Consider the following 267,530-nt stretch of genomic DNA (forward strand, 5'->3'; position numbering starts at 1 on the left):
AAACCCCATTTTTATCGCAAAAAATAAAAGGTGTCCAAATTACCCCCACATTTTTGTGTGGGGGTAATATGAACACCCCTATGGGGTAATTTGGACATGCCTTATGGGGTAATTTGGACATACCTTGTGGGGTAATATCGTCTGCCTGTGTGGATCAATCGGACCGCGCACTGGACTCACAATCCAGAGGTCGCTGGTTCAAATCCCGAGGCGGACGCAAAAATTCTAAGTGTAAATATAGGTATTCGGTGCCCTCTCCCCGTGCCATACTTTCCCACTTAGGAGACCCGGGAGGCGGAGTCTTGTCGCAAAAAGAACGATACACACCTGTGGAACCGTTGACAAAACCGCAAGGTTTAAGAGGGCCACATTATAAGGTGTTACGTCGATTCCGTTTTGTGGGGTAATATGGACACCTTTTGTGGGGTAATTTGGACACATGTTGAAGAATAAGTTAAGCATTTGATTTTTTGAGCATGTTTTTCATACTTCAACCTGGTTTTGTAATTGCTTTATATTTGAAGTATTTGTTTTGCTCACAATATTTCATCAAAGGTTTAAATAATGATTTTGTGATAGAACTATAATTTAATAGGAAGATAACAAATAGTTCAGTGTAGTATACATAATTTAACCATTGATTCTGGATTAGGCACAAGTATAGTTTTTAGTGATTAGTGTATCGTTTAGGTTTATATAAATCAATCTTTATATAGAACTTATTAACCTGAAACTATCCATTTTTTTTTTAATTTTATGTTCTGTGGCCCTTCAAATTTAAATATTATTGTAAACCAGCATAGAAATTAGAAATGTCAAATTAATTAAAAGCAATCAACATTAGAGTCTAGTTGAATGTGCAGTAATCAGATTTTCATCCATTCGAATAATGGAATAAATTTATCTAAATTAAAAAAATAGGGGTTTTGTGAAAGTTCTCATTGCTCACATTCCTTTTTGAGTGTTTTGAGATTTTAATTCCCTCTAAATTTATCTAAATTGCTTTAAAATTCAACCAACCATGAAAGTTACTTTTTTTTGCCTTACAGGTAGACTTTCAGGTATGTCCAAATTACCCCACAAGCCATGTCCAAATTACCCCCATAGCATGTTCTATCATAAATTGCAATTTTTGATGATAAAAATGGATAAAATGCACAATTTCTATACGTACTTATCTCAGGCATCGTCCAAGCAACCCCCTTAAACAAGAATTGTCCACTTTTTTGCCATATATCCCCTGCAAAACCTTATTTCCCAACCCTAAAATATTATAACTTAAGGCAGTGCCAACCGGCCTTTGGAAACTTTTACATATTATACCAAAACTACTTAACCTATTCCAACTTTTTTGGTTTGTCCATACTCTTAGGCCATTACTAGTACTAGCCTTATCACTTAAATTGCCGTTTTCATTTTATATCCGATGAAAACGTGATTTTTTAACTTACTTACTTTACTTTTACTTTTATTGGCGCTACACCATTAGCTTGGCCTGCTGCACGATTCTCCGCCAACAAGCTCGGTCCATGGCTGCATGTCTCCAATTTCGCGGTGCACCCACACTTTCTAGATCGCTCTCCACTTGGTCCACCCACCTCGCACGTTGCACCCCCCTACGTCTTGTTCCTACCGGTTCCGACACAAACACCAACTTCGCAGGATTGATCTTCTGGTTCCGTTGGCTCAATTGCTCGGTACGTTCCGGCATCCTTGCAACATGACCGGCCCACTGCAACCGTCCAGCCTTCGCGACCTTCCGGATGCTTGGTTCGTTGTAGAGTTGTGCAAGTTCGTGGTTCATTCTCCGCCGCCATCCGTCGTTCTCATATACGCCACCAAAGATGGTCCTTAGCACTCGACGTTCGAAGACGCTTAGCGCTCGTATGTCCTCTTCGAGCATTGTCCACGTCTCGTGCCCGTAGAGGACGACCGGTCTTATCAGCGACTTGTAGATGGAACACTTCGTATGTAGGAGAATTTCCGGGACCTTAGGCTCTTGTGGAGACCGAAATAAGCACGACTTCCAGCGATGATGCGTCTCCGAATTTCCCTGCTGCAGCTGTTGTCCGACGTCACCAACGATCCGAGGTATACAAACTCCTCCACCACCTCGAATTCGTCCCCGTCGATTGTAATGCTTGGTCCAATGCGAGCCCTAAGGGACTCGGTTCCTCCTGCCAGCAGGTACTTTGTCTTCGCCACATTCACCCTTAGCCCAACCTTCTCTGCTTCCCGCTTCAAGCCGGTGTACGCATCCGCAACCGCCTTGAACGTTCTGCCAACAATGTCCATGTCGTCAGCGAAGCAGATGAATTGGTTGGACTTGCTGAAGATCGTGCCCCGCATATTGAAGCCCGCTCGTCTCATAACACCTTCTAGCACGACATTGAAACAGAGGCAAGAGATCCCATCGCCTTGCCGAAGCCCCCCAAGTGAAGGAAACGAGTCCGATTCCGCACCCGATATCTTCACACAGCACCGAGCCCCATCCATCGTCATCTTGATCAGTCTGATCAACTTCCCGGGAAAGCCGTTCTCGTCCATGATTTTCCATAGCTCTTCGCGATCGACTGAGTCGTACGCGGCTTTGAAGTCGATGAATAGGTGGTGCGTGGGAACTTGGTACTCGCGACACTTTTGGAGGATTTGTCGCACAGTGAAGATTTGGTCGGTTGTTGATCTCCCCATGACGAATCCGGCTTGATAACTTCCAACAAAACCTTCCGCTATTGGCGATAGGCGGCTGAAGAGGATCTGGGAGAACACTTTGTAGGCCGCGTTGAGGACTGTGATGGCACGGTAGTTCTCACAATCTAACTTGTCCCCTTCTTGTAGATCGGGCATATTACTCCCACTTTCCACTCCTCCGGTAGCTGTTCTGACTCCCAGATCCTGACTATCAGCCGGTGCAAACAGGACGCCAGCTTCTCCGGGCCCATCTTGATGAGTTCAGCACCGATACCATCCTTACCCGCTGCTTTGTTGTTCTTCAGCTTCTTGATGGCATCCTTAACTTCCCGCATCGTGGGAACTGGCTCCTCTCCTTCTCCCGCTGCACCGATGAAGTCCTCTCTCCTGCCGCCTTGGACCCCTGCCTCTGCTTCTGCGCCGTTCAGGTGTTCATCGAAGTGCTGCTTCCACCTGTCGATCACCTCACGCTCGTTCGTCAAGATAGCTCCATTTTTATCTCGGCACATTTCGACTCGCGGCGTGAAGCCGTTGCGAGATCCGTTGAGCTTCTTGTAGAACTTGCGCGTTTCGTTCGAGCGATGCAGCTGCTCCATGTCCTCAAACTCCAACTCTTCCTGGTGGCGCACTTTTGCCCGGAAGAGCTGGTGCTGCTGCCTTCGCTTCTGTCCATACGCCTCCTCGTAATCACGGAGATTGTACTGCAGCATTGCCCTCCGTGCTGCATTCTTCTCCTCCAAAATCGCTCGACACTCCTCGTCGAACCAATCGTTCCGTCGTCCTCGTTCCACAAATCCGATGGTGCTTTCTGCTGCGTTGGTGATGGCTGCCTTGACGCTCCTCCAGCAGTCCTCGAGGGAGCTTCCAACAGCTCACCCTCCCTGGCAACGCAGCCTCCAGCGAATGCGCGTACCGGGAGGCGACTTCCGGTAACTTAAGCCGCTCCAGATCCAACCGCGGAGGGCGGCGGTACCGAACGCTTTTCGCCAGGGAAAGTCGTTGGCGCATTTTCACCATCACCAGATAGTGGTCCGAGTCGACGTTGGCGCCGCGATAGGTCCTGACGTCGATGATGTCGGAAAAGTGTCTACCGTCGATTACAACGTGGTCGATTTGTGATTCCGTTCCTTGCGGTGATCTCCAGGTGTACTTGTCTCGGAGGTTGTGCTGGAAGCAGGTGCTTCGTACGGCCATGTTTTTGGAGGTGGCGAAGTCGATCAGTCGCAGGCCGTTTTCGTTCGTGCGTACGTGGGCGCTGAACTTTCCTATCACCGGTCTGAATTCCTCCTCCTGGCCAACCTGAGCGTTAAAATCTCCAATAACGATTTTGACGTCATGTTTTGGGCAGCTGTTGTACGTCCAGTTCAGCTGCTCGTAAAATGCGTCCTTGTCTTCATCTTCGCTTCCTGAGTGCGGGCTGTGCACGTTTATGATGCTGATGTTGAAGAAACGGCCCTTAACCCTCAACACGCACATTCGGTCGGTGAGCGGGGTCCACCCAATCACACGATCGTGCATTTCGCCCAGCACTATAAAGGCTGTCCCCAGCCTCTTTTTCTCGCCGCGGCTCTGGTAGATTGTACAGCCAATCCTTCTGTACTCTTGCACCTCCTCCGCGCCTATCCAGCCAACCTCCTGTAGCGCTACGATGCTGAACTTGCGGACCCTCAATATGTCGGAAAGTATGCGGATACTCCCGTCAAATTTGAGAGACCTGCAATTCCACGTTCCGAGCTTCCAATCGTGGGACCTCTTAAGAAGTCCAGTTCCGTGCCGATTGGTCCGGCTCGCATCGTGTGCTTCCTGCACTGGTGTTTTACGGCGGGTTCGTGTGGCCTGCACCAACCCCCTGTCTCGCCGGAGGACCATCGTGCCGGTACTGTTTAAAGTCCCACGCCGACACAAGGACTTTTACTCAGCCGCCCCTAAGCTGGGGTACAGACGCTGTTTCGAGCCGCCCTAACCTGGGGAACAGACGCTCGGATGAGGGGGAGGTGTCAACCACCTACTACCTGCAATGAGCCGCCCCTAACATGGGGAACAGACGCTCACTGCGGCGGAAGGGTCGAACGCCGGGGTTTTGAGCCGCCCTTTGGAAACTTTTACATATTATACCAAAACTACTTAACCTATTCCAACTTTTTTGGTTTGTCCATACTCTTAGGCCATTACTAGTACTAGCCTTATCACTTAAATTGCCGTTTTCATTTTATATCCGATGAAAACGTGATTTTTTAAGGGGTGGCCAAATTACCCCCACTGTCCATATTACCCCAAACTCCCCTACCTCTTTCATGATGTAATTTTGCCTCAGTTTAGACTGAAAATGCGACATTACTTGTTTTTAACATAAAATTCGAGTTCTACGATCCCACTTTACTCAAATTTGTGTTGTTGGTTGCCTAGTAAAAAATTAAATGCATTTTTTAAATTTTACATCACCGCCATTATGGATTTAAAGATTCTAAATCATTTTAGCGTAGTTTAGGGGTAGTTAAGCTCGACAAACAAAAATTAGACAACAAGAAAAAAAGTTTTTCGTGGTTCGATTATCTGACGAGAAATTTTTCCGATGCCTTCGGATAATCGAGGCTGGACTGTAATGCATACTAGTTTGCGAATTTGCTTTGTCATCTAAAAATAATTTTAAAAGAAGACAAAAATTTCGATTTTTTCCGATTTTTTTTTTTTCAAATAATATTTACGGTAACAGTTTAGTTTGACTTCAACTTTTTCTTCACTCTCTTCTGGCAGCACTTGTTGCTCCTGCAGATAGGATTGAGGTAGGCGTCGCGTCGCTCATGCAACCAAGCAAGCTGATGGTTGCCAGAGAAGCTGGAAGAAAATGTTGAGGTTTTCAGCGCGGCAAATTCTGTAACATTCTTAATAGTTGACGAATCTTTTCACACTCTTCGGCAAAGCTGTTCCCTGGAACACAAACTACCTATGAGTTCAATTTTACGGGTTAAATATCATTTAAACTTCTAAGTCAAAGCGCAAGTTGGGTTGCTACCAATCAAGCTAACAGATCGACACAGATAGAGTCGAAACAAAAAATATTGGGTAATTTCCGCGCATTGAATTGCATTATTTTTTTAAATATAAACTTTATTTTATTTTGTGAAAAAAAATCAAAACGTTTTAATACACGTTTTAATAAAGACGCGTGGTTCTCTTAGTATAAAAACAAAAAAATCAATCAACGGAATCATATAATTGTACAATTATTAAACAATTACCCCACGCACCCATGACTTCCCCGTCCAACCTGCAGATGTTTTTCCTAGCGGTATACATTCGGTACTCGCTTTCCCACCATTGCTTCGTATGCACATGTCCTCGGGAAAAGTTAAAAAGAAGCGATTCTGGAAAAGTGAAATTCGATCGCCCAGGGATGGTGTCAAGTCGAAGAAAAATGTGTGAAATTTCGTAATTTTACAGCCGCGCGCGGTCGACAGGAGGAAATCCGTCGTCGTCGCACGAAAATACACGAAAGTGGCTTGGGAATTCGAAGGTTCAGGTTCGTGACAAGGCTTAAGTTGAGTTCATTTATTATGTTACATTTCAGAACATAAGTATCGAAAGGATAAGTAATAATTCAATACAAGCTGCGACGTACCTCGAGGATTTCGCTGGCCTCGCCGCAAGCCGTCACAAACTTCTCGTAGTCCGGCCGGGCAATGTTGGCGGCCACGTTGCGGCTCTGGTCGAAATAGTCGCTGCACATCATCGGGGGCACCGACTTGCGGCCGCCCGCAATCTGGAACGCCGTTTTGGGTTTGACTTCGCCGTCAAAGGCGCACGTTCCGTTGGCCGTCCAGTCGAAGCTCTTGTAAAACTCGAAAAAGCCTCTGGCCAGCATCGGCAGGTGACCGGGGAAGATGGTGGCTTGGAAGTTGGTGCGGAAGCTGGTGTTGAAGGACCCGTTCTTGAGCTTTTGGGGTCCTTTGATGATCGACCGGATGGTTGGAAGATACTTTTCGCGTTGCATGTAGAACACGAGCAGCATGACGAGGACGTGGGTGTGGAAGTTCTGGGACAGTTCGGTTTGCTGTTTCCACTTCTTCAGCAGGAAGTACATTGGGCGGGCGGTCGATTGCAGCCCGAAGAGATACTTGACGAGTTTGGCATTGGCGACGACGTACGAGCTACCGAACGAGAGGTCCAGTTCCAGGTCGAGTGACTTGTGATGGGCACGTACGAGCCAGGGGGCAGCGGGAATCATGCTGATGAAGGTCAGCTCGGAGCAATGCTTGGCCCAATCGAGCGTCACGGCGTGAGCTTGCTCTTCCTTGAGGCCGGCGAGTGATGTGATGTGGATGTCTACATCCGAACCCGGCTCGGCGAGGCCCATCACGCGCGAACCGAAGATTTCCATCTTGACTCCACCCAAAGGCAAAGACAGGTGGTTCGTCAGGAATGTCGTGATCTGCTTGGTCGGGGTATTGCGCGCCAGCTTCGCCCCGGTTTCTTCCAACTTGTGCAGATCAACCTCACGAACGTGATGCAAAAAGGCCGCCGCCTTCGGATGCTTCCAGTTTTGGTTGTTGTTGATCTCTTCCTTCGTCGGAACGAACTGATCCGGTTGCAGAGTGCGAATTGTTTCGACATGCATCTTACTTTCCAAGTGACGGATCGGGTTGATCTTCAGCGAGTTGGCAAAGATTTTAAACCATGCGATAGCACCCGCAAACTCGCACTCTTCGTGGCCTTCGAAGCAGCAGTGGCCACAGGTGTAATCGAAGACGTACTTCCACTTCCAGAAGTTGGTCCGGATGTAGGTTTCGGATGCAGTCGGATCCCCCCGGATTGGCTTGCGCAGGATGCAGCTCAAATAGTCTCGACCCTTGCGCAGATAATCCAGCGTAAACTGGTCAACCTTGTCGAAAGTCTTGCAATAACGCACCAGAACATGGCCAACAGCTTGCACGTACAGGTTGAACAAAATTGCCTAATAAAAAAGAGAACCCGTACTAAGCGGAACCCAACTGTACCGCACACAAACACAAACACTCACCGTCCGTTTGGTTTCGTCTTCCAACGCTCCATCAGCATGGCAATCGCCCATCAAGTGCGCGATCAGCGTTTCCGTGCAGCGAAGAACTCTCTGGAACCAAAAGAAAAAAACAAAGAAGATTACAATCAACAACCCATTCAATCTCCACAAATCAATTCCACGCGAACCTTGCAGCACACGACGGGCCGGTCAAAGTGCAGGATTTCCTTGGCCATCGCCACATCGTCAAACAGCATGACGCGAAGGCTCCGGAAGCACCGCAGCCCACCCCCGATGCCGTCGATGGAGCGTTGCAGGGCCTGCAAGCTGGCCACGGCCGGTTCCGCCACCCATCCGACCCGACGCAGATAGTGGTCCGCGAGGTCGTTGAAACGTGCCGCCAGCAGCTGCAGGTGTAGGTGGGCCATATCGCGCGAGACACTTTACTTCACTGGGACCTGGACCCTTGGCCGCGGAACAAAAATAATCCGTTACGGTTGACCAACAACGAGCTAATGAGAGAAGCTTGCTGCTGAGCAAGTCAAGGGAATGATGGAAAGAGAGGAATCACAAATCCGTATAAATAATTTCAAGATTTTTCAGGTGTAAACCGAAAACGCAATCAAAAATTAAAATGGAAGAATAAGGCTTTTAACTGCTTATTTAATTGTCGGTGTACAGGACGCCGCACTGTTTAATCATTTTCTGACGTACATTCAATTTTGCAGTCCAAACCCAGTCATTGAATTGGAAAAATAAAACTCTTTTTCAAATTTTATTTTCTTGATTTGTGTGCACCTACGTCGAAGACCAAGATTGTTTACTTTTTGCTCTTTGGTCTGACAGTCTTGGTCTGACAGATTTGGTCTGTCAGTTTTATCATGGATTTTGGTCTGGTCTAGGCGAGGGATAGGACACAGCACCTTCCTGGAGCAAGTGCAAGGGTTGCTGCGTGATTGGATATTTTGTGGGCGCTTTTTTCTCTCTCGCAAAGTGGCGCTCGAAGGATCGAAGGGATGCACAAAATGAAATGTGACAAAATTTGTTGCGCAACCGTTATGAGCAGGGTTTTGTGTGTTTAAGAAACAGGACACCTAGCTTGCCCAAGGGAATGATGGAAAGAGAGGAATCACAAATCCGTATAAATAATTTCAAGATTTTTCAGGTGTAAACCGAAAACGCAATCAAAAATTAAAATGGAAGAATAAGGCTTTTAACTGCTTATTTAATTGTCGGTGTACAGGACGCCGCACTGTTTAATCATTTTCTGACGTACATTCAATTTTGCAGTCCAAACCCAGTCATTGAATTGGAAAAATAAAACTCTTTTTCAAATTTTATTTTCTTGATTTGTGTGCACCTACGTCGAAGACCAAGATTGTTTACTTTTTGCTCTTTGGTCTGACAGTCTTGGTCTGACAGATTTGGTCTGTCAGTTTTATCATGGATTTTGGTCTGGTCTAGGCGAGGGATAGGACACAGCACCTTCCTGAGCTTGCCTCAAAATGTTAAATTTCGACCATTTTTATTTTTTGTATTTTTTTATTTGACTCAAACTTTGTGGGGGCCTTCCCTATGACCAAAGAAGCTATTTTGTGTCATTGGTTCACCCATACAAGTCTCCATACAATTTTGGCAGCTGTCCATACAAAAATGGTACGTAAATATTCGAATATCTGTAACTTTTGAATGAATTTTCTGATCAATTTTGTGTCTTCGGCAAATTTGTAGGTATTGTTGAGGACTATTGAGAAAAAAAATAGGTACACGGAAAAAAATTGCCGATTTTTTAATTAACATTTTTTTCACAAAAACTCAATTTCCCAAAATAAGTATTTTATGATTTTCGAGATTTTTTGATATGTTTTAGGGGACAAAAACCCGTAACTTTTGAGCCATAGAAAAACATGGTCGAAAAATCTACCACCGAGTTATGAATTTTTGGAAAAATAGTGATTTTTGGAAAAATCGAAATTGCATGCAAAAACAAATCTGACGTAATTTTTAAATGTAAAATTGAAATTTCAATCGAAAAGTACTTTACACATTTTTTTATAAAAGGCTCTGTTTTCAAGATATAGCCACCAAAAGTTTGATTTTAGCGAAATATTTGCAGTTTCTCGATTTTTAAAAATAGTGACCAAGAGTGACCATTTCCGAAAATAATTTAATATTTATGAAAAGTTCAGAAAATTTGCTATGAAATTGTCTAAGAGACATTGCAGATTGGACCTCTGGTTGCTGAGATACAGCGGCTTAACCCTCTACAACCTAACCCCGCCTTTAGACGGGCTTCGATCTAAAAAAAATGCCAAAAATCAATTTTCCAACCAATTTTTGATATTTAAAAAGCATTGGAAAGAAGAACTCTTAAAATTTTAGAAAATTTCAGGGTTGGAAGTTTAACTTGTTTTATGTGACTTTGCCAATGTTTTTAAAAATGTAATTTTTTTAGGGGTCAACTTTGGCTGTGTTTTTTACTAACATTTCCTATCCAGCTCTTTAAGCAAAAATGGCGTTCGAATGGTGAACGCCCGAAATGTCAAAATCACGCAGCGGTACCAACATTACGAAAAAAGTGTGCCATGGCATGACAGCCACATTTTTTTTTTCTAATGTTGGTGCTACTGCGCGATTTTTACATTTCGGACGTTCAACATTCGAACGCCATCTTCGCTTAAAAACCTGGATATTATAAATAAAAAGAAGTATGCAGTAATTTTTGTAGTGTCCCAGACTATGCCTCTACGCATTTTTTTGCAATTCAAATGATGATGGTGCGATTCAACGGCAGAAAATGTGAAAAACATGCAAAAAAATGAAAAAGTGACTGTAAAAACATGAAAAAATTAGATAGGCGAAATGTAATTATATTAGATGGTAGAGTAGGCCAAATACTACCAAAAACAAACATAAACTAAACAAGATAAATGCAAATTAGAATACTAAAAATGAAACAAGAAAAACATAAAACAAGAGAAGTAAAGTTTTTCGTAGAACAAAAGTTGCTCAAAATGACCTCCTGAACACGGGAAAAATAAATATTTTCGAAAAAAAATTTGGGCAGTAGAGGGTAAAACAAAAAGAAACACGAAAATTGAAGTTTTCTTAGTCTCACCCAAACAGCCCACCATTTTCTAATGTCGATATCTCAGCAACTAATGGTCCGATTTTCAATGTTAAAACTTGAAACATTCATAAAAATTTCAGATCTTTTCGAAAAAAATATTTTTAAACCAAGACTAACATTTTAAAAAGTTCAAACATTGAATATTACGCCCATTTAAAATGTTGGTATTGATATAATTTTTTATGGAGACTTGTATGGGTGAACCATAGGGAAGGCTCCCACAAAGTTTGAGCCAAATCAAAAAATACAAATAAAATCCATTTCCGGTTTTGGTAGAGAATTGGGTCCTAAAATGAAGCTTAGATTGCTGATATTATTGTTTACAACGATAAAGCTTATTTTTCTGAGTACAATGACCCTTTGTACGACCCCAAAGAGTTTAAAATGGATTTTTAAATCAATTTTGAAAAATTAACCTCGCGGTCCTTCTTGACAGAAAAGGTCCTACTTGACAGCTCGTTTCAAGGGGACCATAGTTGATCCATCGAAAAAATGTTGTCTTGTCAATAACTTTTTTGCATAAAAATTAGAGAGCTTGGATCTTATTAGAGAACGGACATCTCAAACCAAAAGTACCAATCGAAGCACGAGAACTGTCAAACGGAGGTACCAATCGAGCAAAATCCTTTGTCCAGGCTCTCTAATAAAAATGAAAAAAAAGTGATCAGAAATGGTTTTTAATCGTGTTTTTTACCGTTGTACATAAAAATTTGCTTAGGGCTTTAGTACTCAATTGCTCTCATACAAAAATGCTGAAATTTGTATGAAGCAATCTCACCTAGGGACCCGAAATAGGTCCTATTTAGGGTCTCTAATCTCACCCCCCAGACCCAATGTCACCCCTGATGACGGTACACGGTAAAAAAGTTTGATTTTTTAATTAACTTTTTTACACAAAAGTTCACTTTCCCAAAAACAGGGAATAAAACCAGAGAGAAGGGAAATACTCTTGAATACTCTTTGATAAAACCCCGCATCTTTGAAGCATTTGCAAAATTTTGCAAATTTTAGATTTTTGTAAAAAAAATTAATTTCGCTTACTTTTTCAAAAGGTCCTATGCTGCCCATGTTCACATAAATGTTCCATATGCAAAAACAGCAAGCTGAGAAAAACGCATTTGAAGTTTGTCCCACACATAAGGCTACGTGTTCAGATTTCGTGTAAAGTTGAATTCACCAAGAATCTAACTTTTCGATTTCAAGGTTTTCTAAAATGGGCGTAATTTCTCGAATACAATTGAACTTATTCTTCTTGTGTATGTATAAGATTATATTAGAATCGAGATTAGAATACTATTAAACACATTCTTCTTACACAACCCTAATTGAAACATTTATACATGATACCGATTCAATTTTCATCCAATTTGGTAACAGTAAACAAAAACATTTTTAAAGAAGTGCCCATATTTGCCACATTTGAAAAAAATATTTTTGAAAAGCTGAGAAAATTCTGTATATTTTGCATTTTTGAACTTTGTTGATACGACCCTTAGTTGCTGAGATATTGCCATGTAAAGGTTTAAAAACAGGAAAATTGATGTTTTCTAAGTCCCACCCAAACAACACACCATTTTCCAATGTCGATATCTCAGTAACTAATGGTCCGATTTTCAATGTTAAATATGAAACAGTCGTTAAATTTTCCTATCTTTTCGAAAAAAATATTTTCAAAATTTTTAAACCAAGACTAACATTTCAAAAGGGCGTAATATTGAATGTTTGGCCCCTTTTGAAAATATTTTTTTCGAAAAGATCGGAAAATTTCACGACTGTTTCATATTTAACATTGAAAATCGGACCATTAAGGGGTGATCGATTATTTTCATCGACCTCGTGAAGACTTCCATCATTGTCATGATTTTTCGTTCAAAGATATAAATTTTGCGTCGCTTTCAATATTTTGACAAAATTCCTTTAACAAGTTGTTTAGAATAGTGCCCTACACATGCTGATTTCTTTTGGTAACGATTATCCCATTCCTTATAAAGTTATGGAAATCGTCATTAATCAATGACTGCCAAGTAGGACGTCAATGACTGTGCCACAAAATTTTATAAATTTTGAAGCACATTTGATTTAGATCAAAAAATCTTTTAGTGGCTTCAAAAAGGTAACAACCGGCACATGCTGATTCCTGTTGGTGCTGAAATTCGTAAAATTGAATTTAATACAGAATATTTTATAGTGATGATCAATTTTCTTCGAAAATGATGAACGGCTTCACCTTAACGAACTGTCAAGACCGACACGAAGTTTTCTTTTTCATCGGTCGAACGAAGAGTCAAAAGAATCAACGGAACCAGCGCCTAGTTCCCGCGGGACCATCAGCGAACCCGGATTTCCCGTAGAGAACATTGAGAAATCTTCCTGGTAAGTTAGAAACGTTATTTGTTTTGGGAGAAATCAACAGACCATGCGGCATTTCAGCGACAATGGCGGAACCTGACTTTACCAACCCGGAGTTGTCGGCTGACGCCATCAAGCGGGAACCGTCGCCGATTGCCGGCCCTTCGTGTGCCCCCGTCGAACAACCGCCGCCGATCAAGGATGAAGTTCCGGATGGCGATTTCGATGAGTTCGACGAGGATGGTTATTCCTCGCTGGAGGGAGAGCCGACCGTCGAGCCGATGGCACCCTCGATTCCGGTAGAGCAGCTGCCCAAACCGGACAGTATGACTCGGCTGCGTTACATGCCGTACACTGTTCAGGATTTGAGTGCTGGAGCGGTGGATGGGCGGTGTCCTCAGGATTGGCCACTGGCTCATTTGTGGCCGGTTTACGTGGGCAACTTCCGATGCGCGGACGCTGCGCAGTGCTCCAGTGCCATCCGGCATTACTTTGCCTCTAAGGGACTGCTGGTGCGTTGGTTTTTCCAGCTGAAGGACGATTATTACTTCCAGTTCCAGAAGAAGGCCAACCTTTACGACGGATTGGTGTACTTTGGGTCGGAGCAGGACGCCGTGCAGGCTCTCGGGGCTGACCACTCGATTCACAACGGGTACACGTTGAACGTGTTCCCGGGCCGTGATCCGGTGTTCTTCCCGCCGGACCGGAGCGCCATGTTCCGGAACATTCGCTCGGGGTACGTTTACAGCGAGGAATTTTTCGCTCGCGCCCTGATGGCACGCCACGGCGGGGTCCGCTGCGTGGTCAAGTTCGACATCAAGAACGGAGCTGCGGAGTTTTACTCGGTGGCCCAAACGCAGGGAGTGTTCTCCAAGGAGCGTCAGTTTCAACCTTCGCTCGTGGGACATCAAGCGCTGCAGAAGCAACGGTACGTCGAGGCCAACATTCAGGAGCAGATTCTGAACGGCTTGGGCGCGCAGCCGAACGCGCTTCTGATGACCGAAAACGATCCAATCTACCGGAAGATGCAGTCGGCCGAACTGCCGGAACCGTTGCGATGCCCTGGACCTCCACCAAGGCGCCACGGTGGTGGCGATGGATCGATTCAACCGGTTCGCCGAGGACCGTCCAAGTACTCGCAGAAGGTCAAGTTTAACAACAAGTTGAAAAAGATGCGCCGTCTGATCGAGCGGGATTTGGCCGAAGGACGGGAGCCGCACCTGAACCGGCATTGTTCCAAGCAAGACAAGAAACGCTTTCAGCAGATTTACAACCAGGTCAAGCAGCAACGCAAATGGTAATTGACCGTTACTTTAAGTTTTATTTCATTGAATTCCTAATGCTGAAATTAGTATCAAACGAAATTGATATTGACAAAACAACTTGAACAAGGATTTTCTTTCTAATAAAGACTAAAGTGCAACTTTAATTCAATGCAGTGACAAATTTACTACGCACTTTTTAAATTCGCAACGTGCAACACGTTCAGTACGGTATTCCGCAGCTTCACCCGCTCAACCATGGCGTCCCTCGTCAGCGTAGGTTTGTCCCGGGTGCGCAGGAACCAGTTGATCGACTTGAGCACGCCCGCCTGCAGCTTCTTGGCCTTCTTGCCCGGTTTCATTCCGTAGCCGGCTTCTTTGCAAACGTCCTGGTACAGTTTGTCCTTTTGCCACTTGCTCAGCTGCGAGAAATGGACCTCCTTTTTCTTTTTCTTCCACAGCTCCTTCAGATGGGCATCGCGTTCCTGCTTTTCCCGGGACAACCTCGGCAGCTGCCTTGGTCGCCAGCAGGTCTCCACCACGGGACGAATGCCGTCGTCAAAGTATTTCGCCACTTCCGGTCGCGGGCGTTGTTGCAAGAATCCTTCCTGCGATTCGACGGCCCAGATAAGGCCATTCTTGACGTCCGCTTCTACGAACCGTTGCTTCTGGATCTGGCCACTCATTTGCACCGGTTTCCACGTATTTTGGCTGGACAGCGCCTGGACCAGGCAATCCGTATTGGTAAACTCCATCAAGATGGTGTGTTCGCTCTGACGAGTCGTGAACTCAACCCTCCCAAACGGTGTCAGCACGTTCTCCAGGCTAGTTTCCGGTCTCTGTGACGCCTCCACGTCATGCCGCACCAGTCGCGCCGATCTTTCATTGCAAAAATAAACCGGGCTCCTCCCCGGCAGCACGTTCAACTTATGACCGTAATACAAACTTCGATGACACATCGCCATGGCCATCTTAGCTTCCTCCTCCGAGCTAAAGTACACCAGCGCATCGATCAGCGAGCAGTTCCGTTGCACCTCCAGGAATTCCGCGTCCAGCGTGTGAAAGTAAATCATCCGGGTTTCCAACCCATGATGCGCGAAAAAGTCCGACACCGGGTCGTACCAGAACCGCTCGTCCCACTCGTCGACCAAAAAGTTGGACAGATACACCGGCCAAAAGGTTGCCAGTGGCCACTTTGGATCCGTGACGAGCGGGTCGGCCCTCGCTGGGTCCCGCACGAAGTTGTCAGTGGGGACGAACAGACCGTCTGCGGCTAGCGCCAATCGTCGGCCCCATCCCTTCGCGCCGGACACGGTGAAATCGGGTTCGATGCAGTCGAGTTCCTGGGGGCTTCCGCAAAACATTTCGCTTCTTTCGGTCCTGTGACACTTATTTAATTTGGCCAAATTTTGTTTGATTATTGAGTGTAATCAAAACAAACGAAATCCAAAGTCGGTTTGTTTGGTTGTATGCTATAAAATTTTATAGCAAGCTTCTAAGGGCATCTCCACCGCAGAGATCTAATTGCGTGGCAAACCTATCGGTTGGATCCCCAGTTTTAGCTTTGCTCCGTAGCTAAGTGCAATTCCATCGCTGGGTGCAAACATCGAAGCAAAGCTAATTTGCACCCGACGTCAACCCCATCGCGGTACCTGTCGCGGTAGCAAATTTGCTCTCAGTTCTTCGGGATTTCACTTTGCTACCCGGTATTCAGTCTGTTTGCTACCGCTTCAAATGGAATTATGCACGGAAAAATCAAATCAAGCACGGAAAAAAAATTAAAAAAAATTTAAAAAAAATCAAAAATTTCAAAAAAATCAAAGAAAATCAAAAAAAAATCAAAAAATTAAAAAAAAAAATCAAAAAATTTCAAAAATTTCAAAAATTTCAAAAATTTTAAAAATTTCAAAGATTTCAAAAATTTCAACAAATTTCAAAAAATTCAAAAATTTCAAAAAATTCAAAAAATTCAAAAAAATCAAAAATTTCAAAAATTTCAAAAATTTCAAAAATTTCAAAATTTTCAAAATTTTCAAGAATTTCAAAATTTTCAAGAATTTAAAAATTTTCAAAAATTTAAAAAATTTCAAAATTGTTAAAAATTTTAAAAATTTTAAAAATTTCAAAAATTTCAAAGATTTCAAAAATTTCAAAAATTTCAAAAATTTCAAAGATTTCATAAAATTTCAAAAAATTTAAAAATTTCAAAAAAAAATTTGAATTTTTGAATTTTTAAATTTTTGAATTTTTGAATTTTTAAATTTTTGAATGCTTTTGAATTTTTGAATTTTTAATTTTTGAATTTTTGAATCATACATCATACATATCATACATAGAGCAGACATATAAAAATCTCCGAAACACGCATTCAAAACTTTGCCCCCCGGCTTGCCGGTACTTGTCGGGTATCAGAAAATGAGTACCCGACAGGTGCCGACACATATTTTTCTTCTACAGATGAACTTGAGATCAAATTTGATACCTGCTTTGCTACGCGCGGTGGGAGACTCGGGGGCAAACTCGAGAGCAAATTTGGTGGGAATCAAATCGGGTAGCAAATCGTTTAACTTTCGACATTTTCGAAAAATGAAATTCTTTGAAATTTTCAATAGGATTATATAGTTTAATAAACTTTTAGCATTTCAAGGCATGAATCAACACATAATTATTAATTTTGAAGGTAAACGAGAGCAAAAAATGATAAAAAAACCCATATTTGCCCACCGCGGTGGGCTTGTTTCGGTGGCAAATTTGCTACCCTAGCGGTGGGGATGACGGAGTTTTTTCAAGGTGGCAAATTTGATCTCGGTATTCATGAGCCGGGTGCAAATTTGATTTGCACCCCAGCGCTGGAGATGCCCTAATACACGTTTTCGCACCGCTGGGAGCTAATTTGACTACCGAATCAAGCCCACCGCGGGGAACTAATTTATTCATTTTCAAATTCTAGCCGTTTTGTTGATCGAAATCAATAAAAATACATTCTATCATGATAGAACATGCTTCCAATTGCATTATACACTCAACCCCCGATGGTTGGTCACTTTTTCGTTTGACACTTTTTTAGTTTGTACCCCGTTGGTTGGTCAAAGTCAAACTAAAAAGTGACGAACTGTCACTTTTTACACGGGGTTCACGCACACTATCAAAACAAACGTATGATAGTGTGTGTGAACTCCGTGTAAAAGGGGTGTCAAACTAAAAAGTGACCCCGTTCGTTTGACAACAGTTGGTGTCAAACCATCGGGGTTTAAGTGTATGTCCAAATTGTTTGCTTACATCAATAAAATATCATTTCTAAAATTTTGAAAGAGTTCATCCGATTTGCTCCCGACATGTTTGCACCCAAACTTTCGCACCGCGGGTAGCAAAGCTAAAGCTAAATTAGCCTTCGAGTTCATTCAGCGAAGAAATAGTTCATCGGGGATCCGTCGAGTAGCCAAGATAGGTGCTCGAGAAGTCCCTGAGCTGTGGGTGGCTAATTTTTTCAGCGATTTTTAGAATGATTTGTATTTGTTTTGGTTGAAGATGCATTTATTTTGAGAATCAAATTTGAATGAATATCAAAGAAATCTGTAATTTGGTTCAAAACGACTTAATTAAATTAAAAAGTTGTGGAATAGATCATTTTTTAGTTTTTTTTTTAAATAAATAATAATCAAACAGCCATATTTTATTTAATTTGAACATAAATGTTCAAAATTTGAATATAACTTAACTGAATTGAACATTTTTAATTTATGTAAAGATTAAAATTCAAACATATATATCAAGCGAAACAATGTAATTGGGCCAATTTGAGTTTGTAAACAATGGAAATATCTTGTTCACGTCAGTGGGGAGTAAGAAAAAATTGCGAATATGTGTTTATCCTCGCCAAATCTCAAAATGCAGAATTTTGAAATTAAAAGGACATATATCGGATTAGTTTTCAAAAGCCGTAAGAGCGATTGGTAAACAAAGTCCTTTTCGTATCGGTATTCGACCTACTTACGAAAAACCAATATCAAAAATGCTTGAGATTGTTCATCTACACGTCCTTCAAGTGCCCCAAACTAAAAATAAATGATTTTTTTTAATTTAGGAGAAAAGCGAAAATGACACTAGAGCTCAGCTGACCTCTAGAGGTAACGGTGGCTCTTACGGCTTTTTGAAAACTCACCAAAGATATATAGTTTTAAAAAAAGAAGTTGTAAAGTAAAAAAAAGAAGAATTCAAAATTAGGAATTTAAGAATTTAAGAATTTGAGAATTTAAGAATTTAAGAATTTGAGAATTTAAGAATTTAAGAATTTAAGAATTTAAGAATTTAAGAATTTAAGAATTTAAGAATTAAGAATTTAAGAATTTAAGAATTTAAGAACTTAAGAACTTAAGAATTTAAGAATTTAAGAATTTAAGAATTCAAAAATTTAAGAATTTAAGAATTTAAGAGTTTAAGAGTTTAAGAGTTTAAGAGTTTAAGAATTTAAGAATTTAAGAATTTAAGAATTTAAGAATTTAAGAATTTAAGAAATTAAGAAATTAAGAATTTAAGATCATGATTGCTTGTTTTCAAATCCACATTGGCATATTTAAAATGTTTTGCTTGACTTTTGCCTTTACTCAATACAAATGACTTGTCTTTTGCATGTCCGGCAGTAGATTGACATTGCGATGACCAAAATTAATCAAACACAGCCCCAATCTGACCTAAAACACTAAACTGCATCACCCCAGAATGCCAAAAGTAATTTTTCATTTGTAAACTTGCAGCACAGAAGGGAAAATATTTCGAGGAATTGAAATCGAAAAATCAAGCTTCACTACTAACGTAAACATCTACTAACGTGAGCAGGATAAACTCTTTGTTTACAAACTCACATTGGCCCAATTTCATTGTTTTGCTTGAAAAAACCATCCGCCAGATGAATACAAAGAGACGAGTTGTTCCTTTTAATTCCGTCAGATGATTTGCTCCCGTTAGATCCCGGAGCTAACCTGAGTTTTGTTTAGATTCGGATGAACACGGATGAACTCGAACCTAAATTAGCTCTCGCACAAGTACCCCGGTGGTCTTGACGCGGGTGCCAAATTAGCTTTGCAACGCGATTGGGTCCCTGCGGTGGAGATGCCCTTATGGTACGTTCGTTTGAAGAGCCGGTGCGGCACTGAGTGCCGCACTCGTCGGTGCCAGTTTTGGTTCAATCGAACGTCATTTGTCAGTGCGCGTGGAACTCGCATGAAACTGAAAAAATATCGAGTGCGGCACTGGATTTTCAGTTCCAAGATGGCGGCGAAACTCGTGCGGAACTAGCGCGAGTTTCTTCAAAGAAACACTTTGACAGCTCTGAGTACGGCACTCAGTGTGGAACTAGCCATCAAACGAACGTACCATTAGATAACTACTCTAAGGTGATTTAGAATTTTTAAATCAGAGATGGCGGCCAAAATGGCGGTGTTGAAATATTGAAAAAATGCATTTTTCAAATTAATCCAGGTTTTTAAGCGAAGATGGCGTTCGAATGGTGAACGCCCGAAATGTCAAAATCACGCAGTGGTACCAACATTACGGAAAAAGTGTGCCATGGCATGACAACCACATTGTTTTCTCTAATGTTGGTGCTACTGCGCGATTTTGACATTTCGGGCGTTCGCCATTCGAACGCCATCTTCGCTTAAAAACCTGGATACAAAACCAATTACACTCAACCCCCGGTGGTTGGTCACTTTTTCGTTTGACACTTTTTTAGTTTGTACCCCGTTGGTTGGTCAAAGTCAAACTAAAGAGTGACGAACTGTCACTTTTTACACGGGGCTCACGCACACTATCAAAACAAACGTATGATAGTGTGTGTGAACTCCGTGTAAAAGGGGTGTCAAACTAAAAAGTGACCCCGTTCGTTTGACAACAGTTGGTGTCAAACCATCGGGGTTTGAGTGTATTCAAATTTGACTAAAATGGGGTCGCAGAATTCTAATTTGATGCTAAAAGTAAGAAAACGAAGAAATACGTTTTTTTATCGAACTTCGAATAATCGAGGCTTCGGATAAGCGAGTCTGGACTGTAAATTGTTCACATGTTTCATCACAAAATGTGCAAAGTGCCTAAAGGGTGTAAATACTTTTTTTACACGCAAAAAATATTTTGTAAAATCAGCCTGTACGAGGTTTGATTCAACAATTGTTTTGTTAAATACAATGATACCTAGACCAACGCCGATTTTGCGTTGAAACAAACCTTGATTTTCTCAATTCCACAAAAATCTTTTCTTGTTTTGAAAAAGTTGCTTTGACATTTAGCGTTGATTCAACAAAAATCTTGATTTTCAAACCAACAAAACGGTTTGTTGATTCAAATACAAAAGTTCAAATATGCCTTGTTTTTCTGCGTGTACATACTGTAGAAATAAACTTAAAAATGACAAAAAGACAAAACCAACCAAAAATGACATGGGACAATCATGCATTGAACGGCAGTGAAGTCCTCGTGGAAATTTCCAATCCAACCAAGGAATTGGTACCTTTCTCAAATTTTGGGATTCTAACCTAAAGTATGACAAAAATGTCTTATTTTGTGTGATTAGGAATTTAAAAATTTGGGAAAAATATAAAAATTAAGAAAAAAATAAAAAAGAAGAATAAGAATTTAAAATATCAGTCTACAAATTGACATGGCAGGCGCCGTTGGTGGCCAATGACTGTTTCCTATTCGCAATTCGGTGATCTTTTTCAGTGCATTTATATATGCCGTTGATAAGGGAAATACTACTAGATCGTCGAAGCCTATGATCGATAGTGCTGAAACGATATTACGGTCCTGTTCAGCAACCATGGGCCATTTCTAATAACTCCTGAAAGTTTGATAAAGATATTGCATGCATGATCTTACAGTGAAATAGGGCACAGTATCAAGTGCATCTCAAGGAGGTGATACAAACATATAATATCTTTAATAGAGTCGCCTTGCGCGCAGAATAAACCCAACTTTATTACCGTAGCAAAGCCAAATCTACCACCTTCGATCGCCGTCTTTCGCCATCTGCAGTCGCTTGTCTCGTTCGCTACGCTTCTTCAACTGGTCGGCCTTGGTCAGTGTCGGTTTGCCGCTTTGCTTCAAGAACCAGTTGACCGACTTAAGTACGCTCGCTTTTCTTTGCCGGGGGGTTTGCGCTTTCGAGGGTCCCTTCGTCTCGAGCGGATTGAAGCCGTACGTCCTGTACGTCTCCTCGCACAATGCGTTCTTTTCCGCTTGCGACATATTTTTGTACTCTTCCGTTTTCATGTATTTCTGGAAATTTTGCTTCATAAGCCGCCTTTTGGACGCCGCTTTGATCTTCTGTTTTTTTAGCTTTTTCTCCAGCTTCAAGCACTTTGATTGTTTCGGCGTATCATCGATGGTCCAGGTGTTGTCCACTATTGGCTGAATTCCGTCCTCAAAGTATTGCCAGATCTTTCGTCTTGGTCGCTGAGTCAGAAAGTCTGGCTGCTTTTCCATCTCCCATTGTATTCCCATTTTGACATCAGACTCAAGGAACCGCTGTATCCGAACTGGTTCCATTAACTGAATCGGCTTCCAGTTGGCCTGACTAGCCAATGCCTTGAGCATGCCCTCCTTTGAGCTGAACTGAACCAAAATGTTTCCTATGCTATGCCGGATGGCTAGTTTGACCTTGGCAAACGGTCTTAGAGAATGCTCGAGATGAGATTCCGATGTTGGGGCGGGCCCTTTGACGAGTCGCACGGAAAGTTCGTTGCAAAAATATTCCGGCGTCCTGCCGGGAAGCACGTTCAACCAGTGCCCAAAGTACCGGCATCGATGACAAGTGGCGATAGCTCGTTCGGCTTCCTCCTCTGAGCCAAAATAAACCAGCGCTTCAATGAGCATATTTTTCTTCTGTAGCTGGAGGTAGTCCGAGTCCAGCGTGTGAAAGTAAATCATCCGGGTTTGGAATCCTTTGTAGGCGAAAAAGTCCGACACTTGGGCATACCAATGCTTCAACGCGTTCCACTGATCGATCCAATTGTTCACCATGAAGTTGGACAAATAAGCCGGCCAAAAAGCTGCCAGTGGCCAATCCGGGTCCACTAGTGGATCCTTGGCTGGTGGATTCAAGTACCGGAACTTTGCTGGAGCAAACAGCACTTCCGCTCGCTCGCCCGGTGTTAATTTCCGATCCCACTCAAGGGAACCGGCTACGGTGAAGTCCGGCTCGATGCAATTTTCTACCGGTGCGCTTCCGCAAAACATTTTCACAAACTAATTTTGAAACTTTGCCCGATCAATCCACCATATTTTGTTTTTTTTTTTTCATGACATGCAGTTGACATTTCGTTGCTATAAAATATGCACTGTCGGCTAAAACTACCAACATTTTCTTTTTTGTTACCTGAAAATGTACCTTTTCTAGTTGAAATTTAGAGATAATTTGGATGAGTGCACTGAGTAACGTCATTAAATGTTGTTGCCAGATTTGTTTGCTACAGAGTTTACATCTGGAGTTTTTTTTGAAAAGGTCCAATAAACCAAATTTCCAGTTTTTGCTTTTTGGGTGTTTTTGAAACCGCCTTGAGTCAGGGGTATTAAAAAACACCCAAAAAGCAAAAACTGTAAATTTGGTTTATTGGACCTTTTCAAAAAAAAACTCCAGACATGCACTGTAACTAAAAATCGCACATTGCTGAGTTCTCGTTTTTGCACATTTTCATACGAATTTTTCAGTTCAACTGCGATTACACTTTTTTGTGTAATCGCAGTCGAACTGAAATAATCGTATACATATGGGTCATTCCATCTGAAGCGGAACAGCATTTGAAAATTACCCTCTCCGATCCTGCTCAAATTTGGCAGGGCTGTTGATACTATCAAAACATGCAAGAATCCGGAATTTCATCCAAATCGGACCACCCCCTCCATTTTTGTACCTCCCCAAAAAATCGACTTTTTGGCGATTTTTGACCAAACCTCCTAGTTTCAAACGACAATAACTCAGGAACCACAAATCTTAGAGGGTCGGTCTTAGACTCAATTTTGAAGGAAATTGGACGTAGAATCCATTTCCGTGATCAAAATTTTGATTAATTTATTTTGTCTACCTGTATTGCGCAATTGAAAACTTTAAACGGTCGTATCTCAAAACACCCCAACTTACCATCGTGTTCCCCGGCCAATTTTACATAAGAATCACTTATCGACAAAAATGAATATGTTTCGTTCCAGAGATATCGAATTTTAAAGTTTTGTGTTTTCGAGATTACCTACATCAGCTTCATTCGCCGCATCTGCTAGAAGCACACAGGCGGGCTGATCAATAACTGCTACCTGGCAATTTATTGAAATAATATTTCATCATAAATAATCTTTATCAAATTGGACAAAAATTGACTGTATAACACTGTAGGAAACTGGAGTTGAATCACGAATGTGCTCAAAAACAATGAATGAAGTGAATTTCTGTGCTAACCCATAGGACAGAGCAATAACGCGCACAGTAAAGGGCAGAATTGGATTCCGACGGAGCGAGCAGGAAAATGCAATTAATCTTGTTAGTAACACTGAACTTGTCCGAGCCACGTAGCCTAGTGGTAACGCTTCCGCCTCGTAAGCGGTAGATCGGGGTTCAAATCCCGGCTCGGACCAACACAACTGGTGATCTTTTCCCTTCTGGAATTGATTACTTAGTAAAGGGAAGGTAGTGTATCGTCACAAACTGGACCTTATCACGACACCTTAGGGAGGCGACCTATGGAATGTTAACATTAACCTTAACATGTTAACATTAAGTTGAGAATGAAACTGCCACTGAATCCGCTTTGTAAATGCCGGCCCCGATACTCTTCAAGGGTGTTCCCCTCAGGAACTGGGAAAGATTTACTTTTTTTAGTAACACTGAACAATAAATGCACGATACATTACTGAGTAAAAAATATGAACTAAAATTTATAAAATATGTGTATACGTTGTACTCTAGTGAAGGACGATCACAAGGAGCAGGAAAAGGATTTATGGAAAGTATAAAACTGAAAAATGTAAGAAAATCACAAAGTTTGATCTGCTGCAAAGCGGCTAATTCCCCTAATTTAGTTGCGATGATTTCGACACCGTCCGAACAACAGTATTTTTTCTTATATCAATCTTGGATTCTTTTAATAAAATGGAGCTGGCTCACAATATAAAAATTGATTTAATATGATCAATCTTTTAAATCATAAATCGGATTTGCCAAATTATGGTAAAGTGTCACTAATAAACTATAATAATAATAATAATAATAAGAATAATAATAATAATAATAATAATAATAATAATAATAATAATAATAATAAAGCAGGTTTTGGGGTTTTTGCTGAATGGCACTATTTTGCTACCGCCCATGATAAAGGCCCTAGTCATGGCCTCGGAGGTACTCTAAAACAAAAACAACACGTAAAATTACCCAATAAATATTCCTTTCACAAAAATAGATTGATCAAGAGGGGAACAGCATCTAATTCCAGCGTACCTCTACTGTTGCCATATCAGCGCTTTGGCATTCAATCGAGTGATAAATATCTCAATAATAAGTGAACAAGCAAGTTTCTATCAAAAGTTTTGCAAAATTTGTTGTTTAAATAGTGCAAATGAGTAAATTGGACGAAACTGGGAGCGAGGACTTAACCTGCCAAACATACTAGAATTTCTAGGTATTAGCTATATGAATAACTATTTGCGTAAAATTATAAAAATATAAATTAAATTAATCATCTCCCAGAACACCAGGTAGCAGTTATTGATCAGCCCGCCTGTGTGCTTCTAGCAGATGTGGCGAATGAAGCTGATGTAGGTAATCTCGAAAACACAAAACTTTAAAATTCGATATCTCTGGAACGAAACATATTCATTTTTGTCGATAAGTGATTCTTATGTAAAATTGGCCGGGGGAACACGATGGTGAGGTCAAATAAAAAAAAATAAGTTGGGGTGTTTTGAGATACGACCGTTTAAAGTTTTCAATTGCGCAATACAGGTAGACAAAATAAATTAATCAAAATTTTGATCACGGAAATGGATTCTACGTCCAATTTCCTTCAAAATTGAGTCTAAGACCGACCCTCTAAGATTTGTGGTTCCTGAGTTATTGTCGTTTGAAACTAGGAGGTTTGGTCAAAAATCGCCAAAAAGTCGATTTTTTGGGGAGGTACAAAAATGGAGGGGGTGGTCCGATTTGGATGAAATTCGGGATTCTTGCATGTTTTGATAGTATCAACAGCTCTGCCAAATTTGAGCAGGATCGGAGAGGGTAATTTTCAAATTCGCACTTTTTCGTGCACAGTTGAGATGGAATGACCCATATATGAAAAAGTGCGAAAACAAACTCAGCAAAGTGCGATTTTCAGTTACAGTGCATAATAGTCTGGAGTCCCAACAGACTTTTCTGGGACAATACAGATTCCCACCGAAAAAAATGGCAACATGGCAGTAACATTAAAGTCAGTGTGAAATTAGTCACCGATTCGTATACGTCGGAAGTCAAGGCCTTTTTTTTATAATTGTTTATAAAGTGAAGAAGATAATAAATGAAAATGCATCCTTGAGATGCAGCGAAAGTTACGTTTAGCCAGCTTCCATTATGGTGTTGGAAGGAACAAACCTGTTAAAGGTGTTCTCCTACAAATGCCTCACGGAGAAACGACGCCATCCTTTTCGGAACATAATAAACACAGTTTTCCCGATTGTCGTTGTGGCGATTTTTGTGTTTACTCGAACTGGATTTAAGCAAGGTGGATTCAACTATGTAAACATTGTGAATAAACAGCCCTCGACAGCAGAACTTACGGAGGTAAATGGACATACCAGCGAGATGGACCAACTATGGTCTCAGCAGTCGTATGACAGAAACAAAAAAAAAAATGGACATACCGTAATGTTAACCTTTCAGATGACGCCTTAAACTGATGTAAGTTCTATCTGTCAATAATAATAGAGTTATCTACGTGCGCAGGTATTGCGTGTACGTACACGAAAAAGATTGAGGTTAAATTTTGTCCGGCCAGCAAAATCAAATGGTGCGCTAGTGTGTGTACGTGAAACGTCATAATGCTCTATAGAGTTATCTAAGCCCGAGCTCACGCACACTAGCACCCCATTTGTTTTGCTGGTGGGTACAAAATTTAACCTCAATCTTTTTCGTGTACGTACACGCAATACATGCGCACGTAGATAACTCTATAGAGCTATCTAAGCCCGATCTCACGCACACTAGCTTACCATTTGTTTTTGCTGGCGGGTACAAATTTTAACCTAAAAACCCTTCGTGTACAAACACGCAATACATGCGCACGTAGATAACTCTATTATTGACGAAAGTGACTCTAAAGACAGCCAAACATTTCATTAGGGCACAAAACCAAAAACCGCGATTCGAGAAAATCGCTGTCAAAAAGTAGACAACTTGTTTCAATTCCTATTTAAAAAGAAAGCTTGACTGGTGGTATTTTTACTGATGATACGATAAAACACATCATTATTCTCAACTCTGCTTTAATGCTTCTTAATTAATGTTGATTTTCGCAATAAAACTTCTCGCCATTGGGCCCTTTTAACTTTCCAACTGTTGTTCATAATGCAATTTCGAAAAGAACTGAAAGGGCACTAAAGCGCTGTCACCTGATTGTTGTTTTTATTTTGCTTAAACACATGAATGATTGTTGTTGTTGTTAGTCCTTTACTGCCGTCCTACGCATAATTGTCCCATGTTCTAAAAAGGGCAACTAAGAAAAACGCGATTAAATTTTTCGGTCGATTTCTGTGTTTCTACTTTGGTTTCTACGCATAATTGTTTTCGCCTTATTTGTCCCTAATCAACCCGGTTATCGGCGAGTTGGATCAACTGTGGTCTTAGCCTTACCCCCCAAAGGAAAAAAAAAACCCGGTTATCATTTTATCACCCTTCAGGGTTGTTACGGACGGTGCGGATCGCGCGGAATCTGGCGCGGATTTGCTGGCTAATTTTGCTCAGGCGCGGATTTCACGCGGATGGCAATTTTGATAAATAAATTAGGTAATATTATCAGGAATTACGATAATTTGTTTTTTTTTGAGTGCAAGAATTTCATTATTTTTATTCATTGAATTTTCTTCTTAAAATGTTTGTTTGTATTTTCTTAGTACGAAACGTCGAAAAATGAAGATTATGTAGAAATTATTTTTTATATGTTTCTTGTCATTTCTTAACATCTCCGGCTCTGAATATTGAATTTCTTTTGAGTTTTGATTTTGAACCTTATTCATTTTTTTAATTTTATACTGGATTTATTCAGCTTATAATTTTGTAAATCAAATATTACAAACTTTTCCCAAAGATATAGACATTAGAATGTGTAACAAAAACTATTATTGGGGCTTGTTCTGGTGGGCGCCAAATATGAGCTTGATTGGACGTAACAGAAGGTGGCCTCCACTTTCGAATGTTTGGATTCCATTCCAATCGGTAGAAATATTTTTTTTTTCTAAATTTAAGCATTCTTGGCGAAAATAAAAAGATCAGAACATTCCAAATTCAAAGCTTCAGAAATTAAAAAAATCGAAAAAAAATCGTTTTAATAATTTTTATTGCAACAAAAAAAATCAAAATACATATTATTTTTTTTCGAAATTTCTAAAATCGTAATTTAAAAAATCTGAAATTTTGAAATTCAAAATTTTAGCAATCTGAAATTGAAAATACCAAAAATTTTGATAATTGAAAATTTCAAGATTTAAAAAAAAATTTAAAAGTCAAAATTTAAAAAACTAAAAATATAAAATTCAAAACAATATAGAAAAAAAAACTCTCAAATCTAAAATAATTTTAGTATTCTTAAGCTTATAAATTCTTAAATTCAAAAACCTAAATTCTTAAATTCTTTTTTGTTATTTTTAAATTCTTAGTTATTAAATTCTTCAATTCTTGAATTCCAAAATTTTTGAAGTCCTTTTTTGTGTAAGAGATTTTTAAATTATGAGAAGACAATGTCTTATTTAAATAACGGAAATTAAATTTCTTTCGGAGTGAAATTTTAGCGAGGATTTTGGATTACAAACTGTATAAAAATTCTTAGATTTTGAATATTTAGACTTTCGAAATTTAAAATTGGTAGTGCGGTGCCTGTGGGGACGTGCAGTCCTGTTTTTTCGTGTTATTTTCCGTCTCTTTTGTGTCTCTGTTCAAGTGCATGGGGTGATTGGTCATTATAATTAAATATTGTCCTTTTCTTTCAAATGTACACGCCGCGCGGCATTTCAGAAAATGCCATAGACATTGTTGCCAGCGATTTTCTGCACTTTTGGTGCAATAAAAAACATTCCCGGCAACAATGCCATGCAATTCGAAGAAGAAGATCAACAAAAACAAAACGCACAGTATGGGATTTGACAGCGCGCATTTGCCGAAAGTGCGGCGCGTCGTTTCGAGGTTGGTATGCCGCGTGTCTTTTTCGGGAATACGCGCAATAATAGCATCATTAGTGTGGTGCTTTTCGGGACGCGCAGTTCTGTTTTTTACCTTCTTCTTTTTTTCACTGTTTTTTTTTCACTCGCGTTCGTTGGTCAGTGAGTTTTTTTTTTGTGTGGTTCTCTTGTTATAGTTTTCTATAAAAACGTCCCTATTTTTTGAGACTAGCAAGTCGTATTGCTGGATTAAGTCCTTTCTATATCATCGATCATTGGAAGGCACACCGTCGAATATTTTTAAGGCTTATGATATAAAATAATTTTAATAAATGAAGCCCTTCCTACATCACCGTTGATCGGAAGGCACGCCGACGGAGAATTTCTGGAGAATCGTGGTCGAATTAATACTATATTTAAATCCCTAGATAGCTATCTTTCCGCAGCCGGCTGCCTAAGATTTTTAAAATTTCAACCGATAAACAAATTGCTTATGGTCGCATCACCTACCACAGTGAATCCTGATCTCATACCCATCTTACTAACCCCTCAAAACTCATGTGATACTTTGTCGGAGACGCAGTCGATTTGGCGGTCCCATCACTCAAGTATCGGACTAACATTCCCATCCACTTCCCCGTGTCTTACCACTGGTCGTGGCCGGCGTCGGTATTGATCAGCACGATAGGGACCTTTGAAAATTGCGAAGGGGGTATGATTGGTTCCTACTTTTCATCTGTGGTCCACGGAGCAATGCTTGGGGGTCCTGGTCAATAACGAAGTAGCAGCTACGGGTAGACACCAATGCTATGCTATGCTATTTAGACTTTCGAAATTTAAAATTTTATCATAGATTAGATTTTGATTTAATTTTGAGGTTATATTTTTGAGGTAAAATTTTTAGATATTTAATTATTGTATTTTCAATTTTGAAGATTTTTTCTCATGACCATTCCCTTGACCGTCTCTTGAGGATTTTTTTTTTTTAAATGGATTTATTGCTTTCATTCTTTTGGAGCCTTTAAACATAAAACGAGTTTTTTTTTAATCAAATACTTTCTGAATTAGTGAGTTGCGTTGGAGAATTTGAACGGTGCGCGTCGCGGTCATCACGCAGGATTTTCGTTGCCGTTTCCGTCTTTGTTGTTCCCCCGATTGTGTGTGTTTTTCGGTCCGGGCGGTTTCGCGTTTTCGCATTTTATTTGTGATAAATTGGTAGATAACTCTATGTTGTAATAAGACGTTACTCTTGATATAGTATAATTTGCTTGCATAATAACTGCAATAATGGTACCTATTGTATTTCCGGTAGATAGTGTATATAAAGCGGCGTAACCATTGTAAAACCCTCTTTCCCTGCTGACTGCTGAATAAAGAAGATCTCCTATAAAAAGTGTATATTTATTAGTGGCGACGAAGTAAATCGCGAGTGAACAACGCGAGGTAAGAAAAAAAAAATGACCAAACCGGAAGAGGAAAAGAAGCCGGACCAGAAGCCGGATCATGCGGGAAAACTCATCGGATCGCTGGAGAACTTCGTGCCGGGCTCCGACTTCGAGGACTACCTGGAGCGCGCGGAAAATTTCTTTGAGTTGAACCAGATCACGGACGACGGGTTCAAAAGGCAATTGATAGTGCATTTCATCGGTCTGCCGGCCCTACGGAAACTTCAGCAGCTTCTATATCCGAAGACGCACAAGGACGTGACGTACGTAATCGTTACGGATAAACTGAAGGCCTACTTCTGCCCTAAAAGGAACCGCATCGCGCAATCGGTAGAATTTTTCAAGAGGAACCAGCAGGAGTTTGAAAAAGTGGCTGACTTCGCTGTTGAGCTGCAGGCGCTCTCAAAAAATTGCGTATTCGGAAACTACCTGGACAAGGCCCTGAGGGACAAGTTTGTGGCGGGAATTGTAAGCCCCAAGATCCAGGGGGAGCTAATGAACAGTACGGACGACATGACGTTCGAGCAAGCGGTGGACAAGGCTAAAGTTCTTGAGCAGATAGAGCTTGACGTAATGACTATGAAAAATAAGAACGGAAACCTAAATCGGGTGAACGCAGGCAGATGGTCGAGGAAGGACGGGAACCGATCAGCGAGCCGTGGAGGACACCGAAGCAACTCTGGAGGCCGGGGCACGTGGAAGCAAAAGAAAAATGGCTGGCAACGAGATGGTGGCAGTGTAATGAGCAATGGCGGCCGTAGAAATGGCTGGCAACGTGCCGGCGGAAGTGTAATGGGCAACGGCGGTCGCAGTCATGGCTGGCAACGTGCTGGAGGCAGCGTGATGGGCAATGGCGGCCAATCGTGGAAGAAAGGCCCTCGTTGCTTCAATTGTTCGGAGTTTGGGCACATAGCGAGGTACTGTCGGTACCCAAGAGAGAAGCTGAACGCCATGGCAAGTGGCACGGAGGACGAAGAATCGGGCAGCAGTTCGGACGAAAGCCGGGCGCATGGCGTCAACCACGTGGCGTCACCGGCGTTGTATCAGCAGCTATGACTAGACGGTAAGCGAATACATTTTGAGGTTGATTCTGGGGCTACATACACGATCATGTCAAAAGAAGACTACAAAGAACATTTGGCTCATTTAAAAGTGGAAAAATCGGAAGTGCAGTTAATAGTTATGACAGGGGATAGTTTGAGTCTAAAAGGGGTAGTTAATGTGATGGTTCAAAAACTGGACGATAAGAGACTTTTTCCGTTGAAATTAGTGATTGTGAGATCGAAACGAAAGTTCACGCCATTACTGGGTCGTGATTGGATGGATGTATTATATCCAAAATGGAGGACTAAGCTAGTGAACGTAATTTCCGACCCAACAGAGCACGATTTGCAGAAAGAGAGAAACGTGCTGATGGGGAAGTTAAAAAATCGGTATGGAGAAATTTTGACTAAGAGTCTAGAAGAGCCGATCGAAGAGTTTGAGGCGGAAATTCACCTCCAAGAGGGGGCAAGACCAATTTTTTGCAGGGCTAACGAAGTTCCCTACGCCCTGAAAGAAAAAGTTAGTGACGAACTGGACAGGCTAGTTAGAGAAAACGTGATTAAACCAATAAAACACAGCGACTGGGCGTCTCCATTAGTAGTAGTTCCGAAAAGTGACGGTAGTGTGAGGTTATGTGTGGACTGTAAAAGAACCGTCAACAAAGAGATAAGCAATGAACACTATCCGCTTCCGAATATTAGTGACATTTTCGCGAACTTGAGTGGCTACAAGTATTTCACTAAAATTGACTTGTCGGGGGCATACATGCAAGTGCCAGTTTCTAAAGAATCGCAGAAGTATCTGACTGTGAATACTCATAAGGGTCTTTTCACGTACACGAGGCTACCGTTTGGAATCTCCAACGCAGCATCCGCTTTTCAACAAATTATGGACGTAATATTAGTCGATTTACCGGGAGTACAGTGCTATTTAGATGATATAATTATCGGTAGTGATACAATCGAAGGGATGCCGGAAAAAGTGTGCGCAGTATTTGATAGACTTAAACAGTACAAGGTTAAGGTTAATCTCGAAAAATGTGAATTTGTTGTTAGAAAAATCTCGTATTTAGGACACGAAATCTCCGAAAACGGATTAAGTCCTTCACAAGAAAAAATTAAAGCCATTCTCAAGGTGCCTCAGCCCAGAGACGTTAGCCAATTGAAATCATTTCTTGGCATGGTCAATTATTACTCAAAATTTGTGCCTCGGTTATCAACAAAACTAACTCCCCTATACGCCCTGATCAAAAAGAATTCGAGGTTCATTTGGTCCAAAGAGTGCGAGAAAGTATTTCAAGAAGCAAAAAGAATGCTCGTGGATAACAAAGTGCTCCATCTGTATGACCCAAAGTTGCCAATTGTGGTAATTTGCGACTCCAGCCAAGTTGGAGTAGGAGCTGTCCTCTGCCACGTGGTGAATGGCGTCGAAAAACCAGTGTTTTACGCGTCTAGTACCTTGTCTAAAGCTGAGAGAAACTACCCTAATCTGCACCGTGAAGCTTTAGCGGTGGTTTTTGGCCTGACGAAATTTGCTAAATACATTTTCGGCAGAAAAATTTTGGTGGTCACAGACAACAAGCCTTTGGTGGCCATTTTCGATCAGAAAAAGGGAATTCCTCCCTTGGCAGCCGCGAGGTTGCAAAAGTACGCGTATGCCATCGCTATTTTTGAGTTTGAGATTGTCTACCGGAAAGGGACGAAGATTCCCGAGGCAGATGCTTTGTCACGGTTACCAATTGAGGGGGTAACCGGGATCGATTCTGACGTTACCATATGTAGTGTCGAAGAAGAGGTTTCTTTAGATTTTACGAGAATTGGGCGAGAGACTCAAAGAGACCCCATTTTAAAACGGTTGTTTAACTATGTTAAAAACGGTTGGGATGATCATGCAGTGGAGAAAGACCTAAAATTTTTCTACGAGAAATTGAGTTCCTTATCGATAGCAGAAGAATGTCTGCTGTTCTGCGAACGAGTGTTAATACCGAGCTCTTGTCAGCAGCGTGTGCTAGAGTTGTTGCATGGCTGTCATTTGGGCATTGTTCGAATGAAGCAAATGGCTCGAAGATACGTTTATTGGCGAGGTTTGGACGATGATATCGAGAACTTCGTGAGAACGTGCAAGGTCTGTTCTGTAACTGGAAGATCAGTATCGAAGAAGTTTTCAACATGGCCGTCAGTAACTAGACCGTTTGAGAGGTTACACGTGGATTTCTTCCATATTTGTGGGAAAACTCTTTTGATCGTGGTAGACTCCTTTTCAAAGTGGATTGAGGTTAGAATAATGAGGACCACAGATGCTCAGGCTGTAATTGATGAGTTAGAATCGATATTTGTTGTTTTTGGTTATTGTGACGAGATCGTCTCAGACAATGGACCACCGTTTGGGAGTGGTATGATGAAGAAGTGGGCAGATTTTTTTAAGATAAAACTTACGAAAAGTCCAAGTTACTGCCCAGAGGCCAATGGGTTGGCAGAGCGTGGTGTACAAACAGCAAAAACTTCTCTTCGCAAAATGCTGAATGATCCTAAGTACATGCACAAAAGTTTGAAAGAGATGATAAACGTGTTTTTGATGAGCTATCGGAATAGCTACAGTCAGGCGCTTGGGTGCAATCCAAGTGACAAAATGTTTAATTTCAATCCAAAAATTGATCTCGATGTGAAATTCAAAAGTCCCAAGGAGGAAAAGAAAAAGGGGAAGAAAAAGGTTCGATTTGATGATAGGATCAGGTATTCTGATGGGCATACACAAAAGAAAGGAAATGAGTTCAAAATCGAAGATTTAGTTTGGTACAAAAACGAATTCAAAACTGAACGAAACTGGGTAGAAGCGAAAATTGTTGGTATTAACAGCCCAAGTACATACTATATTGATATAAATGGAGTAGTTAAGCTAGCAAGTAGAAATCAGTTAAAAGTTAGGCACTTGAAGAAAGATTATTACATTTTCCCTAAAGTACCAGTCGAAAGTGAGATGAGGAAAAAACGTCTGAGATCAGATGATTCTCCTATACTAAAAGAACAACAACATACTAAGCGTAGAAAAAGCAAGCGTAAGAAGAAGAAGCCAGATTTTTGGCACAACGCATATAATAGGCAGCACCGAGGAAATTATTGTTAAATTTAAAATAATTGTTATTATTTTGTTTACAGGAGAGAAATGATAAATTGGTAGATAACTCTATGTTGTAATAAGACGTTACTCTTGATATAGTATAATTTGCTTGCATAATAACTGCAATAATGGTACCTATTGTATTTCCGGTAGATAGTGTATATAAAGCGGCGTAACCATTGTAAAACCCTCTTTCCCTGCTGACTGCTGAATAAAGAAGATCTCCTATAAAAAGTGTATATTTATTAATTTGGTTTTATCTTTCCACAGCCGGCTGTCTAAGATTTAATATCATTTATGCTAAACTCAACACCAAATAACCGGAAATAGTCTCATCCGCATACTCCGACTGATTGCCTTGAGAATGCATAATACATCACACCATTAAACAAAATTTATTGATTATTGGGTCGCATCATCATCCTTTATGTTGAATCCTGGCCATTACCCACTAACAAAATCCCAAGTAGAAGTAGTTTTTCCGGCACACGTGGGGGTGTGGATATCGTATAGAACCCACCCTTTGTAGCAACCTGTGCTAACTAACATTCCCGTCCCAATCCCCCGAGATCTACAAACTGACATGGCGGGCGCCGTTGGTGGCCAACGACTGTTTCCTATTAGCAACGGCTCTAGTTTTGATGATCGTGATGTTTTATCTTTTCAGCGCATTCATGCATGCTGTTGATAAGGGAAACATCATTTGATCGTTTAAGCGTATGGTCGGTTGTATTGATAGGATATTACGGTCCTGTTCAGCAACGGAGAAGGACAACCATGGGTGGTCTCTCATGCTCATGCTCAAATACTTTCTGAATTAGTTTTTCTTCATTAAAAAATAAAATTTCTCAAATGTTGGTCGCGATATTTTTTTATATGGCGTGGATTTCGCGCAGTTTTGGATTTTAGGTCGGCGCGGATTTTTTTTTCGACTCTCCCGTAACAACCCTGTATTTGTAATCCTCTTGCAGGTAAACAGGTAAAAAAGATAAAAATTTCTAACCTAAAAATCGAGTCGGCGTAAAATCTAATTGAAAATCTGGAGCAACATTTGAAAGGGGCGGTACGACATTGTTCTTACGGCCTTTCAAATGTTGCTCCAGATATTGTCGTTTTAATATTTTTAGCTTGTATAATACCAGCGTAACAGCTAGTAGAGCAAAATGGATGGAAAGTTAGGCCAGTAAAGTACGAAACAGGGCGTTGTGTGTCCAAAAATGGAAGGGTGCACATGCCAGCCTAAGCGGAAATGCGATACATTGTTGATTCAACTCATCAACATATGGACTGTGATATTGAGTTGAAACGGAGCACCGCTTAAGCACGCACACACTCTCATATTCACTTTTGCGTTTTTGAAACTTTGAAAGCAGCATTAAGAAATGGAATTGAAGTGCGATAAGATAGTAATGCTATCGCTACCTGGGAAACTCAATCGTGGCATTAACCTTCCGGCAGTTGGGCTAGTTTTCGCTTTGTGACCTTTTGACACTGAATCAATAATTTCCCCATACAAGTATAGTACAGATCAAGGTACAGAATGCCTAGTATACAGATTGGTCAATAAATTTTAATAATAAATTGTATGAATCCAAAAGGACCGGACACCAAACGAGCATTTTGCCGTAGCCCCAGTAAAAGTTGCCAGTGTTGGAAAACTAAAAAAAGTGCCTGCCAGCGTTGCTTGGCCAATCTGCTATACGTATACAGAACTATCTGCATATACGTTAGTCACAGGTCACACCCATATAGCTCACCAAATACGTCGAAACGATTAGCACAACGCTATTAGGTTTTACAGCGTGACGTCACAAGCACACACGTACACACATTTTTACAAAGACACACGTGCAAAAAATGTAAACAGTACAGCCAAGCTGTCAAATTTATAACCTCAAAACCGAGTCGGCGTAAAACCTAATTGTAAATAGGTTGAAACGGTTAAAAACCAATCTATAGAGTTATCTACGTGCGCATGTATTGCGAAAAAGATTGAGGTTAATTTTTTTACCAGCCTGCCAAACAAATGGCGTGCTAGTGTGCGCAGACTGCAAACCAAAACAAACGGACTTTTGACTAATTCGAGCCAAACATGTCATTAGGGTACAAAACCAAAACGTAAACATTCGGGAGAATTCCACTATTCCATTCATTAGTACACTCCCTACATGCCCTCCAAGAATCAGATTGATAACAAACAATTTCCTATTGAAAAAATCAAAAACACAAAAGGGCACCATGACCATGTTCACTGCAAACAAAAAAAAAGTTCAAATGTGCACTTTTATTTTTCGTTAGGTTCTTGTACTTGAGGAACTTTTTGTGGTATAAACTGAACTTTTCATACATTCTTAACACTAATTCACTTAAAAAAAAAGTTTGGTCTACTTTTCACCAAGGATTTCTGCTGAGAAAAATTTCGTCAAAAAACAATATTTAATACGGTCCCACGGCTGCTGTTCAGTAAACTTTTGCAGAATTTTTATGTTTCACATACCTTGTCTACACTATTCAATAAAAAAACTCACCAATAATCAAAATTTCTACTGAATTTCTCATTATTTCTAACTATGCAAAAGGGCCCGTAAACGTCATTCAAAACAACAATCCGGTAACAGCGCTTTAGTGCCCTTTCAGCTCCCTTCGATATTGCATTTAGAAAGGGCCCATTATGAACAACAGTTGGAAAGTTAAAAGGGCCCAATAACGATTTTTTTTTTAAATTATGAGTTTTATTGCGAAAATCAACAAAAATTAAGAAGCATTCAAGCAGAGTTGCGGATAATGATGTGTGTTTTCGTAGCATCAGTAAAAATACCATCAGCAGGGTTGTTACGGACGGCGCGGATCGCGCGGATCTGGCGCGGATTTGCTGGCTAATTTTGCTCAGGCGCGGATTTCGCGCGGATAGCAATTTTGATAAACAAAATAATTGAGAACGATAGAATTTCTTTCAAATTACAAAGGAAAATATTATTAGGAATTAAATAAATTCAATCTTTTTCGTTGAGTGCGAAAACATCAATTCTAAGAAGTTGTTAATGAAGAAAATTTTCTTCTAAAAATTATTGATTGTTTTTTTCTTAATACGAAACTTTGAAATAATCTTCATGGAGCGATTTTTTTAATGTATTGAGATTTGTTATATAAATTAAACATAACATTACAACTCATTATTTTTTAAAAAAACTGCTTAACAATTCAAAAAAATACCAATTTTATTAAAATCAAAATAACAAAATTCGAAAAAAAATATAGAATTTTTAAATTTTAAAGCTATGAAACTTTGTAGATTTTCTATGTTTTTTTTTTCAATATAAAAATTTAAATTTTTAAATTTTTGGTTTATTGAAAAAATTAAAAATTTTGATGCCACTGTGATTCAGGTAGAATTGATTCTACTCCCAATTATCACAACATGATGAAATCCACATAGAAATCTGCTAAAATCTCCGTCTAAAAGCGAAATGTAATGTTAAAATTAAAAAATGAGAAATCTGAAATTCAACAATTTGAAATTTCAGAATTTACATATTCAAATAATTAAAAAAAATAGAATTCATAATTTGAAATTGTCAAAACATACAGACTCAAAAAACGTAAAAAAGTACGAATTATTAAATTGAAAAATTACGAAAATATTACAATTGATTTTTTTGTTAATTTTAATTTTTTTAAGAAAGTTCTTCAGTTATTAAATTATCAAATTTTTAAATTATTCGATTATTAAATTATTAAATTATTAAATTATTTAATTATTAAAATATTAAATTATTAAATTATTAAATTATGAAATTATTAAATTATTAAATTATTAAATTATTAAATAATCAAATTATTAAATTATTAAATTATTAAATTATTAAACTATTAAATTATTAAATTATTAAATTATTAAATGATTAAATTATTAAATTATTAAATTATTAAATTATTAAATTATTAAATTATTAAATTATTAAATTATTAAATTATTAAATTATTAAATTATTAAATTATTAAATTATTAAATTATTAAATTATTAAATTATTAAATTATTAAATTATTAAATTATTAAATTATTAAATTATTAAATTATTAAATTATTAAATTATTAAATTATTAAATTATTAAATTATTAAATTATTAAATTATTAAATTATTAAATTATTAAATTATTAAATTATTAAATTATTAAATTATTAAATTATTAAATTATTAAATTATTAAATTATTAAATTATTAAATTATTAAATTATTAAATTATTAAGTTATTAAATTATTAAATTATTAAATTATTAAATTATTAAATTATTAAATTATTAAATTATTAAATTATTGAATTATTAAATTATTAAATTATTAAATTATTAAATTATTAAATTATTAAATTATCAAATTATTAAATTATTTATTCATCAAATTTTTAAATTATTATATTATTTTTTTTGCCAATTTCGTAGTTCGGATCATTTTTAGAGTCATATTTTAGATTAGAGAAATTTAGAGAAGAAAATATTAGAATAATAATGTTTCGATTTTCCAGAGTAAAGTTTTGGCGAGAATTATCAAGTACTAAATCCCTAGATTTTATAATTTGGTGATTTATTTTTTGGCTTTATTTTTTTTTTAAATCTTCGAATTCACATTTTTTTTCTGAATTTGTTTTTAAAGCAACGGTATTTAAAGTGTTGCAAAAAATGCTAATATTGTTTCAGAAATGGCAAAAAAGGTTCCATTTGGTACAAGTGGGATATGAATCCACAACTGATCAACGGTACTGACCCAATGCCTTCTGTATTATTCTTTTTTCGTTTAAAATTTCATTTATTATGTTACTCTCTTCTATGTTTTTCGCGGTTTTTTATATGGCGCGGATTGGGTTTTGGGGTCGGCGCGGATCTGGCGCGGATTTTTTTCTCGACTTTTCCGTAACAACCCTGCATCAATTAAGCTTCTTTTTTGAATAGGAATTGAAGCAAGTTGTCCACTTTTTGCAAGCGATTTTCTCGAATCGTGGTTTTTGGTTTTGTGCCCCAATGAAATGTTTGGCTCGAATTCTTTATGAGCAACAGCATAGAAGGCTCGAGGGTTAAGCATTGCTGAGTTAGCTCGAACATTTACGTATGAATCATTCACTATACTAGCCATGCCTTTCTGACGTTCATACTAGGGGAAAAATCCCTTTTTGCCTTCCTCACCTTACTGAGGAAAGGCTATAAAATCACTCGAAAAATTATATTCTCAATTTGACCTCATAGACCCACCTTCATGTATACATATCGACTCAGAATCAAATTCTGAGCAAATGTCTGTGCGGATGGTGGGATGTTGATTGGAAAAAATGCACTGGATTATCTCGGCACTGGCTCAACCGATTTTGTCTGTTTTAGTCTCATTCGATCCGTCTTGGGGTCCCATAAGTCGCTATTGAAAATAATGAAGTTTAGATAGGTACTTCAAAAGTTATGCTAAAAAAACGCTTTTAACAAAAGTCCGGAAAATTGTAAAAGGATAGTTTGTATAAGAAAACCCGTCATGCTATACATTTCTAGAAAGGTATTGAAAAGAAAATCTGGCACTGGCACTTTTTGGAAGCCGGATCTCAGATATTTTGATGAAAACGTTGTCCGGATCAATCATGCGACCTGTCCTCGGATAGGTTATCAAAAGACCTTTCTAACGAGTTTAAAAGATTGAAGATCTGACAACCCAATCAAAAGTTATAAGCACAGAAGTGCCCTGAATTATGAAGAGCTGACTGCCCAATCTGATGGCATGAATAATGAGTCAAATTGATAGAAAGGTCCGCCCTTGTGTGTCTATTTTGTATAGCATTACCACCTAAGGATGGATTAAGTAACGTTTTTATCTGACACTCACACGCCTCTGCAAAAAAAAAATAAAACTGCAAAAGTAAGGAAAAATTGTCGGAATACTGTGCTGAAAATGGGTAAATTTCCCCTTTGTACTGTATTTGTATTCGTATAAATTCCGCGAATCGCTTTAACTGTTGTTGCTCGGTGCGACTCTGTTTAGAAATTCGATTTCCGAGAATTGAACTAAGTGGAATGAATCAAACAGATTGTATAGGGTAAATCGGCTTGTATCGGAAACTGTATAACGCTTCATACAAATTTACGAGAGGGAGGAGAGGGTCTAAACAGCAAATTTTTGCGTTACGTAATAAATTAACGCTCCCAAGCACGCCAAAAACAGCACAAATTTTTTTAATCAGTTGACAAATTTAATGATTGATTGATTGATTGTTTGTTTATTTGATCAATTTCCCTCCTGCTTCTTTTCGGTAAAAAAAAAATACAATAAATAAATACAATTATAAAGTAAATAATGAACTGCGGCTGAAGACAGAACTCCATCGGTGGAAACCTTTACAGGAGTTCGGAACTGGCTGTTACGGGCTCCAATAAACCAAATTTCCAGTTTTTGCTTTTTGGGTGTTTTTGAAACCGCTGTGAGCCAGGGGTATTAAAAACACCCAAAAAGCAAAAACTGAAAATTTGGTTTATTGGACCTTTTCAAAAAAAAACTCCAGAAATTTACTTTTAAGCAGGGTGGCCACTCAATTCGGGAAAAAGTCGGGAATTCGCCAAAATCCGTCAAAAAGCGGGAAAAAGTCGGGAATTTATGATTTTTTTGTCAAAAAGTCGGGAAAAGTCGGGAATTATAAGCATGCTTGGTTGAAAATTAATTTTTTAACTCTTGAATAATTTTGTAATATTTTGTACAATTCTCAAATTGAATTCACTCAATAAGGCTTTCTAGTCAGAAATTTACCAATACATTCAAAGTATGTTTACATTACAGCTGGACGATTGTTTGCATCAGGTTTCCTATCTCTTTCTAGCAAAAGTTTTTTGTCAGACAACTTCTAGCTGGTTTTTTTGACTGACCGCCCGATATGTCAGCCAACATACTTCGCAGGGCTGTGACAGCTCGAGCTAGATCACCCAGTTAACTCAATCCGAATTCTGAAACGGAATCTAATTAGAATCGGATACAAATTCCGTTTCAAACGCAACAACCGGTTCCGTGTTCGAACCGGTTGTTGCGTTTGAAACGGAATTTGTGTACGATTCTAATTAGATTCCGTTTCAGAATTCGGATTGATTTGACTGGGCATTGTTTGCATCTGGACACTGTGACGAGAAGTTCATCATTTTTGAGTTAAATTATATTTTTTTCACTGGGCCTAGAAAGCCTTATTCTGCTTTAATAACTTACTTTAAATTTAAGGTTCTTTCCACTATTTTAATATATTTGAGTATGGAAAAGCTGTTTAGGACATTCAAAATCTCAATTAATATTGGAGTCTTTGCCACAGATCTTCATAATATTTTTCATGAATCATATGATCTCTATAAATTTTTGTTTATCATACAAGAGGTAAAGTTAATGAAAAACTAATATAAAAATAGAGCCCAATGGCCAGCTTAGCGTTATGATTCTATTTCATGTTGTCACATAGATTGAATATTTGAAAACAGATTCCAACTTGAGTATGGCAATGGTTTTTTGGTAAATATTTTTAATTGTTTAACTAAATTCTTTAAGAGCAATTCTCTACGAAATCGGTCTTTTTTCTTCAATTTTAATTTTTGTATTTTTTAATCCGACTGAAACTTTTTTGGTGCCTTCGGTATGCCCAAAGAAGCCATTTTGCATCATTAGTTTGTCCATATAATTTTCCATACAAATTTGGCAGCTGTCCATACAAAAATGATGTATGAAAATTCAAAAATATGTATCTTTTGAAGGAATTTTTTGATCGATTTGGTGTCTTCGGCAAAGTTGTAGGTATGGATACGGACTACACTGGAAAAAAATAATACACGGTAAAAAAAATTTGGAGATTTTTTTATTTAACTTTTTATCACTAAAACTTGATTTACAAAAAAACACTATTTTAAATTTTTTTTATTTTTTGATATGTTTTAGAGGACATAAAATGCCAACTTTTCAGAAATTTCCAGGTTGTGCAAAAAATCATTGACCGAGTTATAAATTTTTAATCAATACTGATTTTTCAAAAATCGAAATTTTGGTCGTAAATTTTTCAACTTCATTTTCGATGTAAAATCAAATTTGCAATCAAAAGTACTTTAGTGAAATTTTGATAAAGTGCACCGTTTTCAAGTTATAGCCATATTTAAGTGACTTTTTTGAAAATAGTCGCAGTTTTTCATTTTTTAAAATTAGTGCACATGTTTGCCCAGTTTTGAAAAAAATATTTTTGAAAAGCTGAGAAAATTCTCTATATTTTGCTTATTCGGACTTTGTTGATACGACCTTTAGTTGCTGAGATATTGCAATGCAAAGGTTTAAAAACAGGAAAATTGATGTTTTCTAAGTTTCACCCAAACAACCCACCATTTTCTATCGTCAATATCTTAGCAACTAATGGTCCGATTTTCAATGTTAAAACATAAATTATTCGTGAAATTTTCCGATCTTTTCGAAAAAAATATTTTCAAAATTTTCAAATCAAGAATAACATTTTAAAAGGGCGTAATATTGAATGTTTGGCCTTTTTGAAATGTTAGTCTTGATTTGAAAATTCCGAAAATATTTTTTTCGAAAAGATCGGAAAATTTCACAAATGTTTCATATATTAACATTGAAAATCGGACCATTAGTTGCTAAGATATTGACGATAGAAAATGGTGGGTTGTTTGGGTGAAACTTAGAAAACATCAATTTTCCTGTTTTTAAACCTTTGCATTGCAATATCTCAGCAACTAAAGGTCGTATCAACAAAGTCCGAATAAGCAAAATATCGAGAATTTTCTCAGCTTTTCAAAAATATTTTTTTCAAAACTTTGCAAACATGTGCACTAATTTTAAAAAATGAAAAACTGCGACTATTTTCAAAAAAGTCAATTAAATATGGCTATAACTTGAAAACGGTGCACTTTATCAAAATTTCACTAAAGTACTTTTTGATTGCAAATTTAATTTTACATCGATAAATGAAGTTGAAAAATTTTTACGACCAAAATTTCGATTTTTTGAAAAAATCAGTATTGATTAAAAATTCATAACTCGGTCAATGATTTTTGCACAACCTGGAAATTTCTGAAAAGTTGGCATTTTATGTCTTCTAAAACATATCAAAAATTAAAAAATTAAAAATAGTGTTTTTTTGTAAATCAAGTTTTAGTGACAAAGTTAAATAAAAAATCACCAATTTTTTTACCGTGTATTATTTTTTCCAGTGTAGTCCGTATCCATACCTACAACTTTGCCGAAGACACCAAATCGATCAAAAATTCCTTCAAAAGATACAGATTTTTGAATTTTCATACATCATTTTTGTATGGACAGCTGCCAAATTTGTATGGAAAATTATATGGACAAACTAATGATGCAAAATGGCTTCTTTGGGCATACCGAAGGAACCAAAAAAGTTTCAGTCGGATTAAAAAATACAAAAAAAATCGAATGACCGAAATCCTAGAGAACTGCTCTTAAGTAATTAAAATATGTGTTTTTTTAATGTTGCTTTTTTGTGAGTATGGTTAAATTACTAATAAACATAACCAGCTCCGTGGCTTAATGGTTACGGCTTCTGTCTCACAAGCAGAAGGTTCAGGGATCAAATCCCGGTCGGTACCTTTGAAATTTTGAATCATGAATTTGAACTTTGAATATGAACAAAAACGAAAATGAATCAGGTGGGATTCGAACTCACACCTCTGGATTGGTGGACTGGGACGCTAAGCAGTCGGCCATCAGAAGGTTTACAATCTAGTAGTGAATTGATTCGTAGTGTTGAAACATGCTATCTTCTCATATTAAATACGCGCTGATTCCTGATTTGCCTGAGGGGATTGGAAGTCTAAATATAGATCGAGTTTCCTTCAGATGCTTGCTTCTATGATTAGGCGGGGCCGAACAATGCCCAGCGACCTCGGAATTGGACCGCAAGGAGCTCTGTCATTCTGAAACGGGTCGTTGGAAGCAGCGCAAGGCTATCACCACCTAATACCCGGGACTGAGATAAGTTGTATCAGCATTCGGCATATACAAAGTCTGATACAAACTATACTTTCCCATAATTTCACTACCGGTTAGCGGGTATTGGATTGGACCACACACACACACACACACATGGTTAAATTACTAATATACATATAGCTTGATTTTCAGTTTTCGGAAAACTTAAATATCGAATAAAATCCAAAATTTAAAAACTTTTTTACGTTTTGAAAACATAAAGAAAATTTTGAAATTGCAAAAAAAATTATCCAAGAAATTTAGAGTTATTGCAAAACTGTTAAAAAAAATGTCTCTTCAAACATTTTGCTTAAAACAAGTGGTAAAACATAACAAAACGTATTTTTCAAAACGTGCATATTATTGCCCCACCTTCCTCAAAGAGCTGGGCACGCTAGTGGCTGGAGTACTCTCCGGATTTCATTCGCAAGGTTGAAATTTGTGAACGATTTAAAACAAAAAGGACAATTTTATTGTAACTGCCATGTCACAAACTTGCCACGTAACAAAAATTTGTTTCCCTATTGACGGTTTCCACGCGAAATCGACCATAAAAATACGATTTTGAACCGGACCATTTCCGATCTTAATAAAACTTGCTGGATCGTTTGTCCTACTCAAATCAACAACTCCTGTGCACTCAGTTTAGTAATTCACAATGGCATTTGACTTTTAGGAATTCTTTTAGTTTTAAATTATTGGTAATTACTTTTAAATTGAAAAAATCATATCTTTCGAAGCAGATGTTCAAAAAATCGATCGAAAGTGTGTTTTAATGAAAATCGTGCGCTCTTTTCAATGATTATATTTCCAAAAGCCGAAACTTTCATTTTCGATTAAAAAACAGCCAAAAATCGAATTTTCTTCGAAAATCAGGCTGAATACACCCTTAGATTCAAATTTTGCCATTACCATTCGAAAGAGCGGACAATTTCCTACTTTTCTTCCATAGACACCAAGTTGGAGCGAAAGCGTTTTCGAGTGGTTTGTAAATAAAAACCTTTTTTCGTTTTATTTTTATTTTATTTTTCCAAAAAACTAAATTACATGTTTTATGGCAAATTTTGTAACAGATCCCATTTTTAAACTTAAAATAAAGTTAAGCTTCCGTGTTTTTGAGTTTTTCCTTGACGTACCAGTTTCAAATACATATAAAAGGAACGAAATAATTACTAAAGATAACCAAAAAAGGTGCACTTGAGGTAAAATTTTCTCAACCACTTTTATTATGGAAAAATGTTTATCTCAATAATACCTGCAAAATATTTGTTTTCCTATTTTTTTGGCTCTTAGGGTGATTCCTGTCGCGTCAGGGCGGTTCAAAGATGACAATTTTGAGTATTTTTTAATAATCATTGTCAAACGCCGTTTAGACTGAACTCATGCGTATTTTTCCTTGAAAGCCAAATTAGTCACTTTCCATGTACAAACCGGATAACTTAAGTTGGTTTAAACAATGTCAAGTTGTTTTTGGAAATATGTGTTTTTTTGCAAAATCGCCATAATTGTCATTTTAAAGCACACCCTGACGTGCCTGACACGAGCACTTAGCAGAATTTTGTAAGATGTTCAATAATTTGTCAACGTGTTTTTTTTCCTACAATTAAAATAAAATTAAAATCCAACACAGGATTTTTTATTTGTTATCCTGAGAATAATTTAAGTAATAGAAGGACGAAAAGGGAATAAATATCACAGAATTTTACAATTTGCAGTTACCTTAAGTGCATCTTTTTGGTTATCTTTAGTAATTATTTCGTTCCTTTTATATGTATTTGAAACTGCTAAGTCAAGGAAAAACTCAAAAACACGGAAGCAGAACTTTATTTTAAGTTTAAAAATGGGATCTGTTACAAAATTTGCCATAAAACATGTAATTTAGTTTTTTGGAAAAAAAAAATAAAAAAAAAACGAAAAAAAGGTTTTTATTTACAAACCACTCGAAAACGCTTTCGCTCCAACTTGGTGTCTATGGAAGAAAAGTAGGAAATTGTCCGCTCTTTCGAATGGTAATGGCAAAATTTGAATCTAAGGGTGTATTCAGCCTGATTTTCGAAGAAAATTCGATTTTTGGCTGTTTTTTGATCGAAAATGAAAGTTTCGGCTTTTGGAAATATTTTCATTGAAAAGAGCGCACGATTTTCGTTAAAACACACTTTCGATCGATTTTTTGAACATCTGCTTCGAAAGATATGATTTTTTCAATTTAAAAGTAATTACCAATAATTTAAAACTAAAAGAATTCCTAAAAGTCAAATGCCATTGTGAATTACTAAACTGAGTGCACAGGAGTTGTTGATTTGAGTAGGACAAACGATCCAGCAAGTTTTATTAAGATCGGAGATGGTCCGGATTTTGAGTGGTCGATTTCGCGTGGAAACCGTCTATTATTTTGATTGTTTTATTTGATTTCAGTAGGTATTGATTCAGAACTGAAAGATGTGAGCATTATTTTCAAATTAGGAGGATTCCAGAAGATTTTAAATTTATTTTAATTAATTTAATTTTAAATCAGAACAAGCAGATTTGCGTAGCAATATCATCAAATTTCTTTGTGGGAACATAAATAGATCAAATTAATCCATCTACAAATAAATAAATTAACATAAAATTCAAGCTTATCAAAGCAATCTTTATCATGGTGTCGATCCAAATCCCAAAATAAAATTCCCTGACTTTTCCCTGACCTCTTTATACCACAATTTTTTCTTTATTTTCTATTTTTTACTAACATATTGTTTGGAGCGTTTTTATGGTTTCATGCACTTCCATTTTTGAATATTGGAAATTTAAGATATTGAAAAACCTTAATGACCGTTTTATTTTATTTTTTTAACGATGGATTCTGCAAAAACTTAAAAACTTCTTTTTTATTTTGTCAATCTTTTTTTTTTCTTATCGAACATCCAAAATGAGCAACCATAAAAATGTTCTATGTTTTTTTATCTGGTCATTTTTAATGTTGCCCTTTACCAAAAAATCTAGAGTTTTTTTTGAATAGGTCCTATAAACATATGAAACACAATAGCTTATAGGACCGTTTCAAAAAAAAAAACTCTAGAAATAATTAATAATTAAAATTGCTGCAAATTTTAAATTGCAATTAGTTAATTTCATTTCATTTCCTAAAGAAAATTTTAAGTTAAAAAAACTAATGGTTTTGGATTCAAAAACTTGAAAACTATGTAATTTTGCAGAACCTTGAGAAAGATTTAAAAAACTGAAAAACTAAGAAAATATACAATTAAATGTGATTTTTTCAAGTACATGTTTACGGTTTTAAAAAAGATCTAGGTCTTTTTCAACAATGTTTGTATTTAAAGTAAACGGTTTTCTGGATATTTGAAGAAAAAATCTTCTTAAATAATATCACAAAAAAAAATTTGCTATAAAATTAAAAAAAAAATTACCTTGACTATCTACGGAGAAATCGAAAAAATTAGCTCCATCCCAAAACCCAATTCACGCAAAATCCGCGTCATTTTAAGAAAAAATAATTTTGCGACAAACATACAAAAGAGTTTCATAATAAATTCATTTTTGTTAATCTCAGAACGTAGAATCTTGAAACGCTGAAAATGTATTTTTGCTAGGATTAGGTAAACTAGAGAGAAAAGTCAAAACAAAAATTTTGGCAAAAAAAAATCAAAAATTTTAACATTTAGAAATTTAGATCTAAAAACTGAATCAAATCTAAAATAAAGAAAAAAATATTTAAAATTGAAATAAATCCTCGATCTTGAGATTTTAAATTTAAGATACAGTTCATACTCGATGATCTAACCAGAGCGTCACTCAGAAAATCGAAGCAAGTTTTCCTATATCTTCTTCTCAAAATTTCTTTAGCCGAACAAAATAACTCAAAAAAATTTACCAGGTTTTCTGTAATCTAAGATGGTAACAAAAATGGCAGCATTCAAAAACCTGGGAATTTAGGAATTTAAGTATTTTAGAATTTAAGAATTTAAGAATTTAAGAATTGAAGAATTGAAGAATTGAAGAATTGAAGCATTGAAGAATTTAAGAATTGAAGAATTGAAGAATTGAAGAATTTAAGAATTTAAGAATTTAAGAATTTAAGAATTTAAGAATTTAAGAATTTAAGAATTTAAGAATTTAAGAATTTAAGAATTTAAGAATTTAAGAATTTGAGAATTTAAGAATTTAAGAATTTAAGAATTTAAGAATTTAAGAATTTAAGAATTTAAGAATTTAAAATTTAAGAATTTAAGAATTTAAGAATTTAAGAATTTAAGAATTTAAGAATTTGAGAATTTAAGAATTTAAGAATTTAAGGATTTAAGAATTTAAGAATTTAAGAATTTAAGAATTTAAGAATTTAAGAATTTAAGAATTTAAGAATTTAAGAATTTAAGAATTTAAGAATTTAAGAATTTAAGAATTTAAGAATTTAAGAATTTAAGAATTTAAGAATTTGAGAATTTAAGAATTTAAGAATTTAAGGATTTAAGGATTTAAGAATTTAAGAATTTAAGAATTTAAGAATTTAAGAATTTAAGAATTTAAGAATTTAAGAATTTAAGAATTTAAGAATTTAAGAATTTAAGAATTTAAGAATTTAAGAATTTAAGAATTTAAGAATTTAAGAATTTAAGAATTTAAGAATTTAAGAATTTAAGAATTTAAGAATTTAAGAATTTAAGAATTTAAGAATTTAAGAATTTAAGAATTTCAGAATTTAAGAATTTAAGAATTTAAGAATTTAAGAATTTAAGAATTTAAGAATTTAAGAATTTAAGAATTTAAGAATTTAAGAATTTAAGAATTTAAGAATTTAAGAATTTAAGAATTTAAGAATTTAAGAATTTAAGAATTTAAGAATTTAAGAATTTAAGAATTTAAGAATTTAAGAATTTAAGACTTTAAGAATTTAAGACTTTAAGAATTTAAGACTTTAAGAATTTAAGATTTTTTTTGTTTACTTGATTGTTTTTTATTTTTTTTTTTTATTTTTGAATGTTGATATTTTGATATTTATATGATTTTTTTTTTTTTGGTTTTAAAATACTTTTTTTCCTAATTTTATTTCCTAATTTCAGAATAATTCAATTTTAAATGCTGAAGCTGTAATTTTTAATGCTTTGATTTTTTTATATTTTTCTTCAAGAATATTTAAATTTAAAAAAAAATATTTCTACTGGTTGAATCCCATCTAAAATCCAAAGGCATTGGCCAGCTTCTGTTACGTCCAATCAAGCTCATATTTGGGATATAAGCACAGTACGCCCACTGGAACATGCCCCAATAATAATTTTTGTTACATCCTAATGTTTGTATCTTCAGGAAAAGTTTAAAATATGATTAAGATTCACAAGATTAAAATTGAATGTATCCAGTATAAAAGAACACTAAATAAGGGTAAAAAACATTACTCAAAACTTAAAAAAATTAAATATTCAGAGTCAGTATGTTTAAAAATGAGTTGAGTTGAGTGAGTGTTTATTTAGGAAATCCTCAACAACACATTTAAAAAAAATATCTCTTCATAATCTTCATCTTCATCTTTCGACGTTTCTTATTAAGAAAATACAAATAAAAATTTTCGGAAGAAAATTAAATTAATAAGAAATCGAAGTTTTTGCACTCAACGAAAAAAACAAATTATCCTGATTCTTGATAATATTTTTGTTTTTGTGTATAAGTTGAAAGTAATTTTATCTCTCTCAATAATTGTTTTAATCAAAATTGCTACCGCGCGCCGTCCATAACAACCCTGTTAAATCCTCGGTTAAATCCATAAATTTTTGTTTTATTTCTTCAATTCTTGAATTTAATTCTTTAATTTTTAATTCCATGTCACCATCACTATTTTGCTTACATTTTAGATTACACAAAATTAAATTACTTTGGATCATTTTGAAATCATAGTTCAGTTTAATTTTGAGAAACATAAAAATTCAAATAACGAATACTAAAGTGAAATTTTGGAAAATTTTCTAACCTTACAATTTTTTTAGAATTTTAGAATAAGAATTTAAAAAAAATTAGTACCGGCAATTCCAAAATATCAGAATTGAATTTGAATAATTTGAATCATTCAATTTTTCTGACAAAATGAATGATTTTCTCTATGGTCCCTATATGTTGAGCAAACGACCAATTTTAGAACATGATGATGGTGGGACAACTGCCTCATATTGTCCCACCCTGAGTGCGCTAGTAATTTGTAATTTTCAGTTGAACGCAAATCCAAAGCAAATCCAGATTATTTGACTTTGACAAGCAACGCGCGAAGAAATGCCAAATGCAACTTTTCGTTGCTGTTCCTTTTCTTCGTGACCCTTTTCTTAAGCATTTTATATGGAGTTTTGCGTTCCTTCCGGACTGACCTATATAAAAATTAAATATTATCAATGTTGCTAAGTTTGGCCTGGAAGACATTCAAATACATCATCAAGGGCGAATTTTCAAAAAGAAATGAAATTTTGTAGTAATATTTTTAAGATCATTTTTTTTTTAATAATCATCGAAATTCCCTGACTCGGCTTAAAATTCCCTGACTTTCCCTGACTTTTCCAGGTCAAATAAAATTCCCTGACAATTCAAGGTTTTCCCTGACTTTTCCAGAAATCGACACCATGTTTATGCGTTTATTGGTACAATGTCACCCCTAGGCTCAAAGTCACCTCATTTTAAGTAATTTTTGTGCAATCTAGTTTTCCTTGACTTAAAATTCCTTGATGTAAGAATTTTTTTTTAATATTAAGGTATAAACTTGTAAATTATATACCTAAGTCACTTGACTTAGGCTTAATCCGGCTAAGTCAGTGCTGTAAATCGTTTTTATATCATTCTGCTACATGTTAATACAATGTAAAACCATGACCACTAATGTTTTGGAGTTGTAACATTGAAACTTTGCTCATTTCCTACGCATTTTACATGTGATTTCTCCTTAATTTCTACTCGAAACACTAAAACTGACCGTATTCGAAATTTCTGCCGGCAAATATTTTGAAACTCGGCCCAGAGGTGCAGAATGGTCCCAGGAACCATGTCCAATCATTGGTTTGGGTGGAATTTTTTTTCTTCATAATAACGGTCTGTGGGGGACCCGTGTCTAGGGCTACGATATGGCCTAGTTTTCGTCACCAAAAATAACAGTGCCGCAAAGTTTATCACAGCACTCAATTGTACGAAATTGTCAGCACCAGTATCGAAAAGTAATACTTTACGACACAGTTTTTGAGGTTTTGAGTTGACCAAACCCATGGAAGCCAAATCAAGTCGAATTAAATAATAATGACCGAAATTAATTTTTATGATAGAATACGTAACATTTCTTGCTAGCAGAACGCACAAAAGAGCCACTTTCCTTGGTGTCCTGTAGAGGACGACAACCTCCGACAAAAAAGTTAATTCAAATGCCACGCAACCGCAACAATCAATAAAGAACACGTGTTTGATGAGTACACTCAACCCCCGGTGGTTGGTCACTTTTTGGTTTGACATTTTTTTAGTTTGTACCCGAGCGAGTTGTGGCGCTATAACCACGGCAAATAGTGTCTAGGGCATTCGTGGAAATACAATGTCCCATCCCAGAGGGTCCCGGAGTACCAAACCTTCTTAGCATGGTGCTCCCAACGAATACAACCACAATCTCGGAGCGTATGGTGGTGTGTCCCCACGCTTCTTCCTCCCCTGTCGATTCAGAATTGTGTTGTTGTTCGAACACTCAGTGCTCAAACTCAACCCAATTACGGATCATCTCTGCGATACGGCTTTACGCAGTAGGCCTGGCCGTTTTAACGCTTGTGATGTTTCAATGCAATGGCGCACTACAAGTGTTAATAAATGACAAGAAGAGTGCTAGGCGTCATCTAACCTAAGGCACTCTCCAGGATCCCTTCGAAAGATTGGCTGCGCTAGGGTCTGATTAGATTAGATTAGATTAGACATTTTTTTAGTTTGTACCCCGTTGGTTGGTCAAAGTCAAACTAAAAAGTGACGAACTGTCATTTTTTACACGGCGCTCACGCACACTATCAAAACAAACGTTTGGTAGTCTGTGTGAACTCCGTGTAAAAGAGGTGTCAAACTAAAATGTGACCCCGTTCGTTTGACAACAGTTGGTGTCAAACCATCGGGGTTTCAGTGTAACGATTTTTTTTTGGAGAAAGTTGTCTTTTGTTATTTTTGTTTTAATCTCTTTGGTAATAGTAGGGGAAATCTACCCTTTCCAATCAAACACCTATCTTCGTCATATGGAGAGTTTGATGCTCGATTAAAGCTCCAAAAATACTATTTGGGCTATAAACTTACCAGCAGAGGCGACTCGTGCCCGAATGTAGTACCTGTTCAATGATATTTTTTAAATTCTTTATTATAAAGTTTTTCAGCCGGAGGCTGGTTCAACTCTTTTGGATCATTTGACTTCGTGCTTGAAGTCGACCCGGTTACAATGTTGTTTTTAATAAATATTGTTCATAGATCGTAGTAAATTTATGAATCTTTATTTTAAAAAATGTCTTTGAAGCTTTTTTCTTTCCAAATGGCTTTTATTTTTACGTTTTATTATTTTTATACTATTAAAATTTTCTGGTTATGCAAATAATTGATTACACGTATGATTAAGACTTTTTATCCCGTTAAAATGTATTTTTTAGACTTAATCATTAGCGTGGTGAATGAAGAAAAATAGAGCAATCGCTCTGCCATCCTTATCAAAATTCAAGGGAAGTTATTGAATATTGTACAAAATTTCAAAACTATTCATCATGACGTTCAGAAAAAAATCCACATCCTTCACAAAGGAAAACTGTTTGTTGGGCTTTTTTAGGCCCAACAAATATTGAGCTAACTTGGTTAAAAATTAAATTGACATTTTACTTTATACTTTTTAGAACCAGGTCGTATCGCTTATGTCCTCATGGTTTTGGAATTCAATTTCTGAATAAAAAGAAGGGCTTCTGATGTTAAAAACAAAACTATATTGACATGAATCCGAGATAATTAAAATATTTGTTTTTAGCATCAGTGAAAAAAGTTTTCAGGACAAATTCATGCTACAATATATGATAATAATATATTCAACTAGAGTGAACCGGACCAACAGTCTGAATAAACACAGTCGTTTTTGGAGCATTTAATGGCATCAACTCTTAAACTTTTTAGGACTGCATCCGCTTTAAATACAACCATCCTGAAAATAAAATAACGATCATGGTTGAATCTACTGTCATAGTTCTTCTCATGTGTCCCGAGTCTGGAAAAAACACAGTACTTTTTTGTTTCAATTGTTTCAATTCAATTTATCAATCACACTATCTAAACTTAACATTACATCACTTTCCAGTAGAGCAAGAATCCACTAGTAACCAAGAAGATCGAAGAGGTTCAACGCGCGCAGTTGAACATTCCAGTTTTAAAACAAGCCATCACCAGTCTGCGCAAAACAGCCTGATGCCTAAAAGTGCGCCAAATATAGAGCAATATCTGTGGTGCTCTCGCGCTCTCTCATTTATTCATGCTCTCAACGTGCTGTTAACGCGCTGGCTTGTTTACCTTTTGCAAGCAGCTCCCAGCAGAGCTGAGCGAGCTAAGTCAGCTGGGGCCAGGGGGTGGCATTTCGCTCTCTCCCAAAAATGCTGTCAGTTCACGCTCTCAGATTGAACCAGATTTACCAACACATCGATAATGCCGCTGCGTATGAATAGGAAGCTCTTTACATGTGTTGAATTTTTTCCGTATGGAGATTTTTTCCCCGACGTTCAGAGGGCCGGTGTGAACGCGACGAGCATTTGCGCGTGGCCCGCCAGGCTGACTCGCTTTAGTATTGGTGGGATGTAAAGAGTGGTAAAGAGTAAAGGGTGGCGGGCCAATGCTTTTTTGGTGCATGCAGCGCTGCTGAACATAGGGTGTCGATTTTGTTAACGTATATTCAAACAAAAATTGTAATTGTATGTTGCTGGTTGAAAAACACCGCGGTAATTAAATAAAAAAAATTATCCGCTTGAAATCGGCTACCTGTTCAATGAACAGGTTGAACAGGTGGACGAGTCGCCTCTGCTTACCAGCAACAGCACCGCCTCGAGTAAGCACGCAAATGTATGCCACTTACTGGCCAAAAAGATCACATTTAATGCACTTTTGATCATAATTTGTATTTTGCGAGACCACTTCTCATCATTTTGTTGGCACACACAGTGACACACACGAGAATCCCTCAAACACTTAATGAATATCGCCAAAATTAACTTTTCACTTTCGCTTACTTTTTCACGGCGCTTAAGATATGAAATTGCTTCCAACTACCGGCAACTTGTTCTTTTGATCATTAGTAAGGCACTCACTTGAAGAATAATCCCGAAAAATGTAATAAATTAGCAAGCGCCATCAAAAAAACAAACGCGCCAAGTCGTTTGACGTTTCAATTTTCACTTTGCATTCCAATCGAAGGCTGAAGAAAACCGAGCGAGAGACGAAGGCAAAAAAGAACAAAGGCTGACCGTCAACACCACCAGCAGCACAGCCAGCGATGCCAGGAAACTTTCCCTATAAATGCCACCTTTCGTGAGTGTTCGTTTGAACTGTCAGCGCAAATGGCAACACTCGACAGAGTGTTGGAAGAAAAAAGAACTATTGTGAAAGCAGACAAAAATCGAAACACGAGCGCAACCTGTCAAAGCCTGTTGCGCCACAGGCTGGTGTACACGCTTACGATAAACCGCTCCATTTTTGTATGGCGCAACAGAAGAGATGCGCACTTCGGTTTGGTGGAAGCTGCATAATAAGCCGATATTAGAAAAATGGGCGTGGCCCAATGCATTCGCCTCGATTAGAATACCCTTGGGATTTTTTTTTGTTAAATGCTTGGTAAAGAAATAGAATAACTTTTAGTGAAAGTGAAAATAAACAGAAATGTTCACAAAAACTTGCTCTACGCGTTGGTGTACTTGGTTTTAGTAATATTCAAGGGAGACTCTAGATTATCCAGCATCATTCAAACACGACCGCTTATTAGGATTAAAATGGGTAGATTTCCCCTAGTGTAATAGTGCAAAAATGTCTTACTGTATAAAAATTAGCAAACAAAATGCAAAAACAATGTTTTGAATAATATTTTTCAATCGCAAAATTTCAGGATGATGTTGTCGCTTTCTATCCAACGGGATTATTCAGCAAGCTGCTGTTTGCACCAAGCAATGATTTCACCGAAGAGTTGATCGAGCACACGCGAATGAAACTGTTTGTCACTCATGATCGTAAGTATCTCGTGATTATGTCCTACTCGTTGCCCCGATTGACCCAACCTTCTTCCTTTCAGGGGTTGAAAGTTTTACCACGACCACCGAGCTGGAACATGCCCTCCTCGTGACGTCGGATTTTTTCGCGATCGTCTTCGACTCCAACTCGTCGGCCAACACCCGGCTGAGCTACACGATCCGCACCAAGAACAACAACTTTCGCACGGGTGAGGTGTACTCGCGGAATCTGTTTACGAGCTACCTGAAAGATCGAAACGAGTACTTTGAGAGTGGATTTTTGGCGCTGCAGTACGCGATCGAGCGATCGTTTTTGGAGCTTCGTACGGGCCTGGCGGACCAGGTGCTGCCCGAGTATGAGTTCAAGCACGTGCCGCTGGGCGGCGCCCGGCCCCAGGAGGCGTCCCAGATCTATGCGGTGTGCATTGTGGTGGCGATATTTGTTGCTGTGGCATGTACATACTTACTGCTGGTACCGCTGGTGGAGGAGAAAGCATCCGGCATGAAGGAATATCTGAAGATCGCGACCCCGTACAGCTACTGGAACGAGGTTGCCGTATTTGGAATCAATTTGCTTCACCTTGGCTTGATATCCATGGCGTGTGTGGTCATTTCGTGTGTGGCCTCCGTTTGGGAGCTGACGGCAGCGCAGATGGTTAGCGCGAGCTTGCTCTTCCTGCTGTTCATAACGTGTATGATCGCGTACACTTTTTTCATCAGCGCCCTGCTGGAATCGGTGACGATCGCAACGATTGTGGCACCAATCTGTTACTTTGCGCCGCTGATTTTGGTGATCGTACAGGTGCGCTTTGAAGCACTGCTGTCCATATTTCCGCTGGCTGGGTTTAGCGTGGGTATTGCGATTTTGGACAACTTTCAAAACTCTTGGCACAGCTTTAGGGCGGCTCACGCGTTCCTCACCGGGTACCCCGGGAATGAACGGATTAATTTGTTTGGAGTGCTGACCCTACAGCTGTTTGGGACGCTTTTGTGGAGTTTATTGTGGTTCTACATTTCGAACGTTTGGCCCGGTCGTTACGGGACGCCCAAGGGATATCTGTTCCTGTTCAACAGCGATTACTACCAGAAAGGAAAGAACAAGATCAACTCTCGATTGGACAACTCGAGCCTGACGGAAGACGACGCTGACGGCGCCCACAAGGGCGTGATGGAGGAAGGAGATCATTTGGACAAAGTAGTCAAGATTAGCAATCTGAACAAGATTTACAAGACTTCGTATGGCACGCGGACGGCCGTGAAGAACTTATCGCTGAAGATTTACAAAAACCGCATAACGGCCCTGCTGGGACACAACGGCGCTGGCAAAACGACCACGATGAACATCATCACCGGTATGACGCCACGCACCTCGGGCCGGATCGAAATCGACGGCGATGACAACGCGAGCAACTACCGTCAGCAGATTGGCTTCTGTCCGCAGCACAACGTTGCGCTCGGGTACATGAACTGCCGCGAGCACCTGGTCTTCTTCGGGGCGCTCCGCGGGATGAGTATGGCCGATGCGGAACGCAAAGCGGACGAGATTCTGGAGCGCGTAAATTTGTCGGATAAAAGCGAAGAAGTGTTGTCGAATTTGTCCGGCGGAATGAAGCGAAGGTTGTGTTTGGCAAACGCGATCATTGGACGAACCAAGCTGTTGATACTTGACGAACCGACGTCCGGGTTGGACCCGGAATCGCGTCGGGACATTTGGGATGTACTGTTGAAATTGAAAAAAGATCACACCATACTGATCACCACGCACTTTATGGAGGAAGCGGACGTCCTTGGGGATTGGATCGCCATCATGGAAAACGGAGAACTGATCGCGTTCGGAACATCGATCTTCTTGAAGCACCACTACGGCAAAGGCTACACGCTGAAGCTGCTCAAGCGTAACGACTTCAAACGGAGCCAGGTGATGGCCACGATCGAAGAACACGTTGGCAGGGTGGTCGAAAGACCCGCCGTTGAGTCGCTTTTCGCTGTGACGCTGCCGTACAGCTACATCGACGCGTACGCCGCCCTTCTGAAGGAACTGGAAGACAACCGGGACGAGCTGGGAATCGACTCGATCAGCATCACCAACGCCACGCTGGAGGAAGTTTTTCTCAAGTAGGAAACCTCACATTCGGTCAAATAGCCCACTAATTCAAACCCTTCTTCCAGCTCGTCCTCGCACAACAAAGCCCTGGAGGTGGAAGCCAGCATCGACGTCCCGGATGCACCCATCACGTCGCGGTCGGCCAGTGTCGTGCGCGAGCCCACCAGCCCACAAAAGTACGAAAGAATCACTCTGCCGTCGACGCTCCAGATGCGCGCGATCGCGTACAAAAAGCTCCTGCACATCCGGCGGAACCTGCACATGTACGGCGTCATGTCCGCGCTGCCCGTTGCGGTGACGATTCTGTGCTTTCTGTTCAGCGGTGGGTACTACCGCACCGAGTACGATTCGATCGCGCTGCACCACGGCTCGATCAAGCGGCCGTTTGCGGTGATCGTGGTGAACGGTAACGATCGGCCGGTCGACCTGAAGAACGGGTCGTTCTTCCGTGGGTTGGAGCTGATCGTGACGGAGGACGCGGACGTGGATGGTTTTCTGATGGCGGAAGCCGCGAAAGATCGCACTCGATACCACGATCAGCTGGTGGCGGCGATCGAGTTTAACGTTAGTGAGCACAAGTTGAAGGTTTTGCACAATAACAACTTGCTGCACAGCTCGGGGATAGCGATCAATCTGGCCAGCAATCTGCTGCTGCATTACTACGGTTATCCGGAGGCGGATGTGACGGCGAAGAATAGCCCGTCGAACCGCCGGCTACAGGTGGACTCGTTTGCGCCTTATTTGTTCACCGAAGCAATTTCTCTGTGTAAGTTTGAAAAGTGTTTTCGAAGGAATCTGACTAACGCGATCTTACCATTGCAGGCTTTATGTTGTACATCCTGCAGTACCTGCAGCTTCCGTATCTGGAAGCGTCGACGGGTTTCAAGCAGCTGCACAACGTAAACCGGTACCTGTACTGGGGCACCACGCTGGCGTTTGACTTTGCCCTCCACGTGATCATCTGCCTGCTAGTGTTTGTTTTTGCGCTAAACATGGATCGCGAGAGCGTCTTCAGCCGGTACGAGCACGGTCAGATTGTAGGGATTCTGATTCTGTACGGATTGGTCGCCCTGCTGGTGATCTACATCGTAAGCCAGTGCGTCGACAAGATGGACACGGCGGTGACCTGCATGAGTTACCTCATGCTGATCGGAGTCTGCGGCGTGTTTCTTCTGTCGGACGGGGCCGATAAGATCCGTGAAAATGACGGCCTGATACTGCTGTTGCATCCGATCCCGGAGTTTGCGCTCAAGCATTCGCTGCGGGTCGTGTACGAGAATCAGAAGGTGAGCAAGATTCAAGCGCTGGTACGGCAGAATACCTTCGGTGGAAATCCGACCTGGGACGGCATTCAACCGCTCAGTTTGACGTATCTCTACGTGGTGGTACCGATCATGGTGATCATTTTTGCACTGCTGTTGAACGAATTCATCGAGAACATCTACCGGAGGGAGGCGCTGGTCACCAGAAAGGTGAGAATGTCTGCTACCTTAAAAGTTATTCTCAGTTGCGGGGCCAAAAGAAGGAAACGAAGGGCTATTGATCAGCCGGACTCGAACTACGAACTACGGCACGAAGTTGACGACGATGTGGACGCGGAGAACAAGATGGTCGATCAGTTGATTACCAACGAACAGCCGCCATTCTCGCCGCACACGATTGCGGTGCACAACTTGAAGAAGCGCTACCTGGATCTACCGGCCGTCCGCGGAATCAGCTTCGCCGTCAAACGTGGCGAGTGTTTCGGACTGCTCGGGATGAACGGAGCTGGCAAAACGAGCACGTTCCAGATGATCACCCAGAACCTGCCGATCACCGATGGAACCATCTATCTGAACGAACAGAACGTGCGATCGTCCCACAGCAAAGACTACCGGGCCCAGTACGGCTACTGTCCGCAGGGCGACTCCCTCCTAGACTTTATGACTCCGTACGAGCTGGTCAAGTACACCGCACTCATGAAGGACATCAAAACACCGGACAATTTCATCAGCATGTGGCTCACCGATCTGGATATCCTGTCGTTCGCCCACAGCCGCACCAACGAGTGCTCCGGCGGAACAAAGCGCAAGGTCAACACCGTCCTTGCGATGCTCGGCAATCCGTCGATTGTGTTCCTGGACGAGCCCACGACCGGAGTCGACCCCAAGTCACGCCACTACGTGTGGAGTCGCATCAAGGCACTGCAGAGGCACGATCAAACGATCATTCTGACCTCGCACAGCATGGACGAGTGCGAAGAGCTGTGCAACCGGCTGTCGATCATGGTCGACGGGCAGCTGCGTTGCATCGGCTTCATCCAGCGATTGAAGGAAAAGTACGGCAAAGGGTTCAACCTGCTGTTGAAGCTCAACGGTAACGATCCGGCAGCGACTTGCGCGTTAATTCAAACCATCCAAGCCCAATTCCACCCCTGCGAGCTCAAGGAAGAACACGACGTAAGTTTGCACCACCCCGTAACAGAAACGCAATGTAACATCTCTCTTTCTCCATCTCACAGGGCATCCTAAAATTCCTCGTACGTGAACCGATCCTGCTGTCCGAGCTGTTTTCTGGGATCACCGCCATCAAGCATGACCATGCCAGCCTCGTGCAAAGCTTCTCGATTAACGAAACCTCTTTGGAGGATATTTTTCTCAACTTTAGACCGCCCACGGGCGAGTCACGCGCCTGCCAGTTGGTGGATGTGGTTTGATTTTTTTTTTCCTTCACAGCCTAAAATAATTTTTGTATGTGTAATATCACAAAGTAAACGCCATATAGGTACGTCAGTGTTGTTGCCTTTTTCTTAGCGTTGTCACAGCCGGGACCCGTGGTGTGGGGGTAAGCCTGGTTGCCTCTCACCCAGTCGGCTTGGGTTCTGAGCACGCCTCTTGAGTAACCATATGCGTTAGAGGGTTAAAAATACCTTCTGCACTACAAACGCAATCAAGCCTAGGAGGACAAAGTAAAGGGTCCCTAGGATGCACTAAGTACGTCACGCTCCAAGAAAAGGGAGGGGGGGTTAGATAAACATTCTTGCTTCAGAATGTTTCAATCAAAAAATAGTTTTCTTTGTGTTGTTTGTAGAAGCATTTTACATATCGATTTTTTTTTTTTCATTTTATTTTACTATTTCTGAACCCTGAATTCAGAACCATCTGCCCCAAAAGTGAAGGATTCCTTCTACGACCTTAATCGCAAATAAATGAATGTGTTTTTATGATGAAGCATTGGATCAGGGTAAAGTCAGTTCCTTTGTTAAATATGTATTTGATTGCCCCATTGTACAGAGCTAAGTCAAATAATTTCATTTTTAACATTTCGGTAGTTATGAGTTCTGAGACGATCGTCTTAAGCTTTTTGAATTTCAAAAGGCATATATTTGATATATTTGCCCAATTTTAAATACAAAACCGCCAAATTTTTGACAAAAACGTATCTAAAACAGCTTTAAAAATTTACCCCAAGGACGGTAAAAGTTATGCAATTATTTTTCAAAATTGCTATGTTTCATTTACCTATGAGAAAATGTTCTCTTTTGTAAGCAGAAAATCCACCCCGAATCGGGACATATAAGTCGAATTGGGACAGCAGTTTTAGCAATGATGCAGCCTAATATTTTGCCTTTTTCACGCAGAAAAAAGCTTTGTAGAATCAGCCTTTACGAGGTTTGAATCAACAAAATTTTTGTTGAATATAATCAACGCCGATTTTGCGTTGAAACAAACCTTGATTTTTTCGATTCCACAAAAGTCTTTTGTTGTTTTGAAAAAGCTGCTTTGACATTTAGCGTTGATTCAACAACAAATATGATTTTCAAATCAACAAAGCGTTTTGTTGATTCAAATATGCCTTAATTTTCTGCGTGTTAAAGTGGTTTCGGTTAGACCAGATTCAGAGCAACAAAATGTGCTCATTCATTCCCAAATAAAAAGTTTTCAAGTGCTCTAAAACGTGCTGTCCCGATTCGCCCCAGTTGATGGTATACCGATTTGCATTGCAGTAAAACATTTTTTCAAATTTTCTGAATTCAGGCCAAACATATGTTAGTTTGCGTATTTTCATTAAAAAAAACTATCGCTTAACCAAAGGTTGGGCACCCCTGCTATATTGATTTTTATATGCAAATCACAATTCTCACCTACTTGTTGATTTCAACTTATTTACATTTGCAGATGATTTGATACGAAAAATTACGATTAAGTCCGTAAACTCGATTTTTTTTATGGCAAACTATATTTGAGCAGTTTCTCTACGGAATCGGTCTTTTTTCTTTAATTTTAATTTTTGTATTTTTTAATCCGGCTGAAACTTTTTTGGTGCCTTCGGTATGCCCAAAGAAGCCATTTTGCATCATTTGTTTGTCCATATAATTTTCCATACAAAATTGGCAGCTGTTCATACAAAAATGATATGTGAAAATTCAAAAATCTGTATCTTTTGAAGGAATTTTTTGATCGAGTTGGTGTCTTCCACAAAGTTGTAGGTATGTATATGGACTACACTGAAAAAAAATGCTACACGGTAAAAAATTTTTTGGTGATTTTTTATTTAACTTTTTGTCACTGAAACTTGATTTGCAAAAAAAAAAAAAAATGCCAACTTTTCAGAAATGGAATGGGCATCAACAAAGTTCAATAAAGCAAAATATAGAGAATTTTCTCAAAGGTGGGCAAACATGGGCACTAATTATAAAAAATGAAAAACTGCGACAATTTTCAAAAAAGTTACCTAAAAATGGCTATAACTTGAAAACGGTGCACTTTATCAAAAATTCACTAATGTACTTTTTGATTGCAAATTCGATTTTACATCGAAAAATTAAGTTGAAAAATTTTTGCGACCGATATTTCGATTTTTTGAAAAAATCAGTATTGATTCAAAAAATCATAACTCGGTCAAAGATTTTTTGCCCATTCTGGAAATTTCTGAAAAGTTGGCATTTTATGTCCTCTAAAACATATCAAAAAATAAAAAAAAATAAAAATAGTGTTTTTTGCAAATCAAGTTTCAGTGACAAAAAGTTAAATAAAAAATCACCAAAAAAATTTTGCCGTGTATAATTTTTTTTCAGTGTAGTCCATATCCATACCTACAACTTTGCCGAAGACACCAAATCGATCAAAAAATTCCTTCAAAAGATACAGATTTTTGAATTTTCACATATCATTTTTGTATGGACAGCTGCCAAATTTGTATGGAAAATTATATGGACAAACAAATGATGCAAAATGGCTTCTTTGGGCATACCGAAGGCACCAAAAAAGTTTCAGCCGGATTAAAAAATACAAAAAAAACACGAATGACCGAAATCTCAGAGAATTGCTCATTTGCGACTTCCATAATGGAGACTTGCATGCAATTTATTGTGAAGGCAGACAAAAATCAAAATACGAGCGCAACCTGTCAAAGCCTGTTGCGCCACGGGCTGATGTACACGCTTACGACAAACCACTCAATTTTTCTATGGCGCAACAGATTTTTTGCGCAACAGAAGAGATGCGCACTTCGGTTTGGTGGTGCGCGGATAATACGTCCGACGTTAAATCATTCACGTCCTCACGACGTCAATCCGAGTGAAAGACGTTTTTAGACCTGAAACGGTTCTTCCACCTGGAATGTTTGAGGTGGAAATTTTCAAGATTTTTTGGAAAATCCTTACAAAAACTACTTCAAATATCTTTTCCAAAGTAAGCAAGCATGTTTACAAAGATTTTGCATGAAAAACATGCGTGAATTGGCGAAAAACTATTTACGTCTAAAGATGAATCGGTAACGTAAAAACAATGACGTGAATTCAGGAGTTATGAGAACACACCCTACTGTTAGTCTATGATTAACTTAAAAAAAAAATGTATCCCTATTGCACTTTGTCGATCTATTATGAGAAGCCAGAAAGAACACTTTCACGCGCAGGCGTAAAAGCGCTGGCGTTGAAGCTTCGACTTGCCGAGCTTTCGAGCGAGAACGAGCCGGGACTTTGAATTTGATGTTCAGTATATGATTCTGTATAAAACCAAAAATTTAATGGGAAAAATAGGGTAAAAATAAGACGAAAAACACTAAAATGGCTACATCTCTGGAAATACATTTTTGAAAAGCTTCAAAATTTGGGCCCAAGCAGTTTATGGAGCATGTTTTCGAATGGCTTTTTGTTTGAAATTGAATTCGTTTAATTTGATAGTGTTATTTGTAAAATAGTCCAACAAATACCTCTAAAAATGGCTTTGATCACATCTACTGGTCGAAAATTGTGAATCGAAAAATAAAGTGTTCGTCTCGGACCCCACGGCTACAGATCTGAAATATAAAAATTGTGGGTTTTACGAGCGGTTTTCCAGTGATGGAAGACACAAATTTTTAAGAGCGGATGCAGACATCGCTCATGTATTTCAGAAAAAGAGCTCTCAAAAATCAGACTATTAGTTCCGGCTTTCGGGCCAAAGTTCAATCGAAAGAGCGCATCTAAACCTTCAATTTAAGGATTTTTTCCTGGGACGAATCCTCGCCGTGCACGATTTTTTAGATTTCCGAGAAAAGCGTTTTTCCAAAAGCAAACCTTAAACCTTTCTTTTGAAAGAAAGGCAAAAAATCTCGTTATTGGGCCCTTTTGACTTTCCACCTGTTATTTATAATGGGCCCTTTCTAAATGCAATTTCGAAAAGAACTAAAAGGGCACTAAAGCGCTGTCACTCGATTGTTGTTTTGAATGATGTTTATGGGCCCTTTAGTTAAGTTAGAAATAATGAGGAATCCAGCGGAAATTTTGATAATTGGTGAAGTTATGCGATCGAATGGTGTAGATAAGGTGTGTGAAACATAAAAATTCTTCTAAAGTGTACTGACCAACAGCCGCTGGACCGTATTAAATATTGTATTTCGACGAAGTTTTTTTCTGCAGAAATCCTTGGTGGAACGTAAATCAAACTTTGTCTTGGAGTGAATTCGTGTTAAGAATGTATGAAAAGTTCACTTTATAACATAGAAAAGTTCCTCAACTACGAAAAACTAACGAAAAAGAAAAGGGCACAATAGAACTATTTGTCTAGTTTGGAGTGAACATTGTTTTGTGCCCTTTTGTGTTTGTGATTTTTTCAATAGGAAATTGTTTGTTATCAATCTGAATCTTGGAGGGCATGTAAAGAGTGTACTAACGAATGGAATAAATAATGGAATAATCCCGAATGTTTACGTTTTGGTTTTTTGCCCTAATGAAATGTTTGGCTCGATATTTGCTTTTAATTGAATTGTTATTTTTATATTTTTTTTTTTTTTTTGAAGGAAAAGCCACTAGAGCGATGGTATGATAACTGTTAAAAAAACTCCATCGTTGGATCTTTTTAAGGAGTTTCGGGAACTGGCTGGATTACAATATTATCAACTTGGTTTCATTGCAAATTGATTAAAATAATATTTAAAAAAAAACTCCAGCAAAGTGTATGAAGTATGGAACATAGTACCTTTTTCGTACAAACTAAAGCCTAAAAAGTGTTAATTTTGACGTAGACTACGTCTTACTCAACGGTACTGGGGTGCCAATAAAAAAAAACGGGTCGAAGGCCCTGAAATACTGCGTCATCCCCTTCAAACGCTTATAACTTCCTTCCCTCGAATCGAATCGGCACGATTTCTGCTGCATCTCTCATTCACGATCTTATTCCTTTAATGTATTTCAAGTATCTAGCTAATTCTTCAAAATTAAGCTATGGAAAACTCTATGTCAACATATCAAAACTTTACGTAGTCTACGCCATTCCGGTTATGTCTGTAACATAACTACTTTGACTTTTGTTCATCTTCGTTGGCAAGAGTAAAACAGGTTGAATGATTTAAACTCAATTGTTTAATTAAGTGTAGGTAAAAATGTAATGAGAGAGATAACGCCATCTGTATTACAGAAAAAGAGCATGCAAAAATAACACCTAACCTAGAAAAAAGGCGATCAATCAAATTTCACATGAAGGATGAAAAGATAGTTTATAAACCGGACACGGACAGAATTTTATGAGCGGTTCCCACCAGAGATGGTCGCTTTTCGTGTCACCAAGCATAGGCAAAGTTTTGTTCAAAGATGTATTCATGTGACGCACTAATGCACTAACACACGACTGCGTAAGTCACCAAAAATTCACTAGTTTTTGTAACAATTTATGAAACACACAATAAAATATTTAGAGGCAAAAGCCCGTTTTCCCACATCATTCTTCCCGAACACACCCTTCAAAGCGCCCAAACAGCAAACAGCACATGGTGCTCCAGTGCAGAACCGCCGTCACGTGCTTCACGGTGCGCATCCAAAAGTACTGGCGACATCCGCCGGGGCAGCCACAGTCCTCCTTGCGGAAGTTCCGCGCCGACATCGCCATATCGAACGCAAAAAGGGCCGGCCCGGTGACGACACTGCCCAGCAGGGGACCGTAGTTGTCCGCCACCAGCAGAAAGTACAGCCCCCGGGCTAAACCCTGCACCGAGTACAGCATCCGGCCCACGTGGAGAAAGTTCCAGGGAATGCGAATGGACAGGTGGAAGCGGCCCACGTCGATCGACTGCACGAACACGTTGTCTTGCGGAGGAGGAGCCGCCAGGTGCCAGAACAGAAAGTAGGTGTTGAGGGCCTGGAATCGATGGGGGTTGGAAGGGCATGATTGGTTTGCGATTTTTAAAAAAAAATAGAGGTTGCTTCTCACCAGGTTGACCATCATGTTGATGGCCGCAAATATCCAGGAATATTGATAAAATGGAAGGTTGATGCACATCGCAGTCAAGGGATTCCATTTGAAAAACAGGAAGGGTAGTACAAACGAGAAAAAAGATTTTGGGCATACGTTAGATTTGGAGTCCAGATGAGGATTCATTTTTAGAATTATATACGAAAACAGATTGCACAGCACGGGAAATTTGGAGAAAACAATATCTACACGTCTAAAAATAAATTTATAAAGAAAGCCTACTTTGTTATAAAGAAAAAAAATCAATCCTGTAAAATTTCGCATTTTTTTTGTGACACATATTATTAACATTTCTGTTGTTTTTTAATGTCAGATAAACCAAATTTTTATTTTTTGCTTTCTGGGTGATTTTGAAACCGGCTTGAGTCAGGGGTACTCAAATACATCCCATTTTCAAATTCCCGACTTTCAATTTTTCCAGAACCTCAAAAATATGTATTTCTTATCTGAAGATGGGTTTAAATCAAAAACTCTTTATAGAAAATCAATAAAAACCATCGGACAAAGTTTCTCAAAAAAAAAAACATTTTCAGTTTTAGTAAAAAAAAATCTGAATTTCAAAGAAAAAAAATCATTAAAAAATTTTAATGAAAAATCCCGCTTGATAACACTTTATATTTTACCACTTATTTTATACGAGTGTTTCTAGGCAAAAGTTCTTTAATTATTATTAGTTTTATTAAAGACCCCTTTCCATTGCAATGGCATTCGTGTAGTTCTTTACCCAAGCAACATTTTAGGTTTTAAGTAGGCCATAAAAGCCTATTTAGGCCGTATCAGGGTTTTCAGAACCATGATAAAACCTGTAAGTTTAAAAATGTTACTAGGGTAATTATCTAATCAAGCAAGTACACAATTAAATTCGATTTGTCCCGTCATTTAAAAAGGTTTTATCCCTTATCCCCGAATCCCACTTTCCCGAATCCCATATCTCCGAAAATTATTTCCCCGAAAATTCCACATCCCCGAAAATCATTTTCCCGAAAATTCCATATCCCCGAATGTCATTTACCTGAATGGCCATTTTACCGAACTGTCGTTTTCCCGAATTTCATATACCCGAATGGTTACTTCACCGAAAAATCAATTTTCCCGAATGATAACCTTGATATAAACTAAATTGTTATTTTGGGATTTTTTTTATAAAAGTATGACGTTAATATTAAATTCTCCTACGTGTTTTTACAGATTGAAATTAATTTAAATGCACATGGAACACAACTGGATGAAAGTTATTTGATAGATTTAGATTCACCGCAGAAACTTACACGTAATGCAAGGGAATGGTTGAATGAAGGGAAGGCAGTTGTTGCCAATCACAATTTAAATACTGTAAAATTGATGTAAAATTATTTTGTTTCACTTAATAGTGAATCACCAGCTATTGAAGGGAAATTGAGTTTAAATTGGACATTAATTTGGTAAAATTGTAGTGAAAGCTTCCTCGAAATGAAAGATCGTGCAAAAATGTTTGGTTTCGTAAATGATTTGTTACCTAACAAACAAAAATTATTAAGTTACAATATTGGAAATTTGAACTCAGCTGTCTGCGACAAATGTGGTGGAATTGATTCTAATTCACACAGAATAAAAGAGTGCCCAAGAGCAAAAGAAGTGTGGGAATGGAGTAGTCGTATTGTCCAAAATCGATATAAAATGAATGTAGTTGATTTAGAGGATATTCTTCAATTAGATCTCGATGAGAAAAGCGAATCAGAAAAGGCAGCTTTATGGCTTGCAGTAAAAACAATCAGTTACAATTTGAGAGTATCAGAACCGTCATTATTAGGTTTGAAAAAGGAAATAAGAGAGCATAGATGGAATGAGCGAAAAAACATAAGGATTATTTTTGGAAATAGTTTGAATATTTGTTAAGAGCAGGTTATGATAGTTTGTAACACGAACAATGGGTAAATATATTTTTTTTAAAATCGAAAAAAAAAACCGTAGAAGGCCATCCATAAACCACGCGGACGCTTCAAGAGTGCGGGATATTAAGATCATCCATGTTTCATTAAAAAAAAAAAATTCTTTTGTAGCGGCGATTTTCAGCAAAGGACAATTTTCCAAAACGCAGGGTGGCCACTCAAGTCGGGAAATCGGGAAAAAGTCGGGAATTTATGATTTTTTGTCAAAAAGTCGGGAACAGTCGGGAATTATAAGCATGCTTGATTGAAAATTAATTTTTAATATTTTGTACAATTCTCAAATTGAATTCACTCAATTCTGCTTTAATAATTACTTTAAATTTAAGGTTCTTTTCACTATTTCAATATATTTGAGTATGGAAAAGCTGTTTAAGACATTCAAAATCTCAATTAATATTGGAGTCTTTGACACAGATCTTCATAATATTTTTCATGAATCATATGATCTCTATAAACTTTTGTTTATCATACAAGAGGTAAAGTTAATGAAAAACTAATATAAAAATAGAGCCTAATGGCCAGCATTCTATTTCATTTTGTCACATAGATTGAATATTTGAAAACGGATTCCAACTTGAGTTTGGCAATGGTTTTTTGGTAAATATTTTGTATTGTTTAACTAAATTCTTTAAGTAATTGAAATATGTTTTTTTTTTTTTAATGTTGCCGTTAAACTTTTTTTTGAGTATGGTTAAATTACTACTATACATAAAGCTTGATTTTCAGTTTTCCGAAAACATAAATATCGAATAAAATCCAAAATTTAAAAACTTTTTTACGTTTTGAAAACATAAAGAAAATGTTGAAATTGCAAAAAAAAAACCAAGAAATTTAGAGTTATTGCAAAACTGTTTAAAAAATTGTCTCTTCAAACATTTTGCCTAAAATAAGTGGTAAAACATAAAATCATATCTAACTGAATGTTCATTGAAAAAAAAAAAAAAAAACAGGTGAATACTGACCACTAGATAAATAAACTTTGATTAAAAAAAAAAAAACAATATCAAAAATTACAAAATTAAAAAGTTAACCAGGCAATTTTTTTTATGAATTTCTTGACATTTTTCTAAATCCTTTGAATGAATAATTTCTGCAATTATGTTTTAATCATTCTTTGATTTAAAATTATGATGAAGTTTAAAAAAAAATAGGAACGAAATTTTAAGTTCAGTTATCATTAACTTTTTGCCATTTCCAGTTGAAACGATGTTTCAAAAACTATACTTTTGCCAATTTAAAAAATAACATGAATGTTATAAGTATTGTTGAATTTTCGATAATTTTTTCAAAGACTAATTGTTTGTGTTTCTACTCTGAATCATAATAATGAAGTTTGTGAAGTTTTTTTTTCAATTGTTGTTTAGTTTCTGTATTAACAAAAAATGCCTAAATTTAGATTATTTTAAATTCATTTAATTTTTTTTTCTTATAGAAAGTTTTTTGTTTGAAATCATTCTTTAGATAAGAAATGCGTATTATTTGAGCATTCTGGAAAAGTCTGGAAAAAGTCGGGAATTTGAAAATGGGATTTGAGTGGTCACCCTGAAAACGGTATCTACGTGGTAAGGATTGAACAGCAACGATAGTTTTATGCGAGGACTCGATGCGCAGGATTCAGTTTGTTCTAGATGTTGTTTGACTGAACTGATTTGTATTTATCAATTTTAGCTGGATGAAGGCCATGAACAATTTTTTTTTAATTTTTTTTTACGTCCAATTCGAGTTTTGCGACCAACCCTTTCAATTAAATCTAAATAGTTTATTATTGAATTACAAAATGCATTTTTTGAATATTTCATCACTGCCATTTTAGATTTAAAATTACTAAATCACTTTAAAGTAGTTTAGGGACTCGAAAGCCAAAAAAAAAGACGACTAAATTTTTTTTTATTATTCGATTATCCGAAGTGAACATTTGACAAGGCCTTCGGAAAATCGAGTCTGAACTGTATTTTGATTTTCAACTAAATGCATTTTTTGCGAAATGACCAATGTATCAAATCGACGTTGTTGTGTTATCTTGTCGTTTGTCGCTTTTTGACGTTCCGAGAAAAACGCGTTTTGATGTTTGGCCTTGAATAAACGAAAAAAAGAGCCAAACACGTTTTGTTTGGTTGACCATTCTGTGCATTGTCCCGAAGTTTGGTTGATTTTGGTTGCCAAGGTCCCGAGTAACAACTACAAATTTTTGTGGTAGTCGGGCCTGAACGTTTGTCAAACACGTTCTGACCTGAAATCCCTCTGGCCAGTTGTCGCACTTACATCAATTTAAATATTCAAAATTCTAGTGAAGCTCGGAATTTTTTGAACGTTCAATTGTGGACATGATACTTCATTGCCATACCCGCCTGGAAAATGATTTTCAGGGATGTGGAAAATTAGGGGAAGTGGCCATTCGGGAAAATGGTTTTTAGGGGAAGTCGCCATTCGGGGATGTGGCCGTTCGGGGAAATGGATTGTTCGGGGAAATGATTTTCAGGTAAATGACATTTCGGGGAAGTGTCTTTTCAGAGATGTGGAATTCGGGGAAATGTCTCTTCGGGAATGGGGGTTTCGGGGAAATGTCATAGATTCATTTAAAAAACATGTTTTTTTTACAAACTATTTAGAATACATTGTATAACGTTTATTCATGAATTTCTTGTCAAATTAAGGCTTTTTAAACTTTTTACAGATTTTCAATTTTGAGAGCACATAACGGAAAAAGACGTTAATCTTAAGAAAAACAATATTTAAAAAACTAAAAATTAAAAAAAACGTCGATTATATTTTTTACCTGCCATATTTGCAATTTCATGATTTTGCAATATTTTCAAAGCGTTAATTTTTTCCATTCAACAATAATTTTTTTTTGGAAACAATATTTGAAATGACTGAATGAATTTAGTTTAAACTTTGAAAAATATTTGCAATGGCCCAAATTCTGAAATTTTCAAATTGTTTGATTTCAGATTTTTTATTTTCTTTAATTTTAAAATTACATTTTGCTTTTAGACGGAGATTTTAGCAGATTGCTAAGTGGATTTCGTCATGATGTGATAATTGGGAGTAGAACCCATTATACCTGAATCATAGTGGCAATTGAATCTTTAATTTTTTCAATAAACCACAAATTTAAAAAAATTAAATTTTAGATTGAAAAAACTTTAAAAAAAGTTTCATAAATTCAAATTTTAGAAATTCTGTAATTTTTCGAATTTTGTAATTTTGGTTTTAATAAAATTCATATTAATATGATCTCTCAATATTTATTGTTTGCTATATTATAAAAAAATGCCTTGGAACCTTAGGAAGCCTGTACCGAGCAAAAAAAAATATTAGGGTTAAATCCAATCCGTAACATACCATAAGAATCATTTCTGTACATTCTATGTTTTTATCTTAGGAAAAAGTTTAAAATTTGATTCAGAAAAAAAGAAAATTATTTCGAAGTTTCGCATTAAGAAAAAAACAATCAATAATTTTTTTGATTAACAACATCTTAGAAATTGATGTTTTTGCACTCAACAAAAAAGATTGAATTTATCTTATTGCTAATATATTTTCCTTGGAAATTCTATCGTTCTCAATTATATTATTTATCAAAATTGCTATCCGCGCGGAATCCGCGCCTGTACAAAATTAGCCAGCAAATCCGCGCCAGATAGGCGCCATCCGTAACAACCCTGTACTTGGAATTTCAGACTTTTCCCGACTTTCTAACGAAAAATCAAAAATTTCCGACTGTTTCCCGATTTTTCGTGGATTTTGACGAATTCCCGACTTTCTCAATTTCCCGACTTGAGTGGCCACCCTGAAAATTTTATAGCCTGAAGTGGTTTTTTTTAACATAACTTTTGAAATACTTTACTAAACTTTATAATTTTTTCATAAACTTTGAAAAAATATTTGCAAGAACAATCAATTTAAAAAATATATATTTTTGAAATTTGTAAATTTTAATTCTACTTTTTTGTAATTTTCGTTTCTTTTTTTTTCAATTTTTCGATTATTAAATTTAAGATCTTTTTTTATGTTTAGTGCGCTGGCAGTGAGGACGCGAACTCTTGTTTTTTCATGTTCATTTCTTTTGTGTCGTTGTTCGTTTGCATGCGGTGAGTGATTACCATAATTGAGAGTTGATTGCGGGCCACGTGTTTTCTCGGCAGGATTGCTACTGTTTTCGGCGTCCTGCTTTTTTTTCGTTAGCTGTGATAAAATCCATTCTTTCTCTTAATCGTTAATCGGAAGGCACGCCGATTGCAAGCATCAAAGCGACGCGGTTATTATTGTAGTGATTTTGAGGTTGTTTTTTGTTCATATATTTTTTGATAGAAATAAGCAAAAATTTGTTAAGACAAGCAAGTTGAAGCCGTATTGCTTGATTAAATCCTCCTTACATCATCGCTGATCGGAAGGCATGCCGACGAAAAAAATTGTGGAGAATCGCGATCGATTCAATTATATGTTGCAAGTTGCAATAACGGTGTAGCAATTACGGGTTGGTACTAATACATTGGGTCATATGAATTTCAGAATTCGTGCCTCCCTTCGAAAAAATAAATAAAAAATGACCGGCAACACAAATACAACAATGGACCAATTTCACAACGTACAATCGCGCACATAATCGTTTAAGGTTTAATATTTTCTTTTTATTAATCATGTGTTTTTGTGTGTTTGTTAAGCAATTTTTCAAAATCTTCAATAGTACTTTCGAGTTTAATCTTTTTTTTTTTTTTTGTTTGTTTGTTTGTTTTGTATTCATTAATCACACTTGGCTACAAAGTTCAACTCGCTCGTTGCAAAACCCAGAAACTGAAAACATTGAAACTTTCGGTTCGGATTTTTTTTTTATTTCCTGCTCTGCTCTCTAAAAATGTTCCAAATTTGTCCCGAAACAAAACTCGTTTGATTATATTGATTAAATGTGTTGGTGTTGGTGAGTTTGGTGTAAAACAAACGTGGGAGATGTTGTGTGGTGCTTTCTTGAGAAAGTTTTTCAGGGAGGGGAACGATTGGAAAGGGGGGATCACTACCATATTCTACATCAGTTTCTCAACTAAAAGTTCCTACCTTTCGCCGCGGTGCCGCCTTCGGTAGAGAGAGAAAAGTAATCACAATGTCCCGTCCCGTACTACGCCAGAAACAGCTGGCCATCGCTGGCCGTCGTCAGGGTCAACGTTTGGGGCTGCTGCTGCTGGGAGGTTGATTTTTTCGCCTTCGTCTTGGCGAACCGCTTGTGCGACTTTTCGATGGCATCCTTCATCTCGGCCACGTACTCGTCGTACTTGAGCCGGTCCTTGAACCAGGCGACTGGGAATTTAAGGGTGGGGGATTCGTTTTGCTTTGTTGAATAAAGGAATTTGCACTTTACTCACCGTACAGCGAATCGCTGAAGATGACCAGCGAGGACAGCTTGAACTTTTTGCCCCCGTCCCAGGTGACCGCGTCCAGCACCTCGTCGCTGATCAGCATGCTGAGGGCGTTCATCACGATGTTTTCATCACATTCCAGCTTGATTTTGGTGAGATACTCAAACAGCTTATTGTACAGACTTTCGTCGCTGCAGATGCCCTTGTTCAGTTCGATCAGTTCCTTGAGGGTTCGCAGCGGGAACTTGAACGTCGGTTCCTGCACCACGTTCATGCAGCTCGACTCGGCCGCAATCAGGCCCAGCCCGGCCGCAGCCGGATTCGTGACGACACCGGAAGCGCCGGGAGTTTCCTGCTTGAGGGCCGCTAGCCGGTTAAAGCTCTGCTCGGCCACCACCTTCAGCAGCTCCTCGATGTTGGACAACTTTTTCAAGATCAGCTTGATGTCATCCGACTGGGAGGACGCCGGTTGTTGGAGCTGCTGCTGCTGAATCGTGATTCCAGTTCCTCCGGAGAACGCACCGCCGCTCGTCACCACCGTCGTAGAACCACCCGCACCTCCAAGCGTCCCGCTGCTGTTGCTGGACGAAGTGCTGGCCGTCACGCACGACGAGGAAGGCTCCTGCTGGCGAACCCGCTTCAGCTCTTCCGAGTCCATGCTGTGTTCATCGTCGTAGTCATGATCGCCGGAAGTTGCTAAAAACAAACAGTCATTTAGTACCATCGTCCCCACAATCCAGTTAGCCCCCAACTCACAAGGCTTCTCGTCGTGCTTGTCCTTGTCCCGGAACTTTTTGATGATTATGTGTATGTCGTCCGAAATGGGAATCCTCCTCTTCTTGGCTGCAAAAAAAAACCCACAAAACATCAAATCAATCAAAATCACAACCCACCTCCTCCACAGTCTACTCACAGGTCGTGGCATAGTTATGGCAATTGTCCATCCTCCGGATCTTCCCAAGACCCTAAAAAATCCAAAACACTCCGTTCCTCTTGCGAAGGTAAACAAACGCGCGCGCACACACCGCTCTTCCGGAACCGCACCCACCCGCAGACTTCCTCGGAAGTGTGGCCTAGTCAACGCGACGCGAACATGCCGCGCGATCCACGCAATCTCTGGAGGAATTTCTCCGACGGAACCGAAACCGAAGCGTATCGAGAAACTTTTTCGCAATTTTTGTGCGGAGTCGTCCACAAGTTTGACAGATGGGGAGAATCTGACAAGCAAAACATTCGCGTGCACGCGAGCGGAACAAAAGGCCCAGTTGATACCCGAGCAGAACGTTTCGTTTCATGGTTTTGTTCAGGAAATTTCAGGCAGAACATTGCAAACGGGCTAATGATGATATCCTCCTCTTACCCTTACCCAGTCACGAAATATTGTAGCAGAGCTGGTTCTGGGCCGATACGCACCTTCCAAGAAAAGGGGTCAAAAGGATTTTGCTTGATTGGTACTTCTGGTTGACAGTTCTCGTGCTTCGATTGGTAATTTTGGTTTGAGATGGCTCCAGGTTTTTTTTAATGCCTGCTAAAACGATGGAACATTTCTGCTAGAATTCTGTAAGAATATCTAGCTCTGTAAGAACTCTGCTAGAACGTCGTGACTGGGTATGTAAAGTCTACAGAAAAAAAACAAACGAAATTTGCCCTGAAAATGGTCAAATTTTCACTTTTCTGAAAAACTCCATTCAAAATCCAAATTACATGCTAACTATTTTTTGACAGCTTAAAAACCCGCCTTACCTTATCGACAATCTAACACCTTGATGTAAGGCCGCAAAGGGGTTGAAATGGATTTTTAAATCAATTTCAGAATGATCCTAACTGGACTCCATATTTTTTTCCAAACTCCGGCCGTTGCAAATATTTTTCGAAGTTTATGTCGCCGCCCACTCAACCCCCCCTTATCAAAATTGGTTTGAAAAATCAGGGGACAAAAAAAAAACATTTTTCCAAAAACTGTTGAAAAACTTCCAACAATCTAAATTACATTTTTCAGCATTGGTTATCATTTTAAGCATGTTTGGGCTTATTTTAAAATGTTTTGAATTGTTATGGAATTCCAATGTACAACACCGCACAAAAAAAAAAAATGTCGTCAGTACTTAGATTGAAACTTATGATGGCAAAACAACTGGACAGGTGTATAATGCATTTTTTTTTTTAAATGAAAGTTACAATTTAAATCTTACGGTCAGGAATTCTAAGTCAGCTTTGTTGAGCTCTCTAAACAATTTATCGAAGCGATTGGTTGAAGGGGAAGATGTGGCAGATGAAATGAGTATTGTTAAATCTAAACTAATGAATCTAGAACAAAACCGGTTGAAAAATCTTGGGGAAAAAATGCCGTCGAGCACAATCGCAGAGGGGGAAAAAATGACAGTTTATCAGCTTTCAAATTCGATACATCGTGGGAGTTCTTTCGGTCTTCGTTTGAAAGACATTTCAAACGGAAATATTGTTACTGAAAGTACCAAAATTGGCCCCATGGTGCACAGTTACTTTTCGGAACAGTACAATAACGTTTCAGATCTTGTTGACCAAGACGAAGCAGACGTTATTTTACAAAATGTAACAAAGAATTTAACGATTGAGGAAAAACAAAGTTTAGAAGAGTACATAAGTGTTGAAGAAATCGCTGCAACTTTAAAATTATGCAACCGTAAAAAGTCGCCGGGCCCGGACGGGCTGACTTATGAATTTTATCTAACTCACTTTGAAATTTTAAAATTTGATATTTGTAAACTTTTTAATGCATATCTTAGTGGAGAATTAATTCCTCCAAAAGAATTATCAGAAGGAATAATCACTTTGATACCTAAAAAAGGTGATACAACTCTTCTACAGAATCAAAGACCAATCAGCTTATTAAACACAGATTATAAACTTTTTACAAAAATTATTGCAAATAGGATACAGTCAAAAATTGGAAATTTAATACATATAGGGCAAAGTGCATGTATAGCAGGGCGTTCATGCACAGATAATCTTAATGATGTTCGACGTATTTTAACTAAATCGATTGAAAGTTAGAGCTTCAAAGGTTTTTTGCTTAGTTTGGATCTCGAAAAAGCTTTTGATAAAGTTAGTCATAATTTTCTATGGATTGTTTTAAAAAGGTTTGGATTTTCAGATAAGTTGATTAGTTGCTTGAAGTGTTTATATGGAAAAGCTTCTTCTAAAATATTGTTTAATGGTTTTCTTACGGAGGAGATTAGAATTAGGTGTTCAGTCCGTCAAGGCTGCCCTTTGAGTATGATTTTATTTGTTTTATATATAGAACCTCTTATTAGGAATATTGATCAGGCCATACTCGGGGTTCTTACGTTTAATAAATTCCTCAGAGTCATTGCCTTCGCTGATGATTTAAATGTGTTTCCTAGAAACAATGAAGAGTTTGATATTGTCCTCAGTATTATTGACTCTTTCTCTCAATGTTCAAAAATAAAGTTAAACAAAGATAAATCATGTTTTTGGAGGATAAATAAATGTACAGGAGGTCCCTTTATTGTTAAGGAAACAGAAAATTTAAATTTGCTCGGGGTGACCTTTAAGAGCAATTGGAGCAATACTATTGATTATAACTACGAAAAATTAATAAATGGGATAAAATATAGGATCAACTTTAATAATTTTCGAACAATGGATTTAACTCAAAAGGTTTGGTATTTAAACACATTTATTCTTTCTAAGTTGTGGTATCTCTCACAAGTTTTCCCACCAAAAAATAAGCACATTGCTTCAATTAGGAAAATATCGGGAATGTTTCTTTGGAAAGGTTGTATTTTTAGAGTTGACAAAAGTCAGCTATATTTAGATATGGATCGCGGTGGATTGGGATTAATAGATCCAGAAGCCAAGTGCAAAGCATTATTTATAAAAAATATTTTAAAAGAAACAGATGTCAACTCTCAAGATGAAAAATACTTATTAAATTTTAATCATTTACAAAGATTGACGAGAAATGGCAGGGAATGGGTAGAAGAATCAAATAGGCTAATCAACGACAATATTCAAATAAAATGTACTAAACAACTTTACCGTACTTTCATTGATCAATACAAATTTACCCCACGTATTGAAACAGAGTTTCCTTTAATTAACTGGAACATACTTTGGAATTTAATGAATAAACCATATCTTTTATCACATGATAAATCTAAACTTTATTTGCTTTTCAACGATCTTGTACCAAACAAGCGCAAATTATTACATTATAATATAGGAAGAGTGGAAAATGAAATTTGTGAAGTTTGTGGTGAGATAGACACTAATCTGCATCGAGTTCGTAGTTGTCTAGCCGGGAAAGAAATTCGCGATTGGGTTTTTGGAATTTTTCGAAAAAGGTTTGCAGTTTCGGCTAAGCAAATAGATGATCTTTTTATCTGGCGTATTGATACTGAAAGTTTTCCCCAAAGGGCTGCGATATGGCTTGCTGTACACTTTGTCGCTTACTGTGTGGATAAATTTCCCCGTTTCAATTTGTTTATTTTCCAGAGGAGCATAAGAGAGTTTAGATGGAATTCGAAAGGTTTAGTGAAGAAGTATTTTGAGGATTATTTGAACATTTGTTGGAGTTGCACCAGTCCAGTCACATCCAGGAGGTGAGTTTCCGTGTCGACGACGTCCACCGGCAGTTGCGGAGGGATGAGGTCGTCATCATGAAGGTGCCGTTCAAAGAAAACGAGGATCTCCGCAAGCATTTCCTGGCCATACTGATGACGCTCCAACTCCCCCCGGAGCATTTTGCCAACGTTTTGCTGAGGCGAATTTCGAGACCGAATTCTCAAGGTGCATCATCAAGGAGTATCTCAACGCCACCGATTGTGGTGGCCTTCGAGAGCAGATACAAACGAAACGAGTTCATGAAGGCGTACTTCCAGAAGGCAAACCTTTCACTCAAGGATTTAGGGTTTCCTTCAGATGGCAGGATCTACATCAACGAGAATTTGTCAGCGCAGAACTACTCGGCCTTCCAGCAAGCCATGGGCTGGAAACGGGAAAAGAAGATCCATTCAGTGAAGGTGTCTGACGGAATGGTGTTCGTTACCACTTCAAAGGAAGCCAAACCCATCAGGATCTTTCAACACACGAGTCTTTGGAACAAGGATGAGTTTCCACAGCCTCCTCAGCTGACACCAAAGCCGACGGTTGCAGAGTAACTTGATGCTGAGCGCAGATTCATCGAAGCTTCATCTTGGAGAATCGTTCTATGCTGCTTAGGAATAAGTAGTTTTCTTTTTTCTATTACTATTTTTATAAACCTTTCCACCTTTCTTTACTAACTTCTTTGACACAATCTTGTTATTTTCTTTTGCTATTTATATTCTGTTTACATTCTGTTTACAAACCCAACTGATTTCTAGATCTTAAGTATTTTTATTGATTCTCAGTTTAGAAAACTGGTTTTGAACTCTAAATGGAATAGATTGTTTGGAATGTATTTGATGTTATATAAGGGCTTTTAGTGCGTAGTAGTAGTAGAAGTAGTGCGTTTTTTTTTTTTTTTTTTTTTTTTTTTTTTTTATTGTTGTTAATATTTGTATTTGTTCTCAGCTGTTGCTTGATTCACTTTTTGTTTATTAATGGCAAACGTTACACATGATGTACATGAACTGCGTTTCGACCCCTGTCACACATTTCTTAAAAACTCAATAACGCAAGTAAGAGGATTCAAATTGGCTCATCTCAATACTTGCTCGTTAGTTTGTCATCTCGATCAAGTCAAACAAATATTTTCACAAACTGGTTTTGATTGCGTCGGATTTTCAGAAACATGGTTAAATGATTCATTGACTAATTCTTTAATAAAATTTGACGATTATAGAATTTTAAGACATGATCGTACTTCCAGGGGTGGTGGAGTTGCTTTGTATGTGCGTCCATATTTTAAACCAAAAATCATAAAAGTTCAAATCCTGGTTCTACAGAGTATTTGTTCTGTGAACTTACTTTAAAGAATACTACATTGCTCGTTGGAGTTGTTTACAAACCTCCGCAAATAACTGACGTTTCATCATTTGAAGAAGATTTAGCTCAATTGCGTTCAATCTATAATAACATTGTGTTGATGGGGATTTCAATGTGAATATTCTTTCACAAAATTCTCTTTCAGACCGATTTTCAAACATACTGAACAATTTTTCACTTTCCATAGTCAATACCGTGAATCCTACCCACTTTTTCAATACCGGTGCCTCTTTACTTGATTATTTTATAATTTCAGATAATATTACCAATGTCTTTTTCTCTCAAAAATCAGTTCCATCAATTTCCCACCATGATATCATTTTTACAGTCTTAGATATTCCAGTTCAAGCAGCTTTCGATAAAATGATTTCTTTCAGGGATTTTAAACATTTAAACCCACAAACAGTTATAGACGACTTCCCAACATTCAATTTTGATGAACTCAACAACATTGAGGATTGTGAAATTTTAGTAGCTCATTTTAATTCCAAATTACTAAATTTAATTGATAAACATGCTCCCATTAAAACGAAACGCATCCGTTCAAATGATTGTCCTTGGTATAGTCATGAAGCTTACAACGCATGTGTTGATCGTGATCTTGCATACAGGAATTGGAAACATAACAGGACAGTTGAAAATAAAATTATTTTCAGACGTTTTCGTAACAGAGCCAACCAGTTAATCAGAGATGCCAAAGTTAGTCATTCAGCAAAAATGTTTGACCCTTCCCTGTCAGCAAAAGCACTTTGGAACAATTTTAAAAAACTTGGCTACAAAGAGGAAATCAGCCCTTTAGACGATCAGTTCAATTCAGATTTAGTTAATAATTTTTTTATTGATAAAGTCAACAGCTACCCATCTGGAAATCTACAAGCAGCTCTTGCAAACTCACCCATTTATGATGACGATGATGATAAATTTAAGTTTAGAGCAGTTTCAGCCGATGAAGTTCATAAAGCCATATTAAAAATAAAATCTGATGCAATAGGTTATGATGGCATCCCACTTAAATTTGTTAAAATGTTCATTAATATATTACTGCCTTATGTTACGTTAATCTTCAACAAAATCATTGTTACAAGTTCTTTTCCTTTAGTTTTCAAATTATCTATAGTTAGACCTTTAGCCAAAGTTAAATTTCCAGCAACACCGAATGATCTCAGACCAATTTCCATTTTACCAACATTATCGAAGGCATGTGAGAATCTTTTTAAGGATCAAATAGTACAATATTTAACATTCAAAAGCTTATAACCCCTTTTCAATCTGGTTTCCGGGAACATCACAGTACATCTTCAACCGTTATTAAAGTTTGTCAGGACATAAATAAAGCTTTAGACAGTAACATGGCAACAATACTTGTCCTCATAGATTTCACGAAAGCTTTTGATCTGATTGACCATAACATTTTGTAGCTAAACTGGAAAAGCAATATAATTTCTCAGCAGAAGCTTGTAATTTGTTTAAGAGTTATTTAGGAGGAAGACATCAACTGGTTGAAATCAATGGAAGTCGATCACAATTTAGACAAAACGAACGAGGGGTTCCACAAGGATCCGTTGGAGGTCCCTTAGCCTTTACAATGTCAATTAATGATCTCCCAAGACATGTTCGTTATTGCAGTATACAATCTTTTGCCGATGACACCCAAGTTTATTTATCTTGTCCTATTTCAGAACTTCCTCACTATATTTCTTTGCTAAACGCTGATCTTTTATCCATTTTAAATTTTTGTCGCAATAATGGTCTAGTACTTAACGCATCTAAAACAAAAGCCATAATTTTTACTCGTCCTAATTCTGATCTACCTGTATTACCGCCCATTACAATAGACAACGATATAATTGAAATAGTTGATAAAGTAAACAATCTTGGAATAGTTATGAACAAACACCTAACCTGGAACGATCATGTATCTTTTATTATTAGGAAGGTTTATACAACTTTACGAATTTTAAACCAACATAGAAACACTTTATCAATTGATACTAAAACAAAACTAGTAAAAACTCTTCTTTTACCTCACTTTATTTACGGTAATGTAATTTTCTCTCATTTGTCAGCAGAAACTGAACGTCATTTAAAAGTTTGTTTCAATAGTTGCATTAGATTCATTTACAATTTACGCAGATATGACCATGTTTCTCAATATCAGTCGTCAATTCTTGGCATACCTTTACAAAAATATTTTCATTTGCAGCTTCTTGTTTTTTTGTTTAAACTTATTAAATTCAAAGAGCCAACTTATCTATATGAAGAACTTTCCTTTAGTAGATCACAACGTACACATAACATTCTAATTCCAACTCATCATACTAATTATCTGGGGAATTCATTCGTAGTCCGTGGCGCACGCCTGTGGAACGCTTTGCCTCATCGTCTGAAAAATCTTACTTCTATTAGTGATTTCAAGCAACAGTGTAGGGAATATTTAAGGAACACTTGATAGAAACAGTTTCTTGACCAGTTTATTTTCTCACCTAAATTCTTCTTGTTGAAGTCATTTTCATTTGTTTTTAGGTTAAGTTATTTCTCTTTGTTTATACAATGATCATTTCATGTACTCTAACCTAATTTTTAGTTAGTTTTAAGTTTTTTTTTTTGTTTGTAGTTTTATCATATTCGTACTAAATGATGTCTCTGTATACGATAAAAGGCTTGCCCTTATGTATATTTTTGAAATAAAGATACAAATACAAAATACAAATTTGTTAAAAAGCGTAGGGAGTAGATGTCGTCGTGTGTGGTGCCTGCATTTTGTAAAGTTACAATGCAATAGAAAAATAAAGGATGTTTTAGAAAAAAAAAAGAAAAAAAAAGTACTTTTTCATTAAAATGTACAAACCATGCCCCCTCGACTTTGGTTAGAGACGAGGGACATAAACTTCAAAAAATAGTTGCAACGGTCAGCAAATAATATATATATATATAAAAGTATTCAATGAAAAAAATGATAATAAGTGCCATCCATAAATTAAAAAAGCATTCAATTTGACAGCTTGAAAAGTTTAATTCAGGTATTTATTCAAAAAAATATATATTGAAAAAAATAAATATTTTATCGTAATCTGCTTCGTGTTGCTCGGTTTCTGTTCTGGATTCGGGCCACAATCCTCCTCAGCTGGTTGCGGTAGTCGTTCATAGTGGAATAATCCGTTTTCCAAACATCTTTAATGGTAACAAAATTAATTTAAATTACTAAACATTAAATAAAAGCAAAATTTGCAAATAACTCACCATACAACAACTGATTGAAGATGTAGAAGGCCATCATGTTAATCTCGCCATCGATGAAACCCAGCTCGTTGATAAGACTTTCTGTCACGAAATCCCTCAGAATCGGTTCCAGGCTACGATTGTGCTTCTGGATGGTAGCGCTCAAGAAGTTGACCTATTTGTACAAATTCCAGATCAAAAAACAGCATTCTAAAACCACCACAACCCACTCACAAATGAAACAAAAGACTCCTGATCGCTGGTGATCGATTCCTCCAGCTCCCTCAAATCGTCAACCCGGTTGATGGGAAACTCCACCAGCTTCAGCTCGTCCTGCTCGATAAACTCCCCGATCAGATCGTCGTTTTCATCTTCCTCCATCTCGAGCTGGATTTCGTCCACCATGTCGTCCTGCACCATCGGTTCCTCGGCGAGTGCCGGGGCGGTCGCCGCCGCCGCCGGCTGGGCCAGAAACTGACGCCCGATAAGTCCATTTATGTGCACCGCGGTCAGACTGTCGACCTGGGCGTTTACGAATATGATGCTTTCCAGCTTCTTCTCGATGCCATCGAGCCGAGCGATTATGGACTTGAGCGTTTCCGGATCAAAGTCCGTCTCGTTTGGGTCGGCGAAGGTTTTGTGGATTTTCTGGATCACGGCTAGATGGGAAAGGTTTGAAAAATGGTGTTTGGAATAATGCAAATTACTTATCGGAACATGAAATCATCAAGAAGGGATTAGACTTTCGAAACAAAAAAACTTTTTCAGAATCAGAAAATATAAAACAAAAGAAACAAAACTAAATAAAGACCAACTACTTATTATAAACAATCAACCATCCACAAATTACGAATGACAATCGAGAATCAAAGACTTATAAGACTTATATAACAAAAAAAAAAAAAATAACTAAATTTCAAATTTCAAGCCTGATTTCGAAATATTTAAACAAAAAGTATTGCAAAATACTTCATACAGAGAAACCTCTTTTTACGCCGAGGCGTTACGCCCAAGTAACCATCCTGCACTAAAATAAACATTAATAGGCTGCAAACCAGCATTCCACACCTAATCAGCATCAAAATAGCTAATCTCAGAGCAAATCAGCTCTAAATCAACTGCTGTAGCATATGCTGAAATGCAGCTTATTTAATGCTGCTACCAGCAACACTGCTTCATTTTTTTCCCATTAAAGATGAGATGTGAAAGAGAAAGAATGATGAAAACCAAAACAAAATATCTCTGGCTCGCTCATCCCTCACGAAAACAAACCAGCTGAGGAAAAAAGAAACGGCTCTCGGTTGCAGCCGTGGTCGCAGCTGAGAATTTGGATATTTTGCATGATTAAATTTATGTTCAAGCTGTTCAATGTAAATTGTGGTGTAACACAATAGAAAGGCAATAATCACTTCTAATGGACAGATTCCTTAGAGGATGGAGGCTGGCATTTTTTGGGCCAGTTTGGTATCAAACGCAAACGACACTTGCAGATGTTTACATCGGGATTTTACCGTAAGAACATTCTTTTTATGATTGATTATAGTCTTGAGAAAAGTTGGCACATTCCCAGTACGAAATGCAAATTTCTTATATTACTGAAGCTGCGCCCGGATTCCAGCGCTAATTTAGGCATGACGGCAAGCGTGCATGTTTTGATCAACGTACATGGCATCAAGTCTCCAACACCAAGCATTTCATCAAATAAATTGTTCTCCCCTCAGCCATTTTCTCCTATTAAGCTGTGTCGGTAAAGAAGTAAACAAACCGTAAAAATAGATCTGCAGTAGGAGGACGAGAGAGAAAGAGATAACAACATTTTTGCATCTCACTTTTTTACGTTTTGCAGGGCCGGATCAAGAACAGTAGGGGCCCAGCTCTAAAACAGAAATATGAAGTCCAAACTCAGCTGCAAATCAGCTGTAAAAGCGCTTTTCCAGCAACTTCTAAAACATTTCAGCTGTTATAAACTGCAGGTAAAGCGCTGTTAGTGCTGAACAGTTACTACTTTTAGTGCTGATTGGTTACTTGGGCGCTTTTTGTTTCGTCAATTTCTCCTGAACCATAACATATTTTTGCAAGCCTCAAAAAGCGTTTTGAACTCTGTTTTGAAGATCCGAACATTTACAACATTTACCATTTCAAAAACCCAAGTTTATATTGTTTTCAGAAAAATGTTAGGGAAATAAGGTGGAATAACAAAACTGCCGTTAACATACATTTTCAAAACCACCTTAACATTTGTTGAAACCAACCAATGCCTAAGGTTCTTCCACTCTAGTTACTACTAGTATTGTATATAAAAGATACAAACAATGTTGTAGTTAGGCAATTTTATGTGTGCTAAATAAAAAAAAAACAGTTTTAAGGAAAAAAAAAAAAACAAATCCTACAAATTGCATTTCAAAGATTGCAAAAATGGAGCAAAGTTTCAGAGAAACTACCAAATTGAAAAACGTAACGCATCGCGTAAAAAGAGGTTTTTCTGTACATCATTACAGTTATAATACTATCAAAGAATTGCAAAATATAAATGAATTCATAAATAAAAAATCCTCAGCTTTTACGTTATTAACCGATCTGTAGTAGAGAACTTGGAGCTTATTACAGCACGGCCATCTCAAACCAAAAGTACTAATCGAAGCACGAGAACTGTCAAATGGAGGTACCAATCGAGCAAAAGACAAAAACATTTTGCTCGATTGGTGCCTCCGTTTGACAGTTCTCGTGCTCAGATTGATACTTTTGGTTTGAGATTGCCGTTCTCTAATAAGGTCCAGGTTCTCTAATCTGTAGTCCCAAAATCCAAAATGTGTTAAAAGATTGAAAATGCTACAATTTCACAACAACAACAAAAAAATAGTTTTCCGGATTGTCTTGATATTAAACATTTTTGGATTTAATCGAGAAATTAAAAGTGAGAGTGTGTGCAACATGGAGTTAAACTTTCTGTGAAGTTGCTGTAAAGATTACCATAGCACTTTGAAAAGTTTAACTCCATGTTGCACGCACACACTCTCACTTTTCTAAATCAAATCACAGTAAGTTTTAGTGTTTAGATTTTTTTTAATTTTGAAAACATTAAATTTTTTATTTTGACCATTTTTAATCTACAGAATTTTTAAAAATTTCATTGCTTTGATTTTAGTTTTTTTGTTTTTTTTTATATCCGAATTTTTGTTTAAACAAAAAATAAGCTTTAAGAAATATATCTGAAGTTTTTTTTTTTGAAAAGGTCCAATAAACCAAATTTTCAGTTTTTGCTTTTTTGGTGTTTTTTAATACCCCTGATTCAAGGCGGTTTTAAAAACACCCAAAAAGCAAACACTGGAAATTTAGTTTCTGTGAAATTGCTGCGAAGATTACCATGGCACTTTGAAAAGTTTAACTCCATGTTGCACGCACACACTCTCACTTTTCTAAATCAAATCACAGTAAGTTTTAGTGTTTAGATTTTTTTTAAATTTTGAAATCATTAAATTTTTATTTTGACCATTTTTAATCTACAGAATTTTTAAAAATTTCATTGCTTTGATTTTAGTTTTTTTGAATTTTTTAATATCCGAATTTTTGTTTAAAAAAAATATTTTTTAAGCTTTAAGAAATATATCTGGAGTTTTTTTTTGAAAAGGTCCAATAAACCAAATTTTCAGTTTTTGCTTTTTTGGTGTTTTTTAATACCACTGACTCAAGGCGGTTTTAAAAACACCCAAAAAGCAAAAACTGGAAATTTGGTTTATTGGACCTTTTTTAAAAAAAAACTCCAGATATATTTTTACAACATTTCGCAATAGGCCCCTTACAAATATCATCCTCATCGTCGTCAATGTCCACCTCGTCGATGCCAGCATCCGTCCGAAACTTTTTCACCTCAATCCGGATATCGTCCGAGATGTTGAAGCTCCGGATGTTCGACTGGACCACACTCATGCCGGAAGCGTCTCCGTTTCCGGGGCTCTTTTATCCCGTTTTCTACTTCACAACACAAAACTCACACTCCCGCACACGGCAACCACAACAAACTGCGGAAACTGCTCGATTTGTTCTGACAGTTGTTTGACTTTTTCGAGCAGTGCTCGAATAAAAAAATGACCCAGTCGATGACGGATGCCGCTGCTCGAGTGGTGCGAGCTGTCAAACGTGCGTGAAAAACAAGCCGGATTGGAACATCATTTTTGCGGCAGCACGAGAAAAAGTTTAATTTTGAAGTAAAATTTGCCCGTTCAGCCGGTGAAAATAGTGCAAAACCATGGCTGACGCAGCAGCTCGGCAGCTGCAGTACGAGTACAAAGCGGTAAGTAGGAATCGGGGGTGGAAAGTGCGATTGTTTCGCGACCTTGCGCCGCAGCCTAAATTTTCAAGATGGTCGAGCGAGACAACGCAGCGAAAACGTTTTGTTTACAACAGGCTTGTTGGTTTGTTTTTGCAGAACTCGAACTTGGTGCTGCAGGCGGATGTGCGGTTGATTGAGCGTCCGCGGCGGGATGAAGCTACCGGGGAGGTGTTGTCGCTGGTGGGCAAGTTGGACGGGACTAAGATGGGCGATCGGCACCAGCGGACCAAGCCGGAAAAGACGGAGGAGCGGAAGGCCAAGCGGCAGAAGCGAGACGAGGCGCAGTACGATTTTAACAGCATGAAGGGCGCGACGCTGCTGTCGGAGGGGATTGATGAGATGGTCGGGATTGTGTATCGGCCGAAGACGCAGGAAACGCGGCAGACTTATGAGGTGTTACTCAGTTTTATTCAGGAAGCGATTGGAGATCAACCGAGGGATATTTTGTGCGGGGCGGCCGATGAGATTTTGGCGGTGCTGAAGAATGATAAGCTGAAGGATCGCGAAAGGAAGCGCGAGATTGATGGGTTGCTCGGGACGGTCACGGATGAGCGGTTCGCGTTGTTGGTTAATTTGGGGAAGAAGATTACCGACTTTGGGACGGATTCGGCTGTCGCTGCGGGGGCGGGAGCTGGGGTGACCACCGACGAGCATATTGATGAAACGTACGGGATAAATGTGCAGTTTGAAGAGTCGGAGGAGGAGAGCGACGAGGATAAGTACGGAGAGATCCGGGACGATGACGTGTTGGACGAGGGGGAGGAGGCGCGTGACGACGGAATGTTGCACGCGGAAAACCTCGGTGGAAACGAGGAAGGCAAGAAGGAGAAGGCACTCGACCCGCGGGACATTGACGCTTATTGGTTGCAGCGATCACTTCGAAAGTATTACAACGATTCGGTCATGTCCCAGGCGAAGGCTGCGGAGGTGATGAACATCTTCAAGAGTGCTGCCGACGACCGGGAGTGCGAGAGTCAGCTGGTCAATCTGCTTGGGTTTGACTGTTTCGATTTCCTCAAGTTGATCAAGAAGAACCGGCAGATGATTCTGTACTGTACGATGCTGGCTTCGTCGCAGAGCGAAAGCGAACGGGTCAAGATTCGCGAAAAGATGAAGGCTGATCCGTTTCTGGCGAAGATTTTGCGCCAACTGGACACGGGCAAGCAGGAGGTGGATGATTACGATAGTGAAAAGAGCAAGATGCAACGCCGTCGGAAGGAACAGGACGACGACAATATGGAGGGCATCGGTGGACAAATTCCTGGCAGTCGAACTGTGCTGGAATTGGACGAACTCGCGTTCACCCAAGGCTCCCACCTGATGGCCAACAAACGGTGCCAGCTGCCCGACGGAAGTTTCCGCAAACAGCGCAAAGGTTACGAAGAAGTGCACGTGCCGGCGTTGAAGCCGAAACCCTTCGAAGAGGAAGAGGAACTGATGGTCATCGAGAAGCTGCCCAAGTACGTGCAGCCCGTGTTCGCCGGCTTCAAAACGCTCAACCGAATCCAGAGTCGTCTGTACAAGACGGCCCTCGAGAGCGATGAGAATCTACTGCTGTGCGCCCCGACCGGTGCCGGTAAAACGAACGTGGCCCTGCTCACCATGATGCGCGAGATCGGCAAGCACATCAACGACGACGGAACGATCAACGTGGACGAGTTCAAGATCATCTACATTGCGCCGATGCGGTCGCTCGTACAGGAAATGGTCGGCAACTTTGGCAAACGCCTCGCCACGTACAATCTGACCGTGTCCGAGTTGACCGGAGATCACCAGCTGAGTCGGGAGCAGATTGCCGCCACGCAGGTCATCGTGTGCACGCCGGAAAAGTGGGACATCATCACGAGAAAGGGCGGCGAAAAAACGTACACCCAGCTGGTTCGGTTGGTCATCATCGACGAAATCCATCTGCTGCACGACGAGCGTGGTCCGGTGCTGGAATCGCTGGTCGCACGAACGATCCGTAACATTGAAACCACCCAGGAAGATGTCCGCCTGGTTGGACTGTCCGCCACCCTTCCAAACTACCAAGACGTGGCGACGTTCCTGCGAGTGCGACCAGAAACCGGTCTGTTCTACTTTGACAACAGCTACCGGCCGGTCGCCCTGGAGCAGCAGTACATTGGCGTGACGGAGAAGAAGGCGCTCAAGCGGTTCCAGGTCATGAACGACATCGTGTACGAGAAGGTGATGGAACACGCCGGCAAGAACCAGGTGCTGGTGTTTGTGCACTCGCGCAAGGAAACGGGGAAGACGGCGCGCGCCATCCGGGACATGTGCCTGGAGAAGGACACGCTCGGGAGCTTCTTGCGGGAAGGTTCCGCCAGTATGGAGGTGTTGCGCTCCGAAGCGGAGCAGGTGAAGAACGGTGAGCTGAAGGACTTGCTTCCGTACGGGTTTGCGATCCATCACGCCGGGATGACGCGAGTTGATCGTACGCTGGTTGAAGATCTGTTCGCCGATCGGCACATTCAGGTGCTGGTTTCGACGGCCACTCTTGCGTGGGGTGTGAATCTCCCGGCGCACACCGTCATCATCAAGGGAACGCAGGTTTACAACCCGGAAAAGGGACGCTGGGTCGAGTTGGGCGCGTTGGACGTGCTGCAGATGTTGGGTCGTGCGGGTCGTCCCCAGTACGACACAAAAGGCGAGGGAATCCTCATCACCAACCATAGCGAGCTGCAGTTCTACCTGTCGCTGCTGAACCAACAACTCCCCATCGAGTCGCAACTCATCTCCAAAATGCCCGACATGTTGAACGCCGAAATCGTGCTCGGTACGATCCAGAACGTCAAGGACGCCGTCACCTGGCTCGGGTACACGTACCTGTACATCCGGATGCTCCGCCAACCGACGCTGTACGGCGTGTCGTACGACGCCATCAAGGAGGACCCACTGCTGGAGCACTTCCGCGCCAATCTGGTCCACACCGCAGCTCTGCACCTCGAGAAGAGTGGCCTCATCAAGTACGACCGCAAAAGCGGTCACTTCCAGGTCACCGAAATCGGTCGAATCGCCTCCCACTACTACTGCACGCACGACACCATGCTCACGTACAATCAGCTGCTCAAGCCAACCCTCAGCGAGATTGAACTGTTCCGCGTGTTTTCCCTGTCCGGCGAGTTCCGCAACATCACAGTTCGCGAGGAGGAGAAACTCGAGCTGCAAAAGCTGATGGAGCGCGTCCCGATCCCGATCAAGGAAAGCATGGAGGAACCCAGCGCCAAGGTCAACGTCCTCCTGCAAGCCTACATCTCCCAGCTGAAGCTCGAGGGCTTCGCCCTGATGGCCGACATGGTGTACGTGACCCAGTCCGCGTCCCGTCTGCTGCGTGCCATCTTCGAGATTGTCCTGCACCGGGAGTGGGCCCAACTGGCGGACAAGTGCCTCACGCTGTGCAAGATGATCGATCGGCGCATGTGGCAGAGCATGTCCCCGTTGCGTCAGTTCCGCAAGATGCCCGAGGAGATCGTGAAGAAGATCGAGAAGAAGAACTTCCCGTGGGAGCGGCTGTACGATCTGGAGGCGAACGAGATCGGAGAGTTGATTCGCGTGCCGAAGCTGGGCAAGACCATCTACAAGTACGTGCACCAGTTCCCGAAGCTGGAGCTGTCCACGCACATTCAACCGATTACTCGGTCTACGCTGCGCGTCGAGTTGACCATCACGCCGGACTTCCAGTGGGACGAGAAGGTTCACGGCCAGTCGGAGGCGTTCTGGATTTTGGTTGAGGACGTCGACTCCGAGGTGATCCTGCACCACGAGTACTTCCTGCTCAAGTACAAGTACTGCCAGGACGACCACCTGGTGAAGTTCTTCGTGCCGGTGTTTGAACCGTTGCCACCGCAGTACTTCCTGCGCATCGTGTCCGACCGGTGGATTGGCGCCGAGACGCAACTGCCGGTTTCGTTCCGCCACCTGATTCTACCGGAGAAGAACCTGCCGCCGACGGAGCTGCTCGATTTGCAGCCGCTGCCGATCAGTGCGCTGCGCGAGCCACGCTTCGAAGAGCTGTACGCGGACCGGTTCCCGCAGTTTAACCCGATCCAGACGCAGGTCTTCAACGCGGTGTACAACAGCGAGGACAATGTGTTTGTGGGTGCGCCAACCGGGTCGGGCAAGACGACGATCGCGGAGTTTGCCGTGCTGCGAATGTTGCAGCAGAATCCGCACGGTCGGGTTGTCTATTTGGTCTCGAGGGACGCGCTGGCCGAGCTGATCTTCATGGATTGGCACCAGAAGTTTGGCCAGAACTTGGGCTGCAAGGTGGTCAAGTTGACGGGGGAAACCGGAACGGACTTGAAGCTGATTGCCAAGGGACAGATCATCGTGACCACGGCAGACAAGTGGGACATTTTGTCTCGGCGTTGGAAGCAGAGGAAGAACGTCCAGAACATCCAGCTGTTTATTGTGGACGAGCTGCAGCTGATTGGTGGTGAGGAAGGACCTGTGTTGGAGGTCGTCTGCTCCCGTATGCGGTACATTTCGTCCCAGATTGAGAAGCAGATTCGGATCATCGCCCTGTCGGCATCGCTGTCGGACGCCCGGGACGTAGCTCAATGGCTGGGTTGTAACGCGAATGCGACCTTCAACTTCCACCCGAGCGTGCGGCCAATCCCGCTGGAACTGCACGTGCAGGGATTCAACATTACGCACAACGCGTCCCGCATTGCGGCCATGTCGAAGCCGGTGTACAACGCCGTAACCAAGTTCAGTCCGCACAAACCGGTGATTGTGTTTGTGAGCTCGCGGAAGTTGGCTCGATTGACGGCGATTGATATTTTGACGTACTGCGCGGCAGAAGCTCAACCGAATCGGTTCTTCCACGCCGAAGAGGAGGACATTAAGCCGTTCCTGGATCGCATGACGGATAAAACGCTGAAGGAGACCCTCTCGCAAGGGGTTGCGTACATCCACGAAGGCCTGACGGCGTCAGATCATCGCATCGTGGAGCAGTTGTTCGATTCCGGGGCGGTGCAGATTGCCGTCGTCACGCGGGATCTGTGCTGGGGTTTGAACATTTCCGCCTACCTGGTGGTCATCATGGACACGCAGTTCTACAACGGTAAGAGTCACTCGTACGACGACTACCCTGTTACGGATGTCATGCAGATGGTGGGACGGGCCAATCGTCCGCTGGAGGATGACGACGCCAAGTGCGTGCTGATGTGTCAGAGCTCCAAAAAGGATTTCTTCAAAAAGTTCCTCAACGAAAGTCTACCGGTGGAAAGCCATCTAGATCATCGTATGCACGATCACTTCAACGCGGAGATCGTCACCAAAACCATCGAAAACAAACAGGACGCCGTTGATTACCTTACCTGGACGTTCCTGTACCGGCGGCTCACCCAGAACCCCAACTACTACAACCTGCAGGGCGTCACCCACCGACACCTGTCCGATCACCTGTCCGAACTGGTCGAGTCGACCCTCTCCGACCTGGAGCAGTCCAAGTGCATCAGCGTGGAGGACGAGATGGACACGCTGCCGCTGAATCTGGGCATGATCGCGGCGTACTACTACATCAACTACACCACGATCGAGCTGTTCAGCTTGTCGCTGAACGCCAAGACCAAGATCCGCGGCCTGCTGGAGATCATCTCGTCGGCGGCCGAGTACGAGGACGTGGTCGTGCGTCACCACGAGGACAACATTCTGAAGAGTTTGGCCGCGCGGTTGCCGAACAAGCTGACCGGTCCGAACGGAACCGCTCCCAAGTAAGTTCTTGAATATCAATCTGTTTTAAGAACATCATGTCTAACCACCCTCCCAATTCAGATACAACGACCCCCACATCAAGACGAACCTGCTGCTGCAGGCGCACCTCTCCCGCCTCCAGCTCGGCGCCGAACTCCAGGGCGACACCGAGCAGATCCTCGGCAAGGCGATCCGCCTCATCCAGGCCTGCGTGGACGTGCTCAGCTCGAACGGGTGGCTCTCGCCGGCCGTCGCCGCCATGGAGCTCGCCCAGATGGTGACGCAGGCCATGTGGAGCAAGGACTCGTACCTGAAGCAGCTGCCGCACTTTAACGCCGACATTGTGAAGCGCTGCCAGGAGAAGAACATCGAAACCGTGTTCGACATCATGGAGCTGGACGACGAGGACCGCATCCGGCTGCTGCAGCTCAACGATCAGCAAATGTCGGACGTGGCACGGTTCTGCAACCGCTACCCCAACATCGAGATGACGTTCGAGGTCGTCGACAAGGACCGCATCCACTCGGGCTCGTCCGTCAACGTGGTGGTCAACCTGGAGCGGGAGGATGACGTCACCGGACCGGTCATTGCGCCGTTCTTCCCACAGGTAAGTTTCCACTGGACGATGGCCGGGAAAACCTTCACTCCTACTCAAACTCGGCGATTGTGGGGATTTTTTTTTTGCTGTTTTTGCGCGCTGGATTCGAGCTTGTTTGTAAACAGGACTTTTGATTGGCACGAGGCAGGTCCAATCCCGTTATCATCATCGGCGGGCGGCAGACGGATTCGGCACCAAGTTCTAGCGTTCTGGCAAACAATCGGCGAGGCGCGCGCTAGCTCGTTCGTTTTATTTTTGTAGTTTTTGTTCGTAAATATTAAAGCTTTCATGGTTGATAACAATTCCGCAGATTTTCTGAAGCTGATAATGGGTTATGTCCGGGTGGCTTGTTTAGGTGATTGACGACCTATGAATAGATTATTTTTTGATGCAGGTTACAGTTGAATGTCAATTTGGTTTAGTAAGAATGAGATGAAATTTTTTCGATTCATTAATTTTTTAAAACCACGTAAAGACTCCTTCTGGCAATGATAAATCTGATAGCTTTGGATTTTATGAAAACTTTGTTAGTCCGAACAACTTGGGGTTGGAGGAAAACGCCGAGCAAACCAAATCGCGCATCAAGTGCGTAAACTGTGGTGTTAACCATACCAGCAACTGCCGTGGATGCAGCGCTCGGAAAATCTAATTTGCGGCGATTCCAAGATTGCAGTAACATGACATACGATTTCTCAACAAAACAAAAGAGGACTTAACATCAAAACTTTAAAACTAAAATGTTTAATTTAAAATCAAATTCATTTTTTCGTTGTATTATTTTAAATCGTTGAGATCAAATATTACCCCAAAATCAAGACGGCGGCCAATATGGCGGTGACAATATTCATTTGGTAACGTACATCTAATACCGTTTGAATTTCATATCACTTTTCATATGAACTTTTAGTGTGGTGATTATTGTTTATTGATTATTGATAATTTCTCGACACATGATTCATGCCAACGGTAAGAGCCTCTCTCATGCTCATGCTCATGCTCATGCTCATGATTCATGCCAACGGTAAGAGCCTCTCTCATGCTCATGCTCATGCTCATGCTCATGATTCATGCCAACGGTAAGACTAGTTTTGTCGATGGTAAGTCGTAGGTTGTCAGATTGAGATCATTCGATCGTAATTTATCGATACACCATCGACAAATTACGACCGACGATTGAGAAATTTTTTAAAATGCCAAAAAATCAGAAATCCTAATTCGTAACATATTTTTTCTAAATTTAACTTTTTTTAAGTTTCTGAAAATTAAAAATGCCTTGGGCATGAGTAAGGACCTCGACGCCGTTAGCAATGTTGGCTTTAAAATAAAATTTCGTGATAATATCACTTCCCCCCAGCCAACATTTTTGCCATGCGAAGCGGGCCTCGACGCTGTGTCTAGGTTTAATTCCTAGCTAGGAGCCATCAGTGTCTTAAGAGGTGGTCCCAAGGCCGAGTAGGAGTTCATGAAGCAAATTAGTCGTCTCCCACCCCTTGTAAATTGAAAAATGAACTCTGAAACCAGTGCTTACTCACAACAGAAACAGAGGCCTCTTCTAGGCATTGTAGGATAGAATAGATTTTGAAATTTATTTAAAAAAAAATATTATTACGTAGCATTTTGATATGTCAAAATTTCCATAGAGTCTCGGTCAATCAATAGTGCGATGATATCGGACAAAATTCGTTAATCTGTTGAACTAACGGTTTTCGGATTATGGTTGTATCTACCATTGTTGCGAATCGAGGGTCTACTGGAGCCTTGACGATCAAATGGAGCCTAACATTTCAAAAGGGCGCATGGGTTTTGTGAACAGGAGTGTGTCTCCTTCACTCAAATAACAGTTTACATAAGGTATAATAGAGATGCACTCTTGTTTGCAAAGCTCTATGCCCTAATGAAATGAATGGCATGAAATAGTCGTCTTAATTACTAGTGTTCAACTTATGAACTGTTCATTTATGTTTATTGGTTTTTGGAAGCGGCAAGACTGGTTTAAAAACAAGATCCTTTACCTTATTTGGCGTTATAATAAAACATTCGGGGAATTGAGATTAAATTTACTTTCAGACAGTTTAGTTTAGGTTGTTGATTGAAGTTAGATAGTTTTCCGTAGATGAATAATTGGACTTAAATGATTAGTTGATTTGAACGAAGTTGATTTCATTGGCAGATCTGTTTCTAGTTGTAATGTACGACAAGGCTATTGACAGACGTGACAGGTCGGCAGTTAGTTTTCATCTTTTTTTCTCTAGTATTTTTTATTTCCTTTAAATTTGGAATACATCATAGGTTTCTTTTGTATAGATCTCCGATTAGTTACATTTTCTTATTTAATTAACTAATAATTTAATTTATTCCGGGCCTTCTTACTTTGAATCACAATTTCAGATTTTCTTTATTCAGTGTTAAACTTAGATTACCGTAACTGCTCAAATCATCCAAGTTCTTACTACTCACATCAACACTAATTTTCTTTCACCTCCCCCCTCCCGATCCCCTATATCTTCCGGTGGTGTTCATTTGGTATGCAATACTAGTTCGGCCACTACCCTTTTTTCCACAAGAAACCGGACTTGGACTGACTTGAGGCCGCGTCCCCCACCTTGCTCCGTAAAACGAAAACGAAACGAAACGAAATTTCTGAAAATTAAAAATGGTTGAACTTGATAAATAAAAAAAACATATGGAAAATTAATTAAACAATTTTTTAAAATTGTAAATCTCAAAAAAATATTTATTGAATTATAAAAAAAAACATTTTTTTTTAATTGAGAGGTTACATTCAAGATTTTAAAAAATGTTGAGCATTTGAAATAAAAAAGCTTTTTAAAATTCCAAACCATAAAATGAATCCGGAATTTTAAAATTTTAAGTTATCGATTTTTTATGTTTAAACTAGTGAGTTTCCATTTTTTTTCATTTGTGTTTTTTTTTGTTTTTGAATTTTAAATGTTTAAAGAATTTAAAATTTCACATTTAAGATCATAAATTTAAGAACCTTAAAAAAACAAAAAAATCTAAAATAAATGATTTTACATTAAAAAAAATCATAAATCAGAATAACTGATTTTAGAAATTGGAAAAAATAAACTTCATTTTTTTTTTAAATCTAAAACGTTAATATATCAAATATCTACAAAAAAATAACATTGTTTTTCAATTAAATTTAAAAAATTAAGAATTAAACAAAGTTGCATTTCAAGAATAACAAAAATGTCAAGGATTCAAAAAAATAAAAAAAATAAACAAAAAAAAAATCTTACCATTTAAAAATTTCTAGTTATAAATTAATTTGAGATTTTTTAAATTTTTAAGTTTATGAATTTTAGAATTTTGAAACCTGTAAGAAATTTTACATTTTTATTTTTTTATATTTTTGAATTTTTAAAGTTTAGTAAAAAGCACTAGCATGCCCAGCTCTTTAAGGAGGGTGGGGCAATAATATGGACGTTTTGAAAAATACGCAATTTGTGGACACCCCCTGACCAAATTTAGAGCAAATTGCTGAGGATGGTGGGGCAGTTGTCGTTAATTTTTCCGATGACTTATGAAGAGTATCGGGGCCGCATTTACAAACCGGATTCAGTGGCTATTTCTTAAAGTTTAAAGCTTTTTCTTGTAATGTAGAGTTTTTTTTTTGATTATAAATTCATAAATTTTAGAACCTTATTTTTTTACTAGTTAATTATTTTACAATTTTTATAAGATTTAGTAATTTTAGAAATTAATAAAAACTTTAAAAAAAGTTTAAATATGTAAAAAAATGTTTTTAAAAAACTCACAAAAATACTTGAAATTAAAATTAAAACAATACTGGATTTTATTTTGAAAAGGTACAATAAACCAAATTTTCAGTTTTTGCTTTTTGGGTGTTTTTTAATACCCTTGACTCAAGGCGGTTTCAAAAACACCCAAAAAGCAAAAACTAGAACTTTGGTTTTTTGGACCTTTTAAAAAAACTCCAGAATAATTCATGCATTGCAAAAATGTCAAGCATTTTAACAAAGTTCAATAGTTTCTTAATTTAAAATAAATTGTTTTTTTTTTTAAATTCTTTTGCATTTGGATTTTTTTATTTTTGATCTACATATTTAGAGTTTGACAATCATATCTAACTGAAAATCCAAATGCAAAAGAATTTATTTTTTTTTTAAATTAAGAAATTATTGAACTTATTAAAATGCTTAAAAAATTTCAATGCTTAATTTATTGTTTTGATTTTAATTTCTAAAATTTTTAAATTTGGGAGTTTGTTTTAAGTTTAATTTTTTTTATTAAATTTGTGAAGCTTATAAAAAATGTAGAAGTTATTGGATTAATTAGAATTTAATTTAAATTTTTTAATTTTATTTGCATTTTAGGTGTTTTGAAACCGCCTTGAGTCAGGGGTATAAACAAACACCCAAAAATAAAAAAAATAAAAATTTGTTTATAGGACCTTCTAAAAAACTCTAGGATTTTAAAATTTTTAAATTTCTTAGGAGCAGTTCTCTCAGATGTCGGTCATTCGTTTTTTTGTATTTTTTAATCCGACTGATACTTTTTTGGTGCCTTCGACATGTCCAAAGAAGCCATTTTGCATAATTAGTTAGTCCGTATAATTTTCCATACAAATTTGGCAGCTGTCCATACAAAAATGATGTATGAAAATTCAAAATCTGTATCTTTTGATGGAATTTTTTCACAAACATTCAATATTACGACCTTTTTAATTGTTAGTCCTGGTTTAAAAATTTTGAAAATATTTTTTTCGAAAAGATCGGAAAATTTCACGAATGTTTCATATTTTAACATTGGAAGTAAGACCATTAGTTGCTGAAATATCGACATTAGAAAATTGTGGGTTGTTTGGGTGAGACTTAGAAAAAAACAATTTTCCTGTTTTCAAACCTTTGCATGGCAATATCTCAGCAACTAGGGGTCGTATCAACAAAGTTCAAAAAAGCAAAATATAGAGAATTTTCTCAGCTTTTAAAAAATATTTTTTTTAGAAGTGGGCAAACATGTGTACTAATTTTAAAAAATGAAAAACTGCGACTATTTTCAAAAAAGTTACCTAAAAATGGCTTTAACTTGAAAACGGTGCACTTTATAAAATTTTACTAAAGTACTTTATGATTGCAAATTTGATTTTACATCGAAAAATGGAGTGGACAAATTTTTGTGACCAATATTTCGATTTTTAGAAAAAAATCAGTATTGATTTAAAAAATTCATAACTCGGTCAAAGATTTTTTGAACAACCTGGAAATTTCTGAAAAGTGGGCAGTTGATGTCCTTTAAACCATATAAAAAAAATAAAATAAAAATAGTGTTTTTTTTTTGCAAATCAAGTTTTAGTGACAAAAAGTTAAATTAAAAATCACCAAATTTTTTTTTACCGTGTATCATTTTTTTTCAGTGTAGTCTATATCCATACTTTGTCGAAGACACCAAATCGATCAAAAAATTGCTTCAAAAGATACAGATTTTTGAATGTTCATACATCATTTTTGTATGGACAGCTGCCAAATTTGTATGGAAAATTATGTGGGCAAACTAATGATGCAAAATGGCTTCTTTGGGCATACCGAAGGCACCAAAAAAAGTTTCAGTCGGATTAAAAAATACAAAAAATTAAATTGAAGAAAAATGACCGATTTCGGAGAGAATTGCTCTAGGTTAATTGTTTGAATTTTAAATGCTAAAGTTTTTAAATATTGGGATTTTAAATTTTTACCTTCTGTTGTTTTGGATCTTATTTAACCTTAACCCCCTAACGCAGCTATCCTTTCGGAAGCATTCTGTAGAATGGTGGGACGATTACTTCCAACATGCTTCTTTTCTAAACGGCCAGGCCAACTGCGTAAAGTTAACCACAAAGATGATTCATTGAATTGGATTGAGTTTGAGCAAAGAGTTTCTGTTTTTTAGGGCAAAGAATCGTTGGGAGCACCATGCTATGAGGTGCTCCGATATTCTGTTGTTTTGGATAAATTGACGATATTTTTTGTCTTTGTAAATATTTGCTTCAATTTCCTCTTCTCTCTTTTTTTCAGAAACGCGAGGAGGGCTGGTGGGTGGTGATCGGCGACCCGAAGACGAACTCGCTGCTCTCGATCAAGCGGCTGACGCTCCAGCAGAAGGCCAAGGTCAAGCTGGACTTTGTGGCGCCCAGCCCGGGCCACCACGACTACACGCTGTACTACATGAGCGACTCGTACCTGGGCTGCGACCAGGAGTACAAGTTCAACATCAACGTCGGCGACTTCCAGTCGGAGAGCGAGAGCGAGTCGGATTAGGATTGATCGGGGTATGGATAACCAAGTCTCTTTACTTCTTCTTAATATTATATATTTGTAAGGTACTTGTTTTAAGCAACACATTTAATATCCGATATCCGGGCTCGGATGTTGGGCTGTCATCGTGCATAATCGATGTCTGCCGGAGTCAGTGCAGACAAATAAACTCTCCACCACGGACAACCGCAAAACTTCCCGGGGTGGCTTTTCAACAATATCACTGCCCTGAATGCGCTCAATTTGGTGCTCTTTTCACGCTCGATTGCAGTTCGATGGTCGAAAATTTTAAATGTTAGCAAGTGAAATTGGACACGCGAGAGGTGCCAACGGAACATTGATACAGTCAATCATTGCGGGGTAACCTGATAAGCAGACAAAGCGATCGAGTTTTGAGTGCGCGCTTTCTTTCTTCCTTCCTCTTGGGATGTTTGCAATTTCAATTCTTAATATCTCTGCTCCTCCGTCGTAACGCCGTCATCCCCAGTAGAGTTTTGACACTATCACGCCACCGGGCCGAGCTTATCGGGACTGTTAAGGTCTGGAGGGAATTGTAAGGGTGTTGTGTATGTATATTTACTTTCTCACTCAGTCACTATCTTCTGCGCCGGTTGGTTGAACAAGTCGAGGAGCTTCGGGATTATAACAATCAGCCGGTGGATTCTCGGCGCGATGGGATTAGCCGGCAGCAATACGATGGATTCGCCACTTAATGACGCATGAAGGAGGCAAAAGGGATTGTTATTTTATGAAAGCTGAAATTGATACTTGATGTAAAGATGCACTTGTCTTTGGGTTGTAATTGATATTGATATTGGGTGGAACATTTTTATGGTAGTAGGGCAATTGAATTTTACAAGTGAAATTCGAAGAATTTCTAATAAAATTTTATTGATATTTAGGCTTAACCTGGCGTAAATAAATTCCTCGCTGAAATTACACAAAAGATAACAGAATTAAAAACAAAATCCTTATCTAGATGGACAACCCAGCATTCAACCATCAAAGTTCTATCGTTATCGTTATTTCGATAATTCTATCGGCGATTATCTTATCGCCGATAATATACATAACTCATTTTTCAAATCTTTCTAAAATCGATTAATTCAACCATATTATGTTAAATTTGCAAAGCTTTCACTAAGAATATAATTTTAGAAAATCTGGTATAAGTTTCAAAGCAAAATAAGCACTCAAAATTGTTCACACCGTATTTTTTCGAATGTACTCAAATTTTGCAATATGCTGCCGTTCTACGCATAACTGTCCCATGTTCAAAAAAGTGCAACGACCGTTTTTTGTGTTTCTACGCAGAATTGTCCCGTGGGTCCCCCATAAGTCCCTAATCATCCCAGTTAGCAGTTTAGCACTCTTATTTGTAATCCTCTTGCTATACATTAGATAAACAAGACACAATACTTCGTAAAACTGGTAATTTCGCGAAAGAAAATACTTGGTGGGACAATTATGCGTAGAAGTACAACGATGGGACAAACAGACTTGGTGTTGTTTTCAATGAGTTTCCGAACAAAGTAATAGATTTTATGTGTTTTTCGAAAAGTAAACGTCAAATTAAAATTAAAATTGACAAAAAGTCAGAATCGACCAAAAATGACATGGGACAATTATGCGTAGAACGGTAGTATGGGTATCAAACGAAGCGAAATTGTGTATGCTATTTCACACTTATATATATTTTTTTAAAAATACAAAAACAAATCGCAATACGGTATTTTTTCGAAAGTACCCAATTTTTCAAAATATGCAATATGGGTATCAATACGATATTTTTTGAAAATTTCAGTTTTTGAAAAAAAAACTCTAATAAAGTAAAAAAGCATACAAAATTTAAATTCGTTCGATACCCATATTGCAAATATTGAAAATTTGAGTATTTTCGAAAAAATACGGTACAGATTCTAAAAAAAGTGTCCACGTGGTTTATGGATGGTCCCATTATCGGCGATAAGATTATCGCTGATATAACGATAATATTATCGACGATAATTTTTCGATTATCATCGGGACTGGCAACACCAGCCAGCAACAGTCAAGTGTTCGGAGCTCTTCAGACTTTTCGATTTTATCGCCGTAATTTACCGTGATTACCCGCGAGTTTGCTCCTCCAGCATGCCAAGGGCCAGCCGTGGCCGAGGCAGTTCGAGTGCGGCCTCGAAAAACCCGCGAAGTTCATCTACCGGCAGAGTGCAGAAAGGTAAACACACCAATGCCGCATCGACCGCCATCGCGCACGGGAGCGTGCCCGGTGACGTCACCGATCCTTCATTTTTACACGTGTCATACCGTCCGCGTGAGTCCCCTGTACGGACGAGACAATCGACCCGGGCATCCGGAAGCACTTCCGGCCAGCAGCAGCAGCAGCAGCCGTCCACAAGCACCACGACAACAACCACTTCCAACGTTCCCACCAGCAACGAATTTGAGATGCTGAGTGGAGAAGAAAACAACACCGCCAGTGACAGCAGCAGTGCTGGCGACGACGATGACGAAGATGAACTTGCGCGCAAGCAAGGAAAGCAGAAAAATGGTAACTCTCCGAAGGAACGACGTCCACCTCCAATTTTTGTTTTGGATACGTTGGCTGACGATGTTGACGAGTTGCTTGAGGGACTCCAATATTGTCTTAAAATTAGTAAAACTTCTGTGCAAGTGATTACCCACAAGAAGCTGCATTTCGACTTGATGGTGAAGAAGTTGAAGTTGCGAAACTTCAAATTCTTTACATTTGACCCTGCAGAGAAGGTCCCAGTGAAGATCGTCCTTCAGGGATATCCGGACCGCCCGATCTCCGACCTGGAAGAACACCTGACGGGCGTCAAGGTTATGCCTCGAGAGATAAAGGTGCTCTCAAAATCGACTACGGTGACAGGTACGTACACCTTGTACCTCCTGTACTTCGATCGCGGGTCCGTCAAAATCCAGGACCTACGGCGGATCAAAGCACTGGACGGCTTCTTTGTGACGTGGCGATTCTACACGAAGAATCCGGCCGACGCAGCCCAATGCCACCGCTGTCAGAAATTTGGACACGGCTCAAGAAACTGCAATCTCCCACCCCGGTGTGTAAAGTGCGGTGAGACCCACTTCACCGAAAGGTGCAGTCTTCCGCGGAAAGACCAACTGGGGGAAAACGCCCAGCAGCACAAAGCACGTGTCAAGTGCGCCATTTGTGGTGGAAACCACACGGCGAATTTCCGTGGCTGTGCCGCGCGGAAAAAGTACATCGAGGAGCAGGACAAGAAGAAGAAAGCGCCAGCGTCCCGCCAACCTCCAAAGACTTCGAGCTCGACCGCTGCAGCAGCTGGCGGCGGAGCGGCTCCATCGACCAACACAGCGTTCCCTCCCGGTTGGGGAGGTTCGTACGCTAGAGTAGCCGCTTCTGGGGGCGGTTCTCCCCCGGGACAAGCTGATGTTACCGGTGATGATCTCTTCACGCTTCCTGAGTTTTTCGCCCTTGCTGGAGAGATGCTCACGCGCTTTCGTGCCTGCCGAAACAAGGCAGAACAATTCCAAGCTCTCAGTGAGCTGATGATGAAGTACATCTACAACGGATAAGCTGCCTTGTGCAGCGAAGTTTTTCGACGTCAATAAACAAAACATACTGTGATTTAGTTTTAAGCTTTTCTATTTCTGTCCTTTTCCTTAGCAAATCTAGAAGGTTTTTTTTTAATTTTTCCTTCTCTTGCCAAATCTATTGTTAGAATATCCAATTACATCAAAATGAATTATAGTGTAAACCATAAAAAAGCGGAATCGACGTAACACCTTATAATGTGGCCCTCTTAAACCTTGCGGTTTCGTCAACGGATCCACAGGCGTGTATCGTTCTTTTTGCGACAAGACTCCGCCTCCCGGGTCTCCTAAGTGTGAAGGTATGGGCACGGGGAGAGGGCACCGAATACCTATATTTACACTTAGAATTTTTTGCGTCCGCCCCGGGATTCGAACCGGCAACCTCTGGATTGTGAGTCCAGTGCGCGGTCCGATTGATCCACACAGGCAGACATAGTGTAAACCATAGTTGAAAGGAACTCCAAAACTCTATTAGGTTATAAGAAATACGGAATTGTAAATTGATTATTTACTTACAAAATAAATTGAATTGAAATTGAATTTTTCGATTAAGAGCGAGTTTTTCACCAGTGTGTAACAGGTCGTATCGAGGTGCTCCGAATTGGATGAAACTTTCAGCGTTTGTTTGTCTATAATGAGATGAACTCATGCCAAATATGAGCCCTCTACGACAAAGGGAAGTGGGGTAAAACGGGCATTGACATTTGAGGTCCAAAAAAAAAAATCAAAAATAATAAAATTGCTTCCATTTGCGTAAAATTTTTATCGATTCTAATTCTCTTAAGTGCATTCGATAGGCTCTTTAAAATGAGCTATAGACATCCGAGATTAGTTTGACTTTTTCTCATAACTTTTGCAAATTACTGTTAAAAATTGATATTTTTAAAACCTCAATATCTTTTCGCAACAGCCTCCAACACCCATACTCCCATGGGTCAAAAGTTAGGGAATTTCATGGACTATAAGCCTACGGAATTAACTTTTTGGCCAATCGCTGTTTTTCTCATAGATTTACGATTTTTCTATAACAAACTTTTTTCAACCTTAACTTTTGCCCTGGAGCCCAAGAAGACGGCACTTTTTTGGCTCGATTTTTACATATTCGGAATCCTCGGGAAATTTCGCGTTAGTTTGAAGTACTGGAGTTGTAAATTTGATTTGAAAAATAAAAAAAAACATTTTTGAAAAAAAAGTTAGATTTTATTTACCCTGTGATCAATACGTCAAATACTGTATCAAGTAGGCGAATATCTGTTTTACCTCTAATCGAACAAAATGTTAAAAATTATTTTAATTCATTTTAAATAACATTTTTTTAAATCAAATTTACAACTCCTTTACTTCAAACTTACGTGAAATTTCCTGAGGATTTCGAATATGTAAAAATCGAGCCCAAAAAGGGCCGTCTTTTCGGGCTACAGGGCAAAAGTTAAGGTTGAAAAAAGTTTGTTTTAGAAAAATCGTAAATCTATGAGAAAAACAGCGATTGGCCAAAAATTTAATTCCGTAGGTTTATAGTCCATGTAATTACCTACCTTTTGACCTATGGGAGTATGGGTGTTGAAGGCTGTTGCAAAAAGATATTGGGGTTTTAAAAATATCAATTTTTAGCAGTAATTTGCAAAAGCTATTAGAAAAAGTCAAACCAACATTTAATGTCTATAGCTCATTTTAAAGGGCTTTAAAAGACCTTTCGAATGCACTTAAGAGAATAAGAATCGATCTAATTTTACGCAAATGGGAGCAATTTTAGGATTTTTCATGTTTTTTGAACCTCAAACTTCGAAGCCCGTTTTACCCCACTTCCCTTTTTCGTAGAGGGCTCATATTTGGCATGAGTTCATCTCATGTATAGACAAACAAACGCTGAAAGTTTCATCCAAATTGGAGCACCTCGATACGACCTCTAGAACAAACCGAGCAAAATCTACAAATACTGCCTCTTAACAACCTTGATTATGATGCATTTTGTGAAACTTTTTTGTCTTTAAAATTTTGATAGTTGGGCTTAAACCTGTTGGGCTTAAAATAGTTTCCTCCCTCTTCTCGACCTAGACAAAAAAAAAGCAGTCAAAAATGTTTTATTGGACCAAAAGTACCAATGTTTGAACTATTCAGTCCAGACTCGATTATCCACAGTTTTGTATGGGGCTTCGAATAATCGAATCACAAACAAAAAAAATGCTTTGCGTGTTTTTTGTAAAAAAAAAAATACAGGCCACGGTTTCAACATTTGAATGGAAAACGTGATTTAAAATGCATTATACACCTGTCCAGTTGTTTTGCAATCATAAGTTTCCAAAATTTCTTAGTATTGACCAAATTTTTATTTTTGTGAGATTTGTTTTTGCTGTGCTGAACATTGTAATTTCATAAAAGTTCAAAAATATTTTTAAACGAGCCCAAACAAGCTTAATTTGATTATCAATGCAAAAAAAGGCATTTTAGATTGTTTTGAGTTGATTAGACTTCAATGGAGCACCCGCAGTCGAGCAGTTTTTGACAGTTCGCTCCATAAGAAGTACATTGAAAAAAGCAAAAACTGCTCGAATGGAAGTGCTCCATTTCCATTGAAATTTTCCAGTTTAATGAAAATATTTTTTTGCCCCCTGATTTTTCCAACCATAAACTGACATAAACTTTGAAAAATATTTGTAGCGGCCTTATATTAGAAACAAATCATTCCGAATAGCTGAAAAAATATTTTCAAATCTTTTTTTGAACAATGTTAATCCATAAAATAAAACCTTCAAAACATGTTCTCATCTTATTGGAAAATTTCTCAAAAATGATTTTTTCTTAAAATCTTAGTTGATCTCAGTTGAAAGATTATCAAAAATTTTGAATTACAAATGAATAATCCTACAGCAGAACTAAAGAAAAAAAAAAAGTGTTAAAGTTTAATTCTCGAAAAATGTTAGAGTTTAAAAAATGTCATGCGATTTTTGTCAAACACATTTTGTTAATAAATAAAATAAAGCAATCTGACGTCACTGGTTCCATAGCTGGATCCGTTTCGGTAAGCGAGTCGACCATAAGCATTTTTCTTGTCAATATAGTGATAATTGCAATACATTAGAGAACACATACTGCGTTGCGTTTAGTGCAGAGAGGATTTTGTGAACAGGAACATGTTAGGAAGGATGCGTAGACATACCGTACAAAACGATAGAAAGTATAAATTTCGTTTTACACTTTACACTTTTATAGATTTTGCTAAAATGGTGGCGCTCAAAGATGCCTTCATTTCTGGGAAATTGAAATCCCGAAGAAAAAACTCGGCCTTTGAGATTTTTGCAAAACGGATCGCACTATATGCTATGTGTTTCCAATGGTTCCTACAAATTTCAAGTCAAGCAATATCAATGACCATTTCTTGCAACGATTTCAGCAAACAAACAAAAAGTATCAACCATAATTTCACCAGTTTCAACCTAAAATCATCTCACCACTGTCAGCATCGATGGCATTAGATAACAGAAAGAGACAGTGATCGTCATCAGCCCAGCCTCCCTCGACAATTGCCGCTGCGACCTCTGAATTATGCCATGCACGCTTACTTGACGCTGCGCTCTGCCCTAACGCAACTGCCGGGGACAGGTCGGCAAGCGTGCACAGTAGGCTGTATTCAAATTGGCATCCTCCGTTAGGGAGAGTGCGATTTCACTTTCGTTTTCAATCATAAATTGCCAGAGTGCACAATTGGCGCGGGTTGACATTCGCCACGCGGCCAACTGTCTACAACTGCTGACTGCTCCACCTTTTTGTCATCCACCAAGATCGCCGCGTAGAAGGAGGGTCTCCAACGTACGTCACAAGTCGTCGGATGCGCGCGTAGATTGAGCGTAATTGGATTTGGCAGCCCAGTTGTTCCAATCTAGTTGTAACGAGTCCAGCTCGGATTTGTCATTTGCCTTGGCCATAATTTTCGGGTCAGGCTTAGGTTTCTGCTTGATAACGCACAAAGCGATTGATAGTTTGAGACGAAAAGTGAAGGGCGAATCCTTCGGGCACTATCGGACACACGGGGGGTTCACACGGATGGCATTGACCCAATTGTCCAGCTGTAGGCACAAGTCATCTGAGCACAAATTAGGAAATTGCAACAAAATCGTAGTAGGCTACTTTAGTAATTGGTCACCCATCTCCTTTTAAATGGACAACGTGGCATGAACACATGCACTACGGTAAACTTAGTAAGCTGATACGATTGCAAAAGTTGAAAACATGAAAGATGCCAACACGTGCCACGACGCCTACTACGATGCAATTTGTAGTTTCGGACCATTTTTTGCCCTAGCGCGTGGACTTTTTCAAAAGAAACATCTGTAATCTGCGGTGGTGGCACGGCGCCTGCTGCGATCATTAGTCCTGATTGCTAATTGGTATATCAGCGCTGGCTGGACGAGGGAACTTTCCGTGAAATGTTTTTGATTTGAAATGTCAGTGGCTCTCTCGCTGCATCGCTGAACCGGAAATGCACCCCCTTTCTAGTAAACTGGAATAGTACTGGGGCTAATTGATACGTGCTTAATCAATGAATTTAAAACAAAATCGAATCAGCGATATTTTTGCCCTCCAACATACGACGTGGAACAAACGATTCCTCAAAAAATTCAGCAGGTAAAGGGCCTCAAACTGGAGTACTGGAATCCGGCGACGAACCCCCACGCACAAACCGGTTTCTATTCCATGTTCCACACACACCTTATTCTAGTCCATTCGTCACCAACCTCAACCTCGTAGCGGTGCCGAAAATCAGCTGTGAGAAGGGCAGCAGCTAGTTGGACTGCAGCAGGTTGCATGGCACGATCACGTGATCGCATCGTTGTCGTCGCCGCGACGGATTGTATTTTATGCTGGATCGACGTTTTCGTATTATAGATATGGATGGCGATGATGGTGCGTTTATGCCTTGGTTTATGCTGTGGGGTTTTGTTATGTGTGGTGTCCGGTTGGAATTGTGAGTAGGGAGAGAAAAATAAAACGGAAAGAAGATAGCTTAAAGAGCCGTAAATATTTGAGCCATTCAGTTATGGAAATGGATGAGATTCGTCTGAAGATGAGTGAGATCGGGTTTTTTGATGAGTGTCGTTTTGACTCTTCGTGGTATCTGATGAACAAAAAAAATTGTTACCAAGATACCAATTTTCGAAAGGTTTGATGACGCAGGCATGGAATTATGGCATTTTTTTTTGTAATTGGTAAGTCGTAATTTTTCGATAGTAGGTACATTGAGATCATTCGATCGTAATTTCTCGATCTACCATCGACAAATTACAACTAACAATCGAGCAAATCTTGATATGGGTTCGAAGCTCGTTTTATTTATTTTTTATTTGTAACGTTTCCAAAGATAAAAATTTTAAAATTTAAAAAAATTTCAAAGATTTGAAAATTTCTAATACTTTAAAAACATATAAAATATATTTTTTGAATAAAAAAACCTAAAATGTCTTGTTTTTGGGGCCCAAACATGCTACATATGATTATCATACAGAAAACTGCATTTTAGATTGTTTTCAGTTTATTAGACTTCTATTTTCATGGAAATTTTGAAGTTTTTTGGAAAAATATTTTTTTTTGCCTCCTGATTTTTTAGACCAATTTTGAAGGGGGAGGGGGGGGGGGGTTCAATTTGGAAAACAAATCATAAAATTTGAAAAGCCAATGTTTTTTTAATATTATTTTTAAATTTTTAATTTTTTCCTCATTTTTAATTTTTTTAGGGTTTTGATTTTTTTTTCTAAATTTTTCAATTTATTTATTTTTTAATTTTACAAACTTTTAATTTTTTTTAATTTTCAATTTTGGAAAGTTTTTTTTATTTTTTGAAGATTTTCTTCAAAATACTCTGATTTTTTTGATTTTTTTTTAATTTTTAATTTTTTTGAATCTTTTTGAAGTTTATGACGCCCACTCCCCCCCACTTCAAAATTGGTCCAAAAAAGGAAAAAAAAATGTTTTCAAAAAAACATCAAAATTTCAATGGAAATAAAAGTCCAGTCAACTGAGAACAATCTAAATTGTCTTTTTGCAATTCCGTCGTGAAACTACTTACTTTTCTTGAACGACGAAATAGCCTACTTTTCTGTACAAAAAATAACAGAATCGAATAGCAACACTTTTCAAAATAAATGCTGAAAAGTTCTACTTTTCAGCACTCAAATGGGTGCTGAAAAGTTGAACTTTTCAGCACTTGTTTCGAAAAGTATCACTTTTCAACATTTTTTGATTTAAGCGATTTATTGACAAAATACATGAAAATTTTACATAAAATTTCACTCAATGTGAGTTCTTTTGAAATTGCAAAAAATGTTGTATGGAACTCGTTGCAAAACTTGATTTTTTCAGCACTCTTCGTATTTATCCAACTCGGTGAACCTCGTTGGATAAATGTACGACTCGTGCTGAAAAAATCCTCTTTTTGCAACTTGTTGCATAAACTACTATTTCTACATTGATAATAATATCAAGCATATTTGGACTCGTTTAAAAATATTTTCAACTTTTATAAAATTACAATGTACAGCACCGCAAAACTTTTTTTTTCTCGCAAAAATATAATTTTCGTCTTTACTTAGAAATTTTTGATTGCAAAACAACAGAACAGGTCTGGAGTTTTTTTTTTTTTGAAAAGGTCCAATAAACCAAATTTACAGTTTTTGCTTTTTGGGTGTTTTTTAAAACGCCTTGAGTCAGGGGTGTTAAAAAACACCCAAAAAGCAAAACTGAAAATTTGGTTCATTGGACCACTTTAGTGCGTGGCCGAATGGTTACGCTGTCCGCTTTGTAAGCGGATGATTCGATTCCCATCTGCTCCAACCTTCCATCGGATGAGGAAGTAAAATGTCGGTCCCGGCCTTGGTTGTTAGGCCGTTAAGTCATTTCAGGTGTAGGAGTCGTCTCCATGCCATAAGTACAAACAACACACCAAACCAAGCCTACTCCGGTGGAATCGCTGGCGGCGATTGGACTTACAATCCAAAGGTCGTCAGTTCAAACACTGGGGTGGAAGGTTCCTTGGAGTAGAAAGAGGTTTGGGTGCTCTCCCCATTCAAGCCTTCGGACTGCTAGGTTCGAGCAGAAACTTGCAATAGAGACCACAAAAGACCCGGGGGTCGTTAATGTGGATGGTTTGAAAAAAAAAAAAACTCCAGAGGTGTATACGGTAATTCCACGTCAAACAGGATGTGTGCAAATCAAAAGTTTTCCGATTTGGCTCAAATTTGGAGTGGGGGTTCTCTTGCCCAAATAATTTGACCCGTATTTTTTTTGTTTGGCGATTAGGGTGGTCCTATCCGAAATAGGGTGGTCCAATAAATTGCGTTTTTCGTCGATTTTCGCAAAAACCACATTTTTCAAAAAATCATATCTTCGGAACGGCTGACCCCATTTTTGGAGCGCCACAATTGAAAAATAAGTTATTAGTTAGGCTTTTAACGAAAAATATGTTGAGGTCCAAAAAACCAGCTGAATATTTGAAAAGGTCATATGAAAATTTCATTTGCCGATTTCAAGATCTCGGGACCAAAGAGCCCACGTCTGAAAATATTTTTCCCTGATTCCTTGTAATATTTTACGTAACATATCTGAAAATTGCAAATGTCTATAAACACGTTTCGGAGATATGATTTTTTAACATAAAAACTGGGATTTTCGACGCGCCACGCGCAAAGACGTGAAAATGACGAAATCGGCAAAAATCTGCTTTTTTCACTAAAAATGCGATCACCAAACATTTTTAAATTGAAAGATGCAACTTTTAATACTCAAACATGTTTGAAGTTATCGCAGTTTTAATGAAAAAGATAGATTTTTACCCGTTTTCGTTATTTTCCCGCCCTAGCGCGTGGCGCGTCGAAAAACCCGGATTTTAATGTTTAAAAAATCATATCTCTGAAATGTGTTAATGGATATTCGCAATTTTTTGATATGTTATGTAAAATATTACAAGGAATCGGTGAAAAATATTTTCAGACATGGGCCCTTTGGTCCCGAGACCTTGAAATCGGCAAATGAAATTTTCATAGGACCTTTTCAAATATTCAAGTGGTTTTTTTAGACCTCGACATATTATTCCTTAAAATCTTAACTCATAATCTTTCTTTTGAATTGTGGCGCTCCAAAATTGGTTCAGCCGTTCCGGAGATATGATTTTTTTAAAAATGTGTTTTTTTTTTGGGAAACTGACTTAGACCGTTGCAAATATTTTTCAAAGTTTATGTCAAGTTTTTTTTTCACCGGTAACGATCCGGTAAACGTGACTTGATAGATTTCCACTTCGAGCCCTGGTCGTCGGGTTGGCAAATCGCGCAAGCCATAAGCTTTACAGCTGCTGATAAGGCCGGGACTGCCGCCTTCTCACCCTTTCGCCAGGCATCGTTGCACAAGTCAATCATTTCGCGGACTGCCAATAAAATAGAAAACAAATGCACGCTGCTGACCGAATCACACTAATCACTCGCCCGCGGAGTGCTCATCTCTCTCTCTGTGCGCCGTGTGTTTGTCTATAAATAATAAGTCCAGTCTAGTTATTATTATTATTAGCGCCACAGGGCAATCCGCAGTGGCGCGATTAAGCCCTGTGAAATAGAATCTTGTAATGTTTCTTTTTTTTTCTTTTTCTGTCTGTAAGATGCAAAATATTAGGGTGGCTCATAAGTTAAAATGCAGAATAAGCTTTAGGTTCAGTTGTTAGCGAGTGTTGATGAAGTTTTGAACTGTTAAATTTGTTATAAAACGTTTATGACAAACATTGATCCACCCTAACACAACTCAAAGACGGAAGGCACCCGGCTCATGTCCTCCCAATGATGGCTGACGGATCGTGAAAGATTTTTACGACACTTTCCCGCTTGTGATTCAGTCGTGTAAAATTCAATTCAAGCGAGTGAAAATAGATTGAGGGCCTGACCTTTCAGCTATCTCTGTCCTTTCGAAATTCACGTGATTCTGGAGGTGATCACCACATGACAGCCATTGCAGTTGCGTGGGCGGGAGAATATTCACGACGACATTTGGAGGCGGCACTTTCACGATGGCCGTCGTGACACGAACCCGCGCGCCGGAAGGTAGAGACACTCCCCCACGTGATATAAATACATTAGAGGGGGGAAATAACTGTCTGGCGACGAATGTCTGCGATTTTAATTGCAATTTGATCACTCGTCGATCCACGCGAGCATTCTACAGGGTTCGGTGGTTAAAAATAAAAACATTCTTCTCTTAAATTGAACCGTCACAACAATTTTTCTCACCTGTATGTCCTTGGCTAAATTTGGACACACAGGTGAGCCTGATCCAAGTAGGTATTGATCAATCAGCGGAAAACTACTGCAACCCAAGAACCACGAGTAGTGTCGCGTGGATTCTATTAATCAACAGGATCGCCGTCGCCATTATTGTGTTAGCACAAACAACTAGAGCTCAGCTGCACATGGCATCCCATGTGCTTGATTCGAGTGATTGCACAAAAAGCGAACGCTTATCAAAGTGAGCTTTGACAAGCGAAAAACCCCTCCGTGCAAACCCTCGGGCGCATCCTTGAATGATGGCCAAGTTCGCGGAGTTGGCTACCTTGATGCGTCCATATCCTGACTCTTGCGAAAAGAGAACCATCGTAGCAACCAGGATACCATTTTTTTTTCAATACAAACGAGCTCACCTTGACGGTAGTAATGTTTTGTGTTCTTCTGGTTTGCATTCGATGACATTCGCTGTTTTTATTTACAATTAAGAATTCAAGCCCTGGGCACAAAAGTGAGGTGTCGTCAGGTATGGAGTAGAGAGCCTGGAGCTTATTAGAGAACGGTCATCTCAAACCAAAAGTAACAATCGAAGCACGAGAGTTGTCAAACGGAGGTACCAATCGAGCATAAGACAAAGGATTTTGCTCGATTGGTACCTCCGTTTGACAGTTCTCGTGCTTCGATTGGTACTTTTGGTTTGAGATGACCGTTCTCTTATAAGCTCCAGGCTCTCTAGTATGGAGCAATCAACGTCTGGTGAGTCTACTGTTGAACTGTAGGCTTTTTGGGAGGGCGCCGGTATTGACTAATACAATAGCGGTCTTCAGTGGTGTGTCACAAAAGAGGTGATGCGGTGGAATCCCTTGGGCTCACCCGGATTTCGATAGGTTTCTGCCTCAGAAACAATGTTCCCGAAAATCGTTTAAACCTCGCGATTTGCAATTTACTGGAAAATGGTCTGTTTTCAGAGAAAATATGTTCTGTTCTAAAACATTGAAAAATTCGCTCAAATAGCCCTGTATTTTACTTCAAATCATAGTTAGGAGTCCAACCAATGATGTTCTGTATTCTTATTGATCCAGGAAGTCATCATTTACCATTGTACAGTGGTCCAGATCGCAAAATTAAGTGGAAAATTAGGGTGATTCACGATTAGGATTATTTTAAAAATCTAATTTTTCAAGAATATTTTTGGGATTTTTTCGTCTTTTAAAAAGTTGTTGGGCTTGCCAATCCAAAGAACTTTGTCGAAGACACCAAAATCTCGCAAACTACGTCTTCTACGATCAAATTTAGAGAAAGCATCAGAGCAAACCTTCAAAAATCAGTTTTTTGAACGTAGTAATTTAGGGTTGAGTTTAAGAGAAAAGTATTATCTAACACGTCAATTTCGACTAAAGGGTCAAAAGTTACAGCCATTTTAAGGTAAAAAAGAAGCAAATTTAAAACTCAAATAGTAGTTTGGCCCGTTGCATCTGAAACTGTCCTTCATTTTCATTCTTTGAATAATAAGCTTATTATAAGAAGATCTGGAAATGTCAAGAACTCTAAAATAAACTAACCACTTTCAAAAACCTCCCTTTTTACAATCTTGCGAACTTTAGCAAAATCGTTTTGTTAGCATAACATTTGAAGTACTTAACTAAACATCATGATTTATAGATAGACTTAGTTGACCCCAAGACGGTTCGAATGAGGCCACTACGGTCAAAATTCGTTCAGCCAGTCCGGAGATAATCAAGTGGCAATTTTTCGACCAACATCCCGATAAAAAAGAGAAATAAAAAATCTTCAACTGAATTACCGTAAACCGGGGTGACCTTGATAGGATTTCAATTTGTTTTTGGAATATTTTCCAACAGGTAAGGTATTCCACACAAAGTCCATGCACTATTTAAAAAAAAAAAGTTTTTTCAATAGTGTTAAGAAAAATAGTTACGTTAAAAATTCTTAGTTTAAATTCCGGAGTGACTAGTAGCTGATATTGTTTTTAATGAAATACAAAACAATGTTTATATTTAGTTAACTTAGTTTATAAGCTTTTTAACAAAATAAATATAAATTTTAGGTAAAATTGTTGAAAAGTCGGAATTTTGCCTGAAATTTGTTAAAACTGGTTTGTTTATAAAATTATCGATTTATATTGCATTTTATACTAAATTCGAAACACTAATCACAAGTTTTCACATTTTACATGAAATTTGTTCAACTGAAATTGCCTATAATTTGGAGATTTGTTTAAATTTGTGTTTCAAAAACACATATCATTTATTATTAACAAACTTATTTTACCTTCTCCTAGTTAAAAATTGTCCAAAGAATCCGAAAATGTATTCCGTTTTCCGATTCAACATCATGTTCATTGAGAAAATCATGACACTTTGAGAAGTTCAAAATAATGACTTTCATCAACATTTTCTTTAGTATAGTTAACTAACTTTTTAAACTTTTCAAAATTTTATGAAAAGTTCTTTTTGAGGCTCTTTGAACACTCCTCTTCCACGGTCAGAATTGTTCTAAACAATTCCGTACGTATTTTGATTGTACTCTTCATTTTGCGGAAAAATCGCAAACCCATCAAAGTCACCCCGGCATTTGTTCAGAATTTGATTCTGAGTTGATAGGTATACGTGAAGGTATATCTAGGAGGTGTATTTAAGAAGTTCATTTTTCGAGTGATTTCATAGCCTTGCCTCAGTGAGGTGAGGAAGGCAAAAAGCATTTTTCCAAAATAAAATCTCCGCCATTTTGGCCGCCATGTTGGATTTAAACATTCTAAATCTGTTTAGAGTAGTTTAGGGGTTATTCTTAAGCTCAACAATCATAAATAACACAACGACGATTTTTTTTTCCAGATTCGATTTCCCAAGTGAAATTATGCCAAGGCCTTCGGATAATCGAGTTTGAACTGTATGTTTGCTTTTTTTATTAGGCTCTAAAATTAGTCTTAACTATCAATTCATAATGAAACTATTCTAGTAGAAAGCATAAACGAATGGAAGGTTTGAGTAGTTGACTCAAGTTATAGACATTATTGGTAATGAACTCAATAAAACAATCATATTATCCGTCGTTTCCCAGTCACGACGTTCTAGCAGGATTCTAGCAGAATTCTCACAGAGCTGGATAATATTACAGCATTCTAGCAGAAAGGTTCCACCGTTCTAGTAAGATTCTGGCAGAATCAGCTCTGCTAGAATATTTCGTGACTGGGTTGTATCAGCTATTCAAACACCTACATTATTTTTTTCCTATCATCTCTGAATTTATTTTTTATGTCTTCATTACAGTTATTGTTTTAATTCAATAACAAGTTCAAAACAAACCATCGTACTTTCCACATTTCTCTCATTCTCTCTCTTTTCAAGTGTTCCCGATCCTTGCCGATCATTGGTTGGCTCCCAGTTCTACACCCAAACATCGCCGCTGCATTATAACAAGAGCAAGAGACATTAGCTAGTGAGAGAGAGAGAGCGTGGAGAGCCAGTGCGACCGAAGACACGGCGAGTTTCAATTTATTACCAGCAGCTCGGGCCCGACTCGACCTCAGTCTTCGATAACCGGTCGAAGCTTATGGACGTGTTTCTTCTACTCTAGTTAAAAATCTTAAGCCAGTCTGTCATCACAACAAAAGAAGAAGCAACTTGCAATTGGCAGCATCACAGTTTTTTTTTATAAGGAAGTAATTTAATTTAGTAATCACAACTAATCTGTAAAGCAAGCAAAGAGGAAACCGGCAACAATCTTCCTTACAACGATCCATACAAAGCAAGCAAGGTGACGACTGCAGTTTTGGTGGTCCATCGGCACAGCATCGCACTATCTATTTCGTGTCACGGAGTCAACAACCTGACAAGATATCCAGAGAGAGAGAGAGAGAGCGAGAGCCCGCGTGAGAAATCTGAGGACTTTCAGTTTAAGAAAGAGCGAGACCTGTGAATTTTCGAAGAGCGGAAAATTCCACACAATAAATAAAAAGTGAATCTCTCTGCGGAGTGCAAAACAACAGCTTGCCATGCAAATCGCAGCAAGCCGGGTGGACTGCTTTCTATAAATATTCGGCGTGTGTTTAAGTTTCGATCTGTCGCCGCAAATTGAAGCTACACAAACTGTGTGTGGTGTGTGCGTCAAGAGGAGGAATCTTGTTTATCGCGCGGACAACACCGTCGTCGTTGTCGTTTGGGAAGACATTGTTCAACGGACTCGGGACAGGACTCTGAATCTGGTTCGAAGAGAAGCAAACTTGTGATCAACACCGACGGCTGAAAGTCATCACACACGTCTAGTGAGCACTGAGAGATTCTAACGCGAAGCTTCGTGAAATTTCAGGTAAGTGTCTACTTGGATGGGGTTTTTTTTCGCTAATTTGGGGATTTAAAAGCCAAATAACATCAGCAGACTTTGTTTTGTTGATGCCAAAACAAACCAAAAAGAGCGAGAGAACAGACGATGAAACATAATTCCCAATTGGGTCCAATTTGAGCATGCATAAAGCGTGTATTTGTGTAGTGTACACGTACGAGTTTATTGATTTGGTCTGACTGCAGTGACATCTCTGCAGCTCGCACACAATTTTGGACGAAGCAGGCGCTGGACATTCTTCGCTGCTGGCTTGATTGTTATTAATGGCGCTTCCAATTCTCCACGCTTGCTGTGGGAATCGAAGTAAATGAGTTTGTTTTAAAACTCAACGAGACATTAAATTTGCAAATCATTTTGGAAGCCACATTCGTTCGTTACGTCCAAGTTCAAGTTCACCCGAATTTGGCAAAGGACTTATAAACCAAAAATAGATTTTTTCGCATGTGTTACGTTTTGGTGCCCGTTTACGGACGTCATCCAAAAAGTTGTAGTCACATTGTGTGCTCTAATAACGTTGATGATCGAATTATTCAGCATTCCTGTTTCAAATTTTCATTCGAAACCTCCGACTTGCAACTTCCAGCTGATTTATGAGTAATCTCAGCTTTTTCGCCAGATAAAGATTACTCATAAAATAGCGCGCTAAAAATACCCCCGTGGACCACAAGCGCACTCTCTCTGCTCAAATCGGAAATGAAGCCCGTTAAAACCCGTAACACGGTTATCACCGCGCTAAACGCCACCACACTACACCCCGCCCGTCTTGTTGACCCCGTTATCATTGGAAGGTGAAGCCACCCGCTGATAGGGGCCTTAACGGGAGAGCGAGCGAGTTTGTAGACATGGTTTACAACCTGCTGCCTGTGTCGTATCAGCGGCGGCTGACGAAGAAATGGTCATCGCCAGGAGAGGTGACTTGAGCTTGAATCATCCGATCGGTGAGTGACCGAGCTTCGCGGGAGTCCGAGGCAGGCGGGATTGTGCGGGAAAGGCGTGATTTTTTTTTACTTTGCGTTGGCCGGCTGTGAAATTATGGGAATATTTGGTTGCTATCAGTACTGCTTATACAGCTTATCCTAGTTGAGGAAATTGATAAGTTCGAATAATTGATGAAATCATCCTTTTCAGAAATAATTTTAAAAGTTCAGAGGCCGGCTACGAAATTATTGTAAAATACAGTCTTTATCTGACCAGCTTATCCTAGTTTCAAGCATTAAAAAGTTTGATAAATTAATAACATAAAGTTTGAATTGTTCAGAACATCTACCGTCGGCCGGCTGAGAAACTGTGGGAAATCATAGTCTTTTTCAGAAGTTTCAGAATTTTCAACTTAAATCCTTCAACAGATTTGTGTTGCATTTGTCCTGGACAACCCTCCATTGATTGCAATTATTTCGGCGTACTCGCTGAAAGCCAAAACAAAACTGATAAGTCACCTCTTCTGCCCTCCCGCGAATGGTTGGTCTTGGCACACTTAAAAAAGTGGTTTTATGTACTAACAAGATAACAACATTTGCTTTAACAATTACATCAAATATTGGTCACCAAAATAAAAATGGTTGAAAGCAACAACAAGCCTCCAATAATTTAATTGGGTTGAGATATGGAACACCCGTAAAAAAAAAAAACGACGGCAACAACCGGCTCTTTTTTTTTGTTGTTGCGACGTTTCAACAGTTGATAAGTGCCGAAATTGACTTTAAAATGCCCTTTCGCGCGGTGGGTGATTGAGCACGTGTTTTTGGAGTTACACACACTGGGCAATCGTTTGGGGAAATGACCACCACGTTATCAGCTGGGTAATTTTTGGCATAATTTAAAAATAATGTGTGTTTTTTTTTTTAGGTGGAGTATTTTTGAGTCAGCTATCTCCGGGCACACGAGCGTTTTTTTTTCGCGGGGGATCTTGTCTGATTTGATAAAGTTTGTTGTGCAACAGAAAATTAACGTTTTTTAATGTTGTTTTGCCTAATGTTTCAATACCATTGTTTACAGTTTGTTTTGAAAATTCAACTCAATTCCAATCCATTGCACTTATTTAGTTAAGTTTTCAGCACTTATCTTATAAGAATTATAAAATACCGTAAAACGGGGTGACTTTTTGATAGCCGGGGTGACTTTTATAGGTTTGCGATTTTTCCACAAAATTAAGAGTACAATTAAAATACGTACGGAATTGTTCAAAGTACCTCAAAAAGAATTTTGAAAAGTTCAAAAAGTTAGTTAACTATGGTTAAGAAAATGTTGATGAAAGTCATTATTTTGAACTTCTCAAAGTGTCATGATTTTCTCAATTAATATGATTTTGAATCGGAAAACGGAATGCATTCTCGGATTCTTTGGACAATTTTTAACTAGGAGAAGGTAAAATAAGTTTGTTAATAATAAATGATATGTGTTTTTGAAACACAAATTTAAACAAATCTCCAAATTATAGGCAATTTCAGTTGAACACATTTCATGTAAAATGTGAAAACTTGTGATTAGTGCTTCGAATTCAGTATAAAATGCGATATAAATCGATAATTTTATAAACAAACCAGTTTTAACAAATTTCAGGCAAAATTCCGACTTTTTAACAATTTTACCTAAAATTTATATTTATTTTGTTAAAAAGCTTATAAACATAGTTAACTAATTATGAACATTGATTTTTTTCTTAAAACTATATCAGCTATTTAAGTGATGGTACATTTAACGTACAAATAAAGTTTAAACATCTTAAATATGATTTTAACAAGAAACACTATGACTATCAAAGTCACCCCGGAATTTAAACAAAGAATTTTAACGTAACTATTTTTCTAAAAACTATTGAAAAAACCGTTTTTCCAAAATAGTACATGGACTTTGTGTGGCCTACCCCAGTTAGAGCGTTTAATTTCCCGGGCTTACAAAATTCCCGGGAAACGGGAAATTTTCAACAAATTTCCCGGGAAATCCTGGGAATTCCCGGGAAATTTGAAATTTATCGAAAATTGATCTTATCCTGCATCTGATTGATATTTTGCAACAAAATTTTAAAGAAAAGCAACTTTAATGTTCAAAATGAGTGTGGGGTCAATTAATGGCTTAACTGCTTTTGAAAATCATTCAACTTTATAAAAAATATTGATTTTTTTTTAGTTTTATATGCTGTCTTTCAACTCCTTCCAAATAAAAAAAATCGATTGATTATTTTTTTGTTGAGAAGTATTATTTTTAAATCAAATTTTGAATCAGTGAGTAAAATCCATGCTTCTTAACCATAAAAATGCTTTTAAATTTGTCTCTGTTGCCATTTCATACGTTAAAGAATAACGTTGACTCATAAAGTAAAAAAAAATCATGCAGAAATTTTATTTTTCATGGCAAATAACTTGTTCTAGACCGTAATTTTATCAACAACACTTATTTTAAAGTTTTTTAGGCAACATTTTGACTATTTATCAATTTCACCTGAAATTTATAAGTATATTGTTAAACAGCTTATAAGGCTTCATCCATAAAGTACGTCACGCTAAAATCGGCCAAAATTTACCCCCCCCCCCCCTCCCCCCCTTTGTCACGCTTTTCCTATACTTATAACATGCAATGTCACACTTGCTCAGACCCCCTCCCCCTAGAGCGTGACATACTTATGGATGATGCCTTAAACTAAGTTGAGTAAACTTACACATTGATTTTTTTTTCTTTTTCAAAACGTATCTGCAACCTTAGCGACTGTGTATAATTTGAACACTTTAAATCTGATTTTAACAACAAATATTTTGTGCAAAGTCACCCCAAAATGCTAAATACAATTTTTAACGTCATTATTTTTCAAATACTATTGAAAAACATTTTTTTTCCAACAATAGTGCATGGACCTTGTGTGGCCTACCCCAGTACATGTTTTACAAAAAAATTATCATGAGATAAATCTTACCAGTTGGAAAAAATATAAAAAATAGAATGAAATCCTAGCATTGTTACCCCGTTTAACAATAAGTATTATCCGAAATACACCTGAAATGAACCTGATTTTTGTTTATTAGTTCAATATGCATAGTAGATTAAAATTAAAAAAAAAATAATTTAGGTTCTCTCATTATTTATTTTTAAAAATTTTCAAAAAATTAGAACCAAAAAGTAAGGAAAATGTATACTTCCGCTTGAATTTCGGGAATTCCCGGGAAATTTTCAAATTTCTCGGGAAACGGGAAATATAATTTTTTGGGAAATCCCGGGAATTTTTTCCCGGGACGGGAAATTGGACGCCCTAACCCCAGTACATGTTTTAAAAATAATAATCCTGAGAAAAACCTTACCTGTTGGAAAATATAACAAACACCAATTGAAATCCTATCAAAGTCACCCCAGTTTACGGTACCTTAATATCAGCGAGTTGAAGCAGTTAAATGTCGGGAAAAAATATTTTTCAAATTAATCCCAAACAGTGTTTCCTAAAAAAATCTAAATATCATGAATTTTCATTTTGTTTTTCCATGTTTTCTTCAAAATTTTGTGGACATCAATTTGTGATAATTTGTTTGAACATTCAATTTTTTTTCAACTTTATATGACAGATTTTTAATTTTTTTCAATTTTATTAAAAAAAATCAGCTTCTTAAAAAATCATGCTTTAGCTGTAATTTTAAGCAAAATTTAAAAAAAAAGACAATTTCTTTACAAATATTTGTAATGCCCTAAATTTGGAAATATCTTAAATCAGTTTTGTCATCTATGGATAAAAAAATTGAAATTTCAAAAATGGAATGAATTATTCAAGATATTTTGAGGCCTTACAAATATATTGCATTGAAATACTGGAAACTTAGCTTTGAACCAACATTAATTTTAAGAATAAAATATCAAAATCAACAAAACTAAAAAGGAGCCTTGTTAAAAAATTCACATAAATTGCTTAATATTTCGAATTTGTTTGAAAGAATAAGACAACTTCTTTTACAAAAAAACAACAATAAAATTGTTTTACTGTAAGTTTTTAAAATATATTTTGAAGGTTTTATTATTTTTAATTTGTTTGTTAAAGTATTTAGTTTTGTAGATTTTTTGTTATAATTCTGGAGTTTTTTTTTTTTTAAAAGGTCCTATAAACCAAATTTTAAATTTTTGCTTTTTGGGTGTTTTTATTCAAAAACACTTAAAAAGCAAAAAATGAAAATTTGGTTTATAGGACCTTTTCAAAAAAACTCCAGATTTCTATTCTTATAAACATGTCAACAGCTTTTTTCAATATCATTGAAATTTATGTTCGAGATTTAACTTGCCTTTTTTATAAAAAGTTTTCGATTTGCATTTTTTTTTGCGGATGAGCAATTTCTGTTGTTTAAAAATCTGTTAAAGTTGGAAAAAGTCGAAAATTTTAGACTGAAATTTGAGTCGCCACCCTGCCCTCTTGTAAAGCGGTGGTGATGGTGAGATGATTTTGACATTTTTTTGGCATAAAAGTTCACAAGGGTTGTCGGTAGCTTGGATGTCATTGAATGGAATCGGTGTTTGTTTTGGGTGCATTACAATTAATATTTGGTAGGGCTCGTTTATGCTTTTAAATATTCGATTTAAGAGTTGTCTCTTGAATGTTTCTGACAGAAAATCCAGCGTGTTCAAAACTGGTCTAAAATATAAAATCATTTTAGACAAGTTTTGAAAATCCTGTATCTTTAGTATATTTTGTAGTTGATCAGAAATTTGCACGTATCAATGCTCCAAAGAAAGCATTGCAATTGCACCGCGATGCAATTTATCACGAATCGCCGGCGGAACCATATCCCATTTATGCTGCGAGGCCACAGCCCATCAATAACGAAATTGGTAACGCCCTTGCAAACTGCATTAATTTATCGCTTTCACGCTTTGTCGGTATCGCCGCCAAGATCTGCGCGCGCCCCTGAAGCAAGCGCAGCAACTTTGTAAACTCCCGGACGAGGAGCATAAAGTGCGCGGAACCCACGCAGCGATCCCCATAAATTGGGATCAGGTCGAACTTCCCCCCTTCAAGACCATAAACGAGAAGTGGGTGAAGATTAGCTGCGTGGGCCGTTTTGATACCGTCGCCGCAGGATGAAAAATGAGCAATAATTCAATTAGTTCGTTTCGCGAAAAAATGACCTCCGCGGCGAAGAAAGTACCCTAAATGCGCAATAGCCGTAGCCAACTGCGATCGCGATCGCGATCGACCAGCGCACACCTGTTTCAGCTAACCCATAACTGTACACACACACACACAACCGTTTAGATGACTAATCGAAGCCGGAATAATCGCGCGCACCGCGCTGAACCGCAAGTCCTTCAACTTGCGATCGTTCTCGATCGCGAAATTTTACGTGTCACGTCACAATACCTGAACGCGCTGAATAATTCATGAGCGCCGTCGCGGGGTACGCACATGCTGTGCACCGCCAACTTCCTACCGCCGTCGCGTTGACAGCTATAGTTGATCGGGTCGGATCGAACGCCAACGGAACTCACGAGACTTGAACGTGTGCGATCGCGCATCGTGCTCTCAGGATATTGAGCACGTTCTGTGCAAAAACCTGAATCTGTCGAGTAGCAGCGATTTGTGTGGTGTCAACGGCCTAACTGAACCGCCGTATTGTTTATTATTGCCGGAATGACAGCGCTCTTTTTGGTCTTCCCGATACTTAGGTTTAAAAAGAACCACTGAATTGAACTGGAAAGCGAAAGTCGGAAGTGAATCATCAGTCGGCAATCGTAGTTGTCGTCAAAGACCTTGGTACACTTGCAGTTCACAGTATACAAATCGTTACTAAGCGAAGCAAGCCTTGGCCAAGAATGCGCTGCATCGAGCTGCGTGGTAGTAGGCCACTACTGGTTGACATTTGTTGGAGCAAATTTTTATTTTTCGATTCTCTTTTTAGAGAAGCAGAAGGTCGCGATCGTAAGGTCATCCAGACGCCCTTGTTTCCTTCTAGAAGTTTGCTCACAAAACGTACCCACCCCAAAGTGCATCGTTCTAAAGTAAATCTCGTGCCGCAAACAAATTTGCCGACGGTCAACACACCGGCGTCTAATTTCGGCTCAACAAACTCTCTCGCCCAGTCCGCTTGACAACAAACGGCGGGACGCTCGAGCTACTTGATAAGATACAGGCGCGACGGCGTGAGAGACCACCAGTCAAGAAGCGTCATCCATAGCCTAACAAAAACTGACTAATGTGTAGTCTATCCCAGGCCTACTGCGGCTACGTGTGTTGAGCGACTGCCAAATTTTGGTTCAGCCGAGTTGTCGCCTCTTCCTTCTTCTCTCGCTCTGTCTGTGGATAGAGTGCACCCCTCCTGTGCAGCCATGTGACTGGTGCGTGATCACAAAACTGGTTGGATTGCTGCGATGATTTTTTTCGTTTTTCGAGACCCGCATTCGAGGCGCCATGGCCGCGTGTTGTACGACACAAGCGGGTAGCAACAATTGGAGAGAGGTTTGAGCTTGGCTGTTTTATGTTTTTTAGATATGAGCAACTTCAGAGAGAGTTTTTACTGATGTTTTGAGTAAAAGTTTACGAATAAGACAATTGAATAATTCATCAATTTGAACCAATATCAGATAATATTGAGATTAAAACCATTTTTGGTAAATTTACTAACAATACGTTAGTAAATTTACCAAAAATGTTTTTATTATTTATTGAAAGCTATAGTATTGTGCACTGAACACCGTCTGAATGCTATTTTTAGGAACTTCAAATTTGCAATTTACGAAAACTTGCAAAAAAAATTTTGCTGTAAAAGATAAATAACATGTTTATAAAAAAAAATCTACAAAATATGTTTTCATAACCTACTTCAAAAGAAGAAGAAAATTCATGATTCAATTAAAAATGGGCAGTAAAGTGTTAAATTGAAATTGCTTTCTAGGCAAGCTTTGATCTAAAAATTCGCCAATAATCAATCAATTTTCGATCTTGTAAGTGGTGAAAAAAAGACCTCTAAATTCTAAAAATTTAGAAAATTTTGGGTTAGGTGACATGACTTGTTAGTGTAACATTCAAGATTATTGAAAAAACTATCATCTACTTTGTTTTAAGTCAAAACAAAAATGCTCTAATTTTTTCAACTGAGTACCCTTTTGGACTCGACCTTCACCGATTTGGACCAAACTTGGAGGGAACGTTCATCAATCGATAGTTAGCAGAAATCCCAAGTTTGGTGCTGATTGGACCATCCCTCTATTTTTGACACCGCCCTCTTTTTTGACGATTATCAAACTTTTTCAGTAAAATCGCCGTATCTCGCCAATAGTTCATTTTAGTTTGAGGTCTGCATTGATTATTATGTAAAATTGTCCGGGGAACACGATGGTGTTAAAATAAAACAAATAAAAATATAAGAAAGTGGTCAAAACTGAATTTTAAATAATATTAGTGGGCATTTAAGGGTTAACATTTTATTTTTATCGAATTCCTTGGACAATTTTCTATAAGATGAACCTGTAGAAAGTCTTCTGCTTAAGTATTTGCAAAGTTATGATTAAAAGAGAAAATCTTCAAAAAAGAGGGCGGTGCCAAAAATAGAAGAATGGTCTAATCAGCACCAAACTTGGGATTTCAGTTAACTATCAATAGATGAACGTTCCCTCCAAGTTTGGTCCAAATCGGTAAAGGTCGAGTCCAAAAGTGTACTCAGTTGACCTGGAATGACCCATATATGTATAGACAATAATTGTAGGTTATAGTAAAGCCAAAATACTATCAGAAACAAACATAAACCGAATGTTACAAAACCGAATAAAAATATAAAAAAATGAAAAAAAAAATAAAAACAAGAGAAGCAATGTTTTGGTGAAACAAAAGTAGCTCAAAATTACCTCCTAAACAGGGGAAAAATTAAAACTTGTGAAAATAAATGGGCGGCTTAGCTGAATAGAAAAAGAATTAAATTACACAAAGGAAACAACAATTTCATGTACAGACCCGTTATGCTATGTTATAAAGGAAACAAAAATTTCATGTAATTTTAACCCATTTTTTGATGTAAAATTATTCAACTAGCTTAGCACAAAGTCATAAGAAATCTTCCTATTATATATAATTATATATTTCACAAATTATTTTAAAATAAAATAATTATGTAAAATTACATAAAAAACGGCCATATTTTTTACGTTTTACGTGCATAAAATGACGTTAAAATGTGTTTCTGCCAATGTTTGTTTACTAAACCTTATTCGGTGCACGTCGCAAATTTTTCAAAAAATATTTATTTTTGGTTGGTTGATTTGTTTGTTGTAATTTTGGTTCCAAAGATGAGAATTTAATAGGGTTTTTTTTTAATTTATCAAAAACTTTTAAAGATTTGGTTGGAAAATAACATGGGGAAGTATTTGTTTTGGAAAAATCGTTGTCACTCTGTTTAAATTTAACAATACTGTACAAAATCTGGCAGTTTTCATGAAAATTGAGAAAGATATCTTCAACAAAACGATTGTTTCGGAAGTAAAATGAAATACGTTCAAGATTTTCTCAATTACAAAAACGTCAATATTTTGAAAGGTAGCTCAAAAGTGAGGTTATTTAGAGCGAATTTGAATGTGGCTCACCTTAAGCAGCAATACAAGATCCTTTGTTTTGAAAACTTAAAGGAAAAAAGAAAAGATTTTATTGCAAACAAATTAAAAAAATAAATAAAAAAGAAACAAAAATGAAATATTGAAACACAAAACGTATCTTCGAAAAATAATTACCATTTAAGGGTTAAACTAAAAGAACAGGAATGCAACAATCGGCTCCAAGATTGGATGTCTTTTCTTATGTTGCATTTTGCTTGTCTGATCTGTTGGGTATGTTATTACTCCAAAATTGGTTTAAAATAATTGTATGCAATTAAGTTTTGGTTTTCTTCACAGCTCCAAAAATCGCAGAAACGGTGATTATTTTCGCTTTTTTTTTTGCTTATAAGGTTGTCATTTTTAATTAAAGTAGCCAAGTAACCTTCTGATATTCATTGTCTTGAAATTGATTTTATGAAGTAACATTATTTATTTATTTACAAAATTTGCAAGAAATTTTTTTATCAATTTTAAACATCCAACGAATTTTTAAGATCATGGCATCCTTGGGCCCTTATTCAAATCAATCCCACCCCCCTCCCCCCCATTAACGCAAGGGCCCCCCCCTTGCTGATGACAATCAGTTAAAGCTAATTTGTACCAATTCTGTTCGGCCTCGAGAAATCTCTCCGCCTCTTCGCGCTGTTACATATAATCGCCGCATAAATCATCGCCTCTGCTGCATGCGTCTCGAGACGGTGCACTCAGTTTCATTGAAAGAAGTTAAACTTGTTTAACTTTAAATACTTACGATAAAACAAGTACAGATATTAATTTAAGTCTTCATAAGTTTGTATTAAAACGCCAAATTATAATTTAAATATTTTGAAATAATTTCAAATAACTATAAAACTGAGTGTGAAATGCCAAAGCCTTCCCCAAAGTATGCTCCGCACAGTTGCCAGACACAATTGTAAGTCATGCACACTCTCCAAACACTGTTCAAGAGATTTTCATCGACAAACAGTAACGTTTGCATTCAGCTAGGTCAGTTACTTGAAGACATTAATTTTCAAAAGTACCACCATGAATTCATTTGATCTGTTCAATTAAAACGTAATGACCTTCGCTTGGCTCTCATCCAAGTAAAGAGACAAAAATAGTCTTTTTCAGAAATTTCCGATGATCTAACGCCCGCTCATCCCTTAGGACTAAGTTTAGATATAGAACCGCGCCATCGACCAATTCGGCACATTCCACGATCCGCCGTACAACCTCCTCCACGTGCACCGTCAAGGACCGATTGTGGCCTACATCGTAATTTTTCCAACTCACTTTCCCTGCCCTGTTTTGGCCCACTTGTGTGTTTACAAGTGAATGAAAAGCGAAAATCGGACACACCTCCCTCGGCTCGGCTGCGTCGCGTGGAGGCTCAGTTATGAAACGTACTTACATTGCTTACTTGTGTGATAAATATAACTGACACGCGAAACTACCGACCGCCATTATCTAATAGAATCTATTCCGAAGTGGACGTAAACAACTCAACCGGCGAATCCTCGCGCGGTCAGCTGACTTAAGGTCACATCCTCAACGAATCGAAGCAAGATCGCGAGCCGCAGAGCAGGCCATGATTCTACAAACGTGATTCTCGGCGGAGTTTAGTGAACCACCGCGAACCGGCCGCGAGACAATCGCAGCAGCCCATGACCAGCGAGCCTCTTATCGCGTTTTGGGGGTTGATGGATGTGCAAGGCTGTCCGAGAACCGCCGCCAAAAGTGTGTCAAAATTTCGGGATCACTGGCTGCGGCTGATCGACGATCATCTTTTTTGTTTTGTTTTGTTTTTGTACCCTCGCTGCCCGCTGCTGCTAGAAAGATCCGCCGTTTGACGTCAATGGTCGAATCAGACAAGCTGAATGAATTCGAGAATCATTCATGCGCCCGAAGTGTGGCGCTTCGACACAGCGATGAACACAAATCGGGAGGATCACTCGGCCGGCGCATGATGCGAGGCTGATCGTTGGTTTGTTTACAAATCGAAGATTGTCCCATTGCCAAATGGGAAGGTCAACGCCAACAGTGCCCTTCCTGATCGTCTTGTATTTGTTGCACGGTACTCCGTGCATTCTGCACTTCAACCTGATAGTGCCAGACGCCGGTCTTATCTATCCAAAGTCCTGCCATGGTCGTAAATACTGCAAAATTTCTGTGTGCTGAACCATCTCGCTCCCTTCCCATGATATGTTGACAAAACCGGCTTGCCTTCTTTCCCCGTCGGTTTCTTCAGTTTGCTGCATCCAAGTAGGCGCATCACGCCGTCCCTGCGTGATCGCTGCGCTACACCCAAAGCTGAACGTCGCGCCGCTTTTCGTGGCAAGCCCTTGTTTGGGTGTTGCGGCACTTGCTTTCTTCGCAGCCTGCTGCGATTATCAGAGTTGCGTCGGTTCGGTCAACCGGCATGAATTCGATTAGCTTTTCGGGGTTTGCTTCTCGATGGTTCTCTCTTGGCGTTGCGTCGGGCCCTGGTGTTGTGCATCTGGTTGACCCTCCGGAGGCCATCTTTTTTCCGGATTGACATTTTCGATCCATGTGTGGACGACTGTTAATTGGTGGTGAAATCGATTCAACGAATTGGATTTTTCGGCCTTGGTCAAGTTGTTATTATCATACATTACGCGATAATTGCTCATTGAAATCGATTTTTTGTATTTTCCTGGTGTTCGACCAGGTAGTGCAGAGGTATGAACATGAAGCGTGATCAAACTTACAATCTCTTATTATAATTCCTTTGAAATAATTGATTAAATTATTTGAATCCCCCTGAAATGTCGAATTTGCTTCACTTTAAGACAGTGACTGCTGTGGATATTGATAGAATTTCTTGATGTTAGAATAGAGAATTTGCAGCAAAGCTAAAAGACACATGTCGCCACCTATGAACAAATAGCGTAAACCTATGATTTTTCGAAAAAAAATGTTTTTACCTTCAAAATCAATATTTTTATAAAACTTATGCCGGATTCGGATGAGAAATTTTTTTCCAACAATTTGGTGCACAACTTTCCAATTTTTGTTTGATTTTTCTATAGAGGATTTGCAGCAAAGCTAAAAGACACATGTCGCCACCTATGAACAAATAGCTTAAACCTAGGATTTTTTTAAAAAATGTGTTTTTTTCCTCCATAATCAACATTTTTATGAAACTTATGCCGGATTCGGATGAGAAAAATTATTTCCAACAATTTGGTGTACAACTTTCCAAAATTTGTTTGATTTTTCTATGAGAAAACTGTAAATTTATAAAAAGATAGTAATTTGGACTATTTGGCAAGAAAGTCTGTCAAAAATCAATAAAAATTGTTGAATATACGTTAACACATCTGTTATCAACTATATAACTGTTTATTTCATTGATATAAACGGGGAAACAATTTTTTTCGTGTTCCAAAACATGTTTTTAAAAGAAAAAGGTCACAAATTTTTGCGCGCCCAAAAAATGATGTTCATTATTTTTAAGCAAACAAATTTTCTCGTCTTTTGCAACCAGTTTCATTAAGATTGATGCAGGGAATCATGATAAATAAGCGATTTTGTTCATCAATCCAGCAGAAAGGAATGCGATTTTTGGCAAGTAGCCTCATTTTGGCGCCACCTACATTTGAAACACAGTCGCGCTGCAAAACCTCAATGAGAAAATTGTAAATTTAGTAAAAGATAGTAATTTGAACTATTTGGCAACGAAGTCTGTCAAAAATCAATAAAAATTGTTAAATACACGTTTACACATCTGTTATTAACTATATAACTGTTTGTTTCATTGATATATACCGGGAAACTCATTTTTTCGTGTTCTGAAACATGTTTTTTGAAGAAAAAGTTCACAAATTTTTGCGCGCCCAAAAATTGATATTCATTATTTTAAAGCAAAAATTTTTTCTCGTCTTTTGCAACCAGTTTCATTAAGATTGATGCAGGGAATCATGATAAATAAGCGATTTTGTTCTTCAATCCAGCAGAAAAGAATACGATTTTTGGCAAGTAAACTCATTTTGCCGCCACCTACATTTGAAACACAGTCGCGCTGCAAAACCTGAATGGCCAACTCTGTTGCACAGTTCGATGCCGTCGAGTCAAAAATCGCGCAGATCCCGCGAGCTGTCAAATGACTTCAAGTCACAGACAGGCAGACGAAAATGTAATCTCAAATTCATCAATCCACAATGTAACTTTGTTTCGCGATTGTTCCAAACTAGTTCCGTTTGGTTGTAACGCCAACCAACAAATCATAATCGAAGCAACCTTGCGTAAACCCAGAAAACGTCAATGAAAAGTGCTTCTCACTTGCAGAAGCTCTGCGCCTGCTAAGAATATTTGCGCTACTTTTTTAAAAACCCTAAAAATAAAAGTATAAACAAAACGCGAAGAGTGCGATGAAAACAAAGAAACTCAATTTTTATACTTAAATTAGCGCCATCTGTCGAACACGGTGGCGCATTCGCGTAACACATTTTTGACGTTGTTGCGCTGAATAGATAGGTTAATTGCGGGTTCGTTCGAGTGCCGCCGCCACTATTCAAGGACTCAATGGACGAGGGATAGAAAGCATTCCGTTCTACCTGATCTCACTCGCTTCACCGCTTTCCCCCGAGATTCAAATCTGAAACTGGCCGACTAGGTGGCACCACCTCCTCCTTCACGGTGACATCTCTTTCTCTATACTGGTTGGTGGTATAAATTGTATCGGACACATTTCTTTGGCGTGTGGAGACGATTACTCTATATATACCGGTCACGAGCGTTTCTGGCCGAAGAAATGGGATGTTTTCCAAGGTGTTTTGCGACTTGGGGAATGGTTTTTTTTCGGGGACTTCTTATTAATAAAATTTGTTTTTATTTTGCAAATTACGAATGCATCCAGTGACGTCAATTCCGTGCAAGTTGATTAATTCTACGAGGGGCTGGCACTTGCTCACGACCAGCAGGATCCCTCGCGTTCTTGACTTAATTACACTTTCAAGAACACTCCCACGCAACGGCAACTCATCAAAGTTGCTCGACCCTTGAGGATGACCCAAAAGAGGAACGTAAACGTCGGCGTCTGTCGACGGCGGCAATCCTAGTAGTCTGTTCTGTGCATACGATCGGCATAGCCAACTGCGCCCCGGTTGTTTCTTTCTCTAGTTGTGTTCCATTCATATTTTTAGAAATTTAAAATAAAAGTCACACCAGACATAATCCGGTTCGCGGTTGACTAACCCATGCGGTGCGTCGTCCCGCATCTTGACACGACCATACAGCGTGATCAGCTGTTGGGCCTAACTCGAACGGCGCTGCAAGGTTAGGTTCTGATGCAATGCGACCTTGGTATTGCCGAAGGGGGAATTCTGCCCCCAAGGGAAAGCGAGCGAATGGTGTCGCGAATTAAAATCTACCAAAAACAACCGGCTTATCGGCCGGGGTTATCAACGTGATCGACTCCCACACTAGTCAATGGTAATTTATTTTTAGACAAAAACAACTTGGCGTTGCACTATCAGCTCGCGATTAGAACCTCGGTGACCCCGGACGCCTCCACGTGCCACGGTAGTGGCAGAAGAAATTGCATCCCAGCTGGCGCTGCCAACAAAGTCACCCTTGACGGAGACGATCTGTCAACAAGCGAAGCTGGAAATCCTGCTGCAAAGGCGTGCGCGCCAGCCAACTTGGATCTGACGTCTGTTTATCTTGGCTTTACGACTCGCGGCCTGCTGCAAATAGAGAAAGTGACGGTCGTCGTAAACCCACATTTGGTGTTGCATTTTCCGCCAATTTGACGAAAGTTTAATTTTCGCTGGAAGTCACCCTGAGCGGCGCTGTGTCCGCGAAACGGCGCTGCCAAGAAATGTTTCTATTTTTGGGATGATGAAAAAAGAGACTTTTCCTTGGAAGGTTACTTCGCGTGTGGGACACCAAAATCGCTTGCATTATTGCACAAATTTGCAACGCAATTTCCTTTGCAGAAAAAATGAAGAAAAAGTTATTGATAATACGATCATAACAAAACAAAAGAACTGTTAATAATAATGCTCTTAATTGGTGCCTCTCCTTGGGGGGAGCATCAGGGTTAACACCGGCGCCCATTATCGGCGCAGGAAGTTGAAAAGGGCAGTCGTTTTGTGCGCGCGCTGAGCGCGATAATGCTCCTGTACAGTCCAGACTCGATTATCCGAAGTTCTCGTAAAAGATTCATTTCGGTTAATCCAAACTTCGAATAATCGAATTAAAAAAACTGTGTCTTGTTTTGGGGTTTGAGCTCCAATATGACCCCAAATTTCTCTGCTCTCAGAATTAGAAGTACCCCTCAAAAAGGGTTTATCTACCCTTTATCTGTCAACACAAGGTAAACAACCCCTTTTTGAGGGTTACTTCCAAAGGGTTACAATCGGGTTACAATAGGTAAACATGAAAAAAGGGTGGAAGTAACCCTCAAAAAGGGTTTGTTTACATTGTGTTGACAGATAAAGGAACCCTTTTTGAGCGGTACTTCTGATTTTGAGTGTAAAGTGATTTAGAAATTTTAAATCCAAGATGGCGGCCAAAATGGCGGTTTTGAAATATTGACAACTGCACTTAGTGTTGTAACAGGCAATCAACTACTCAAATTTGACTGAAATTGGGTCGCAGAACTCGAATTAATAAAAAAAACGAAAAAGTTAGAAATTTTTAAAAATATCCCCTTTTTCTCGAGGTTGTTTTATCCATTTGATATCAGACCTTTTCCTTGCCATCAATATCATATTGACAGCAGTTACATCATGAGTATGAAGAAACGGTCGTTAACCTATAACGCACTTGTAATTCTCTTGAGCGCCACTGTAATTGATATTGTTCCATATTTTATCCACCACTTGACTCATCTGCCCTGAAGATCTGGGCATCCGATCTAAGCGCAAGCAAATGCACAGAAAGTGCAAGTGTTCAAGTAGCCCTGTCATCCAATCGGCCATCTGTTGAGTCTTGTTTCAAGCTTATAAATGTATGAATTTTAAAATTTTGCGTTATGAAAGACAGACTGTTGTCTTTTGCAAGCAGAACATAACCAAACTTTTCGGCACCCTCAGCAAACGTCAAATCCATACAAATTGCTGCCAGATCTTTTTCCAGATCTCTCCCGGAAAAGATCCGGCAGAAATTTTCTTTAGTTTGACGATTGCGGAGGGTAGCAAAAAAGGTAAACAAATAACTTCGTGCATCAGCCTATTTTCAAGTGACCAAGTTCCACGGATTGCTGGGATTGCGTCATGAAGGATTTTCCCGCAGCGCAGTGTCAACAACTGACAGCTGATCCCCACGGTACAGTCCACGGCCTCCTGCGATGCGTTATCACCACGAGGTCGCACAAAGTGGTAGGACCCGTATGGCACGTTTCTCCGATGGAGGAGCGCCACCCTCGAGCTATCAGTCATCCGGACACAGCGTGGTACTCCTCTCCTCCCGGTTGATGTCAATCGCTGGGCTGCTGCGATTAGAACCGCAATCAGCAGGCTTTCCCGGCGTGATCGCTGATTAGAGATTTTTTTTCTAAATTACTCTTCTTCCTTGAGGGCAAAGTGGCAATGTGGAAGATGATTCGAAAGCAGCACCTCAACCCACATCCACACTCAAGTCCGTCGTTCAAGTGATGGTGCGGAAATTATGACTTGGATGGCACTCAAGTTTACATGAGTCTATACGGAAGTGGCCTCTAGTCGGCCAAGTGCGCACCGTACCTTGGAGAGACTTTCTATCCTTTGAAAAAACAACAACTCAAAAGCATCTCAAAAAAGGTGGCAGCCACTTTAAAAACCCTGCATCTAGACCGTTGAACAAGCGCACGTGTAAAACACACACGTCTGACCTTTTGCGACGTTCAGTCTCCTGACTCAAGCCCATCTCGCTTGTGTGTAGATATTACATTTCACATCCGTTCGCTGCGCGGTGTAGGTAGGCAGATGCTGCGCGCCACGGAATCTGGAGCATGGTCACCACCGTTTTCTGACAGGGATTACAATAACCAGCGTTGGATCGTAGTAGGCGGTTTCCGTGGAGACGCGCCATGTCGTAAGTGACCGTGCGGCTCCCTCGAAAATTGAGACAATGCAGCTGCACACAGAAGTGCCCTTAAAATGACACTTTAGCAGCGCTGATTTGCGTAAAGTGCCGAATGATGGATGATGTTGGTGGACGCCGACACCGTTCTGACAGGTCGGATTGTTCGCTTGACGCATTAGCGCTGCTTGGCAACGGACTCACCGCTTGCTTTTTTTTCTTTAAGATTTTATGAAAAATTGACCACCTTGATGGTGGCGTGAGCGAAAAAGTCCACGCGCTAGCCGGGTTGTTTATCCTCTTCGCCAGCTGTTGATTTTCCACCGTGTGACCTTCCGAAGGAAGATGGAAGAAAAAATCGGGTCATTGGAACGGTTTATGAACCCGCCAATTTTTTTGGTATAAATTTACAAGTGTCACAGCCGATGGAATTTTTCCCCTCTAATCGCTGACGCGATTGCTCAATTTGATAGTGTAAGATTGACGGCAGAAAACAATGATTTGATAAGTAGTTGTAGGGTGCTTATGAATGAATCCAAAGTAAACATTGCCCAATTGGATTAGTAAGCGAAGTTACGTGAAATCGTAGCAATCGGTTATAGCTGTTTTGTTGCGCATTTAGTTGGAAGATGTGTTTAATTGATTTCACGGAAGCTTGCCGTGACGCGCAAAGGATGAGCTCAAAGTTTAGGCATTTGTTTGGAGCTGAATTAATGTGTAAGCAATTGATGACGCAAAAGTTTTTAGTGATAGTTTAGTCGTAAATTATTGTTTAAACAAAAGGAAACATCGACCCTTAAGAACATTTTATACTTGTTCTTAAAAAAATACAATCTTTGCAGATAAAATGTCTGAATAATACTCCAAAATTTTAATATTAACTTCAACTTTTGTCCTTTGTACTCTTTGAAAATTTTAAATTTTTGAAAAAAATAAATAAAACGGAAAGTTTCAAATTTAAACTCTGATTTTTAAATTGCTACACAAAAAAATCGCAACAAGCTTTGAATAACATAACAGTTATGCTACTTATTACATTGAAAAACATCAATAAATTATGAAAATATTTTTTTAACTTTTTTGTTTTGTATCAACTGGCTGCTTGAAAAAACTATATATTAGGGTGTTTCAGCCAAACAAAAAAGTTCTCAGAATCAGGCAAACCGAGGTTCCCCTAGTAGAGGATACCCATAGGGACTCTCATGCCAAATATCAGCCAATTTGGTTGAGAATTGGCCTGTCCCCAGCGGTTTAAAGTTTACATGGAAATTACTATGGGATTTTTATGCTTTTCGTTCAATCGTTCCTACAAGTCTTGGGACAGCATGGATTCACTCGGAATAAAGACAGGTGTGTAGGGGATGGTCCAATGAACACATTCCAGAAGAAATTAGGCTTGTCCATTCTGTCCCCAAGGTGCGCATTGGATCGACGTCCGGTGTCTCCAAAACCAACGATTCATCCTTCAAATGCATCGCATTTCCTTAGTAGGCTATGACGGCTAGGTGGAAACCACGACGCCCCATATGAGACGGTGAGCACGTGGAGAGGCATCGATTGCATTATCAACACAAAATCATCATTTTACTTTATTTAGAATAGTTGAAATTCTTCCAGGAACATCAATAATTATAATTTTAGTACTTTAAAGAATGTTTCTGAGCCAAAACTCGAGTAGATGCTCTGCCACGTGTTCACCGTCTGACATGGGGCGTCGTAATTTTCTCCTAGCCGTCATAGCCTACTAAGGACAATGCGTACATTTGAAGGGTGAATCGATGATTCTGGAGACACCGGACGTCGATCCAATGCGCACCTTGGGGACAGAATGGACAAGCCTAATTCCTTCTGAAATGTGTTCATTGGACCATCCCCTACACACCTGTCTTTATTCCGAGTGAATCCATGTTGTCCCAAGACCTGTAGGAACGATTGAACGAAAAGCATAAAAATCCCATAGTAATTTACATGTAAACTTTGAACCGCTGGGGACAGGCCAATTCTCAACCAAATGGGCTGATATTTGGCATGAGAGTCCCTATGGGTATCCTCTACAAGGGGAACCTCGGTTTGCCGTAATCTGAGAACTTTTTTGTTTGGTTGAAACACCCTACTATATATAGTCTTTTTTATGTAAAATGCATAGAAGAGCGTATCAAAGTATTCTGTTCTGTAGATTTTACAAGTTTTTTCAATGAACTTAAGTTTTAGTCAATAATTATTTTTTACCCCCCTAATTTTTGAGAAAACTTCCAAGAAAAATCTAATAAAATCTCCAATGGCTGTATCTGAAGTCAACTTTTTGCGATGAATTCTGGAGTTATTAGACTATGGCTAACATACAAACACACAAACTCGCTGTTTGTGTTTGACTTGTGATTATTTTTTTTATTCTGAGATTGATTATTAGCCAAACATCGATTTTTGCGTGCTCTCTTCAGAATCTGAAACGCATGCAGTTTTCTAAAGTCACCGCCAGAGGCGCTGTCAATATTGTTTACGTGTGGTTTTTGAAAAGGTCGTATGAAATACATGCATCATTATTTTTCCAAATTTTTTTTTGTAAGTTTTCACTATATTTTGCATATATATTTGAGATAATAAAAAGTATTACGTAAATTTCTCCACATTTAACAATTATAATATCAAAATATTACAAAGTTTTACCTAACCATTAAACCAATATATCACAATACACTCAACTAAAAAAAAATCAAAATCAAATTATTCGCTCTACAGCTTTGCCTTGGCGTTCTCGATTGCGAGATTCCTACTCGAAACTAAGTGTCCGAAGGCTTGATTGTTGAGGCAATTGCAAACCTCTTTTACACCTTAGCCTCCATCCACCTCGGGATTCGAACTGACGACCTTTGGATTGTGAGTCCAACTGCCTACCAGCGACTCCACCGAGGCAGGACGCAGGCAGACGACTCCTACACCTGGACTGAGCGAACGACCTAACCTCTAGGTTAGACCGGGTCCAACCTTTACTTCCCCGTCCGACGGAAGGCGTAATCAGACAAATCTCGTCTCGAAAAATGCCACCGGGACCGTCTGAGATCGAACCCAAGCCGACTGGGTGAGAGGCAACCACGCTTACCCCTACACCGCTGTCCCGGATTCAACTAAAATTAATTAGATTCAATTTCCTTTAAAAACAACATAAATTACTAGGGTTAGTGAAATTTCACGATTTCGCGGACAGCGTAAAATCCGTGAATTTTGGCTTTTTTTCGTGAAATCCCGCGAAATATTATGTTTGTGTGAAACTGTAACGATTTTTCTCAAAATAAATCCTCACAAAATCAAAATCAAATAGGAATAAACATAATCTTATGAACTACTGCAGAATTAAGCGAGTGAATACCCCTGTTTAACTACTTACATAGGGTTAGTGATGTTTGACGATTTCGTGGACGGTGTAAAATTCATAAAATTTATCAATTTTCTCAAATATTTTTTTTTTTTCAAAATAACAACATAATAAATATTTTTCTGATTTTCATTTTTTAAAAGAAAATAACTAATTATAGTAATTTTGTAATATTTTTTTCGCTGTAATAAAAATTGTACTGCTATTTTATTTGGAAGATATAGATTCAAAATAAATTAAAAGAATCAAGATTTGTTTTATTCAAAATAAAATGAAAGCTATGAAATCATCTTTTAAACACATTAAAGATTTTTTCTGAGTTCTGTTTAATTTTAACGATTTTTTATTATTCCTGTGAAAGTAAAAAAAATACAACTTTTTTTGTTTTGTTTTCATTTTGAATAAAAATTTAGATTTCGTTAAAAATTATATTATTTTTGCTTTTGATTTAACATTTAAATATTGAAAAGGCAGATGAAAACTTTTAAAAAATGTTGATGTGCTAAATGTCGCAAAAAAATCAAATTTTTTCACTCATTTGTACTAGGCAAGATTGTTATTTTCACATGTTTCACGTTCTGCGAAATTTGCATGAATTTGGTGTTTGGAAATTGAGGTCCCGTGAAATTTGCATTTTTTTGCGTAAAAATCACTAAGCCTATAAATTACCTTTGATTGTTTAACCCTTTCAGGCCTGATGGGTCATATATGACCCATACCGAAATTCGGTTGTATAAAATCACACAGTGCTCAAAACATATAACATTGTTCAGCAAAATTGTAATTTATGAGTTTCTCTACCACGGAAAAAATGTTTGAGTGGTAGTAAATGGCCTTTTTGACGACCTAGAACATCCTGAAAACCTGTAATTTGGAAACTTCAGAAATTGTTGAAGATAATTTAAGCTTACAACGATTTTTTTAAATAAATGAAGTTTAGTTATTACCAGTCACACCCCCACGACCATTTGGCACCACTTCGATTCCTTTGGATCACTTTTGGGATGTACTGGGTCCTCCAAAGTGTCCTGGAATTCAAATCTTGGAGTCTACCGCCGTAACAACACGATTCTACCAAGTTTCCGATTATGGTTCATATTCAGTGATGTTCCTGGAACCTTTTGGCAACACTTTGAGCTATGTGGATCACTTTTGGGATGTTCTGGGTTCTCCAAAGTGTCCGGAAATACAGGTCTTGGAGTCTACCGCCGTAACAACACGATTCTACCAAGTTTCCGATTATGGTTCATATTCAGTGATGTCCATGGGACCGCAGAGAGGATTCTGATAACTGATTACATTTCACAGCATTTACTGGGGAGGATGAATGCGTGGACATACCTCGAAAAAACCTCGATCTTATGAAAACACATAATATTATCAACTAATGAAGTTTGTTTTCTCTCTCCTCTTCCAGTAATTACCCCCGCTCGGTGAATGCCAGCCTTCGCCGAGATGCTGGTATCGCAGAGTCCGCCGGTGTACAACTACTCGCTAACCGATTATATCGCCAAACAGTCGACCCGCTGCCGGCCGGCGTCCCTGCAGCTAACGCCACCTCCGCTGCGCCGTCAACCGACACCGTTCAACCCGTTGCACGTGCCCACACCTAAAATGCCCGCCTCGCCGCGGCGATCCTGCCTGGTGGTGCGTCCGGAGGATCTGAGCCCTGAGGAGGAGCGGCCCGAGCTCGAGCTGGACAGCCCGACGTCGCCGGATGGGCACGATCGGCGCTGCAAGAAGAAGGTGGTGTTTGCGGACGATCAGGGCGGCCAGTTGACGCACGTGCGCTTCATGAAGGAACCGTCGTACATGCCGCCGACGTGGAGTTTGCAGTTTCTGGCGCACGTCACCCAGGGCATGATCAGTCCGGTGCCGCAGGAGCAGTGGATGGTGGACTTCCGGCAGCCAGCCAGCGCGTACCTGGAGTTCCGGCAGAAGGTCGAGGAGAAGAACGTGTCGCTGGAGAACGTGATTATCAAGGAGACGGAACACTTGATCGTTGGGACGGTCAAGGTGAAAAACATTAGCTTCCACAAGGAGGTCGTGGTGCGATCGTCCTGCGACGGCTGGAAAACCCACGAGGACACGTACTGCAACTACACTGTGGTGAGTAGTTCAATGTCAGACGGTAATCCGGAATGACCTTTAGCCGTCGCGTGTTTTGTTTTGTAATTGTATCCCAAAATGAATCTAATCCAATTTTTGGATTTCTCTCTCTCTTTCTCTCCGTTGAAACGCAGGTTGGGAGCGGTGCCGCGTCCGCCTACACCGTGCACGATACCTTCTCCTTCAAGATTACTCTTCCCCCTAAGTCGAGGCGGATTGAGTTCTGCGTTTGCTTCAAATGTGATATCGGCGAGTTCTGGGACAACCATGACGTGAGTTGATTTGTCTTGTTTTTTGAGCTTTATTTTAAAAAAGAAAATTTTACAACTAGGGTCACAACTATTCGCTCACGAACCGGGTGATGCCACGCCAGGAGACCAGCATCTTCTTCCCGCCCCACAGTGCCTTCAACAACAACAGCAGTCACAACAACAACTCCAGTACAAACAGCAACAGCAGCAGCTTAAGCAACTGTGCGGACTCGCCGCACGTGGACCCTAGCGCTGAGCTGGACACGTGGCGCCACATGAGCGCGGAGAACCATACCGGACCTTACTGGTAAATTTTTGCACACACACAAAAAAAAAGAAGGTCGTCAAAGTGTCTCTTGTCATGTCTTGGCACACAGACAACGGAAAACTAATAACCATTTGTAAAAAGAAAAAAAAAACTCAGTTCAAAAAAACAACAAAATGGGAAGCAAAGAAGTAACTTTCGATTTGTGCCCGACTGATTGGAAATGCCAAACTTCTTACAAATCCATTTTACAAATTGAAAGTAGAGTTACTACAAATTAGTTACGAACAAAAAAAAAGGCAGATACATTGCGATTCAAGCAAAACAAACAAAATGTGTTAAGTGTGTACAAAAATTTTCAAAAGCCGCTCCATAGGTTAAGGCAGATCAAGCCCCACTCTCATCACTCTGATATAATTGATAAGCTCCACACAAATCAAAAACAAAACAAACAAAAAAAACAATATCATCGAGAATGAGCGAGTGAGCGAGAGACTCATTTAGTGTCGCAGCGATTCAAAACAAAACAAAAAACCACGCGAAGCACAGCCCAAAAGCGCGCACGGAAAGGTAACCCCATCGTTTCTATTTTGCAACAAAATGTGTTCGTACCCAAGATCAGTTTTCACCCGCCCTCGAATTGGATCCCATCCCGCACAAATCCCTCCAAGTTGTACGTGTGCGTGCGTATGAGTGTATGTGTGATTGCTTCACTAACACTAACCCTACCGCCCATTGCTTCACATTTAATCCGCCGCAAACGTTCAAATTTTAGGAAAGTACCGAAAATCGTACTCAAACGACACACTTAACCTAAAAAAAAAGTAAAATTGGCTCTTTTCGTAGACAATTTGTTTGAAACATTTTTCTCTTCCCGTGTATTGCCTTTTAACTAAAGAATCCCAATTAATACTAACCAAAAACAACACCAAAAACTAACAACGGTCCAACCGGTCACGTGTTCGGTCGCAGTAAGCAATCAAAAGTGGTGTTGTGCTTCGCCCAGTGTTGTCAGCGCAGCGGTGGCGGGAAGCGTCAAGGCAAACTAGATTACAAACTATACTCTGCGCGCCAGTGAGATGGTTCACGATGCGGCGCGATCGCTGATCGCCGTTGAGGGGTCTCGTGACCTTGCGGGGTCAAGTAGGAAGTTGTAGTGATGATTTTGGACCTTATTTTAATTGCAGAAAATTTAGCAAATAGATTTTTTATTGCATTTTATGATTTGTTTAAAATCATGTCCTTTCATTCCTTATGTCCAAAAGTACTGTTGAAATATTCGAAATCTGAATCTGTATGTAAGAAGCGTTCTTTTACGTATCGCAAAATTTAGGATTTTTTTTTAATTTTTCAGTTATTCAATTTATTTTTACAAATTTCAAAAAAAAAATCTGAACATATTAAAAAAATGTAATAGTCACTCATGACCTCATAAACACTATTTCAAAAATCGAAAAGTTGTTTTTTTTTTTTGTTTTTGAAATAAAACAGTGGCCATATTTCGAAAACGGTGCACTTAATCAAAATTTCTTTCAGGTATATAAAAACATTTTGTATGACTTGAATGTTGCGGATTTTGTTCCCTAAAATTATTTTAGAGAAATATTTAAAAATACGGCAAAAAATCCGTCAGACATCTTTGTCGTAGACATCAATCCGATCATCAATTGATCAGAAAATTCCATCATAACATACAGATTTTTGAAAATTTCCGTACCATTTTTGTATAGAGCTATCTACGTGCGCATGTATTGCGTGTACGTACACGATGGATTTTGAGGTTAAAATTTGTGGTCGCCAGCAAAAACAAATTGTAAGCTAGTGTGCGTGAGATCAGGCTTAGATAACTCTATAGACAGCTTCCAAAATTTTATATAACAATAGTTTTTCTTTCAGAAATATTCAATTAAAAGAAGATATTCTTTTTTTATTGTACGGCTCGAAGTAGTGTACATACAATTTGTTTTCTTCAAGTTGTGTGATTATTTTACAAGTAACCAAGATACTTATTGATTCTTACACTTATTTTGACTATTAAAATTGGTATCCTATTTTTTTTATTTGCAAAATATTTATCAGAATCAGATCAAGGAGGTTTTTGACTACGGCAGACAAACTCGCACATTTTGACAGTTTGCAAATTGTCTGCGTTGTTTGTTCGCCAACCTTTGTTTGCAGAAACGTCAGCTTGCGTAGGGTAGAGTAGTCATCAATGAGACACTTTTGGTATTCAACTTTCAACGATTTTTCTATTTTTTTCATCAGCATGTTTTAATTAGCTTTTTGTAGCATTTTCTATCTTTTAATGTGTTCTAACATTGACCAAAATATGAGATCAATCCGAACTCTATAGCCAGAGTTATTCAACTGTCTCATTGTAGACGCACTTGGCAGGAACAATGAGACACTCTACGAAAATCAATACTTTTCTAGCAAAACATCATGTTTTTGTATTGTTCCATTGCAGGTGATTTGCCTTGAACATTTTAAAGCAATTTTGCCAACATGAAACTTTAATTAACGAAAGTTATACTAAAAAGTATTTAAATTTTGTAAAATCCATATATTTATACCAAATAACTTTATATTTTTGGTTAAATGAAGTTAAAACTCTATAAATATGCTAAAAATCACTTTCAATGCATGTTTTGAAAGATTTCCATAAATTTTGAAAAGTTTAATGAAGAAAAATCGAAGTGTCTCATTGTTACCCATGGGCTGAAATGAGTGGGGAACAATGAGACAGCCCTGGATTCTGGGTATATTCTAAATTTTGGCCAAACCTAATGAAAGGACATTGTAGCCCAACTCAATCCCTATAGAACATCGAAGGAAATTTGAAGAAATATTAGTTTTGGTGTAAATGGCAGCCTACGAGCGAAAAAGTATTTTTTGTCCATAATTTACTTTTACACCCCAGAATCAAACATTTATGAATAACTTTTCAAGGGAGCGTCCATAACCAAAGCCACTTTTATGGCAGACGTATATCCAGTAGATACACCTTTCCCCCAAATATGAGCCTGATTGGTTGAAACCACGACTTTTGAAACCACTACTTTTGAGAGCCATTTTATCATTGAATACTACTCTACCCTACATTTTGTCTTGTTTGCGAGTTTGCCGCAAACAATTTTGCGTGTTTCGCAAACTGTCAAATGCGAAAAAGTGCGAGCTTGTTTGTTTGTTTGCCATAGTCTAATACCTCTTTTACAACCAATTTCGGAAAAACCTCAAAATTCACCGAAATTCTCTGGATTTCCCGGGAACCCCTTGGAAAATATAAAGCTCTTATTTATTGTCTTCGGCACAGTTGTAGTTTTTAATCAAGACGGTTCAGGGAAATGTTTTATTTTTCTCCAATTTGTATGATATTTTCGTAACAAAAAGCAAATTTTGTCAAACATTATCCTTCACTTTTTTCTTATTTTAAAAGAGTAATTCTCTAGTATTACACAATTAATTTCGACTGTCCAGAGAAAAAAGTTCACGGAAAGATACTTATTTTTTACATATTTATATATTTTTATTACGAACAGGTGCATTTCAAAAACAAGTATTTAGAATTTTAAAAACAAATTGCATATTCACTGCATTTTTTTAAAAATTATGGACAATTTTAGAGTTTTATTTGAAAAGTTCCTATAAACAAGTTAAACACTATTGCTTCAAAAAAAATTCTGGAATTGAAAAACTAATAGACTGCTAAAATTGTTTTTTAACTTCCTGATTTCGAGGATTTTTGCTAAAGAATTTACCTAAATCACATTTCTAGACTTTTTGAACAAATGTTATAGTACATGGGATATTTTGCTAGATTGAAGCATGAACAGTCGGTGTTAATCATACATAATTAGGTATGTTATGAAAAAAAATATATGTTTCTAATTTATTTTCAGCAATATACTTTTTATTTGTTTATATAGCTTCAAATTAAATTTGAAAACTTTTTTACGTTTTGAAAACATAAAGAAAATGTTGAAATTGCAAAAAAATAATCCAAGAAATTTAGAGTTATTGCAAAACTGTTTAAAAAATTGTCTCTTCAAACATTTTGCTTAAAATAAGTGGTAAAACATAAAATCATATCTAACTGAATGTTCATTGAAAAAAAAACAGTTAAATACTGACCACTAGATAAATTAACATTGATTTAAAAAAATATCAAAAATTACAAAATTAAAAAGGGAACCAGGCAAATTTTATTTTTTATGAATTTCTTGACATTTTTCTTAATCCATTGAATGAATAATTTCAGCAATTATGTTTTAATCATTCTTTGATTTAAAATGATGATGAAGTTTAAAAAAAACAGGAACGAAATTTTAAGTTCAGTTATCTTTAACTTTTTGTCATTTCCAGTTGAAACGAAGTATCAAAAACTCTGAATCATTATAATGAAGTTCCATTTGTGAAGTTTTTATCAATTGTTGTTTCGTTTCTTTATTTATAAAAAATGCCTATATTTGGATTATTTTTAAATTCATTTAATTTTTTTTCGGTGGTTAATATTGACTTTTCTTATAGAAAGTTTTTTGTTTGAAATCATTCTTTAGATAAGAAATGCGTATTATTTGAGCATTCTGGAAAAGTCTGGAAAAAGCCGGGAATTTGAAAATGAGATTTGAGTGGTCACCCTGGACTTCACCGGAAATACTTGTTTGACAAGTTTATCTAGAATTTTCTTTGCGAAAATTGTAAAACAAATTTTGAGGAATTGTAAATTGTGGTAACACCTGATATTTTTTTTTACAATTTTCGAAAAGAAAATTCGTGTTACTTCAATTTACAATTCCTTGAAAACCAAGATATGCAGTGCCATAAATCTAAACTTTTGGGAAATATTTTCAGAATTTTGTGCGTTGTATTTCAAAAGGTTCAACTTTTTTCGATTATATTTTAAAACTTTCAAATTTAAATCCGAAAAAACTGGTCAAGAACTGTTAACAATAACTCCAAAGCTGACACTTAAATTACCTATAAAAAAAGAAATATTTTTTTAAATAAAAAATAATAGGACCACATTTGTTAAATCGATTTTTGATGTCACAAAAAAAAAACAAATTTAATTGTCTTAATTTTTGGTGCTCAGTTAAAATATGACTACAAAAATATTGAAAAAATATTTATTTCCAGATGGTAATGCAATTTATCAAAATTGACTTTAAAATCAAGAAAAACTTAGGGTGGTGGGGTCTGGACTGTATTTTTGAAGCAAATGTAAACACCAGAGATGCAAAATATCTTCTTTTGGCATAAGGAATGAATGGACGAAGTAAAGCCAAAAATCCAAAACCCTTATCAGCAAGTGCAATAAACCCAAAAAGAGGAAAACGTTTCAGATAAGACCTTGTTTGCGTGACTCATCCCGCTGCCGCGGGTTAAGCTTGGTTGTTACCTGCTTGTTTTAACTTTGCATTAATTACACAGTACTGGATCACCGGGGGGTCACCCGATACGCGGCATCAGGAAATTCGATCGTGCGTTCGCGATTGTTCGCTGTGGCTATTACAGAATAAGCGAAACCAGTTTCTTATGAACGTAGCTCTTCATCGATTTGTGGTTGACTGAGCGCGCGATTCATCACTATCCTGGATGATGCAATTTGGTGAAGAGACATTGTTGAATTATGGATGTGGGATGAAAAACGATAGCGCCTACTATGTAACAGTGTATCGATATCGGAAGCAAGTTGTCACCTGCGTCGCGCAGCGAAACAGTTACGTTAATTTGCCTAACCGAACGTTATAATAGCAGTAGGCGTAGCACGCAGCACCGGTCAATGATCGCACAGCACACTTTGATTCATCATCGCGCACCGTGTATTGGTATCTCATCTGAAATGTGGTGGTTCTGTGTACTAACACTTTTATGTCCCGTTTTGGTCCGCAACCAGTTTGGCGAAAATATCTAACCAATTCCGTTCAATTTCTCCCCTCCACCCTTTTTTTTACAGTTTAAAAGACAGCAACTTCAACGAGGACACGCGCCTGGAGCAGCCCCGCCGGCTGTCCACCCCGGATGTCGTAGATTCGGTGACGCGAACGTTCAACGGCGTAATTCCGCCGATGCGCCGCAGCACGTCCTGCGGGGACGAAATGATGACGCGTGGTGCGCGAACCGCCCGCAGCACCGGCCGCAACTACCTGATCCGGGAGTGCAAGGACGGGGACAACCTGCTGGCCAACCTGATGAACCTGCGCAACATCATGCTCGGCCAGCAGAGCCAGCAGGTGTGAGGGGCGGCAACAGTTTGTGCATTTTATTTTGTTGTTGTTGTACAAATCGCGCGTACCTAAGCAAACTCAACAGTTCATACTCGTACTAGTGCACTCTGCGACAAACTTTATACAAGCTACAAAAGGATTCTTGCTTGAGTTGTTCTTTTTTTAACTATCTGTGTAAGCTTTGAAACCAGTTATTGTTGATATTATTTAATAAACAGGAGAAAACATTTTATTTACGTGAGGTGAGACACAGGAACCGCGTGCCGGAAGCAACATCACACAGTAGGCACGGCTTCCTCTTCGAGCGCCGACGGGTGGCTGTGCCCGGCATGGCCTACAGGGTGGGCCCGCCAGCGAGGCTCACTAGCCCGTTACTAACCTATATATTTATTTATTATTTGACTACTAGCTGGGCAACCCTTCTAGTAGGCCATGCTACGGCACAGAGCACTCTTGTCGGCCATAAAATCGTGATTCAAACTGAAGTAAGCAAGGAGACAAAAAAGAAAGATAGAACAAACCTTAAATGGAAGGGAAAGAAACTAGAAATTCAAAAAAAAGTCAAAAACAAAACACGAAAAACACTAGCAAAAGAGGACAGGGAAGAAAAGAAGAAGAAAAAAACGGAAACCAAAAGACTGATTGTGTCCACAAATTATATTAATTTGCATGCAAGAGAAGCGAGAGCGAAACAAAAAGAGGAAACGTGCGATTGATCGAGAATCGAGAAAGTGAATCCAAAAGTGAGAAAACAGTCAACCGGAGAGGAACACACACAAACCAACACCGTCAGCAAGTCTCCCTTACTTTCATTTAACAACAACAACAACCGTAACACTCAATGTCGAATTAGAGAGGCAAACTGAAACGCCAATGAGAATAAATTGTGTAAAATATTTTTTTTTTCAAAAAAAAAACAAATTGAATCGAAGACGGCAATATAATCTTTAGGGCGATCACAAGTCATCTTCACAATATTGTAAGCCGAGAGAAGCAGCTAAAGGAGAAAAGTGCAAATTTGTGGGGAAAATTGGCATTTTAGCAAAGCGCTGGAAATTCGTTTCACTTTTCGAAACTATCTTCTTCCTACTGTAGCTTTACGAACTCTTCCTTTTTTTTCGTTTAACCTTTAGCTCAAATATTTAGCTAACTTTTGTTTCTCTTACAAAAACTCTGCTTACAACGAATCTTCACTGTAAATCACAAAGTTCTTTTAAGGTTTTTGTTTAAATGTTGTGAAAAGAAGAGAGAAGATGAAATTAGCGCGGCCTCGCGAGACCGCGTGCCTTGTACATAGTAGATTTACGCAAAAACAAAACAAAACGGTCACACCCTAGTTGTAAGCAAAACACAACACAGAACCAACTATTTATCATTGTTACAACACAACACAATACTGAATCATACTGATATACATTGATCTGCCGTAAACCGCAACGTTAGCGATTTTGCTTTGCGCAGCATGTGGCTTGAAGAAGGATCAAAACATGTGCAACTGATTGATACACTTGATAACTATTAATTTTAAACGAGCATATTATTGTCTAGTGGATAGCTTAGCTTGTAAAAAGATCACTGTGAGATGAATAAAACAATCTTTTTTTAATAAGTTGTCTTTGGTGTGTGAATGTTGAGAACAAAAAATATCACGTCCAGAGTTTGATCAGATTGTTTGCTGCATTCGAATATCTCGGCACTGGCTGAACCGATTGGCCATCCTTATGTCAATGGATCCGTACTGCATTGTTTAAAACTCATGTTTAAAGTTGTATGGTTTTGTAAAGTTTTCCAAAGTGGGCGTTATATTGAATGTTAAGCTTTTTTTAAATGTTAGTCTTTCTTCGAAAATTTTAAAAAAAGATCGGGCAATTTGGGTGTACCCCATTTGGCATAATGGACATTTGGCATAACGGGGTTTCAAGAAGGACGTTTGGCATAATTGAGTATAATGGACGTTTGGCATAACTCGTTCAAAAACCATCAAGCAGACATGCATCCGCTCTAACTCCTCTTTTAGATGAACTTGTTTGGCATTTCACGTAGAAGATACCCAGCATGTTGTGCCAGTGATTAGAATACGCTAATTACGATTGTCTTTTAGGCTCCCAAAGACCCTGAGAGATGATTTTGAAACCCAACTGAGATATAGGTTAAGAACTCTTAATTGCACTCAAAGAGCTTTTAAGAAGTTCTTCTTGAGAGCTTAAGAGATCATTTACATGAAAATATAGCTAAAATCGGGTTTTCCAATGAAACAATGTTTTCTACACATTATTCAAGCCAAAAACAAGAGATTTTTACCTAGCAACAAGCATATCATTGCTTCAAACGAAAATGCCATCTAGAACAAGCTGAGTGCCGTTAAAAAGAGCTCATAGTGCCGATGCATGTCTGCCATGAAGGACGTTTGACATAATTATTATCCAGGTTTTCAAGCGAAGATGGCGTTCAAATGGTGAACGCCCGAAATGTCAAAATCGCGCAGTAGCACAAAAATTAGAAAAAAATGTGGCTGTCATGCCATGGTACACTTTTTCCGTAATGTTGGTACCACTGCGTGATTTTGACATTTCGGGCGTTCACCATTTGAACGCCATCTTCGCTTAAAAACCTCGATAGGTTTTTTTTATTTTTATTTTTTTATAAAGTATTTATTTTTTGTAAAGAATAAAAATGCATAGCTTTTTTTCCTAAACAGATAATTTACTTAAAAATATATATATATTTTTTTTTTCAAGAAATCAAGTATCTTTGTCATTTTCTCCCAATAGATGTAATTTTTCTCCTTTTGAATATTTCTTAACACTGGAACGCCCAACGCATGTCCAACTTACACGGACGCCCAAGCCTCCCAAAAAAGTTGGAACGGTAACTTCAACACGCCCGTTCTCGGGCATAACTCAACCAATCGGGACGATTCTTGTTCCCAGTGATTTGTAAGAATGTCTAGATGATCCTAAAATTTTGCAGAACTTGATTTGAACAAATCTGTAATTTCTGCGACCGAAAACATCGTTCCAAGTTTTTTTAAACGACTGCCTCCGCGGAATTTTCGGCGAATTTTTTTTTACACGCGAAAAAAAAAAGTTGGAACGATGTTTTTGATCGCAAAAATTACAGATTTGATCAAATTAAGTTCTGCAAAGGTCTAGAATCATCTAGACATCTGTGGAAACTGGCCACCGTCAACAGGAATTGCCCCGAGCCGTCGAGAGAGCGAACGCTTACTTACGTCCGCTTCGTCCAAAGGCTGCCGACCGAAAGAGGCCGAGACACCTCGGTAGACACACACGCTCGTGTTCCCTTCCAGCTGTCATTGCTCTCCGCTACAGTTGGTGTAAACCCGCCTGTACGTCATCTGACAGGCGGGATTATTCAGGGTGCATTCATGAAGGCTCATACGGTGCCCCACATCTCCCTTCTTCCCTCAGGAAAAAACATAAAAAAAAGGTTCACAGCTGTAGAGATTACGTATACTCTTGTGCCACGCAAAAAAAAAACAACTGAACTTATGAGTGAGAAGAGCTCTTAGTGCCGATGCATGTCTGGTTGTCATCAACACCTTCCAGACACAACAGCAAAAAAAAATAATAAGATTTTGCAATGATAAATATGTCGGAGCAAAGGTTTCGAGTTCGAACCACTCACTTATCTTATTATTAAATTGGCTACCTTCGTTTGCCACTATCGTTCAGGGTCACAAAAAAAAATCAAAATCAAATTGTTCGCTCTACATCATTGCCTTGGAGTTCTCGATTGCGAGATTCCTACTTGAAAACTAGTTGTGTCCAAAGGTTGTTGAGGCAATTGCAAACCTCTTTTTACACCTAGGCTTCCATCCACCCCGGGATTCAAACTGACGACCTTTGGATTGTGAGTCCAACTGCCTACCAGCGACTTCGCCGATACAGGAACCAGGAAGACAACTCCTACACCTGGAATGAGCTAACGACCTAACCTCTAGGTTAGAGCAGGACCAACATTTACTTCCCCGTCCGACGAAAAACGTGATCAGACAAACCTCGTCTTGAAAAATGCCACCGAGACCTTCTGGAATCGAACCCAGGCCGACTGGATGAGGGGCAACCACGCTTACCCTTACACCACCTATCACGGCAATTATAAATTATTAATTCGTCAGTGTTTCTATCACCTACGCATGAACTTATGTAACTCACACAATAGGCCTCACTGCTTGAAACTTCAGCCACTTTTTTCCAACTCAACAATAATTCCGCGTCTTGATGCTCCAGATTTGCAACTTTTTTTTTCATTCTTTAACACCAGTTTAGCATCCACTTTAACTACCCACAGGTCTTTTGTGGTCACTAATGCAAGTTTCTGCTCGAACCTAGGAATAAAAAAAAACTAAAATGGGGAGAGCACACCTCCTACCCCCCTAGTATTCGAACTAACGACCTTTGGATTGCAAGACCAACCTCCGACCAGCGACTCCATTGAAGGCTTGGTTTGGTGTGTTGCTTGAACTTATATCAGACTCCTACACCTGTAATGACTTTACGGCCACCAAAGCCGGGACCGACGTTTTTTTTTTTTTTTTTCATCTGATGGAAGGCAGGATCAGATGGGAATCGAACATATGATCATCAGCTTACACAGCGTAACCATTCAGCCACAGCTGCTTTTCGGCCCGTCAACGGATATTTCTCCTGGTCAAATCATGGTTAAAACAGAACAAAAACAATGCCGCAAAACCAATGCCATTACAAACGAGTAATTTACAAAACCAATCGAATCTATTGGCCCAATTAATCAACACCTCCGCCTCACAAATGAATGCTTAGATGATTAAACCCTGGCTCGCTTTGGTTACGCATCCAACGATCGATCGCATGATTGAACCGTTCCTTAAACCAAAAGAATTATAATATAAACTTAAGCGCTTCAAGTATTAATCAGATCATCAATCTTTTGAGCTCATTGGGAAAGGTCCTTCAACTTCCTTCCTAAAAAATATAACAAGACGGGCAAAACACAATTTTCAATCTTCCGGAATTTAGTCAAAATTGTTTTTTTTTGCATAACTTTTGAATTACTTCACTAAACTTCATATTATCCAATAGGTTCTTTTCGGACTTCGAGACGGATCGAATGAATCCAGAACGATTCAAATCGGTCCAGCCAGTCCGGAAGTGATCGAGTTCATTTTTGCTCACAGAGATTTGCTCGACATTTGATAATGAGTATATATGTACCCGTGAAGGTGGGTCTAGGAGGTCGAATTAAGAAGTTCATTGTTCCCTATGACATCGCACATTTCCCACTCCGTTGCGATCGCAAAACTAGAAAAAAAAAAGATGGGAATCGGGCGGAGTCTTCTTTGTTAGTCCCAGTTCTATCTGGCCGGCTGGGAAATCAACGTCAAGATTGGAGACTGCTTGTCAGGTGCCAGGACCTTTTCGTGTATCGCACAGGGAGGTCATCTCGGACCACTCGTCTTTCTGCTATACTACAACGATTGCAACCACCCCTCTCTTTACCGCGTCTGTCCTACGCAGACGGCATGAAGATTTACTGTCAAGTGAAAAATGCAGCCGACGCTCCAGCCCTCCAACAAGAATTGAACATCTTCGCAGATTGGTGAGAAACAAACCGCATGGTTGTCAACCATGCGCCAAGTGCTCCGACATTACCTTCTCCAGAAACGCAACCTAGTCAAGTTTGACTACCAGATCCGCGGCACATTAATCCCTCGGGAGAACTGTGTCATGGACCTCAGCGTGCTTCTTGACACGGAACTCACATACAAGCAGCACATGTCCTTCATGATTTTTTGAAGCTTCGCGACAGCTCGGCTTCATCTTCCGTGCAGCAAAAAGGTTTTACGGGTATCTACTGCTTGAAGGCTCTTTACCTCTCTCTGCTACGCTTTGGTCCGTTCAACGCTGGAGTACTGTTCTGTCGTATGAAGTCCCTAATACGAGAACAGTGTGGTGCGGACTGAGAGTGTGCAGTGAAGACTCATCCTGTTTGCGCTCCGTCCACTCCCCTGGCGTTTGCCTCCCTCCATTTCGCTTGCCTAGGTACGAAAAACCGATGTAAGCTGATCAACCTTGCCCCCTTAGCAGTGCAAAGAAACGTCAGCCATTCACTCGTGATCTCCGACGCTTTGACCCCAAGATTGCAGTGCCCAGCTGTTCTTCGAGGACATAACGGTCCAGCTCCGAATGCTTTGCAACACCCGATCTTGCGTGTTTTTATCCGCCGAAGCGGAGCGTGAAGACTGAACTGCACAGGGCATTATTTTGTGTAGCTTTTCTGTTTGTTTTTTAATCTGTCCAGTGATGTCATTAAAAATAAGTTTTTTCAATGAACTGCACGACATACGCCTTTCTGCCCCAGACAGGCCAGCATATTTACCAAACAGAAATGTGATACGAAGGAAACATTCAGTACTGCCTTCTACAGACAATCGAATTCTGCCATAGAGCTTTCCATGATTTTCATCGTTTGATTTCTTTGCTAGCTTTTATTATAATTATTTTCTCTAACATCTTTTCATCCAAACATACTCAAAGGTGCTGCTTTCTCTGCCCCTGCTGCCCATTTGAAATTGTCCGGTTCCTTAGTCAAAAATCCTTACCAAGAGCAGTGTATGTTTTAACATTAAATTGTCACTGAATTCTCTTGTCAAGCCCGTGTGGTTCAATCCAAACAATTACAACAACCTCCGTCCTTGCCTGGACAACGCCAACAAACACTTGCTTGACGCACCAGACCACAGGAACTATCGCAAAGAGGACCTTCCGGTTGCTCCTTTAGTAAAATAATTATTTCGGCGGATGCCAACGCACATCGGAAATGTATCAAAACACACCGCAATTGCTTCTCTAGCAAACTTCGGTGGCTGTCACAGCACGCCGGCACAATCAAAATATTTACCTCGGTGGCAGTCCCAGCTCACCGAAAACTCCTCGACGGCTGTCACAGCACGTCGGTATAAACCAGGCCTTCCCAACGCCCGGTTCGTGAAGCCTTTGCATCCGGCCCGCAACGGCTTTTCAAAATAGTTCTATGACCGAAAGACTAAATAAATTGAGTGCATAAATAAAAAATACAAGCTGAGTAAGCCAAAAAAAAATGTATTATTTTAATACAACTTTGCAGTGATAGCTTTGTTTAAAAAAACTTATAAAAAGCAAATTGATTATAAAAATCGCTGCAGAAAATTAAAAAATATTAAAAAATGTCTCAAAATGAGTCACAAAATCAAGAAGCAAAAAAAAATATATTTTTTTCATAAACAATTACAATACAATTTTAAACTATTTTGAACTATTTTGAAAAGCTTATTATATAAGCAAATTATTTAAAGTTATCTCTGTTTTTTCTATCATAAAATCAAGATATTCAAACTTTTTTTGCAACATAAGTTTTTTTTCTTAAATTTTAAAAAGAACCTTAAAAAAAATAATTTAACGGAAAAAAAAATAAAAATTATCAGTTTTTCAACTTTTATCAAACATAAGTTCCGGCCGGAAACACCTCGACGGCTGTCACAGCGCGCCGGTATCAACAAAACAATAACCTCGGCGGCTGTCACAGCGCGCCAGTTGAATCAAAACATGATCCTCGACGGCAGTCCCTGCGCGCCGGAAACTCCTCGACGGCTGTCACAGCGCGCCGGTATAAACAAAACAATAACCTCGACGGCTGTCACAGCGCGCCAGTTGAATCAAAACATGATCTTCGACGGCAGTCCCTGCGCGCCGGAAACTCCTCGACGGCTGTTACAGCGCGCCGGTATAAACAAAACAATAACCTCGGCGGCTGTCACAGCGCGCCAGTTCAATCAGAACATTATTCTCGACGGCAGTCCCTGCGCGCCGGAAACTCATCGACTGCTGTCACAGCGCGTCGGAATAAACAAAACAATAACCTCGGCGGCTGTCACAGCGCGCCAGTTGAATCAAAATATGATCCTCGACGGCAGTCCCTGCGCGCCTGAAACTCCTCGACGGCTGTCACAGCGCGCCGGTATAAACAAAACAATAACCTCGGCGGCGGTCACAGCGCGCCAGTTGAATCAAAACATGATCCTCGACGGCAGTCCCTGCGCGCCGGAAACTTCTCGACGGCTGTCACAGCGCGTCAATCCAAAAAAAACGGTCCAAACATACTGCTGCCAAACGCACCCCAAACAAACTCGGCGGAGGTCCCCTCACGCCACGCGGTTCTGTCCAAAAACAACAAACAATATCCACTCTAAACAAAACACACCACGTCCACCAATACGAGCCACCAGCAAACCAAAAGTTTCGACTAAACTCAGGGCAATTCCAAATTTTCAACAAATTATTTTACTTCTCCAGAAGCACCATCAATTGTGGTGCTCCTGGCAGGATCGCCAATGTGGAAACTGGCCACCGTCAACAGGAATTGCCCCGAGCCGTCGAGAGAGCGAACGCTTACTTACGTCCGCTTCGTCCAAAGGCTGCCGACCGAAAGAGGCCGAGACACCTCGGTAGACACACACGCTCGTGTTCCCTTCCAGCTGTCATTGCTCTCCGCTACAGTTGGTGTAAACCCTAGAGACCCTAAATAGGGAGACTGGTCTAAGCTTGCTAAATCGATCTGGCAACGTATGTTTTGAGCTTGCCAACACTGCCAAGTTTTGCTGGGCGTAAAGGCAAATTCTCGTTTGGATACGTCAAACTCGTGTCTGTTTGGGTACGTCAAACTCACTTCGACCAGTCTCCCTATTTAGGATCTCTAGTAAACCCGCCTGTACGTCATCTGACAGGCGGGATTATTCAGGGTGCATTCATGAAGGCTCATACGGTGCCCCACAACATCCTAACAAATCACTGGAAAGAAGAATCATCATTGGTTGAGTTATGCCCGAGAACCATTGAGTTGAAGTTACCGTTCCAACTTTTTTGGAGCCTTGGGCGTTGGAATTTTAAAAAAGCTTTAAAATGCAATTTTTCATAAATTTACTCAAAAAATGTATTTGCAGGCCAAGTGCGAATGATTCTGACGATATCTCTTCATTTGACGCTCAGGCGAGGAACATCCTGGAAGGAGCGTCACTGACTACGTCCGTAGTCCTGTTAGATCTTTCTTGATCAGGACAGTATAGCTCTGGTTCCTTGCAAGTGTCCTATTTTCTTACCTCCACGTTGGCTTGGTTTTCATGATGACCTAGCTGGTGGCCTGTGGAAACGGATCGTAAACCTTTGACCAGCGAGGGTCAGAGTCGAGACGGCTAGAAGAAAGGGGCGCGTCAATGTGGGAAAGGGAAGTAATTTGTGATTGTAGACGGTATTGTTTAGATTCGCAGTATGTTGAGTCAACTGCTGTGGATGTACCTGAACGTTGCAGAACGGGGTTTCCTCTCTCCTTTCCATTTCCAGCTACCATCTATCATCTGTTTATTTTGTTTCACTGATTTTCTTAAACGGCTTTTGTTTACTATCCTCCATTTGATTTCGATTTTACTTATTTGATTCTCTTATTTCTCAACGCTTTTCCACTCTATTTTACTAATTGATGCTACTGCAACAAACTGTCTGCTTTCCCTTAATTTGGCAGCGATGTCAATTTTGTTTATCATGTGCCTTTTCTTTATTTATCTATTTCAATAATTTCTCATCTTCCCTGTAAATTGCCCTCAATACAATCTAAGCATGTTTGTTACCTCTATTTATTAACTATTGTTAATTTCTTTATCTTCTTCATAAATTACCATCTTTCTTTTACTATTGATTCTTTACATAGTATATTTCTTTCACTGTCCATTGTTTTGAAACTTCACCTTTTTCTTAAGCAAGTGAGGTTCGAGCCCTGACTCAATTTATGAAATGATTAAAGGATTAACGCAAATATTACTATTGTATTTTTGGTAAACTTGTAAAACATGCTTAGGACCAAAATATTGTAACAAAACACCGCGACAAAAGAAATAGCAACAGATAAACACGACTCAACAATAGGGAAGATTTCAGGAGAAAACAAAACACAGTTAATAACAATTAGTTTTTGAATTCAAACTAAAAATAAAACAGTTTTTGCTTTAATGAAAGTTGATAGGCACACTATAAATGGATAGGCGCTTATACTTACACCAAACCCTACGCAATGTACCACCCCCGGCCGAGTTAAAATGCGTAACCGGAAAAGAAGGTGTGCATGCCTGGCACGAACACTCAAAGCGTGTTCTAGCGTGTTGCTCGTACTGACTCAGAGCAAGGGTGAGATGTAGGTGTAAGGGCAGTGCGTGTTCGTCGGGAACCTGGTGCATAAGATCGGTCAAGGCCCGTTCTTACACTGAAAATTGCGAATTGCGAATTGCGAATTTACTCAAAAAATGTATTTAAAAATATTCTATATAATATCAAGATTTTTATCCTTTTGAAATACTTTGCTGCTATTTTTGCCTTCCTCACCTTACTGAGGAAAGGCTATAAAATCACTCGAAAACTGAACTTCTCAATTAGACCTCCTAGACCCACCTTCATGTATAGGGGAGAGTGGGGAGACTTGATCCCCTTTTTTTTGTATCGCACAAAACTCTGTCCATTTCACACAAAACTATGAACTTTTTGCATGAATTGAAAGCTTAAACATTCAACTATGTTTGGCTGATAAGGGTATTTCACCAGATAAACTCTTCGAATCATGCCAAGTGTTTTAAAAAAATATTTTAAACCGGCATTTTCAAAATGTTGGGGGTAATTTGATCCCCCTTTCATCAGTTTGAAAAAATCTTAAGCAAAATGTTTCTTATTCATCCATACTTTTAATTTTCTATAAGTTACAGCAATTTCACATAAAACCTGTACGTTTGTGTTCAAAATATAACAAGCTTATCATGTTAAATATTTAAAAACCTAAAATTTTCTTTTTTAAACCAAAATTGAGCATGTTTACAAAAGCTGGTAATTTTTGTTTACAAAACTTTTGAAAAATGGTTCAAATTGCAGTAAGTTATGTACAACTATACTAAAGGAAACTATGTATGAAAACCCAGCCCAATTATTTAATCTTGAAGCTGATTTCAGTGACTGTAAAAATGCAGGGATCAAGTCTTCCTAAACGCATTTTTTTAAACAATTGATTGTAAAAATAGTATGACGATAAATTTAACGTCAAATGCGTAAGGGTTTTGGAGTTGATATGTTTATCAAACAATTCATGTATAAAAAATATTTTTTTGCATAATTTTTGAGTGTTTTCTATACTTATCAAAACAAAGAAAAAAGATCTCTTGGAAGTTTTTTGCAGCACTTTTTAGAAAAATGTGTGTAACTCAATCTAAACATTTTTTAATTTTTTGCTTAGTTTTCTACAATGAGTTTTAGCCAATTTCTCACAACTTTCTAGAACTAAGCTAATTGTTTTACCCACATGCTGACGAGATACAGGCTTGGGATCAAGTGTCCCCGGGGATCAAGTCTCCCCACTCTCCCCTACCTATCAACTCAGAATCGAATTCTGAGCAAATGTCTGTGTGTGTGTGTGTGTGTGTGTGTGTGTAGGGATGTGGGTCTGTGCACCAAAAAATATGCACTCGATTATCTCAGCACTGGCTTAACCGATTTGGACCGTTTTGGTCTCATTCGATTCGTCTTGGGGTCCCATAAGTCCCTATTGAAAATTATGAAGTTTAGTAAAGTACTTCAAAAGTTATGCTAAAAAAACGATTTTGACTAAAGTCCGGAAGATTGTAAAAAGGGTGGTTTTTGTAAGAAACCCCAGCATGTTGTACATTTTTAGAAAAGTATTTAAAAGACCTTTCCAACGCGACCAATACATTGAAGATCTGACAACCCTATCAAAAGTTATTAGCAATTAAGTGTTATTTGGAAGCCGGATCTCAGATATCACGATGAAAACGTTGTCCGGATCTATCATGCAACCCGTCGTTGAACAGGTAATCAAAAGACCTTTCCAACGCGTCCAAAACATTGAAGATCTGACAACCCTATCAAAAGTTATAAGCACTTAAGAGTTATTTATACACTTTTTGGAGGCTAGTTCTCAAATATTTAGATGAAAACGTATTCCAAATATATCATGCGACCTATCTTTGGATAGGTAATTTAAAGACCTTCCCACGAGCGTGTCTATTTTGGATAGCATTACCCTTTGAATGAGAGGAAGGCACCAACCACCTAAGGGTGGATTATGTAACGTTTTTGTATTAAATTTTTCCTTCTTTTATTTTAAATTCAACCTAACAAAGTGATGAAAGTTTTCTCAGTCATTAAATATTTTGCAAAAAGATTTTATACTATTTTCCCTTTGGCTCTTTTTTTAAATTCAGCCTAAAGAATGTATGTGCATTTTGCTTTAAGTTTTATAGTTTTAAAGCAATTTTCTCTTCTTTTATTTTTAAACTTTAAGAAGTCAAAATCATTCAAAAGCTATGCAGTTTGTTTTTTTTTTTCAATATTTTGCAATTTTTGACTTTTATGCAATTTTCTCTTCTTTAATATTCAACCTAATGGACGTACATTTTTTCTTTCTTTAAATATTTAACAAATGAGTTGTTATGAAATTTTCCCTTCTATTATTTTTATTTCAACTTTAAAAAGGAAAAATCTCTAAAAAAAACTTTTTGAATATTAGAAAATTAAGTTTGTTTATAAAATATTTCCTTCTTTTATATCAAAATCAATCAAAGTCTCTTTAAAGATTAACATTTTGCCACTTTTCAAATATTTGACAATCGCATTATTTTTTATGTTTTCCACCTACAGTTATTCAAAAAAATCAATTTAATTAGCACTTTTTTTTTACAATTGTCCCGTCTTTAAGATTAGTTTTGAGTAAATAAAAGAAGGAAACTTGCATAAACAATTTTATTGCGAAAAAATAAACCAACAGAGAAAAAAATTGCAGAAGTTATAGAAATGCTTAAAGAGAACATCTATAGAGAATTTCCCTTCTTCAAGTTGAATATAAAAAAGAGAAGAAAATTGCATTAAAAAAACTTAATTTCAAATATAAAGAAAAGCAAAATTGTCTCCATTGTCAAAGGTTTACTAGCGTGCAAAGGGTGGGGCAACATGGGGCAGTTGCCCCACCATCCTCAGAAATTTGTTCTAAAATTGCTAAGGGGGTGTCCATTAATGACGAAATTTTCAAAACGCTCATTTTGTTGCCCCACCTTCCTTAAGGATCTGCGCTAGTGCAAAGGTTTGAAGAGGTTTTTCTCATCTTTAAGTTGAAATTTATATAAAAGAAGGGAATATTTCATAAAAAATATAATTGCTAATTATATTGAAAGAGGAAAAATGTAAAGCTAACAAGAGATAGTTCTTTAAACTAAATTTTAAATAAAGATATCGAAACTTCATTGAAATGCTTTATTGTGAATTATTCAAAATGGAAACAATTTACTATTGGGGAAAAAATATAGAGATACCTAATTTTTCGAAACAAATGATAATCTCTTATAGTAATATAAAAAAGGTAGAAAAACAATGCATTTACATTCGTAAAAATGAGAAATACTTATAAAAAACCAAAAAAAAATATGCCGAACGTCCTTTATGGTTTTTGAACGAGTTATGCCAAACGTCCATCATGCTAAATGTCCATTATGCCAAACGTCTCTGATGTCTTGGACCAATTATGCCAAACGTCCATCTTTAAAACCCGTTATGCCAAATGTCCATTATGCCAAATGGGGTACACCCCTTTCCTGTTTCTTTTTCTTTAAACCGCTGTATCTCAGCAACCAGAGGTCCAATTTTCAATATCTCTGACAATTCTATACCAAATTTTTTGAACTTTTGAAAAAAATTCTTGGGAGTGTTCACTCATTGACACTATTTTTAAAAATAAAAAAAACTGCAAATATTTCACTGAAATCTAAATTTTGTCGGCTATATCTTTAAAACTAGCCCTTTTATCAAAATATCTGTTAAGTATTTTTCGATTGCAAATTCAATTTCACATAAAAAATGAGATAGAAAAAATATATGCATGAAATTTCGACTCAAACCCCGATGGTTTGACACCAACTGTTGTCAAACGAACGGGGTCACTTTTTAGTTTGACGACCCTTTTACACGGAGTTCACACTCACCACCAAACGTTTGTTTTGGTTGTGTTCGTGAGCGCGGTACGGGGTACAAACTAAAAAAGTGTCAAACCAAAAAGTGACCAACCACCGGGGGTTGAGTGATTTTCCAAAAATCACTACTTTTAAAAAACATAAAAAAATGTCAAAAATAAAAAAAAACTAATCATGGGAAATTGAGTTTTTGTGAAAACAAAGTTTATTTTTTTCTGAACAGTCCTACCTAGAACTTTGCCGAAGGCACCAAATTGAAACTTCCTTCAAAATTAACGGATTTTCGAATATTTACGTACCATTTCTATATGGGCAGCTGCCAAAATTGCATCGATACTTGTATGGTTGAAACCATGACACAAAAAGGCCTTTGGTTATCGAGCTGTCAAATCGCAACATGGAGTTAAACTTTCTGTGCAGTTGCTGTGAAGCTTACCATGGCTTTTCAAAAAGTTTAACTCCATATTGCACGCACACACTCTCACTTTTAATTTCTCGATACAAATAAACTTCATTTCCGGTTTTGGTAGAGAATTGCTCAAAATTAATATAGAATTTAAATTCGATGGAGACGCGTGGTCATTCAAATTTAAATAACAACTTTGAAACATTTCATTTTGGCTATGCCCATTCATGAAATGTTTCAAATGTAAATTGCCTACTTTTAGGAGTTTTTGTTTGATTGATTTGATTCAATAAAAGTTTGGATAGGGATATTGAAACCATGACAAATTTATAAACATTAATTTATGAAGATAAATAAGTCATTTATGACAAGCATTATTTCAGCAACGATTTTGTAGTTTATCGGAATCGAGAGTTTGTTTTCCAATTCCATCAAGTCAGTGTAGCTTTCTTGAAATAAAACTAGTTTTTTTTGTCTCGGTCTTTCCACGGAAAACCACATTTATTTTCTATTAGTACTTTTTGTGTGCTATCCACGATAACAGAGTAGAATTATGCTAAACAAACAATACAACTCATCTCGGAAGTTTCCTCCAACCGTTGCGTTGGTTGATAGCGATTCACCTACGAAGGATGTCGTACGGTTTCAAGTGCGCTTTTCGTGTGTGCTTGTGCAGTGCTTCTATGCTGGTCTTTTTTGTCCTCGTTCAAATACTGAATCGCGTACCCGATCTGGTTTTTTTTTTCATTTATTTCTTTTTCCAAGATTATTTGTATCCTATCATCTAAAACAATAGCACTCATCCGATTTCCGGTTCCAGTATTTTTGGTATTTTTATTTTGAGAATTTTGGTTTCACTTATAAATAAACTGTATGCATTTTTTTCAGATGAATATGTAAACTGAGACAGGATTAGAAGAAGCTAACCTAGGGGGTTCGCGCGTTCGCATTACTGCACTCCCAGCTTCTTCTTGAGCGACTCGGGCATCTCTGGCGGGGGTGGGCGCGGGATGTTCAGGGCGACCTTCACACCGTCGTAGATGAACCACTGCAGGGCAGTCAGCGTACCGATCATGATAATACGGGGCATCAGACCGTTCCACATGCCCATGAAGCCGAGCTGCTTCGCCACATCGAGCGCACTGGATCCCTTGGCCTGGTTCAGCTTGGACACGACCACATCGGCCGGGTGGGACACGATGGCGCAGAACACTCCGGCAATGTAACCGGCGGCGAAGGTCACCAGCAGCTGCTCACCCTTGGAGCACTGATCGCGAGGCTTCGGCACAACATAACTGAAATAGGGAGGTACAACGTTTAAAACACCTCAACAGTGAGCTACTTCTGCCGCAGAAACTTACGCGTAGAGCAGCTCGACAGTCTTCTCAAAGCAGGCGAACTTCATCATGGTGTACGGAATCTGGCGACACCACAGCGGCACCAGACCCTTGTAGAACGCCATAATACCCTCATCGCCCATCATCTTGGGGAAGGCCTCGCGCAGTGTTCCAGCGAATCCGGGCATGGTCTGGATCTTGACCTTGGCGGCCTCCATCGGGGACAGCGCAATATCGGCGAAGAATTCAGCCGAGGCGGACGCGGCCAGGTACAGCCACGTGCGGTACAAGTACGCGTTCTCCTCGCCCAACATGTTGGCGTACTGCACCTTGAACACCTCGTACAGACCGAACTTGAAGGCACCCTGTGGAGCATGAAGGAAGTGATTAGCAATAATATGATGGCAATTAATCTGTCGCACGAAGCCAACCAACTGATAAGGGGTTTCTTATCAAGATTAACCAGTGCGAGCAGAAGCCGCACAACAATCTCATCTCAACCGAAGGAATCCTTACCTGTGCCGAGTAGCCGAAGAAGGTCGGGGCCCATCCCTTGACCAGACCCTTGGCGCCCTCCTCCGCCACCGAAACCTTGAAGCCGTGGAACAGGTTCTTGTACTTGGCCTGGTCGACCTGCAGCCGGCACTTGACCAGATCGAGCGGCACGACGAAGGTGTGCGTGGATCCGCACGAGATGATACCGCCGAGGCCGCACAGCAGGAAGAACTTGGTCGATCCGAACTCGACCTCATCGGAGGCAGCGGCGGCCAGCGAGCGACCGGCCACTAGCTGCTTGGTGGAGCTGCCGTCGGCGGGAGTCGCGGCATCGCAGGACGCACGCGAGAAGGGTGTCTTGAAGGGGGAGTTGCGGGCGGCATCCAACAGCGCGGAGAACATTTTCGATTCTTGTTTTGTTTCGTCGGTTATTTCCAAACGACTCGAGCTGCGGGAATGTAATTGGTTCTGGTTTAAATATCATAAAACTGTTTCCAGTAAGCCTTAAGAGCGGGTAACTTAAGAGCGAGTCCAGCGGGACCATTTCGATGGGGAAGCATGGTTCCGTAAGTTCGATTGATGTATTAAATTTCGATAATTATTTTTCAAAAAATCACAGTTTTTCACCGCATGTTACGAAAACATCCTAAAAAATCATAGAAAAATAGTTAAAGATTTGTGATCTCTTCGGCTCCGAGACCTTTAAATCAGCAAAAAAAAGTTTTGGAAGTATATTCAGCTATGTTTTTGAAATGTAGTAGACACATTCTCCGGGTAGTATAAGGGAAAGTGGGGCAAGTGTAACAAGCTAAGGAAATGCTCGTTATAACCCATCAAAAACGTTAAAAAAAACTGTCGGATTTTTTTATAATCATCTTATTTCAGGTCTTGACTAAGGCTTTGATAGAACAAGTTTTTAAAATATCCTGTTTTTTATGTTAAACATTATTTTGAAAATTTTGATTTTCCGTACGTTCTTCTTAACTAATGGGGCAAGACGAACAGCCCGTTGGGGCAAGAGGAACAATGCATGAAACAACATGTTTATTTGCTAACAATTCTGGGGTTTTTTTTTTTTTTGAAAAGGTCCAATAAACCAAATTTTCAGTTTTTGATTTTTGGGTGTTTTTGAAACCGCCTTGAGTCAGGGGTATTAAAAAACACCCAAAGGCAAAAACTGAACATTTGGTTTATTGGACCTTTTCAAAATTAACTCCAGAATTGAACTGTTATCACTTAGATACATCAGATTAGAATGTATTTGAAACGTTTCGTCCATTTTAGATTAAATAATAATATTTTACTAAAAAAAAATTATCGTTTTTACGAAAAAGAAAATTACTTAGATGAAAAAAAGGAAATTTTCATAATATCACTATATTTTGGATGGAAATTTTTTTTTAACAATTGTTTATCAGTTTTTAAGTACTTTTATGTATTTATTTCACAATAAAATATGTTGTTGCAACAATTCTTTTTTCCATATTATAAAAATCCATAGGGTTCACTTGCCCCACCTGAACAAGATTTTTTAAAAGCTCTCAACAAAAATAACTAAAAGTTAAATCATACTTTGTAATAGGTTCATGTCATTGGTAGGGACACTACTGATCTAGGAAAAATAGCATTTTGATAAAATGAGCCTTAAAACGAACCCTAAGCTTTATTTTGTACCATCCAAATAGTATAAGAAAACAAAGGTTTTGAAAAAAAACTTCATTAAATCTTATGCCCCGTGGCGTTTACGTCGTTTTGGCGGTTATGTGGTAGTAGAATCAGCTAATTGCATTGCTAGCAACAATTCCTCATACTGGAAATAATCAAAATTTTAAAAATTACGGCCGTACCAGCGATTGTTCCTCTTGCCCCACCTTCCCCTACTAATCTAATCTAACCCTAGCGCAAACAGTCTTTCGGGGGCATTCACATTCTCCGGGCTATGGACCATCCATAAACCACGTGGACAATTGATTCTTATGGAAAACTTTACTTACTTTCAGAATCTTTAAAAAAAATGAGATGTTTTCCTGGAAATTTCCGAGTTACAGCAACAAACATTAATTAAACCGTTGTAATGTCACGTCAGCATCTGTCGGTAGTATTTTGCATTAAAAGCTCAACTCATCGACTTTTTTTTCAACGTATCGTATTTTTAGCTTAAATTGGTTCAGCCGTTCCGGAGAAATGATTTTTCTAAAATTGTGTTTTTTGCGAAAATCATTAAAAGGCCACGTGGAATCGCTAAATGTTAAACTAATCATTATACTTAGATATTCCTGATTAAGGCTAATTTTTTAATCTGTTTTTAGTACCAGGCGTCTCCATTGCCCACACTTCTTCCTCCCCTGTAGATTCAGAATTATGTTGTTGTTTGAACACTTCGTGCTCAAGCTCAACTCAACCCGATTCAAAGAATCATCTTTGCGGCAAACTTTACGCAGTAGGCCTGGCCGCTTTGACCTTTTGGTATGTTTCAATCCATTTTAATGCAATGGCGCACTATAAATGTTATTAAATGAGTACCAAAATCTTCGTTATTGACAGAAGCACTTTTTGGTACCCAAACATGTATAGGTTATCACTTAAATTTTAAAGTTATCACAGTTTTAGTGAAAAAAGTTGTTTTTTCTCGTTTTCGTCATTTTCCCGTTTTGGCGCGTGGCGTGTCGAAAAACTCTGTTTTTATTTTCAAAAAAATATATGTAACTCGGAAACGTACGGGTCGACATCGCCATTTTTTTATATGTTTGTGAAATTTTCAAGCAATCCGATAAAAATATTTTCAGATATATGCTCTTTGGTCCAGATACGGTCAAACGCTATTTTAAGATTTTCATACGACTTTTTCAAATGTTTGGCTGGTTTTTTTTTCGGATCTAAAATTAATTTTCCTTGAAAAGCAAATTAATTTAGTTATGGTTTTTTGAAAAATGTGGTTGTTGCGAAAATTGAAGAAAATTGCCATTTTGAGACCACCTAGCACGGTGCAGGTCACCGGCCAAACAACAAAATACGGGTCTAATTATTTCGGCTAAGGAACCCCACTAAAATTATTGAGCCCGATCGTAAAACATTATTTTTTTTGGTTTATGCTCTTTTCAAATGGAATTGCCATCAAACATTGAAAAATTTTAAATTATGTATTTTTCCCGTTTTTTATCAAAATCATTCTTTTAAATCTGGAGTTTTTTTTTTTTTTTGGAAGGTCCAATAAAGCAAATTTCCAGTTTTTGCCTTTTGGGTGTTTTTGAAACAGCCTTGAGTCAGGGGTATTGAAAAACACCCAAAAAGTAAAAACTAAAAATTTGGTTTATTGGACCTTTTCAAAAATAACTTAATGTTTAATGTTGAGTTAAAGATTAAAGAATTTTGTTCTTGATTCCTCTCAACTCTCAAGAAAACATAAAGGAAATCCAATCAAAAGATAATTACAGTCATCCCTCATATTCGGAACAGTTTACAGATCGGCCAATGTTCAAGAAATCATAGCAAATTGGTAATTGAACTTAATGATTCGCTTTTATCTTCATTTGACAGCTGTTCATGCGATCTTTCGAATGCTGTATCGAACAACTGCAAATTTTAACTTATATATCAAGTTTTTGAAGAAAAACTTTGACCCTTGAAATCCACAAATTCGGAAAACTTTTTTCTTACGGATGTAAACAAACTTTGATTCTCTCCAGGAGTTCATATTTTCTACACAATAAGGACTTCACACACTGGAAATAATGAAACTCAAGCTTAATAATGTTTTATAAATGGTCTGATAACTTTTTTTGTGAAAATAACAGTTAAATTCAGGTGTTCCACAATTGTGGGAGGCACAATAATATCCCACAATCATGGAACAGGCAATTTGGAGGCAGTGTTTTGCCGCTCTGGATAAAATAGTCTTGAAATGAAGTTTTTTGTTTAAAAAAATACTAATTTTAATAGTGAAAGAGCAAGAAAATGTACAAATAAAGGTCCTTAAAAATAGTAGGGTCGAGATAAAAGCTGCATTTGGCATGTTATTGACAAATTATCACAAAAGTGTTCCGAATTTGTGGGTGTTGCATCTATCTTGTTTAGTTTATCTTGCCTTTCTATTTTTTCATCTTTTTTAAGTTTTTTTTTTAATTTTTTGCTTACCATTTAAATTGTAAAAAATGCGTAGAGGCATAGTCTAGGACACTACAAAAATTACTGCATACTTATTTTTACTTAAAATATAGGAAATATTAGTAAAAAATACAGCCAAAGTGGATCCTTAAAAAATGACATTTCTAAAAACATTGGCAAAGTCGCATGAAACAAGTCAAACATCCAATCCAATTTTTTTTAAAGATTTTCTAGATCGAAGCCCGTCTAAAGGTAAAGGTTGGGTTGTAGAGGGTTAAGTTAAGATTTTTGTTGCTAACCATTTCTAAGGGTTTTGGGCGACCAAAGTTGTGTTTGTTTGAAACAAAAATTATCCGGATACCCAAACCCATCCTATCTATCAACGTCTAGTTTAATCCTGAACTACACAAAGTTCTCCAAACGTTCTATTTTGAATGATATCACAAATGATACAACCAATTTTCCTTTCATCATTGCATAATTCAAACCTGACGTCTTCGTCTCTGCCACCTCTAACTTGCTTACACAAGAGTCTCACCAACGAGAGATGCTGAAGCCGCGCTACCAAGTGGAGGCACGAGAAAAGCGTGCGATTAAAAATAGTTCTATTCTGTCCGTCCCAAAAAAACCAACGGAAAAACGAAAACAGCGCGCTCAACACAGTGTGTCAAACGCCTGCCAAACCGTTTCGCTTTCGACTCACTGTCAGCAGGTCGATGCCGACCTGACCTCGTCGTCGGCAGGATCACCCAATCGAACCCAAGGTTTGAAACAATCGATCAAGTTCACGATCACGCGCACGCCCTAAAAATAAGTGCGCGGAATTCCGATCAAGGGTGGCGGTGGTGGGAAACCTTCACGACACACTCTCTTTCTTTCTGATAAGGACAGCTGACAGCTCGACGGGATGACATTGACCACCATGTGTTACGTGTGCTCGCGATCGTAGCAAGCGCAGGGCCGCTACCTTGAATCGAATTTGATCTGTTGAAAAAATCCAGAAAATTCTTCCATTTTGCCTCTCCTGCCGGCCGCCTCGTTCCCTACTTCCGGTCCTTCCCAAGGGGGTTTTCCATTTTCTCCCGTTTTCCCGAGTATTATATAACCAAGTCGGAGCAGAAAATCGTATCGCTTGCAAATTGTCCCAACAATCACGGTGGACAGATAATACAACCTTTCCACCTTAATTATCAAACTCGCCCCCAACTAAACAATCAACTTGAAATTAACCCAAGATTTTCCGCCTCAAAACGGCCTTTACCTTTGCTCCTTTTTCTTTCCACGGGACACACACACACGCTCACACGCACTGTTGAATTTTCCTCACTCGACCCGACCACCGGCAACGAGATGTTTCTGGCTAGAAGCTTACTGCGCGAGTGAACGCAACGAGGAGTGCAATTTTCCCACCCAACGAGAGATCCAAAGTAGCTGGTGAGAGAGCAAACCACCGAGAGCAGAGGGACTTCTGGGCGCACTTTTCGTAACGGCGAGAAGTGGTTTTGTAAAGAGTGGGTGGTTTGCAGTCAAACCAACTCGTTACTACGTACGTGGAAAAATTTTACACCCACGCGAAAAGCGCCGATCGATTTTCTTTTCTCTCGCGAGCGAAGCTTGACAGATGGATGCACTAAACGAAAGGACTGGGCTACTACGACGATTTTCCACCACATGGGATGCGCACACGGCGGGATTAGGGTGGTTCTCATTTCACTGTACAGAACAACGCACACGATCGCTTTTTCGTTTTACATCGTTATAAACATACAATTCCCGTACTTTATTTTCACTTTTGATCTTACTTGATGGTCACACGCGGTCTTGTCCGCACACGTTAATTTTACATTACACACTGACCAGCGCGCACCATGCCGCGGGCCGGCTCGTTGGAATTTTGGTAAAACTTATTCGCTAATCACGGAATTTGCGTAACACTCCAGGACCCGCACTTTACTCGACGCCCAGCTTCTTCTTGAGCGACTCGGGCATCTCTGGTGGGGGTGGGCGCGGGATGGACAGAGCAACCTTCACACCGTCGTAGATGAACCATTGCAGCGCGGTCAACGTACCGATCATAATGATACGCGGGGTCAAGCCGTTCCACATTCCCATGAAGCCGAGCTTCTTGGCCACATCGATCGCGCTCGATCCCTTGGCCTGGTTCAGCTTGGACACGACCACATCGGCCGGGTGCGAAACCACGGCGCAGAACACTCCGGCAATGTAACCGGCGGCGAACGTCACCACCAGCTGTTCGCCCTTGGTGCAGTCGGAACGTGGCTTCGGTACGACGTGCCTGCAAACAAAAAAGCAAAATCACTAATTACCATCCCAACTCCAAACTCACCCCCAAAACCCCACTCAAACTTACTTGTACAGCAGCTCGACGGTCTTCTCGAAGCAAGCGAACTTCATCATGGTGTACGGAATCTGGCGGCACCACAGCGGCACCAGACCCTTGTAGAACGCCGTAATGCCCTCCTCGCCCATCATCTTGGGGAAGGCCTCGCGCATCGTGCCGGCGAATCCGGGCATGGTCTGGATCTTGACCTTGGCGGCCTCCAGCGGGGACAGCGCAATGTCGGCGAAGAACTCGGCCGAGGCGGACGCGGCCAGGTACACCCAGGTGCGGTACAGGTACGCGTTCTCCTCGCCCAGCATGTTGGCGTACTGGATTTTGAACACCTCATACAGACCGAACTTGAAGGCACCCTGGAAGCATCGAAAAGGTACGTGTTAACATTTTATGTCAGTATCATCTGCAAAGTATGTCTATGGTATTTTGAACTGAACACCCTTACCAAAAATCATGATTTTTTGAGTTCCAAATCCCACTTTTCATACGAATTTTTCAGTTCCACCCATATAACCATTTTTTTGGTTGTAGTACCTGAACTCAAAAAATCGTATGAAAAGTGGGATTTGGAACTCAAAAAATCATGATTTTTGGTAAGGGTGAAGTGAGAGTTACTTTAGATGCAAGTCTACATGTTATTATATATTTGGCCTTCTTGAAATATTAGTCTTGATTTAAAATTGTCAAAAAAATTGTTCGAAAAGATCAGTTTTTTCATTGTCAAGCTAATGGTCATACTTTTTTTTAAAGAAAAAGGTTAAAAATTCGGTAAGTCTGATATTTGACAGAGGTGGGCAAAAAAAGAGCGAACCGCTCAAAGAGCCGGTTCACTGAAAAGAGCGAACGAACCGTGGCTCACAAAAAAAGAACCGCGGTTCTTTTTTAAGCTCCGGTCTTTTGAAAGAACCGTTTCAATATGGCGTGATTTTTGTTATAAATATAATTTATTGAATTTCCAAAAAAAAAAATGTAGTATTAAATTTGTTTTTGATAATTGAAAATGCAATGTCAAAAATTTCAATGCTTATTAAAATTTATACCAAAAGTAAATGATTTTCTAAACAAAATGGAATAAACTTTTCATTGTAAAACTGAGTGTACATTAAAGTAATACCGGAATACAAATTTGAGCATTTCAAATAGCATAATTTGTCAAATATTACCAAAAATCTACTGAATATTTGAGAGATTTTGGAAAAAAAATAATCATTTTGTGCGATTAGCGTTTATAGAATTTATCTATTAAGGGACCATCCATAAACCACGTGGACACTTTTTTGGGAATCTCGTACCCCCCCCCCCTTCGTGGACAATTGTCCATACAAAAAAAATCTTTTTTGTATGGAGCGTGGACAATCGCCATACCCCCTAAACTGTCCACGTGGTTTATGGATGGTCCCTAAATCAGAATGTAGGGAAGAGTTCACAGAATATTTTCTGCAAATAAAATATCAGCATTAGTTCAATTCTTGCAGAAATAAATGCAATTTCAAAATGAATAGCAATTTTTTCAGCATCCTTGGATGCCATTCAATTACTCGAATGTTCAGTTTTGAGTAGAAATCTTGACATAGAGACCACCAAGACCAATGGTTTTCAAGGGCATCATCTCGTTTTCAGTTTTATTTTTTTATCAAATATGGCCGTTACAAATATTTTTCAAAGTTTATGTTACCCGTCCCCTTCAAAATCGGACCGCAAAATCAGGGGGCAAAACAATAATTTTTTTCAAAAAACTATCAAATTTCAATGGAAATAGAAATCGTATCAACTGAAAACAAGAGTTTACTTTTTGGCTTAAAAAAAAGTTCATCATACTTCTATATTTTGAAAACTAATGAATGCAACTTGGGACGTGTATTATTTTTTTTGCGATTTGGTCAGAACTCAGTGACATAAACTTCAAAAAATATTTGGTACGGCCTAATTTATATAAGTCCAATGTGAAATAACTTACAAAATCACAAGATTCTTGAAAAAACCCTTTTCATCCAAATTTTGAAAAAGAGCGAAAGAGCCGTTCAAAAGAGCGGCTCTTTTTAAAGAGCGAACGAAAATGAGCGGCTCCTAAGAAAGAGCGGTTTTGCCCACCTCTATTTGATACTATGGAAGAATGACTCTTTTCCGACATTTTGCGAAGTCCATCGAAATATTTCGTTTAAGGGTCTTAAACAACTTTTTGCCTTCCTCACTTTACTGAGGAAAGGCAATAAAATCACTCTAAAAACGAAATTCTTAATTTGACCTCCTAGACCCACCTTCATGTATACTTATCGACTCAGAATCACATTCTGAGCAAATGTCTGTGTGTGTGGTGGGATGTTGATGTTGATGGTGGTTTTTGTAAGAAACCCTGTCATGCTATACATTTTTAGAAAGGTATTCAAAAGACCTTTCAAATGAGTTAAAAAGATTGAAGACCTGACAACCCTATCAAAAGTTATAAGCACATAAGTGCCCTGAATTATGAAGATCTAACTACCCAATCTGATGGAATGAATAATGAATCAAGTTGATAAAACACGGAAAGGTCCGCCCTTGTGTATCTATTTTGGATAGCATTACTCTCTAAATGTGAGGAAGGCAACAACCACCTAAGGGTGGATTAAGTAACGTTTTTTAAAGATTTTTTTTACAATTTCATAGGAATTGTTTTGTTAACTGAAGTCACTCATGTGAATATCCATCAAATGTGTTATAAATATGCCTTGAGAGACTCTCATTTATTTGATAACATATTTGACTGCAGGTTTCCGAACCAAGTTTAAGAGATTTGGAATAAACCCTTTGCTTGCTTTAGCAATAAATTGCCCGGACACATTTTTTTTTTTGTATAAAACACTGCTAATGACAGAGTATTTCGTTTAAAAGCTATTTATTACCCTCAGGATTCACCAAAGTTTAATTTTAAATTCTCTGTTGCCCATGACGTTTTAAAATATTTTTGAATTAATCACATTGTAGAGTAGGGGAGAGTGGGGAGACTTGATCCCCGGGGACACTTGATCCCAAGTCTGTATCTCGTCAGCATGTGGGTAAAACAATTAGATAGCTTTGTTCTAGAAAGTTGTGCGAAATTGACTAAAACTCATTGTAGAAAACAAAGAAAAAAAATTAAATAATGTTTAGATTGAGTTACACACATATTTCTAAAAAGTGCTGCAAAAAACTTCCAAGAGATATTTTTTTTCTTTGTTTTGATAAGTGTTGAAAACACTCAAAGATTATTCCAAAAAATATTTTTTTATTCATGAATTGTTTGATAAACATATCAACTTCAAAACCCTTACGCATTTGACGTTAAATTTATCGTCATACTATTTTTACAATCAAATGTTTAAAAAAGTGCGTTTAGGGAGACTTGATCCCTGCATTTTTGCAGTCATTGGAATCAGCCTCAAGATTAATTAATTGGGCTGGGATTTCATTTCCTTTAGTATATAGTTGTACATAACTTACCGCAGTTTGAACCTTTTTTCAAAAGTTTTGTTAACAAAAATTTCCAGCTTTTGTAAACATGCTTAATTTTGATCTAAAAAATAACATTTTAAGTTTTTAAATATTTTACATACTAAACTTTTTCAATTTTGAACATAAACGTACAGGTTTTATGTGAAATTGCTGTAACTTATAGAAAATTTAAAGTTTGGATGAATAAGAAACATTTTGCTTAAGATTTCTTCAAAATGTTAAAAGGGGGATCAAATTACCCCTAACATTTTGAAAATGCCGGTCTAAAATATTTTTTTAAAACGCTTGGCATAATTCGAAGAGTTTATCTGATGAAATACCCTTATCAGCCAAACATAGTTGAATGTCTAAGCTTTCAATTCATGCAAAAAGTTCATAGTTTAGTGAGAAATTGACAGAATTATGTGCGATACAAAAAAAAAGGGATCAAGTCTCCCCACTCTCCCCTACAATTTCCAATCAATTTGGACTCAATATAAGCAGAGATATGCCCAATTGGGTCCTAAAATGAAGCTTAGATTGCTGATATTATTGATTACAGCGATAGCTTATTTTTCTGAGTACAATGACCCTTTAAGTGACCGCAAAGGATTAAAAATGGACTGTTAATCTAATTTTGAAAAATTTACTTCACGACCCTTCTTGACAGAAAAGGTCCTACTTGACAGTTCGTTCCAATAGAGTTATCTAAGCCCGAGCTCACGCACACTAGCACCCCATTTGTTTTGCTGGTGGGTACACAATTTAACCTCAATCTTTTGCGTGTACGTACAATTTTTTTTTTTGCATTTAAATGAAAAAAAGTGATCAGAAATGGATTTTTATTGTGTTTTTTACCGTTGTACATAAAAATTGACCTAGGGCTTTAGTATACTAGTATACCCAATTCCGTATAAATTAAAAGTGACTCTCCAAAAAAAATCCGATTCAAACGATGAACACCGCCTACTGATTTTTTTATGCTTCTAATTTAAAAAAAATCAACGAATTTAATTAAAAAAAATTGTGTTATTTTCATATTTTAACAAAATATTATCATTGTTACAAATATCTGAGTAGGCGATGTGCATCATGTGAATGGGAATTAAATCCAGAAATTTAGGAGAAAGTCACTTATTACTTTACGAAGAATCCCTTTCAAGAATCTTGTTTCGATTTGTCGTTCTATAATTTGATAACTCTCGTTCTTGAGAGAGTCCACTGTATTACGTTTCTGTGTACCTATTTTTTCAAAAGATACAAATAATCGATATTTTACAAATCATTTATGTGTGAACGGCTGTCAAATTTGTATCGATACTAGAATGGGTGAACCAATGACACAAAATGCTTCTTTGGTAAAAAAAAGGCCGTCACAAATTTTAAGCCAATCAATGCACAAAAGCTTCCGATTTTGTGAAGATTTGCTCACTACCGGAAAAATAAAACAAATTTATCATAAGAAGTGGGTCAAGAATCCCGATTTTAATCCAAATCAAAACATTCTTTCCTTTTGGCACAACCTCAAAGTTTGGCATTTGCAATTTTTTAGAAAAAGTCCATTTTCAAATTGCGATATCTTGGCAGCAATAATTGTAAAAGTTCGATTCAGGACCCATTTTGGAAGAAATGCAGGCGATTGGGCAACTGAAAACTGGGGTTGGTGATTGTCCACGTTCCACACAGAAATTTTTTTGTTTTGTTGTTTTATATAGACAATTGCCCACGAGAAGTGTGGGAGGAGGGTTGAGATTAAAAAAAGTGTCCACGTGGTTTATAGAGCATTGCTATAAACTACAAGTTATTTTGTACTTCATTAAAATTTCAATTTATTTCGAAATTATAAAAGTAATATGAAACTCAAACGAGTAATTTCTCAACTCAAATAATGTAAAATCGTTCCGGGGTTCGTCCTCCACCCACATTTTCACACTCATTACGTCATCGATTGGCACAATAATTCGATACAATAAAAAAAAAAGCAACAAAATTAGCACGCGCCAAGCCGCTAGCTTTTCAAGGGCAGTTCAATCTAGTATACAGAGAGTAGTATACTATCTCCAGCAGCAAGGTGCTCTCACTAATACTAGCATAAAACGTTGCGAAAACGTGACTGTGTGTAGAGTTGGAACGCAGAACTTCGCATCATTAGCGAAGCGCTATCTTTTCTCGATAACTGACGGGGCTGCACGATTATCATCGTCATGTGATTGTTCAAAAATGCCAAAAAAAAAATCAGCTCATCAGCTGACAAAATGCGGAATGCATTTCCCCACCCAAGTCACGTGACCCCACTCACCTGTGCCGAGTATCCGAAGAAGGTCGGGGCCCATCCCTTGGCCAGACCGCGAGCGCCCTCCTCGGCGATGGTGACCTTGAAGCCGTGGAACAGGTTCTTGTACTTGGCCTGGTCGACCTGCAGCCGGCACTTGACCAGATCGAGCGGCACGACGGCCGTGTGCGTAATACCACAGGACAGGATACCGCCGACGGCGCACAGGCCGAAGAATTCGTTCGAGCCAAACTCGACCTCCTTGCTGGCGGCGGCGGCGATCGTGCGCGACGGCACCAGGCTCGTGGAACCGGCTTCCGTCGTCGTGGGCTCACATTGCACCTTGGTGAAGGGGGCCTTGAACGGGGAGTTGCGGGCGGCGTCCAGCAGGGCGGAGAACATCTTGTGGCCGGGGTTCTTGCTGTTGTTGTTGCTGCTGATGGTTTACTCTCACACGAGCTGCAGGACACACCGTTGGATCGATAGCCGGAAAAGAGAGAAGGAAAATGCAGAATTGCATGAGTAAAAGGATACATTTTGGCAAATGGCCATCGTTGTGTAACTGACATAGATTGTAATAAAGCTGTTATTTTTTTAAACCAACGACAATTTTAAAATTCTACGACTCTATTCTACGGTAATCTAGCTAAACCAAAAAGCTGAATGTCTGTGCTGGTGTCCGTGACTGCCTGTCCTCGATAAGATAAGCGTTTTCCAGCTCCGGACTCAAATCTTTGTTGAAAACTGTGTGATTACATAAAACAAAAGCCCTGGCACGGGAACCGATCTTGAGGCATCCATTTTACGCCGCAAAGTTCCCACCGTAATCGGCTTAAACCTGTTCGCGGTTTCGCAAATTAGCATGTGCCCGTTGACCACGTGGCAAATACGCGGTAAATAGAGCAAAGTATTGTCCAAAAGGACCAGACTACTGGTTATCGATTCTGGAAAAGCGTTTGTTACGTAATTCTACAGCGCTGTTCAACAAGGCCATCTCTCCATGGAGCCAATTCCAGGCTCTACACAGCAGCCCCACGTCAAGCGAAATTTTGTACAGGGCTGCTTCTAGATTCCTCCATTGCAAATGAGTGGCGTTCACGTTTTCGTTTTGCGAAAACTTGTTTTATTTAAAACTTCTTATTTTGTTGTAATTTTTGACGAAATAATAACGTTAAGTTGTAGATGTTACATCGAACTTTGAACTGCTATATGAAAATTACATAAATTTTATCGATTAGTTGCACTTTTGTCCGAAAACATGTCTACAAGATTTGTTCCAGTTTATGCCGAATTTACAACACTTTTTTACATTCAACCGTTTTCAACTGACAAAAACAACTTGAATAAATTTGTGTACACCAACTTGGTTAATTTATACTTATTATAACTAAATTTTTCCCGGAATTACCTGGAGCTGTGCGAAATGAGCTACGGGCACGAACGTACTGCGAGCGGAAAAGGACCGGTCTGCGCTGCTGAATCAACCACTTGCCCGCTAGGGGTCGTCCACGAGTTACGCACTGCTTAAATTTCACACAACATCAACAACTACATTCAAAAATGTTTAGTTTAAAATCCAAAAACCGCAAAAAATCACCAAGGGTTAGTTTTGCGAAAGTGTTACCTGATGCGTGGACGGCACCTTCGATGCGGCAAAAATACGACGATGACGCGCGTGGAGAACTTGTGGAGAACCACTGAAATGAGAGACTGGAAGGAGGGCACTCACTTGCGTGGAACTCACTCACGCTGTCACTGGAATTAAATTGTCATTTTTGACGTTTTTTTTTAAGAGAACGTTCACATATTACGCAACGCCTACAATTAAAAATGAAATTGAGCGCGCCCGTTAATTTATCCGGGAGGTCAAAGGTTATCCTCCTTCATGCGCATGGAAGCCTTCCCAATGGCCACGGAACCGGCAAAAACCATCCGGAAGGCCGAAATGCATCATCCCTCTTGATGCAGTAAACTCGGAAACGAACCGTCTCATTCACAAAACATGACTGTTTCTACACTCAGACTGAAACATAGCAAATTTCGAGATTGATCATAATCCAACAAAATTTCGATAAGTGTTGTCCCATCTTAAAAGTACTAGGAGAATAGCATCTAACATCATCGTGTTTCTAATGTTGACAGCACTTTGACGTTTAATTACAGCTCATAAAATGGGTTTCAACGGTTTCAACTGAAATTGAGTGATCAATAGCTGAGCATGAGCATGAGCAAGAGAGACCACCCATGGTTGTCCTTCTCCGTTGCTGAACAGGACCGTAATTACCTATCAATACAACTGACCATACGCTTAAACGATCTAATGGTGTTTCCCTTATCAACAGCATGTATGAATGCGTTGAAAAGATAAAACATCAAGGTCATTAAAACTAGATCTGAAGCAAATAGGTAACAGTCATTGGCCACCAACGGCGCCCGCCATGTCAGTTTGTAGATCTCGAGGGGATTGGGACGGGAATGTTAGTTAGCACAGGTTGCTACAAAGGGTGGGTTCTATACGATATCCACACCCCCACGTGTGCCGGAAAACTACTTCTACTTGGGATTTTGTTAGTGGGAAAGGGTAATGGCCAGGATTCATCATAGAGGATGATGATGCGACCCAATAATCAATAAATTTTGTTTAATGATGTGATGTATTATGCATTCTCAAGGCAAACAGTCGGAGGATGCGGATGAGATTATTCCCGGTTATTTGGTGTTGAGTTTAGCATAAATGATTCAATCTTAGACAGCCGGCTGTGGAAAGATAAAACCAAACAAAATGCGAAAACGCGAAACCGCCCGGACCGAAAAACACACACAATCGGGGGGAAACCAAGACGGAATCGGCAACGAAAATCCGGCGTGTTGACCGCGACCCGCACCGTTCAAATTCTCCAAAGCAACTCTGAAATTGAGTGATCAATAGCTCAATAGAAAGTGATCAAGCTAGTTTCTATCAACAGTTTTACATAATAAATTGTTTAAGAAGTGAAAATCTGCAAATTGGATGGAGTTAGGAGCGAGTGCTTAATCCAGGCCTGCCAAAACTTTTTGGTTCAATTTACCTTTTTTGCAAGCTGGCCGGATTGATTTTTGACTTAAAATGTAGATATAAACGACTTGTGTTTTTTTTTTCAAACTTTTGGAATAGCTATGTTTACAAGTCATCTGAGAACCGATTCCATCAAATAAACCATAAAGACCAAAAATGTGAAATTCGAGCCAAAAATGTTGGGCTTAACCTATTAAACAGACGATAATAACTAACAGGATATCGTTTCAATAAAATTACAATTACAATTTCTCCTATTTATTTTAGCAATTTTTAAATCACGATTACCATGTTAAGGTTTTGGTAGAATATAGCCGGTTTATCAAAACAATTGTTTTGATTTAATTTAGGAGTAGAGCTTGGACTTCGGACATCCGGATAATTTGCAGAATTAATAATTCTATAAGAAAATGGACTAACTTATACAAGCCAGCGTTGTCTCATGACTGTGGGGTGACATAAAGATGAAACAAAATAATTTACAGGTTTTCAAAAGACCTCTAATTTTGTATCACATGATTTATGGCCGAATTCTACCGGCTCCGTGGCTTAATGGTTACGGCTTCTACCTCACAAGCAGATGGTTCAGGAATGATCAAATCCCGGAATTTGAACTTTGAATATGAACAAAAACGAAAATGAATCAGGTGGGATTTGAACTCACACCTTAGGATTGGTGATCTGGGACGCTAAGCAGTCAGCCATCAACAGGTTTAAAATCAGATTGTGAATTGATCCGTAATGTTGTTGATCAATTCTTCTCATATTAAATACGCGCTGATCCCTGTTTTGCCTGAGGGGTTTGGAAGTCTAAATATAGATCGAGTTTCCTTCAGATGCTTGCTTCTATGTTAAGGCGGGGCCGAACAATTCCCAGCGACCTCGGAATTGGACCGCAAGGAGCTCTGTCATTCTGACATGGGTCGTTGGAAGTAGCGCGAGGGCTATCACCACCTAATACCCGGGACTGAGATAAGCTGTATCAGCATTCGGCATATACAAAGTCTGATACAAACTATACTTTTCCATAATTTCGCTACCGGTTAGCGGGTATTGGATTGGACCACACACACACATACACACACATACATGATTTATGGCCGAATACTATTATCCGAAAAACTATCCGATCCGTTACATTTTTATTTTTAAATCTATTTTGGGATCTTAAAACCTTTTTATCCAAATAATTTTCAGTTCTAATACGATTTTCGTATATCTCTTTTGATTTGGTTTGATTAAAAAGATTATATCTGATTTAATATAGAAAAAAAAATGTAAATTATTCGGATATCCGTAGTCCCAGCTCTATTTAGGAGCAGCTTGCAATGTGTAGAATGTTAACACTTCAGGGATTTTTCGGAACAGTAACTCGAGATAAATAAGTAGAAAATACATACAATTGATATATCTTGGGTCATTTAAACCTATCTTAGCAGCTAAATACGTACAAAAAGACAAATATACAGAGGAACATTCGATCATCCCAGGAGATACTTTGCAGAGAGAACACAGTTGCAATTGTACACTACACAGAAAAAATATAACAATTCTTACCGCAATCATATTGCGCCACATGGCACGCTATTCCTCAATATCGACCGCTGTCGTCGGGGGACTCTCCTGCTCCGTACTGACCTGTGGCAGCAATGGCAGAACAACCTCCCTCAACTCTCCCTTCCGGCTTTCGCTGCTCAACTCGAGCAGAACCGCGTCCAGCTCTTCCTCGTTGCTCGCTACCAACAGCGAACTCTTCAGCGTTTCCCGAAGCATTTTTCGCACCTCGTTGGACGGTCCCAGCACCACCAGGGGAATCTTTTTGATGTCCAGCTCCTTCCGGAGCGCTCCCAGGCCGGTCGCGGCCGTGTAGTCAAACTCTGGAAAAGGGAGGTGGGGTTATTTGATTGTTGAGGACTGCGTTTGGGATGGCTTACCGTTAACGGTTCGGCAGTCCAGCACAACCGGGATGTTGCCATGGCTCTTGATGGCCTTTGAAATGCCATTTCGCACCCACTCGACCGCCGGGAAGTACAGCAAGCTGTGGCGTGGTCGAATAATGATGAAGGGAACTTCGGACGATGTCGTTTCCAGTTCGGCACTGATGTGAGGACGAGCCGTTCTGTAGACTACAAACGCCAGGTCGGCAAGGACTCCGGCTAGCAGGCCCAGCTCAACCCCAATGATCAAGCTAAGAACGAAGGTGACCGCACCGGGAATCAACTCTCGCTTGTTACATTTCCATAGCGGTCGAATAACTTCATACTCTATCATAAAGATGACCGCCGAAATGATGACCGCACTGAGCGCTGCTTTGGGTATGAACTGGAAGTATGGCGTAAGCAGTCCCAAAGCTAGCAGAACAAGCGCACCGGTGTAGATTCCACCGATCGGCGTCTTTACACCACTAGCATGATTGACGGCACTTCTGGAGAAGGATCCGGTCACAGGAATCGAGCTGAAGAATGATCCCACAATGTTGCTGAGCGACAACGCTACCAACTCCTTGGTCGGGTTGATGCCACTTCCACCAAAGGCTTTCGAAATGGCTACATTTCCGAGCACGGCAATCACCGGCACCAGTGCGATGTTGATCCCAAGTTCCGATACCATCCCGACGAAGCCGACCTCCGTGCTGGTGTTGTTAGGTCCGGGCAGTTGCGTGGAGAACGGTGGCACGTGGAATCCGGGGATGCCACTCTTGACGGTACCGGTCAGGATGAACGGCCGCTCACCCTTGGAGTCGTAATAGAAGGCGATAGAGCTGGTGACCAGTACGAGCAGGGCGTTACGGGCTGTTGCAAACAGCCACAGGGCGACGCCGAACGTTTTCCGACCCTTGCTGGCATCGGCGGGAGTTTTGATGTCTTTGAGTTTCTGGAAACAGAAATTTTCCTTACTATATTAGCAGCATTGCTCGGATGGCACGTCGACGAATTATCCACTCACCCTCATCGCCAACAGCACGGCAATCGACGCAAATCCCAGCACACTGTCCGAGACGCGTGCCTCGCCAAACTTTTCAATTACAGTTTTGATCGTTTCGGCAAACCCGGAACCGGATCCTCCGCGAATACCCAGCAGCGCCTTCAGTTGAGATGCTCCGATGATGAGTGCCGTGGCCGATGTGAACCCAACGGTTACCGGCAGTGAAATCAGGTCAACGAGCGCACCGAGTCGCAAAACGGCCATCGCTAGCTCCACAATCCCGGACAGAAAGCACAGCAGGATGGCAAAGTGTGGTCCCGATTCACCACCATGCCCCGTGTGCCGACTGGTCATCAGTGCTAGCAGAGCGGTTGGTCCAATGGTAACTTCACGACAACCGCCGATCAACGCGTACATCAACCCACCAACGAACGCCGAGTACAACCCGTACTGGGGCTCCAATCCGGCTAGCGTAGCGTATGCCAACCCCTGCGGCAGAACCGTAAGTCCAACCGTAATCCCAGCAATCAAATCGGCCACCGCAAACCGTGCACTGTACCCGCGAAGCCATCGCACTCCCGGTATCACCTTTTCAGCCTGCGTTAGGCCCATCTTGGTTCGTCGTTTGCTTCCGTTGAGAACCAGTCACTACACTTTGGTCGGTCTAGTTCTTCATAACACACACGTTTCCACACACTACTGAGTCGCGTGCTTGCGCCGGCCGGTTTCGCGCGTTGTACTCTACTCACGCGAGCGGACAACTCTCTTCTGAATGGAGTGGACACGCTGCTACCTCGTCTGCTGGTGTCGCTGAACCGTCGTGCTGGAAATACAGAGAGCTATTAACCGCGCCGCCAGGTATTCATGATAATTTTATACAAAACATTCTAAAATTAATTCCTTTTGCTGGCCTCTTCGGTTCGAAACCTGTTCCGTCCGTTGCAAGGAGCAGGTCTTTCCGAAAAGTGAGAAGAGAAGCAAACAGAACCAAGAATGTTACGATGCGATGAGAATCGGTTTCAAAGTGATTTGCAACTTTTTTTTTCCTCTCTCTCTCTCACAGCGAATCATCTAACCTACATTTGAAGTCACGCTAACAACAACTCTTGAATAACGGCTAGATCTTGACTCGACGACGGCCATAGCTAATCCCATCATCATAATCGCCTGAGAAGGTATGCAAACTTGTTGCGGTTTCAAGTGGCTTAGCATAAATATAGCGTCCTGCTCGGGTGACCTTGAAGCATACAACTGGTTTTCTGCTAAAAAAGATCGATTGACCGGTTCCGCGCCACCACCAGAGTTCATAGGACGAGCCGTTGTAACGGCGCGGTGTGGTTGTTGGAGAGCAACGGTGAATGGACTTGGCTTCCCAGTTTTAAAACTGATGTTGCATGGAATGTGAATTGAGCGGGATACCTCCTTGTAGTCCCGTTCAAGGGCATGGAAAACAAGGGAAGTTGACAATACTCAGCAATTACAAGCTGTTCCGGTCAGTGGCGAAGCTATTGACAGGGGATCATCTTTAATGAAAATGATTTTAAGTACCTAGGTACTGGTAAAATTTACATTGTTTACTTAACATTTAAAAAAATCCCTTAATTGAAATTTTAATATCATCTCGAATCTCGATACGCTGATGAGTCACCTCCATACCATCACCATTGAATAACATGTCAGTTGCAAATCTCCAACCTTTTCGATCTCATGGAATGAGAAAAGGACATCGTTAAGCTCGTTCTCCTCTTTACATCGCTGTTTGTTTACGTGCCCAAACCCGGTTCCGGTGAGCTTAAACTGGATGATACTGGAAACTTAGTCACGCGCATGTGCCGGTTAAACTCCTTCGTAAACATCTCACTAACAACAACAAAAAAGAGGTAAACTTCTTGCAGTCGAGAATGCTTTTACAGCATCATCAGATTCCAAATCTGCTTGAATGGTGGAAAACACTTGAATGTCCGAAATTATATTCTCCTGTTGGTGGAAGAGGCCAAAATTTTACTTGCCTTTTATCCAAAAACGGAACTTAAAATAGTTGGTAGGTACTTAAACAATCCACAAAATACCCTACAATCGTAGGATACGTTATCCATTAGGGTGATCCCAATCTGGGCTTTCTGGGGGCTACCCCCTGAAATCAAAGATTGGCTAAATTCCAAATTTGAACTCATTCTGACCACGGTAACCCCTCCCTCTAATCGCTTGAAGTTTGTATGGGAAAAATCGTCAAAATGTAAAAATATAAAAATTGAAATTACAAGCCTAGGTTTCAACATTTGGATGAAAATTTTCAGTTGATTAAACTTTAATTTTCATTAGAATTTTGAAGTTTTTCGAAAAAATATTTTTTTTGCCCCCTGATTATTCAGGCCATGTGATGTGATGATTGTCTAAGCCCAAGTTGCCTACACAGAAAAAAATATGAATCACATGTAAACTCAGTTGATGTAAACTTGAGATTCAACGTAAACGGTTGAATCACACGTAAAACCATGTATTTACGTATAATTTGTTGCAAATTTACATCAAATTGCATTTAAATTTATATGTTTAATGACGTGCAAAAGTGTTACATCATAAATGATGTAACATTCGGAAATATTTTTTTGTGTGTAGGAATCGATAATTGGAAATAGAACCAATTCCACCTGAACTAGATTCTCACCACCATGGCAGCCATCCATTGCCGGCCGCTCCCATCTCCACCGCGCACCAGGGACAAGGAAAGGAATTTGGAAGACGGGAAGTGTTGATGCTCCACTTTTTCAGAGTATTAAGGGAAAATCTCCACGGTACCTCAAATAAGCTTCGCTTGGAGTTGGACGGTTTTTGGGAAGGTGAATGGTCTAAGGAGCCACCCTACACAGAAAAAAATATTTCTGTAAATTTACATTATTTATCATGTACCAAAAGGTATCATGATAAATGATGTATATTTACATTAGGTTCATTGGAAATTGACATTACATTCATTGGAAATTTACATCAGTTTTGAAAATTTACATTAGTTTTGGAATTGACATTACTTTTGGAATTTACATTAGTTCAAATCCACTTATTCTGATTGGCCAATGGGAATGAGAAGCTCGACTTGGATTGCAGTAGGAAAAGGGTGTGGCCTATGTTCTATTTTAAAATGATTGAAGCGGGCAGCAAAAGGAAATTCTGATTCTAAAAAGTTGTTTCACAGGTAGGGGACGCTTTCTCGTAGAAGGCCAAGTTGAATAACGCCGGACTGGAATCGAACGAACGACGGGTAGAATGTTCGGTGTTACTGATGCTACCCGCTGCCGACTGAGCCATCTTCGCATTTTATAAACGATCGGCTAAAGCATCAACTTGTTCAGGTCGAGGCTCAGGCAGTGGGCCAGCGAAGTATGAGAGCGATAGAAAGAGAACCAAATATAACTATTTTTAGTTCGGGTAGTTTTGAAGTCAACGTTTGGCAGAAATACATTGGATATATGATTTACATTAAATAGGAATTTACAGGAAGCTGAACACGGGTAGAAATTCATCAGATTTGAGTTTCCATGCTCAACGTTTCCATTAGATTCATGATTTACATTAGATTTAGATTTACATTGGAGTAATTTCCACGACTTTTTACTCTTTACATCATATTTCAACATTACATTGAGTGAGTTTACATAAGAAACAGTAATTACGTGCTGTGTAAATTTACATATTTTTTCTGTGTAGGCGAGTGGTAACGACCGTTTTGCATAGTTGTTCAAATTCTTCGTGTGTTCTCGTTTCTAATGGGAAAGCTTTCAATTCTTCTCATCTCTTATTGGATGAATTGTATCAGTCACCCAAGCTATTTTTTTAGCGAGGTATTTTTTAGATTCAATCTTGCATGCAATCTTGTTCGAGTTCTGATATTCAACTTGCATTCAATTTTATTCTTTGTCCGATTCTTGGATTCAACTATATCAGTCTCAGTCCTCCTCAAGCTACCAATGCTCCACGGTTAAGTGGAAAGCATTTTTGCTTGTCAATCCTACACTGAAATTAAAAAAAGTACCAAATTCCTAAATTCTAGGAATTTTGCCTCCTTTCCTTATTAAGTAATCCAAAAAACCCGATTACTCAATAAGGAAAAGTGGCAAAATTCCTAGAATTTAGGAGTTTGGTACTTTTTTTTTATTTCATTGTAAGGACAGGGGATCGAACCCCGCCGTGAGCGAAGTTTTTCATTTAATTCAAATTTTAATGAGTCCAGAACTTTCTCGTTGGGAGCCACGACCGCTCCTCATAAACATAATTAACATATTTTTCTATATAAAGTCAGATAACATCTTTTCAATCAAACCAAATCAAAAGAGATGTACGAAAATCGTATCAGAACTGAAAATTGGATAAAAATATTTGAGGAACCCAAAATAGATTTCAGAAAAAAAATGTAACGGATCGGATAGTCGGATAGTATTCGACCATAAATCTAATATGCAAAACGTTATCCGGATATCCGAGGTCCCAGCTCTACTACTTACTGTCATCTGGGGCGAATTGGGACAGCTGTTTCAGCCTTGTTACTGCACAAAATTATGATGTTTTTGATAAGTTTTGGATAGGACATATTAATACAGAACAACAAAAATAGTGTATCGTTTTTTCAAATTTCCAGACTCGATATTCCGAAGGCCTTGGAAAAATGACACTTTAGATCATCGAATCTTCGGATAGCCGAATCGAAACAAAATCGTCGTATGACCCCTAAACTACGCTAAAATGATTTAGAATTTTCAAATCCAAGATGGCGGCTAAAATGGTGGCGAAAAAAAATAATTTTGTAATTTATGAGTCAACTAAATCAAATATGACTAAACAAAAAAGCATAGCATAATGGGTCTGTACAACGCTGTAGGGTAGCGTGGTTCACGGATATATGAAAAAGACAAAAGTGTTCAATTTCGTTCGCATCAACCGGAACTTTGAAGTACTATGACCCAAAAAGCTAGCCTGAAAATTTTAGCTTATTTGGTTAAGGTTTAGTTGCTCCAGTTTTGATATGAAGTTAGAATGGAATTTTAATAAATTTAATTGATTTATTTTTCATTTTTTAACTCTTCTAGAAAGTTTTCCTCAACCCGATAAAACTTTATCATGTAAGAGTTTTCTTATAGGTTTTGATTCGGGGAACAACTTTGTAGAACATCGCAAAGCGCTAGGAAATGATCCCGAAAAGATACAGGTTAATTTTATGAGCATATTTTGAAATTTTGCCGAAAAAAGTAAACTCTAAAAAACATCCTGTATCTTTCCAGGATCAATTCTTAGCACTTTGCGATGTTCTACAAAGTTGTTCCCCGGATCAAAACCTATAAGAAACCTGTGAATAAGAAAATTTGATAGGGTTTTGGAAAATTTTCTATAAGAACATGTAAAAAGTTACAATTCTCCATATTAAATTTAATCAAGTTCCATACTAACTTCAGATCAAAACTGGAGCAACTAAACCTTAACCAAATGAGCTCAAATTTTAAGGCTAGCTTCTGGGGTCATAGCACTTTGAAATTCCGGTTGATGCAAACGAAATAGAACACTTTTGTCTTTTTCATATATCCATGAACCACCCTACTGTAGGGGGTGCCACAATGGTCAATTCAATATTCTTAGACAATTTGATTGCTGCCCGGTACATCCAAAAATATCTAAGAACGTAAATTTCCACACTGTGCTCCAAGGCTACGCCCATACAGTCCCGTGGGGATTTGGGAGAGGAATGACTAAACAAACAAAAAAGCAGATACAAAAAACTCAAAACAATACTTGACATTTTTTATTAGGTCCTTGATTAGGTCCTTTAACGGTGCACATCAACCAGAGCTTTTGCACCAAGATTTTTGTTACAGATTTTTTTGATATTTTGGAAACTACGGGACCTATCGATATAGTTTTTTATTCATCCCCGCGATTTACAACAAAATTTGCTTATTTTTTCAATCAGATTGTTGCAGGATTGGGTCCGTAAGTTTGTCAATTTTGGAAAAAGAAGACAACCACTTCCTCGGTTGCTGTGCACCCTTAAACAAATGTAAACATTAAGTGTATCCCTATCACACCTTATGTCAATGTCAATCGGAGTAAGCGGGATACACTCAATGTCTACATTTGTTTATAGGATCTAATAAAAAAAAGTCTCAAATATTTTCTTTATGATTCGATTATACGAAATTCCATACAAACCTTTTGATACTTGAACTTCGGATAATCGAAGTTGATTATGTTAAAAGCAATAAAGAAAATTAAATCATGCAAAATTTAGTGTATGTATCAACATTATTTTCATTTTTGAAAATTAGTGTCAATGGCGTCAAAGAAATAATAATTCTTCAGAATAGAACAGGAACAAATTGAATAAAGTTTTATTATTCTTCGGACATTTACCTGTACATACAGCAAAAATGAAACCTGTGAAGATAGTGTGAAGTGTGATATGAGTCCAAGCGTAAAACAAACCACAACAACACAAACAATTTCAACAAAACACTCAGAAAACATAATTAACAAGCTTTGATTAATCGACCTGTTTTGCACAAAATTGAAGTATGTGCAAATTTTGACCTGGCCATAGTTTTCACTCGTCAACAAAAAATCCGATTATTTTAATGGGATTTTAATAAAAAAATCTTAATTTTAAAACTATTAATGTTGATATTAAAAAAAATAAGTGAACACATAGTTTCAAAACTTCATACCAATAAACGTACAAACACTCTAAAAAATTAACGCAGAGTGAGGAATAACCGAGCTTGAAGAAGGGGGCAAAACGTGGATAAAAATCTGCAAATTAACCCGACTCGTAAAAAAAGGCCAGCACGTGACAAAGTGACGTGAAACCGGTTGGTTAGTCAGAAGAGACCCACAACTTTGTGGGTGAGTTTCTGGTTTTGATCCTGCTGACGATTATTTTTAATCGACTTGGCTCTGTTTTTCTTGGCCGGAATGTGGTCACCGGGCAAATGGGCGTGAGCATGATCTGCAGAAAAAAATATCATGTTGTTTTATTGAAGTCTAATTTACAAATCATAAATGAGTATCATTTGTCATTTCTCAATTTTTTGAAAAATAATTCCCAAAAATTCACACAAATAATAAACATCCAACCTTGAAACGTTATGCGAACAAAAACAGGCAGTAATTTTCAACTCAGTTGGGTTTGGAACGAAGCTTTAACAAAGGGTTCAATTTGGCAGAATTTGTTTCACCACAAAAAGGTCTTTCATTAACTTTGAAACCTAGTACAATATATCATACTAGCAGTCTAGCACTAAGTGTTGTTTGTTTGAGTTGCCAGTTTTAATAAAAAACTGAATTACTAAAAATGTCTGGATTTAGAAAAAAAAATCTTTTTAAAATCTATTGGTAATATGTAGGTAGATTTGCTCTGTTAATCATATCTAATCAGATAAACACGAAACTCTGAAGGTAATTTTCCAAATCACAACTATTGACACACTTTCACTATCGTTATACGCATCATTGAGTAGTCTCAAGTATCGCATTGTCCACTAATCAAGCACGATTATTACGATCCCGAACCAAACATCCAGATAAAAGAAACATGTTGCAATTGGTACTACCTACTGAAGCCAAAGTCAAACTTTTGATGCGCACTTTAAACTTTAACTCAAAAGACTACACTTTGAACCGAACCGAACTCCGTAGAAGCCGCGCAACGACTAATCTCTGAGGTCTCTCGCGCGTACGCAGCAGCCGGCGCAAGCCACAAAAGCCACGAGGTTGTTGGTGTGTCCAATAGAGTCAGAAAAAGAGAGACGTTTAATAAAGGGGACCCAGATTGAGCAAACTGTCGAGAGAATAAAAGATACAGGCACGACCAGACCAAAGAGGTAAAGGACGATGTGTAGAGTGCGAAAAAAACCACAAATATCCGAACCCAAAAAAAAAAAAAAAGATTCTAAGCCGGTTCTTTCTAATCGGTCCATTGATTCCGATCACGGGAGGGGACGACGGCAAACGACGAAACCATGGTCCGTAATCTACTCGGTTGGTTACTATGGAACCGGTTTGTAGATTTAACGGGACAACGCATCGAGAGGGGTCACTAACCCGCGTGTGTTGCGTAATATAGGTACGCTCCGGCGTATTTCAACGTTCAATGTCGTCGTATAAATATCGGGCAGTCTGTTCGAAACTGATCCCAAACAGGGGTTGCTTAAGGATCACGTCAGCAAGTTTGTTTTTAAATTTATAGGTTACCAGTTCCAGACTGGTTGTATTCTTAATATGGTGTGTATGGTTTCTTTTAGATTGACAATACCTAGACATTGTGGCTTGAATGACGCAAATAAATTTCTAGAGTTTTATTTTAGCAATACCAGAAATAATGTTCTACTACATTATTACTCGAATTTCGGCATGAGACCAACCTAGTAGCACAGACAAACAGACGGGACACTCGAATGCCGAACCATCGTCCTCCAAAAACGGTTATTTCAAATGCAATTTTGTTTCGGCATCCACTCACCCGGCGCTGATGGCGCTGCTGTCGTGACAGCTCGCCCGTCTATTCTCACTGTGTGTGAAGCGTGTTTTTGTTTTTAAGTTGAGCGTGAGCACGTGTGAAGCAGCAAATGAGAGCACAAATGTTTATGGAATTCTGGAATTCTAACCGTGAATCACAATCCAGGCTTTCCAGGACAAAATTGGGGCAGTCTGCCTGCCGATGTCGAGGTTGCTGCTAAGGCGCCGGCTACTGCGGAGGAAGCCGGATCCTGTGGTGGAGTTACTCCTTCGGAGCAACCTGCTTACCATTCGTGGACTACTGCTCAGATTGCTGCTGCTGGTCGTCCTTTTGGCGATGTTGCGCCACTCAATCTCTTTTTCTAGTTCAGTTTCTGTGGTTCTGTTTCGATTTAAATTTTGCGGCAGCGTTTTTTTTTTTTATCTTTGCCACTTTTTGCTTTTGTTGTTTGACGCAACTTAACTTCGCAGTGGACACGTTCCCCGTGGAAATTTCCAAAACGCCCATCGTGGAGATTATTTCCGGTAGGTTTGAATTGGATTTATCTATTTCGGCGGCCACTACTGATGTTTTCGTGACCAGGGGCATCTTGTTGATGATGGTGTTAGGTGTATTCTTTTCATCGAGTAGCAACAACAAAATTATTTCGATCAGCTGTTGATGTTTACAATCGTTTAGGCTTGATTGTCTCACGCATACACTGACGTGGCACATGACAGTAATGGGTTTGTATTGGTATGTTTGGGCTGCGCTTCGGCATCACCTCACCAGGCAGCGCTGGCGTCGCCGTGATTTGGTGATTTGATGGAGGACGATGGATTTCAAAAATAATTTGTATGGAGAGTCACGTCTGTTTGTCTGTGCTAGTAGAATAAGGGAGATCCGACTAGAATTTTTCATACAGATATCAAAGATAATCAAAACAATTGGGTACTAAAAACACGATTAAAAACCATTTCTGATCACTTTTTTTCACAAGACAACTTTTTTTCGATGGATCAACTATGGTCCCCTTGGAACGAGCTGTCAAGTAGGAGCTTTTCTGTCATGAAGGACCGCGAGGTTAATTTTTTAAATTGATTTAAAAAACCATTTTAAACTCTTTGTGGTCGTACAAAGGGTCATTGTACTCAGAAAAAAGCTTTTTCGCTGTAAACAATAAAATCAGCAATTGAATCTTCATTCTAGGTCCCAATTGCAATTTATTAGCTTTGCACAGGTTGAACCGATTTTGGACAGGTTGGTTTCATTGTTTTAACTGAAATTGACATTTTTTTAGTTTGGGACCATCGATGAACCACGTGGACACTTTTTTGGGAATCTGTTCCCCCCCCCCCCCTTCGTGGACAATTGTCCATACAAAAAAAAATCTTTTTTATATGGATCGTGGACAACCAGGGTAGGTAAACCATCACCATCGCACTATCATTGATGTATATTTCGGTGCGTTCCTCGTCTCTTAAAATTTCTCTTCTCTTTCGCAGCCGAGTGATGGTCGGCTTGCAAACGCGAATATCGAAAGCCCATCACATCGACGAGAAATACCTTCTCGCTGGCTCCGATGGAACTATCGTTCCAACCGGAGAGGCACGCACACGAAATTGCTGTATACATACACTGGAGCTCACGCACACAAATGAACTCATTTCTACAGGGCTTACGGGCGAGAGAATTTCACGATTGCTCTTTCTCTGGCTTTTTGAGCGAGGGGACTGGCTGTGTGAGAGATTTTTTTCCGTCTTACGCATCGGTTTGTTCGTTGCTCGCTATTTCATCGGCGTCGTTTTCGCTTCGCTCTCTTGATGCAGTTTTGGGAGAACGCCAAAAATTTCATGATTTGAGCGAGGACCTTTTAAAATATTCAGCTGAGTTTTTCGAACCTCCACATATTTTTCCTTAAAAGCCCAACTTATAACCTTTCTTTTGAAACTTGGCACTCTAAAATTGGTTTACCCGTTCCGGAAAATTGGTTTAGCCGTTAAAAAATGTGATTTTTGCGAAAATCTGCGAAAAAATCCGTTTTTGGACCACCCTATTTTGCCAAATCGAAGCACTTTTAATTTGGAGACTTCAAGCACAAGCTTCAAGGCTAGTATGCAGATCGGAAGGAAAGGGGTCAAGAAACAGCTTTATTCGAACAGCAGAACAAAGGAGAGGGAGCTTTTTCTTGGGGCCCTCTCTGACTTGCTTGCGCTGCCGCTGCTGTCCATTTCTGGAGTTTTTTTTTTTAAAAAAAAAGGACCAATAAACCAAATTTCCAGTTTTTCCTTTTTGGGTGTTTTTGAAACCGCCTTGAGTCAGGGGTATTAAAAAACACCCAAAAAGCAAAAACTAGAAATTTGGTTTATTGGTTCTTTTAAAAAAAAAAAAAAACTCCAGATTTGATTTTTTTTTTCTTGACCGATTCCTTCCGAAGTGCGTATACCGCTTGACGTGGAATGGCTGCATATCGACTCAGAATCGAATTCTGAGAAAGTGCAACAATTTTATGCTCTTAAGTGCTAATTTTGCACTCATCAAAGGCTGGGTATCATGCATTTTGATGGAAATGTTGTTCGGATCTATCATGCGACCCTTCGTTGGAAGGGTAATCAAAAGCCTTTCCAACACGCCCAAAAGATTAAAGATCTAAAACAACCCAACCCTTATTAGTCTATGTATGGGGGTGGTCATTTTACACTAGTTGTTTCGCATTCAATTACCTAACCTCTAGGTTAGACCGGAGCCAACATTTACTTCCCCGTCCAACGGAGGCGTGATCAGACAAATCTCGTCTCGAAAAATGCCACCAGGATCTTCTGGGATCAAACCCAGGCCGACTGGGTGAGAGACACCCACGCTTACCCCTACACCACGAGTCCCGGCTTATCTTAAAATAAATTGAGAGCTCGCTTGAGAGTTATTAAAAGAGTTCATGATGATGATAACTGCAGTTATCAATTTGACCTTGACACATTTCCATATTATATACTACCTACATGTAATTCAAAACGAGACCTAGTAGGTATTTAACTACGATATGAAAAATTTAGGTTCCAACTCACCAGCTCAACAACGTTGGTCAAAACAAGGATTTTACCTCCTCTTCCGCGTAAAATACCGCCAATTGTAAACAGTACTCCGTGATCACTATTTTATACTAGATTTTATTCCATTCGCAGTCGGCTTCTTACGTCCAAGGGCGGCACTTCACTTCAATAATTTATCACAAGCACTTTCACATTGTTATCAGCCTTCTGCACTTGTATCGTAGCATTTCCTGTTACGCCTGTGTGTGCCTTTGGCAATATTTTGAATTTAAATTATTTTTTTATTCATTTCCGCGGAATGCGTTTTGTTTTTTGTTGATCCCCTAACGAAATGTAAACAATTGTTGTGCGAATGAAACACATTGGAAGGTGGAGCACGTTTATCACTCACAGATGAGTGCGTGAAGCAAGAATTTTGATATTTAGTGGTACAATTTTATATGCGATTATGTTGATCTGGTTGAAGCAACAGTTCAAATTTACGTAAATTTAAAAAAAAATTGTTCAAGAAGTTCCGTTAAAAATCATTAAAAAATAACGTCAAAACGCATACAAACACAAATGGTAAAATAATTCTTACCTATGTTGAACCTACATTGTTCGATCAAACCGTGAGTTACCGCGTTTGAAACGTCACATGATGAGTGACGCGTATCGCGGGCACTCACCCGAACCTGTCATGTGATATTTTTCTCACTTCGAGTCAATCGATTTTGTAAGTCGCCAGGTAGGTTCGCAGAGTGCAGTGAAATTTTCGCAAGTTTTTGGCCATTACGACGCATTAATATCGATTTTTCCTGTTCCGCCAGCAACCATGGGGGCGTCCGCACTACCGATCATTATTTTCTCGGCCATTTTCGGCGTGATTGGCATCGCTTTGCCGATCATTGCCCCGAAGGGACCCAACAGAGGGTAAGTGGCCTTTTTGGGTGTCGCATTGATAAGTGGCCTTGGCACAATCTTTCCCGTAACGTGACTCATTTTGTGCTTTTGTGGAATTTCAGGATCGTCCAGTGCGTGCTGATACTGACCGCGGTCACCTGTTGGCTTTTGTGAGTATTTCCTTTCTGCTGGTAGAAGAATCCCGAAACGAGTTGTAACTTTCTTTGTGTCCTTCCCTCAGCTGGCTGTGCTGTTACATGGCCCAGATGAACCCGCTGATCGGACCCAAACTGCACCAGAACACCATCCTGATCATGGCCCGCGAATGGGGAAACCCGCTGCCCGATATGGACTCCTGGACACCCCCGGCGGAACACACGGACCATTAAGTTGGGCCCGGAGCGGTTCGTGGAGGGAGGTAACACAACGGAACAGAACATTCTCCCGCAGTAAACTAAAATTGCGTTAATTGATCATAGAACATAAAATCAGCCGCCGCCGCCGGGGAAACCTGGAACAACCCCCGTGCGTGCGTGACATCAAAATTAAGTAAGCAAGCATGCAAAAAAGATTCATCAAAAAACCTTCAGTGACGCACCGGCATAGCGTGGCACCGTGATCTGGCCGCGCGGTTCGATGAATTGTTCTCATCGAACCTCCCTATGCTGGTGTTTTATAATGTACTCCTAGCGTTTAAGAATATTTCCTGTCAAGATAATCGAAAAAAAATAATATTGTATTCCGATAATTAAAGGAGTATACATGATGCATATTTTATAACGGAAGCAAAAACTATTTGCGCAGTATTTGGGGAGTGGTAAAGGTCCCGCATTAAAAATTTATGCTACACACACAAAAGCGTACACGAGAAAGATATGATACTATTCCATATATACGTTAATACAAGAAACACACAGAGAAGACACACAAAATTAATGGAATTTTTCTTATTACACCGTTACAAGCAAAAGTAAAAAAAAATCTATCTAAGGGAAGAAGAAAAGAAAGTAAAAATAGCCATCTCACATGATGTACTATGTACCAGCCAAACATTCAATATTTATAATTGATGATATTGGATCACACCACACAAGAAAAATATGGTAAAAAAATTGAATATATTAATCACGAGTACATGTATGTTACATACCATGCAGTAGAGTCAATAAAAATATATGCGGTAGAAAATCATATTTTACGAGCACGTGACATTGTTTGAAATTATAAAAAATATCACAAAATGAATAGCTTGATCATACAATTAACTATTCTTCAATTCTTAAATTGTTGAATTGTTAAATATTTTGACCGCATTTTTAGTTGACAGAACTTACAGACCAATACGCACCTCCAAAGAAAAGAGGTCAAGAAATTGTTTTGCGAACAGCAGATCAAAGGAGAGGGTACTTTCTATTCCTTGGAATTATTCTTTACCCTCTCTAGCTTGCTTTCGCTGCCTCTGTTGTCCATTTAAAATTTTTTGGCATTTTTGAAATCATATTTTATCAAAAATACTCACATCTTCAGAAAAAAATCTTTTTCGATTTTTCGGATCGAAATTCTGGCGAAAATTTTGGATAATCGAGGTTTTTGAACTAAAAAAAAAATCTCAGGATTCATAAATTTTTAAGCTGTTACCATTTTTTTATGCTTTTATTTTTTATTTGGAATTTTTATTTTACTGTGCTTTTGAATTTTCGAGTTTTCAAAGCTTGAATTTTAAAATATCTCAGTTTTAAAGTTTTTGATTTTTGTACATTATTTTTAATTTGTTTTGTGAATCTTTAAATCCATTATTATTATTATTTTTTTTTGCATTTATGAATTGTAAAAGCATTTTTTTAAATTGCATATTTTGAGGTATTGAGCAAATCAATGTAAATTGGTCAAAGCCGAAGTGTCCTGCTTACGTCAGTGGATGCTTACATAAAAGTAATGAGCAAGATAGATTCTTTGTTTATACTTCTGCTTTGGCACATTTACATTGTTTTTCTTCAATTTTGAATTTTAAAATTCTTCATCTCTTGAATGTCCATTTTTTATTTTTTTTTATTTCTGAATAGCAAAATTGAAGTCTTGATTAATCAAAGTTTCCGAATCGATCCTGAATCGTATTTTAATGCAAAAAAAAATGCGCCAACCACCAGCGTTTGTTGCGGACGGCAACGAGCGGAAAGTGTGCAGACTCAAGAAAAGTCTTTACGGCCTCAAGCAAGCAGCCAGGTCGTGGAACAACAAGCTGCACACCGTACTCGCCAAACAAGGATTCGCCAGGTGCAAGGCGGACCCCTGTCTGTACAAGAAGGTGAAGGCGAACAAGTGCTGCTACGTACTGGTGTACGTCGACGATTTAATTGTGGCCAGCGATGCGAGTGGACTCCATCAAGAGCTGGTAGCTGCACTGGAGAAGAATTTCGAGATCAGTCAACTAGGCGACATCCACTACTATCTCGGAATTGAGGTCGAGCGCGATGACCGTGATGACTTCTTCATCAACCAAGCGAAGTGCATCAACCAGGTCGTCGTGAGCAACGGTCTGGGCGATGCGAAGGTCTCCAAGATGCCCCTGGACCCTGGGTATCTGAAGCAAGAAGCGGAAGGAGAGCCATTGCCGGACAACGTCGAGTACCAGAAGGTGCTCGGACAGCTGCTGTACCTGTCGGTAAACACGAGACCGGATATTTCCGCAGCGATTTCGATACTGAGCAGGAAGACAGCTGCACCGACTCAAACGGACTGGACCGAGCTCAAGCGGATCATCCGGTACCTGAAGGGGACCAGCCACTATCGTCTGCAGGTGAGCAAGACCGATGAACGAGCTGGACTGATCGGATACTCGGATGCAGACTGGGTGGAGAGCACCGCGGACAGGAAGTCGAACAGCGGACAGATATTCCTGTTCAACGGTGGGACGATCAGCTGGAGCTGTCGCAAGCAGACGTGCGTCGCGCTGTCAACGGCGGAAGCAGAGTTCATTGCGTTGGCTGAAGCGACACAAGAAGCTTTGTGGCTGAAGCGATTGCTGGAGGATCTGGACGAGGACGGCGCTGTGACGGTCAACGAGGACAACCAGAGCTGCCTTAAGATGTTGGAGAAGGAGAAGTTCAGCAACCACACCAAGCACATCGCGACGAAGTACCACTTCATCCGGGACGTGAAGGAGAAGGACGAGGTGAAGTACATCTACTGCCCAACTGAAGAGATGGTAGCAGACATCTTGACGAAGCCACTACCAGGAGTCAGGATGTCTAAGCTGGCAGGAGCGTGCGGATTAGCACCAGCACCTCGAGGAGGAGTGTTGGAGATAACCGAGTAGGCCGGTGCTAACGAAGAAGGAAGACTTCAAGTCAAACCTAAAATTAGTTCATTACCCGAATAAACTCCAAACCCTACAGACGTGTTTTATTCCACACTCTTCAATAACCAAGTGAATGATTACGCAAATTAGTAAAATTCTGGAGTTTTTTTTTTAAAGGCCCAATAAACCAAATTTCCAGTTTTTGCTTTTTGGATGTTTTTGAAACCGCCTTGAGTCAGGGGTTTTAAAAAACACCCAACAGCTAATACTGAAAATTTGGTTTATTTAACCCTCAAAAAAAATCCAGAATTGTCTAATAAATAAAATTTTCTGTTTTTATTTTTTATTTTTTTTTCTTCACTTTAATTCAAAGCCATTCAAAAACATGCAAAAAAAAATCGAACCTTTACAAAAAATAATCTCTAGATTGGAGCATGCTGTGACACGTCTGCGGTAAAAAGATAAGACGTACGTGTCACGTGTCACAAGATAGCACACAAGCGACGATTTGTTTTGTTGAGTACCCCTCGTTTGAGTACTAGTCAAATGACAGTACAAATACATGTAACGCGCGTTCTCTAACTTACCTTAAATAAACGAGCTGTGCTCTATTCGGCCTCTTTTACCGCTGAACTCCAAACGGACGACATCGTACTTTCTGCTCTGCAAACCTTATCACAACACAACTCTCATCTCTAAATCCCGGTTGTTTTAATTGGCGACGAAGGAGTGAAGAACTACGCGAGCGATTTTTTTCTTTCGGTGGTGTATTTAATCGAACAGTTTTTTTTTAATCAATTTTTCCTTTGCGGGATTGAAACGATCGTCCTGTTCGGGTGTACACGCATCGGGGAAGAAATTTGCTAGCCATTGTGTGCGAGTAGCGGCGGCACCATTTTGTTTTCTACAAACCGACGCCGAGTGAGCAGCAGCAAAACCGAGGATTCTGTCGGTGTGCCTGGAAGTGCGGTACCTGTTGGCCGGAGATTCGCATCGGAACGGTCGCAGCACGGCGAATTCCGTGGTTCGGGCGGCAAGTGGCACGATTTTGCGCGGCGTATTCCGGTGGATTTTTGCTGATTCGGTGCGGTGAAGGTTCTGCTTTTTGCGGTGGTTTGGAGCGTCGGCAGTTCCGGCGGCATTTTTGGGACAAAGGAGAGCGTTCGTTGGCGGCGGTGACCAGGCGATTTGTTCTTGGACCGGGAGAAAGCAGCTTTGGTAAGCTAGGGCAATTGGAGTCAAGTGATCTTTTGCCAAAAATAATTTCAATAAAAAATAATTCCTTAGCAAGTATCACTGAGGAGTTTGTGAGGAAAAATTCATGTGAGCTTATTAATCGACTAAAACCGGGTTGCTTTGTAAGTGTGTGTGTGTGAATCTTTTGTTCGTTTGAACAAAGGGTTTCGCCATTTTATTTATTGGTTCATTAAGAGAGTTTTTCTTTTTCTTTAATTTAGTGAGGCCAAATTGCCACGGTGTAATTCAGCTGTTTGAGCCGGTGCACAAACTTTGCTTCGCTGAACGACGTTTTCCTGTGCTGGTGCACGGTGCGCACGACGAGTTTGTGCAGGAGGTTAAGTTTGCTTGCTGGCAAAGGCCGGGTGCGAGATCGGTGAGTAGCAAGCTTTTCTTTGATTTGATCCCTGGATTTGCAGTAATAGAGATTTTTGTGTGTTTTCTTTTTATTTTTTTCTTTGGGAAATTTGGAATTTGATTTTTTTTTACCTGATTTTTGATATCAAGACATGGGTTCGAACGGGTTAGCTACCTCTATTGAGATGTTTAGAAAGTGTACGTCATTTACGGACTGGTCAGATCGACTGGCCTATACCTTTCACGCAAATCAAGTTGCGGCTGATCGCCAAAAATCGCATTTCATGACGATTTGCGGACCGTTTCTTTTTTTCTCAATTAAAGCTGCACTACAGCAAAGATGAGCTGGATAAAGCCTCTTATGCTGATATTGTGTTAAAACTGAAACAAAAATTGGACAAAACGGAGCCGGACTTAGTCCAGCGCTTTCGTTTTAGTCAACGAAACCAGCAACATGATGAATCCATTGAGGATTTCGTGCAGGCGGTCAAGCTGCAGGCGGAATTCTGTGGTTTTGGGGCGTTTAAGGACGTGGCCATCATGGACAGGGTTCTGGCGGGTCTTCTTGACGGGAATCTCAAAGAGAATTTGCTGAAGGAGGAAGGTTTGACTTTGGACAAGATGGACAACTTCATAACAACATGGAACATAGCAAAACAAAACGTTAAAGCGTTAAACAATCAACCTGGAGGATCTCAATTGGGACAGTACAGTTACTTTACACCAGAACAAATTCATTACATTCAAAAGACAACAACACAAAGACAAGGGTCTTCACGGTACGGAAATTACAGACAAAATGATGGGTTGCAAAATTTTCCAGAAAGGCGAAACAATTCCAGATTTCAGCCTTATAAAAACTACAATTCTGATTCTCAAGTTTACACTAACCGAAGGTTCAATAACCAAACACAACAACAAAGGTATTTTGACAAAAGCTATGATAGGAGATATCCTCAGACTAGAATTTCGTGTGATTTTGTGGGAAAATGGGTCATTCTAAGCAAAATTGCTTCAAACTTGATTACTTTAACAGACAATTTGTGAATTTCATGGGTGAGAGTACTGCAGATGATTATTCCTGCAATGAAGGTGGTGAAATTGAGTACGCAAATGCGGAAATGTTCAACCAAATAGAAAACTTTCAAGATAATAACGACCAATGCATGAAAATTTTTACTGTCTTGAACACAACATATATTAAGCTGGATGAAACACAAATAGAGGACCAAATGGTTGATTTGGAAGTTGATGATAGTTGCTTGTTGAATGACAGCACATTTTCTATACCAATTGATGATGATAGTTATGTTGACATTGATTTGAAAAAATTGTTTACCCCGAATTGGGAGGATGATTCGATTTTGGATTTGAACGATGTGTTTGATAAGACTTGTTATAATATTGATGAAAATTGTGATGATGCCCCAAATTGGGATGAAAACTTGTTTTGTGGTTTTGGATTTTACAGGATGAGGACATGGAAGGTGGTGAATGTAAGAATGTTGGTTTTAATGAACTTTTAGCAGATGTCAGCGTGAGTTTTGAAGGTGCCCCAAATTGGGAAGAAAATGTTGTGTGTGGTTTGAATAATTTATTTTTGTATGACGATGTTTTGGATATGAAACAAGATGTGATGTTGGAAAATAACGTGGGTTCGATTGAACATAATTTTGATAACAAAAGGAATATTTCAAGCAATGCAATAGCAGCAAATTTATATTATACCTCAAATTGGGAAGACAGTGACAATTTTGATAACTGTGAGAGTTCGGACAAAAAGCTGCTGATTGGCAATGATGGTTGTGGACTTGAGTGTTGTATTGATGATGTTCAGAATTTGATTTTAACCCCAATTTGGGGAATGTTTCAAGAAAGTTCGGAAAGTGTTTGTTTTGAAAAAGTATTATTTGACGAAGTTTCTGAGATGTCAGGGCGAAAAGGTAGTAGTTTGAGTTTAAAGCTATGTACATCTAATTTGAAAAACGAGTATGATATGCAAAACATTGAATTGATGATAATATTTTTGATTATGATTGCTGTAATTGTTTGCCATAATGGGTTTAAAGCTATACAAAATTCGTTGTTTCTGTACGAACTGATGACTGAAATTTTGACGAGCATTGCAAATTTGCAATTTATTTTGATTTTGAGTAAAGGATGTACTAAAAGTTAGACAATCGCTTTGTTGACGATTTTTGTGGTCGGCATGATCAAAAATTTGTGGACGATTGCTGGTTGTTAAATGACAAAGTTGGCAAACCGCTATATTTACAAAGCGGGAAATTGAAATGTTTACAAGTCATCTATGCCAAATCATTAAATCTGTTTTTGGAAAGTCATATTTGGTACACAATTGAGAAACAACAAGTGTTGGACAGGAATCTTATTAAAAGCATCAAACCAAAGCTGTTGGTTTGTTTGCTTGAATGTAATTGTTTGCTGGACAGTTTGGCAATAGTCATTGTGTTATTCATATTTTTGAGATTAGTTTTCTCAATTTGTTTGCTAAGAAACCTTATTCGCGGGCTGACGAAAGTGACGAATGGAGAATTCCATAATTTTAGTTTGTTGGTCATTTGTTCAATTCAGTTCATTAATTTTATTCAAGACGATGATTGTCTGTCATGGAAATTTAGTTTAATTTCAAATAGTTGTGTGTGCAATGGTACATTGAATGAAAAGCAAATTATAAACAAGTTAAACTATAGAATACCTAAAACTAAAACTTTTCAAGAGAAGTGTTTGACAGATGATCAGATAGTAGATGTGGAAACTCAATGGTTTCAATGGAAACTTTTTGAAAGGGTGGTGAATGAGGTAGTCTCTTTAACTTGGGACATACCTAGCATATATTTTCATAAAATAGATCAAAATATCTTGATTCCATGCATTGTTTGCATTAATTCTCAATCGAAAATCCACAATAGTGATGAATTACTTGTTGTTTCAAGGTCCATTGGCTTTGTTCACAGGCTGATATGCTGGATTTCTGTCCTGAGTTTTAGAGTTGTTATTACAGTTTTCATTATAAATTTCCTAAAACAATTTTATTTGTATTTTAAACAGATACTCATTCAACACGGTTCCCAGTGTAGCGAAGACAAGAAAGCGCGATGGCGGCTAGTAGCACGAACCGTCGTGTTGTGGACTCGAAGGAGATGTGCTGTTCGTGGTGACTGGCAATCAAAGAGGTTACTGGTGGAGTGCAGCAAACGAAATGACCTTCTACTGAAGACGAAATGCGAAACGACATGGAGATTTCGAACGAGGACACGTGTGGTGCTGGATGCGGCAGATACCGTCCGTTTAGGGGTGTCTCTGAACGGAAAGGAACAAAACGTAAAAACGCAAAAAGTGACTATTTTAAATTCCTGAACAATATTTTCATTCGAATAGTACAAAAAGTTGTATTAGATTTTTGGTTGATTCATAACCTTGCTTATCATTTCATTAATGAGTTCGATTAACTTTACTTTTAAGCAAAGGGGGAAGGACTGTTGAGTACCCCTCGTTTGAGTACTAGTCAAATGACAGTACAAATACATGTAACGCGCGTTCTCTAACTTACCTTAAATAAACGAGCTGTGCTCTATTCGGCCTCTTTTACCGCTGAACTCCAAACGGACGACATCGTACTTTCTGCTCTGCAAACCTTATCACAACACAACTCTCATCTCTAAATCCCGGTTGTTTTATGTTTATCCAGGTTTTTAAGCGAAAATGGCGTTCGCATGGTGAACGCCCGAAATGTCAAAATCGCGCAGTAGCACCAACACACGTTTTTTGTAATGTTGGTACCACTGCGTGATTTTGACATTTCGGGCGTTCACCATTCGAACGCCATCTTCGCTTAAAAACCTCGATAGGACCTAATAAAAAAAGCTCATTTCAAATAGGGACCTAAAGCCCTACGTAAATTTGTATGTACAACAATTAAAAACACGACTAAAAACTATTTCTGATCACCTTTTTTATTTTTATGCAAAAAAAAATTAACACAACAATTTTTTTCGATTGATCATGGTTCCCTTGGAACGAGCTGTCAAGTAGGACCACAGAGAACAGATGTACAAATTAAATAGGAAAGTTGTGTAAAAACCATTACGAACTATTTAAGTTTGATTTGTGAAGCCCCGGTTTGACCAATTTGACAGATGTTTTTGACTGTTATCGTTTGTAAACGTCAAGAACAAAGTAGAAGCAAAGAGAAGACTGAGTTGAAAAAATGGGCCGGAGGTGTGAATTTGCGGGTTGTCGGAATGTTTCCGGCCTGTTCCCAGAGCGAAGAACTTATCATGGCTTTCCGAAGGACGCTGCTCTGTAGCCATTCTTGAAGATAGCGGAAACATAACATTTCAGAATGATTTTTTTTTATGATTTTAATTTTATCTTTTTCAACAGCTGTCGCCGGTGGGTGGCCAACTGTGGCAATCCGGAAATTGACGCTGTGTTTCAAAAGTTTGTTCAGGCCGCTTTTCGGAAAACGATCTGACAAGTGGATTAGCCAGGAGGTAAATAAAGTGTGAGAAAAAACGATTCATCTCTGTGGTAGGACCTTTTCTGTAAAGAAGGGCCTGAAGTTAATTTTTCAAAATTGATGTAAAAATCCTTTGTAAACCGTTTGTGGTCGAACAAAGGGTCATTTTGGCCAGAAAAACAAATCTTTATCGTTGTGAACGATAATATCAGAAATAGATAGCTAGATAGATACACTCAAACCCCGCTGGTTTGACACCAACTGTTGTCAAACGAACGGGGTCATTTTTTAGTTTGACACCCCTTTTACACGGAGTTCACACACACTATCAAACGTTTGTTTTGATAGTTTACGTGAGCGCCGTGTAAAAAGTGACGGTTTGTCACTTTTTAGTTTAACTTTGTCAAACCAACGGGGTACAAACTAAAAAGTGTCAAACGAAAAAGTGACCAACCACCGGGGGTTGAGTGTATTTAAATATCCAACCTTATCAAAAGATATGCAAGCAAAGTCGACCAAAGAGCCGAGTCGACATTCGAAGGAAGTGAACAACGCCGGTACGAATTGTTTACATTCGCGCTCTCAAGCTCCCTGCAACTGTTATTTTTAATTGAATGTCCCTTGAATTCAAAATTTTCCTGTAAAATTATATCATAATGAATCGGTTAACGAAAATTTTTCAACCTACGCTAATCGTCCCGAAAAATGCCGTCGTCAAAAACCAGGACGTGACCTCGAAAAGCCAACGGGTAAGTTTCGAAAGCAGTTTTAACTTTCAAGCCTTAATTCGCCACCCCACATCCAGCTAATGCTCGAGCAGGGCCTGATCCGGCAGGCCGGCAACGGAACCTTCTACCTCATGCCACTGCTGCAGCGCTCGCTCCAGAAGGCCGTCGACCTGGTGGACCACTTTATGCAGCGGCACGCGTCCGCCCAGAAGCTCACCCTGCCCATCCTGACGGCGGCCAGCTTGTGGCGCCAAAGTGGCCGGCTGGAGAGCGCTGGGCCGGAACTGATGCGCACCACCGACCGGCACGGCAAGCAGCAGATCCTGGGTCCCACGCACGAGGAGAGCATCACCGCGCTGGTGGCGTCCATTTCGCCCGTTTCGTATCGGACGTTTCCGCTGCGGCTGTACCAGATTTCGACCAAGTTCCGGGACGAGATGAAGCCTAGGTTTGGGTTGATGCGCGCGAAGGAGTTTCTGATGAAGGATTTGTATACGTTCGATGTGGGACGGGGGGAAGCGCGGGAGACGTATGAGGAGGTGAACGAGGCGTATCGGAAGTTGTTTGATGCGGTTGGGGTTGGGTATGTTAAGGTTCGTGGGGACACCGGGACGATTGGGGGATCGGAGTCGCATGAGTATCACTTTCCGAGCGAGGTTGGGGAGGATCAGCTGGTTTGTTGTGGGGAGTGTGGGATGGGTTGGAACCAGGAGATGTTCGGGGGGGGTGAGAGGTGCTGTGGGGCCAACGTGAGTCGGCAGGCCGGGATTGAGGTGGCGCATGCATTTATTTTGGACGACAAGTACAGTAAAACGATGGGGGCGAAGTTTTTGGCTCAGAACGGAAAGCCGGAAACGTTGCAGATGGGATGCTACGGTATTGGCGTGACGCGGTTGTTGGCGGCTGGGGTTGAGGTGTTGTCCGGTGAAAAAGACATTCGGTGGCCGTTTGCGTTGGCGCCGTTCAAGGTTTGTTTGATTCCACCGAAGGAAGGCAGTAAAGAAGCGGGACTGGGTGAAAAGTGGGTTGAAAAGTTGAATTTTGAAATCGGAAAGCTGAGTGGAGTGGGTTCGGATGTTTTGGTAGATGATCGTACCAACATGACCATCGGGAAACGACTTATGGACGCGCGCAAGACCGGATATCCGATAGTGGTTGTGATCGGACCAAAAGCTGCTACCGAAAGTGGAGAACTGTTTGAAATTCACAATCACGTGGATGGAAGTCAGTTAAACCTTAGCTTTAGTGAAACTCTAGCCGAAATAAAACGCATTTGTGATAGTCAGTTTAGTTATTAAGAGTCATAAGAGAGTTTACATTAAACTGTTTAGGAATGCACTGATTTCCGTTAGAAAGTACGTTTTTACGATGAATGCCAGCAGTACGATGACGGCCGACCGTGTCCGCGTGCAGCCACTGATCACGGAATGAATCTGGGTTAGCGAAATCACAAAGTAAGCCACCACAAGGCTGATGTGGATGGCCATTCCCGGGTCGGACGTGTTCTGCTTCCAGATGATGATGGGAATGAAGAAGAATTTCCCGATGCTCGCCAGAACCACTCCGTGCAGCAGGGCCATCGGGTAAGGTTTGCCCGTGTCATGGCCGACGTCCACGCGGTGCAGGATTCGGGTGAACAGATACAGAAACAGGTACAGCAGTATCGTCCCAATGAAAATGTGCGCCAACGAAACGTAGAAGCCCTTCTCCGCGAGGAACGGGTCGGCGTGGTCCGAGCGGTAGCGCACGTTTGTGAACCTGCTGAAGGCCTCGGTCCACAGACAGTACGCCTCCAGCAGCACCAAGATTATGCCAATTTTCCACAGATTTTTGCAGTCCGAATTGTACAGGATGTGGCGGTAGGCGGGTTTTGATAGCAGAACCAGATCGATCAGGATGATGAGCACCTCGAACTCGATGTACTTGTCCGCAGGGTGGTTGCATTTTTCCTAAAAAAAATAATAATTCGTTTAAAAAAGTGCACTTGACCGATCTGACAAAGAACTTTGCAAAAGATCTTGAAATGAAATCTGATTTATTGAATTTCAATCATTTTATTTTCGAGTCCAAGTAATGTTATATTGAATGAGTAGAATTCTGTTGACCCCCAACGGAACGTCTCTGAGGGAACCGGTCACTTCAGCCCAGTCACGAAATATTCTAGCAGAGCCGGTTCTGTCAGAATCCTGCTAGAATGACGGAACGTTTATGCTCAACTGTTGTTAGAATATCCAGCTCTGTAAGAACTCTGCTAGAGTCCTGCTGGAATGTCGTGACTGGGAGCTTGTGACCAATTCCTGTGGTCGGAGTATTTTGAGACTCCCAGTCATTTCGGCTGACCTATTTTGGCTTGGGCTGCTTATTGCTACAGACCATTTTCTTTTCGACCAACTGCTACTGGGCCTCCAGGCGCCAGACCCATTTTGATTTTTACCTCTCGGAAGGATGATTTTCCTAGACTGACCGAGCCGGGTTTTAGCGGCCTACAGTGGGAATTTCAAGTATCTAAATGGGAATCGTCACGCAACGCGCAACACTTTTCTGGATTGACACCGCATCAGAATTAGAGCCCTTGGGACAAAGTTCTTTGCCGCCGAAAGTTTGTTGTAAATCGTTGGAACTTACACATTCCGTAATTTTAAGCACGGTTGAGCTGATTCTTTTGTACAACTCTTGCACCGGACTTCCACAGTTTATGCACACGTATTGTTGAGGTTTATTTTGTCCCCTCAAAAGGTTGAAATAATGCTGCAATTTCTGTTTCATTTTTCCCTAAAACTTTTAATAAAAATGTTTGAACCTGTTTGGCTAAACAAAGTGCAAAATTTCACGAAACAGCTGATTAAATTTTGTTATAGCGCAGCTTGTTTTGACAGTTTGCGACACAAAAAGTCGACCAAACAGGTTTGACAGGAGGTGAACAACGCCGGTGCAGCGCGCCAAACGCAAACCAAAATATTCGTGTTGAAAGAAATCGGTGCCGATCGGAGAATGTGAACCATGAAGCTAATCTGCGAAACGTGCGTGGTCAACCGGTCCGGACCGCCGTCCGGCGGCAAGCGAGCCTTCCAGAAAACCGTGCTGGCGGTGGGCAACGAGAAAAAGTCCTCCTCGTCGTCGGAGGAACCGGTCATCATGCTCATCACCAACTCCAACAAGAGTGGCACCCGGTACGGGTTGCGGAAGAATGTGGGCAAGATCTTTACCCGGTTTTTGGCGGAGGGAAAGGCGACGATATCGTTCCAGATTCCCGAGCACGACGTGCAGATCAAGAGTGAGGTCGTTCAGTTGACTGGGTTTTTGAAGGTGCTGCGAGCGGTGCTTACGGGTGCGGGAGTTGACGGTCCGGATGGGGGCTCGAAGCTGTCGTGTCTGTCGATGGTGAATAAGAAGACGTCGGCGGTGCTGGCCGCTTCGAACAAGGTGCTGGCCACAAAGTGCGTCATTAAGAGTAGAGGGGAGTATCCGTTGAAGGGGTTTTCCAGGAATTTGGTGTCTTTGCAAATCTCGGACATTAAGCTGTGCCGGTTTGATCCGCAGATCTTGCTGCTGAAGAGTTTGAGGACGCTGAATTTGAGCAACAATTGCATTGAAAAGATTCCACAGGCGCTCGGTCAGATGAGACTGGTGGAAGTTGATTTGTCCGGGAATGCACTTCAAAACCACGCGTGGGAATGGCTGCGGGAACCGGCCATCCAATCGAGCCTGCAAAGTCTCAACATATCCTCCAACAACCTCACCTACTTCCCTTCGAGCTTAATCTACTGTCGGGTTCTAGTCCGTCTCGACATCCAAATGAACCACCTGCAGAAGCTGCCCTTTGCCGTCTGGAAAATGTCCCGCTTGCGCTTCCTCAACCTGGCCCGCAACCAGCTCGCATCGGTCCCCGAATCCATGACCCGCATGAAGCTCGACCAGCTGGATCTGTCGGAGAACAAGCTCAGCCAGGACGCCAGCACCGTTCCAGATCTTCGCATCCCCGCACTTCCCGGCCAGATGCCGGCGCTGTGGGAAATGGCCGCACGCGTCGTGGTTGCCCGCAAGATTCACTACGCCCCGGGCATTATTCCCTTCCTGCTGGTGGAAATCATGAACCGCACGCCCATCTGTGGCTGCGGTCTGCTCTGCTTCACGTCACGGGTCTACGAGCGGGCCAAAGTCGTCCGGCTCAACTGCCAGCACCTGATCATGGACAGTAACCACGTGGTGTACGCGGACGCGGTCTTCTGTAGCCAGCGGTGCAGCACCAGGCAGTGATTCGTTTATTTATTTTGTTAGCATTAGGTACTTTTTAAGAAATAAAACAATTCAGTCTGTTAACATTAAAATTAGAACGATTTATTCAATCCTCCTGGGCTTCAAACATCCCGAGCACGTCCTTCATGTTCTTGATGATCATGCGATACTCTTCAAGCTTTCTAGTCAGGCTCTCGTTCTCCGTCCGGCACTGCTCGTTCTCTGCCATGCAAGCCTCCAGCTCCCGCTCAAGCTCGTCCATTTCGGCGCTGTGTTTGGCCTTGCACTGCTGCATCTGCTGGTCCGCCTCGTCCAAATCCTGCAGAAAACCTTCCTTCGGCAGCTGAATGTACTCTTCGCCCTTGAAGATAAACTCGTTCATCGACTCCTTGCGCCTCTCCATGATCGTCACCCGGAGCGGTTTGTCCGGAATGCTGGGAGCTTTCGCCGGTTTGGCCGGGGCAGGCTGCGGTGGCTTCGACGTTTCTGCGGTCGCGACACTGTTGCTGCTGCTGGCCTTAACTGTTTGTACCTTTTTGGTAGTTTTCGGCGATGAGATCTTCTTCTCCGGCGACGAGGTGACCGTTGTTTCGACGGGTGGTTCAACGTCAGGCTTTGACTTCTTCGCCAGAACCGGACTGGTGACGGCCGAACTGGGGCGCTTCTTAATCTTCACCTTGCGCAGAATGATGTTCTTTTGAGGGATGCCGAGCGTTGGAATCGCTGCCATACCGGAGGAGGAAGTCACCAGCGTTGGAAGCTTCTCCACTTTGATTATTCTGGCTTTTGCGGGACTTCTCGGCGGAGCAGCATCCTCCTGATTGAGCTGCTGCAAATCGTCCATGTAGATAATCTCCGTCATTTGATTCTCATCAGTGTCTAGCATCTCTGCAAAGTAAAATCCTCAAATCAACAACTAAACGTTCAAAAAACAACTCCAAACCCACTCACCATACTCTGTCCCTTCCAGATGCTCCTCCGTCTCTCCCTGCGAAGACGATGTACTCCCTACAATTTCCGCTTCGCCCAGAATAACATCATGCTGCTGCTGCTCCTCCCCCTGCTGTTGATCATCCGACGGTTCCGTTCCGTACTCGTACGGGATGGCCGTATTCAGTAGCATCTTGCGGCGCGCACTAAAGCACATATAAATCTGCGAAAAGTGCAAATCGCACATAAAACGCGGTCCCGACAGACTCGTATCGACGGCGCCCAGTTCAGTCCAGCGTTTCGCTCTCGCCCTGAAAGGTTATGTTGTGATTTAGAACTTTTTCAAACGTTAGTCAAGCTAAGCGTTAAACTTACTCGTCCTTCGGGAACTGAAACAGCGTTCGTTCGGGATGCTCCGAGTTGGTGACGGCACAGTTGCGATAACAGCAGCTTCGTCTTTGCTGGCGGCTCATCGCGGCAGGTATGGCTATTTAATACCAGTTTGATTTAGGTAAAGAAAATAACTTTTTCAACTTGGCGTCGTTCTGATTCTGGAATGCCGCGATTTTGTTGTTGTTTTCAAAACATTTTTGGTCGCTCTGACAGTTACGGCAGTGATGCCAGGCAATCTTGCGTTTCCAAGCGTTGCAGAACGTTACACGCTGCGTTTGAATTTAGAGTGGGTGCAGAATTCTGTAAACCTGTGAGTTTTACAGTGCAATGTTCTGTAGCAATCAAATTGGGTACTAAAGCCCTAAGTCAATTTTTATGTACATCGGTAAAAAACACAATTAAAACCCATTCTGATCACTTTTATTCATTTTAATAAAAAAAAATGGCAAGACAACATTTTTTCAATGTATCAACTTTTCTGTTTAATTTAATCTGCTTAATTTAAGGACCCAATTATAATAAATAATAACAACAGTTATTAAATAAGTTTGACAACAAAAATTGCTTTTAATTTCTCAAATAAAAAAAAAACAAAGTCAACAATTGGGTCCTAAAATGAAGCTTAGATTGCTGATATTATTGTTTACAGCGATAATGCTTATTTTTCTGAGTACAATGACCCTTTGTACGACCACAAAGAGTTTAAAATGGATTTTTAAATCAATTTTGAAAAATTTACCTCGCGGTCCTTCTTGACAGAAAAGCTCCTACTTGACAGCTCATTCCAAGGGGACCATAGTTGATCCATCGAAAAAATGTTGTCTTGTCAAAAAAAAATTTTGCATTAAAATGAAAAAAAGTGATCAGAAATGGTTTCTAATCGTGTTTTTTACCGTTGTACATAAAAATTGACATAGGGCTTTAGTACCCAATTTCGAAAAAAAATCAAAATTAACAAAAATATGTTTGTTTTGTTTAGCTTTTTAACACTTTCCAAAATTCTTGAATATTTAGAACTTTGAGAATTTGTAAAACTTTTTAATTCATTGAACATTTTACAATATTAAAAAAAATATATTTAAAAAATAAACATTTTTCAAAATTCGAAAAAATAGTTTCTAGAATTTCTTAATCGGTTCACTGCAGGATCCAAAACCCGCTAAAGGGAGCTTCACGTCGTGGTAAACTGGATAACCACGGATTTGCGAGTAAATTCGACGGACCGGCCGGAACACAACACCGCGTTAGTACACACGCGCACACCCAAAATTTCTGAAATTTCTAAAAAAAAATAAAATTCTTTAATTTTTGAAAATTTCTAGATTTTTAAAGATTTTAAACTTTTTAAATATTTTATTTTTTTAATATTTTATTTTTTTAATAATTTAAACATTGAAATTAAAAAAAAATATACTTATAATATATTATTGTTTACAGCGATAAAGCTTATTTTTCTGAGTACAATGACCCTTTGTATAGTACAAAGAGTTTGAAATGGGTTTTAAATCAATTTGGAAAAATTAACCTCGCGGACCTTCTTGACAGAAAAGCTCCTACTTGACAGCTCGTTCCAAGGGGACCATAGATGATCCATCGAAAAAATGTTGTCTTGTCAATTTTTTTTTGCATTAAAAAAGAAAAAAGTGGTCAGAAACGGTTTTTAATCAGCCCGGGAGCATGTTGACAGCTCCCATACAAACTGAGCGTACCCCGTTTTGTGGGCCCAGTGGGCCTAAGATGGCGGCCTTCGATATTATCTAGCCAAATTTTTGAGAATGGCGAATAGTTTAATTAAATATAGTTTTTGCCTTGTTTTGGTTTAAAACGACAAAATAAGCATTATGGAATCATTTTCTTTAAAACCTTGTTTAGAGATACGCCACGTTCAAATGTTAGTCTAGAACTGTTGAAGTGAGCGTGCCACAAAAGCCGTCACGAAAAAAAAGTTTCTTATGCAAATTTTTAGTTGCGTATTTGATGGGCGTACTCCGACGAGGCCCACCTTGGTGGATACGCGCAACTCACGAAAACTGTCATGTTAGACTGTCTGCAGCGCGAAGTTTTATAATTGTTTCAAATTACGAGCAGTTTTAAATTTTTGGAACTGGCGGAAATGAAACTAAAACACGGTGCTCGCAACGCGCTGATCTAAATGTTGTTTCAAAAAAATGCTTTTAATTGTGTGCGTATGATTATCAACACAGCATCATAGTGTGTGTGTAAGAATACGTGGATATCTTTATATATCTGATTTTTTTTGAAACTGAGTTCTATTCCAGTTCCAAACCGTCTCACGTTTGAAACAAACTCGTCGAGCAGTTTTATTCCGGTTTCAAAATACTGCTCGAAAAATAAAACTGCAACTCCGCGTTGCGCGTGGTCTGTTTCAGTTCTATTTGAAAAATGAAACAGCTAGAACAAAGTAGAGCCGCGTTGCAACCAGTCTTAGGGGACGGTTGTTTTTAATCATGTTTTTTACGCGTTCGTCTGGGGGCTTGCGCCAGTCATCTGGCAAAATTTCCCCCAGATTTACCCCAGATTTCTGCCATGATTTCTGGCGAATATGACACAAACCGGTCGTGCACGGTTCAACCAATTAAACCGGTTGATTTTTGTGCCAGACAGCTGGCAGAACTTTCGCCCGATTTTTGCCAGATTCATCTGGCGTTATGCAAAACTTGTCTACACTCAAAGTAAAAAGTATCCTTTTTTCAAGTTCACCCGTCGTCACCCTTTAAAAGGGTATCGAAAACAAGGACGTGACGCCGGGTGAGCTTTAAAAAAGGATAGAAAGTATCCTTTTTGAGGATTTAAAGTACCCTTTTGAGGGATACTTCTGACTTTGAGTGTAGGATAAGTGTGCCAAGTGTGTCTGAACCAAGGCTGTGTCTAACCAAGGCCATGTGTCTGAACTGCACGACAATCGTCCGCCAGCGCCAGACACTCAAATTTACCAGATTATTTTCCGAGTGGGGTGCTAAAACCCCGATGGTTTGACACCAATCGAGAAATTAAAAGTGAGAGTGTGTGCTACATGGAGTTAAACTTTCTGTGCAGTTGCTGTGAAGGTTCCCATGGCACTTTGAAAAATTTAACTCCATGTTGCACGCACACACTCTCACTTTTAATTTCTCGATTGGGTACTAAAGCCCTATGCCAATTTTTATGTACAACGGTAAAAAACACGATAAAAAACCATTTCTGATCACTTTTTGCCTTCCTCACCTTACTGAGGAAAGGCTATAAAATCACTCGAAAACTGAACTTCTCAATTAGACCTCCTAGACCCACCTTCATGTATACCTATCGACTCAGAATCGAATTCTGAGCAAATGTCTGTGTGTGTGTGTGTAGGGATGTGGGTCTGTGCACCAAAAAATATGCACTCGATTATCTCAGCACTGGCTTAACCGATTTGGACCGTTTTGGTCTCATTCGATTCGTCTTGGGGTCCCATAAGTCCCTATTGAAAATTATGAAGTTTAGTAAAGTACTTCAAAAGTTATGCTAAAAAAACGATTTTGACTAAAGTCCGGAAGATTGTAAAAAGGCTGGTTTTTGTAAGAAACCCCAGCATGTTATACATTTTTAGAAAGTTATTTAAAAGACCTTTCCAACGCGACCAATAAATTGAAGATCTGACAACCCTGTCAAAAGCTATTAGCAATTGGGTCCTAAAATGAAGCTTAGATTGCTGATATTATTGTTTACAGCGATAAAGCTTATTTTTCTGAGTACAATGACCCTTTGTACGACCACAAAGAGTTTAAAATGGATTTTTAAATCAATTTTGAAAAATTAACCTCGCGGTCCTTCTTGACAGAAAAGTTCCTACTTGACAGCTCGTTCCAAGGGGACCATAGTTGATCCATCGAAAAAATGTTGTCTTGTCAATATTTTTTTTTGCATTAAAATGAAAAAAAGTGATCAGAAATGGTTTTTAAACATGTTTTTTACCGTTGTAAACAAAAATTGACATAGGGCTTTAGTACCCAATTGACACCACCGGGGGTTTAGTGTACAGACTTTTTACCCAGGAGTTCACAGAACTCTTGTAAGCAAAATTTGGCAACTCTGATTGTGACAGTTTGCGCGCTTCTGTCAAACTTTCGGAACATCTCGAGGTTGCAGTCGTGAAGAAAAATCGTCCAGAAGTCGCACAGATTAAAATGGCAGCAACCGGAAAGTTATCGCTTCTGGTAAGTGCGCACATTGTTTACCGGGTGCCAACCCGTTCCGGCGGGTTAAAAGTGGGCGTGCCCGCTTGGGATTTGTTTCTATCATTGATTGTTTGTGGCTTTCAATTAGGTTATGAAGTCACTTTATGTTGGCTTTTCGATTATGTAATTTTGCTCCGGATGTTTTCCCGTTCCAGACCCGCCAGCTGAGCACCAGCTCGGCCGCCGCCCAGCTCGTCAAGCCCCCAATCCAGGTGTTTGGCCTCGAGGGACGCTATGCGTGCGCGCTGTACTCGGCCGCCTCCAAGACCAAGTCGCTGGAGGCCGTCGAGAAGGACCTGAAGAGCCTGCAGAGCCAGATGCGGGCCGACCCGAAGGTGCGCGACCTGCTGATCAACCCGACCATCAAGCGCAACCTGAAGGCCGCCGCCATGAAGGATCTGGCCAGCAAGGTCAAGTTCAACGCTGCCACCGGAAATCTGCTCGGCTTGCTGGCGGAGAATGGGCGCTTGGGCCGTCTGGACGGCATCACGAACGCCTTCTCGCTGATCATGGCCGCCGACCGGGGTGAGGTCGTGTGCGAGGTCAAGACCGCCAAGCCGCTGGACGACTCGCAGCGCAAGCAGCTGGAGGGTGCCCTCAAGGTGGGGAATTGGAATCGATTCTGTGCAAGTTCTTCACTCTAAAACGCACTTTTTTTCTTTCGCTAGGCATTCCTGAAGCCGAACCAGACCATCCAGCTGACCGCGAAGGTCGACCCGTCGTTGATCGGTGGAATGATCGTGTCCATCGGGGACAAGTACGTCGACATGAGCGTCGCCAGCAAGATCAAGAAGTACACCGACATCATCGCGGTTCCGGTCTAAAGGGAGGGACACAAGCTGTTGTTATATCTTTAGAACGTGCCAGGATGGAGGCTGCCACTGCTTTAAGATCAGTAACGTGGAAGCCGGTGTAGCGATTGGTGTAATACATGTAATATGATAAAATCACGAATAAAAACGAAAAATCCAGCTGTTGCAGCATTTGCATTTTGGCCGAAAATCATTTTAAGTCTGAGAAAAATCATTTATCTGAGCTACAAATACCTCACATATGGATCAAGACTTGACACTCAGTGTGCACAACATCAATCTTTTGATCCTCATTCATGTTCTTGGTTATTCCCAAAAAGTGTATTTTTACGTTTAATTTTTGACTATAAAGTAATTTTCGTTAAGTAAAAACTAAATCCCGAAAGTCTATGGACATAACATTTGAACAAACCCCTTTTAAAACAACTCTCAATCGGACAACTCTCTCTTCGGATTAATTTTCTACCGCTAAAAATAAGTCAAGTTTGTGTGTAGTAAAAAAAAATCAAATGCAACGCATAAATTGCGACGAAAAAAAAAAAGCAAAATCAATCTAGAATTTTTTTTGCAAAGCGTCAAACAATCCAATCTGCACTGTAAATGACAGCTGGCTCAGTTGATGGTTTGTGTCTTTGCTATAAGAAAGCTGCCCGCGACGTGCACAGTCAAGCATAACGAATCAACTGTGATTTTTTGAGTTTGAGCTTTTCTGCTCCCAAGACACACATGACATCTACGAATGGCTGAGTGCTCGATTGCCTACTGCTAGGCGTTTTAGTTTGGGGAGATTATTGTTTTCGATGTTTTATTCTTAAATAGTCACGTTTGTTAGTGTTTTTCAATTCGACAACAATATTCATGGTTGAAAATATCTCTAAACTTTGAAGTTTATTTGGTAAACTACCAATAATATCAACGGACATTATTCCGAAGAAATATAAGCTGAAAAGAATATCCCAAATGTGGCTTTCCATAAATTAAAAACTTAGCAAAATTGTAGGCATACCAGAATGTATAATTTTATTGAGGTTATTTCCACCGTAGGGTACGGTTCCTGCTCTACAAGTCAAACACAGTCATTGGGTGCAACTCTACAGAATTAAACAAACATTTTACATCGAATATGCGCGCCCACCCCCTTTCCTAGGCTTCCTCCTCCTCATCCTCTATTTCGTCCTCCTCCTCCTCACCCTCGTCCCCAAAATCGTCATCGGCCCCATCCTCTTCCGCTTCCGGCTCGACCTCAATGTCCGGCACCAGGTAGTACTGCAACGGGTTCGGCCACAGATCGTCCTTGATCAGCTCGGCGATGTCGTCGTTGATCGGGTCGTTGTTGTCCGTGAACCAGTCGAAGAACGTCCGGTACTCGAGACCCCGCTTGCGCCGGTTGGCCATCGCCTTCTTCGGCAGCATCTTGGTCAAATCCCGCTTCCACTTGATGGCGGTGCTCATCGAGACTGGCGTTTCTGCAAGTGAAAATATACACGTTAGAGACAACCCATTTCCAACGGTTCCTAAAGCAAAACCTACCCCCGCTCGATCCCAGGTTGAATTCCTTCGTCAAGACTTTGTTCTCAAAGTACGGGTTCTCCTCATCAAAGTGAAAGTGGATGCGGTAGCCGCTCTTAATGTCCTCAAACTCCTCCACATCCAGCTTCTGCATAAACTGTAAGCACTCTTCCTCTTCTTCCTCGAGGATTCCGGATATCTGGGGGTGATTCACGATCGCTGTCACCCAGAAGCTGGGAATCCGCTGGATGATTTCGTTTCTCTTTTGAAAGAACGGCTTCCGCAAATTGTTGTACTTTTGCTCCACTTTCAGAATCTCCTCGCTGGCCTTTTCGTTCAACGCATCAATTTCGTTCTGGCAATTATCAATTGCTTCCAGTGCTTCGGATTCGTCCTCCAGCGCGTCATCCGATTTCTTTACCTTTTTCGCGATTGAAGCCATTCCGAGTCCTTGTACGCGCACCGGCTTATCCTGATGGCAAAGAGGTCAACCGACAGGACCACAGGTTCTTGGGAAATAATATTAGCAAACACCTCGTTTTAGAGCGAGGCTTGATTTTTCGCTAATGGCGGTGTGTATTTGCAACGATGAAAAGCCGCCAATGACAGGCGGACCGGAATAAAGGCTGCTACAATCATAGGTAAGCGTTATTATGCAGCTTGCATAAGTGTGAGTTGATACTCCGGGTCAGGTAAATAACTGTACATGCAAATAAAACAATTTTCTACACAAAAGATACCGGTTACTTCTTCTATAGAAAAAAAAACACAGTTATTTTGCTTCTAAACTAACTACCGCAAACCTCAACACCCAAAAAGTTAAAGAACGTTGCCACTACACACAGCCTTTGTCAGTCATTTCAACCTTCTGTAAAAAGCTTTGGAACAGAATGACATCTGGCAAGCTTAACCGGTTGAACCGGTAGGAAACTCTTGCAGGGCTGGAAGATGTTTTGTTTTACGTTCAAAATCTGCAAAAAATTATAAAATTCCGTTAAGAAATTCTAGGATTCTAAAAAAAAAAAAATTAAAAACAGATAAGTAAAAGTAAAAAAATAGCATTGGAAATTAACGCTGCTCTCAAATAAAAAAAAAACTTCAAAAGTTTCAAATTCTAAAATTTATAAAATAAAAATTTTAAAATTAAGAATAAAAACTAAAATTTCCTTGAAAATTTCAAAGAAAATTTCAAAACTGTGCTAAAGGGTCATACAAGGGGAAATGTGAATTTTGACAAATTTATTATTTATTTTGACGTAAAAACAATTAAACAATGGAAACGAGCTGTCAAGCAAGATACTACATTCAACAGCTGTCAAGAATTTACGCGATCGATTTTATTTGCAAAATTAAATGAACCATCTTTTTCAGAAATATTATAAACTTTTGTTTTTTGCTGTTCAAAGTGTCACTGCGCTTGGAAAAATAAGCTTGATCCGAGCTTGAACTGTGCGTGTTATATAATCAGCATTTTTAGCTCATTGTTAGGATCCAATAATGGAGCATCATTTGAAAAGGGCGTATAATCTTTTTGACAATGACCTGTTGTTCCGGCATTTGCAAAATAATCCCAGTTACCAGCTGTCAAATTACTTATCATCACGGACGAACGGACATGACACCAGGAACAAATTTTCTTCAAATTTCCGAAGCATACTATCACTTGCACCATCTACATTCAAGTTGTCGAAGTAGCATCGCGCGATGACGCATGATTTCTCAAAATGTCTTATGCAATAATTATTTTAAACATTCAGCATTAGTATGGTACTAGAAACATTTTTTTTTTGCATTAAGTTTGTCTTTATGAGTCTTTGTAATTTATCATGGATCTAGGGGGGGTACAGAGTTAAAATAATTAACGTTCGTCAATATATTGACGTTGTTATTGATATACTGGTCAATAGATTAACGAAAATCGTTATGACCTACATTTGTACACCTTGGTTTGACATTTGACAGAAGGAAACAAAAATAATTTTGGCGAATAAAATAAATAGAAGTAAACTAAACAGTTCGGCATTTTTAACAGAAAAAGACCATGTTCAGTCCCAGATTGGCCAAATTCGGTCACAGAAAGTGAGGGCTTCCACTGAAATGGAGCATTTGGCGTTCCGACCGGATTTGACGGAAATCAAACAGTTGGAGGTGCCCTGAAAGTAGTCATGGATACTAAAATTGCCGAAAAATTGATAGAAATGTTTTTTTTTAAATATAAATTCACACGACCATTTCAAAAAATGCCGTTGAGTTTGTGTCATCAGCTGGCTTTGTTTACGTTGCGCGAAGATCTTGACATAAGCGATCTCGCTTGCTCAGGTTTTCGCCAAGAAGAAGTAAAAGAAACCCTGCTTCACTTTTTGAAACCCCGTGTCATGTCCGTTCGTCCGTGTTATCATCCCGAGTATCAACCCTTTTCTCATCTTGCTTCTCAAATAAAAAAATCAAAAGTTCTAAAATTGAATTTTAGAATATTCCGAAATTCAAATTTAGTAAACTTTTCTCTAAATTCTAAAATTCAAAAATTCTAAAATTCAAAAATTCAAAAATTTAAAAATTCAAAAATTCAAAAATTCAAAAATTCAAAAATTCAAAGATTCAAAAATTCAAAAATTCAAAACTTCAAAAATTCAAAAATTCAAAAATTCAAAAATTCAAAAATTCAAAAATTCAAAAATTCAAAAATTCAAAAATTCAAAAATTCAAAAATTCAAAAATTCAAAAATTCTAAAATTCTAAAATTCTAAAATTCTAAAATTCTACAATTCTAAAATTCTAAAATTCTAAAATTCTAAAATTCTAAAATTTAAAATTTAAAATTTAAAATTCTAAAATTCTAAAATTTAAAATCTAAAATTTAAAATTTAAAATTCTAAAATTAAAATTTAAAATTTAAAATTTAAAATTTAAAATTTAAAATTTTAAAATCTAAAATTCTAAAATTTAAAATTTAAAATTTTCTAAATTCTAAAATTCTAAAATTTAAAATTAAAATTTAAAATTTAAAATTTAAAATTCTAAAATTTTTAAAATTTAAAATTTAAAATTTAAAATTTAAAATTTAAAATTTAAAATTCTAAAATCTAAAATTTAAAATTTAAAATTTAAAATTTAAAATTTAAAATTCTAAAATTTAAAATTCTAAATTTAAAATTTAAAATTTCTAAAATTTAAAATTCTAAAATTTAAAATTTAAAAATTTAAAATTCTAAAATTCTAAAATTTAAAATTTAAATTTTAAAATTTTAAAATTTTAAAATTTAAAATTCTAAAATTTAAAATTCTAAAATCTAAAATTTAAAATTTAAAATCTAAAATTTAAAATTTAAAATTTAAAATTCTAAAATTTAAAATTCTAAAATTCTAAAATTCTAAAATTCTAAAATTTAAAATCTAAAATTTAAAATTCTAAAATTTAAAATTTAAAATTTAAAATTTAAAATTCTAAAATTTAAAATTTAAAATTCTAAAATCTAAAATTTAAAATTCTAAAATTTAAAATTTAAAATTCAAAATTTAAAATTTAAAATCTAAAATTTAAAATTTAAAATTCTAAAATTTAAAATTTAAAATTTAAAATTCTAAAATTTAAAATTTAAAATTCTAAAATTTAAAATTCTAAAATTTAAAATTTAAAATTTAAAATTCTAAAATTTAAAATTTAAAATTAAAATTTAAAATTTAAAATTTAAAATTTAAAATTTAAAATTTAAAATTCTAAAATTTAAAATTTAAAATTTAAAATTTAAAATTTAAAATTTAAAATTTAAAATTTAAAATTTAAAATTTAAAATTTAAAATTTAAAATTTAAAATTTAAAATTTAAAATTTAAAATTTAAAATTCTAAAATCTAAAATTTAAAATTTAAAATTCTAAAATTTAAAATTTAAAATTTAAAATTTAAAATTCTAAAATCTAAAATTTAAAATTCTAAAATTCTAAAATTCTAAAATTTAAAATTCTAAAATTTAAAATTCTAAAATTCTAAAATTTAAAATTTAAAATTTAAAATTTAAAATTTAAAATTCTAAAATTTAAAATTTAAAATTTAAAATTTAAAATTTAAAATTTAAAATTTAAAATTTAAAATTTAAAATTTAAAATTTAAAATTCTAAAATTTAAAATTTAAAATTTAAAATTTAAAATCTTAAATTCTAAAATTTAAAATTTAAAATCTAAAATTTAAAATTCTAAAATTCTAAAATTTAAAATTTAAAATTTAAAATTAAAATTTAAAATTTAAAATTTAAAATTTAAAATTCTAAAATTTAAAATTTAAAATTTAAAATTTAAAATTTAAAATTTAAAATTTAAAATTTAAAAATTTAAAATTTAAAATTTAAAATTTAAAATTTAAAATTTAAAATTTAAAATTTAAAATTCTAAAATTCTAAAATTCTAAAATTTAAAATCTAAAATTTTAAAATTTAAAATTTAAAATTTAAAATTCTAAAATTCTAAAATTCTAAAATTCTAAAATTCTAAAATCTAAAATTCTAAAATTCTAAAATTTAAAATTTAAAATTTAAAATTTAAAATTTAAAATTCTAAAATTTTAAAATTCTAAAATTTAAAATTCTAAAATTTTAAAATTCTAAAATTCTAAAATTTAAAATTTAAAATTTAAAATTTAAAATTTAAAATTCTAAAATTTAAATTCTAAAATTTAAAATTTAAAATTTAAAATTTAAAATTCTAAAATTTAAAATTTAAAATTTAAAATTTAAAATTCTAAAATTTAAAATTTAAAATTCTAAAATTTAAAATTCTAAAATTTAAAATCTAAAATTTAAAATTTAAAATTTAAAATTTAAAATTTAAAATTTAAAATTTAAAATTTAAAATTTAAAATTTAAAATTTAAAATTTAAAATTTAAAATTTAAAATTTAAAATCTAAAATTTAAAATTTAAAATTTAAAATTTAAAATTCTAAAATTTAAAATTTAAAATTTAAAATTTAAAATTCTAAAATTTAAAATTTAAAATTTAAAATTTAAAATTTAAAATTTAAAATTTAAAATTTAAAATTTAAAATTTAAAATCTAAAATTTAAAATTTAAAATTTAAAATTTAAAATTCTAAAATTCTAAAATTCTAAAATTCTAAAATTCTAAAATTCTAAAATTCTAAAATTCTAAAATTCTAAAATTCTAAAATTCTAAAATTCTAAAATTCTGAAATTACAAAATTCTAAAATTCTAAAATTCTAGAATTCTCAAATTTATTATACAAGAAATAAATATTTAAAATTTAAAGAATCAAACATTCAAAAATTCATTTCATTGTTTTTAAAAATATGATTTTATAATTTATATAAAAACCTGTTAATCACACTACTCAAAATTTGGATTTTACAATTTTAAATTTCATGAAATTAAGAAAAAAACAAGAAATAAAAAAAAATTTAATTACACGATTAAATTATTTTTTTGAGTCAATATTCTAAAATCCTGATATTCTTAAATTGTTAACATACAAATCATAAAATTAAAAAAAAAATCAAAGCTTTGCAAATTGAGCAACGAATGCTAAGAAAATTTCATAAAAAAAGAATAAAAGAATAAAAGAATAAAGGAATAAAAGAATAAAAGACTAAAAGAATAAAAGAATAAAAGAATAAAAGAATAAAAGAATAAAAGAATAAAAGAATAAAAGAATAAAAGAATAAAAGAATAAAAGAATAAAAGAATAGAATAAAAGAATAAAAGAATAAAAGAATAAAAGAATAAAAGAATAAAAGAATAAAAGAATAAAAGAATAAAAGAATAAAAGAATAAAAGAATAAAAGAATAAAAGAATAAAAGAATAAAAGAATAAAAGAATAAAAGAATAAAAGAATAAAAGAATAAAAGAATAAAAGAATAAAAGAATAAAAGAATAAAAGAATAAAAGAATAAAAGAATAAAAGAATAAAAGAATAAAAGAATAAAAGAATAAAAGAATAAAAGAATAAAAGAATAAAAGAATAAAAGAATAAAAGAATAAAAGAATAAAAAGAATAAAAGAATAAAAGAATAAAAGAATAAAAGAATAAAAGAATAAAAGAATAAAAGAATAAAAGAATAAAAGAATAAAAGAATAAAAGAATAAAAGAATAAAAGAATAAAAGAATAAAAGAATAAAAGAATAAAAGAATAAAAGAATAAAAGAATAAAAGAATAAAAGAATAAAAGAATAAAAGAATAAAAGAATAAAAGAATAAAAGAATAAAAGAATAAAAGAATAAAAGAATAAAAGAATAAAAGAATAAAAGAATAAAAGAATAAAAGAATAAAAGAATAAAAGAATAAAAGAATAAAAGAATAAAAGAATAAAAGAATAAAAGAATAAAAGAATAAAAGAATAAAAGAATAAAAGAATAAAAGAATAAAAGAATAAAAGAATAAAAGAATAAAAGAATAAAAGAATAAAAGAATAAAAGAATAAAAGAATAAAAGAATAAAAGAATAAAAGAATAAAAGAATAAAAGAATAAAAGAATAAAAGAATAAAAGAATAAAAGAATAAAAGAATAAAAGAATAAAAGAATAAAAGAATAAAAGAATAAAAGAATAAAAGAATAAAAGAATAAAAGAATAAAAGAATAAAAGAATAAAAGAATAAAAGAATAAAAGAATAAAAGAATAAAAGAATAAAAGAATAAAAGAATAAAAGAATAAAAGAATAAAAGAATAAAAGAATAAAAGAATAAAAGAATAAAAGAATAAAAGAATAAAAGAATAAAAGAATAAAAGAATAAAAGAATAAAAGAATAAAAGAATAAAAGAATAAAAGAATAAAAGAATAAAAGAATAAAAGAATAAAAGAATAAAAGAATAAAAGAATAAAAGAATAAAAGAATAAAAGAATAAAAGAATAAAAGAATAAAAGAATAAAAGAATAAAAGAATAAAAGAATAAAAGAATAAAAGAATAAAAGAATAAAAGAATAAAAGAATAAAAGAATAAAAGAATAAAAGAATAAAAGAATAAAAGAATAAAAGAATAAAAGAATAAAAGAATAAAAGAATAAAAGAATAAAAGAATAAAAGAATAAAAGAATAAAAGAATAAAAGAATAAAAGAATAAAAGAATAAAAGAATAAAAGAATAAAAGAATAAAAGAATAAAAGAATAAAAGAATAAAAGAATAAAAGAATAAAAGAATAAAAGAATAAAAGAAGAATAAAAGAATAAAAGAATAAAAGAATAAAAGAATAAAAGAATAAAAGAATAAAAGAATAAAAGAATAAAAGAATAAAAGAATAAAAGAATAAAAGAATAAAAGAATAAAAGAATAAAAGAATAAAAGAATAAAAGAATAAAAGAATAAAAGAATAAAAGAATAAAAGAATAAAAGAATAAAAGAATAAAAGAATAAAAGAATAAAAGAATAAAAGAATAAAAGAATAAAAGAATAAAAGAATAAAAGAATAAAAGAATAAAAGAATAAAAGAATAAAAGAATAAAAGAATAAAAGAATAAAAGAATAAAAGAATAAAAGAATAAAAGAATAAAAGAATAAAAGAATAAAAGAATAAAAGAATAAAAGAATAAAAGAATAAAAGAATAAAAGAATAAAAGAATAAAAGAATAAAAGAATAAAAGAATAAAAGAATAAAAGAATAAAAGAATAAAAGAATAAAAGAATAAAAGAATAAAAGAATAAAAGAATAAAAGAATAAAAGAATAAAAGAATAAAAGAATAAAAGAATAAAAGAATAAAAGAATAAAAGAATAAAAGAATAAAAGAATAAAAGAATAAAAGAATAAAAGAATAAAAGAATAAAAGAATAAAAGAATAAAAGAATAAAAGAATAAAAGAATAAAAGAATAAAAGAATAAAAGAATAAAAGAATAAAAGAATAAAAGAATAAAAGAATAAAAGAATAAAAGAATAAAAGAATAAAAGAATAAAAGAATAAAAGAATAAAAGAATAAAAGAATAAAAGAATAAAAGAATAAAAGAATAAAAGAATAAAAGAATAAAAGAATAAAAGAATAAAAGAATAAAAGAATAAAAGAATAAAAGAATAAAAGAATAAAAGAATAAAAGAATAAAAGAATAAAAGAATAAAAGAATAAAAGAATAAAAGAATAAAAGAATAAAAGAATAAAAGAATAAAAGAAATAAAAGAATAAAAGAATAAAAGAATAAAAGAATAAAAGAATAAAAGAATAAAAGAATAAAAGAATAAAAGAATAAAAGAATAAAAGAATAAAAGAATAAAAGAATAAAAGAATAAAAGAATAAAAGAATAAAAGAATAAAAGAATAAAAGAATAAAAGAATAAAAGAAATAAAAGAATAAAAGAATAAAAGAATAAAAGAATAAAAGAATAAAAGAATAAAAGAATAAAAGAATAAAAGAATAAAAGAATAAAAGAATAAAAGAATAAAAGAATAAAAGAATAAAAGAATAAAAGAATAAAAGAATAAAAGAATAAAAGAATAAAAGAATAAAAGAATAAAAGAATAAAAGAATAAAAGAATAAAAGAATAAAAGAATAAAAGAATAAAAGAATAAAAGAATAAAAGAATAAAAGAATAAAAGAATAAAAGAATAAAAGAATAAAAGAATAAAAGAATAAAAGAATAAAAGAATAAAAGAATAAAAGAATAAAAGAATAAAAGAATAAAAGAATAAAAGAATAAAAGAATAAAAGAATAAAAGAATAAAAGAATAAAAGAATAAAAGAATAAAAGAATAAAAGAATAAAAGAATAAAAGAATAAAAGAATAAAAGAATAAAAGAATAAAAGAATAAAAGAATAAAAGAATAAAAGAATAAAAGAATAAAAGAATAAAAGAATAAAAGAATAAAAGAATAAAAGAATAAAAGAATAAAAGAATAAAAGAATAAAAGAATAAAAGAATAAAAGAATAAAAGAATAAAAGAATAAAAGAATAAAAGAATAAAAGAATAAAAGAATAATAGAATAAAAGAATAAAAGAATAAAAGAATAAAAGAATAAAAGAATAAAAGAATAAAAGAATAAAAGAATAAAAGAATAAAAGAATAAAAGAATAAAAGAATAAAAGAATAAAAGAATAAAAGAATAAAAGAATAAAAGAATAAAAGAATAAAAGAATAAAAGAATAAAAGAATAAAAGAATAAAAGAATAAAAGAATAAAAGAATAAAAGAATAAAAGAATAAAAGAATAAAAGAATAAAAGAATAAAAGAATAAAAGAATAAAAGAATAAAAGAATAAAAGAATAAAAGAATAAAAGAATAAAAGAATAAAAGAATAAAAGAATAAAAGAATAAAAGAATAAAAGAATAAAAGAATAAAAGAATAAAAGAATAAAAGAATAAAAGAATAAAAGAATAAAAGAATAAAAGAATAAAAGAATAAAAGAATAAAAGAATAAAAGAATAAAAGAATAAAAGAATAAAAGAATAAAAGAATAAAAGAATAAAAGAATAAAAGAATAAAAGAATAAAAGAATAAAAGAATAAAAGAATAAAAGAATAAAAGAATAAAAGAATAAAAGAATAAAAGAATAAAAGAATAAAAGAATAAAAGAATAAAAGAATAAAAGAATAAAAGAATAAAAGAATAAAAGAATAAAAGAATAAAAGAATAAAAGAATAAAAGAATAAAAGAATAAAAGAATAAAAGAATAAAAGAATAAAAGAATAAAAGAATAAAAGAATAAAAGAATAAAAGAATAAAAGAATAAAAGAATAAAAAAATAAAAGAATAAAAGAATAAAAGAATAAAAAAATAAAAGAATAAAAGAATAAAAGAATAAAAGAATAAAAGAATAAAAGAATAAGAGAAGAAAAGAATAAAAGAATAAAAGAATAAAAGAATAAAAGAATAAAAGAATAAAAGAATAAAAGAATAAAAGAATAAAAGAATAAAAGAATAAAAGAATAAAAGAATAAAAGAATAAAAGAATAAAAGAATAAAAGAATAAAAGAATAAAAGAATAAAAGAATAAAAGAATAAAAGAATAAAAGAATAAAAGAATAAAAGAATAAAAGAATAAAAGAATAAAAGAATAAAAGAATAAAAGAATAAAAGAATAAAAGAATAAAAGAATAAAAGAATAAAAGAATAAAAGAATAAAAGAATAAAAGAATAAAAGAATAAAAGAATAAAAGAATAAAAGAATAAAAGAATAAAAGAATAAAAGAATAAAAGAATAAAAGAATAAAAGAATAAAAGAATAAAAGAATAAAAGAATAAAAGAATAAAAGAATAAAAGAATAAAAGAATAAAAGAATAAAAGAATAAAAGAATAAAAGAATAAAAGAATAAAAGAATAAAAGAATAAAAGAATAAAAGAATAAAAGAATAAAAGAATAAAAGAATAAAAGAATAAAAGAATAAAAGAATAAAAGAATAAAAAAATAAAAGAATAAAAGAATAAAAGAATAAAAGAATAAAAGAATAAAAGAATAAAAGAATAAAAGAATAAAAGAATAAAAGAATAAAAAAATAAAAGAATAAAAGAATAAAAGAATAAGAGAAGAAAAGAATAAAAGAATAAAAGAATAAAAGAATAAAAGAATAAAAGAATAAAAGAATAAAAGAATAAAAGAATAAAAGAATAAAAGAATAAAAGAATAAAAGAATAAAAGAATAAAAGAATAAAAGAATAAAAGAATAAAAGAATAAAAGAATAAAAGAATAAAAGAATAAAAGAATAAAAGAATAAAAGAATAAAAGAATAAAAGAATAAAAGAATAAAAGAATAAAAGAATAAAAGAATAAAAGAATAAAAGAATAAAAGAATAAAAGAATAAAAGAATAAAAGAATAAAAGAATAAAAGAATAAAAGAATAAAAGAATAAAAGAATAAAAGAATAAAAGAATAAAAGAATAAAAGAATAAAAGAATAAAAGAATAAAAGAATAAAAGAATAAAAGAATAAAAGAATAAAAGAATAAAAGAATAAAAGAATAAAAGAATAAAAGAATAAAAGAATAAAAGAATAAAAGAATAAAAGAATAAAAGAATAAAAGAATAAAAGAATAAAAGAATAAAAGAATAAAAGAATAAAAGAATAAAAGAATAAAAGAATAAAAGAATAAAAGAATAAAAGAATAAAAGAATAAAAGAAAAAAAGAATAAAAGAATAAAAGAATAAAAGAATAAAAGAATAAAAGAATAAAAGAATAAAAGAATAAAAGAATAAAAGAAACAATTATAGTTGTAGTCAGGAAAAAACGCACCAAAATGTCTGCACTCGCCCCTTTTCCGGCAGCCCTGCTGTCACTTTGGTGCGGCGAACCGGTTCGTGTGTCAAAGCCGCGCGCTTGCCAAAGCCGCCTTCAAAAAAACAAGCAAGAAAAAGAGCAAGAAGAGTTCTTTCAAGTGAGCTAAAAGTGGCAACACGCATCGCGCTCGGTGGCCGTCGTGGATTTCTGGTGAAATTTAGCAAATACTAGCGCTCGAAACGTGCCGAAAGTAGCCGCAAACGAACCCGTGTGAAAATGTCCTCCGGCGAGCAGCAAACACAGGCCACTACCGGCCAGCCGCACCTCCAAAAACAAGACCTTTCCCAGCTGGTGAGTTTCCGCCGACTTTTATTTGGGGCGGGCTACTACGGTCGGTGAAAGCCCCCTTCTGCCTGCTGAGGTTTTTCTCTTCTCTTCTCTCTTGCTCGAAACTGCCAACATGCCACAAAATTCCGGTTTTCGGAGGCGATTTTCCGGCTGAAAATGGTCGATTTGGTTGAAATTTTGGTTTATTCTGGGGCAGGGTACGCCCAAACAAGCGTTTTGTGAAGTTGGTTGACGATTCGGGGTCAACTTTTATCGCTCGATGGCTGATGCAACGACGACGGTTTAGCTTCTTATTTTTAGGTTAGGAAACATTCATTCTTGCCTGGCCTCGTCACCCCACTTTGCCTCTACCTGGTCACTGTCTTCATAGTTCATGGATAGCTATGATGATGTTTTGGATGGATCCTTGAGAAGGACCGTTCGCAGAAGGCAATAAACAAGAAAGCAGATGTTTGAAAAATTTGGCAAATTTTATGTTCGAATCTGAAACTTCTTTTAATTTATTCATGGTGCATATTCCAACTTATTTAAATTTTAAACATCCGTGCTTTTCTGGCTTTTAATCGTACCTTTTTTATATTATTTTTTTCCTCTCTGATAGTTAACAGCTTTGAGTCAAGTCAAGTTACTTAAGAAAAACAACTTTGAATAAGGTCAAGGAAGTAGCTTTCGGTTAAATTGATGAACTACTAATTGAGATGAAAAATCGACAGCTCACCCGAAGCAGAGACATCTTTCCCAGCTTATGGTCTTCCGGCCACTATGACTTGACTTAATGCTGAGCGCAGACTTAGATTCTGCTGGCAAAATTACATGGAAAAACATATAGGGGAGTTGGGATATTATGGACAGTGGGGGTAATTTGAACACCCCTTTAAAAATCACCTTTTCTTCGGATTTAAAGTGAAAACGGCAATTTAAGTGATAAGGCTATTACATACTAGTAATGGCCTAGGAGTATGGACAAACCAAAAAAGTTGGAATTGGTTAAGTAGTTTTGGTATAATATGTAAAAGTTTCCAAAGGCCGGTTGGCACTGCCTTTACTTCTAATTTTTGAGGGTTGGGAAATAAGGTTTTGCAGGGATTATATGTCAAAAAAGTGGACAATTTTTGTGGGGTTGCTTGGACGATTTACCATTTTATCAATTTTTATCATCAAAAATTGTAATTTTTGATAGAAGCAGGCCAAGGATTGATACCTAAGAGCATGACATGACGTCTACGTAAGGAACATCCTGGAAGGAGCGTAACTAACTACATCCGTAGTTCTGTTAGATCATCCGAATTATCTTGATCAGAACAGTATAGCTCTGGTTCCTTGCGAGTGTCCTATTTTCTTACCTCCACGTTGGCTTGGTTTTCATGATGACCTAGCTGGTGGCCTGTGGAAACGGATCGTAAACCTTTGACCAACGCGGGTCAGAGTCGAGACGGCTAAAAGAAAGGGGCGCGACAATGTGGGAAAGGGAAGTAATTTGTGATTGTAGACGGTATTGTTTTGATTCGCAGTATGTTGAGTCAACTGCTGTGGATGTACCTGAAACATCGCACAACGGGGTTTCTCTTCTCTTCATTCTCAGCTACCACCTATCTCCTATTTTTATTTTGCTCTTCTGATTGTCACTTCTTCACTGATTCTTCCATTTAATATCCAACATTTGATTTTAATTTTACTAACTTTTGATTCTCTTATCTCTCAAAGCTTTTCCACTCTTTTCTATCAATTGATACTATTGTCTAATTTTACATCTAATACATCTAGCTTCTCATTTTTATTCTTCAAAATACGCTCATCATTCTCTTACTATTGATACTTGATTTTTATAAAATAAATTCTCTTTTACTGTCTATTGTTTTCAATCTTCACCCTTTTTTTCAAACAAGTGAGGTTTGAGCCCTTACTCAATGTATGGAATGGTCAAAGGATTAACACAAATATTACTATTGTATTTTTGGTAAACTTTTATAACATGCTTAGGACCAAAAAATTGTAACAAAACACCACGACAAAAGAAATACCAACAGATAAAGAGACTCAACAATAGGGAAGATTTCAGGAGAAAACAATACACAGTAAATAACAATGAGTTTTTGAATTCAAACTAAAAATTAAACAGTTTTTTGCTTTAATGAAAGTTGATAGGCACACTATAGATGGTTAGGCGCTTATACTTACATCAAACCCTACGTAATGTACCACCCCCGGCCGAGTTAAAATGCGTAACCGGAAAAGAAGGTGTGTATGCCTGGCACGAACACTCGAAGCGTGTTCTAGCGTGCTGCTCGTACTGACTCAGAGCAGGGGTGAGATGTAGGTGTAAGGGCAGTGCGTGTTAGTCGGGAACCTAGTGCATAAGATCGGTCAAGGCCCGTTCTTACACTGAAAATTGCGAATTGCGAATTGCGAAATTGAGATGTCGAAGATTCGATGCCAGGAGCTAGATGTTGCCGCTGATGAGGGGAAGTTTTCGATCCTGATCCCGCACGGCCAATTTGAAGATGGTTTAGCATAGCTTGTTTCAGACCTACAATATTACTTTGCGGGCTTGTTTGCGGGACTCAAATTAGTCGTACTGGTTGAAGGAATAGGGACGTGGCGTTACATCGTGCTGCCATCTGGTTTTTTTTAAGTGCAAGAGTGGAAAAGTGTTGAGTCATCGTCTAAAAATAGACGGCGTCCTATCTCGCCCAGCAAAATGAAGTCGATAAAGTAGTCGGTTTCGATGAGAAAAAAACGTGGTCTAAAAATAGCGACGCCATCCCCCTATGAGAGAGCAAGAGATATTTTGATTTTCGTTTATTTCGTTCTCTCTCCTTCACTTCTCAACAAGGGTTGCAAGTAAAATGGGGAAAAATGCAGCAGTGTTGCTAGGAGCAGCATTAAAACTGCTGCATATCAGCTAATACTACAGGACTACAGCAGTTGTTTTAGAGCTGATTTGATATCATCCTAGCTGTTTTATGACTGATTAGCTGTAGAATGCTGACAAACAGCACATTTATGATTTCTCTTAGTGCTGGATGGTTACTTGGGATGTTCTTGGAGATAATCTGGTAGGTTGCCGTCATACCCTCGTTTTATGAAGCAGAAGGATCGAAGATGGTAGTTCGCCAGTAGGTCGTGTCCTAAGATGCTGTTCCGGACTGCGGCGGTTGTTTCGCGGCGTCTTAGGTTGTACACAAAGTGCACCGCCGATTTAAAGCCGTGATTCAGCTGCTCTTTCAGCGCCGCCTAGAGGCCGTGGTGGTACACAACGTCACAGTATGTGAAGATGGGCATCACGACGGCTTGGACCAGCTTGCGTCGAGTCGCCGTAGAAAGAACTGCAGCGAAGCGCCGGAACTTGTCCTAAGGTTTCTATACGTGGTGTCAATCCAAAAAAACGTTACGTGACGAATTCCCCTCTCGGCAAATTGAACAAATTGGTTGAACAAACGTTTCCCAATCAGTCAATCGAGAGACGTGAGATTGATGTGTCTAAAATTACCCCCACTCCACCTCATAATTTTCGGATCGTCGACGAGGCAAAAAGCGAATAAGGAGGAATAGGAGAATTGGTGCAAAGAGGCGGGGCATACGTCCCCGATCTAAACCAACAAAACTCGGCTCGGTTGATCCCGAAAAATCATTCTGTTGCTGGAAGTCGACGAGCCAACATCAGGAGCAGATGACCTGGTGGCCCGAGAGCAGATGGCATGGACCAGCCAAGACATGCCAGCCGGCATTAGAAGGAGTCGATAATTGGAATTGGCCACCACCTGGAGTGTTCGGAGTCCCCGGGGATGTTCCGATGGGGGGACATTTGCCGAACCATAAGAGTTGGGGCAATATGGGTATCAAACTTTATGGTTTTTGATACCTTACATGAAAATTTGAAATTATAAGGGAATCTTGGGGAACTTTGGACCAGACAATGTAATCGAAAATTTCAACAACCATCTTACAAAGTTCTTTGTCATACTGTTCATGTGTAACATAACCACTCCCGGTGGCGAACGGATTGTGATCTCTGCCCGAGGAATGACGAGACAAGTCTGCAAGCCGATCTTGAGAAGTGGAATTCGTCGTTGAGCTTCTGCCTCAGCAGGCGATGGTCAACACAGTTGAACGCTACACTGAGCAAAACTTACACAGCTCAACGAAGTGTTCTACACATGATCTGGCCCTGCAGAGCACTCAAATATCAATCTCAAAACACTTGAAATTTCGGTGATTGGCCATGAAATAAAGTCAATAACCAAACACTTGAATTTTAAATGGTGTTGAAAAATAAAAGTACGTACAAGCGATTTACAGGTTCTCGCTTGCTAGTCGTGCACGCTACCACTGCGCCGGCCAGCCAGTTGAAGACGGGAGAGTTTTTTGTGCTACTGGTTCTTGCCTCGCTTCTAGCCTTCGATGAAAGTCGCGCAAAAATCAATCAGTGAAACACATTAAATTCAAGTGGAAAATCACGTTGACTTTGAATAGTGCCTGTTTTGGGTAGATCTTAAGATCATTTTCAAGTGTTTTGATCATCACTTTGAATAGTTCAAGACGGTGGGACAAATTCATGAGCCAAAAAATTGAAAAGCTTGAGCCACCCGAATGAAAATAACATGTTAAAAAATACCAAAAAGTCAACCGCCCAAACACTTGCATTTGATAGTGGTTTGGATTGATGTTGAAACACAAACCAATAAGATCTACGATGTGACTTTATTCAATCATTCAAGTGTTTGGGCACTTGAATAAAAAGTGTGGCATATTTTCAGTGTAGCGAGAAGTCCACCAGAACGTCACTTTTTACACGGCGCTCACGCACACTATCAAAACAAACGTTTGATAGTGTGTGTGAACTCCGTGTAAAAGGGCTGTCAAACTAAAAAGTGACCCCGTTGATTTGACAACAGTTGGTGTCGAACCATCGGGTTTTGAGTGTATAAACTTTAACCCGCTTGAGACAAGCCAGTTTAGAACCAAATCAGCTTAGATCGAATAATCAAATCTTAATTCCCCCTTTCCTTCCCAGGACGTCACCAAGCTGACACCGCTGTCGCCCGAGGTCATCTCGCGCCAGGCCACGATCAACATCGGCACGATCGGGCACGTGGCCCACGGCAAGTCCACCGTGGTCAAGGCCATCTCCGGTGTGCAGACGGTGCGCTTCAAGAACGAACTGGAGCGTAACATCACCATCAAGCTGGGTAAGATTTTTTAATTTTTTGTTTCCTTTGTTTTAAGTTTAGAGGGTGAACAAATGTTTGTTTTTCTGTTAAGTCCCAGTTCCTTAAGCTATGATTTTATTTACACTTACAATTTTTGGTAAACGCACCTTCTGTTATACTGTGAGCTCGCGGAAGCGGGCGCTAGCCTGGAAGATTGAAGCTCTTGCATGAAGTTTGTATCTGGAATCAGACACCATTTTGCTAGTGAGAAAGAGAAAAAGGGGCTAACCGCCGGGGTCACTCGGTCACCCGGCGGACTGCAGAAAATCAAATATTTTGTGTAATTCGTGTAGAGACGACGCTTTGTAGCATTCAAAGTGCCCACTTTTTCTTCGACTTGAACTGATCCAGACACAAATTTCTGTTTTTGCTTTCTAATCTTCCAGAGCCGTTGTCGGATGAGCTCATCGGTCGGCTAACGACGTCCCCGGCCGAGCTGGCCGCGTATATTAAAATGACCCACGAGCGGTACAAAATCAACGGCAAGCGGCGCCGCAATTCCGCGGATTCGCCTCCGGACGGGCACCGCCTGAAGCAGGCGAAGATTTCCAGCTACTTTAACGGGGGCGGAACGACGCCGGCCGCCGCGGACGGTGGCAAATACAAGCAAAGAAATATCGAGTATTATTTTAACCGAAACGGATTGCACAAAGACCATGAGACCAATGGACTGCACGAACGTGCGAGTCGCAGCATGACGCCGAAGCTGTCCCGGCGGACGTCGGTTGCGAGTGACGCAGGGAGTGTTGAGTCGGGGTCGTCGTCGACATCGCGACTGCGAGTGCGGCGTAAGTCGTTGACCTATTCGGACGATTCGCCGTCGCGGACGACGACAACGACGACGACGGGAACGCCGGTAGCTGGGAGTGGCAAGAAGCGACGATCGGCGGCACCGCCCAAGGCCAACAAAGACGGCGAGTACTCGGTGGAGAGTATTGTGGATATTCAGGAGATTTCGAACGCACCAGTTTTCGAGATCAAGTGGCGTGGATACAGCTCGAAGAGCAACACTTGGGAACCACTGCCAAACATCCGCACGTGCCACGCGATCAACGAGTTTTTGCAGTGGCAGCTCGAGTCGTACGTGGAGACGATCAACGAAATACGGCAGGAGTTGGGCGAGACGGAGCAGTATCGGGAGCAGGTTACGTTGCATGAGACCAAATCGTTCAAGCAAATTCTGGCCGAATATGAAAAGTTTGACCCGTTGGCGTTTGATAGCGATATGGTGTTGTACGCCAAGATTCGTGCGAATTACGCCAAGAACAAGCGGCTGCACGATCGGATCCTGGCGAATGTTGGCCTGGAGATGTCCTACCGGAAGCGACGCGATCAGCTCGTCAAGATGAAGCAGTTCGAGGACATGATCAACGAATTTGAGCCGAGCAGCAAGATTGCGGTGGAGAACGATGAAGATTCGGACGTGCCACAGGAGAACTTCAAGTACATCAAGGAGAACCTGGCCGGGGAGGGCGTCACCATCCCGGACGATCCGCCGTACGGGTGCGAGTGCGACCAGTGCAACTTCCGGAGCGATTGCTGCGGCAAAATGGCCGGTTCCAAGATGGCTTACAACACGAAAAAGCGACTGAACGCACCTCCCGGCATGCCGATCTACGAGTGTAACAAGCGGTGCCGTTGCAGCGCGGATTGTACGAACCGGGTCATGCAGAACGGGCGCAAGTTCAACGTGTCGCTGTTCAAAACCAGCAACGGACGCGGCTGGGGCGTCAAAACCAACCAAACCATCTACGAGGGCTGGTACATCACGGAGTACATCGGCGAGGTCATCACGTACGAGGAGGCGGAGAAGCGAGGTCGCGAGTACGACGCCGTTGGCCGCACCTACCTCTTTGATCTGGACTTTAACGGGAGTGACAATCCGTACACGATCGATGCGGCCAACTACGGCAACATTGCCCGCTTCATCAACCACTCGTGCGACCCCAACTGTGGCATCTGGTCGGTTTGGGTCAACTGCCTGGATCCGAATCTGCCCCGGTTGGCGTTCTTCGCCAAGCGGAAAATCGAAGCCGGCGAAGAGCTCACGATCAACTACCAAACGCAGATCAACGAGAGCCGGGCGATGGACGTGAGCCAGGACGAGGAAGGTCAGCCGCAGAACGGGCCCCCGAGCGATGATGGCGGTCCGGGCAGAGGAAAGCCCGACCCGGAGAACTTGACCGAGTGCCGCTGCGGAGCGGATAATTGCAAGAAATACGTTTTTTAGAGATAATTTCAGTAAAATTGTATAATTACAATTGTGTTTACAACCATTTCATCTTATGCTACAAAAAAAGTGCCTAAATAAACAGAAAAGAACGCTTGTTTTAGGGAGATCGCGACTGTGTACTGCACTTCGAAAGTCTTCAAAACTTGGTTATTGCACTCGATCGTAATTTCTCGATCGAAGTATTATAATCTTAATATCTAGAGTTTTTTTTGAAGAGGTTCTATAAACATATGAAAGACAATAGTTTATAGGACCAATTAAAAAAAAAATTATAAAAAAATCTAGATATGTCAACGGTAAGTCGTAATTTATCGATATCTAGTAGATCAAGATCATTCGATTTTTTTTTTATTTTTTTTTTATTTCTTTTTGTGTATAGTCTTGACTCGATATTCTTTTAATTATTTTTTTACTTTGTTAGTCAAATGTGAATAGTTGATCGCCTATTTAAAATAAAAAAAATACATTTTTCAATATATCGTCTACGCCATTTTGGCTGCCATCTTTAATTTAAAACTTTTAAATCAAATTAACCGAAGATTTGACTATTGAACTTCAGATTATCGAGCATCTTAATTTTTTTAAATGAATTTTGTGACTTTTAAAAAATATTTTTATTTTTGTTTTGTATAAAAAAAAATAAAATTCTGACTTGATTTTTTAGGTTTTTAAATTTTGTTTTTTATTTAACCCTCTACAACCTAACCCCGCCTTTAGACGGGCTTCGATCTAAAAAATCGCCAAAAATAAATTTTCCAACCGATTTTTGATCTTTTAAAAGCATTGGAAAGAAGAACTCTTAAAATTTTAAAAAATTTATGGGTTGGAAGTTTAACTTGTTTTACATATGTGACTTTGCCAATGTTTTTAAAAATGTCATTTTTTTAGGGGTGAACTTTGGCTGAGTTTTTTACTAACATTTTCTATATTTTCAGTAAACATAAGTATGCAGTAATTTTTGTAGTGTCCCAGCCCAAGCAGCATCGCGCAACATGTTGAAATTGTCTAAGTCCAGTTAAGTTTCATCAAAGGCGCAACGAAGTTGCAAATGTTTCCAAACCTACCGAAAATCACAATAAAGTTTCAGGGAAACATTGTTCAATATGAAATAGTTACAATGATTTTCTGGGCTACAAATCGATTTCGTTTATTTTTGTAACGTTTTGGTGACATTGTTGCAACAAGCTTGAAACAAAAAAAAACCTTTGTTCGTTTTGTGCGAAGAATGTTGCGAATTGGTTGCGGCAATGTATCCTTGATAAAACTCAATGTAAACATTGTCTGCCAAGAAATGAAAACATCTTCAGTAAAAAAAGCATTTCTGCGCAGTTTGTCCAGGTTTTCAAAAGAAATTCACAATGAAATATAAATCTATTCGCTTTCTAACAAATAGATTTTGGGAAAAATGTGCATTCCACTAAAACTAACGAAAATGGTGTGTAAAACGGCCGAGTCGTAAGCGCGGATTTACATCTGCAAGGATTGGAGCTTGCATATTAATTTTTACCTAGATTTCTACCCGCCCCTGTCGACGGAAAGCAGCAAACAACATTTCGAAGATTCTTTGTGGAAGCAAATTCTGCTGCAGGAGGATTTCCCGAATCAAAAGCGAATCTGTGTGATTTTTGAGATGATGCCCGTAGGATACCGTATTCGGTACATGCAATGAAGCTTTATTCTTAAATTATTTGTCCACACCTCGGTCCACACTTTCCGAACAACTTTATTCATACAGACTTGAAGAACTTTGTTAAAAACATCCACCAAATAATGATCAATTTCGATCCCACTGTTTCCGACGAAGGGGATTGATTATTTCGTTTGACAGTTCTGTAGAAAACTTGAATGATGGCAGGGGATGCCGATTGTTGCAATGGATACAAATATGTAATGTTACCATTATGCTTCCACGACGTTACCCAATTATAATAAACTTAGAAATGTGGATATTCAACTCAAACAATTTTGTAACGTATCTGAAACATTGTTGCAACATACACAAAGTGCGACAATTTGCTCAAATCAGAATAACCAGAGACGTATCAAGGATGTAATATTTTGAAATCTTAATAAATTTAATCAATGTAATGCGTAATGTTTTTACTCTGAATAAAGTACAGCGATGGGAAAGAAGGAGGGATACGTAAATAAAACAGTAAAATCAAATTATTTGCTCTACTGTATGGCAAATTTCGTACTCGGGACTAGGTATCTGAAGGCTGTAAGGCAAATTCGGAATGCGCTGAATTTGATTAAAAATTTAAAGATATAAGTTACACAATTATTGTGAATATTCAACAATTGATTTATCAAGTATAAAATATGATAACGTAATTTAACTTTACTCTTCTTTTAATTCCTGTGCTCACCAACCTCATGGAGACGATCATTGAAGCCGCTATTACACTATCACAAACAAACAAACAAACTAGACAAGACATAAAACAAAAACGCTTCGCAAACAAACAAACAGTTTGATTGCCCATTACAGTACAGCATTCATGTTTGGCAAACTTATTGAGGAAAAGTTTGGGCAAACTTACACGCTTATGAACTTTTAGAAATTTTTGTAAACCATGTTGTATTATTTTATAAAAAGAATTTCTTTTTGCATATCACGGTATTTCCACAGACTGATGTCTTTGGTATTTCTGTGTGTTTCCTTTTGTTAAACAGGTATGAAAATCAACATACTAAACATACTAAATTCTAAAAATTATTAGTTCTTTATACTGAAAAATAAGACAAACTTTTTAAAATAAAATGATATCGTTTCTGAATTGGAAACCTAATTTTTTTTTTGCCTCCTTGATTTTTCGGGCCGACTATGGCGAGGGAGGGTATTAGTGTACCAGCCTAAAATCAAAATTAAACAATGAAACCGTTTTAGAAGTTGCAAATTAGCATTTACTTAATTTTTATGTCCATAATGTACACGTTTTTGCAAGCGATTTTACAATAAGATTTGTTTGTATCTAGATATGACATACAACAAACAAATCAAGTGTTCTGTGTTTTGTTCCTATTGTTATTTTTCTTCATAACAGTTATATTGCACTAACAGTGCTTGAAATTTCTGTCGACAATAAATATCTACGGCACATTTCTTAAAGAGAAGTTGACAATATTCGAAGCTACTTTGATGGCACTCAGTAAACATACATTTTTGAGTAGTAATCTTGCATTAGAGATATCCACGACACGTGGGTTGCACTCTCGTGCTCAACAATCTATTGTAAGTATTTATTTGTGTTCTTAAAAAAAGTATGCTTTCCTAGTTTGCATAAAAAACAATCAAAAAAATCATGCCGCTATTTTTTACTAAAGGTTCCTGAATACAACCCTGTGCGTACAAAGCGCCATGATGGTAGATGTGGAAAAAAAACTTTAATAATCAATTTTCGGCTATTTGAATACACTTTTTATAATGTTTTGCAACAGAATTGACATTCTACGTAACTTGCAACGCAGAAAATTTTCATATATATTAGACAACTTTTTAAATTTTCATACTAAAATGGCTCCAGAAAAGATAGCAAATTTTAAAAAGATTGAGGGCGCATTAAAAAATCATGAGTAGAATGCAATTTTACTCGGTAAACTTGAAATGGCCATAGAAATAAACCTTCTATACATTTAAGAAAACTAACTTTGTTTGTTGTCGACGAAAAATGTGACAGGTTTATTTTTCCAGACTTATCCATTTTTGTTTTGTAGCGAAATCAAAGTGGAAACATATTTATTGAGAAATTAATTAGAAGTTTGTTGCGCTTGAAATCATTTCGGGTGCACGATTGATTTCAAGCAACCAAAAATTTCACCAAAATGGTGACATATTTGCAACATATTTGTTACATTGTAGCAACACCATCAATTTCTCCTACAAAAATTAGCATCGCATAGGAAACATTGCCACGACACGTTCACAACTATCTTGCTATTGTTGCCAATCGCGTTGATGTCGTGCGCTTTTTTTGTCACCAGGAGTGTTGCGTGCATGTTGCCACAGCGATTGTGGATTGTTTTGAATTAGTTGCAAATAAGGCTTGGCAACAATAATTGCTGCTTGGGAGACTAGGCCTCTACGCATTGTTTTGCAATTAAAATGATGATGATGCCATTCTATAGCAGAAAATGTGAAAAACATACAAAAAATTGAAAAAGTGACTGTAAAAACGTGAAAAAATTAGATAGGCAAAATGTAATTATATTAGGTGATAGAATAGGCCAAATACTACCAAAAACAAACATAAACTAAACAAGATAAATGCAAATTAAAATACTAAAAATAAAACAAGAGAAGTAAAGTTTTTCGTAGAACAAAAGTTGCTCAAAATGACCTCCCGAACACGGGAAAAATTAATATTTTCGAAAAAAAAATTTGGGCAGTAGAGGGTTAATTTCTGATTTTTTTTAGATTTTTCTGTGTTTAAAAATTTTCTAAAATCTTATAAATTATTTGCACCTTAAAATTTTATTGTTATTTTCTTATTATTCGAATTCTTTGAATTAAAGAAAAAATGTAAAAACAAAATTAATTTTTCAGCTCTTAGGGTTTTTTTATTTTATGAATTTAATAATTTAAACCTTTTGAGTTTTTTTTGGTTCTGTATTTTTTTTTTTGAATTTTGTTTATTTTTGAAATTTATTGAAACTTATGATTTTTTGAATTTACAATTTTAATTTTTTTTTCGAAATATTCTAAATTTGGTCCTAAAATTGGGTACTAAAACCCTATGTAAATTTTTATGTACAACGGTAAAAAAACAAGATTAAAAACAATTTCTGATCATTTTTTTTCTTTTTATCGCAAAAAATATTGACAAGTCCCCTTGGAACGAGCTGTCAAGTAGGAGCTTTTCTGTCAAGAAGGACCGCGAGGTTAACTTTTCAAAATTGATTTAAAAATACATTTTAAACTCTTTGTTGTCGTAAGGGTAATTGTACTCAGAAAAATAAGTTTTATCGCTGTAAACAATAATATCAGCAATCTAAGCTTCATGTTAGGACCCAATTAAGCTTAAGTTTGTGACATTATTGTTCACAACGATAAAGCTTATTTTTCTGAGTACAATGACACATTGTACGACCGCATAGGATTTAAAATTGATTTTTAATTCACAGAACTCACGGAACAGAACAGAAAAGATCCTACTTGACAGCTCGTTCCAAAGGGACCATAGTTGATCCATCAAAAAAAAGTTGTCTTGTCGGTTCATTTGTTTGCATTAACCCTTTTACACCCTTACCAAAAATCATGATTTTTTGAGTTCCAAATCCCACTTTTCATATGAATTTTTCAGTTCAACCCATATAACCATTTTTATGGTTGTAGTACCTGAACTCAAAAAATCGTATGAAAAGTGGGATTTGGAACTCAAAAAATCAAGATTTTTGGTAAGGGTGTAGGCCTGCATTTAAAAAAAAAGTGCAGGTGGTTATGTAACACATGACACATCGATACCCATATTGCCCCAACTCTTATGGCTCGGCAAATGTCCCCCCATCGGAACATCCCCGGGGATTCCGAACACTCCAGGTGGTGGCCAATTCCAATTATCGACTCCTTCTAATGCCGGCTGGCATGTCTTGGCGGGTCCATGCCATCTGCTCTCGGGCCACCAGGTCATCTGCTCCTGATGTTGACTCGTCGACGTCCAGCAACAGAATGATTTTTCGGGATCAACCGAGCCGAGTTTTGTTGGTTTAGATCGGGGACGTATGCCCCGCCTCTTTGCACCCATTCTCCTATACCTCCTTATTCGCTTTTTGCCTCGTCGACGATCCGAAAATTATGAGGTGGAGTGGGGGTAATTTTAGATACTTCAATCTAACGTCTCTCGATTGGCTGATTGGGAAACGTTTGTTCAACCAACCAGCGTATACCTAAAAGGGGAAATTTGCCGAGAGGGGAATTCGTCACGTAACGTTTTCGTTTCGCGAAAATTGTGGATTGACACCACGTATAGAAACCTTAGGACAAAGTTCTTTGTCAAAAAAATGTTATTCAATGGTGGGAAAATTATTCTTTTGACCATACGAAAATTATAGGCTAGTTTTGGAAATTTTCATATTTGGGTCATATATGACCCATCAGGCCTGAAATGGTTAAATGAAAAAAAAAAGTGATCAGAAATTGTTTTTAATCGTGTTTTTTGTACCGTTGTGCATAAAAATTTACATAGGGCTCTAGGACCAAGTTAGGATTTTTTTTTTAAATTTTTAGTATCATTTTTCAATTTCTGTGTTTTTGAATTTGCGGAAATGGGGCCATTAGGGTGACAAGAAAAAATGTTTTTTTTTTTTTGAAAATCTTAAGAGGCTCGATTCTTTAGATATAATATATATTTAGAAATAAGTAACTTTGCCAATTTTAAGCCAAACCGGTTAAGGTTTAAGGGTCCGGATTGAGGCTCCGGATAATCGAGTCTCGATCCACGATCGGGTTCAATAATCACCACGTTCAAAACCCAACTCAACCCGCTTCTCTCTCTCTCTCTCCCTCAGGTTACGCCAACGCCAAGATCTACAAATGTGACAACCCCAAGTGTTTGCGTCCCACGTGCTACACGTCGGGCGGTTCCAACAAGGACGACAGCTTCCCGTGCTACCGGCCGGCCTGTACGGGGCGCTTCCAGCTGGTGCGTCACGTCAGCTTCGTCGATTGTCCCGGGCACGACATTCTGATGGCGACGATGTTGAACGGTGCCGCTGTCATGGACGCCGCGTTGCTGTTGATCGCCGGGAATGAGTCGTGTCCGCAGCCGCAAACGTCGGAACACTTGGCCGCGATCGAGATCATGAAGCTGAAGCACATCATCATCCTGCAGAATAAGATCGACCTGGTGAAGGACACCCAGGCCAAGGAACAGCAGGAGCAGATTGTCAAGTTTGTGCAGGGCACGGTCGCGGAGGGCGCGCCGATCATTCCGATTTCCGCGCAGCTCAAGTATAACATCGAGGTGTTGTGCGAGTACATCACCAAGAAGATTCCGATTCCGCCGAGGAACTTTGCCGGGGCGCCGCGGTTGATCGTGATCCGTTCGTTCGATGTGAACAAGCCGGGTTGTGAGGTGAAGGACTTGAAGGGTGGTGTTGCCGGTGGCTCAATTCTGCGAGGCGTGCTGACCGTTGGCCAGGAGATCGAGGTGCGGCCCGGTCTGGTCAGCAAGGATGGCGATGGCAAGCTGACCTGTCAGCCCATCTACTCGAAGATCGTGTCACTGTACGCCGAGCAGAACGATCTGCAGTTTGCCGTGCCGGGTGGACTGATCGGTGTCGGAACGAAGATCGAACCGACGCTGTGCCGAGCGGATCGTCTCGTGGGTCAGGTGCTCGGAGCCGTGGGCGCACTGCCCAAGATCTTCGTCGAGCTGGAAGTGTCGTACTATTTGCTGAAGCGTCTGCTCGGTGTGCGCATGGAGGGTGACAAAAAGGGCGCCAAGGTGCAGAAGCTGACCAAGAACGAGATGCTGCTGGTCAACATCGGGTCGCTCAGCACTGGTGGGCGCGTCGTCGCCTCCAAGGCCGATTTGGCCAAAATTGCCCTCACGAATCCGGTGTGTACGGAAAAGGACGAAAAGATTGCACTGAGTCGGCGTGTCGAGAAGCATTGGCGGTAAGATTGCTACCTCGGAAAAAAGATTTTCGAAATTCTAACTTATTTTTTCTCCCTTGCAGTTTAATCGGATGGGGACAAATTCGTGGCGGAACTACTATCGAACCAATCAAGAAGTAAACGCAGCAAACAACACAATTGACACTAGGGAGAAACCAATCAACACAACACACACACACATCCAGCACGGAAGCATTAATTGTAATCAAGTGAGAAACGAGAGTGACGAAGTGTATGCTATAAAGAGAAAAAAAAACTTAGAACTAATCCATAGAGATCGTTTACATCCAACAACAGTTCCGGCAAACCCGGGGAGGGCGTCGTCCAATAAAACTGTGCGTTCTGTATAATCCAATGATTGATTATAAAACAAACGATCTTTTGTTTGTGCGGTGGAACGGAAAAGAAAGTGATCCTTTAAGTAGCCTTGGACTACAAGTAAGTAGACATGTTCAATTGTTCTCAAAAAACACGTTTATTTATCAACATTTATGAGATTCTCAGAATTCATATTGAGTATCAAAAGTAATCCGGTTGTATTCACACTCACGGGATTAGCTAAATATTTGCGGAATCATACCTACGCACAGCACACCCACCCGCCTCGTATCTTCTTCAGTACATTGTGTTCTTTCTTCAAACTACCTAAACTAAAAAAAAATCTACAACAACTTTGTTTGTTTGTGCATTAAGTCTCTTTGAGATTCACGGTTATTTCATTCTGAACTAATAAGGACTCCTGTTACAAACGCGCACTTAAAAAGTATTGACTCGAAAAATCATCAACCAAAAATGGTTCCCAGTCCCGCGACTAACCTATTTACACCCCAGACCAATTCACTTCTTGCAGTAGCAATACTTCCGCACCTCCGGATCCTTATCGTAGATGCAGTTCGCCTGCGTCCCGTACTTGTTGATCCGCGAAATGTCGCTCAGCTTAACCCGAAACTGATTAGTACCCAAATCGTGCACCACACTCCCCTCGTAGATGGCCTTCCCCGGCACCGTGACTAGCTTCACCTGGTACATGTCGTGCGCGACCTTCGTCCCCGTCGAGCTAAACTCCCCCAGAAATCCGTCCGTGTCCTTGTTCTGCTTGTAGCGCACCAGGCCCTCGTGCGGGGACAGCTTCGCCGCCCACCGGATCTCGTCCAGGCTGAGCGTGGCGCAGATGCTGCGGTGCCGTTCGGTGTACCGGTTGATGTAGTCCACGATGGCCATCGCCGACCGGAAGACCGGCTCCGACGAGGACGCGTCCGCGATCGTTTCCCAGTTGAGGCAGGCGCACCAGTGCGGCTCGATGTACGCGTCCGCGCAGGAGCGGTTCTGGGGAATCTCCTCGAACAGCGAGATGGCCCGCGTGTGGGCTGGTTTCTGTTTGGACTTGAGCGTTTGCAGGTCTGGAAGGGGAAGGGTTAGAATCTCTGTTAATGCCATGCCTATGAGGTCAGTTGGGACAAACTACACTATAGCCAACTTAATGTGATAGACAAAAAAAAAAAAAAAAAATGATTTTTTTTCACTTTGTATGTTCATTGTTTTCAAACTTTGAAAATGGGAATGAATGTAGATTACAGAAAATCAGATAACTTTGGAGCATTTTTGGAGTCATAATTTAGATTACAGACCCAAATTTTTAATAAAAGTGATTTCGACGAAAACTTCGGAAAATCGAGTACGAACTTTTTTTTCAAATCCCTTAATTTTCGAATTTACAATTTTTTGCTCAAAAAGAACATTATTTACGTTTTTTTGGACATGAAATATATTAAAAAATCAAAAGTTAAGAACATAAAAATTAAATAAAAGGGCAAAACTATTATTTAATATTAAAAAAATATATAATTTATGAAACATATACTGCCGTTCTACGCATAATTGTCCCATGTTCAAAAAAGTGCAACTGAGAAAAACGCGATTGAAATTTTTCGACCGATTTCTGTGTTTCTACGCATAATTGTCCCGTGGGTTCATATTCACCCTAAGTGTCCCTAATCGCCCCAGTTAGCAGTTTATCACCCTTATTTGTGATCCTCTTGCTATACAACAGGTAAACAAGGCATAATGCTTAGTAAAACTAATGATTCCGTGTAAGAAAATACTTGGTGGGACAATTATGCGTAGAAGTTCAACGATGGGACAAACAGACTTGGTGTTGTTTTTGATGAGTTTCCGAACAAAGTACCAGATTTTATGTGTTTTTCTTAAAGTACACATCAGACTAAACTTCAAAATGGCATAAAGTCAAAATCGTCAAAAACTGACATGGGACAATTATGCGTAGAACGGCAGTATAGCATACATGTTTTTGGACTTATTCAACATTTCAATTTTAAGTTTTTGCATTATATAATGTTATAAAAATGTTGGAAAGTTTCAAATTATTTGAGATTTTGAAATTTAAAAAAATAAGCTTTTTTAATAAATAAATATTTTTTTAACTGTATTTTTAAAAAAAATGGTAAATTTTCAAAAATTAAAAAAAAATCAAATTATTTGCTCTACAGCATTGCCTTGGCGTTCTCGATTGCGAGATTCCTACTCGAAACTAAGTGTCCGAAGGCTAAATTGTTGAGGCAACTGCAAACCTATTTTTACACCTTAGCTTCCATCCACCCCAAGATTCGAACTGACGACCTTTGGATTGTGACTCCACCGAGACAGAACCCAGGGAAACGTCTCCTGCACCTGGACTGAGCTAACGACCTAACCTTTTTAGGTTAGTCCGGGGCCAACATTTACTTCCCGTCCGACGGAAGGCGTGATCAGACAAATCTCGTCTCGAAAAATGCCACCGGGACCTTCTGGGATCAAACCCTGGCCGACTGGGTGAGATGCAACCACGCTTACCCCTACTCCACCAGTCCCGGTAAATTTTAAGATTTTTGAAAATTTGCATTTTTTTAAAAATGTTATCAGGGTGACCACTCAAACCCCATTTCCAAATTCCCGACTTTTACAGAAATTCTTATCTTAAAAATGATTCCAACCAAAAATCAAACTGTTGACTTTTTTCGAAAAATACAGGAACATAACAACAAATTATTTTAAATCAAACAACGCATAAATCATGATTACTGTTATTATTCTATCAAAAATAAGAAAAAATATCTAAGAATTTGTTTTAAATATGTTTGAACCGTGTTCCCATTTTAATTTTGTAAATTTTGATATTGAGTTTTTGAATCAATGTTGATTTGTCTCGTTGTCAGTATTTATCTGTATAAATTTATTTATTTTTTTCAATGAAAAATTCAGTTTGATAAGATTTTACCACTTATTTTATTCAAAATTTTTGAAGAGACAAATTATTTAAACGTATTTGCAATAACTAAAGTCAAAATTTCTTGGATGTATTTGTATTGCAATTTCAATATTTTTTATGTTTCCAAAACGTAAAACAGTTTTTCCCTTTTTTTTCATTCAGAATTAACAACGATTGAATCTTATTCGATATTTTTAAATATTTTTAAATAAAACAAAAGTTTTCCGATAACTGCAAATCAAGATTTGTCTATAGTAATTTACCTATCAGCAATTCCATTTGAAAAGAGCCTAAACCGAAAAAAAGTTCTCCGATCGGGCTCAAAATTTTTCTGGGGGTTCCTTGGCCAAAATAATTAGACCCGTATTTTTTTGTTTGGCCATTAGGGTGACCTACATCGAAAAATGGCAATTTTCGTCATTTTTCGCAAAAACCACTTTTTTCGAAAAATCATATCTCCGCGCCATTTCATCCGATTTTAGCTGTCTTAGACGCAAAAGAAAGGTGATGCGTTTGGCTATTTGAGAAAAATAGTAAGAAGTTCCAAAAATCTAGCTTAACTATTGAAAAAGTCGTATGAAAACTTAAAATGGCGTTTTGACCGTGTCTGGACCAAAGAGCCTATGTCTGAAAATATTTTTATCAGATTCCTCGGAAAATTTCACATAACATATCAAAAAATTTGGCGATGTCGAACCGTACGTTTCGGAGATATGATTTTTTGAAAATAAAAACTACGTTTTTTGACGCGCCGCGCGCAAAAACAGGAAAATGACGAAATCGGCAAAAAATCAACTTTTTTCACTAAAACTGTGATAACTTAAAAAAATCAGCGATGACCTATACATGTCTGGGTATCAAAATTTTCGTTATTGAAAGACGCAACTTTTGGTACCCAGACATGTATAGGTCATCGCTGAAATTTTTAAGTTATCGCAGTTTTAGTGAAAAAAGTTGATTTTTTGCCAATTTCGTCATTTTCCTGTTTTTGCGCGTGGCGCGTTGAAAAACTCAGTTTTTATTTTCAAAAAATCATATCTTGGAAACGTACGGTTCGACATCGCCAAATTTTTTGATATGTTATGTGAAATTTTCCGAGGAATCCGATAAAAATATTTTCAGACATAGGCTCTTTGGTCCAGACACGGTCAAAACGCCATTTTAAGTTTTCATACGACTTTTTCAATAGTTAAGCTAGATTTTTGGAACTTCTTACTATTTTTCTCAAATAGCCAAACTCATATGATTTTCGAAAAAAGTGGTTTTTGCGAAAAATGACGAAAATTGCCATTTTTCGATGTAGGTCACCCTAATGGCCAAACAAAAAAATACTGGTCTAATTATTTTGGCCAAGGAACCCCCAGAAAAATTTTGAGCCCGATCGGAGAACTTTTTTTTCGGTTTAGGCTCTTTTCAAATGGAATTGCTGTATACTCACAAAAAAGTTCAAGAGAAACATATGGAAAAAAATGAATGTTTGCAATGACCACAAAAATAAATCATTCCTGGAATCTCTTTTCTAATAATCAATCAATGTGACAAAATGAAACAGAATCATAACTTTACGTTGGTCATATTTGTTGAAATTAGGCTCTATTTCTATATTAGTTTTTTTTTGTAAAATTGTTCTTCTTTGATAAACTAAAATTTCGATTTCGATTTATAAAATCTGTGTCAAATGCATCCAATATATAATAGGATTAGCTATCAATGTCTTCAAAATTATCATTTATCAAAAAGATAACATTAATCAAAAAGATTGAAACATTTTGCGTTAGGGTAAGATTGGAATGGAAATGTTTTTATACATTTTGATTGTAATTTCGAGATTTCGTTATACAGCAATTCCATTTGAAAAGAGCCCAAAAAAAATTCTCCGATCGGGCTCAAATTTGTTTTGGGGGTTCCTTGGCCAAAATAATTAGACCCGTATTTTTTTTTGTTTGGCCATTAGGGTGACCTACATCGTGCTAGGGTGGTTCAAAAAATGGCAATTTTCGCAATTTTTCGCAAAAACCACTTTTTTTTAGAAAATCATATCTCCGCGTCATTTCATCCTATTTTAGCTGTCTTAGACGCAAAAGAAAGGTGATGAGTTTGGCTATTTGAGAAAAATTGTAAGAAGTTTCAAAAATCTAGCTTAACATTTGAAAAGGTTGAATGAAAACATAAAATGCTATTTTGAACACTAGCGTGCACAGGGTGGGGCAACATGGGGCAACTGCCCCACCATCCTTAGAAGTTTGTTCTAAATTTGGTCAGGAGGTGTCCATAAACGACGTAATATTCGAAACGTCCATATTATTGCCCCACGTTCCTCAAGGAATTGGGCACGCTACTGATTTTGAAGGTCTCGGGACCAAAGAGCCTTTGTCTGAAAATATTTGTATCGGATTCCTCGGAAAATTTCACATATCATATAAAAAAATTGGCGATGTCGAACCGTTCGTTGCCGAGATATGATTTTTTGAATATAAAAACTGAGTTTTTCGACGCGCCACGCGCAAAACCAGGAATATGACGAAATCGGCAAAAAATCTACTTTTTTACCCAAAATTTTCGTTATTAAAATACGCAATTGCGACGCGGAGATATGTTTTTTTGAAACAAGTGGTTTTTGCGAAAAATGACGAAAATTGCAATTTTTTGAACCACCCTAGCACAATGTAGGTCACCCTAATGGCCAAACAAAAAAAAAATACGGGTCTAATTATTTTGGCCAAGGAACCCCCAGAAAAATTTTGAGCCCGATCGGAGAACTTTTTTTTCGGTTTAGGCTCTTTTCAAATGGAATTGCTGTATAGTTAAATTTCTATCGTAAATTTCGAAGTTATTTGTCGATGCTAGATCGTTTTCTATCGAAAAATCTCGATCGTGAATCGAGAAATTACGATTGAAATATTATGATCGAGTGCAACATCAAAAAAGTATGAATTCAAAAAAGAGGAGGAACTCCACATTTTTTTAAAGGTCCAATAAACAAAATTTATCATTATTGCTTTGAGTCAGGAGACCTTTAAAAAAATCCAGAAGTGTTCCTTTTGATTCCGCTTTTAGGGCCTCATTTATTTTCTTTTAACAGTAATGCCTCTTACTAAAGCGCCCAACCAAACCCTACAAAAATATACCCTACATTCAACATTGCCGAAGAGACCAAATCGATTAGAAAATCATGATACAAATTTTTAAATATTTTTATAGCCTTTTGTATGGACAAACTAACGATGCAAAATGACTCGCCAAATGACACCCACAGTTTCATCCGAATAATAATAATAAAAAACAAAACATAAAAATCCAATCAGTTTTCTCATTCTTCAGAGTATTGCCCGCTTGTGTGGGTCAATCGGACCGCGCACTGGCTGGGCTCACAATCCAGAGGTCGTCGGTTCGAATCCCGCGGTGGGCGCCCTAAAATTCTAAATGTAAATATGGATATTCGGCCCTTTTGTACCATCTTGTAATTCAAATTGTCATATTTTGTCATATTGGTTATGTCTGTAACATAACTACACGCCGATTTTTTTTTTTTTTTTTTTGCAAATTGGGTCAGGAAATTGCAATTTCACAAATTGTAAAAATATAATTGTGAAATATAAAAGAAAAAAAAAATCCTAGATTTAGGACCAAATCTGAAAAAATGGATTAAATTCAAACTAAAACTCTAAAAAGACTGTTGGACGCAAAAAAGAGACACCGTACATTCATAAGAACCAATACTCACTCAAAACATCCTGCAGCGTTTCGTGCACATCGAACGGCGTCACCAGCCGCTGCAGGTTGGTCCTAAAGTTGCCGTACTGCTCCTTGTACTGCCGCTTGAACCACTCGGGGAAGGCAAAGCTGAAAAACGGCAACCGCTCCTCCTGCTTGCCCTGCAGCGTGTTCCGCACCTCGGCGAACCGGTTCCCGTGGTCGGACATCATAATCAGGATGGTGTGGTTCAGCACTCCGGACCGCTTCAGGTCGACGAGCCAGTTGGTGATGTCGTTGTCCGCAACACCGACCAGATTGATGGAATCGTGCGAGAGTTCGCCGTGGAAGCTGAACACGAACCGGGGGTTCGAGGGGTAACTTTGCATGAACTCTTTGGTGTAGTCTAGCATGACTTTGTGGCGGGGCTGGGCCCCGACGCAGAGCCGTTTGTAGTAGCTGAGTTGGCTTTCGAGCGCCAGGTAGTACGTGCGCATGTAATGGTCGGTTGGTTGGTCGTCGAAGCCGTTTAGACGGTAGGAGAAGGTTCCGATGTAGGGGACGTCCTCGTTGAAGGACGTGATGTAGCCGTACTTTTCGTACTCACTCCAGACCATCGGGTAGATGTTGACGTACTCGGAGTTTTTCATGCGTTTGCGGGTTTCTGGCAGTTCGAGCTCGGTGAAGCCTGTTAGTAGGGGGATCAACGCCTGGGGAGTGCCATCGCCGACGATGTTGTACCCTTGCAGAACGTCCGCCTTTAGGTATTTGGTCAAGTACTTGTAGGTTTTTGGCAGTTTCCGGATGAAAGCGTTTCGGCTGAGCGAGTCGTATCCGAGCATTAGGACGTTGAGGGGCGTTTCCATGGACCAGCTGCGCCGTTCGAGCAGGTTGCGATCTTCGCGGATCCCGAACAAGATTCCGGTCCACCGTTGGCGCGAGTCCGTCCAACACCGGGCCCGCACAAAGTCGCTGTCGCGCAACGTGTAGCTATGGCTGGATCGAACGGGGGAGCTCGAGTACTGGATCTTGTAGTCATCGGTCCGGATGATGTCGGCAAAGTCGCACGTGATCTTGCCCACCGCCTTGACCGCTTCCGGTTTGATGGTGCAGGTGGATTTCTGGAAAATTTAAAAGTTTTAAGGAAATGAAGAAGAGTCGAGAAAATGTAATCAACACTCACATGACACGCGACCCAGTCGTCGTTCTCATTGCCGCACTCCACCGGCGGTTCATCCTTCAGGAAGCTCAACATCTCCGGCGAGTCCACGGGCAGGTTCGGTATCTTGCAGGCACCCTGGTTAGCCAGCGACTGTATCGATTCCTCGATCAAGCTTCTGCAAAGGGCATTGAAATCGTTAAGACGATCACTCAAAGGTACCTCAACGCGTAGTCAAGTTACATTTTCTCGCGATTGTCCATGTAGTCTCGATTGCTGAGCAGTACGTAGTCAACCAGCAGGTAGCCGACGACCAGCGCCAGCAAGATCAGCAGGTTCCGGCGGGAGCATTTCCGGAATTGATGCATTTCGGTTGTGGGGGTTTTTTCCTCCGATGGACTTGGTCTCTTACATTGGCACTGGCTGAGATCGCGCTGAGATTAGCCAGCTGGTGATGATCACACGAACTACGCTGGGAATGGCCTTACTACTGCTGGCTGAATGTATTGTGTGATAGCATGGAGCTGGGTCTCTCTCACATGTACTAACCCCACGCAAATGATGATACTTAGTTCTGTTGTGGCACGTAATGTATAGTTTATGGCGATGAGAGTGATGATCAGTTGATTATCTGCAATTGAATGAGCCAAAGGGTAGTTAGAAGTTTCTTGTTTGTTGTTTGAATTGTTCTAGGAAATTTTCCATGAATCCATATTTCGTTCAACATCGAAGAAACAAAATTCTTACGTCATTTAATTTAATTCTCGTGCTCTCGATTGGACGAGACTATTTTTAACATGTGCTTGTGAATAATTCTCCACTCTGAAATTCCACCACATTGCATTGAAGGCAATTCTGAGAGATAAAATCACGACCAATTAACGCCAGACGCTTATCGCTATGTTTAACTAACTGTTGGCTAATAATTAATAATTTAGGCAAATATTAGCCTTAGATAACTACGTTGCAAATAATGTTTCACTTCCGAAGGTAGGTAAAATAGGATTAATTAATTCCTCAAATCAATTGATTGATAATCTACCACGTGGCCCGGCCTCAACGCAACGGGATAATTTTGTTTATCTCCGTTCTGCGTCTGTCCGCTGCCACACTCTCTGTGCGTAGGTTCGATTTTTTCGCCCTCTCTTCGCACTAAAACTTACAGTTTTGTAGCAAAACATATACCTCCTCACCTTCTTCACATAGTGATACACGTAAACACCACCGGCATAACCGCGGCGACCACGACCACGTAGATATTCATATGAATATTAAACAGTTGCGAAACGGTTCTTGTGGGGCAATGATACTGGTTCTCGCCTATACCTCTGGCCTACCCTCAGCCGGTTGTTACATATATAGGTTGGAACTTCTTTGCGGCGTGTAGTTTTGGCCACTTATCACTTCCCGCGGGGAAAGTGGAAACCGCAATGCTGGTTTTGGGTTTTTATGGAATAAAAGTTGGAACTCCCTCACAAGTTCAAAATACTGACAGAAAGGCTTTCCCCAAGTTCTTTTTTTCAACTTTTAGCACAATTGGGTCCTAAAATGAAGCTTAGATTGATGATATTTTTGTTTACAGCGATAAAGCTTATTTTTCTGAGTACAATGACCCTTTGTACGACCACAAAGAGTTTAAAATGGATTTTTAAATCAATTTTGAAAAATTAACCTCGCGGTCCTTCTTGACAGAAAAGCTCCTACTTGACAGCTCGTTCCAAGGGGACCATAGTTGATCCATCGAAAAAATGTTGTCTTGTCAATTTTTTTTTGAGTTAAAATGAAAAAAAAAAGATCAGAAATGGTTTTTAATCGTGTTTTTTACCGTTGTACATAAAAATTGACACAGGGCTTTAGTACCTAATTTAAGACTTTTGGTATAAAAAAAACCCTAGTTAGTTGGTAGTATTGAGATTTTCAAAACTATAATAAAAACTATAATTTCACTTCTATTCCCCCTGGTTTTTGCAACGTGGTTATGCACGAACCCTTAGGCAAATATTTTTTTCAAAAGACTTCAAAATTTTAATGAAAATAGAAGTGAAATCAACTTAAAACAATCTAAAATGCATTTTTCTGCATTGATAATCAGATTAAGCATGTTTGGGCTGGATTAAAAATATTTTAATTTTTTATGACATTGCAATGTACAGCACCGCAACTTTTTTTAGCAAAAAAATAATTTTCATCAATACATAAGCTAAGAACAAGATTGTCCGTTCGACGCTGTGGTGAACGCAGAACGCTGTGCCAGTTCGATTTTTCCATCAACTGTCAGTCAAACAATCTGCAGGGGTTGCTTTGTTGAATGGTCGATGACTGGCAGGCTATGATGACAGGCGCAAAATTTTGCGTTTGCGTTCAGGTCTGACGGACAATCTTGTTCTTGCCTTTATAGGTACCGTAAAACGGGGTGACTTTGATAGCCGGGGTGACTTTGATAGGTTTGCGATTTTTCCGCAAAATGAAGAGTACAATTAAAATACGTAAGGAATGGTTCAGAAACATACTGACCGTGGTAGAGAAGTGTTCAAAGTACCTCAAGAAGAACTTTTTATAAATTTTTGAAAGGTTTATAAAGTTAGTTAACTATAGTTAAGAAAATGTTGATGTAAGTCATTATTTTAAACTTCTCAAAGTGTCATGATTTTCTCAATGAACATGATTTTTAATCGGAAAACGGAATGCATTTTCGGATTCTTTGGACAATTTTCCACTAGGAGAAGGTTAAATAAGTTTGTAAATAATAAATAATATGTGTTTTTGAAACACAATAAAAAAAATCTACAAATTTATAGGCAAATTCAGTTGAACAAATTTCATGTAAAATGTGAAAACTTGTGATTCGTGCAATCTAAAATGCAATATAAATCGATAATTTTATAAACAAAACAAGTTTTAACAAATTTCAGGCAAAATTCCGACTTTTTAACAATTTTACCTGAGATGTATATGTATTTTGTTAAAAAGCTTATAAACTTAGTTAACTTAACATAAACATTGATTTTTTTTTTCTTACAAACTATATCAGCTACATTAGTGATGATACATTTAACGTACAAATAAAGTTTGAACATCTTAAATGGGTAATTCTCTACCAACTCACACGAAATCGGGAAAAGTTGCCCCGACCCCTTTTCGATTTGCGTGAAACTTTGTCCTAAGGGGTAACTTTTGTCCCTGATCACGAAACCGAGGTCCGTTTTTTGATATCTCGTGACGGAGGGGCGGTACGACCCCTTCCATTTTTGAACATGCGAAAAAAGAGGTGTTTTTCAATAATTTGCAGCCTGAAACGGTGATGAGATAGAAATTTGGTGTCAAAGGGACTTTTATGTAAAATTAGACGCCCGATTTGATGGCTTACTCAGAATTCCAAAAACGTATTTTCATCGAAAAAACATTAAAAAGTTTTAAAATTCTCCCATTTTCCGTTACTCGACTGTAAAAATTTTGGAACATGTCATTTTATGGGAAATTTAATGTACTTTTCGAATCTACATTGTCCCAGAAGGGTCATTTTTTCATTTAGAACAAAATTTTTCATTTTAAAATTTCGTGTTTTTTCTAACTTTGAAGGGTTATTTTTTAGAGTGTAACAATGTTCTACAAAGTTGTAGAGCAGACAATTACAAAAATTTTGATATATAGACATAAAGGGTTTGCTTATAAACATCACGAGTTATCGCGATTTTACGAAAAAAAGTTTTGAAAAAGTTACTTTTTGCGTTTCTCTTTGTTTCGTCGTCCGTGTCTGTCGCGGGTGACCATGAATGGCCATGATCGATGACGACCAACTTTTTCAAAACTTTTTTTCGTAAAATCGCGATAACTCGTGATGTTTATAAGCAAACCCCTTATGTCTATATATCAAAATTTTTGTAATTGTCTGCTATACAACTTTGCAGAACATTGTTACACTCTAAAAAATAACCCTGCAAAGTTAGAAAAAACACGAAATTTTAAAATGAAAAATTTTGTTCTAAATGAAAAAATGACCCTTCTGGGACAATGTAGATTCGAAAAGTACATTAAATTTCCCATAAAATGACATGTTCCAAAATTTTTTACAGTCGAGTAACGGAAAATGGGAGAATTTTAAAACTTTTTAGTGTTTTTCCGATGAAAATACGTTTTTCGGAATTCTGAGTAAGCCATCAAATCGGGCGTCTAATTTTACATAAAAGTCCCTTTAACACCAAATTTCTATCTCATCACCGTTTCAGGCTGCAAATTATTGAAAAACACATCTTTTTTCGCATGTTCAAAAATGGAAGGGGTCGTACCGCCCCTCCGTCATGAGATATCAAAAAACGGACCTCGGATTCGTGATCAGGGACAAAAGTTACCCCTTAGGACAAAGTTTCACGCAAATTGAAGAGGGGTCGGGGCAACTGCTGTGTGAGTTGGCGGAGAATTACCCAAATATGATTTTAACAAGAAAAACTAAGTCTATCAAAGTCACCCCGGAATTAAAACTAAGAATTTTCAACGTAACTTTTTTTTCTAAACACTATTGAAAAAACTTTTTTTTCCAAAATAGTGCATGGACTTTGTGTGGCCTACCCCAGTACATGTTTAAAAAATAATAATCTTGAGAAAAACCTTACCTGTTGGAAAATATTCTAAAAACAAATTGAAATCCTATCAAAGTCACCCCGGTTTACGGTATTTTGGAAACTAATGATTGCAAAACAACTTGACAGATGTATAAGGGTAATTCTCCGCCAACTCGCACAGCAGTTGCCACGACCCCTCTTCGATTTGCGTGAAACTTTGTCCTATGGGGTAACTTTTGTCCCTGATCACGAATCCGAGGTCCGTTTTTCGATATCTCGTGACGCAGGGGCGGTACGACCCCTTTTATTTGAGCATGCGAAAAAAGAGGTGTTAGTCAATAATTTGCAGCTCGAAACGGTGATGAGATAGAAATTTGGTGTCAAAGGGAGTTTTATGTAAAATTAGACGTCCGATTGGATGGCGTACTAAGAATTCCGAAAAAAAAGGTATTTTTCATCGAGAAAAACACTAAAAAAGCTTTAAAAACTCTGCCATTTTCCATTACTCGATTGTAAAAATATTTGGAACATGTAATTTTAAGAGAAATTTAATGTACTTTTGCAAGCTATGAGTGAATTTTCTGATCAGTTTGGTGTCTTGGGCAAAGTTGTAGGTATCGTTGAGGACTATCCAGGTTTTTAAGCGAAGATGGCGTTCGATTGGTGACCGTCCGATCTGTCAAAATCACGCAGTAGCACCAACATTAGAAAAAAATGTGGCCGTCATGCCATGGCACACTTTTTTCGCAATGTTGGTACCACTGCGTTATTTTGACATTTCGGGCGTTCATCATTCGAACGCCGAAACGAAACTATTGGCACTACGCCCCCCGGGGCATGGCCTTCCTCTAACGTGGGATTTCTGCTCCAGCGCCTCTGACGAGACAGGAGAAACCGGGACCGACGTTTTACTTCACCATCCGATAGAAGCTCAGTGGATAAGGCGGGAATCGAACCCGCGTCTCATAGCATCATCGGGATCGGCAGCCGAAGCCGCTACCCCTGCGCCACGAGACCCACATTCGAACGCCATTTTCGCTTAAAAATCTGGATTGAGAAAAAATACATACACGGAAAAAAATTGCCGTTTTTTTTATTAACTTTTTTACACAAAACTCAAAACAAAACTTTTCCAACATACGTAGTTTTTGATTTTTGAGATTTTTTTTATATGTTTTAGGGGACAAAACCCTGCATATTTTATGTTGAATTGAATTTACAATCGAAAAGTACTTAACAGATTTTTTGATAAAGGGCTCAGTTTTTAAGATATAGTCTAGCTTTTTAATTAATTTTTTTAAAATTTATGAGAAAATAATTTTTTTTGTTGCCAGATTTTTCGGCAATTTGAATGCCACATTAGGGTGGTTCAGGGCCCCTTGGAAATGCAAAAATGTCAGCTAGATCGCTGCATTGTTGATAAAATCATTGTTCTATGTCCACAGAAGCTCCCCTGAAATTTTCAGCAAATTTGGTTCAGGTTTCGTCACAGCTCTTGAGCATTTAAGTTTGGCTGGAAATTCTAATGTTTTACTATGGGGGAAAACCCCATTTGATATTTTATTTTCGGTAAAATCAGCCATCCAACCAAAAAAAGTAATTCCTGAGATTCATACAGTTTATGGTATGGAGAGCATTTTTCTAGTACATCACAAGTTGATCCAAACAAATCTGGCTTAATTAATAATGGATTAAGCTAAAGTGTCGTAACTGTATTTTGCAAAGGGCCAACTCAGACATTTTGTTTTTAATTTTCATGTAGGCGCTCACTATGATTGATTGAGGTGTGTTTGACAAGACTGAAAATTGTTGAAAAGTCGTCACCGTTCTGTTGGTCTTCATCCCGGCAAACTTGGTCGCTGGTCCGTTCCTGTTGTCTTGCTGTCCCCGCGTAGAGTAGAGAGAAGCAGCCTGGTCGCTGACGCTCGTCCGTGCACTTGCCGTCGCCGCGAGGTGTTTGAAGTAGAAGCCTGGTCGCTTGACGCTGGATTCCGGTCGTTTGAAGGAGAAGCCTGGTCGCTGGACGCCGTTCGCTCCGTTCCTGCTGTCCCCGCGTAGAGTAGAGAGAAGTAGCCTGGTCGCTGACGCTCGTCCGTGAACTTGCCGTCGCCGCGAGGTGTTTGAAGTAGAAGCCTGGTCGCTGGACGCCGTTCGCTCTGTTCCTGCTGTCCCCGCGTAGAGTAGAGAGAAGCAGCCTGGTCGCTGACGCTCGTCCGTGAACTTGCCGTCGCCGCGAGGTGTTTGAAGTAGAAGCCTGGTCGCTTGACGCTGGATTCCGGTCGTTTGAAGGAGAAGCCTGGTCGCTGGACGCCGTTCGCTCTGTTCCTGCTGTCTTGCTGTCCCCGCGTAGAGTATAGAGAAGCAGCCTGGTCGCTAACAAGCCTTTATTGCGTACGTGCATTAACTATCAAGCAGTACGCTCAAGTACCAACAATCAAGAAGTGATGGTTCGCACACGTGAGGAGTCATCTTTTTTTTTGATTGGAATTGGAAACCCTGATTCTCTAACGAAACTTCCAAAACTTCCTACTGTTCGGGAAACATTGGCGCGGTGCATGTACCTTGTACAAGAACAACGCAAGGTTGACCAGGCCTGCAGGTCGACGACCGCCGAGCTTCTGGATACATGGGAACGGGTGCACATACCGCTACAACTAAAACAGAACGTTGTTGTAGTGATCCGGAAGCTGTACGATGACTGGGTCAAGATCAAGAAAAACAAGCAAAAAGAATTAGACCGCAAAAAGAAATTTTTGGCGAAACTGGACACTCTGCTGGATATTTCCAGTCGAAAAGCAGAGACTACGGATGATCGTGCCATGGAGTTTCTGGAGGACCAGAGGGGTAGACGACAATTTGGCTTAGCAGTGATGGACGGCTCAGCATCGAAGCGGAAGTCAGTTGTGATTGAACCGGAAGCAGAAACAAGCGTTGAACCCACAGGTAGTAATAATATAATAACATTTGCAGAACATAAAAAAAACTATACAAATCTAGGCGACACTTCAAGCACAGATCCAGACTACGTACCCGAGCCAAAGCGGGTGAAAATTGATCATCACATCAAGAGCAGCGAAGCAAAGCCAAACGTCCTGACGGAAGACGTTCTAAGTGCTCTGGACAGGAACAAGGTGTCTGACCGTCAGGCGTTCAAGATCATCATGCCTGTGGTAGCTGCTCTTGACGTAGATGGATCAACGATGGCACTGTCTCGCAGCACGATAACGCGAAGACGGCAAGAGGCTCGTAAAGAGATCGCGGTTAGAGCCAAAGCAGAGTTCGATCCTCAAGGGCCCTTGGTCGTTCACTGGGACGGGACGAAGTTGGAGAACGTCGGAAACTCCGCTCATTCCGAAAGGTTGCCAGTTCTGGTGTCATGGAGCGACGGAGAAAAGTTGCTTGGAGCTCCTGCTGTTTCCCATCCAACAGGTTACATTGAATGGCACATTAATAACCTAAAACTAATTATATTTTATGATTAGGCGACCAAGAATCTCATGTGGTTTACGACTGTTTGGAAGAATGGGATTGCTTATCGAAGGTTTGCGCAATGTCCTTCGACACAACGAGCGTCAACACGGGGAAGTTCAAAGGCAAATTTACATCTTTTCTGTCAGCTAATTCTTTGTAATAAGGCTTTCATCAACTTTTTAGGAGCTTGCGTCAAGCTAGAGCAGTTAATGGGCAGAGAGCTTATGTGGTTAGCATGCCGTCACCACACGCACGAGCTGATTTTGGCCAAAGCCTTCTCCGTGTGTTTCGGGCCGTCGACGTCTCCCGAAATACCGCTTTTTAAGCGGTTCCGGGACAAGTGGGAGGACATCCCGAAGGAAAGGGTAGCGCCGCTGGTAGTCACCAAGAAGTGGTGTTCCCTCAAGGACACGGTGATCAGCTACCTGAAAAGCGCAAATACCTTTCCTAGGGATGACTACAAGGAGCTGCTTGAGCTGACATTGGTTGTGTTGGGGGAAACACCTGAAAAATTTACTTTCAAAAAACCCGGGCCGATCCATCATGCCAGATGGATGGCAAAAATGCTGTACGCCATCAAGATCTACCTGCTGCGGGAACAAGGGTGCTTATTCGAACTGACGCGTGAGGAGGTTAAACAACTGAAAAGGTTCGTGAGGTTTGGTACATTGTTGTACGTCAAACCGTGGCTGCAAGCTCCACTCGGCGTTGACGCCGCGACGAACGACTTGAATCTTTGGAACAGCATCAACGATTTTCGAAAAACCGATCCGGAAATAGCATGTGCTACCTTAGCCGTACTTGAGCGCCACCTCTGGTACCTTTCAGACGAGCTCGTTGGCTTTTCTCTGTTCTCAGAAAAGGTTTTGATGATATTTATTTTTTTTATAAATTATTTAACTAATAAAATTTTCCCAGGTATCAGCAGAAGAAAAGCAACGGGTGGTGCAGGCAATGAAAACTATTCCCGCGGGTGAACGGTCTGTGCTCGGCGATCCGGAGCTTTTGAAAACTGGCCGGGCATCGCTAGCTGATTTTTCGACGATGCGAACGGCATCAATTTTTGCTAAATTATCCATCGATGATTCATTTACGGAGCGTCCACCAACCGAGTGGGCAGAAATTGAAGGTTTCAAGGCAGGATTACGAGTGGTGCAGAACCTGAAGGTCGTGAACGACATTGCGGAGCGGGGCGTAAAATTGTGCGAAGAATATAACAAAGTGTTCACTAAGAACGAAGCCGAAAACCAACGAGTTCTACAAGTTGTCGAGCTCAACAGAAAGGCCGTCAAAACAGATTGTACCAAGGCGGAGTTGCTGCAAAAATTTAATTGATTTGTTCACCTGTTCATTTGTTTATTGATTGTTTGTCGTTACTGTTATTGATTGTTTCACGATACTGTTGATAAAAATATTGATGTTTCAACCGAATAAACAGCGATTTAAAAGAAACAAAAACTATAAAAGAAAGAAAAACTTGACACACTATCTGTGGGAGATATTATATGGCAAAAGCAAATGTGTTCAGTACCAATTTCTCAAAGTTTCTTAAAGCGAGTTTAGCATTCTATATATATTTTTTTTAAATTTGCACTTCTAAGCATTTTTTAAAAAGAGAGGTTATTCCTTAATAGCTTTTGTTTGTAGGACTTAAACTATAATTTCTTGTCATTATTACACACAATATCGACCGAGCCACGTAGACCAGAGATAACGCATCCGCCTCGTAAGCGGTAGATCGGGGATCAGATCCCGGCTCGGACCAACACAACTGGTGATCTTTTCCCTTCTGGGTTCAATTGCTTAGTAAAGGGAAGGTAGTGTATCATCACAAGCTGGACCTTATCATGACACCTTAGGGAGGCAACCTATGGAATGTTAAGTTTAACCTTAACATGATAACATTGAGTTGATTAATAAACTGTCACTCAATCCGCTTTGTAAATGACGGCCCCGATACTCTTGACGGTTGTTATCACAGACAGACTAACAAATGCCACACAGGAAAAACATTGCAAAAGCTGGCCAATCCAGGTCCACGCACGCTAACGGAATCACCTGGTCCCTCACATCCAACTGAAATGTGGCTACCTGTACGCCATTCATCTAATAATAATTTTATTTAACCGAAAGTCATGTAATACAAAAAAAATCTTTTCTCTAGGTAGAGGGTCCCATCCTAGCTCTCCATACAATCTTCTGTACAATTGCTTCTCCCTGCCCTTTTTTAATTCCAAATGGAGGAGATTTTTGAGATCTTTTGGCTAACGCATGACTCGTCTTGTATCGCAAACATTTTTTTTATCTTTTTTTTCACGGTGTAATTTAAGCGTTAAATTGGGGAAAATTGACCTGGCGACGCTTTCGAGGAGACAGTTCACACCAGTAATGCAAGCCCTAGCGGTACCAGGAGTGGCTTGGGGGGTCCCGTGCCCCCCCTTCGACAAAAATTTGTTCTAGATTTGTCCGGGGGGTAAATGAAAAAAAATCCCAAAATGCGTGAGCCCCCCTCCCTTCTGTCAGAGCCTGGCTAAGCTACTGAATGCAGGTAGCTAATCGCCTTCACGCGGAAATGTTGGTCAGGTGACTCCGTCAGCGTCCGAGTACCCGGTCGGGCTAATGTGTAGTGTGAGTCCCGTGCGTACATAGGCAGATGTCTATTAATTACTATCCCCTCGGTGGAACTTCCCTGTCATTTAGGACGACAACTCTCAGTCCACTGCAGAGGAAGAACCCCTCACGACATGCCGGAAGCAGCAGAAGAAGAAGGGAAGATGCGTAGCCAAACATTCGGCACGCTTGAATGGGAATGAACCGATGCACCGGTGACAAAAATCGCGAACGCAACCGTAAGCCACCAATTAACCAGCCGACCTGATACGTCGTGTTTTCTGGGATTTCGCCAATTTTCTCTAATCACCAACAACCCGCTCCGAGTCAAACTCTCCGCTGGACAAGTGCTCAGTTTCAATTGGAACCTGAAAGAGACGGAAGAAAAATGGTGAAATTGTTCCTCAGAAGTTGAAACGCTTTTTCCATTTATTTCTGACATCAACAACAAACAAGTTGTCAAATGAATTGCCATCGATCAAAGTGAGCCATCAAGTGAAAATTTGGCGAAAGAGGCCCTTTGGAAAATACAACATCGCCACCTTTACTTAAACCACTTATAACTAAGTCAGTTCTACTTAGATCAACTTAAAATGTTCTACAGAATTGTTCCTCATATAATAATTGATATATATCTCAGGTTTTAGGCATTTTAGTAGGATACATTATTTTTGCGGTCAGAAAATGTAAAAAAGTGAAGATTCCCCATGCAAATCCCAGCCAAACTTAAATGCTCAAGAGCTGTGACGAAACCTGAACCAAATTTGCTGAAAATTTCAGGGGAGCTTCTGTGGACATAGAACAATGATTTTATCAACAATGCAGCGGTCTAGCTGACATTTTTGCATTTCCAAGGAGCCCTGAACCACCCTAATGCCACATACATGCCGAACACACAAAATCAATCAGAAAAAAAACCTTTTCCGGGTATCGTTTTTTGAATATTTGTATAGCATTTTTGCATGGACAGCTGCCGAAATTGTATGTTGATTTGTATGACCGAACTAATCTTGCAAATATTTTTTTTGGCACAGAACAAGTACCTACTCACAAAATTTCAACCAATTATTGAATAAAAAAAAACAAAAGAAAAATTAAGAAATTGAAACTTGATGCAAGGATGATTATTCTTCTTGAATCTTAACAAGTTTTGTTTTCTAAAAAGTGTGCTAAAAGTTGTTTTTTTTTTATTTTGAGTTTGAAAAAATATAGGACCTGGATGAAAATCCCAAGCTTAATGGAAATGGAAATGAATTAGAAGTTGATTACATACGCCCTCAAAGGACCAAATTTAAGCATTTTAAAAATATGTTGATACTTAGGTCAGAATGAAAGGCATTATAGTTTGATGTGAAGACAAAAAAAAAATGCAAGAATTATCCAAACAGCAGGGTTGTTACGGAAAAATCGAAAAAAAAAATCCGCGCCGACCCAAAAACCTAATCCGCGCGAAATTTGCGCCATATTAAAAAAATCGCTACAAACATAGAAGAGAGTAACATAATGAATGAAATTTCAAACGAATAAAGAATAATACAGAAACCATTTGGATCAGTACCGTTGATCAGTTGTGGATTCATATCCCACCTGCACCAAGTGGAACCTTTTTTGCCAGTTCTGAAACAATATTAGCATTTTTTGTAACACTTTAAATATCGTTGCTTTGAAAACTAATTCAGGAAAAAAAAATTAAATTCCAAAAATTTCAAAAATTTAAAACCATAAAATAAATTACCAAATAATAAAATCTAGGGATTTTGTACTTGATAATTCTCACCAAAATTTTACTCTGGAAAATCGAAACACGATTTTTTTTAATAATTTAATAATTTAATAATTTAATAATTTAATAATTTAATAATTTAATAATTTAATAATTCAATAATTTAATAATTTAATAATTTAATAATTTAATAATTTAATAATTTAGTAATTTAATAATTTAATTATTTAATAATTTGATAATTTAATAATTTAATAATTTAATTATTTAATAATTTAAAAAATTAATAATTTAATAATTTAATAATTTAATAATTCAACAATTTAATAATTTAATAATTTAAAAATTTAATAATTTAATAATTTAATAATTTAACAATTTAATAATTTAATAACTTAATAATTTGATGATTTATTTATTTAATAAATTAATAATTAAATAACTTAAGAACTTTCTTTAAAAAAAAATAAAAATCAATTGTAATATTTTCGTAATTTTTCAATTTAATAATTCGTACTCTTTTACGTTTTTTGAGTCTGTAAGTTTTGGCAATTTTAAATAATAAATTCTATTTTTTTTATTATTTGAATATGTAAATTCTGAAATTACGAAGTGCTGAATTCCAGATTTTCTATTTTTTTTTAATTTTAACATTACATTTCGCTTTTAGACGGAGATTTCAACAGATTGCTAAGTGGATTTCGTCATGTTGTGCTAATTGGGAGCAGAATCAATTCTACCTGAATCAGAGTGGCAACAGAATTTTTCAATTTTTCAATAAACCAAAAATTTGAAAATTTCAATTTTTAAATTGAAAAAACTTAGAAAATCTAAAAAGTTTCATAGCTTCAAATTTTTGAAATTCTGTAATTTTTGGAATTTTGTTATTTTGATTTTAATAAAATTGTTATTAATACGAGTTGTTCGGCAGATGTTTTAAAAATAATGAGTTGTAAATAATGTTATGTTTAATTTATATAACAAATCTCAATACATTTATAAAAATCGCTCCTTGAAGATTATTTCGAAATTTCATTTTAATAAAAAATCAATAATTTTTAGAAGACAATTTTCTTCATTAACAACTTCTTAGAAATTGATGTTTTTGCACTCAACGAAAATGATTGAACTTATTTAATTCCTAATAATATTTTCCTTTGTAATTTGAAAGAAATTCTATCGTTCTCAATTTTTTTTAATCAAAATTGCTATCCGCGCGAAATCCGCGCCTGAGCAAAATTAGCCAGCAAATCCGCGCCAGATCCACGCGATTCGCGCCGTCTGTAACAACCCTGAAACAGAGAGTTGCTAAATTAGTTTAAGTATCATAATCTAAATTCCTAACTAATCTCTCCTAATCCCATGAACACATTGCATAATGTCATTCTAACGCAACTTAACTCATGTATAATCAATACATTCTGTTGTGTGTGTGTGCGGTGGGGCAACAAGAAACCCATTAAATTTGGATCACCATCAGTCACTTGTCGTCCTCAAACGATTCCATTTAGAACCAGAAAAGGGTCGCAAATGTCCCCAAGACACCCTCCAGCCACTCTCTCTCCCCCTAACTACGTTCTCGGCACCAGCCCATACCATCACCGTGTGTCAGTCTGTTGCGCTCGTAAAACTTGCTCCAAATTATCGTACACAGAAAACAAAAAAGAAAAAAAGGAAGACACATCTCCTCCCAAACAAACAAGATCCGATGGTGTTTACACTACTCTCAACTCCGTACCTCCTCTGGTGTTGTCGAACAGCTTTCCCATCGGCATCCAGCGTTTGTTTTATAACATCATCATCAACATCAGAGTAGCCAGGAACGTCACAGAACCACGCAGCAGTAGAACATGTCCAGGTCAAACAGGACGACCGACGAGGGGGAAAATCGATGAAAAAGGAGGAAGTTTTTCCTTGCTGCCACAGGACAAACACACCTTTTTTTTTTCTTGATGCCTTAATATCACGACTTTAGAAGGATATCATTCGACTCCACTGTAGCTTCTAAGCTTCACCGTACGGTTTGGAACCATATTCCGGATTTCATTGACCGCTAATATCACTGGTAAAGGTCGAGATTCTGTTAGCAAATTTGGTGAATCGAAAATTTTCACTTTTAGCACCAGATGAGATGAGATTCAGCACATATATGAATATCCGGCGGTTTAGCAGAGAGGGGAGAATATTACAACGTACGTCCACACCGGGTTGACTGAGTTCGCGGACTGATTTCGTGCTTAGGGGATTGGCAAAACCTTATGAAATTGAAGAGAGAAGAGAGCGGATTGGATATTAACGGGGTAATTTGGTAATCGTTGAACAAAACATTAACTTTTTGAACATAACATTTGAGAACTAACGAAATATTTCTAACAATCTGGTAAACATTTTCCTTAACTTTAAAATTACAAAAAAAATCTAAACTGTCGGTTAAGCAATCTACGAACGCTTCTCTCACTAAAATACCACGAGGTTTCACACACTCTTTACCAACACAAACAAAATACCAAAGAGCGCGTGAGATTTGAGAGTTTTGTTCACTCTCAATCGAATCATTTTCTCTCATTTTCTTGTATCACTCCATCCATAGTTACATGCAAACAAACAAACAATCCAACGATTCTTCTTTTCTAGCCTCTCTGCTCTCTTGACTTTGCTTTGTAAAATTGAGCGTTTACAATTTTTAGCCGGCTTTCTTGTTTATGTTTGCTTATGCTGCCCTTTTCGGGATAATTTACTGCTCCATTGGCGGAAATAAGAGACCTATAAGAACCATTCTCCACCAAAATCGGAAATGGATTTTATCTGATTTTTTTAATTCGTCGCCGTCGTGTTCATTTGTCGTACGTACATTTTGGGCCAAATTGGGTCCTAAAATGAAGCTTAGATTGCTGATATTATTGTTTACAGCGATAAAGCTTATTTTTTGAGCACAATGACCCTTTGTACGACCACAAAGAGTTTACAATGGATTTTTAAATCAATTTAGAAAAACATAATCTCGCGGTCCTTCTTGACAGAAAAGTTCCTACTTGACAGCTGGTTTCAAGGGGACCATAGTTGATCCATCGAAAAAATGTTGTCTTGTCAATATTTTTTTTTTGCATTAAAATGATCCGGAAATCTTTGATAGGGTTGTCAGATTTTCAATGTTGGAAAGGTCTTTTGATTACCTATCCAACGACAGGTCGCATGATAGATCCGGATAATTTCAATTTTCAATTCGGTTTTATTGGTGAATAATCAAGAATGAGTTATTTTGAATTGCATAACAGAGTTTTGGAGTTCCTTACAGCTGTGTGTTGCATCATAATCCATTTAGGAACAATTATTTCTTTAACAAAGGCACTAGCAAGAGTAAGAAAAACTATTTATTACAGAAATAATAGATCCGGATAACGTTTTTTTTATCAAAATATCTGAGATCCGGTTTCCTAAAATTGCATATGTAATACTTAAATGCTAATACATTTTGATAGGTTTGTCAGATCTTCAATGTTTATGTCGCGTTGAAATGGTATTTCAAATATCTTTCTGAAAATGTGTAACATGATGGGTTTTCTTACTAAAACCACCCTTTTTACAATCTCCCGAACTTTAGCCATAATCGTGTTTTAGCATAACTTTTGAAGTACTTAACTAAACTGCATCATTTTTAATAGCGACTTATGGGACCCCAAGACGGATCGAATGAGGCCAAAACGGACAAATTCGGGTTTTTTTTATCAACATCCCACCACACACACACAGAGACATTTACTCAAAATTTGATTCTTAGTCGATATGTATACGTAAAGATGGGTCTACGAGGTCAAATTATGAAGTTCAACTTTCGAGTGATTGTATAGTAGAGGTGGGCAAAAAAAGAGCGAACCGCTCAAAGAGCCGGTTCATTGAAAAGAGCGAACGAACCGTGGCTCACAAAAAAAGAACCGCGGTTCTTTTTAAACTCCGGTCTTTTGAAAGAACCGTTTCAATACGGCATGATTTTTGTCATAAATATAATTTATTGAATTTCCAAAAAAATAGTATTAAATTTGTTTTTGAGAATTGAAAATGCAATTTCAAATATTTCAATGCTCATAAAAATTAATTCCAAAAGTAAATGATTTTCTAAGCAAAATGAAGTAAACTTTTCATTGTACAACTGAGTGCACATTAAAGTAATACTGGAATACAAATTTGAGCATTTCAAAAAGCATAATTTGTCAAATATTACCAAAAATCAACTGAATATTTGAGAGATTTTGTAAAAAAATAATCATTTTGTCCGATTAAACTTTAGCGTTATAGACTTTATCGATTAAATCATAAGTTCAGTTCTTGTAGAAATATTTTTTTGTGAAATTCCGTTGCACAATAAGGCAAAACGTATTTTTTCGACATATAAAAAAGTTCATCAATACATCGATACTTTGAAAACTAATGATTGCAATACAGCTAAGATGTGTAAAATGCATTTTTAAACTCTTTTATCATTAAAATGTTTATACCATGGCTTGTTTTTTTTATCAGAGTTGAGGGACATAAAATTCAAAAAATATTTGGTACGGCCCAATTTTTTAAAAGTCCAACGTGAAATAACTTATAAAATCACACGATTCTTGAAAATCCCAT

The 267,530-nt window shown here is 38.3% G+C and overlaps 22 protein-coding genes across 28 annotated transcripts; 11 read left to right on the forward strand and 11 right to left on the reverse strand.

Annotated features, from left to right (window-relative positions):
- Positions 1 to 6,225: 6,225 nt before the first annotated feature.
- LOC6046224 lies at positions 6,226 to 8,245 on the reverse strand. The gene is made up of 3 exons (XM_038265129.1): positions 7,876 to 8,245; positions 7,709 to 7,798; positions 6,226 to 7,642 (listed from the first exon to the last, which is right to left on the reverse strand). Exons 1-3 carry the CDS (start codon positions 8,113 to 8,115, stop codon positions 6,290 to 6,292), a joined length of 1,683 nt encoding a protein of 560 aa, XP_038121057.1. The 5' UTR covers positions 8,116 to 8,245; the 3' UTR covers positions 6,226 to 6,289.
- A 4,803-nt stretch (positions 8,246 to 13,048) lies between these two features.
- Positions 13,049 to 14,612, forward strand: LOC6046226. The gene is made up of 2 exons (XM_038264543.1): positions 13,049 to 13,190; positions 13,248 to 14,612. Exon 2 carries the CDS (start codon positions 13,253 to 13,255, stop codon positions 14,465 to 14,467), a length of 1,215 nt encoding a protein of 404 aa, XP_038120471.1. The 5' UTR covers positions 13,049 to 13,190; positions 13,248 to 13,252; the 3' UTR covers positions 14,468 to 14,612.
- Positions 14,613 to 25,863: 11,251 nt separating this feature from the next.
- Positions 25,864 to 60,516, forward strand: LOC6046229 (ATP-binding cassette sub-family A member 2). The gene is made up of 6 exons (XM_038259283.1): positions 25,864 to 26,225; positions 55,521 to 55,641; positions 55,704 to 57,756; positions 57,811 to 58,511; positions 58,568 to 60,183; positions 60,246 to 60,516. Exons 1-6 carry the CDS (start codon positions 26,016 to 26,018, stop codon positions 60,438 to 60,440), a joined length of 4,896 nt encoding a protein of 1,631 aa, XP_038115211.1. The 5' UTR covers positions 25,864 to 26,015; the 3' UTR covers positions 60,441 to 60,516.
- Positions 30,025 to 34,653, forward strand: LOC6038259. The gene has a single exon (XM_038259284.1). It carries the CDS (start codon positions 30,271 to 30,273, stop codon positions 31,312 to 31,314), a length of 1,044 nt encoding a protein of 347 aa, XP_038115212.1. The 5' UTR covers positions 30,025 to 30,270; the 3' UTR covers positions 31,315 to 34,653.
- A 5,074-nt stretch (positions 60,517 to 65,590) lies between the features above and the next one.
- On the reverse strand, positions 65,591 to 66,582 carry LOC119768649. Its single transcript, XM_038259008.1, has 2 exons — positions 66,415 to 66,582; positions 65,591 to 66,342 (listed from the first exon to the last, which is right to left on the reverse strand). The coding sequence occupies exons 1-2, from the start codon at positions 66,580 to 66,582 to the stop codon at positions 65,926 to 65,928; spliced, it is 585 nt and encodes a 194-aa protein (XP_038114936.1). The 3' UTR covers positions 65,591 to 65,925.
- A 6,502-nt stretch (positions 66,583 to 73,084) lies between these two features.
- LOC6046230 lies at positions 73,085 to 74,969 on the reverse strand. Its single transcript, XM_001863423.2, has 4 exons — positions 74,652 to 74,969; positions 74,495 to 74,581; positions 73,745 to 74,434; positions 73,085 to 73,679 (listed from the first exon to the last, which is right to left on the reverse strand). Exons 1-4 carry the CDS (start codon positions 74,680 to 74,682, stop codon positions 73,501 to 73,503), a joined length of 987 nt encoding a protein of 328 aa, XP_001863458.1. The 5' UTR covers positions 74,683 to 74,969; the 3' UTR covers positions 73,085 to 73,500.
- A 7,732-nt stretch (positions 74,970 to 82,701) lies between these two features.
- LOC6046231 lies at positions 82,702 to 86,956 on the reverse strand. The gene is made up of 4 exons (XM_001863424.2): positions 86,728 to 86,956; positions 83,162 to 83,586; positions 82,949 to 83,102; positions 82,702 to 82,879 (listed from the first exon to the last, which is right to left on the reverse strand). The coding sequence occupies exons 1-4, from the start codon at positions 86,852 to 86,854 to the stop codon at positions 82,770 to 82,772; spliced, it is 816 nt and encodes a 271-aa protein (XP_001863459.1). The 5' UTR covers positions 86,855 to 86,956; the 3' UTR covers positions 82,702 to 82,769.
- Positions 86,957 to 87,059: 103 nt separating this feature from the next.
- Positions 87,060 to 116,443, forward strand: LOC6046232 (putative U5 small nuclear ribonucleoprotein 200 kDa helicase). Of its 2 annotated transcripts, XM_038259605.1 has the most exons (5): positions 87,060 to 87,218; positions 87,354 to 92,974; positions 93,036 to 93,561; positions 99,591 to 99,844; positions 116,044 to 116,443. In XM_038259605.1, the coding sequence occupies exons 1-4, from the start codon at positions 87,174 to 87,176 to the stop codon at positions 99,831 to 99,833; spliced, it is 6,435 nt and encodes a 2,144-aa protein (XP_038115533.1). In that variant the 5' UTR covers positions 87,060 to 87,173; the 3' UTR covers positions 99,834 to 99,844; positions 116,044 to 116,443. The 2 variants fall into 2 exon arrangements, with proteins under 2 accessions (XP_038115533.1, XP_001863460.1); XM_001863425.2 differs by lacking the exon at positions 116,044 to 116,443 and having other exon boundaries at positions 99,591 to 100,024.
- A 178-nt stretch (positions 116,444 to 116,621) lies between these two features.
- LOC6046233 (protein phosphatase 1 regulatory subunit 3C-B) lies at positions 116,622 to 148,424 on the forward strand. The gene is made up of 5 exons (XM_001863426.2): positions 116,622 to 117,004; positions 139,384 to 140,075; positions 140,210 to 140,347; positions 140,407 to 140,633; positions 146,548 to 148,424. Exons 2-5 carry the CDS (start codon positions 139,404 to 139,406, stop codon positions 146,828 to 146,830), a joined length of 1,320 nt encoding a protein of 439 aa, XP_001863461.2. The 5' UTR covers positions 116,622 to 117,004; positions 139,384 to 139,403; the 3' UTR covers positions 146,831 to 148,424.
- A 13,312-nt stretch (positions 148,425 to 161,736) lies between these two features.
- On the reverse strand, positions 161,737 to 168,709 carry LOC6046234 (phosphate carrier protein, mitochondrial). Its single transcript, XM_038264969.1, has 4 exons — positions 168,469 to 168,709; positions 163,125 to 163,551; positions 162,633 to 162,973; positions 161,737 to 162,566 (listed from the first exon to the last, which is right to left on the reverse strand). The coding sequence occupies exons 2-4, from the start codon at positions 163,503 to 163,505 to the stop codon at positions 162,221 to 162,223; spliced, it is 1,068 nt and encodes a 355-aa protein (XP_038120897.1). The 5' UTR covers positions 163,506 to 163,551; positions 168,469 to 168,709; the 3' UTR covers positions 161,737 to 162,220.
- Positions 168,710 to 168,946: 237 nt separating this feature from the next.
- LOC6046235 (phosphate carrier protein, mitochondrial) lies at positions 168,947 to 176,824 on the reverse strand. Its single transcript, XM_001863428.2, has 4 exons — positions 176,694 to 176,824; positions 175,313 to 175,744; positions 169,579 to 169,919; positions 168,947 to 169,503 (listed from the first exon to the last, which is right to left on the reverse strand). The coding sequence occupies exons 2-4, from the start codon at positions 175,685 to 175,687 to the stop codon at positions 169,158 to 169,160; spliced, it is 1,062 nt and encodes a 353-aa protein (XP_001863463.1). The 5' UTR covers positions 175,688 to 175,744; positions 176,694 to 176,824; the 3' UTR covers positions 168,947 to 169,157.
- Positions 176,825 to 179,722: 2,898 nt separating this feature from the next.
- LOC6046236 (sodium-independent sulfate anion transporter) lies at positions 179,723 to 193,138 on the reverse strand. Of its 4 annotated transcripts, none has more exons than XM_038264973.1 (4): positions 192,842 to 193,138; positions 181,287 to 182,088; positions 180,275 to 181,214; positions 179,723 to 180,217 (listed from the first exon to the last, which is right to left on the reverse strand). In XM_038264973.1, the coding sequence occupies exons 2-4, from the start codon at positions 181,875 to 181,877 to the stop codon at positions 179,925 to 179,927; spliced, it is 1,824 nt and encodes a 607-aa protein (XP_038120901.1). In that variant the 5' UTR covers positions 181,878 to 182,088; positions 192,842 to 193,138; the 3' UTR covers positions 179,723 to 179,924. The 4 variants fall into 4 exon arrangements, with proteins under 4 accessions (XP_038120901.1, XP_038120898.1, XP_038120900.1 ...); XM_038264970.1 differs by having other exon boundaries at positions 192,807 to 193,138; XM_038264972.1 differs by lacking the exon at positions 192,842 to 193,138 and adding an exon at positions 188,862 to 188,971.
- Positions 193,139 to 193,366: 228 nt separating this feature from the next.
- LOC6046238 (V-type proton ATPase subunit e 2) lies at positions 193,367 to 194,877 on the forward strand. 2 transcript variants are annotated; one of them, XM_038264974.1, is made up of 5 exons: positions 193,367 to 193,518; positions 193,601 to 193,703; positions 193,796 to 193,843; positions 193,915 to 194,091; positions 194,153 to 194,877. In XM_038264974.1, the coding sequence occupies exons 2-4, from the start codon at positions 193,606 to 193,608 to the stop codon at positions 194,060 to 194,062; spliced, it is 294 nt and encodes a 97-aa protein (XP_038120902.1). In that variant the 5' UTR covers positions 193,367 to 193,518; positions 193,601 to 193,605; the 3' UTR covers positions 194,063 to 194,091; positions 194,153 to 194,877. The 2 variants fall into 2 exon arrangements, with proteins under 2 accessions (XP_038120902.1, XP_001863465.1); XM_001863430.2 differs by having other exon boundaries at positions 193,915 to 194,877.
- An 8,739-nt stretch (positions 194,878 to 203,616) lies between these two features.
- LOC6046239 (probable proline--tRNA ligase, mitochondrial) lies at positions 203,617 to 205,127 on the forward strand. The gene is made up of 2 exons (XM_038262884.1): positions 203,617 to 203,793; positions 203,850 to 205,127. Exons 1-2 carry the CDS (start codon positions 203,701 to 203,703, stop codon positions 205,068 to 205,070), a joined length of 1,314 nt encoding a protein of 437 aa, XP_038118812.1. The 5' UTR covers positions 203,617 to 203,700; the 3' UTR covers positions 205,071 to 205,127.
- On the reverse strand, positions 205,049 to 206,627 carry LOC6046240 (protein ARV1). Its single transcript, XM_038262886.1, has 2 exons — positions 206,398 to 206,627; positions 205,049 to 205,721 (listed from the first exon to the last, which is right to left on the reverse strand). Exons 1-2 carry the CDS (start codon positions 206,536 to 206,538, stop codon positions 205,086 to 205,088), a joined length of 777 nt encoding a protein of 258 aa, XP_038118814.1. The 5' UTR covers positions 206,539 to 206,627; the 3' UTR covers positions 205,049 to 205,085.
- Position 206,628: 1 nt separating this feature from the next.
- On the forward strand, positions 206,629 to 208,100 carry LOC6046241 (leucine-rich repeat protein 1). The gene has a single exon (XM_001863433.2). It carries the CDS (start codon positions 206,773 to 206,775, stop codon positions 208,027 to 208,029), a length of 1,257 nt encoding a protein of 418 aa, XP_001863468.2. The 5' UTR covers positions 206,629 to 206,772; the 3' UTR covers positions 208,030 to 208,100.
- LOC6046242 (titin) lies at positions 208,085 to 209,533 on the reverse strand. The gene is made up of 3 exons (XM_001863434.2): positions 209,314 to 209,533; positions 208,960 to 209,249; positions 208,085 to 208,896 (listed from the first exon to the last, which is right to left on the reverse strand). Exons 1-3 carry the CDS (start codon positions 209,409 to 209,411, stop codon positions 208,115 to 208,117), a joined length of 1,170 nt encoding a protein of 389 aa, XP_001863469.2. The 5' UTR covers positions 209,412 to 209,533; the 3' UTR covers positions 208,085 to 208,114.
- Positions 209,534 to 213,401: 3,868 nt separating this feature from the next.
- Positions 213,402 to 214,522, forward strand: LOC6053488 (ATP synthase subunit O, mitochondrial). The gene is made up of 3 exons (XM_038265287.1): positions 213,402 to 213,530; positions 213,707 to 214,153; positions 214,220 to 214,522. Exons 1-3 carry the CDS (start codon positions 213,501 to 213,503, stop codon positions 214,373 to 214,375), a joined length of 633 nt encoding a protein of 210 aa, XP_038121215.1. The 5' UTR covers positions 213,402 to 213,500; the 3' UTR covers positions 214,376 to 214,522.
- Positions 214,523 to 215,357: 835 nt separating this feature from the next.
- Positions 215,358 to 216,485, reverse strand: LOC6053487 (protein SET). Its single transcript, XM_001869523.2, has 2 exons — positions 215,894 to 216,485; positions 215,358 to 215,829 (listed from the first exon to the last, which is right to left on the reverse strand). The coding sequence occupies exons 1-2, from the start codon at positions 216,312 to 216,314 to the stop codon at positions 215,507 to 215,509; spliced, it is 744 nt and encodes a 247-aa protein (XP_001869558.2). The 5' UTR covers positions 216,315 to 216,485; the 3' UTR covers positions 215,358 to 215,506.
- Positions 216,486 to 227,145: 10,660 nt separating this feature from the next.
- Positions 227,146 to 242,807, forward strand: LOC6053486 (eukaryotic translation initiation factor 2 subunit 3). 2 transcript variants are annotated; one of them, XM_038266272.1, is made up of 4 exons: positions 227,161 to 227,375; positions 232,387 to 232,561; positions 241,323 to 242,433; positions 242,496 to 242,807. In XM_038266272.1, exons 1-4 carry the CDS (start codon positions 227,301 to 227,303, stop codon positions 242,551 to 242,553), a joined length of 1,419 nt encoding a protein of 472 aa, XP_038122200.1. In that variant the 5' UTR covers positions 227,161 to 227,300; the 3' UTR covers positions 242,554 to 242,807. The 2 variants fall into 2 exon arrangements, with proteins under 2 accessions (XP_038122199.1, XP_038122200.1); XM_038266271.1 differs by lacking the exons at positions 241,323 to 242,433; positions 242,496 to 242,807 and adding an exon at positions 232,969 to 234,921 and having other exon boundaries at positions 227,146 to 227,375.
- Positions 242,808 to 242,889: 82 nt separating this feature from the next.
- Positions 242,890 to 265,154, reverse strand: LOC6053485. The gene is made up of 5 exons (XM_038266273.1): positions 264,652 to 265,154; positions 250,794 to 251,181; positions 250,575 to 250,728; positions 249,423 to 250,512; positions 242,890 to 243,833 (listed from the first exon to the last, which is right to left on the reverse strand). The coding sequence occupies exons 2-5, from the start codon at positions 250,916 to 250,918 to the stop codon at positions 243,271 to 243,273; spliced, it is 1,932 nt and encodes a 643-aa protein (XP_038122201.1). The 5' UTR covers positions 250,919 to 251,181; positions 264,652 to 265,154; the 3' UTR covers positions 242,890 to 243,270.
- LOC119770785 lies at positions 256,524 to 260,365 on the forward strand. Its single transcript, XM_038266274.1, has 2 exons — positions 256,524 to 259,443; positions 259,499 to 260,365. Exons 1-2 carry the CDS (start codon positions 258,607 to 258,609, stop codon positions 259,913 to 259,915), a joined length of 1,254 nt encoding a protein of 417 aa, XP_038122202.1. The 5' UTR covers positions 256,524 to 258,606; the 3' UTR covers positions 259,916 to 260,365.
- Positions 265,155 to 267,530: the final 2,376 nt, after the last annotated feature.

The sequence above is a fragment of the Culex quinquefasciatus genome, chromosome 3 (genome assembly GCF_015732765.1).
Source record: "Culex quinquefasciatus strain JHB chromosome 3, VPISU_Cqui_1.0_pri_paternal, whole genome shotgun sequence".
Taxonomy (NCBI): Eukaryota; Metazoa; Arthropoda; class Insecta; order Diptera; family Culicidae; genus Culex; species Culex quinquefasciatus.

Excerpts from the sequence above, each read along its gene's own strand:
- LOC6046224 (XM_038265129.1), bottom strand. The coding sequence starts at position 8,115 with ATGGCCCACCTACACCTGCAGCTGCTGGCGGCACGTTTCAACGACCTC. Across the intron at positions 7,799-7,875 it reads GGCCCGTCGTGTGCTGCAAG|AGAGTTCTTCGCTGCACGGA; the intron begins GTTCGCGTGGAA and ends TTTTGGTTCCAG. Across the intron at positions 7,643-7,708 it reads AAGACGAAACCAAACGGACG|GCAATTTTGTTCAACCTGTA; the intron begins GTGAGTGTTTGT and ends CTTTTTTATTAG.
- LOC6046226 (XM_038264543.1), top strand. The coding sequence starts at position 13,253 with ATGGCGGAACCTGACTTTACCAACCCGGAGTTGTCGGCTGACGCCATC.
- LOC6046229 (XM_038259283.1), top strand. The coding sequence starts at position 26,016 with ATGGTGTTGGAAGGAACAAACCTGTTAAAGGTGTTCTCCTACAAATGC. Across the intron at positions 55,642-55,703 it reads ACTGTTTGTCACTCATGATC|GGGTTGAAAGTTTTACCACG; the intron begins GTAAGTATCTCG and ends TCTTCCTTTCAG. Across the intron at positions 60,184-60,245 it reads AGCTCAAGGAAGAACACGAC|GGCATCCTAAAATTCCTCGT; the intron begins GTAAGTTTGCAC and ends TCCATCTCACAG.
- LOC6038259 (XM_038259284.1), top strand. The coding sequence starts at position 30,271 with ATGACCAAACCGGAAGAGGAAAAGAAGCCGGACCAGAAGCCGGATCAT.
- LOC119768649 (XM_038259008.1), bottom strand. The coding sequence starts at position 66,582 with ATGAATCCTCATCTGGACTCCAAATCTAACGTATGCCCAAAATCTTTT. Across the intron at positions 66,343-66,414 it reads TCAACATGATGGTCAACCTG|GCCCTCAACACCTACTTTCT; the intron begins GTGAGAAGCAAC and ends CATCGATTCCAG.
- LOC6046230 (XM_001863423.2), bottom strand. The coding sequence starts at position 74,682 with ATGGACAATTGCCATAACTATGCCACGACCT. Across the intron at positions 74,435-74,494 it reads CAAGCACGACGAGAAGCCTT|CAACTTCCGGCGATCATGAC; the intron begins GTGAGTTGGGGG and ends GTTTGTTTTTAG. Across the intron at positions 73,680-73,744 it reads CTTCAGCGATTCGCTGTACG|TCGCCTGGTTCAAGGACCGG; the intron begins GTGAGTAAAGTG and ends TTAAATTCCCAG.
- LOC6046231 (XM_001863424.2), bottom strand. The coding sequence starts at position 86,854 with ATGAGTGTGGTCCAGTCGAACATCCGGAGCTTCAACATCTCGGACGAT. Across the intron at positions 83,103-83,161 it reads AGGAGTCTTTTGTTTCATTT|GTCAACTTCTTGAGCGCTAC; the intron begins GTGAGTGGGTTG and ends TTGTACAAATAG. Across the intron at positions 82,880-82,948 it reads CTTCAATCAGTTGTTGTATG|ATGTTTGGAAAACGGATTAT; the intron begins GTGAGTTATTTG and ends TTACCATTAAAG.
- LOC6046232 (XM_038259605.1), top strand. The coding sequence starts at position 87,174 with ATGGCTGACGCAGCAGCTCGGCAGCTGCAGTACGAGTACAAAGCG. Across the intron at positions 87,219-87,353 it reads TGCAGTACGAGTACAAAGCG|AACTCGAACTTGGTGCTGCA; the intron begins GTAAGTAGGAAT and ends TTGTTTTTGCAG. Across the intron at positions 92,975-93,035 it reads CCGAACGGAACCGCTCCCAA|ATACAACGACCCCCACATCA; the intron begins GTAAGTTCTTGA and ends CTCCCAATTCAG.
- LOC6046233 (XM_001863426.2), top strand. The coding sequence starts at position 139,404 with ATGCCAGCCTTCGCCGAGATGCTGGTATCGCAGAGTCCGCCGGTGTAC. Across the intron at positions 140,348-140,406 it reads AGTTCTGGGACAACCATGAC|GGTCACAACTATTCGCTCAC; the intron begins GTGAGTTGATTT and ends TTTTACAACTAG. Across the intron at positions 140,634-146,547 it reads AACCATACCGGACCTTACTG|TTTAAAAGACAGCAACTTCA; the intron begins GTAAATTTTTGC and ends TTTTTTTTACAG.
- LOC6046234 (XM_038264969.1), bottom strand. The coding sequence starts at position 163,505 with ATGTTCTCCGCGCTGTTGGATGCCGCCCGCAACTCCCCCTTCAAGACA. Across the intron at positions 162,974-163,124 it reads TCTTCGGCTACTCGGCACAG|GGTGCCTTCAAGTTCGGTCT; the intron begins GTAAGGATTCCT and ends CATGCTCCACAG. Across the intron at positions 162,567-162,632 it reads ACTGTCGAGCTGCTCTACGC|TTATGTTGTGCCGAAGCCTC; the intron begins GTAAGTTTCTGC and ends TCCCTATTTCAG.
- LOC6046235 (XM_001863428.2), bottom strand. The coding sequence starts at position 175,687 with ATGTTCTCCGCCCTGCTGGACGCCGCCCGCAACTCCCCGTTCAAGGCC. Across the intron at positions 169,920-175,312 it reads TCTTCGGATACTCGGCACAG|GGTGCCTTCAAGTTCGGTCT; the intron begins GTGAGTGGGGTC and ends CGATGCTTCCAG. Across the intron at positions 169,504-169,578 it reads ACCGTCGAGCTGCTGTACAA|GCACGTCGTACCGAAGCCAC; the intron begins GTAAGTTTGAGT and ends TTTTGTTTGCAG.
- LOC6046236 (XM_038264973.1), bottom strand. The coding sequence starts at position 181,877 with ATGGGCCTAACGCAGGCTGAAAAGGTGATACCGGGAGTGCGATGGCTT. Across the intron at positions 181,215-181,286 it reads CCGTGCTGTTGGCGATGAGG|AAACTCAAAGACATCAAAAC; the intron begins GTGAGTGGATAA and ends TTCTGTTTCCAG. Across the intron at positions 180,218-180,274 it reads GGACTGCCGAACCGTTAACG|AGTTTGACTACACGGCCGCG; the intron begins GTAAGCCATCCC and ends TCCCTTTTCCAG.
- LOC6046238 (XM_001863430.2), top strand. The coding sequence starts at position 193,606 with ATGGGGGCGTCCGCACTACCGATCATTATTTTCTCGGCCATTTTCGGC. Across the intron at positions 193,704-193,795 it reads CCGAAGGGACCCAACAGAGG|GATCGTCCAGTGCGTGCTGA; the intron begins GTAAGTGGCCTT and ends GTGGAATTTCAG. Across the intron at positions 193,844-193,914 it reads GCGGTCACCTGTTGGCTTTT|CTGGCTGTGCTGTTACATGG; the intron begins GTGAGTATTTCC and ends TCCTTCCCTCAG.
- LOC6046239 (XM_038262884.1), top strand. The coding sequence starts at position 203,701 with ATGAATCGGTTAACGAAAATTTTTCAACCTACGCTAATCGTCCCGAAA. Across the intron at positions 203,794-203,849 it reads TGACCTCGAAAAGCCAACGG|CTAATGCTCGAGCAGGGCCT; the intron begins GTAAGTTTCGAA and ends CCCCACATCCAG.
- LOC6046240 (XM_038262886.1), bottom strand. The coding sequence starts at position 206,538 with ATGAAACAGAAATTGCAGCATTATTTCAACCTTTTGAGGGGACAAAAT. Across the intron at positions 205,722-206,397 it reads TGCTTAAAATTACGGAATGT|GAAAAATGCAACCACCCTGC; the intron begins GTAAGTTCCAAC and ends TATTTTTTTTAG.
- LOC6046241 (XM_001863433.2), top strand. The coding sequence starts at position 206,773 with ATGAAGCTAATCTGCGAAACGTGCGTGGTCAACCGGTCCGGACCGCCG.
- LOC6046242 (XM_001863434.2), bottom strand. The coding sequence starts at position 209,411 with ATGAGCCGCCAGCAAAGACGAAGCTGCTGTTATCGCAACTGTGCCGTC. Across the intron at positions 209,250-209,313 it reads TTTCAGTTCCCGAAGGACGA|GGCGAGAGCGAAACGCTGGA; the intron begins GTAAGTTTAACG and ends ATAACCTTTCAG. Across the intron at positions 208,897-208,959 it reads TCTGGAAGGGACAGAGTATG|AGATGCTAGACACTGATGAG; the intron begins GTGAGTGGGTTT and ends TTTACTTTGCAG.
- LOC6053488 (XM_038265287.1), top strand. The coding sequence starts at position 213,501 with ATGGCAGCAACCGGAAAGTTATCGCTTCTG. Across the intron at positions 213,531-213,706 it reads CCGGAAAGTTATCGCTTCTG|ACCCGCCAGCTGAGCACCAG; the intron begins GTAAGTGCGCAC and ends TTCCCGTTCCAG. Across the intron at positions 214,154-214,219 it reads AGCTGGAGGGTGCCCTCAAG|GCATTCCTGAAGCCGAACCA; the intron begins GTGGGGAATTGG and ends TTCTTTCGCTAG.
- LOC6053487 (XM_001869523.2), bottom strand. The coding sequence starts at position 216,314 with ATGGCTTCAATCGCGAAAAAGGTAAAGAAATCGGATGACGCGCTGGAG. Across the intron at positions 215,830-215,893 it reads CAACCTGGGATCGAGCGGGG|AAACGCCAGTCTCGATGAGC; the intron begins GTAGGTTTTGCT and ends TTTCACTTGCAG.
- LOC6053486 (XM_038266271.1), top strand. The coding sequence starts at position 227,301 with ATGTCCTCCGGCGAGCAGCAAACACAGGCCACTACCGGCCAGCCGCAC. Across the intron at positions 227,376-232,386 it reads AACAAGACCTTTCCCAGCTG|GACGTCACCAAGCTGACACC; the intron begins GTGAGTTTCCGC and ends TTTCCTTCCCAG. Across the intron at positions 232,562-232,968 it reads TAACATCACCATCAAGCTGG|AGCCGTTGTCGGATGAGCTC; the intron begins GTAAGATTTTTT and ends CTAATCTTCCAG.
- LOC6053485 (XM_038266273.1), bottom strand. The coding sequence starts at position 250,918 with ATGCATCAATTCCGGAAATGCTCCCGCCGGAACCTGCTGATCTTGCTG. Across the intron at positions 250,729-250,793 it reads ATGGACAATCGCGAGAAAAT|AAGCTTGATCGAGGAATCGA; the intron begins GTAACTTGACTA and ends TGCCCTTTGCAG. Across the intron at positions 250,513-250,574 it reads ACGACTGGGTCGCGTGTCAT|AAATCCACCTGCACCATCAA; the intron begins GTGAGTGTTGAT and ends TAAATTTTCCAG.
- LOC119770785 (XM_038266274.1), top strand. The coding sequence starts at position 258,607 with ATGTGGTTTACGACTGTTTGGAAGAATGGGATTGCTTATCGAAGGTTT. Across the intron at positions 259,444-259,498 it reads TTTCTCTGTTCTCAGAAAAG|GTATCAGCAGAAGAAAAGCA; the intron begins GTTTTGATGATA and ends AAATTTTCCCAG.